The sequence below is a fragment of the Jaculus jaculus genome, chromosome 15, assembly GCF_020740685.1.
Source record: "Jaculus jaculus isolate mJacJac1 chromosome 15, mJacJac1.mat.Y.cur, whole genome shotgun sequence".
Classification (NCBI taxonomy): Eukaryota; Metazoa; Chordata; class Mammalia; order Rodentia; family Dipodidae; genus Jaculus; species Jaculus jaculus.
This window is the reverse complement of record NC_059116.1, coordinates 4,770,478-5,058,835: the sequence shown is the minus strand read 5'-3', so window position 1 is coordinate 5,058,835 and position 288,358 is coordinate 4,770,478. Positions and strand designations below refer to the sequence as shown.

At 46.4% G+C, this 288,358-nt stretch overlaps 1 protein-coding gene across 2 annotated transcripts; it reads left to right on the top strand.

Moving 5' to 3' along the window:
- Positions 1–46,175: 46,175 nt before the first annotated feature.
- Ccbe1 (collagen and calcium binding EGF domains 1) lies at positions 46,176–282,800 on the top strand. 2 transcript variants are annotated; one of them, XM_004654783.2, is made up of 11 exons: positions 46,176–46,357; positions 46,728–46,808; positions 236,596–236,648; positions 255,877–256,011; positions 258,445–258,597; positions 267,102–267,205; positions 271,945–272,065; positions 276,705–276,844; positions 276,942–276,977; positions 278,232–278,267; positions 280,272–282,800. In XM_004654783.2, exons 1-11 carry the CDS (start codon positions 46,224–46,226, stop codon positions 280,503–280,505), a joined length of 1,227 nt encoding a protein of 408 aa, XP_004654840.1. In that variant the 5' UTR covers positions 46,176–46,223; the 3' UTR covers positions 280,506–282,800. The 2 variants fall into 2 exon arrangements, with proteins under 2 accessions (XP_004654840.1, XP_044990536.1); XM_045134601.1 differs by lacking the exon at positions 258,445–258,597.
- The last annotated feature ends 5,558 nt before the right edge of the window (positions 282,801–288,358 follow it).

Here is a 288,358-nt window from a genome sequence, read left to right as displayed (position 1 = left end):
GTGGGAAGGGATGGAGCCACAGTCTGTCCTGGGAACTGCTGAGTGTCCACATGTCCATTTCTAGGAACAGGTCTTTAGCAATAGAGGGACCAAGGCACAGTGGAGGACAGCCTCCCCCTCTGCCCATGCTGGGACTTTCTTTTTTTTATTATTATATATTTTATTTATTTATTTGACACACACACACACACACACACACACACACATACACACATCACACACACACAGAGAGAGAAATAGTGAGAGAGAGAGCACACCAGGGCCTCCAGCCACTGCAAATGAACGCCAGACACATGCGCCTTCTTGTACATCTGGCTTACGTGGGTCCTGGAGAATAGAACTGGGGTCCTTTGGCTTTGCAGGCAGTGCCTTAACCGCTAAGCCATCTCTCCAGCCCCATGCTGGGACTGTCTTTGTCATGGGCTCTGAGAGGTCCCAACAGACATGTGCCCCCCCCCCCCCCCCCCCCAGTCTCATGTCACACTCCCAGCTGCTGCCTGCAAGCCTGGCTCTGCCCAAGGCGCTCAGAAGGACAGAGAGGAAAGGCCCATACTAAGCTAATAACATTTTCTTTCCTCACGGAAGACAGAGACTTGCTCATTTACTGTCTCTATTTAAGTATCCCAGTTACATTTATCATCGGCAGACATTTCTAGAATAGGCAGAAGGGAGAAATGTCACATTCCCTTTTTATAGCTGTGGGATCCAACCTAAAACTGCTCAGCTTTTGCAGGGGAAGAAATGATCTGGCCTCTAAGCCAGCAGCAGGGATGGCTTAGAGGAGACGTTCTGTTTAGACATAAACAATGCATAAAGAGTGAAGGACAGTTTATTTAACAGACCCTGCACTCTCTCAGAGACCATTAGTACCTGGTCTGTTTACTAGTTTTCGCAAGATAATTCCTGCCTCTCTTCATGCACTGCTTGACTTAAAGAAAGATTCCTTCTAGCCTTTTTTTCTGTGACCCTTAAGAAGGACAGAAAGCCATAAAAAGACAATTTTTCCAAAAATGTGTTCCAATAGATGTTGTGAGGGGAAAAAAAATTCTGTGGTCAGATATGTTGGAGAGACACTGGGTTAAATACATTTAAATAGATTTCTTTACTAAAGCATTTCTTAAATCTTTCCTTTGCCAAGTATGTTATAAATCCCTATGAGGGGTATATAGCATAAAAAGTTTCCAAAATTTTTTCTGCAAAATTTCCTCTTTGGAGACAAGTTTGTGGGACCAGGAGACCATATCAGTTATTTTTCTTATTGTTGGGACAAAATAAGTGGTCAGAAGTCGCTTAGGGAAGAAGAGGGTTGATTTTGGCTTAGAGTTGTCGAGGGTGGAGTCGTGAGATACACTGGAAACCGTGGCGGAAGCAGGAAGCTGATCAGGTGGCAGAAGTGGAGAGAGCAACGAATGCCAGATGCCCTGCTAGAGATCAAACGACAAAAGCACATGCATTAAATAGTATTCTGTCTCCCTTCCCTGGTCCTATTCCATGCAACCCATTCTTCTTTCTAAATAGTCCACCTTCTATTTTAGATCTTTTTTTTTTTTTTTGTCTCCTGCCAGCATCCAATGATAACATGTTGCTGTGCCCAGTATTGTGCAGTTCTTGTGCAGGCAGTGACAGCTGCTGTGAGATCATCAATGTAAAAGTCACTTCCTGTCCTGAACACAGCATTCCCCAGCACTCCTCCCCATCTTTTGGCTGTTACATTCTTTCTGCCACCTTTTTTGCAATACCGCCCCCCCCCAGCCTTGAAGGGTGTGGCAGAGATGGAACCTGCCAAAATTATGTAAGACTAACATGACCTGCATGCTTGAAATCCCCACGTTTGAGTGGCAGGTGCAGGAGGAGTTCAAGGGAGCATGGGTCGTGTCAAAATCCATGGTGACTATTTGCAGCAACTTCATTCTGGGACCCTAAAAGGTCTTAGGAACTAATATCAGGGTTGAAGAAATTGCTCAGTGGTTAGAGGTGTTTGCATGCAAAGCCTGATGACCTGGGTTTGATTTCCCAGTGTCCAGGTGAAGCCAGGTACACCAGATGGTGCGTGCATCGAGAGCTGATTACAGCAACAGGAGGCCCTGGTGTGTCTCTTGCCCACTTCTGCTTGCAAACAAGCAAATAAAGTTACAGAAAAAGAATTAAGAAAAGCTAATGTCAGTGAGTGACAATATTCAGTCAGCCAACTGCTGTAAACAATTGTTTAGAGCCGGGGTTGACAAAGTAGAGCCTGTTGGCCAACTCTGACCTTGTCTTTTTATGACCTGTGAGCTATGATTTTCATATATATTTGTTTTCAATAGTCAGGGAAAGAAACCAGTCTAACATTTCATGACCCATGAAAATCGCATGAAATTCGAATGTCAGTGTCTACCATAGAGGTTTTATTGGAACTCAGACAACTGCGCTCATTCCTCATGAATTGACTGTGGGGTTTTCAGGCTGTACTGGCAAGACTTAGTTATTGCACCAAAGATCATATGACTCTCAAGGCCCGAGATGTTTGCCATTTTGTCCTTTAGAAAAAGTCTGTGAACCCTTGATTTAAATAAAACAATGGATAGTATAAACTTTTAATAGGCTGCTAGGTTGAGTCAGCATCCTGTTATCTTAGCCTGATGAAACATTCATGCTAGATAAGCTTGAGTCTCATGTCTTATTTGCAACAGCAAGGTATGAATTATCTCCTGTGAAATACTTAAGCCCCAAACATTTAGAAACTCTTTGTTCTTCCTTTGGGTAGGATAAAGAGGGCTTCTCTGCCTGTGGACAATCTGAAACCAGAAACATAATCATCACATTAGATCCGAATCACGTTCCAAAATGTGCTCCAGAATATTTGGAAACTTTGAGGGTTACACTGTGACTCACATAGCATAAGTCTGCAAGCGCTGACAGTTAGAGACTCGTATACTAACATCTGCTAGAACACGGCTTGCAGAGCCCCTCTAGCCGGAAAGCGACAAGGGTGAGGAAACAAAGCTTCCTCCTCTCAGAGCTCACCACAAATTGGGCCTTGGAGAACCTTCAAAGTTTTAAAATTTTATTTATGTATGTGTGTGTGTGTGTGTGTGTGTGTGTGTGTGTGTGTGTGTGTGTGTATGCACCAGGGTCTCGCTTCTGCACATGAAAAGCAGACATTTGCACCACTTTTTGTCACCTAGCCTATGTGTGTGGCTGGGGAACTGAACCCAGACCCAGAGGCTTTCCAAGCAAGTGTCTTTAACCACTGAGCAATCTTTCCAGCCCCAACCCTCAAATTTGTTAAGTCAGGGCACCCAAATACTGGCGCCAAAGGTTTGTGGAAGAATGGGAAGCTTGCTGGGTTATTATTATTATTATTTTTTAAGATGTAGAACACTTTCTCCAGCTGGGGTGTACTATCTATAAGTTTCTCATTGGCAGTGACCATTTGCATGGAAACATATTATTATAAGATGTTAACTTTGTATGTCAGTTCTTTTTAAAGCTCAGCCCAGATAAGTTCAAGGAATAGATTACAGTTTTGGCAATCTATAAGATTTTGTTTTCTTTTGTTTATTGAGGTAGAATTCCACTGTAGTCCAGGCTGACTGGAAATCGCTATGTAGTCTCAGGATGGCCTCAAACTCACAGCACTCCTCTTACCTCTGCCTCCCGACTGCTGGGATTAATGAGTTTTTGTTGTTGTTCAACCTTTCAAAGGAATCTCCGAAGCCCAGTGTGGTGATGCACGCCTTTAATGCCAGCACTCAGGAGGCAGAGGTAGGAGGATCATGGCTGTGAGCTGGAGGCCAGCCTGGGACTAGAGGGAATTCCAGGTCAGTCTGAGCTAGAGTGAGACCTTACCACGAATAAACAAAACTAACTGACTAAATAAATAGATGGAATCTCCGTGTTACTGTAGTTTAAATACGTAGGCCCAGATAGGATCACTTGGATACATTTAAACTGTCCAAGATTTAACCCAAACCCCTCCCTCCCAGCTCTGAGGGCTGTGTCTCTGTCTGAGGCAGCAGGATTCTGAGCTGGGAAGTCCACACTGTATCTTAGCGAGATGATGTGCACCAAGGATTCACACAGCGCTCCCTGAGAATTAATAACCAGGATTCGTAAAATACTTCATTAATCAAAGTCAGTATTGGAAAACAGTGGTGCATGTATACTTCGGTGCGTGCTAAGCATTACCCAGCGTCCTTTGTGAAGCAAGGATGTACAGTAAGGGACAAGGGCCCCTCCGCTAGAACAGGCTGTCTTCATTGTCCTGTCCTAGTTCCTAAGAATGCAGGCTGTCAGGAACCTCAAGTGGAGTCCCAAGCCTCACCCCAGGAGATGCAGTCATGGAAGATGCAAAGGGCATTGGAGAAGCTGGGAATGTGGGAGTCCTGGCTCCCCGGCCTGGCTGGCTTTCCAGTTATGACAACCCTGAGCAAGTCTCCAAGGACATTGGCCTTCATCTTGCTCCCTGTACATTAAAAGGCTGGCATCAGGTGACTTTTATAATCAAGTACAGCCATGAAACTTTAAGGAGTAGACAGAAAAGTGTTATAAGGGAAGAGGATAGAGACATTCCCACATTTGTTTATCCTGGGAGATGGATTCAAAGGTGGCTTGGGGTGTTGCCAACAGGAATAATCATGTTAAGCAGTAGCAATGGAGTGCTTCCCAGGGGCCAGGCACTGCTGTACATTCCACACACATTCACTCCTATAAAGCTTATGAACACTGTCCAGGGAAATTGTATTATCCTTGCCCCTCAGATGAGAAAAAGTGAGGCACTAACTATATCCTATATCTTACATGCATCACTCATTTACACAGCTCAGACATGATAAAGTTGGAAGAACAGAAGTTCAAAAATTATTTGTTGAGTGAACAAAAAAATAACTGACTAATTAACAGATAAGATATCCTCTTAGTTAAGTGACGTCCATACTATATCACTGGCTCAGATATTTTCTTCTGACCTACATGGGCAGGCAGTATAAACCATCAAGATGCTTACAGCCTGGGTTTCCTTCATCCTTCCTGGGTATCTGAGACAGCAGCCTCCTCCCAAGTCAAGAGAAAATGCTCTCGAGGGCTGAGTCTCCTAGACTCTGGTCTACAGTCTAGCAGACTTCCAGCCCACATAGGATAGCTCTATCATGATAACTCCACTTTCCCTGGAGTTGTGACTCAAAAGTTGTTTGATTTCTTACTTCTTTGTTTTGTTTTTTGCTATTTATTTTTTTATTCATTTGTCTATGGTGCTGGGGGTCAAGCCAGCGCCACCTACTTAGCAGACAAGTGCTCTGCCGCTGAGCTACACCCTAGCCCCACCTGTGTGATTTCTCAGTTCTCTCAAATGAAACGGGTGGTATGTGTTTACATACGTATATGTAGCCGGTGATAAGTCCTTACTCTTTAAAAAGAATTAATCCTTCTTTTGCTTTGAACTGGTTATGGCAGCATAATTCAGAATTTCAGTTTGAAAACCTTTTCAAAACTATTTGCATGCAGAAATCCCAGAAAGAATGATTTCCTTATTGTTTCGCTGGTAGCTAAAGATGATTAGCCACCCTGGGTGTTCAGTTACGTAAGCGCATTCGCAGACAAATCCCTGCCTCCTCCGTGGTGTCCTACGGCAACGGCACCTACTTGATGTGGCCATCTTGGAGGGAAGTGAGTCACAAGCTATCTGCTTCACTGAAAAATGACTAAAAACCACACCTGTCCCAGTGCCCACACAAGTGGGAGAAGGAGAAGAAGGAGGAGGTGAGGAGAGAAGGAGGAGGAGCAATAACAAGCACAGGAAGTTGAGAAGAAGCAGAGACTCAACCCCAGTGGACAGCTCTGTATCACTATTGCCTCATATTATTCAATCAACTGACATTTCTATAAAGCTTTCTTTTGGCACAACTTCTTTGGCCATCACTTTATTTCCATGGCAAACAGTAGAACCCCAGCCTTGCTTCAGACGATCTTTAGCCATATTCACATGCTTGGCCAAGAAGTACAGACCAGGGGCTGTAGAGATGGTCCAGTGGTTGAAGAAACTTGCTTGAAAACCCTGACGGCCCAGGCTTGATTCCCCAGAACCCTTGTAAAACCAGATGCACAAAGTGGCATGTACATCTGGAGTTTATTTGCAGTGGCAAGAGGTCCTGGCATGCTCATACTCTCTTTGTATGTCTCTTTCTTTTTGTCTCCAATAAATAAATGGAAGCATTTAAAAAGAAAAAAGGAAGCAAGTATTACAAGTAGAAAGTGTTACAAAGAAATACAGACCAGCATGGAACTACAGGGATTACAGGAGGTTCCCTTTTCTACTAAAGGGAATAGAAAACTAATTCCAGATGTAGTTTCATACTATGTGGGAGTCACTTAATATGTCATCTTGGTTTTCTCATCTGTGATATGGAGATGATTCAGGGGTGGTGGGTTTAACATACCCAAAGCATGTTTATGGCTTTGCGTGACAACTTAATGAATCTCTAGACAGACTAGAGGAACAGATGAGTGAGTGAAGAACTTGCCTTAAAAGCATGGAGACCTGAGTTCAATCCCCAGTGTCCATGTGATAATGCCTGGCATGGTGGCATGCAACTCCAATCACAGTGCTAGGGTTACAGAGGAGGAGGATCCCCGGAGGTCGCTGGCCAACCAGTCCAGCCTAATTGGTGAGCTTGTCAATGAGACCCTGTTTCACAAACATCTGGACAAACCACATTGATTGGAGGAGAGTGACCTGAGTAATAATGGGATGACAAATCCATGTTTTGTGCAGACGTTAGATATAATTAGGCCAAGTACACTTTGAAATAAATAAATAAATATATATATATATATATATATATATATATATATATATATATTCTAAAGGCTACCACATAGCAAAAATATTAAGTGCAAAGACTCGGATAAAGGTGTGTAAGTGACAAGAATGTAGGTTTTGTCTAATTTCAAGAAATGCTTCATCAATAATAAAAGTATTTTTAGAAGTTAGTATAATTTAATCATGTGATAATAAATTTTCTATGAACAGAAGTTAATTAATAGAGGTTGAATGATCACTTAAGTTACAAATATACTTAGGTTACAAATGAAAGATATTATTGGAAAACATTAGGGTTGTTTTCTATTTGAGAAATTATGATTATCTATAGATTATTGTATTAAAATGTGATTTATTGCTGAGAAAAAGTTGAACAAGCTGTATCTTTGTGACTGTCAGGCAATTTCAATAATGTTGACATGAGAAATAGGATATACTTGGCTATACATCTAACAAAATATATACAAGATTTGTTCAATCAAAGCTATAAAACTCTATAGAAAGAAATAAAAGTAAGGAAGGGAGGAGGATACTTAATAGGTTGATATTGTATATATGTAAGTACAATGATTGTTATGGGGAGGGTAATATGATGGAGAATGGAATTTCAAAGGAGAAAGTGGGGGGAGGGAAGGAATTAACATGGGATTTTTTTATAATCATGGAAAATGCCAATAAAAATTTAAAAATTTTAAAAATTTTTTAAAAAAAGAAATAAAAGAAAAAAATCAATGGAGAACTAATTGATGTTTGTGAATGAAAAGATTCAATACTGTCACAAATGCTTGTCTTTCACAAACATACCTTTAGATTCAAAGTAATTTCAACCAAAATCCAAACAAACTTGTGTTTTGTTCTTTGCTTTTTTGGATATTCACAAAGTAATTCTGAAGTTCAAACCAATATCAAAAGATGCAAAATAGTCAACATAATAATAAAGTATAAGAACAAAGTTAAAAGATTAACTCTACCTCACTTTGTAAGCTTACTGTAAAGTTATATTATTCAAAGCAGTGTTATTGGTAAAAGAATAGGAAAAAAAGGATAGAAAATAAAGAACCCAGAAAAAGACTTCCATGATGTGATGGTTTGAGTGCAAAATGCCCCTGGTAGCCTGGCGTGTCTGTGATTATGCCTCCTACTTGATCCCCACGTGGTATATAGCCTCTGGGAAGCGGAGCCTTGCAGAGTAGACGTGCCACCAGGAATGCGCCTTGAGGTTCAGTAATCCTGTCCCAGTGGGGATTCAGAGCTCACCTTTTCTGTTTCCTCCCTGCTCCTGTGTGGAGAAGCGACATCTGCTTATGGACTCTTGTCATACTTCTCTCACCATAATGAGACCTCCCCTTGAAACTATGAGCTGAAACCACACCCTTTCTTCCACAAGCTGTTTCTGTGTGGGTGTTTTGTCCTAGAAACAAGGAGGTGACTTACACATGAACATAATCAACTGATGTGGGGTAAAGGACCCAAGGCAGTGGTGAAAAGATAGTTTTGAAGCAGTAATGCTGAATTAATATGGACACCCACATTTAAAAAGAGAGGGGGTGAGAGAGAGAGAGAGACTATAGCATAGACCTTACATCATTAAAAAATTAGCTCAAACTTGATCAGAAACGCAAATGTAAACTGACAGCTATTAAACGCACAGGAGATAGCAGAAGAAACTCGAGAGAATATTGAATATGATGGGAACATTTTAGTTAAGACAGAATTGATCATATGATTTTATGAAAATGAACTTTCTGCTCTGCAAAAGCTAGTCAAAAAAAAAAAAATGAGAGGACAAGCCACAGTCGGCAAACACATTTACAAATGGCATATTTGGTTAAAAAATACTCAAAGAACTCTTAAAATTCAACTGCAAGAAAACAACCAGATTCAAAATTGGGCCAAAACCCACAACAAGCAGCTCATCAAAAAATCTATATGATAAACAGTATGTAAGAAGATGTTCCACACCATAGGTGACCAGGAACTACAAACTGAAACTTTGAGATAATGTTATTACCTATCAGAATGGCCCAAATCCAAACAGGCCCTTCAGAGGAAGGTGTTTGTAGCCGATTTATTGAGCTGATGGGCTGGATGACATAGGTCTCATGTGTTGACATAGGTCAACACAGGCCCAGGTGTTACAAGTGTGCCGCTCTAGAGTGGGGTTTGCATCATGACAGAGTCTGTGCATGGAGTTAGGGTATATGGGAGCTCTGTAATCTGCATTCAATTTTGCTGTGAATTGCTTTAAAATAAAGTATACACAAATTAAAAATAAGAAGCAACAAATCTGTGCAGACAAAAATAAATAAATAAATACCCAAGCTGAAGCTTTTATCCACCAGAAGGGAATTGCACCAAAAGCTTTACTCTGGTTCTCTAATCGTCTGTGTCTTAGGATTCTGATGGAGGAGAAAGTAGGAAGATGGGATAAAAAGAAAAGAACAGTTAATATTTGCTTTAAGGAGGGAAAGAAGGGAAGGAATGAAGGAAAAGGTGAAGAAAGGAAGAAAAAAGAGGGAAGGAGGAAGGGAAGAAAGGCCAGAAAGAAGAAAGAAAGGAGGGAGGAGTGGAGGACGGGAAAGAAAGAGGGAGGGAAGAAGGGTGAGTTCTACTTTGTCCTCCACTCCCTTGAGCAGTATGGGACTAGAGAGGTGCCCCGCAGAGGGTGACTGCAGCGGACCTCTCCACTGGGGAGGAAAGCACCAAACCACGTGCGGTTGTCCATTGCTCACTCGGAGGTGCTTGCTCAACACCAGTGTGATGGGGGAAACCAGGACAATGATGGTTCTTGGAGTGTTGTAACTCCCCATCCATGTAGCCGTTATCTATGCCATTTTCAAGTAAATACGCATCTTATGCACCTGGGAATATGTTAACACACATTTTAGCACTGGAAGTACTCTTAAAAATTCCAACAGATAGATTCATTGTGTAGCTCCCTGTGTGTCCCCAACCTTGTCTCACAACCAGAGGTCACATTCACCACAGCATGGTGAGTACTCAGTTGGGGGTGGACTTTAAGGAACTGACATCTCATTCATGTTGAGTCCAGTTTTTCCACTTCTTAAATCTCCTCGATGGCTTGTTGGATCACTTCATTTGCTTGCTTTATCCAGAGCAGCCTGTCTTTCTTGGATAGTGGGGTCCATGAGATCGTCAACACAATGTTTTAATTCTGGTGATGATTAAGAGTGTGACCTCATGTCCTCTCTGACCACTTGAATGTGAGGCCAGAGGACCAAACATGACTGAGGAAAGCCCTTTAGGGGAAACAGCTTTGAATATTGGGACATCAAGAAAGAATGTAACTATAGAGTCGCATAACAAACTGCTTGGCTCAGGAAAGTGACTAATAAGTAAGCTAAAGGGTTAAAGCCAAGGCTGCATATGCAGGTTTCAAGTGCAGTATGCACTCAAGAATAGCTGGGACTGTTCACACAATCCAGATCCATGAGGACCCACAGTGACAAAGCAGACAGCATACTCATTTAAGGTAAAATAGACCCAAAGAAGGCAGGAAAGTTGTAAGCCTTTAGAACAGAGTCATGATAGTTTGGAACATTTAGTTAATGGTTCAGGCCTTCCAATTCATCTCCTCTTTGATCTCTTGGAATTCTCTGAAAGTGTGGACATAAATACTGTTATCTATGTCCATGTCTGAGGGATGGAGAGGCAAGTGGGAAAAGAGACCTTATTGCAAAGCATTTCCTAACGGCACACAGACATGCCTTACTGTCTTCTTGGGTGGGAGGGTGGGGAATGGAAAGTAAAGGGAAGTATTTATGTCACCCCTAAAGTAGTCAGCATGAGACTTGGGGTTGTGGAGGTGAGGGCAAAAGAGAAATATTAGCAAATGACAAGCTTTTAGCTTCCACTTGGTCTCCCAGCAGAAAGTCCGTGGGAGGCAAGAGAAAGGAAAATACAAGTCTTGGGGGAGGGCACTTGATAGTCTAATTTGCAACTTAAGAGCTTGTGTAGAATATTAGGTTGAATATATGAATGACTTCAAATTTGCAATGAGAGGAAGTGCATGACGCAGTTGGTGTTAGAGACTAAGGGGACATGGATCAGAAAACCCGTGATGTGGAGAACTGGAGGCTTGGCTCGACATGGAACCTTGGGCCATGTTTGTGATCTGGCTGCCTGAGCAAGACAAGAGCCATAGACTTTTGTGCATGGAAAACAGAGCAATCTACCTAGCAAGGATGTATGGTTTGGCCCTGAGAAGCAATGGAGAGGAAACAGATGGTGGCATTGTAGTTAGGAATGTGGGTTTGAAGTTTGATTTGAATCCCTGGTCTATTTTCTTGCAGCTATGTGACATTGAGCAAGACACTTAGCCTCAGAGTTTTGATTGCGTCATCTGTAAGACGGAGCTGGACGTGACTTTCAGTTCTGAGAATTCAAAGAGACAGCCCATGTTAACTACACAGCATGGTCCCTGGACTTAGAAGTTTGCAACAAATACGACTCATATTTTATTTTATTTATTTTTTATTCTCCATGAGGACAAAGCCTGGATCTGTCTTATCTGTCACTGTTTCCTAACATAGCAAAGGGTAAGCTGTCAATACGCATTTTTCAAATAAATGAATGAGAGAAAGCAAAGACACCCAAACAAACACACTCATAATAATAAGTACCAAGTTTCTATAAACCCACAGCCTCATTTATTTAGGTAGAATTTCCATGGGAATAGTTCCTCTTCGGGTCATGGGACAAGCAAACAAACAAAAACCCTGAGAAGCTTATACCTCCTTCACAGCATTGGAATAAAAAGAGGATTACCTGAAGGAATTATGCACGGCAACATTATCATGTTAAAATAAATCCAATTATCCATTTGTAAAAGTTCAATGAGTGAGTAGGAAAATAAAAAATATCTTTGCCCATTATATAAACCCTAGGGAATTTGTTCAGGCACACAAGAGAGAGAGCCATTACACAGTTTTAAAAAAAAATAGCGTGTTTAAAAGTAATCAACCATGGCCCATGTAATTATGATGGGTTACAATAGCTTAAAACATCATCATGACACACTGTTCAGCAAGTTAGTTGATTGTAACGTAAGTTCACTGCAATTTTGTAACATAAATCTGACTTGAGGTCGGTACCTGGATTTTTTTTTTTCTACCTCAGTGTTGGACATCAAGCCCTTGCACACACAAGGCAAGCACTCCACCTCTGAGCTCTGCTCTCAGCCCACAGAAATTTTAATGTCATGCTCACGGTCATCGAGCAGTTCCTGTATGTCAGATCCTTACCAGAACTGCATTTTTAAATAACTTTTTAAACAGAGGACTTTAGTATATGACCATACAGCAATTTGATCCTGGTCCCATCCTTTTATCTTTTCTTTTTCTCTCCTCCATTTCCTACCCTCTGAAGACCCTCTCTTGTCAAGGTATCTTTTTTCTGTTTTATTCTCTCATTCCTTTTGTTCTTCTCCATCCTCCTTGTTAAAATGTCAGCGGGCTCAGAATCATACTGATGTCATGCAGGTACTGGTAACCACTGTGGGGTCTAAAATGCACCAATTGGTTCATATTAGGTAGATAAATACCCCCAATACATTGTTCATCTTCTACCTTTGCTTTCTTCCACAATGTTCCCTGAGCCTTGGAGGGTGTGATAGAAATCTCCTTCAATGTTGAGCTCTTAACATTCTCCTGTTTTCTACTCCGATGAGCTCTGAGTCTCCTCAGTGTCCACCACCATCTTCATAGGGATGGTTCTCTGGCTAGCAGAGAGGAACACTCATGTTCTTTCTGCAATATTCCCTGAGTCCTGGTGTGTGTGATAGCAATAACTCATCCAGTGATAAACCCTAAGCCTTCTCTTTTTCTTTTAAAGATTTATTTTTTAATTTTTTGTTTATTTATTTGAGAGCTACAGACAGAGAGAAAGAGGCGGGGGGGGGGGAGGGAGAATGGGTGCACCAGGGCCTCCAGCCACTGCAAACGAACTCCAGACATGCGCACCCCCTTATGCATTTGGCTAATGTGGGTCCTGAGAAATTGAGCCTCGAACCGGGGTCCTTAGGCTTTGCAGGCAAGCACTTAACTGCTAAGCCATCTCTCCAGCCACTCTTTTTCTTTTTCTTTTATACAGTAGGATCTCACTCTAGCCCATGCTGACCTGGAATTCACTCTGTAGTCTTAGGCTATCTTCAAACTCTTATCAATCCTTTTACCTCTGGCCCCAGAGTGCTGGGATTAAAAGCATGCTCAATCATGCCTGGCTTAAATAACTTTTTAAAAAGTATTTTATTTATTGAGCTAGAGAGGTAGACACACACACACACACACACACAGAGAGAGAGAGAGAGAGAGAGAGAGAGAGAGAGAGAGAGAGAGAGAGGGAGAGAGGAAGGATGGGCACTACAAATGAACTCTTGATACATGTACCACCCTGTGCATATGGCTTATGTAGGTACTGGGGAATTGAATCCAGGGCCTTGGGCTTATCAGGCCTTAACTGCCAATCCATCTCTTCAGCCCAATTTTTGAAAAATATTTTAGTTTTATTTATTTGCAAGCAGAGGAAGATAGATAGAAGACAGACAGACAGAGAAAATGGGCATGCCAGGGAATCCTGATTTTGCAGAGAAACTCCAGGTGCAGGTGCCACCTTATGCATCTGGTTCTACATGGTTACTGGGGAACTGAACTAGGGTTGTTAGACTTTGCAGGCAAAAGCCCTAACTGTTGAGCAATCTCTCCAGCCCTTAAATAACTTGGTTTTTCAAGGCAAAGTCTTGCTTTAGCCTATGCTGATCGGGACTTCACTATGTAGTCTCAGGGTGGCCTTGAATCAAATCACTTTTAACGTGGCAGTTTTCACAATGTATATAATGTATTTTGGTCATAATACCCTCCCATTACCTCCTTTTCTTTTCCCCTTCCCTTACTCTCTTTCACTGAATACTTTCTACTTTCCAACTAGTCATTTTTCTCTTTGTACATCTCTTTTATTTTTTTTGCCCTCCTCTGTCATCCAATGTTGTGCAGTAGTAACAGATGCTGTGAGGTCACAAATGTGATGGCACTCCATGTCTGGAAAATAGCACAGAACTGCATTTATATTTACGAATTTAATCCTCAAAACTCTAGCAAGTAGATAATTTTATCATCCATATTTCCAAATGGGAAATTTTCAGAAACACAGTGTATTTGAATGACAAGTCCTGTATCTCCAATTCAGAGTACCAGAGTTGGGATGCAAAGCCAGACCATCCAACTTCCGAGTGTACTCTCCAGGACTTCAGATGCCATCCCGAGCACTGTGCCCCGATGCTGCCCACCACAGCCTGCTTCCCTTCTCTGAGCAAGGACCCTGACAGGAACAGAGGGCAAGAGCAGCTAGCCTGCAAATGTTTGCCCATCCTTTTCAAAAGTTTTATTTATTTGAGAGAGAAGGAGAGAGAGAGAGAGAGAGAGAGAGAGAGAGAGGCAGATAGAGAGAATGGATCCACCAGGGTGTCCAGCTGCTGAAAATGAACTCCAGATGCCTTGCCACTATGTACATCTGGCTTATGTGTTTTCTGGGGAATCAAACCTGTGTCCTTTGGCTTTTCAGGCAAGTACCTTAACCGCTAAGCCATCTCTCCAGCCCCTGTTTGTCCATCTTGACACAGACAAGGAATTAAGACCACTCTGAGGAAGGAATTCTGCTTCAATTTAAAATCCATTCCCTCTCTCTCTTTCATTTCCCTACCAACAGATGTACAAATAGATAATAGATGGCAACTCAAATCTATGGTTTGAATTTTATTATAATATATATATATATGTATATGAATATACAAACATATATATGTACTATATACATCACACACATACACACACACACACACACACACACACACACACACTAACCGAAGTATAGTTCTTATTCCCAGACTTTTCCAAGAGTCCTGTATTCATTTCCTATGGCGCTTGTGTAGCATCCTTTGATTCTGTAGGATTTTGTAGGTCATAAGAATGAGTACATTCAAAATCCAGGTGTTGGCTACATGGAGAGAAGGGGCTCTGGGAAGTCTCTACATTCAAGCACATGCGTTTTGCTAGCTTTCTGTACCTCCAATTAGAAAATTAAGTCTGCATTTACAATATGTGTGTGTTGGAAGACACCTTATGTTCATTACCCAGCTAACAGCTATTATGTCTAATGCTCCCAATATCTCTGGCCTTTCTGACTTTCCCTACCATCATTTGCTTACGAAAGCACTCTGTCTTTGAAGGGCTCAGGTAATTATCTTTCTTTTGATTGGCTCAAAGTCAACCCATTAGTAACCTTATTTATATCTGCAAGACATCTACTGTCATATAAAATAAACAAAGTTATGACATCATATAATAGTTCTAGAGTCTGGGACAGTGTTATGGCTGCAAGTTGAGATGACCTCCAAAAAGCTTGTGTGTTGAAGGCTTGGCCTCCAGCTGGTGGAGCTACTGAGAAACGACTGAACCATGAAGAATTAGCCTCCATCCATCAACTAGCCCATGCACGGCCTCGCCTTGGATAGCATTACTGAGAAGTGGTAAACACTTGGAAGTCTGGTTGCTGTAAGTAGATGACAGGGTGCATGCCTTTGAGAGGCACCTTGTCTGTGGCCCCTTCCTTCCCTGCCTCCTTCCTGACTCCCATGAGGTGAGAAATCTCCATCACTACATCTTCTTGCCACCAAGTTCAAGTTCATCACAGTGACGGAGCCAGCTGACCATGTACTAAAACCTCTGAGACCATGAGCCAAAATAAATCTTTTTTTTTTCTTTAAACCTGTTATTCTGAGCTACTCATCACAGCACTGAAAAACTATCTGATGCAAACAGGGATTCTAGGGAGGCCAGCCTAGCACTTTGCCGGCCACAGGCCTCATTCTTATCAGTGTAGTTTGTGTCTTCCTAGTCAAGTATCCTCGCCGTGTGATCTTGGAAGAGCCAGTCCTCCTTGCTGGCATTGTTCCGATAATCACGCTGTTCAGCTCTCTTCCTTCTTTGGCTTGGGTAGACACAGCTAAAGGCTATTAAGGCCAAGTATACTTTAAAGTATGTCCCAGACTCAGTGCTAAGAGACTTGAAATCCCAATTACATTTCACATTCTCGCTGTCCCACTTGATCTCATACTTAATTACAGAGTTATGCACAATGATTTTTCGAATGACACCGAAATAAGCCTATTGCCCAGCTAACAACGCTCTTTCCATGAGCCCAAACCTTTCAGTAGACCTGGACTGGAAGTGGGACTGGAAAAACATTTGGCCAGTTTGTAGCAGGTTTTCCACAGGAGGAATTTTCATTGACATTTGTGGAATTCTCAATAGGCTTCTCCTGCAGGGATCCTCACAAGATCCTGGAAATGTCAGCCAGCCCTGAAACACAGCCCAAGATTCCATGTTTTCTGTTTTTTATAAACTGTCAGTTTAGATTTCTACTGGGCAACAAGAAGTGGAGTTGTTTATGGGAACAAACAAGCCTGGTAAGCTCCCTTTCCAAGGACTGCATCTTTCTATGTGCTTAACAAAATCAAGCATCTCTGGTATGCTCATAAGAGACAGGAATGTGGACCTGTGGAACACGTGCCTACAAGGATTTGTCATGCCTCCCTGAGGTCATTTCCCACATCTGACCATTTGTATTTAAAAGCTTTGCAGGATACAAGTTGGATGCAAATTTCAACTCCCTTGTGGCAGAATAGGCAGATAGTGAAATAATGAACAATTTAAGACTTGAAATGCCATGAGAACATCTTCATTGTAAGTGAACAAACCTGATAGCCTACAAGAGCAGCGAGTTCATAAACTCCTCATCCTGGGCCCTCCCGAGGAGGTGAATCTGTGTCATGGGATGGGGGGGTATGTACTGTGACCTGTCAGGAATGAATGGTGGTGGAGAGTCCGTTCCTGACGACTGGGGTAATGTAGCAGTTACTTTCTTATTGCTGGTACAAAACATAACCATAAGCAACTCATGAAAAAAAAAAGGTTTATTTCTGCTTACACTTTTTAAAAAAAATTTTTTATTTGAGAGCGACAGACACAGAGAGAAAGACAGATAGAGGGAGAGAGAGAGAATGGGCACGCCAGGGCTTCCAGCCTCTGCAAACGAACTCCAGATGCGTGCGCCCTCTTGTGCATCTGGCTAACATGGGACCTGGGGAACCAAGCCTCGAACCGGGGTCCTTAGGCTTCACAGGCAAGCACTTAACCACTAAGCCATCTCTCCAGCCCTCTGCTTACACTTTTGAAGGGATGCTTCTGTCCTGGCTGCAAAGGCATGGCAGGAGAAGACAGCTGGCATCACATCGTCTCATCAGCAGAAAAGATGCAGGAAGCACAAAAGCACCAGGTGGGGCTGAGCTCTAACACCCCAGGCCCTCCTCAGGGACACTCCTCTTCCTGCAGAGCTCTACCTTCTCCTACAGGCTCCACAAGCTTCCCAGACGGCACCACCAGCTAGTGGGAAGTATTCAAACACATGAGTCTATGGAGGCATCCTAGATTCAAACCACCATAGGTGGAGTGTCAGCCACCCAAGGCTGTACACTGAGGACTTTCCCCCATCTGATTGGAAGGTTCTCTCTCACTCCCCTTCCTTCCTTCCCTCCATCTATAGAAGAACATGTTCCCTTCACACACCCTTTCAAAGGGGGTTCCTCTCCCATCAGTAAAGATATTTTCAAGCAGAACTGTTATTCCAACCAGCTTTTAAAATTTTTAACAATTTTTATTAATTGCGAACTTTACTGCATGGACACAATCTATTAGTCATATTCCCCTTGGGTTATCCTCCTATGCCCCCTCTTTCTCACTCCCATTCCACTGAGGGCCCTCGTCCGTGGGGTTGTTGGTGTTTACTGTGGTGCCAGTCTCTGTGGCAGGGACAAAGCCACAGGATACTCCCTCCCACCCCGTGGCTCTTACAATCTTTCTGACCCCTCTCGTCTGTCCTGTTCCCTGATCCTTGTCAGGTGTGCTATAATTTTACTGTAATATTGAGCTCTCTGCAACCTCTGAGGTTTTGCTTGGATGAGTTTGAGGCCTCAGCATCCATTGCCGTCCCCCTGGAGCTGGTAGCCCGGCTAGCAGCGAGAAGAGCACTCGTGCTTGAGTTGCAGCTTCCTCTGTGGCGTCTCCTGGGCCCCTCAGATGTGCTAGGGCGACTCATCTGTGCAAGGCCGCCGGCTACCTTTTTGTGTCGTATTAATGGATCTTGGTTCTTCCCGTTTTTGCTGCTATCTGTAAAAATAACCCCAATTCTCCAACCAAGGGTGAGAACAGCATCAATTAGAGGGGATAAGTATAGTTATTTAAGAGACATCTTGATGGGTCTTCTTGACCTAGGACCAGCTCCACCAGTTTTTGATAAATGTTATTGAAATTCTTTCTTTAAATTGACTACAAATGTTCACATCCGATAAATTCACTTGTGAGTAAGTGGTTATAGAAACCAGTCCTGGGCTGGAGAGATGGCTTAGCAGTTAAGGCGCTTGCCTGCAAAGCCTAGGGACCCATGTCCCACTCTCCAGATCCCACATTGGCCAGGTACACAAAGGTGAGGCAAGCGCAAAGTCACACATGCCCACTAGGTGGAATACACATCTGGGGTTCAATTGCAGTGGCTGTGGCCCTGGCACGCCGATTCTCTTTCTCTCACTCACTCACTCAGTCTCTCTAAAAAAGTTAAATTAAAATAAATTAAAAAATAAAAAAAAATTTAGAAATCAGTCCTGATCAGACCATCCCAATTCCCAGGAGCTTCTTTTTTATTTTGTTGAGTGACTTGGTGATATCATCAAGAGCTATCTTCTCTTCTCTGTCTTAAAGGGACCATCTTTGTGGTGGCATCTTTTAATTAAATCAATTAAGTTTGTAGAGACAAATTATGGCTTTTATCTCTCTACTACCTTATTGCCTCCTTTTGTTGTTGTTGTTGTTGTTGTTGGTGGTGGTGGTGGTGGTGGTGGTGGGTGTGTGTGTGTGTGAGAGAGAGAGACGTATCCCTCTAGGTAGCTTCAGGCTGGTATGGAACTCCCTCTTAGTATGTATCCCAGGCTTGCATCAAACTGGCAATCCTCCTGCCTTAGTCACACAATTGCTATGATCACAGGAATGAATCCACCAAAGCCTGGCACCTATTATCTTTTTTTTTTTTTAACTTTCAGCCTTTTGGAAATGCTCGGTTTGGAAGCAATGACCTTTGGCATATTACGTAAGCACTTTACAATTGAGTTACACCCCTGGACCCTATTGTATCATCTCATGGGAAGTTTAAAATGAGAATAGATGGAATTGTTCTATTGGATTTGAGTATCTTTTTCTGCTTCATGTGAAAATGTTAGGCATATCACTGGAGGTCCTATCCTTAAGTCAAATCTCATTATAAGGCATTCTCTAACACTGCCTGACTTGGGGGCAAGTGCCCTGCCTGGCAGATCTACTATAGCATAGCTCAGAGCATGCCCTAGCTGCAGACTCCTGTCCTCCAACCGGCTCACTTCACAGGTGAGGAAACTGAGAGTCAGACAATTTTAATGGATGGCCCCCAAATTCAGATTTTGCATAGAGGAAAATGTCATACTGGAGTTTTGAAGTTCAGGTAGTTCCAGATGACCTGTGTTGTCCTGAAGAGGACATGACCATGAATACAAGCCCTTTTCTGACGTTTATTTTTACCAAATGTCCATGGTCAGACTTAGCTCTTAACTGGCACTTGCTCACATTCCTACTAAAGCATATAAACTGTCAGGAAATTAAATTTCTGCTTCATCCTTTGACAGAAATGGACTTTTTTTCTTTCTTAAAAAAGGTGACCTTTGAAATCCCTCACTTATGTTTAAAAATTGGCAGGTCTCTGTTGAGTTTCATTAAGTGCTAATCTGGCTATAATGTTGTGCCTTAAACACAATGCTCATAGTATCATCTGTCCCACTAAGCTGTCTGTTCATATGTGGGACAAGAATGGCATTGCCCCAGTTTGCAGTAAGTGAAGGGAGATTGAAAACATCTACTTGTGAAGCCAATAATACCTTTCTGGTTTTTCCACAGTCATCAATAAAAAGGTATTTAGTTTTAACCATAAGCATAACACATGTTGATGGTTAACATTGCATTTCAGATTTTGATATTTTTAGTACAGACTGAATTATTGTAAGACAAGACCTTCAAACATGGCCAGATGATGTCTACCATTGTAAATCTAACTAAAGTGAATTCTAATTTCCTGCACGAACACAATTCTCAACTGAGGGTAATTTTGTCTCCAGTAACATTTAGAAATGTCTGGAAATTAAAATATATATTTTATTTATTTATTTTCAAGAAGACAGTGGGGGAAGAGAATAGGTGTACCAGGGCCTCCAATCACTGTAAACAAACTCTAGACTCATGTGCCACTTTGTGAATCTGGCTTTATGTGGGTACTGAGGAACCAAATCCAAGTTGTTTGGCTTTATAGGCAAGTGCCTAACTGCTGGGCCATCTCTCCAGCCTGGAAATATTTTCGACTGTTACCACTGGGGCAGGAGAAGTGGTGTACCTTATTGCCTCCTTTTGTTGTTGTTGTTGTTGTTGGTGGTGGTGGTGGTGGTGGTGGTGGGTGTGTGTGTGTGTGTGTGTGAGACGTATCCCTCTAGGTAGCTTCAGGCTGGTATGGAATTCCCTCTTAGTATGTATCCCAGGCTTGCATCAAACTGGCAATCCTCCTGCCTTAGCCACACAATTGCTATGATTACAGGAATGAATCCACCAAAGCCTGGCACCTATTATCTTTTTACTGTCATGTATCTTTTTACTGTCATCAGTGCATAGAGGCCGTGATTCACTGGATGTATTATAACACACTGAACAAAGTCCTCAGAAAGGAAAGGTTGTGCTTAGAGTGCCACAGAGCCAAGGCTGAGAAAGCCTGCTGCCAACAGAGACGATGCCAGTCTGCATGCCAAAGAATCGTGCTATTGATTAACAATTTGAGAATTCTTAATGCAAGCTGCTAAATACATTTTAGGAATATATCCCAAAACACTGCTTTTCAATGGGAACCAAAACGTGCCTTTAATGACCACGCCATCTTTCTAGCTCCTAGAGTCAACCTTTCTTAGCAGTTACACTGAAATGCAATCCCTCAGAACAAGGTCACACTTTGTAAAGTGGAGCTGGGGGCTTGGGAGATGGCTTAGTGGTTACAGGCATTTGTTGCACAAGCCTTCAGACCCAGGTTTGATTCCCACTACCCATGTAACACCAGACACAAACTGACGGATGCACCGAGAGTTCATTCGCAGTGGAAAGAGGCCATAGTGCGCCCTTACTGTCTCTCTCAAATAATATATTAAATTTTGTAAATCATTTTATGTTTCTCTCATTGTGAAACTTAAAAAATAATACGCTAATCAGCCTTATCAGTGGTACAGACATTGTAAATTACCCACTGCACAGTCAATAATCTTTCACCCATGGTCATACAAGAAGCTGATTTAACTCAACATTTTCTTAATGCATGAAATAAGATAAAATTAATGGGAAAGAAGATGGGTATTAATGGGAGGGGAGAAGGATAAGAGAGGGTAACTGGGGAAAATAGTATGCAAATACTTTATATAAATGTATGAAATGCCAAAATGGAAAAAAGTAATCATTTTTAAAATCTTAGGATATATGGAGGGCTTGGATGTAATTCTGTTGGCAAATACTTGCCACAAAGTCCCAGGTTTAATCTCCAACAGCATGGGGTAGGTGGAGGCAGGAAGATCAGAAGTTCAAGGCATCCTGCTCAGTTTCAGGCTAGCCTGAGATACATGAGACCCTGTCTCAAGAACTAAAAAAAAAAAAAAAAAAAGCAAGTAGAAAAGATAAAATTAAAAAAGTATATCCACAGTTACAACCAATAAATGATTATTATTATTTTATTTTATTACTAGAAATAATTGCGAATGTTTGGGTTCATTTGCTGTTAGTGTTAAGTTGGTTTGGGATTATAGAAGAATTTGAGCTTACTTGGAAGTTTAGAAAGCAGTAGAAAGCACAGACTTGTTTGAAATCATCTCACACTACCATAATCTTTGTTAGCATTTTTCAAACCCACAGTTTTGTTTTAACTATTTGGGACCATGCTACCCATGCTTTTTCATCCTTATTTTCCCCACCCAAGTGTATATTAAACTGTTCCCATGTAGTAAATTATATCTCATAAACAAAATGTTAATAGCACTCAGACAAGCTAGCATGGATAGTAGCAGTAAATCGGTTAAATGGTGATTTTCATCATCATTATCCCATCCTGCACTGTCGATAACGTACACCTTTAATACAATTAAAACCATTTAGACAATGGTAGCATACCCTATGTATTGACAAGATTTTGGTTTGTATAACTTTTGCTAGCAAAAATAGTCATTAAAACAGCTGTTGCTAGAAAGGACAACCAGGACAGGAGCCAGAACTTATAAGTGCCAACAAAAATCAGTATAATTCTTTAAAAGTTTGTACCTGGCTTATTTATTATCTTGAAGAGCTGAAAGTGATGTTGTCCACATTTTCTTCCATGAACTGACAGGATGATGCATATTCTATTAGGCAATTAGATAACTACTCACAGAGATATATTAAGGCTTTACATCAAGAAATCTGACAGCTTACAATGGCACAGCTCCCACTGGTAAGGGCGCTTGGGGCTGTATGTGGCATTCTGAAGAGCCATGCATACGTATCCCTCCAGCCGACCACACTGAATGTGGCAGTATTCATGTACTGATGAGGTTTGAAGAGCAAATCATCATAAATAGTTCCAGAATTGAGCTGTGTGCATGTACCACAATGGCTTCTTTCTCTTTTTTAAAAAATATATCTTTAAAATTTTTATTTATGAGAAAGACAGAACGGGCACACCAGGGCTTCCAGTCAGCGCAAACAGACTCCAGATACATGTGCCCTCTTGGGCATCTGGCTTACATGGGTCCTGGGGAATTGAACCTGGGTCCTTTGGCTTTGCAGGCAAGTGCCTTAACAGCTAAGCCATCCCTCCAGGCCTACAATGGCTTCCCTTACACTGCAAATTGACACTGATGAGAGTTCAAAGAAATGTGCAAGCCAGGTGCATTTGCTTTGAATTTGAGTTAAGTCATTTGAATTTGAGTTATGTCAGAGCATCAGCTGGACCACGCTTCTTGTGAAACTGGAAGGGGAGAACCCTTCCTCCCTCTTCCAGCTTCTGCACCAGTCCTGGGCATTTCTTGCCTTGTGAATGTGTCACTGCCTTTGTCGTCATGGCTGACCCATCTTGTGTGTCTTTTATCCACTTGGTACTCTGACACCAGCCATATTCCATTAAGGGCCCATCTTGCTCCAATATGGCCTGGTTTTAACTAATTACGTCTGCAACAACCCTATTTCCAAACAAGCTCACATCCAGAGACACTGGAATACAGGCATGTCTTTTTGAAAAACCCAAGACAGGATGGTGAGATTGCTGAGTGGTTAAGGCACTTGCCTACAAAGCCTAATGACTGGGCTTCAATTCTCCAGGACCCACGTAAAGCCAGATGCACAAAGTGGCACAGGCGTCTGGACTTCATTTGTAGTGGCTGGAGGCTCTGGCACACCCATTCTCTCTGTCTCTCTCTTTTCCCTCTGTCTCTGCTTGCAAGTAAAGAAATAAAATATTTAAAAAAGAAAGACACAATTCAACCCATTATATCTGGACATGGAAAGACCCTAGTAGTCACTGCTGTATCCCAGCTGAAGACTTGTTCCCACTGCTTAGCTGGAAACACTGAATAAGTCATGAAAACAAGTTGCTGCAAGTATGGAATGGCTTTAATTAAAGTAATGATGGAAAGTTTCCCTTTGGTCACTGACCAGCCTAAGTTCTGTTTGAATCCCAAATTTCAAGAACATCACGTTAGCATTCCAAGAGCTAGTGTGGCATCTGCACGTGATGGTCATGACATCGGGAGGAGAACCAAGTTGTCCCAAGTTAACTACTGGGCTCTGCACATGTCCACACTTTCTCTGACTTTGACACAACACTGCTATGATCCAGTGTAACTGGGCTGTTTGATACAGGCAAATTCTGCCCCCAAAGCACAGATTTCCCTGACACATCATACGATGCCTGCTAATCGAGTCCATCTCAGTTACAAAGGAGCCAGAAGAGGAGATACATCCCAGAACCCAGCTTGATTAGAAAAGTCTGCCCCAGTGTATTTCAGCTGCAGATCAACTGGCAATGCCCCCAACAGTTGAGGAGTGTGTTCTAATTATGAGTTTTCTGACACGCTCTCTCCTGTTCATTCTTGACAAGAAATTATGATCGCTGAGTACCTTTCAGAAAGTAATTATGCAAACCCCAAAGCTGACTTTCTTTTTTCCAAAGCTCACTCTTGATTGTCATGGAATAAACCAGTTGTAGACAGACATTAATTGTTGCAGAATGGCGTGTGCTCTCCCCAAGCATCCATGCTGGTGAAGTTGCCTGGGGTTGCATGGAATTTGTAGTATGTAAAATAAACTTGCTAGTGGAATGATTTTAATAAAATTCTTGTAGAACAGGTCCAGTGGAGATACTTAGAAGGGTTAAGAGTCCTCTCCAGGAAATGTCCCTTTATGTCAGGACCGAGGAGGGACCAGAATGACTTTTGTGTTGACAGTTTGCCCATCAGCAGAAGTGAAAGCACTGTATGGAAATCACTCAGTTACCTGCCCTGTCCCTGGTGTCACATTCTGAGAGCAAAATGGACACACACAGAGAAACAAGTGACTTTCTTAGGAACCTGAAGCATTGGGATCAAATATGATGGCTATAGTTATGAGAATACATACACAGTAAAAGGTACCAAGGGGCCAGGGCGATGTTCAGCGGGTAAGAGCACTCACATGAGCATGTGGCTCCAACCTACATAAACCACCGGGCATGACAATGTTCATCCCGTGGGAGCAGAGGCCAGAGAATCTCTATGTTCACAAAAACAGCGGTGTTGGGCTGGAGAGATGGCTTAGCGGTTAAGCTCTTGCCTGTGAAGCCTAAGGACCCCGGTTCGAGGCTCGGTTCCCCAGGTCCCACGTTAGCCAGATGCACAAGGGGGCGCACGCGTCTGGAGTTCGTTTGCAGAGGCTGGAAGCCCTGGCGCGCCTATTCTCTCTCTCTCTCCCTCTATCTGCCTTTCTCTCTGTGTCTGTCACTCTCAAATAAAAAAATATATATATTAAAAAAAAACAGCGGTGTTGAGAGAGAGAGAGAGAGAGAGAGAGAGAGAGAGAGAGAGAGACCGACCCAAGGAAATCACAGTTGAGTGACAGAGGAGTCTCTTCTGGCCTCTGCACATAGTAGCAAAGGTGTGCGTCTCCACACCACACACACACACACACACACACACACACAAACACACACACACGCATGTGCAAAATAAAAAGATGAAGCATTTGCTGAGAACATTTTTCTGTGCCCAGTAGCCTGTCCTGTGGGGTTTCTATGTTATTATCAAACCTCTTGTGGTACAGTGGTAACGGTTCTCATCTTTATCTTAAAAAAATGAGAAAACTGAGAGCCGGGCATGGTGGCACACGCCTTTCATCCCAGAACTTGGGAGGCAGAGGTAGGAGGATTGCTGAGAGTTCGAGGCCGCCCTGAGACTACATAGTGAGTTCCAAGTCAGCTTGAGCTACAGTGAGACACTGCTTCGGAAAAAAGAAAGAAAGAAAGAAAAGAAAACCGTGAGGTTAAGTGCTCATCCATGTCCTCAGGCTAGTAAACACCACAGCACCAGAATAAAGTGTGGCTGGTTGAAGCGTGTCCCCATTTCTCTAAACAGCGTCCTTCAGTCACTTCTTCCCAAGATACTCTGATCCCCCTCCAGAATGTATGGATGCTGCAAGGGTGGGCTCAGCTGTGTAAAGGAGCAAGGGGGCTACAGGGGTCCCCATTCCAACCCCAGCCTCTGTGCAGTGCGTCCAGGGTGGGTCTCGAGTCCAGCTCTGAGGCATGAGTTCGGAGGCAGCTCTGCGCTTTCTGGTGCTGGCGGCTGCCTCTCTGCTGTGGATGTGTGCCGAAGTGAGCTGCCTTCCCGCGCCGCGATGGACCCTCCCTTGCGATCTGGAAACCAGAAACGAACCCTTTCCTCCCCTAAGCCCTGGTCCTGGTCCCAGCAAGGAGCCGACTGCAACGCTGCTGACAGTCAGGTCTGGACTGAGCCGTCCTCCCGGAGGACCGCTGGACACACATCCGTGTCACGGGATCATCACTACTCAGCCCATCCTCGGAAGGCCAAGAATTCTAAATTGGACGCAGGTTGGGGGTTCAGGGGTGCCAAGTGCCTCACTTGCATTCCTCACACGAACTGTTATTCTTCCTGTGGAAAGCAAGTCTACATGTGTTCTGTGTGAGGATGAGGATTACGTGAGATTATAAATAACATCTCTACCCAGCCAGCCCCCTTCATGTGCATATTCCAGGAAAACATTTGGGGAGACTAGAGACGAGTAATCAGTAGCAACCTTGGCCAGCCCCGAAGACTGCCAAAATACTTGTTGGAGGCTCTGCTGCTGCAATTAACCCCACACCAGTGAGCTGCTGGGAGGACCACTGCTTCTCTCAGACGAGTTTCTAAAATATATCGTGTCCCACAGAGATACGGTCTTTACAAGTAAAAGAACCAAAGAAGCGGACTGTCACAAGTGAATTCTACGAAATGTTAGGGAACATTTGGACAGCATTCCTTGATGGGGAAATGAGAGAGCGGGGGAAGAAGAGCTTATGTCTCCCCACCAGTTTATCATGCCTTTCAATGAAGAGTCCATGTTAGAGGGTTAGAGGGTGACTCTCAGCACCTTGTCAACCTGGGAGAATGGGGGAAGATAGTTCTCCTCTCTGAAATGCATACAACTCGTCCATTCTAGCTGCAAAAATGAGGCATGGGGTCCCCAAGAAAAGCCACTGTCTGCAGAGACCCAGTGCGGTGCACAGACGGCTCCCTCCCACCTCCGCCCGTGGTGGTGTTTGTGGCGGTGTGTTTACCATAGCCTCTGGCAGACCCTCCTTAGATGACAGTAACTTCCCAGCAGGGGCCAGGCCACCTCCAACAATCACAACACCTCATTAAGCCATCACTTCCAATGTCCTCTCCCACTTGGCCTTCTGGCGGAAAGGTGCCAATAGGAAAAGCCACAGATGGACTTTTAATTCTATTTCCTTTCCCTCCCTCTGGCTGGGGATGTCTGACGAGGCAGCTGAGCAGGGAAGGGCTTCAGGGGGAGATGGAATCCAGAAGGCATCAAAACCTACAGGCTGTCTGAAGAATCGGTTATTGACTGGGTCATGAATACTGTCCTAGATTCATGGAGTGAGAGATGAAGTCTTTCTCTGTTATTGGCTCTGACTACGTACTAAGCTATGGCCCCTTACCTTCTATGCCTACACTCAGCTCTGTGCCTGCCCAGGAAGCCATCTCTTCTGGCTTGTGCTTGAATAAAGTCAGTTCAGTTCTCTGCATAGCTTCTCTCTCTCTGACACACACACACACACACACACACACACACACACATATGCAGAGAGAGAGAGAGAGAGAGAGAGAGAGAGAGAGGTAGGGTCTCTCTCTAGCTATGCTGACCTACAATTCACTGTGCAAATCTCAGGGTGACTTTGAACTTATGGTGACCCTCCTACCTCTGCCTCCTGAGTGCTGGGATTAAAGGCGTGAGCTACCATGCCTGGCTTCATAATTTTTGTTGAGAATTTTAATATGTGAACATACTGTAAATTGGTCATCTTCCCATGGGGTTATCCTCTTGTTCCCTCTCCCCCACCCTCATTCTACTAAGGATCCTCCTCAGTGGAGTCATTTGCTGTGGGGTGGTGAATACAACAGTCAGTCCCTGTAGCGTGGGGGACAATGCCTCAAAGTACACCTTCCCACGCCGTGGCGTTTACAAGCTTTCCGCATCCTCTTCCGCAATGTTCCCCGGGCTTTGGAGAGCATGTTATAGGTCTTACTTAATGCTGAGCTCTCAGCAGTCTTTGTTTTTCTACTTTGATGAGTCCTGAGTCTCCTCAGCGCCTCCCACCATCTCCCTGGAGGAGGCGCTCAGGGAAGCTGTGAGAGCGCTCACAGGTAATGTCATTCCTCTGTAATGTCTCCTAGGCCCTGGCTCAGGTGATAGAGACACTCATCTCGTCGTAGGTTGTCACCTTTCTTTTCTGTCACGCTGATGGATCTTGGGTTTCCCTGGTTCTTGCTGCCATCTGTAAACCATTGCATTGTTTTTTAATTGACCCGTAGTTCTACAAATTGGAGATCATGAGGTATGTTGGCATGAATGTATGTATGGCTACATGAGTAATGATTTCCTCAGGATATTTAGGTCACACATCATCTCAAGCACTTATCATTGATTTGTGATGAGAACACCCCAAATCCTCTCACGAAGCTCTTTTGATTTCCATAGGGCAGTTCTGTGAAATATGGTCCCCTTCCTTTCACCTGACATTTCTATCTCTGGGATTCTCCCTCCTAGGGCACCTCTCTTCTCAGCGTCTCTGCTGCATCATATTTCTTCTCAGGAAAGGCAGCTCTAGGTGGGAAGCGTCAGGGGCTGGCTTGATAGAAAAGGACTAGGAAATAAACACCAGGACTGTGAGCAAGGCAGTGAGTGGCCTGCGTCCCCTCTACCCTTCAGCACAGCTGAGGGAAAGTGGCCATGGCAGAGGTAAGAAGAGCTGAGCTCAACACTGGATGTGCCCTCAGCTCTCACACAGAGAACAGCTGGTTTCCCTTCCCACCATTACGACCACCATCAAGACGGTTTTGCAAACAGCCTCATAACCGACATGTGAATTAAATATAATCTAACCCTTTCCTCTGACCGTGGTGGAAACATTTCACAAGTGGGCCTATATGTCCTACATGACTAAGGCCACAGTGTACTAAGTAGTTTTTCTTCTTAACAACAACCATTCATTGGAAACATGTTATGCACAAGGACTAACTTAAATATTCAGAGATGCATCAGGCTTCTTGTTTGTAAGCCTTCAACTTGGGCTTTGGGTTCCAGATGAATCCTAAGTGGGCCTAAAATTTTTCCTATAAATAATAGGCAATGTGTGCTCCTTGGTTTGGACGGACACCCCTCCATTCGTCTGCACTCCAAGTCGTTGTTTTTATTTGAGTTCTGGTTCTGTTTGTGGTTTTCTGTTTCTGTTTGCTCACCAAGATCCCTCAGGTCACTGTGAATCTGCAAGATGGCTGTGTACAGTTATGCACACAGCCCACAGCCCCAGGCTCTGGTGGTAACAGCTCCTAGGACCTGGATGCCATGAATTGCTCCACGTGGCTAATTCATTATGAATGGCAAGAAACGGCTGCACAACCTTGTCCTGAATGAACTTCAGATTCATACCCTCTTGCCTTAAGGGAACCCCATGGTTTATGTGCAGGCAAAACACAGGCTACTCACTGCTGACTCAGGCTGCTACAGGCCTGGGCTTGAGGGAAACAGGATCTATTGATGAAGTAACACCGAGAGATTGCAGGGAGATGTTCTTTAGGAAGAGTGGCCTGGACAGTGACTCTTCAGATAAGAGACTGAGCCTTCCAGATAGGGTAGTGGCCAAGCGTGGCTTCCCCAGACAGGATGGCGGGTTTCACATTCTGGGCTCCACCACCCACCATGTGGCTTTGGCCACATCTTTGCCTTTCCCATGCTTCCACATTCTCATCTAGGAGACAGGGCTGCCTGATATTCTCACCTCACTTGCTTTCTTTTTTAAATGTATAATTTTATTATTGACAACTTCTTTTATAGTTACAAACAAACAATAAACCATAATAATTTCCTCCCCTCCCCCACGTTCCCCTTCACAACTCCACTCTCCATCATACCCCCTCCCTCTCTCTGTTAGTCTCTCTTTTATTTTGATGTCTTTTCCTCCTGATATGAGGGTCTTGTGCAGGTATTGCTAGGCACTGTGAGGTCATGGATACTGAAGCCAATTTCTGTCTGGACAGTTGCTTTGTAAGGAGTCATACCCTTCCTTTGGCTCTTACATTTTTTTCTGCCACCTCTTCATCAATGGACCCTGAGCCTTGGGAGGGTGTGATAGAGATGTTTCAGTGCTAGACACGCCTCTGTCACTTCTTCTCAGCACTATGTTGCCTTTTGGGTCATCCCAGTGGTCACCACCATCTGATAAAATAAGCTTCTCTAACCAAAAGTGAGAGCAGCATTAGTACATGAATACGAACATTAAGTGTAGTGCTTACGAGGCACTTTGGTGAGCATAATACATGCACTTAACCAGACAAGAGCAGGCTTTATATCCCTAAGGCTCATGACCTCCCCTAGCATAGGCTTTTAATTAGGTTTTCAGTACCAGGTATGTATTCCCTCCCATATAGTGGGTCTCCAGTCCACTTAGAGAGCCGCTGGTTTCCCTCATAAAAGACCTGCCACTATTGCATCCGTTGGCTCAAAACTTGAGGCTTGTAGTATCCTCTATTTTCACCACTGATGACTTTTGTCTTCCACAGAGCTGCATGCAGTGCAGCTTTTTCCAGCTTTCTGCCAGCTGGTCTACCGGGAGGAAGATTTCAGCTTAGCCCCAGCTTGCTTTCTCAGTGACCTTGCCGCCCAGGTAAGTGGAGTCTTCAGCAATAGTGAGGACTGGATCATACAACACCAGCAGCTTAAGGCACAGTGAATGGCTGATAAGGTGTTGCTGGAACTGTTAGAGAGGCATGATGGGTTTCGTCAGGAGGCCCGAGCAAGTGAAGAACTGCATGCAGTCCCCAGTCTGGTACCACGGTCCTACTCCGACCATGAACAGTGCATCCCAAACAGAATGGTGCCCTTCAGAGACAACCAGAGCTCCACAGGAAGAACTAAAGGTGACACTTGCTGAGAGCAGCGCTCTCAGTGTGTTCAGATTTATCTGATCTCAGGGGGTTAAGTAGGCCCCCCATCACGGTGACCAGTGGTCTAAGGTGCTGAATTCAGGTCACAATCTGCCCTGGAGGTGTGGGTTAAAATCAATAGATTCCTAATTTGGAGTTTTCTTTTTCTTTTTTTAAATTTTTATTAACATTTTCCATGATTATAAAATATATCCCATGGTAATTCCCTCCCTTCCCACCCTGGAGTTTTCTTTCTTTAAAAACATTTTTATTTATTTATTTATTCATTTGCAAGCAGAGAGAGAGAAAATGGACACTCAAGGACCTCTAGCCACTGCAAACAAATTTCAGATGCATGTGCCACTTTGTACATCTGGCTTTATGTGGGTACTGGGGAAGTGAACCCCAGTCTTTAGGTTTTGCAGGCAAGTGTCTTAACCACTAAGCAATCTCTCCAGCCCCTTAATTTGGAGTTTTCTCTATCTCACAGGAATGACAGTGTCAAAGACTTACTGTCAATCTTGCTAGTTCTTTAAATCCCCAGACTGTGGCACTTGACCTTGTTTCAGGGAATCTAAGCCAGTGCCTAAACAGGTATGGTAGGCTACACGTGTCATATGTCATGATAGCGTCTATCATTGAACAAGTGTCTTCGTTTCCACAGAGCTGGTCTGACGGTGTACAATGGGTGGTTTCCAATAGCAACAATGCTAAGTGGCCCATTAAAATGTATTAATTACTCAACAGTCTGGCCTTAAAAGAAAGAAAATCGGGGCTGGAGACGTAGCACACTGGTCAGTGGCTCTTGCTTGCAAAGCCTGATGGTGCAGGTTCAATTCCCCAGTACCCATGCCAGATGCACAAAGCGGTGCATCCACCTGGAGCTGGTTTCGAGTCGTAAGCGGCCCTACAATGCACATATTTTCTCTGCCTCATTCTGTGTCTTTATCTTAAATACATAAATAAAAATATTATAGAAAGAAAGAAAATTGTTTTCATAGGAAGGAACTACTTGGTTTAGTAGTTTATTCTGACCTTTTTCTTTGAGACTTGCCGTAGCATTGTGAATGTTGTTGCAAACAGGGAGAAATAAATAAATACAGAGGGCTGAGGCTGTCACCAAGGCACAGCCGCTCCTCAAGATGGGTGTGTGGCGTATCGGGGTCAAACACAGGAAACTCTGATTACTGCGGTCTTTCATGCTGGCATTAGGGGAAGCGAAGTAAGTGGCAGGCCTGGATTGCTGTGAAGATTCCACTGATTCCCCTGCATCCAATCAGCTCTCCTCACTTCACAGCTCATTCCTCATTCCTAGGAGGGATCCTAGGCAGGAGACCTGCAGTATAGCTCTTTCAGCTCTGTAGGCAGATCCTAGGCAGGAGGGCATGCTGGAATGGAACTGACGTTGGGAAACCTCAGACCCCTCCTCGTCTGTGTTCTTCAGGAAGCACCTTGTCTTAAAGTTTTATAACCCTGATGGTCTGATGTCATGTTTTAATCATGCAAAGCGATCCTTCATTCATCCATTTGGGTCACAAATATTTAAGGAGTGATTGAAAACAATTATTTGCCAGGTGTCACAGTTTAGGGTACCAGACAGACAGACATGATGAAAACTCTTTTGTCTTGAGGTAGGGTCTCACGCTAGTCCAGGCTGACGTGGAACTCACTCCATATTCGCAGCCTGCCTTTGACCCCACCGTGATCCTCCTGCCTCTGCTGGGCCTATGCCACCACGTCCGGTGGTGAAAACTGTCGAAGCATATCGTGGCTTCACTATTCTGTAATATGGGTGCAGGGAGTACCAACAGGTATCTTCCTGTGAGGAACAGAACTCAAGAACTAACCAAAACACAAAGCTGGAAGCGAGGAGATCTGTATTATAGTTCCACACATACCAACTAAGACAGGACATGATCTCCCCAGGTGCATTTGAGGCTAAAATATTTATAAATTGAAAACAACACACATCTTGTGGAATCTCTCCTTCCCTTTCCACTCATGAACAGGAAGGTATGGGCTGGGCTGCTAAGAAGTAGACTCAGAAAACTTGGGCCCATTCATGCATGGCCTAAAAGAGCTTTATTTGCCTGAGAGTCTGAGGAAACCCTGCTTGGAAAAAATGTCGTCTAGAGAAGATGGAGATGGCTCTTTTCTAAGACTACAAACCAGATGGAGCCACATAGCTCCAGGTCGTGGAGCAGGAATCTAGCTGAGCAAGGGGCGTGTGGCAGAGAGAACGCGGAGGAGGGCTGTGCTTCACAGGGCCGCGACCTGAGACCTGCCCGGCAGACTCTGAAATCAGAAGCATGGGGCTTGCAGGCCACTTTGGATTTGTGAAAACTCACAGAATAAAGGGATTTCTAAGAAAAATATTTTCCCAGATCCCCGGGGTCACTCCAGGACCACCGAGAGATAAGCTATCTGCTAACCTAAGCTGTGCAGACAGAAGCAGGGAGGCCAGCAGGAACATCAGAGGCGAGGAGAGACCAGGGTGGGGCACGGGCCTCGCGGGCGGGACGGCGGGCGGGGGCCAGGAGGAAGGGGAACGGGGACCTGGGGGCGGCTATAAAGGCGGGCTTAGGGAGGCTTGGGGAGGGCAAGACTTAAGCCACTGGGAACCGGAAGCAGGAGATAAGAGAGGAGGACTCTTCATCCTCAACTGCACTTTCTCCCTGAACTAATCTTGTGCGGGGGAGGAATGGCAGCCCTGGGCAGGGGGGGTAATCAGTGACATCCTCGCTTCTGCCCCAAGGGGCAGCACTGGCAGCTGGGGTGGTTATAGCGGTCTGAGCCTGGTCTTCCAGAGGTGGGATAATGCAGCTCTCTCAGCCTGCTGTGGGAGCCCCAGCTGCCTCCAGACCATCACTGACAACAGAGCTGCCTCCCAGTCAATAGCCACTGATGTGGTGGAAGAGATGGAACGGCGGGGCGGGCAGGGGGAGGGCACACTTTCAGGTAGAGCCAAGCAACAAAATAAAAAACAAAAACAAAGCCCCAAACTGGCAAGTTAGGAAATCCTGAGGCTAGAAGGTGAGAATGTTTGTTCACAAAAGGAATGGCAGCCGAGAATGACGGATGATGGAGAACGGGCAGAGAGACAAGCGGACGAGGAGAGAAAAAGACCCAAGTAGACACGAGGGACCACTATCCACAGGGTGACGCCAGCCTGAAAGGGAACGGACTTCAGAAGTGGTCGCTCGGAGGGTTCAGTGATGGGTTACTGACACGCTGGGTCAGGGCCCATTAGTCTTTTATCAAGACATGCAGGTCAGAGCCAAATACATGTCAAGTTGGCTATGCACAATTTTCGGACTCATTATAATTATGCCGCGGATAAATGTTGGAACTGAAAGAAGCTTCCAAAAGGGCTCAGCTCGCTTTCTGATTAATGAGTATGACACTTATCAGAGGGTTCAAAGCAAGTCAACCTCTACAAGCATACACTCAGGTCTACGCATCACCAAGGAAGCAAAGAGGGGCAGACAATTACCCCAGTCATGCGAGCGGAACGGGACGCGTGCCAGTGCGTGACGTAAACCAAGTCAACTTATTTTCTGGCATTCCTTCGGGATTCTGCACTGTGGGTAAAGATGAAGCCTGCAGAATTCCAAACCATGCTGAGCTTGAAGCAGCTTCTGTGTGTATGTAGTTTTAGGGGTGGGCTTGGGGGAGAAAGAGAGAGGACAGCAGAGAGAGAGGGAAAGAAGGAGATTCAAAGCTGTAGTCAACCTTGGTTACAATAGCTAGCCCTTCTCCATGGTTTTTTTGTTTGTTTGTTTTGTTTTGTTTTCTGGATAACCAATCCCTTTTTGTAAAAATGTATTTATTGAGAATTTTAATACATGAACACACTGTAATTTGATCATATCCCCTTCTATTACATTCTTTTCTGTTCTACTCCACCCCAGTGCCACAGAGAACCCTCTTCTGTCCGAGTAGTCTGTATTTTCAGGTCTCATTGTTTTTGATCTCACCCATCCTCCACGTCAAAATGCTGATGAGTTCAGAATGGTGCAGGTCTTGTGGGCACAAGAGCAACCACTGTGGGGTCATGAAGTTGGTTCATGTTGAGACGGCAGTGCCCAAAGCACTCCTGCTTGTGCTGTGGCACTTGCATTTTCTCTGACCCTCTTCTGTGGTGTTTCCTGAGCCATGGAGAGTGTGATGGAGAAGTCTCCTCCGTTACTGCTGAGCTCTCAGCAGCCTCTGACTTCAGCTTCTTTGAGTTTTGAGTCTCCTCGGTGTCTACTGCCATCTCCACAGAGAAGCTTCTCTGACTAGCAGTGACAGCAGCACTTGTATCCCCCCCCCAATTCAATGCTCCCTGACCCCAGTGGGTGTGAGAGAGATGACTCATCTGGTGCTAAGTGCTGGGCTTTCTTTTCTCATCACCTTGATGAGCACTTAACCGCTAAGCCATCTCTCCAGCCCAATAAATAAATAAATAAATAATACAATATTAAAAAAACTAACCTCTAACCAAAAGTGCGAACAACATTAATCAATGGGCATAAACATACACATTTAGAAGGCAATTTGTTGTGCTTAACATATCAATCTAGCCAAAAACAGTAGTACCTCTAAGGTCTATGTTCTTCCAAGCAACAGGCTTTTTTTTTTGTTTATTTTTTATTTATTTGAGAGTGAGAGAGAGAAAGAGGGGGAGAGAGAGAGAGAATGGGCACGCCGGGGCCTCCAGCCACTGAAAACAAACTCCAGATGTGTGTGCCCCTTGTGCATCTGGCTAACATGGGTCTTGGGAAATCAAGCCTCAAACTGGGGTCCTTAGGCTTCACAGGCAAGCACTTAACCGCTAAGCCATCTCTCCAGCTCAAGCAACAGGCTTTTGATACAGTTTTCAGTAGCAGGCATAAGTTCTCTCTCACTGAGCACACCTCAAGACCAGTTCGAAAACAATTGGTTAGCCCTGTGACTTCTGTTTCACTATTGCTCCCGTGGGCACCTCCTGCCCGCCTGGTGGATTGTGTAGTTTTTCAGGATTCACTGCTCGTTAGGACTGCCAATGGCTTTTCTCCCCAGAAGCCTACTCAACACTGTCCAACACAAAGGCAGCTAGCCAGCAGGGAGGTGGCCTCCAGCTCAGCTCCAGTTTGATTTCAGTATCCTGGGATGACAGCATGCGGTGTCTTCAGCCAAAGGGTCTTATCATTTAGTTCAGGTGGGTGACCCAGAGCATTGGCAAAAGCTTGTATTGCTTTGGCAGCCTCAAAGACCTCCTGGACCAACATCCTCACTGTGTGTGTGGGGGGGGAGGGGCGGAGTCATATCACTGGCACTAGGTTGTACACACAACAACCTAAGTTTTCCCCATCCCAGCATCCCACAGCAATCGGCAGGCTGTCCCCTCAAGGACCAGCCGAGCGGAAACAGCTGAGCTTAGGTGCAGAGGTCAGCTAACACACACAGCTGAGCCATCAGCAGGCCTGATGATGGACACGGAACTACGGGGCTGGGCAGAGCCTGAGCATGGAGCGCAGCAGGTTTTCAGGCTGTGGCTCCGGGCCTGGCCTAGCTTCACCGTCCTTGGGCAAACCTATCAGATACTTAAAACTTACCCTGAGCGCCATTTCTCCAAAGGCAGTTTAGGAGCTGGACAGATGGCTTAGTGGTTAAGGTGCTTGCCTGCAAAGCCTAAAGACCCAGGTTCAATTTCCCAGGACCCACGTAAGCCAGATGCACAAGGTGGTACATGCATCTGGAGTTTGTTTGCAGTGGCTGGATGCCCTGGAATGCCAATTCTCTCTGTATGTCTGTTCCCCCCTCCTCTCTGTCAAATAAATAAAAATAAAAACAGAAGGGAGTTTGGTGGTTTGGTGTAGAGTTCAGAGGCTGGCATGAGGACCAAAACCATCCCTATAAATCTGTACCTCAGACATTTAATGAAAACTACTGCCTCTGTTTACTTACCTCAGACATTCAGGGAATCACAGAACCGGTAACAGAAGTTTGGAATAAGGATTAAATGAAGCAATGCATGTAATGTGCACAGAACAGTGTCAACCAGACCAAGTCCTCCATAAATACTTGTTGTTATTGTCCCCAAATTCTTCTAAAACTACCACCACCCCGTAGCTCTCCCGAGACAGTTCTTGCCTAGCAGCACGAGGTCCTGGGTCCGATCGCCAGCACGGCATAACCCGGATGTGATGGCATACACCCGCAATTCTAGCACTCAGGAGGAGGAGAGAGGAGGATCAGAAGTTTGCGATCACTTTCAACTGCATAGACAAGGCTGTGCTACATAGACCCCATCTCTAAACAAACAAATGAATGATAAATAAATAAATTCATCATGATACATTACTAGTTTTTAGGAATTCAGTTTTCTTAGCATTGTAAACAGAAGTGTTAAGAAATGGTTGAGGAATAAATCCACATTCCATTAAAATCTAGCCTCCTTCAACCCAAATATTAAGGCTTTTCTACACAATATGGACTTCCATATTATTTTCGATTACTGTTGTTTTCTTTCATTGCACTTGAATCAATAGTCTTGTATTTGCCAGGCAAGCACTGTGACGCTACATCCACAGCCCACTTTACATTTTATTTTGAGACACACTCTTACTGTTCCTAAAGCTGACCTTGAACTTCCAATCCTGTCTGAGCCTCCAAGGTAGCTGGAATTACAGGGCTGAACCACTAGGCCCAGTTTCTTTCTGTTTTCTTTTTCCTCTCCTTATTTTCTTTTTCTTTCTTTCATATATATATATATGAAATATATATATATTGCAGTGGTGGTGGTCGGGTGTGTGTGTGTACATGTGGTATGTGCACATGAATGTACAGATGTATACACCCCACGAACACATGTGTGTAGGCCAGAGGAAGACATGAGATGCTTCTTTGTTGGTTTCCTGCCTTATCTCTCCAAGACAGTCTCTCACTGAGCCTGGAACGCCCCAGTTTTAGTTAGGTTGGCTGATCTGGGAGCCCCAACAACCCTCCAATCTCTGTACCCCTCAGCAGCTTCTTATTCCTCTACTGGGGCTTGAACTCAGGTCTTTATGTTTGCTCAGCCAGTGTTTTTACCTGCGGAGCCACTGCTTCAATCCCCCACTTCTGGGTTTTCTTTAAACCCGGGTGCTCTTCTGGAAGATAGCAAGCTCCTTCCTCCGGCTCCTTTTCCTGTTGCCAGCTGTCCAGGCGTCACCCAATCGGAAAAGCTCAACACCTGGGCCAGCTCTCCAGGCGTCACCCAGTCGGAAAAGCTCAACACCTGGGCCAGCTCTCCAGGCATCACCTAATCAGAAAAGCTCAACACCTGGGCCAGCTCTCCAGGCATCACCCAATTGGAAAAGCTCAACAAGTGCTGAGGTTCAGTGAAGGTAGGTGCTTCACATGCACTGGGCCTTGGTTAAACCCTTTCCTGCCCATCGACTTAAAAATCTCAACAGAAAATAACACCATCTTATCTGTGACAGGGTTTGAAAAGAGCATCTTCGCCATGCTAGAAGTGGTCACAGATGGGTTAACTGAACCACGGGCATTTAAACCATGACTTGATTAAAAATATTTAGAAACCAGACAGACGGCGTTCATAACCATTTTCTAAGGGGAGGCACAAACATTCCTCTTTCTAGCAGCCGTTATTGTATTTGACTCATTCGAGGCCTCCCTTGTTCTCTGACATGTGACACAACACAATGTTAAAGACAGTTCTGCTACTTAGATTAGGCTGTCCTGGGACAGGGTGTCTTCATCCAAAGCCATTCACTGGGCAAGCAAGTTTCTTATGGAAAGCAAAGTACGTGAGATGCAGTGTGAGGTCATGTATAACTGTATCCGTTCTGTTGAAAAACCTGATTGAGGGCTGGAGAGATTGCTCAGTGGTCAGGGTTACTCACTTGCAAAGCCTGATGACTCAGGTTGGATTCTCCAATACCCATATAAAGCCAGATGCACAAAGTAGTGCATGCATCTGGAATTCATTCGTAGTGGCATGAGGCCCTGACATGCCCATTCCTCCCCCCCCACCCCCGTCAAGTGAAAAGAGAAAACCTGATTAAAGTAAGATCCGATTTCATTTGTGACCTCCGACCCCACAGGTTTGTTGTGTATCTCATTTTCAACAGTCCTATGCAATGGATATTACTGTTTCCCAGGAGGATTAAGTAAGCCAAGCAAACCTATGTAGATCTGGTTCTTAGGTCTACACTCTGCTTCATGATGCTATTTCTCTAAGCCACTTAAAAAAAAAAAAAAACTATAAAGAAAAGAAGGTTTGCCTCATATCCAGTAAGAGACAAACTTACTTGCAGTAAGTATGCACACTGGGATAGTGTGAGTCCTATTTTTATTCTAGCATAAACCATCTCCTGGTGGGATGGGGACATATGGCTCAGTGATAGTGCACTTGCCTAGCATCAGCAGGGTGTCAGGTTAGATCCCTAGAGCCATGGTGGGGTGGGGCGGGGCTATGTTAGCTTAAATCAGAAAACTTAAAGTCAACATTCTTATTACCCATCCAGTTGGCTTGTTTCCATTACTGAGTGTCCTCCAGGATTCAATAATTATTAAATAGTTACTCTTTCCCTCGTACAGTGAAGTGTTAGCTCCGTAAGAAAAGAAGCAGAGGGCTGCAGAGATGGCTCAGCACTTAAAGGAACATTCTTGGGAAGCTTGACAGTCTGGGTTTGATTCCTCAGTGCTCATGTGAAGCCACATGCACAAAGTAGCACATGGGTCTGCAGTTCATTCGCAGTGGTAGAAGGCTATGGAATGAGTACCCATTCTCGCTCCCTAAATAAATAAATAAACATTTAACAAAATTAAGGAAGTGCTGGAGAGATGGCTTAGCAGTTAAGGCACTTGCCTGAAAAGCCGAAGGACCCAGGTTCAATTCCCCAGGACCTACGTAAGACAAATACAAAAGGTGGTGCATGTGTCCGGAGTTCCTTTGCAGAGGTTGGAAGCCACACCCATTCTCACTCTCTCTCTTTTTCTCTAATTGTCTCTGTCTCTCAAATAAATAAATAAATAATTTTTTTTTTTTAATAAAGGAAAAAGCAGAGCTTGTTGGTATTGGGGTGGCTCACACTCAAAGGACCAGCTCACAAGTTCTGGGATGAGAATGTCGCTTCTAGAAAATGATCAGACTTTGGAGCATGGGGAAGCAGCCCCGTCTCACAGTTGGCTCCTTACCGTTGGCTGTGCTTGAGAAGGGGTCATTCAGATGCAGGGCCTGGAGCCCCGTTAGTGACAAAAGGAGTTGCAAGACAGTGGTGAGCACACACTTCACTGACCAAAGAGCCTGCTGATCTTGGAGCTCTGATGGGCGGAGGGGAGGAGACAGCTGATTGTATTGTTGCGAGGGGATTCCCCTTTGGGAAAAACCATAGACTCCTTAATAGGACTCTCCCTCCCTCTCTCTCTCTCTCTCCCTCTCTCTCTCTCTGTGTGTGTGTGTGTCTGTGAGTGTGTTAGAATGTTCAAAAGCAATAATGACACCCAAATCACGTGAATTTTTTTTTCTTAATCTTCTCAAGACATGTAAGCGAGGAGCAAAACATTCCTCTATTTTTATTCTTTTGTCTCAAGTATCTACTCATCTTTTAGTATTTGACTTTAAAATTGAGGGAAATTTGTGTGATTCCATCTTGGACACAGGAAGCTGGCATTTCCTTCTGTCTTGGGAGAAAATTCCAGGGCTCCAGAGTGTCAATAAACTTTAAGAGCCTGTGTGAGCTACCAGGAAGCTGGCTTAATTCAGAGATAATGAGCACACCCTACTAGGGCTTTAGAGGTCACTGACTGTATGAAGGTCACTTCAACCATTCCGCATTGAGCAATCCCTCATAAAGTCTGGAGAGGAGAACACTTTTACACCTCTAAGGCATAACTCTAAGTCTCAATGCAGACCTGGCGGGATGTCAACAAAACAGAAATGGAAGAATTTTCAGGGTAATCTGCTTGTGATCTCTTACCTGGTGTGACCCCTCACAGTGCATCGTGAGCTCTACTCATTCTGTTGATCCTGTGGAAAGCTATCTCCTTCCAGGGAGAGGGGTGCTGTGACATTTCAGGGAGGCTGACGTTGGACAGGGTTCTGTCTTTATAATTATAGATTGTGAACTTTACTATATGAACATATTGATTATTTCTTCTCCCCCCCCCCCGAGATAGGGTGACACTGTAACTCAGGCTGACCTGGATGGAAGTCACTCTGTTCTCAGGGTGGCCTCGAACTCGTGGCGATCCTCCTACCTCTGCCTCCTAAGTGCTGGGATTAAAGGCGTGCGCCACCACTCCCGGCTCCATAGTGCTTATTTATAGATCTTCTCTTTCCCTGAGTCTTGCCACTGACCATGTCATTATTCCACTTTACTCCTGAGAACTGAATTTGTGATGGCTTTAAATGGAACACAGGTATCTGCTCCATTAGCTAACATCACTTCAGCTTCATGGCCAATCTTGACTCTCTTCTTTCTTTGGTGTGTGTGTGTGTGTGTGTGCACAGATGCGTGCACCATGCACACACAAGCAGAGGCCAGAGGAAGGTGTGGCTTGTCCTCATTACCTTATTTCCCTGAGGTAGAGTCTTTCACCATATAATTCCATGAGACTGGCCGACCAGTGATCCTCCCACCTCTGCCCTGCCCACAGTATTGGGGTGACAGGCACGTATCACCATATATGGCTTTTTATGTGGGTGCTGCGGGTCCTCCCCTGCCTCTCACTTCTATGAGGGACACTGAAACCATCCGAGTTGGAATACCTCAATTTCATGTGTCCAGCTGGGCGGGACCACACATACCTGTCATCCCAGACATGTAGAGGGGAGCAGAGGCCAGGGGATGGGGACCCCCGCTCAGCTCCTGAAAGTCCACAGCCCTGGTACCAGCAAAAGACTCCCGCTCAAACAGGAGTGGGAGAAAGAGTGATGGAGGAGGACAGCAGCCACGGGCGGGTGAGTGCACAGGGCGGCAGAGGGGCCCTACATGTGTACACCCCAGCAGAAGGACAATAAAATAAATACTAACAATATGCATTGCTTCAGTTTCTGGTGTTCTGTTCTTTCTACTAACCAAATTTAGTCCAAATAATTTTTTTTTTTTCTTGAGGCAGAGTTTCACTGTAACTCAGGCTGATCTAGTACTCACTCTGTAGTCTCAGGCTGGCCTTGAACTCACAGTTGGTGTGAGCCCCATACCTGGCTGCTGGGATCTTTTTAAACTGACCACTTGGGTTTCCTTTGGAAGGGTGTGCTCGGTTCCTTAGTGGGGTTTCTCCATTTTCTGCACTTTACTTTTGAATGCTGGCCTCTCTTCTCCCGGCAGGCAACCTCGCTTGCCTCCAGGCACCCGTGAGCAGCATTAGTTAAGATACCTGCTCCTCCCGGAATGACCTTCAGCACACAGTGCACTCTAAAGACCTGGCGTAAGGCGGGCCCTCGGGACATGGGAAGTTGTGTAAGCCTCACGTTCTGGTTGGTTGCAGGGCAGATGACAGGTCTGTATGGAGCACATCGCCGAGCTGTAAAGAAATAACCACACGGAACCTCTCCCTGGAACACTCACCTTCACAACATGCCTAAGAAGGAGGCTGGGCGAGTCCTCCAACGCCAGCTGCTCACAGACGAAGGGATGGGGCAGATCAGTGGGGGCAGACCTGGAGTTGCGAGGGGTACCATGAACCCTAAGAGAGAAACCCTAAAACCTGTGAGGTCCCCACCACATGCAGCCTTGGTTTTGGCCACTAGCATGCAGGCTGCAGGCTGTGAACAGAATGCTTGGTCTTTTTGAGGACTGCTTGAACTTCTCGCAGACTGGGGTTTATATATGGCCATCCACAGCTCCCTCCACTTAGCCCAGAACTCAAATTCCAGGCCTGCAGGCAAAGGGTTTGCAAAAGCTCCCAGCTGCAGCGCTTTTCTTGCAGACATTCTCTGACCACACACCACGAGAGTCTTCCCCTGGCCAACCAGGCTGTTTATGTCTTGACTGACATCTTCATCTGCATCAGTGTTTGGTGCAGGGGACCATCGATAAGTCAGTGGCGAAGCAAGAAGCTCTCCGACACCAGCTCTGCACCATCAACTGTATATAACTGACAGGCTCCTGCTGGTGTTTTTGGGGATGTGTTTTGTTTTGTGTTGAGATAGGGTCTCACTCTGTAGCCCCAGACTGGCCTGGACCTCACTCTATAACTCAGGCTGGCTTCAAACTCTTCATCCTGCTCTTCAGCCTCCCAAATGCAGGGGTTTCAGACATGCATGCCACATCTGGCTGCATTTATCTTTCTGCGGCATGCATGGCTTCCTTGCAAAGCTGCATGACCACACTCGTGTCTTAGTCAAGTGCTATCTAATCTGGTCCATGACTAATATCCTACACCAGGATCTATTGTTTGTAGAGCTAATACCTATCAGGCAACAGCAGAAAAACAAAATGCATAAGCATGGGAGACATGAACAAGGTATCCAGTTAAGGGAACTGGTAATAAAATAAGAAACGGACCCTCCTACCTGCCGACTGGCTGTTTCTTTCCAAGATGGGACCCAACATGTCCAGCACAATCAACAGTGGTCCAGTGATTCATAAACTCCACGATAAGCTGACTTTTTATGCACTAAGTCTGTTATTTCCTGAGGAACCCGAACTGCTGGGGGTATACGCCTATGCATCGGAAAGCAAAAAGCTATGTTTCTGTGTAATACAGTAACTTACAGTAAAGATAACACGCTGACATCTACAGAGCACTCTGTATATGACAGACACCGGCGTGCACATCACTTCATCTTAACACACAAACATTGAAGAGGGGGCTCCCCACTTTACAGACGTGAGAGTAGAATTTCAGAAAGGTCATCTTTCCAGGCCTACTCACGAAGAAATCATTACCTGAGTTTGCATCCAGACTTTTTTATGACGCCATGAAAGATGCTGTCAAGTTCGACAAGACTCTGGAGGAACTTTGCAATGACTAGTTGAAGATGAACTTGCGTGTGTCAACAAACAGCCACTGTGTTTAATACCCACTGTGATTCCCGGCCTCTACCACCACCTAAGCTTTGTCAAGAAAAACTCCATGGCTGGGCTAACAAATGCAATGTGCAAGCCTGGGGGTTAAAATGAGGATAATGAAATCATGATTGTGGAAGATCTTTGAAAAGTACCAAGCAGCCTGGTGTGGTGGTGCACGCTTTTAATCCCAGCACTTGAGAGGAAGAGGTAGGAGGATAGCTGTGAGTTTGAGGCCAGCCTGAGACTAGTCAGTGAATTAGAGGTCAGCCTGGGCTAAGAGCAAGACCCTATCTTGAAAAAACTAAAAACCAAAACCAAAAAAAACAAAAGCAGGATAAAGCATTCGATAGAAGAGTAAGGATTTCACTTCTATGAACAACGCCACTGTGAGAGCTGGGGCAGTGGCTCAGTGGTTAAAGGTGTTTGCTTGCAAGTCTGCCAGACAACCTGTGCTTATCCTCAGCTCCCACATAAAACTTGGCACAAAGTGGCACAGGCATCTTGCACCTCTATGTGCCCACAGAAGTGGAAGGCAGAGCCAGGAGGATTTTGAAGCTTATAAAGCAATAACAGCAAGGGCTGGAGAGATGGCTTAGCGGTTAAGCACTTGCCTGTGAAGCCTAAGGACCCCGGTTCGAGGCTCGGTTCCCCAGGTCCCACTTTAGCCAGATGCACAAGGGGGCACACATGTCTGGAGTTCGTTTGCAGAGGCTGGAGGCCCTGGCACGCCCATTCTCTGTCTCTCTCTCTCCCCCTCTTTCTCTGTCTGTCACTCTCAAATAAATAAATAATAAACAAAACTTAAAAAAAAAACCAACAATAACAGCAAGAGAGACTTTCCTGAAAAGGTGGAAAGAGAAGAGAAACACCCCGGACCATCCTGTCCCCTTGACACATGCACACACACACACGAGCTCTTGCACGCATACACACACACACACACAGGTAAATAAAAACAATAGAGAAACTTTCTAAGAAAATATTTTTATTTATTTATTTGCAAGCAGATAGAGATACAAAAGAGAGAGACAGACAGAATGGCATGCCAGGGCCTCCAGCTACTATAAACAACTCCAGATGTGTAGACCACTTTGCGTATCTGGCTATATGTGGGTACTGGGGAATTAAACCTGGTTCCTTTGGCTTTGCCAGAAAACGCCTTAACCACTAAGCCATCTCTCCAGCTCTAGAGAACCAACTTTTTTGTGTTTTTTTTTTTTTTTTGAGGTAGGGTCTCACTCTAGCCCAGACTGACCTGAAATTCACTATGTAATCTGAGGGTGGTGTTGAACTCATGGTAATCTTTCTACCTCTGCCTCTTGAGTGCTGGGGATTAAAGTCGTGTGCTACACGCCCAGCTCAAGAAACAAACTTTTAATTGTAGATGATATGTGTAATAATTTTTAGCAGACCAATGTAACTTAAGAATCCTGCTTGGGCCAGAGAGATGCCTTAGTGGTTAACGCACTTGCTTGCCTGTAAAACTACGGGGCCCAGGTTCAACTCTCCAGGACCCACATAAGCCAGATGCACAAGGTGGCACATGCGTCTGGAGTTCATTTGCAATGGCTGGAGGCCCTGATGCACTCATTCTCTCTCTCTCCCAACTAAATAAAATAAAATAAAATAATTTTTTTTAATCCTGCTTCCCTGACCAGTGTGCACACCCATACCTTGTGAGCAGCGTATCTCTCCCTTCCTTCCCTGAGCTGCAAGAAACACAGATGTCATTCAACATGAAATCTCCTGCAATCCATCTCTGGGCCCTGTGGTTCACATCAGTCATGAATTTCTCTTTGACAAGAACAGAAAACTAACTTAGCAAAGCGACAACTGTAGTCCCTCCTTGGCCTTAATACTGGCAATTAAACAGTGCTTCGTGAACCAGCAGGTGGCAGGACACCCGAAGAACCCTTCCCACAGGCGTCAGGTGTTTGTGCATGAGTCAAACGGTTGGAAGATTTTTCTTCTAAGGGATTTTAATGAAGATTGCCTGCTAGTTTAAGAGCGATTTGGGACCGCAGTTGACTCCCAACTGCTCCTTGCCCTATATTCAAAAAGCAAAATGGCATTGAAAGACAAGAGGCAAACCCTGGCTTGACCCTGAGCCGCAGAAGTCGACTGACAGCAGGAAGGAAGCTTATTAACCCGATGCCGGCTTCCTCTCGCTCGGGGTGAGAGTTGGCTACTCCTCCTAGCGAGGCCTGGGACCTGGTACAATTGCGAGCCGCGTGTTTTCCTCGCCCTGCGCTTGTCTCCAGCCGTGGAAGAGGGGAGGGCGCAGCCCCAAGTCAAGTCGAGCCAATGCGTGAACTTCCGGGAAGAGACAGCCAAGGACTCCAGCATCCTTGAGTGCGTCCTTCTTGGACAAGCCTGACTCCTCGCCCGAATCCCAGGACCCCTGAGCATCCTCCATCCAGGTGCTGCAAACGCCCCTGCTCTCCGGCGCCCCCTGCCGGACACGGGGACCGCGGCCGGGGCCCCAGCCGAGCAGCTGCGCGCAGGGCCGGGAGCGAGAGAGCTGGGCTCGGGGAAGAAGCCGGGAGCGTCCCTGATGGTGCCGCCGCCTCCTCCGAGCCGGGGAGGAGCGTCCAGGGCGCAGCTGGGCAGGAGCCTGGGTCCGCTGCTGCTGCTCCTGACGCTGGGACACACGTGGACTTACCGAGAGGAGCTCGAGGACAAGGACAGGTAAGGGCCACCGAACCCCCGCGGGGCTGGGGAGGTGCGGGCTAGCCCTGGTCGCCCGCCTCGGCACCCATCTGCACGTCCCCCCGCCACGCTCCCTCGGTCACCCGTAGGACGCTCAGCTGTTCTGGGGCGACTTGTAACTGCACTCGGGGACCAGCCTCGGAGCTTCGGGCTGGGGGGGCTAGGGTACCCTGAGCCCCGATTCCCCTCCAAGCTCCCGAGCTCCCCACCACCACCAGCTCTTCATTCGCGGGCTTGGAAGCCTCTCCGGGCCGGTCCCTGGGCTTGGCGTCTGCTCGGGGACCAGTGGCAGCCCCGCGAGCATCGTGCCCCACTGAGCACTGTCAATCGTGTTTCTTCGTTTTCCTAGAGAAGTGTGCTCGGAAAACAAGATCGCCACCACCAAGTATCCGTGTCTGAAATCTTCGGGCGAGCTCACCACGTGCTTCAGGTAAGTCCGCGCGCACCTGGGGGATGCGCAGACGGTGGCCCGGCGGACCGCGGGGCCAGGAGCGCGTTGGAGATGCGCTCGCCTGGGGATCCGGATCCCGGGCCGCGCCGGTGCTGTGGAGGGATGGGTGCGCGTCCTTGGTGAGGGGACCCGGGTGGCGCTGATGCCTGGCCATCTGTTCATGGCTCAGGCAATGCCAGACAACAGTTTGCCTACAGAGATCCGAGACTGAACGTCGCTCGCTGACAAACGCGTGGCGCGACATGGTGGCTGGTGGGGGAGGGTTGCAAGTGGACGGAGGAGAGTGAATTGGACTGTGGGTGTAAACAGAGGGCCACAGCGAAGATGAGCGGCTGCTGTCGCGTTTGTTTTGTTTGCAAACCACCAAGTCAGCAGGGAAAATACTTGGCACTTGGGGCTGGCTGTTGCCCTTGGGTTAGGACACCGCCTGTCATAGTCCGTGTAGGCAAAACACGGTGGGGGGGGGGGGCGGCGGTACGATTGAGGGTGGAGATTTGTGTTGAGTGAAAACTGATGTCAAGATGGTCGAGACTCGTGAAAAGCCTTCCTGAAAATGTGGCCTAAAGTTCTTACTTTGAAGATTCAGTCTGGGAGCTTATTAAAAGGAAGCCTTCATAGGGGTGGAGAATGTCGTTTTTAAATGCTCTCACCCCTTCCCACCATGGTTCCTGCCCCCAAAGGAGAGAGTGGGGCTCCCTGCTTGCAGGCCCTTGCAGATGAGGGTTGATTTGGTTGGTTTCTGTTGTTGTTTGTTTGGGTTTTTGTTTTTGTTTTTTGAGGTAGGGTCTCACTGTAGCCCAGGCTGACCCAGAATTCACTATGTAGTCTCGGGGTGGCCTCGAACTCACGGTGATCCTCGTACCACTGCCTCCCAGGTGCTGGGATTAAAGGTGTGCACCACCATGCTCGGCTTTGACTTGGTTTTAAATATTGACAACTTCTATCCTTACAGACAACAAACCATGGTATTTCCCTCCCCCACTTTCCCCTTCATAACTCTGCTCTCCGTCATGTCCCCTCCCTCTCTCCATTAGTCTCTCATTTAATTTGATGTCATCATCTTTTTCTCCTATTATGAGGGTCTTGTGTGGGTATTGCTAGGCACTGAGAGGTCTTGGATATTGAGGCCAATTTCTCTCTGGACAGTTGTATGTAAGGAGTGGTACCCTTCCTTTGGCTCTTACATTCTTTCTGCCACCTCTCCTGCTACGGACCCTGTGACTTGTGTTTTTTAAAAGACTTCTTGGACTTTTGTTCCAATCTGTCACTGGATGAAGGAGCTCACACCCCCTATGCTTTGATTGGTTGTTATTTTTTAAAATGCTATTATGCAAGGTACTCAGATCACTTAACCACACCAGTCTGAGAAGCAACACTGTCTGGAGTACCAGGATGCAAGTGCTGGGTCATACAAATAATACAGCAATTCCCAGAAATAAACGTTCATGCTTGTCTCTTCAGTATGCGGCAGCCAACGAACCAGTCATAATGCTTTTGACAGCTTAGCCATGAGCACATGCAATCGAGGGGAGCTAGGGCAGGCCACGGCAGTGGTGAGGAGGTGCTCCATCTGCTAGTCATGCATGCCGTGGTGGTGAGTGTGGAACGAACAGCCATCACTTAGGGCAATCAACAGCCACTTCTCTCTCTCAGGCTGGGGAAGGGCTGACTTCTCCCTGTCCGTGGGGGTGAACACCAGCCTAGCCGTGAGTTGACAGAGGATGGAGCATGTTTAAGTGGCAGGCAGACTCTCCCAGGCGAGCAAGGTCATGCAGATGGTGAAATGGCCTTGTGGCCAGGCAGTAGGTTGGCCTGCCTGGTTCCCGTCTTGTGCTTCATCCACGTGGCCTCAATATTTGTGAGGACACACTGTTTTCCCATTGCTGCTGTATAAAGCTTCTGATTTAGTATAGAACGTGTTCCCGAGATGGTTTCCTCATTTGTCCGGTCCCTAAAGGTCACCCATTCCATAAATCAGTGACAGTCAAGAGCCCATGTCAGGCATCTAGAAGCCACCAGTGCCTGATGACTCTGTTTGTTACGCTGTTACTGCCAGTGTTTTCAGGTTTCTGAAAGCGGTGTGGCATTTCGTTCACCCCATCCCCACCAGAGACATTAGCAGTGTCTTGGCACATGTTTTCACGAACAATTTACCCAAAGAAGAGCCCGTGAAAGCTAGCAAAGAGGATGTCTTATGTCAAGGAAAAGAGGTGAGACGTTCAGTTTGCACAATGGGAAGGGGATGTTTTTAGCAGAGGGAGTGGTCACGTCTGTGAATGTGAGCAGCTTTACTGCTTTGTGTTCTTTATTGTTTTGTGGTTTTTGTTGTTTTTTAATTTTAAAAATAGTTATTAATTTGAAGGAGAGAGAGAAACACCAGGGTTGCAAATGAACTCCAGATGCATATGCCACCTTGTGCACCTGCCTTTACATGGGTACTGGGGAGTCAAACTTGGGATATTAGGCTTTGCGAGTGCTTTAACCACCAAGCCATCTTTCCAGCCCCGTTTTTATTTTGCTTTCTCTACTTTTATATTCTTATTTTTTGAAAAAGACAAACATCTTTATTGTCTAGAAATAAACATTTTAAAAGTCCCCAAACAAAAGCTGCTATTCTCTCATTTCCCTTCTTCTTCAACACCTCTGATGTAAAGGGCATTGTTACACCTTATTAAAACTTCACCCAGGGAGGGAAGGATGGCTCGGCGGGTAAGGCACTTGCCTGCAAAGCCAAAGGACCTAGGTTCAATTCTCCAGGACCCACATAATTCAGATGTACCAGGTGGTGCATGCATTTGGAATTCGTTTGCAGGGCTAAAGGCCCTGGTGTGCCCATTCTTTCTCTATCTGCTTCTTTCTGTCTCTTTCTCCTTCAAAAAAAAAAATGAAATAAATAAATAAACTTCACTCAGATGTCCAGACAATGCCCCACTCATGATTCTTCTGTATTTGCAAGCTACATGTTCATGAAGCCCTCTACAGATACCAGGCCTTCCTGGGACTCCATTCGGCTCCCTCGTGGCCACAGCCCGAGCCTGAACCTCGCTCTTGTCCGTTGGAGGCAAGCTCTCCTTGTGTGCTTAGGGCTCTTCTGGAGCTCAAGATCCTGCTGCCTTCAAACGGATCAAAGTGGTGTGAACCACTCCGCTTGGCTGATACTGTTTTTAATTATTTTAATTTTTTCTTTTCAAGTATTTTATTTATTTATTTGAGAGAGGGAGAGTAAAGGACAGAGGTAGAAAGAGAGAGAGAGAATAGGCACACTAGGGCCTCCTAGCCACTGCAAATGAACTCCAGATACATGCACCACCTTGTGCATCTGGCTTTATGTGGGTACTATGGAATCGAACCCAGGACCTTTGGCTTTGCATGCAAGCACCTTAACAGCCAAGCCACCTCTCCAGCCCTATTTTAATTTCTTAATGGCTGTCAAGAGTTTCATGTGCATTCTGTGGGCCTTAATGCTTTTGCATTGTTGTTTGAAACAGAGTCACTGTGTAGCTGGGCTGATCTCTGACTTCATTCTCATAGTGATCTGCACTCTTTTGTAGCTTCCCACGTGCTGGTATTCCAGGTGTGGTGTACTCAAACACCCGACTGTTCTTATAACTTACCGTCTCTTACCGACAAAGTCAGAAGGCTGCTACTGTAGCTTGACCATGAGCCTCTGGATGATGGGGTGCTATGAGACCCTGGTGTGTGAACGGACTGCCCTGCTTCATGTGTGGCTTAGACATTGGAGTGATGACGTCTGGGCACTGGGTCAGTCCTGGACCCCCTCCCTAGCCCCCCTGGGTCAAGATCTATGTCTTCCTGCGTGGAGACTTGGGGGCTCCACCATGGAAACCAGAGTCCTCTGCTCCTGCACCTGGAGCAGACCCGTGGTCCCTGGCATGGGCGCCTCTGCCATTGAGCGGGCAGTTGGCACCCTACACCTTAGCCTGAAAGGAGGGCTGCCACCAGCCCTCGCAGAAAGCAAACTCCTCCAGAGCATGGCATCCACGCTGGAAATGTCTTCAGCACAGGTGGAATCCGCTCTTTACCACTGTCTGTTGTGAATGATTTTCAGTATAGAGAAAGAACTCTGAACGTACTAAAGGGGTTTGTTTTTGAGTCATTGCATCAGACCTTACTTTTTCCAAGGACTCGGTCTATGCTGAAGGAATTTTTGTTTGAGTCACTGTTTGGCATAGGAAGTGGATTTGTTACTAAGTGAATATGTGCAGGAATTTGATCTGCCCGTGTATACCAACGTGTAATTTAGAGAAGAGGTAATTTGAATAGTTTTTGTCCTGAGCACCCTCACCCAAGTAGAGTGTCTCTGCTTTCAGCATCTTATGCTGTTGCAGTCCGGTTCGCATTGCTGGTAGAAATCACCCAACCAAGAGTAGCGTCTGGGAAAAAGAGGTTTATTTGGCTTACAGGCTCGAGGGGAAGCTCCACGATGGCAGGGGAAAACGATGGCATGAGCAGAGGGTGGACATCACCCCCTGGCCAACAGAAGATGGACCACAGCAACAGGAGGGTGTGCCAAACACTGGCAAGGGGAAACTGGCTATAAAGCCCATAAGCCCGTCCCCAACAATACACTCCCTCCAGGAGGCATTAATTCCCAAATCTCCATCAGCTGGGGAGCTAGCATTCAGAACACTTAAGTTTACGGGGGACACCTGAATCAAACCACCACATTCCGCCCCTGGCCCCCATAAACTGATATCCATACATGATGTAAAATACAATGCATTCAATCTGACTTTAAAAGTCCCCATAGTTTTTATCAATCTCAATGATGTTCATACATCCCCATAGTTTAAGATCTTTTAACTGAGCCATAATACCAAAATATAACCTCAAAAAACCCAGAATGGCACAGAATAAATATTCACACTGCAATAGATGACATTGGGCATAGCAAAGAAACATTCAACCAATATAAGATTTAAAACAACCAGGGCAAACATTTGTAGCTTCAAGTCCAACAACTCTAGCCAGTGACAAATCTTCAAGTCCGATAATTCTAACCAGCAACAAGTCTCTGGCATTCCAATTCCGCCCCTCCAGCTAGGCTACTCACAGTCCTGGAAAACTTCATCGGGGCCGGCAGCTCCTCGGCAGCCATCTCATGGTCCCGGCATCTCCACTGGGTCTCCACTGCAAGCCACGGTTCATCCTCATGGCCCCATGGGGTCTCTATGCAGGCAACCAGCAAACCCACTTCACACTGCCCATGGCCATTTCCAAAACACAAGACCGTGTTGCAAACTCAATGACCCTCTTTCCAGCATTTCTTATACTCCACGATACCAGGTAGGGTGCCAATTTGTTAATCCAGGGGGGAATAAAGCAGACTTTGAAGAACAGGACACTCCTTGAGCACTCAGACCCCTTCAAAAGAGTTGACATTCTTCTTGTTGCCCTAGCGCAGGTCAGCTAGCCCAGTCTCAAAGGTTGTTATCTCTCAGTTGCAGCTGAACGGGCAGCAGTTTACCCAAAGATTTTTCTTTCTGTGCCATATCCCTCTGCACACACCAGTTCATTTCTACGCTAAGCAACCCTGCACAACTTCTCAGGACATGGGCACAAGAGCAAGCTTCTCACACAAACTGCTAGCCCAGTACAGGCACAGCTCTTTCTCACCCTCATAAACCAAACCTCACAGTCCATAGTTCTTACTGCCTTCAGGTCTTTCAGCTCAGACCAGAATAGTCCATCAAGCTGTACTTACAGCACTGCAAGGCATCTCTTAGGCCAAGGTTTCAAATCCTCCCACATTCCTCTTGAAAATCAGCTCCAAAAGGCCGAAGCCACACAGTCAGGTGTCTAGCAGCAATCCCACTCCTCGGTACCACTTTACTGTTGCAGTTCGGTTCGCATTGCTGGTAGAAATCACCCAACCAAGAGTAGCGTCTGGGAAAAAGAGGTTTATTTGGTTTACAGGCTCGAGGGGAAGCTCCACGATGGCAGGGGAAAACGATGGCATGAGCAGAGGGTGGACATCACCCCCTGGCCAACAGAAGATGGACCACAGCAACAGGAGGGTGTGCCAAACACTGGCAAGGGGAAACTGGCTATAAAGCCCATAAGCCCGTCCCCAACAATACACTCCCTCCAGGAGGCATTAATTCCCAAATCTCCATCAGCTGGGGAGCTAGCATTCAGAACACTTAAGTTTATGGGGGACACCTGAATCAAACCACCACATATGCCAAATGTTAAATAATGACAATATCGTGACTTACCTTGTCCTGAGCACCATTCTGGGAGCATTACATAAATTATTTCTGCTCCCCGGAGCCTTCTGTAAGAATTGAATTCTTTCAGTCTTACAGAGGGGGCAGTAGAGAGATTGAATAATGTGGTGGCTTGAATGCGTGGCCCCATAGACTCAGGTGTTTTACTGAGTTTGAGGTTGCAACTTGAGTCTCCCAGGAAGAAGGAGGTGTCACTGGGGGACAGATCTTGTCATCCAGCCCTACAGTGTGCAAAGGGCTGTTGGTGTTTGCTGGCTGTTTCGATGGTGTCTCTCTGCTATGACCTATGGAGGTGAGCCAGCTTCTTCCACCATTGATGGTGTTCCCGTGGCTTCAGTAAGCCTGAAATAACCCCTTTCCTTCAACAAGCTGTTTCTCGTTGGGTGTTTGTCCAGCAGTGTAAAAGTAACTGCAGTAATACCAAGCCCAAGGTCCCAAGGGTAACACGTGTGAGCACTGTGATTCAAACCCAGCTTTGTGTGGCTTCAAAGCCTGAGCTCTTTCATCATCCTGGAGGTGCCTACACATGCCTTGAGTGTCCCTGAGCCCCGGGCTAAGGAAGAAAACTGAGGTGAGACTTGTCAATTTCAGACAGTTTCCTAGGAAACGCCGACGCCCTCCATGACCGCAGTGGTCCTTTTGAACTCTTGCCTAGGAAGCCTGTCTGGGGCAGTTGAATTCTGTGCAAAACGGGTCCCAGCATGAGCAGCTCTCTGTCCTGTGTCTCAGTCACCGGGTCCATGTCTCTAGACTTTCTACTTCCTACGTGCATACAGCCTGCCAAGTGCCCAGGGTTTAATAAACACTTTTGTCAGGAATGTCAGTGACAGCTTAATGAGTTTAAAGCTAACATTTGCTCAGCATTAAAAACTGACATAGGACATACTCCTACCAGTAGTTAAGATATCAGAGCCTGGGTGTGACAATCTGAAGTAGGAATTCATTAGAGTCCAGCCAAGCATAAACAGTCACCATGGCATTATCCTCCTACGGCTACCCCCTTTTTTTTTTTCCACACAAGTTGCTATTCCTTCCTCAAACGACGTAGTTTGGACAAAAGTTTTGTGCTTACCTTTCTTTGATTGGGTTTCAGATTAATAGCGTGATGTATGAATCATGTTCAGTAAACATCCTAATAAACACTTCTGATTTCAAAGTCTTCCTAGAGGGTCTGAGTGTGAAGGAATAAATTACAGTTCCTAGTCTCAGTCTACAGGCTGATTGTTGGTCCAAAGACTTTGAAAGTGGAGCCCACACCCAGTGGCAGATAGTGGAGTTCAAAGTCATGTCACTGACACTGTATTAATGATGGGGAACTGATAAGCAGTTAGAAATGGATTTTGGACAAGAGAAGACTGCTTTTCAAGGTGGCTCTTTTACATAGACTGTCCTAGGGAATGCAGTTTAAAAAAGCACTGCTTTATTTTATTCCCCTAGTTCATGAACCTTGTAATAGAGGACTAGCGATAGAAATGCCTTATTGTCCCTCAGTCGTGCATGTGTCTCCAGTGGCATCTTACCAGGGAAGACTCATGCTCTCATGGGAACAATGACATGGGATGCAAAAACTCCCATTTCTCTGAGCTAATGCAGATGTGGAGCCAAGCCCCGCGAGACTATGAGGGCTCACACGTTATTTCTGCAGATGTGTTTACTCAGCACTTGTAGCACACGAAGGTCACCTAATTAGGGAAGCAGGGAGGACTGTTAGCAGCGGGCTTTGGCCGAGGCTGCCTCCAAGCCCGAGTCCCCACTGAGGCCTTTGACGACGTCACAGCGCACGCAAGGTCGGCTCTGCGTGGCGTCTCAACTCTGCCCTGCGGGTTTGTGACCTGGAGCCCAGGCTCTTGCTGTCTGAGCTTTCCTCTCCTACTGTGTAAGCTAAGTGCCGTATTCACGATGAAGTTCAGGTGGCCGTGGGGGGTTGTGGGTGCTGCGGGAGCTGGCATGTGTGAAGTGCTTTAGAAGTTCAAGCCGAGGAAGTACTGGGTGCATCCTGGCCTCTTACATGCTGCATCTCCTTAAGGGTGGGCATAGGATGGCATGGGTAGTAGGTGCCAGTGGATGCCTGTAGACTTTTGTGAGCTTTATATTAAAGATTTTTAAAAAGAACAAACAAACCACAGTCCCAAACACCAAAGGTGTCTCTCCACCTGTCAAGATGCCTGGTTTCTAGATGTTTCTCCAAATGTACAGCCACACAGAAAGTGGCATCGTGGGGAAGTTACACTGAGAGACAATGGGCACACCAGGTCCTCTAGCCACTGGATATGGACTCCAGATGCATGGGCCACCTTGTACATCTGGCTTATGTGGCTTTGGGGGACTCGAACCTGGGTCCTTAGGCTTTGCAGACAAGCACCTTAACTGCTAAGCCAACTCTCCGGCCCTCTCCCAAATTTATTTTTTAAGTTTTATTTATTTATTTATTTATTTGAGAGAGAGGCAAATAGAGTGAGAGAATAGGTGCACTGGGACCTCTGGCCACTCCAAACAAATGAACACCAGATGCATGCACCACCTTCTGCATCTGGCTTACATGGATACTGATTAATTGAACCCAAGTCCTTAGGCTTTTCAGGCAAGCGTCTCAACTGATAAGCCATCTCTCCATCCCCCACCCAAATTTATTTATTTATTTATTTTTTTAATATTTTCAGTTTTTATTTGAGAGACAGAGGAAAGCAGATAGAGAGAAAATGGGTGCATCAGGGCCTCCAGCCACTACAAATGCACCTCAGATGCATGCATCATCTCGTGCATCTGGCTTACCTTACATGAGTCCTGGGGAATCAAAACTTTGGCTTTACAGGCAAGTGTCTTAATCACTAAGCCATCTCTCCAGCCCTAAAAGTTCATTTTTTTAAAAGTATTTTATGCTTTAGAGAGAGGGGGGGAGAAGAGAAACTATGGGCATATCAGGGCCATGCAAACAATGCATGTGCCACTTTGTGATTCTGGCTTTATGTAGGAACTGAGGACTCAAACCCAAGCCCTCAGGCTTTGCAAGCAAGTACTTTTAACTGCTGAGCCATCTCTCTACCCCCTTACTTACAGTTTTTAATTTTTTATATTTTATATTTATTTATTTGACAGAGAAATAGGGAGGAACAGAAAGAGAGAGAGAGGGAGAGAGAATGGGTGTGCCAGGGCCTCCAGCCACTGCAAACAAACTCCAGACATGTGCGCCCCCTTATGCATCTGGCTAACGTGGGTCCTAGGGAATGGAACCTGGGTCCTTTAGCTTTGTAGGCAAACGTGTTAACCGCTAAGCCATCCTTCCAGCCCTGGTTTTAAATTGTGTGTGTGTGTGTGTGTGTGTGTGTGTGTGTGTGTGTGTGTGTATACAGGTGTGATGTATCCTTACAGTGTCCCTTATGCTCACCTACAGAGGCTAGAAGTGTGTGTGTGTGTGTGTGTGTGTGGGTGTATGCACAGGTGTGATGTATCCTTCAATGTCCCGTATGCTCACCTACAGAGGCTAGATGTGTGTGTATATATGTGTGTGTGTGTATGCAAAAGTGTGATGTATCCTTAGAGTTTCCTGTATTCTCACCTGCAAAGGTGGAGTGGAGCATGGAGGGAACCACTCCATCCATCTTCCGCCGGGTCTTGCTTTGAGCCACCATCTCCTTTTACTTGTTCCAGAACTTGCTCTGCAGAGTCTTGGGGCTCTGCTTCCCATAGAACTGTGGTTACAGCCGCGCGTGCCCATGCCCAGTTGTTTTCTGTGGGATGTGGAGATTTGAACTGCCCCGCTCCCAGGTCACCTCAGGCCCTCATGCTTGCTCAGAAAGCACATTTGAACTTCTGAGCCGCCTCTCCAGTCCTAACTTATTTATTTTGGGGGAAACCAATGAGCTTCTTGGGGCTACTTACAGGAGTGTGGGTAACACATGCAGCTGTATCACTGTAAAGTCCCACTCTGTCCTGAATGGTGATCTCATGGACACTACCTCATGGGTTCCACTTCATTTTATTTATTATTTATTTATTTATTTGAGAGAGAGAGAATGGGCGTACCAGGGCCTCTAGCCACTGCAAATGAATTCCAGATGTGTTCACCTCCTTGTGTTTACGTGGGTACTAGGGAATCGAGCCTGGATCTTTAGGCTTTCAGGCAAGAGCCTTCACTGCTAAGCCATGTTTCCAGCCCAGCCTTATTTATTTTTTGACGATTTTATATATGCATGCAGAATAGCTTGAACATATTCTCCTCCCGTCCCTCTACTCCCACTGAGCCCCGTCTTCCTCCGCCCTGTACCCGCTCTGCGCTGGGGCCATCACAGCTCCTCCCCGCCTGCCTGTGGCACGGTACCCGGCTCGTGTCTGCAGAGGCGACGCCAGCACAGCCTGATAGAGCCGAAGCGTTCTCCACTTTGCAGAGGACCGGAGCGCTTTGCCCCTTGCCCAGGGTCACGCAGGGAGGTCGCGGCGGAATGATTTCAGATCACCAGTCTGTACCGTCGCCCCTCTGCTGCCTCCCGTTCTGTGGCCAGTGTGGAGAGGGCAGGGTGGGGCCAGTTCCGTGAATGACCGTGGCTCGCTCAGGATGTGAGATTATCCACACAGTACGTTTTCTTCACAAGGACACGGCGTACAAGTTGTTAGGCAACAAGTAGGGGTAGTTTTGCGTGGAACCCTTCCTTTCTGTGTGGGGCTGGCACTGGCACGGGGCTGTCCGCCTCTGGCCGTGGCTACAGTGCTTAACGCTACACCTAGAGCGGGCGTTCCGTAAGGATCTGCTCGATGGTTGAATAAATGACTTTGCTAACGCGAAAAGGAAATAATGGAGATTTGAGTTGAACCTCTTAGGCCTGGGATTCCGGTTACCACTGCTCATGTGTGTCCTGTAAAAGCTGAGAGGTAGGGGACTATTTTGTTTTCTAGTAGGAGATACTGCTGTATAGCTGAGGCTGGCTTTGAGACCCCAATTTTCCTACCCCCCCCCTTCCAGCTCAGCTTCTGAGCTCTGACTTCACAGGTGTGCACCACCATGACTCACACGCAGGCTCTTCTAGAAAGGAGATTAACTGTTCCCCTCAAGTGACACACTGTTTCCACTGCTGTCCAGCTCAGCGGGCTTTACTGAAATTGCTAACATGTCAGAGGGGGTGAATCCTGGCCGATTGCGATCTAACCCTCAACTTGCTGCGAGGGGTACAGTTAGAAAGACTGGGCCCCTGAAGGTCAAAAGGGCAGGAGAGTCTGTATTTGCTACAAATCAAGGCTGATCTGACTTCTTATCTCTTACCTACTTCCCTAGACCTGTTTTTGCACAAACAACCAGGACCTTTCCTGGGAGGGAGGTCGTTCATAGGATTTAAACACTATGGTTGGTCAAGTTCAGCCCCTGGAATTTGGTGTCAGGGCTAGCCTCTTCCTGAGATAGCCCCTAGCCCTAACCAACCAGCTGCCCCTCTGGTTCACCTGAGCCGGATGACAGCCCGCCACCGTAAGGTTATAAATACCTTTCCAAGGGGAGCGCAGGCTCACTGCCCACCTGGGAATGTCCAGCTGTTGGTTACATTTTCCCTCTAATGGGCCTGGGCTGCTTCAGCCTGGGTCTGGGCCCAGGCCCTTACTCTCCACATGGGCTCCTCCCTCCAGTTCCCCATATGGCAGGAATTCCTTGAATTTTCTTCTCTCTTTTTTTTAAATTTTATTTTATTATTTATGTTATTTTATTATTAATTTTGAGAGAAAGAGAATGGGCACACCAAGGCCTTCACTCGCTGCAAATGAACTCCAGACACGTGCGCCCCCTGTGTGCATGTGTGACATTGCATGCTCATGTCACTGTGCGTCTGGCTATGTGGGACCTGGAGATTTGAACATGAGTTCTTACACTTCACAAGCAAGTGCCTTAACCTTTCAGCTAATTCTCCAAACCCTTTCCACATTAAAAATTTTTTTTTATCGATTTGCAAAGAGAGAGAGAGGCAGAGAGAGACAGAAGAGAGAATGGGCACACCAGGGCCTCCAGCCACTGCAAATGAACTTCAGGTGCATGTGCCCCTTGTGCATCTGGCTTACATGGGTCCTGGAGAAGCAAACCTGGGTCCTTTGGCTTCACAGGCAAGCACCTTAACTGCTAAGCCATTTCTCCAGCCCCTTTCCACGTTTTTCTCCAGGCCTTCCACATGGGATCTCTAGCCACTCGGGTGCCTTTCCTTGGCTCTGTATTTCCCCCAAGAAATACAGTAATTTAATAATTAACCTTCTCAGTCTTCTTTTTTTTTTTTGGTTTTTTTTTTTTCGAGGTAGGGTTTCACTCTAGCCCAGGCTGACCTGGAATTCACTATGGAGTCTCAGGGAGGCCTCAAACTCACAGCGATCCTCCTACCTCTGCCTCCCAAGTGCTGGGATTAAAGGCGTGCGCCACCACACCCAGCACACAGTCTTCTTTTTTATCCAACTCTCTGATTAAAATTAGAAACAAACCTAGGGGTTGGGGCTCAAGGATTTTCCTGAACCTCTAGAACCCCATTACATTGATAGTCTAAGTTATACCTGAAAAGAATGTGTGGATTCCTGCCCGTGGTGTGCAGGAGACAGTGGCCTGAAGAGAAGGAGGCAGTTCGAGGTCTCCCTGCTTCCCTCCCTCCCGCAGGGACAGGTGGTCAAGGAGGGAGAGAAAGGAGGCAGACGGTGCTGGCCAAGGTGAGATTCTGCGTCACTCTTCGTGTCTTCTCAGAAAGCATACGGAGTAGCTGTCCACAGCTCACCACGGAAGCCACTGTCCCTCCGGGAGACTGCTGTGTGTGTGTGGAGATGGGACCCCACTGCTACTCCTATTGTTGAAATGGCTGCTGCCTGACTTCCTGCGGTACACTTAACCTTTTCTGAACGAAGTGGGGGTGGTACACCCTGAAAACCCAAAGCCCATTCTTTATTGTCAGCGTTCTGTGTTCTCAGGAGAAAGCTTGCATTTCAATCTCTTTTCAAATCTGTGTCCAGCTTCCCAGGATCTGCCTTTTTCCTGCTCAGTGGGATCCTTGCTGCTTTTGTGAGGGAGAGGGTCTGCCCGCAGTGCTGGGGCCTGGCTGTGGGTCTGGAAAGCAAAGGCCTCCACGTGCTCCACTTTACTGCTTTTGTTTTGGGGATTTACAAGGAAACGGCTACAACATCTGCAACTCCTCTTCTGCCAAGTCGGGTCCTTTTTCCATGAAGCAGTTTCGCTAATTTTAACATGGGGCTGATTTTCAGTCAGTCAGCCCCTGTGGAACCACTGGGTGCCTGAAATGTGCTGATCACAGAGCTCTGCATGGAGAATATATCCGAACACACAGGTGGGCTAGCTAACTTCTGTTTTCATGGACTTGATGGGTTTTAATTTATCTTTCAGTAAAGGACACTTTGAGATATTTTTGGTACATATTTGATTAATGTCATATTTTCAGGACTAAGATCTTAAAATGTCCTGTAGCCCAGCTGTATCTTTTCAGGGAAAAAAAATCACAAAAACAAACTACAGCTCCAAGCAGAGACACACAAACCCAGGGATAATTAATGGAAATCAGTTGGAATTGTTTTATTTTATTTTATTTTTTGGCTTTTTGTGGTAGGGTCTTGCTCTAGCTCAGGCTGACCTAGAATCCATTATGTAGTCTTAGGGAAGCCTCAAACTCATGGCAATCCTCTTACCTCTGCCTCCTGAGTGTTGGGATTAAAGGCGTGCACCACCACACCCACATATATTTACTTATTTATTTATTTGTCTTATAAGAAGTTAGCATGTGCCATAAGTAACATGCTTTTAAGAATCATAGGAGTGTGAAAGCATCACAGAGATGGCTAATTCCATGCCACGTGATCTGTAAGATGGATGGCAGTATCAGAACTGTCTCACTGGTGACAAATACCTTCAGTCCAGTTCTCTCAGCTCCTGGTTTAAAGCAGAGTGTTCTCAGAAAGCGTGTGGCACCAACACTCCTTGGTCGTCCTAAGGCACCACAGATATGGGGTGTATTTAAGCACCTCGGGGGTGCCAACACTCCCTGGACCATCCTAAGGCATCATAGATAGATGTGGTTGAGCACGTTGAGGCAATTTGCTTCTACACCAAGATGCCTGTGGGGCGCAGGGTGGCAGCTATGATAGCTGCACATTTACTCTTCGGTGAGCAAGGTGTGGTGAGAGCTCTGCAGCTTCAGGCAGGCTCCAAGTGCAGAGGCGAGAGCCCTTGAATGAGGGCGCTGTCGCTTTCTCTGGTGGCCCACGTCCCTGTGCTCAGCCTGCGCGCCCATTCTTAGCTGTTTCCCCAGTGGGACACTGCTCCTTAGGTGGGGGGCATCCCACCCTTAGCTCTCTGGGAATCTCCAGGGGCACCTGTGGGCGCTTGTGACTGCTCCCGGGCAGGCTGATGAGGACATAGGGAGTCCTCTGTGACACGCAGAAGCTGGCTTTGGGGGTGTGGTACAGAGCCGGGGTTGGGAACTAGCCTGTGGTCTGTTCGTGTGCTACTTGTGATCTAAGAATGCTTTCTACATCATTGCATTTTAGTGTGTCCTGTGTGCCGACGTGCATGTATTTGCGTGTATGCGAGTGCATTTGTGTGTGAGTGTATGTGTAGATGTGTGCCCTTGTGTGTGGGTGGTGTGCATGTGCATGTGAGGACCAGAGGTTGTCAGGTGTCTTTTTTTAAAACATTTTAAAAAATTTATTTGCGAGCAGAGAGAGAGAAGAGAGACAGATAAAGAGAATGGGCATGCCATGGCCTCCAGCTACTGCAAACAAACCTCAGATGCATGGGCCACTTTGTGCATCTGGCTTTACGTGGGTCCTGGGGAATTGGACCCTGGGTTGTTAGGCTTTGCAGGCAAGAGTCTTAACGGCTGAGCCATCTCTCCAGCCCATGCTAGGTGTCTCACTCCATCTCTCCAGCCCATGCTAGGTGTCTCACTCCATCTCTCCAGCCCATGTTGGGTGTCGTCGCTTCACTTACTGAGGCAAGGTCTTCTTATTTGAGCCCTGAGCCAGCCAGTTTGGCCCCAGTGGTCCCCTGTCTCTGTCTCAGGAGCACTGGAATGATAGACTGGCCACTATGTCCACTTGGTGTTTACATAGATGCTGGGGCCCCAAACTCCAGTCTTTACGCATGTACAGCAAGCACTTCCTCCACGGAGCCATCGCCGGGCCTGGTAATCTGCATTACGAGCACTTACACCATCTTGTTGACTTGGCCCCAAAGCTTCATGAAGGCACCACCTGACCATTTCTAGACAGTTTCCTACTCCTCTAGAACCTTCTTACGAAAGACCAGAAGTGTAGTTTTCCTGTAGGACCCTCCGTCTGCGCATCCGTGTGCTCAGGAGGATCTTTCTCTTATTTGACTGTATGTATCCAATTCGCCTGGATGAGTGTATATGTGTAACTATATTATTTATTTATTTGAAAGGATAGAGTGAGAAAGAGCAAACGAGCATGCCCGTGCCTCTATCCACTGCAAACGATCTCCAGATGTGTGTGCCACTCTATGCAGCTGGCTTTATGTGGGTACTGGGGAATCAAACTCTGGTCTTTGGGCAAGCCCCTTCACGGCTGAGCCATCTATCCCTTCAGCCCTGAGGATGAGCGTCGTCATTGTGGCTTGGCTTCCTGGTCTCCAGGAATCAGTCTTCACATGGAGGGGCCGGCGCTCCAACTCTTCACCCTCACGTGAAGCTCTGGCTGACTTTTGTGGCAAGTGATTGATCGCTGGCTCACGGCTGCCTTTCTGCGTGCTTCCCTGGCAAGCCTGGCAGGGCCAGTTGAGCTGCTTTTGAGCTGCCTTGCTGGGCTGGGTGCCTCCCCTCATTTCTGACTTGCATGCTGACTCAAAGCTCTGTCTTCATGTAACAGGCTAGCTTTGAATTTACGTAGTAGTGAGTGTCTCACATTCAAAATCAAACTCTAGTGTACTTCTTGAGGAATGCAGCTAGAAGAACGGTCTTTTACATGAACACTGCATGCAGCCAGTTATAATATCGATCCATAGGTAGCTGAAAGCCTTCTACCTTATATTTATATTACACATAGTATACCAGTGAAGTTTTTAAAAAATTAATTTATTGTATATTTGCAAGGGGGGAGAGAAAGGGAATAATAAGGGCACCAGGGCCTCTTGCCAATGCAAACAAACCCCAGACGCATGAACCGCTTTATACTGGAAATCAAACCTGGGCCATCAGGCTGTTCAAGCAAGTGCCTTTAACAGCTGAGCCATCACTGCAGCCCCAGTGAAACTTCAGAACTTAAGTTTTGATGCCCCCCCCGCCCACCGCCACCATTCACAATGTCGACTGTTTTATCCTACAAACCTCCTCACAGAGATTCTGAAACAGTGATGCCATCTGATAGTGTTGAGGGCGTAGAGAATAGAAGTGCTAAAGGAACTATTCTCCTACCTCAGCAGCTTAGGGGAAAGGAGGGAGCCACAGAATCTATCATTTATATTCAGAAGGTAAAGCAGAGCAGATTGGAAAAAGGACAACAATTTGGTCAGGAAAAGAAAAGATCCAGGCTGGAGAGACGGCTTAGGGGTTAAGGACCCATGCAAGCTAGATACACAAGGTGGCGCATGTGTCAGGAGTTCATTTGCAGTGGCTAGAGGCCCTGGTGCACCCATTCTCTTTCTCTTTCTCTCCAATAAACAAACAAACAAACAAAATATTTTTAAAAAGAGAAGACCCTGCAGAGATGAAGTAGGATGCAAAAAGAGATGTTTATTAGCAGAAATTTCTGGTCTGGTGACATGTCCATTTTAACCGAGTGAGCCTCTGTGGAAGTTAAGATAAAGACAAACTAAACTTCGGAAGGATGACAGAATTACAAACATAATTCTTGTAATCCCTCACATCTGCCTGGTACTGTGCCTTCTGAGGTGGGGGAAGGAACTTCTAAAAGCCAGTCAAAGACCACTTGGTGGCTTTCTCACCAACTGTGACCTCTTTGCCTTCATTTGGGATCCTTTCCCTTCTGTGTCTGTGCTTCCCTTTGGAGTTTCCTACAGAGAAATGCTCATGGGTGATTCCTGTGTTGAAAAGTTGTCTGGTCGAGCAGAGGTTACCTTCCTGGAAACTCACCAAGAGACCAGGAAGCTGGCTGCTGCGGGCACTGTGAGCTGATCAACCTTCAGAGGCAAGATCATCCCACACAAGCACACTTAGGCTGAGGGTGTGGGTGGATGCCGGGGTTTATGCCTACCACTTTCCAGGCACTATGATACACCCTCAGAAGTATATAAAAAAACAAAACAAACATGGAATATAGGTCCAACAGAACCTCACTTAAGAACCCATTGACATGATCATCAGGTAGGAGAAGGTTGGATTGAAAGTTTTATGCCCTTTAAAAGATATTTTATTCTTTATTTGCAAGCACAGAAAGTGTGTGTGAGAGAGAGAGAAAAAGAGAAAGAATGGGCATACCAGGGTCTACTGCCACTGAAAATGGAATTCTGGATGTGTGTATCACTTTGTGCATTTGGCTTTGTGTGGGTACTGCAAGCAAGAGCCCAAACTGCTGAACTACCTCTTCAGCCCTATTATGCTTCCTTTTTTTTTTTTTTGAGGTAGGGTCTCACTCTAGCTCAGGATGACCTGGAATTCACTCTGTATTCTCAGGGTGGCCTTGAACTCACAGCGATCCTCCTACCTCTGCCTCCTGAGTGCTGGGATTAAAGGCATGTGCCACCATGCCCAGCCATTATGCCTGTTTGTTGTTGTTGTTGTTTTGAGGTAGGGTCTCACTCTAGCTCAGGATGACCTGGAATTCACTATGTAGTCCCAGGATGGCCTGAACTTATGGTGATCCTCCTACCTCTGTCTCCTGAGTGCTGGGATTAAAGGCTTAATGCTGTAATTATGAGTTTTAAATTTTTAGTTGTGTTTTTGTGTGAGTGTATGTGTCCCTGCGTGCATGCATGCACACATATGCATGCACCAAGGTCTGTTGCTGTTGCAAACAAGTGCTCATCCAGCTTTTCTTGGGTGGTTAGGGAATTGAGCCCAGGCTGGCAGGCTTTGCCAGCAAGTGCAGTTAATAGCTAAGCCATCTTCCCAGCCCCGCTATGATGAGTTCTCAAATTTGTTTCTGTCAGCTTCCTGAGGTCACTCTTGCATGTTTTAGCCTAGTTGAGTGGACACCCAGAAACTCACACACTAACTCTGTATTTATGCAGCAGTCACTCAACCTGACATTAGCTTCTGTGGGGAACACAGCTGGAGAAGGAGGAGGTGGGAGGCAAGGAAGAGATCCAAAGCAGATCTCAACATGTCAACAATGTCAAACATTCCTCATCAATGTGTCCATCAGGTTGCCCTCCATGTAAGGTCTCATTCTCAGAAACGGTTCTGGCTTGTCTGTGTACCAACTTCTCACTTACGCTGCCCAGGTACACAGACATCAAGGCCAAGTGCGGGTGAGCAGCAGGGCCAGGGACCTCTGCCGTCCTCCTCTCATTTCCTTTTTCTGATCTCTTCTTCTGAGACAAAGTCCTGCCACATAGCTCAGACTGGCCTTGAACTCACCGTGTTGCCCATGCAGGCCTCAAACTCACAATTCTCCGTCCTAAGCTTCCCAAGTGTGCATCACCACGTCCAAAACTGGGCCCTTCTTAAAGGCCTGAAAATCATGGTTACTTTGTTTTCCTGACAACTGAAAGATTAAAGGAGGATTTAGGAGAAGCGAGGATGATCCTATATGTAGAGCAGAAGTTGGGCAACTTGTCAAAAATACATTTAGGATCCTTGTGCCAGGGGCTGGAGTGACAGCTTAGCGGTTAAGGCACTTGCTTGTGAAGCCTAAGGACCCAAGTTCGATTGCCAGTACCCATGTAAGCCAGATGCACATGTTGGCACATGCCTTTGGAATTGTTTGCAGTGGTTAGAGGCCCTGGCATGCTTATTCTCTCTGTCTGTCTTATATTTTTTCCTCTCTCTCTCAAATAAATAAAAATAACTTAATAAAAAAATAAAAAAGATCCTCCTGCCAAAAATGCCCCACATCTTGGTCCTATTTAGTAAAGTCACTGTACACTGGTGACCTGTCACCATCTTCTCTTTTATCTCCGAGGGTGTCACTGTCCACCACGGGGATTCTGACTTCTCCATGAAGCTAGTTTACCTTCAGCTGCGTCACTGAGGAAAGAGGGCTGAACTTTGACCTCAACTATTGTAACTCCTGGTGTCTGTAGGACCTCTCCAGGATGCTGGCTGAGGCTGGTGTGTAATCCAGTCTACCCTCTCACAGAAAGACTTCACCCGTAGAAATGCAGACACCCGGCTCTGACCTGCTGAGAGAATTCGCATTTGGACAGCATCCCTGGGTGTTTCCTCTGAGGGTTTGAGAAGCCCTGCCTTAACCATCGCTACCTCACTCCACATGGATCTCTGGTTTGGCACTCATACCTACTAGGCAGGAGAAGTGCTCCAAGTCTTTGCCTGCACATTGGAGGGACTTGAGGTTCTTAGGAAACCCCAGCATTTAGGCTACAGCCACACTAGAACGTCTGGGCTGGGTGCCCTGCACAATCCCAACATGGAGCAAAGGTTGAAAACCATGCCTAAAACAGCATGGAAGGATGACAGGGGGCCATAGCCCCAGAAGCTAGGTAAATGGTTCACTTCTGAGTTTTGTGGCCATCGAACGTAGGGCCATTCCTGTGTTGAGCAATGGGTACAGGTCCAGGCTCAGGCGACACTGCACCAAAGTAGGTGATTTGCCTAGCATCGCCGTACTGGCGCCTCCCACCCCTCAGCATCAGGTCCTCGTGCTCCTTCCTTTATCTTACAGCTTGCAGGAAAGCGTGATGGGAGGGAGGGAGGGAGAGAGACAGAGAGAGAAAGCGAGTTGTGTGGTGTGTGATCAGGGTGGACCAGGGATAGAACATTCTTTATGAATGTCTCTGAGTGTCTTAGCCAATCTGTGGCTCCAAATCCTGTCTGCAAATTCAATCACTTCTCATTGTGTCTCGCAGCTCTCAGCTCGGTGGTGCCTGGAACTATTTAGTGACCTGTGGCGCATTTAAAGAAGTTTTGCTTTGTTGCTACGCTGCATGAACCTTCTGGGAATCTAAACACAGCTCAGCATTTTATAAATGGAAGTCTCCCAGTGTCAAGCTGTGTTATTCTTTCCTTGTGAGCATCAGACACAAACACGGGTGTCCTGACAGCAAGTCTCCATGCTCCTGAGACCCTCCTCCATCCGTCGGTAGCTGCTTCCCGGCTCTGCAGTTCTCCCCTCTGACAATGGCTTCTCAGCCCCCAGCCCCAGCAAGCACAAGCTTTCTATGGGCTTCGTCCGGCAACATGAAACACTGCTCTCTGTGGTCTGAGTGGATAGTTGTAATGCAGGCTTTGTACTTTCCCAGTGGCCTTAAAGACAGCCTCCAAAAGTGGGAATACATGGCACCCAGTTGTAAATCTATGATTGCATCTTTTTAAATTGTTATGGGTGGTTGTACTGACCAAATTATAGAAGTGAATAGGAGTATAAATGTCATCCACAGAGGTGTGGTCCTAAAGGGCAGATTTCTTTAGTTTGAAGCTACTGAAGCACACACTGGTCTGTAAGTGACCTCCAAGTGTGTGTGAGTGTGCGTGCGTGCGTGTGTGTGTGTGTGTGTGTGTGTGTGTGTACCCTTGTCATGTGTGCGGGCATGTGGGCATGAGAAAGCTGAAAGACAACCAAAAATGTCACTTTTCTCCTCCTTAGGCACCACTCACCTTTTTATTCTGTATTTATTTATTTAACAGAGATACAGAGAGAGAGAGAGGGAGAAAGAGAGAGAGAATGGACATGCCAGGGCTTCTTGCCTATGCACATGAACTCCAGGTGTATTTGCTGCTTTGCATATCTGGATTTACATGGGTCCTGGGCTATGGAACCTGGGTCTCCAGGCTTTGTAAGCAAAAGCCATCTCTCCAGCCCCAGCCCACCTTTTTTTGAAACAAAGTCTCTTACTGTCCTGGAACTAGCCTAATTAGGCTAAACTTGCTGGTCAGCCATCCCCAGGAACCCACTGCCTCTGCTTCCCCGATGCTGGGATTGTAAGTATGCATGACCACATCAGGTCTAAAAAAGATAGAAACAAAACCAAAAAACAAACATGAGTTCTCAAACTTGAACTCAGGTTTTCATGTTCACAAAACAAGCACCTTACCCACTGAGCTCTCTCTAGCCTCTGACCTTTTAAAGTACTTTGTTCACGTTACACAAAGTAGGGGAAGACATCACGCATGTAAAGCAATGGCGTAAGGGGGTCCAAGTGGATGCCTTCAAAAACCCAGTGGACATTTGCCAGCCAAACCCTGCTCCCAACTTGCTGATTTCTTTCCCAGAAAACCCCAGCATTAGGGAAGCACGTTTCAGATCTTGAAACTCATAGGCTCTAATGGATAGGACTTACGTTGAGGTCCTTGGGAAAACATGTAGCCTGCGGGCTCTGGTGGTTAACCACCGTCCCAGTAGTCTGGGGCAGGAGGGCTGTGAGGCCTTGGCACACCTGGAGCTGTTTTATCGTGATTGCTGTTGGGAGGCCAAAGGTGGGAGTTTGTGTACATGGATTGAGACAGGGTGGATTGTGCATGTCACAGCCGCCTGCTTGTTTATCTGGACTACACCCAGGGGCCTGTCTCCTCAGTGAGACTTTCCTTGGCCCTCCGTCCCTGGGATGAGGCCTCACTGTGCTGCTCAGGTTGGTCTCGAACTCTGGAACTCAGGTACTACTCCCACTTCAGCCTCCTCAGTAGCTGGGGCTGCAGGCATGCACCGCCATGCACAGGAAGGTTTTGTTTTGTCCTGTTCTGACAAGTGCAGCTTTAGGAGCTCTCCCTCCCTCCCTCCCTCCCTCCCTCGCTCTCCCTTTCACTCTCCTCAGACCCAATTCAGTTCTGTCCCACTGCCTTTCTTGTCTTCATTTGCATGCGTGAGCTCAGGGCACTCCTTCCTTGGAGGTGATGCCACCTTCGTTTGGCGAGGCTCACATATCAGGACTGTAGCTCCCTATGCCTTACCCACTCCAGGGCTTCATCTATACCTCCTGTGACTCTTTAGGGACTTGGGTCCCAGAGAAAATTGCTTTCACGATGAGTGAAGACACCTTCCTTTTTTTTTTTTTTTTTTAAGCTGCATAAAGGATCTGCCATTCCAGGTGACCACTCCAACTGAGAGAGTGGACATTCTTAGGTTTGGAAAAGTGATAGCTGAAGGGTTACTTAATACTTAAGCTGAAAGACAAAATTGAGGTCTCCTATTTGTAGTGCTTTCTAGAAAGGCAGACCGAGAAGGGGAGACCTGCTCCCTGTACCTGTGCCTCCGCTCAGGCTGGTGTGCCTCGTCCCCGTTCTCAGCCCGTCCTGCTTCCATGTCAGGGTATTCCGCCGCCCTCCCTCCTCCTCCCTGAGGACCTCCTAGTCTGTTATGGCTCCCCTTTGAAACTGAATGTCTTAAGACTCTATTCTCCCTTTTGGTCGTGACAGTGGCCCAGTGTCTGCTCCTTGCATGCGTTCCGTCCTCACAGTGGACTCATTAGTTCTGGGGCCCTTCTTTTGTCTCAATAACAATTGTCAAGGGGTTGGAGTGTCAGTTTCCTTCCTGATCTTTTCTGTGTATATATGGGCAGGTGTACTTAGCTATTGCTTGGAGAATGGGCTGTTTTCTGCAGATTATTTTCATCTAATGGTAGATAAGGCATGATTACTCATCACGTGGTTGTGGTACCACATTCTGACAACATGGTCCTTCTTTAATTTACGGTGGTGCCAAAACTCATCTGCTCTGAGGGAGCCTCGGTTGATGTTCAGGTTTACAACTTAGCCACTAGTTTCCAAGTACAGATGGGCATGCCACGTGTACAGGTGCTACTTTCCCAGGGGCAAAGGTATTCAGCAGTGAACAGCACCTATACTGAGAACGCTGGCTTCCTCCTTGCCTCACGTGGCATAGCGACCCTTTATACAGCATTGACATGGCATTGGGGATTGTGTGATCTAGACAGCAAGGGCAGGGGAGGTGGGCATGCCTTATATGTGAGGATTATGCTGCTCATTATTTTATTCTCTTTTAAATTTTATTTGTGAACGACTGGGAAGATCGAGCCTGGATCATTGGGCCTTGCAGGCAAGTGCCTTAACCGCTGAGCAATCTGTCCAGCCCCTTCTTCTACTTTGATGTCTTCCACCGGTGCCGCTCCCGTGAGCGTGCGTGTGTGCGTTTCACGTTGTTTGAATAGGGTTACTTGCATGGGAAGGATGGAGGGCTGTCGATCAGGGCACATGCAAACCTAGCAGAGGCTGCAGGTCTTCCCTGCCCCGACAACCATTAACTGCTAATTACCCCTCAGGGAGGTGGGGGGGGGGGGCTCATCCCTTCCTCCAGCATCCATGACAGAATGTGTTTTTGTTTTGTTTTGTTTAATCGAGAATTTTAACGTATGAATATACAGTAATTGATTGTGTTCCTGTCCCTTGATCCTCTTGTGTTCCCCTCCCCCGCCACCAGAAGACCCTCCTCCAAGGTCTCCATCCTCTGTTTTGCTGTCTCATTCCTTTGGTCCTCCTCTGTCAAATGTTGATGGACTCAGGACCATGCTGGTCTTGCGGGGACATCTATAAGCACTGTGGGATCATGAATGCACCAGTCCAGTCATGCATGACAGAATGTTAATGGACCCAATGTTGTGCAGGGCTCTCACAGCTCACGGCTGCCGTGAGGTCGTGTCCAGATGACTGCGGTTCACAGAACTCCTCCCCACCCTCCGCTATGCCACTTTCAATAAGAAACTTCAGCATTGGTGGATGTTGGTACTCACGGCAAGAATGGCAGGTCTTGCCAACATGAGCGGTAAGATGACCTAGAGTGACCAGATAGCACTGCTCTGCTGCCCTCAGCCACAGAAGCGATGGCTCTGGGGTCCTCCGAAGAACTCACATTCTCGCTCTCTCTCTCTCTCTGTCTCTCTGAATCTCGGTGGAGGGCGGGCTGGGCTTTGGAGTCCTTCTAGAGCTGGCAGTCTGACTGGTCTCTCACTACTCCACAGCGAGCAGAGCAAAGGGAAACAGGCTTAGTTTACAGCCCCAGGGATTTGCTGGCCATCGGGGTGAGCATCTTGGCTGTGAAGATACAGTGAGAGACTCTGGCAGGCTTATCGCTAATTGGCTTTAAAGCAAGATGCCATCTGTGAGCTGTCGGCCCAGTCCCTTGAATGCCTCTGACAGTTTCTTACCCTCATTATTTACTTAAAGAAAGAGCAAAGGCAGTGACTGTCCAGGTGTCCGTGCAGCGGGCAGGCTCCTGCCTCACACACCGGCACAGCGCCTCCAGCTTCCCTCCCTGCCTGCCCTTCTAGCTTCAAGCAGTTCTGTCCCCACCGTGGCAGAGATGGGAGTGGAGAGTATTTAGGGACAAGGTGTCATTTCGAGGCATCTTTTCCTTTTCTAAAAAAACGAGGCCATCTGTTTGATTTGGCAAGCCCGTGCTCGTGAAGTGGGAAGCAGGGGCCACATTGCATGAGCTTTCTCGTAAAATTCCTTTCACATCTTTTATCTGAGTATACTGGGCTTAGTAAGTGTGTCTTTTATTTACTGGATATTTTTTATTGCAAATGTACATTTCACCATGTGTAAATCCTTTGGAATTGATTCATCTCACAGACCAAAGCGGCTCTAGTCTGCAGACTCCAAGGGCCTTAGAAAGCCAGGGCACCTCTGCCCTGTGGGCTCATCGCTTCCGTTCTCTGCCCCGCGACAGCCTCTCTGTTTTGGGAGTCGCCAAGGGAAATGGTGAAATAAGACCATTAGCTGAATCACTTAGCTGTGAGGATTTCAAAAAGGAAAACCTTTCTTTTCTCACAGCCAGATTACCTACACAGAAAGAGGCTTCTCTTGAATTACCCAGATAACGATCCCGCTTCCTCCTCTCCTCTGAAAGCATCCTCCGTGGGTCTTGGTAGCCTGTGTGAGCTGTGTGCAGGTCAGCGGGACCCTCCTTGGGGAAGCATTTTCGCTGCTTTCGGAAGGACGACAGTGAGGCTGTGTGTCAGCTTTTGCTTTTTTCCTTTGGGGCTGGGGAGTATCATAATCATAAAAACATTGCCTTCTTGACAGCAAAGGAAGCTGGCTACATTTTCCCTCAAAATGGGTTTTGAGTGGAAAGACTTTAAGAACCACAGAGCGGGTAGGAGCTCCCGGAGGTGCCGCCCCCGCTACCCCACAGGGACTGACAGGCCTTCATGCGCCCTCAGTGAAGACCATAAGCCCACTGAGGAGGACCCCCCGGGTAACAGGAGTTGGGGCGAAGGGACAAAAGTGCATAACCTGCTATAATAATACATATGAGATAAAAATTTAAATATGGAAAAGCCAAAAAATTAAAAAATTTTAAATTAAAAAGATGGGCTTTGTTTTGCATGTGTAGTGTGCATGTGGGGAGCACACATGTTGTGCGGGTGTGTGTGCATGTTGTAGAGGCCAGAGGTTGATGTTGGTGTCTTCCTCAACTGCTCTCCTTGCCAATTCATCCAGCCTAGCTGACCAGCTTGTCTGCCTCCCTAGTGATGGAATTATAGGTGGGCTGTCACGGCCAGCCAGCATTTCTCGGGAATGTTGGGGGTCTGCACTCCTGTCTTCATGCCTCATGCCTTATGCTTGTTTGGCAAGTTCTTTATCTACTGAGCCATCTTCCCAGCCTCTCAAAATGTGCTTCTAATTATAAAGATTTAACATATGCCAAAGTAACAATACAATGAGATTTCATATGCTCAACACTGAAATTTGGCTATGATTTGCTTTATGCGTTTCATACCGTGCTAAAATATTTTAAACCAAATCTGGGCGTGCCATTTCAGAACTGCAAATCTTAGTGTGCGTCTCTGAGAATGTGGAGTTATCAGGGTTGGAGAGATGGCTACTGGGTAAAGTGTTTGCTGTGCAGACACGAAGTCCTGCATTCAGAATTCCAGAACTCACATAAAAAACCTGTAATCCCATTGCTGGGAAAGAGGAGCAGGATGATCCCCAGAGCTCACTGGCTGGCTGCCTCATCCAGTTGAATCAGTCAACTTGAGGCTCAGTGAGAGACCTGGTCTGAAAAATATGAAATGGAGCTGGAGAGATGCCTTAGTAGTAAGGTGCTTGCCTGCAAAGCCTAAAGACCCAGGTTTGGCTCTACAGATCCCATGTAAGCCAGATGCACAAAGGTGAGGCAAGTGCAAGGTTGCACATGCCCACTAAGTAGTACAAGGGTCTGGAGTTCAAGTGCAGTGGCTGAGGCCTTGGCACACCAATTCTGTCTGTCTCTCCTCTCCCTCTCTCTCTCTCTGTCTCTCTCTAAAAAATATGAAATGGAGAGGGCTGGGGAAGATGGCCTTCATTGCCCTCTGGTCTCAACCTGCATGTGGGCTCATGTGCATGTACACTTGTACACACCACATGCACAGGTAAGAAGTAGAATTTTCATGCACTACTAAGATATCATTATCACATGTCAAGAAGAGCTTGATTTCTTAATATATTTCCCCCGATAAAATGAAGTAAGAATGCTTTTCTTAATAGTTAAGGTGCTTGAGTGTAAGCCCAGGTTTGATTCTCCAGTACCCACCTAAAGCCAGATGCACAAGGTGGCCCAAGCATCTGGAGTTGGTTTGCAATGGCTAGAAGCTCGGTGTGCCCATTCTCTCCCTCTCTTGAAATATATCAGTAAATAAATAAAATAAATAAGTTTGGTGAGTTATTATCTTACATCACGGATGAATGGAACTTCTGTCCTCTCTAATGGATGAGTTTACATTTTACATATGTACAAGTATAATTGTTGTTGCTGGAACAAAACACCCTACAGGAGCAGCTTTTAGAGGGAAAGAGTTCATTTCAGTATTTTTACAGTTACTAGGGGCATTTTCATCATGATGGGGAGGCAAACATGGCAGGAACAGACGGTGGGCTGGCACCACATCTCTGCAGCAGCAGGAAGGAAAGGAGGTCGTGTGGGTGAGCAGGGCGGCGCTGGCAAGAGCGGGCTGGACTGTGAAATCTCACAGTCTGACCCCAGTGACAACCTCCTCGGGCAGGTCTCTGCCCCCCGAAGCCCCACCAGCTGGGGATCAAGCATGAGGCTTAGTCACACATGCATGGGGCTGAAGGTGGGCAATTCACATTCGAACCCCCACAACAGGTGTGCTCAGTTCTGAGAAGTTTCTGGAGTGCAAGCACTGTCCTGTGTCTGAGATTCCACGCCGCAGTGCTGCTTGTGGTGAAGCCCGTCTCTGTGTCAGCCGAGATTCTAAAGGGAGGAGAGTATTACTTTTTTGATTCATTGTTTTTTTTTTGTTGTTGTATGTTTTGTTTTTTACTGAACTACGAAGGGCCTTTTACATTCAACTTCACTAATTTTTATAGAAAAATGGGATTTACTGACAAAGAATTAGCTACTTGGACCTGGATATCCCCAAGTGAAATACACCACAGTCCTTTTTGGTTTAATGTTCTCACATCTATTTGTCCACATTTTTAAATATTTTACACAGTGAAATCCAGGCCTTGTGCTGCAGTTTTTGTTAATGTCTTAAACACAACTTCTCTTTCTTTTCCTTTCTCTTCTTTTCTGTTCTGTTCTGTTCTCTTCTCTTCTCTCCTCTCCTCTCCTTCTCTTCCTCCCTCCCTCCCTCCCTCCCTCTCTCTCTCTCTCTCTCTCTTTCTTTAAGGTAGGGTTTTGCTCTAGCCCAGGCTGATCTGGAATTCACTATGTCTCAGGGTAGCCTCAAACTCATGGCGATCCTCCTACTTCTTAATGTTACTTAAACAACAGCTTTGAGCCAAGTAGTTCTGCAGCTGTAAGACATTAGGCCTTTACCCTTCCCGCCCTTTCCTGTCCTTACCATAGAAACTGTTTCCCAACTTTTTAACTCATCCCTTTGTTTTTATTTTCTCCTTCCACAACTCCAAGAAACTTGGTTATAATACCTTTTTCTAAATATTTTATTTATTTGTTTGAGTAAGAGGTAGAGAGAGAAAGAGAGAGAGAGAGAATGGGTATGCTGGGGCCTCTAGCCACTGTAAACAAACTCCAAATACAAATGCATGTGCCCCCTTGTGCATCTGGCTTTATGTGGGTCCTGGGGAATTGAACCTGGGTCCTTTGACTTTGCTGGCAAGCACCTTCACTGCCATTTCTCCAGCCTTACCTTTGATTTTAAAAAATTGTGTGCGTGCGTGCGTGTGTGTGTGTGTGTGTGTGTGTGTGTATGAGTGTGTGTTACTGAGGTTTGAACCTCAGGCCTTGTAAATGCTAGGCAAGCAGCATGCTACTGAACTGTGTCCCAGCCCCATCTTCACTGTTTTGAAACAGAGTCTTACTAAGTTATCCAGGCTGACCTTGAACTTGCAGCCCTTCTGCTTCGGCCCCCTGAGTACTTAGGACTGCATGGCTTTGCCATCAGGTTTAGCTATTTTATTTTATTCTATTTAATTTAATTAATGAATTAATTAACTTATTTGTTTTTACTGTATCTTGACCTCTTTCTACAGGAGAAAATTAGGCTGTTATTACATACCCGCCTCCTCCCCCCCGCACGCTGCCGTTCTGTATTCTGTCTGTGGCATGAGTAAGCCATGGGAGCAGGTCAGTTTCCAGGGTTCACCCATGACTGTGGAAACACTTCTGATTATAAGCTGTGATGTGTACAGTGGTTGGTTGCTTTTCCTTCTAAAAAATGTGAATTTTGCTGTGTTCTTTTACTCACCCCCTTGAATGTTCCTTCTCTGTGTCTAAACTCATTAGCCAGTCTGTCTTTCAGCCTTCATAAGAATTCCTGCCAGAGTCTCCAGGCAGCATTCATCTGGTCATCTCTCGGTGCTGTGGCCCTGTGATGTTCCTGTGATGTCACTGGGAGACAGAATGTCTGCCTCGCTGTTGGATCCTGGGTCTCTTGGATGCCACATTTCCCCTGTTTCTGATTTGCTCCTTTATTTGGGGAGTACATAGACTTGAGCTGTCCGGAGAGGGCACGTGCCGGCTCAAGCCCCCCTTGGGAGGCCACGTGGAGACAGACGTGCCCCCGTGCGTCCCCGGCAGCGCGCGCCCCGCGGCCCCACCTGTGGTCTTTGTGCCTGGCTGGTGTTGCTCTGGCCCCAAGCCTGGCAGCAGGGCCGGGTCGTTGCTCTGCTTCATGTGCCCGCTGCAGTCACCCTTCACCCAATCCATCCGGTTTGGGGCTGCCTCCCTTCTGACCTGGAGTGATCCAGCCTTTCTCCTTGCCTCCTGCCTTCCTTCTTAGGATCTATTCCTATGGAGCCAAAGGCAGCGTTGGGCGTAGAATCCCTCTGTGGTCATACCCCCCATATTCAGAGGACCCCTTCTGTTGTTTCTCCATACTTCTCGTGGCTTGTAATGCTGCAGTGTAGCCCAGTCTTCTTTCTTTAAATAATACCTTTCTGTCTCCAGCGAACTCAATTCTGTTCTTGCTCCCTGGGTAAGTTTCCTGCATTTAAAAAAATCCTGGAGCTGGAGAGATGGCTTAGTGGTTAAGGCACTGGCCTGCAAGGCCAAAGGACCCAGGTATGATTCCCCAGGACCCACATAAACCAGATGCACAAGGTGGCGCATGTGTCTGGAGTTTGCAGTAGCTAGAGGCCCTGACACACCCATTTTCATTTCTCTCTCTCTCAAATAAATAAATAAAAATAAAAAATATTTTTTTAAAAAATACTGGTGCTTGCTTGCAAAGCCCAACAGCTTATTTTTGATTTCCCAGTACCCACCTAAAGCCATATGCACAAAGGGACACATATGTCTGAACTCCATTTTCAGAGGTGGGAGGTTCTGGTGCTCTCTCTCTCCCAAATAAATAAATATTCTATTCCCTGCTTTTAATCCTTCAGACTGTGTGTGTGTGTGTGTGTGTGCACATGTGCACGTGCATTCACACATACCATTGCACTAACGCGGTAGTCAGAAGACAACCTTGGGGGGTCCTTCTACCTTGCTCAAAACTGGATTGCTTATTATTGTTTTGTCCCTGGAAAGGCCAGACTAGTTGACTCATAAGCTTTGGGATTCTCCTAAATTCTCCCCCCCCCCCCATTGCTGTAGGTGAATTAGGATTATAGACACATGGGCCATTGCACTTCCAATTTAAGTGGGTGTTGGGAATCCAAATTTCAGCCAGCAGCCTTGAAGAACAAGTGCCCTTAACCACTGAGCCGTCTTCCCAGCCCCTTCAGAATTGAATTATAGGGTCGCATGCTTCAAATGAGATGTTCCCACTCCCTACCCGTTCATTCCTTGATTCTCCATCTTGAGTCCCTCTTTATTTTGTTACAGCACTTCATGCAATCTGTAATTGTTCCGGGTGTCTTTTCTGACTAGATGTCAGGATTGGGACCATGTCTATCTGGATAAATTTTGCATTACGGTGCCAAGGTCCATGCCTGGTCGTGCAGGCTACGTGTTTCTGAATGGGTTCATATGGTTGCAATGTGGCATGCTGCCCCCTGCATGCATATAGCATCTTATTTGTGGATGTAAGTTCACCCTTGGATTTACCCCAGATGTGCAAGGCAGCTTATAATACACGATACATAAGAAGATAGCCCACATTGAAAAGAGAGGCGATAAAAAAGAGACAGTGAGGCAGGAGACCAATATAGAGCCAGGATCAAGGCTAAAGTCAGGCTTGAGATTGGTGGGCCATTTGGCTCTGAGCTTTCTAGCATCCGGTGAGAAGAGATCAGTTACGCACACCATGTGGTAAAAACAGAACAGCGCCCCTGAGGGCAACAAGTAGCCTTTATTTTAAGACCAAAGAGAAACTTAACCCGAGGGTTGTCGTAAAAGGGGCATTGTGCAATGTGACGATCAGGCCTGTGATATACATGTGAATTTCCCAGGAGCTGTTCTAATAGAGCAGACCACCATCCCGCTAAGTGGCTGGGTTAAGGCTGATGTGTTGGGGGGTGGGGGTGCTGGGGGGGTGCTGTCCAGCGCATCCGTGCTACGAGGCTGGCCACTGCTGCTGCGCCTGCTACCTGCCTGCTGTGGGGCTTCCCCACCTGGATGAGGTCAGAGCAGGTGTGGTTCTTGGCTTCTTGTGGAAATTCCTCGCTCTTCCCTAAGTAAATACCACTGACTTACTGCCTCGCTTCAGTCACACCTGTCCCTTCAGGTTTATCGCTGTTTCCCTAGGTCTGGTGTAGTTTTCCTATCTGAGTTCCTGCTAGATAAAGGGGGTTACTTAGGATCCATCCAGGCAGTATTTTGAGAAAGTCGGAACCTTCCTAATCAGTTAGTCTCCATCTCTCTGTCTTCACCTCCCTGTTTCTCTCTCCCTCTATTCTTGTACCCCTCTTTATTCCTCCCCCTCCCCTTTTTCTATTTCTCCTCTTTCCCCTCCACCTTTTCTTCCTTATTTCCCCCCCCCCCCTCTCTCTCTCATAGTCTTCTTACAATTTAACTAGAGATGACTGAGAACTACAGATCTTCTTTAGTGCTGGGATTACTGGATTAGACCACCATGCTCCACTGGGAGCCATCTCTGGGTGGACCAGTTTTCTCTCCTCTTTGATGTCCGATTTTCTTGCTTACCTCCTGAATGTCTTGGGGTTTGGCTTTAATTCAGAGATATATTCACAATCACTGGGGATTTTAGAGAGAATGGAGCTAAGAGAGAGCAAATCATTTTCCTTAGCTCTGTGTAAAAGTCCTGCATCATGGGAGCTGTCCAGTTAGAACGAAGCTCTTTTGACCAAAACTAACTCCATGATGACAGCTTGCTGGTCCTCTCCATATGTGCTCATGCATGTGACAGGTTGAAGTTGATGCAGGTGTCAGTGTAATTGCTTGGATTTCCCTGTACATAACACTGAGTGCAAGCCGTCATTAAGCACGCCAGTCATGGTTAGAGAAGACTCGAAAGTGAAGAGAATGGCTTTAGCTCCACATTTAGGTGATGATGCAGGAAATTATCCCATTGAGGTGATCTTCCTGCCCCCATTTGGATGTGATGGGGCATTTGTCCACCTCATCATCTGTGAGCATCACTGGGTGCTGGAACCTCTCACAGCCTCATGCTCCGTGAGCATCACTGGGTGCTGGAACCTCTCACAGCCTCATGCTCCATGAGCATCACTGGGTGCTGGAACCTCTCACAGCCTCATGCTCCGTGAGCATCACTGGGTGCTGGAACCTCTCACAGCCTCACGCTCCGTGAGCATCACTGGGTGCTGGAACCTCTCACAGCCTCATGCTCCGTGAGCATCACTGGGTGCTGGAACCTCTCACAGCCTCACGCTCCGTGAGCATCACTGGATATTGTAGCCATTTATAGCCTAATACTGCATTGAGCATTATTGGATGCTAGAACTGCCCACAGCAGCAGAGGTCATTGGGCAGTTGACAAATTGGCATTCATCTTTTCCCTTCCTGTCTTCTGATTCCAGCTACAATTTATTTTAACTCTGGGGTTTTTATTAACCATTCTGTTTCTGTTTTATGCTTTATGAAAGGCCATCAGTTATGAAGATAAGGAAATGGATGCACAGTGCTGGTGATAGCCTTGTTGGAGACAGAACACAAAAAGCCTTCTGAGTGCAACCTGGAGGTGATTAAACATTAGAGTTGCCCAGCATTGTTTAACTTTATGGCTAAAATCTATTTTTATTTATTAAATTCCTGAAGAAAATAACTTTTGTGATAAATCCAAACTTTATAGAACCTAACCCCTCTGCCCCCGAGGAAAGCAGTTGCTTTTGAAACAGAGTTGCTTATTACACAAGATTTCTTAGAAATGTAAATATTTTGTAATAACAGAAGAGACTGTGCTTGTTAAATTTCTTAGGACAGTGCCAAATAAGCACATAATAAATCATCAATTTTGGTCGCACTAAAAATACTCTTACTTATCTTTTTAAAAAAATATTTTATCCATCTATGTATCTATCTATCTACAGAGGGAATGGGCGTGCCAAGGCCTCTAGCTACTGTAAACGAACTCCAAATGCATGTGCCACCTTGTGCATATGGCTTACATGAGTACTGGGTAATCAAACCTGGGTCCTATTGCTTCTCAGGCAAGCACCTTAACTGCTAAGTGAACATCTTGTTTTAAAAATTATTTTTATTTAATTTTTGCAAGGAGAGAGAGAGAGCGAATGGGCATGCCAGGGCCCCCAGCTGCTGCAATTGAACTCAGGATACATGTACCACTGTGCCTCTGGCTTCATGTGGGTCCTTGGGGAATCGAACCCGGTCATTAGGTTTTGCAGGCAAACACCTTAACCACCGAGGTATGTCTCCAGCTCTTGACCTTGTTTTTAATGATTGTTATAGGTAGCATGTTTGGATATGTTCTATGTCCCAGGCACTGTACTGTTGAACTGCTCTTCTTTCTTCTTTGTTTCTCTGTGGGGTACGTGTGCACCTGTGTGTGCACGTGGACATGCATGTTTGTGGGTAGGGGGCGGTCAGAGACCAATGTTTGGTCTTCTTCAGTTGCTCTCTGCCTTATATTTTGAGACAGGGTCTCCCACTGATCCTAACTTTCACTAATTGGGCTAGACTAGCTAGCCAGCGAGCCCCAGGGATTCTGCCCCAGTGCTGGGACTGCAGTCACTCATGACTACTCCTGGATTTTACGTGGGTGACGGGGATCTAAACACATGTCCTCATGCTTGCATGACAAACACTCTGCCCACCCAGCCCTAAATTATTTAATTTTTAAAGAATTAACTATTCTCTCAAATATATTTATTTATTTGCAAGGAGGGAGAGAGAGGTAAGAGAGAATGAATGGGCACACCAGGACCTCTTCCCACTGCAAATGAACTCCTGATGCATGTGCCACTTTGTGCATCTGGCTCTACTTGGGTGCTGGGGAATTGCGCCTGGGCCAGCTAGCTTTGCACACAAGTGCCTTAGCCACTGAGGTATCTCCCCAGCCCTTGTTATTTTTTAATAGTTCTTTGTCTCATAGTTTTGTCAGGCAACCTTCTCAAAGTCACACAGAATATTAGTGGTGGAGCTATAGTGGACTTGTGCTCCCAGCTGGACTTGAGAGTTCATTCTACACTCATTTCTTAGTCACTGTCTTAGAATTGTAGCTCTCTGAACACTGAGTGGCTTCAGACCATTCTCTTGCTCACAGTTCTAGGGGTTCCCGCTCGGGCATGCTCAGGGAAGAACTGGCTTTGCTGCACGTGATGTGGGTTGGGATGCCTCTGACAGTGAGAGGAGAGAGACCACGCTCATGTTTTTGGTCTTGGCACTGGCCGACAGCTAGGGTGGTTCTAATTCTCCTCAACTGACATGCTGTCACCTGACCCCTCGTTACTCAGCAGTCCAAGCTGGGCCTCCTTGCGTGCTGGCATAAACAATCCAAGAGCCCCAAATGGAAGCAGAGACAGAAGAACCAAAAACCCGAGGCAACAAAGCTCAGAGCTAGCATAGCAGCCAGAAGCAGTGGAGCCCGTCTGTCATCCCAGCACTAAGGAGGGGGAGACAGGGAAGGTCAGGTGTTCGAGGATCAAGATCATCCATAGTCAAACAGTGAGTTTGAGGCCACCTTGGATGACATGAGACTGTCTCAATAAAACCACCACAACTAGCGTTGATCACTTCTTTACTGCTCTCTGCTAACAAATGATCGAGTCAGTTCAGATTCAAGGAAGGGGGTGGCCTGGGCACAGGTTTTGTTGTGCACACATGGATTGTTGGTGACCTATGTATGGTGACCTATTTCAGACAGCTATCATAGTCATCTTCACTGTTAGACACCATCCCCTTGAACACACAAGAATCCTACATGTGACTTCATGTGACACCTGTTTTTATTTTAAATTTATTTCATTTTTGACAATTTCATGCAAGCATTGTGTGATATGTACATATATAGATTAATACTTACATTTCGTAAATATATTATGCATTTTGATCATATTCATCCCCCATTACCTTCTCTCTTCCCCCTACAATCTGTTTTATTTTAATTTTGTTTTATTTATTTATTTACTTGTTTTAGTTTTTTAAATTTTATTTATTTATTTGCAATCAGAGAGAGAGAGAGAGAATGGGCACTCCAGGGCCCCTAGGCTCTGCACATGAACTCTAGATACATGTGCCCCTTGTGCATCTGGCTTACTTGGGTCCTGGGGAATCGAACCTGGATCCTTTGGCTTCACAGGCAAACATCTTAACTGCTAAGCCATTTCTCCAGCCCCAATCTGTTGTTGTTATTTTTTAAATTATTTTTTATTTTTTGATACAACTTCTCCCTATGTAGCCCTTGAACTTATGAACCTCCCAATTTAACATCATGAATGCTAGGATTACAAGTCGGTGCCACTGTGCCCAGCAACATGTGACTTTTTTTCCCTCTCCCTTGACTCTCTTTTTGTCTCGTGGGCTACGCTCCATTCCCAAACAGTCATTCTCTCCACTTAAAAATGAAACACAAAGCATATTTTCCTTTTATTAAAAAAATATTTATTTATTTATTTATTCATAAGCAGAGAGAGAAGAGAGCAGCACAAAGAGTATGAGTTCACCAGGGCCTCCAACCACTGCAAACGAACTCCAGACGCGCATGCACCACTTTGTGCATCTGGCGTTACATGGGTCCTGGGGAATCCAGCTCAGGTCGTTAGGCTTTGTAGGCAAGTGCCTTCACTGCTGAGCAATCTCTCCAGCCCTTTTCCTTTTATTTTTAGCATGGTACTGTAGAGGCCTTGCTCCCAGGTCCTATTTGGATTGTCCCTACATCAATCCACTCACCATCCCATGTGAATGAAGACGTTCCACATGCCCCACTCATGCCCTTGCCCCTTCTTTCTGAGTCAAGCCCAATGGACGGACCTTTTTTCTGTGAGAGAAAGAGTGAGAATTGGTACACCAGAGCCTCAGCCACTGAAATCGAACTCCAGACACATGCAGCCCCTTGTGAACATGTGCAGCCTTGAGCGTTTGCACCACTGTGCGTCTGGCTTATGTGGGACCTGGCAAGTCGAACATGAGTCCTTAGGCTTCTCAGGCAAGCGCCTTAACCACTACGCCATCTCTCCAGCCCCTCCTTTCCTTTTAAATCCTTCTGCCTTTCCCTTGGTGAATTTATCATCTGTCATCTTTAAACTCTCATCTTGTCTTAGTTACCGCCAATGGGAGAAGAGTTTTGGGGGCTCATCTCCCCACCCCTCAGAGCAAAACTGACCCTTCCCCACCTTCTCGGATGTAAGAACATCCTCCGAGCATTCCTTTCCCTCTTCCCCTCACCGCTCACCTCATCCCTCACTTGACACAGCCGCTCAAAGTGACCATCCTCCCTGCCTTATCTCTTCCTGCGCCTTCTCTTCTTCCCACAGCTGCCGGCTCTGGAAATGCCATTAGGGAAGCCTATATTCTGCCACTTCCCCCCACCCCCCCACGCTCCCACAGCTCCTCACTGCTGGGAACTTGAACCGCTTGTAGATTTCAGGCCCTGCCAGTGTTCCCAGCCTGCTTGCGTCCCCCAAACAGTGGCATGCAAATGAGCCTCTCTCACTCTGTCCCCCCCAAGTGGCCAACATCCCCCTGCTGAGCTTTGAATGTCATTCTTGGGTTTCGATCATTTTTGTTTTGATGAGTTCTTTTAAAAAAATACTTTAACCAGTAGGGTGATAGGATTGAGAATTTAGGGGTCGCTGGAGTGCTTGGTGTAGTGTGTGACTTCACTAGGACAAGGCAAGCAGGTCTGCTTTGAATCTGTGTTCCAGTGGCGGTGTTATGCGCGTGTGTGGGGGGTCATGTAAGATGCTATCATTCTCATTACTGAGCACATGTGTGTGACTGTGAGATAAGCCTCATTATGGAGCGGAGGCTGGGCACCCGCCCCTTGCATCATCTTTTCCATCCAGAGCGCACGCTGGCTTTCCCAGGCATTTGTTCTCCTGCGGCAGGGGCTTCCTGCTGTCGCAAGCCCCTGGGTGCCCTTATCCCACGCTGGCTTTCGGAAGCCATGGCACTGCTTTGTACGTGGCAGTCACAGAACTTTCCTCCGGGATCCCAGGGGACTACCTCTCTAGTTTCTAACTTTTCCACGCAGACCACACATTGCTTGGAGAGTAGAGAGACATGCCTGGTGGCTCCGTTGGTGGCATGGTGCCAGCAGCAAGTCCTCTTGACAGATGCATGATGCAGTTTTCCATGTGGCAACCTCCTGAGCAATCCCAGTGGCCGCCTCACGCTGCCTGGCTGTTTCCTCACCTAGAAAAGAAGATCTTGACTTGTGCAAAATTCTAGAAGGACTTTTTTTCCCCGGGCCATTAAAATATCAGTGCATTTGATCTCTCTAAAGATGCCAGTCTCTGAGGGGAATCTGGGTTACTCACGCTCCATTTCTTGGCACCACCCCCAGTCTATCCATGACTATTTGGTGCAGAACGTATCCGGCTCATGCTGGGGAACTGCTGGATGAAGGGGCCCCCCGTGCTCCCGCGTGCTCACAGCCAAGTTCTTCAGCCCTCAGCTGGCAGGAACAGCCACAAATCAGACAGATGCTCGCTAGTGGCACGGGCTCTGCCTCCTGGTGAGAAGACTGCTTTCGGGTGGGAAACACTTAACCAGGAAGAGCTTGGCCCGGAGCGCACACATCAGCCCCAGTCTATAAACATCACTGCTCTCCAGTTTAATGCTTCCTGACACTAGCTTTCGTTTTGCCTTCTGAAGAAATGTACATTTTCCGTTGTCTACACAGTGAAATGACATCCAACTCTTTCTGTGCGCTTTGAGGTAAGGTGGTTAAAATCTAGACCATGCAAGCTAGCCGGATAAATTGCCGAGTAAAGTGACGTCTCTGTTTCTGGAAGAACTTTCACACGAGGCTGTGCCATCTAATAAGCTCAACAATGCGAGGCTAACAGTAAAAATCAGTTAACTTTTTTTTCCCTGCGGCCCTTGTTCTATCATTACCAGCCATCTTCTTCTGCTCTAGCAGTTTATTTCCATTAACCACTGGGCCTTTAGTTGGTTAGTCATGCTCTGTTACCACAGCCGGGAAACCTGGGCTTAAGATGCTGGGGAGGGAAATAGTCTGTCACCTGAAGATGAAGTTAGTAATTCGAAGGTTTTATTTTTATTTTTTTAAATATTTTTGTTTATTTTTATTTATTTGAGAGCGACAGACAGAGAAAGAGGGAGAGAGGGGGGGGGGGAGAGAGAGAGAGAATGGGCACACCAGGGCCTCCAGCCACTGCAAACAAACTCCAGATGCACGTGCCCCCTTGTGTATCTGGCTAACATGGGTCATGGGGAATCGAGCCTCGAACCGGGGTCCTTAGGCTTCACAGGCAAGCGCTTAACCGCTAAGCCATCTCTCCAGCCCTCGAAGCAAGTTTTTGTCTGCATCTTTTTTTTTTTAACTTGAGAGACACAGACAGAAAGAGAGCGAATATGGGTGTGCTAGGACGTCCTGCTAGTGCAAAGAACTCCAAACGCACATGTCACTTTGTGCATCTGACTTTACGTGGGTCCTGGGAAATCAAACCCTGGCCGTCAGGCTTTGCAAGCAAGTGCCTTTAGTCACTGAGCCATCTCCCCAGCCCTATGGTATGTTTTCTTATAACAGCCTGAATAGACTGAGGTGGCCCTGCAGGCTCCACAAACAATACACCCACAGCTGATATTGTCTCTCCGTGCAGTTGCTCCTCTACCTGTGGCTTAGATCTTGCTGTGTGACTCCACGATGCAGGCCCTGGGCACCCACCCTGCGGAAGGTTTCATGAATAAGGACTTTCCTCTCTCCATGGCCCTTTGCTGACATCTGGCCCTAAGTATATTCTGCGGGCTCAGCCCTTCGGCCCCATGCACACTTCTGATAGTTTCCTTCCTTAGCAAACAACCTGAATGCCACCAGTTCTATCTGGCTCTGCATGGCGCAGAGATGCCCTTTTGCCTTGGCCACCCGCTGACTTTGAGCCAGAACTCTTGTCTTCCCCTCTGCCAAGACCACTCTCATGGAAATCTAATATCGGGGATAAGCGTCGTCACACAAATAGGACACCTTTGACAGTGGGAGGGACGACGTTCAGTTAGGTCAACGGAAGGCCGGCCCTGGGGCAGGCGAGGCAAACCGCGCGGTGTGCTCACGCCTGGTCCCTCGCCTTGGGCTGCCCCTCCCCTCATGGAAATGATCCTGTTCATCTCCGAGACTAACCTGGTTACCACCTGCTCTGTGCATCTTTCCACTATCTCCCTCCAAAAATAGCTGTTTCCTCCTCGACACCTGGCTTTGTTTGTGTCATGCTTTTTTTAAATATATTTGATTTATCTATTTAATTGAGAGAGAGAAAGAGAGGGAGAGAATGGGCGAACCAGGAAGGAACTCTAGCCATTACAAATGAACTCCAGATGCATGCGCCCCCATGTGCATCTGGCTTACGTGGGTCCTGGAGAATCAAACTGGGATCCTTTGGCTTTGCAGACAAACGCCTTAACCGCTAAGCCATCTCTCCAGCCCCTTGTCATGGTTTTATTGAAGCAGGTGTACCATTTATGTCCCTTAACTGGGCCCTTTGGCTTTGCAGGAAAATGCCTTAACTGCTAAGTCATCTCTGAAGCCTAGAGATTTTTTTTTTAGATTAATTGTAGTGGGAAGAGCCACTCTAGCCTTAGTTAGCACCGCTCCATGGGCTGGGTTCCCTCACTGTACATAAAGAAGAGGCGTGGTGGTGCACGCCTTTAATCCCAGCACTCGGGAGGCAGCGGTAGGAGGATCACCATGAGTTCAAGGCCAGCCTGAGACTGCAGAGTGAATTCCAGGTCAGCCTGGGCTAGAACGAGACTCTACCTCGAAAAACCAAATAAATGAAATAAAATAAAGCGCTGGCTGAGTGGCAGTGCTCCTGGCTCTCTGCGGATGTGACAGTGTCATGCTGGCTTCTTCCACCCACCACGACTTCTCTGTCCTGATGGAGTCCCTCTCAGAGCTGTAAGACAAAAATAAACCCTTTCCTTCTTTAAGCTCCTTCTGGCCAAGTATTCTGTCCTAGCAGCAAGAAAGTGACTGAAGGCTGGCGAGATGGCTTAGTGGTTAAGGCACTTGCCTTCAAAGCCAAAGGACCCAGGTTCAATTCCCCAGGATCCACATAAACCAGATGCACAAGGTGGTGCATGCATCTGGAGTTTATTTGCAGTGGCTGGAGGCCCTGGAGTGCCCATTCTCTCTATCTGTCTGCACCCCCTCTCTCATAAATAAACAAAAATAAATAAATTTTTAAAAAAGAAAATGACTGATGGATCTAGTCACCCTGGGTAGAACACTAGCAAAACAAAGAATTCCACCCAAGTCCATGTCGAGTTTGTCGGGATTATTTGCAAGATCATGCATAAGGGAATGCTTGATAAGCGTAGGTAACTCACAGGCAGCGGCATCACTGATAAGTGCCATCCAGCGTGCGTGGCAGACACACACCACGGGAGTCTCCACCCACGTTACCCTTTCATCTCCTGTGTGCTCTATCCCCAGTCAGCCCCAAGACCACGTGCAGCCGGGAGAGGATCACATGCAGCTGGGGGGGGGGGCAGGAGAGCGTGGGTACAGCCGTAGGTGGGGGTCTGATGAGAAGGCATGCTAATAGGCTCCATCTTGAAGGTCTCTTGCTGGCCATCACAGCTGCTCAGATTTCAAGATGGCAACAGTTGTCTTTAGGGTGTTTGCTTATGTTCTCAGAGTGTTTGCATCGTGCTGTGCCGTTATCACAGGTTGTACTAATATGTAGTAATGCTCCACTGACTGTTGTCGAGACATTTGATAATGTCGCAACTGAGGCCTAGCTGATCCTCATTACTTGTGGATTCCTGATCACGTTACTCAAGTTGTACATTTACAAATTTAACCACTTGCTAGAGCTTACTGCGTCACATTAGGCTTTTGTGGCCATTCAAGGACACACGCAGAGAGCGGCGGATGGCCTGAGCGTCCCTGTGTGCATGTCCCCTGCTGAGCGTGAAGTCAGTGCAGCTTTCGTACTGTGAGAACTCTTTCTTTTTGGTCTCAAACTTCCTTTTTTATGGTCTGGGCACCTCTGTTTTTTCCTGTTTTGGGTTTTTATTGATGTCATCACTGTTTAAAGCAGCCACCAAGCGTAGTGCCTAAGTATTGTGCAGTTTCTTGGCACACAAAGGCTGACATGCCTCACACAGGAAGTGTGCGTGCTAGCTAGGTTCTCTCAAGCACGGGTCACAGCACTATTGATGTGTGTGATGTTGATGCCAGTGGACCAGTAATGTCTATCCAGTAAGGTCTTTAAGCAAGAACATGTAAAATAAGGTGACCGACTGGACATTTTATGACAGATGCTTAATCCCCTAAGAACTATGGTTCAGTGTTCGTAGTAACCTCAGAGCGCATTACGACCTGCACAATGAGAATTGACTTGAAGTAGCTCCTCCCCTCCTCCCCCACCATGTAAACTAAAGCTCCAAGGATTTTTATTTTATTTTTTGTGAGACAAATGTAGACTAAAATGGCCTTGAACTTCAGACCTTCCTACCTCAGCGCCCAAGTCGGAGCTTCCAGATCTCAATGTCTTGCATCACGGAGGTCAGCTACTGAGCCTCACTGAAGCTCTCGTGGGCTGAACATATACTTAGCAAGCCTCCAGTCAAGCGCCATGTGCGTGTGCGTGTGAGCCTTCACCTCCAGCCAAACACACATGACCAGCGTCCTAACTTCAGTCAATGATTTCAATCAAATAAGCCTAATTGCATGAAATCATCAACCTCCTGTTGAGTTTCACCAAAAATATTTACTGTAGGTTTTTGGTCTCCAGCCTTGCAGGTCCACAGAGATGCCTGGTAAATGTCTGAGATGTTTTCTTAAGTTGCAAAATTTTCCAGATGAATGCCACAATGGGAGTATGTTAGCGGTATATTGTTGGAAGATCTCCAGGGAAAATAGCTTTGGTCAAAGGGGAAAATACACATTAAGAAAAAACAGAAAATCCCAATCCTTGAGCAGTCACAGGAGAAAAGGTTTCACAAGGATGTGTTTATTTATTCTTGTCCCCTTAGTCCCAAAGTCTGCTAGGTATTGGGATCTCTGGATGCAAAGGGCATTTGTAAATCTGTGGTTGACCTCTGGACCATGGAATTATAAAGTTATTCCAATGCAAGAGGATAGTTTGCACTAACTATTTCTATGAAGCTAATTTTCTAAGTATTCCAGGAAACACTGTCGGGTTACTTCATAGCATCTTTGAACAAGAAACTGTGGAAGGCTTCCCTTGACTTCTCTAGGAGTAGAAGATGGAGATCCAGGCGGACATCGCTGTGTGTAAGTGACCCTCTGAAGGAGGCTATGCAAAGAGTATGTATAGAAATGTCAAGGCCGTGAACTTGGGCAGTATTTATCTAGTGCGCTTCAAATAATTTGTGTATATAACATACTTAACAAGGTCTCCAGGAGACTTTGCCCTCCACACAGATATCCCCAGAATATCACATAGGAAAATTGTGAGAAGAAGAGTTGCAGTTGATGTCTAGGAATCAGAACATGGTCCACTGAGAGGGAAGAATTAGGAGACACCAGTTTTCCTTAGGAAACAAGACCATCAGCACTAAAAAGGAGAAACATTTCCACCAGATAGGACACCAAGCCAGGCCTGGTGGTACAGGTCTGTCATCCCAGCCGCACATGAAGCCATGGCAGGAGAATCCCGAGTTCAAGGCCTGCCTGAGCTACTCAGAGATGTTAAAGTTACCCAGGCAACTGAGTAAGACTTTGTGTCAAAGTAAAAAGTAACAAGAGGTCTGAGGATATAGCTCAGTGGTAGAGCAGTTGCCTACCATTAATGTAAGTTCACTGCTCAGTACCATTCAAGGTTTATTTGAAGAGAATTAATTTTTTTTTATTTATGGGTTGACTAATTGCTCATCTGTTTACTTAGTTTTCTGCCATTTGATTTTATGAAAGTCTCGTGTTTCTAGACAGTTCCACTGTGGGTGCACCCAGTGATGATGTTTGAATTGGGAAAATGATCCCCCTCTGCTCCCAGGCACTGCAGGCCGGGCGTAGACCTCTCTCATGCCCTTGGCTTGTGTGGTAGTTTGAATGTATGTTCCACATAGCCTCAGGGTTTGTTTGTTTGTTTTTTAACAGAGAGGAGAGAGAGGGAATTGGTGCACCAGAACCTCTAGCCACTGCAGTTGGACTCGAGGCATGTGTGAGCTTATGCTTATGTCCCCTTGTGCATCTGGCTTATGTGGGATCTGGAAAGGTGAACATGAGTCCTTAGGCTTCTCAGACAAGTGTCTTGACAGCTAAACCATCTCTCCAGCCCAGGCATTTTTTTTTCAAGTTAAGGTCAAACTTCATACTCAACTCCACCAGTCTGTTGGAGGTGTGTCACTGGGGGCAGATCTGAGTCCAGGCCAAAGTGGTAGAGTGCACGCTTTGAGCTCTGGTGGTTTTGTGTTCACTGGTATTGGGCTTTGTTTGCTGTCGTTGTTTTTCTCTCTGCTATTGAAGTAAACAACTTCTTCTGCCATCGACAGAACTTCTTCTGGATTTGTAGGTTGAAATAACTCCCTTCCTCCCATAAACTGTGTCTGGTTTGAATGTTCATCTCAGAAATGTGGAGCTGACTGCAGTAGCTTGGTACCTGTGTGCAGTGAAAGCCTCATTATTGTACCCAGAGACCCTGAGCTCTGAAGGAGCCGCTCAAGTGGATACCTGGAGACATGCATGGATGAATAAACCATGCACTTGACCATGACCGGCCTTAAGGACACAGCTAACAAGAGGAGACAAAACCATTTTCCACGGAGGAGCTAGCAGGAAAGGGACTTGGTGACAAGAAGTCAGAACTGGAAGGGCTCTGCCCATGTGACAAGCGAGTGTGTTCCGGCGGCCTTCCTTCATGGGCACTTAGAGGGCTCACAGGCGGTGGGAAACCTTTCTGCTTTAGGCCACCCAGCGCCCTCCTCCCACCCCCTCATGGGACACATCTGTGTGTCCATGGGCACCGTGGCCTGCCCAGCTGGGTCTCCTAGGTGCTCTAGAAACCTGATATTGTCATCAGGCACATGACTGGCAGGTTTTCCTTGCTGGTTTCATTAGGAAGGCTGCCTGAACTTGGTTGCACGACATCTTTTCCTTTCCTCCACTGTGCCATGCAGTGAATAAAAATTGCTACATGTTTAACCAAATCAATTCTGATAACCACCTAGAAATTCTAGGAGCAGGTTTCTACCCGCCCACTTCCCCACTTTTCGGTGCATGAGAGAAGGCGGCGGTGGCATCTCTTAAGAACCAGTCATTGTCTGAAAGCAATGTAAGGCATCTGTGTTGTTGGAAGTATCAGTACCCTGGCTTCTCATATCCAAAACTGGTTCCTGTAAAATAGTAAAATAAAAAGAAAGATTCTCTTAATTTAAATATGAAGAGCGTTTATGGAATGCTTTCCAACTTCAGTGTGGGAGGCCCCGTATGCATATAAAATTTCTCCATGGTGATTTTACAGAGCCCTTCTCCAAGGTGGTCAGAATTAAGTTCTTGTTTCAGAGCTCTGTGACTCCGATGGCAGAGGAATCCTTACAGTAGCCACCAGTGACCAGTGGTTCAATAAGACTGCTCACTTGTTTTCAGATGAGTAAAGTGGCAAAGGGGGCAGAGGTGACTCGCCAAGGTCACACCGCTTACAGAGTAATTTCAAAATTGGACAGTGTGCTTTGCACTAATACTTACCTTACCACACTGATGTGTTGCCTCTATTAGCTGTAATGTGACCCCCTTACATTCAAATTAATATTTTTTATTTTATCAGCCTTTAAAAAATTATTTTATTTATCTGAGAGAGCAGAGACAGATAGGGAGACTGGGCACACCAGGGCCTCTAGCCACTGCAGACACACTCCAAGTGCATGTACCACCCCGTGTATCTGGCTTTACATGTTTACATGGGTACTGGAGACTTAAACTCGGGTCTTCAGGCTTTGTAGGCAAGTGCCTTAACTGCTGAGCCATCTCTTCAGCCCCCAACTTTTTTAAAGGTGAGATTATGTTGTTAAGCCTGAAGATTGGTGTCATCAGTAATATTAAACCCAAGAAAACCATCAGTGAAAGCAATCCTTCTTTAAAAAGTCACCCCAGAATTCTGACTTTCCCATCCTGGGTATGTGAAGAACCCCATTGTGCGTAGCCCTGCTTGGTTAGGTGGGATCCAGAGGAGGTTGGTTTGGGGCGTCTCTAGTTTCCTCCTCTTCTCCCTTCCAGCGTTTCTCAGGCCGACCCCCTTCTTGGTGCTCCCTGGCTGCTCCGTATCCCACTGTCCAGAAGCGCCATCTGCCTGCGGCATGCCTGGAAGCTGGTACTCCCTCCCTCTGTTCATGACAGACCTGTCCTGTGCCATCTTCCCTGGGAGACTTTGCCACGTCGTTTGGCGACATCTGAACCAATTTACATTGCAGAGTATGTGTGCTGCCGGCCAGAGCCAGTGACAACGTAATTTGTCTTTCGCAGGAGTTCTAGAGGTGACAGGGTCCAGGTCATGGATCACTCATAGTAGAACTTGAGGCTGTGCGAGGTGAGGCTGGAGACATTTGGACCGGAGGCCTGTCTATTCCACTGTCCCTGGGGCTCAATCTAGAAAGATGCTCAACTCTGTCATTAACTTCCCAGCATGATAACTTCTTGTTTCTTCTGGGAATCTCGTAGCCAGTTGGGGAGGACGATTCATGGTGTCTGGATCCTGAAGTTTCTGGATTCAGACATTTTTGGCCTCACTCTATTCTAGTCAGACTTTGTGTCCCTGTTGGAACAAACTAACTAGATCATTTCTACAGGAGCCTGCAACGGTAAGCATCTGGTATATGAGGAACTTTGCTCTTTCGACAAAATAATGGGCCTTGTTTTTAGAACTCATCACTGAAAATGCTGACCTCTTAAAATATGTTAATTAGCCAAGTAATTGCCCACTAGATGCAGATAATCAGCCCCAGACGCTGTCCCTGCCTGTCAGGGACTTAAAACCAGTGACCCAGATTTCATATCCTCAGAGCCATGTTCTTAAATTCTTTACGATCAATTTAAAGCACTGGCTGCTTGGAAAGCAAATTAACTTCCTTTCAGTTAAAATATATCACAAGCTAGCAATTACCAAATACCCCAGAAAATAATTTAGTATCCAGGTAACCAGCTTTTTTCCCAAAGTTTAATATACCTCAATTTACTTAAGCCATTCTTCAGTAAAATGAGACAGAGCCACAAATACTTTCTAGGTTTTCTTTTTAAAGCCTTTTGTACTGTTTATAAAGACTCATAAAGATGACTTGCATCTTTCTTTTCCTTCTTTCTTTCTTTCTTTTTCTTTTTCTTTTTTCTTTCTTTTTTTTTTTTTTTTTTTTTTGCAAGGTAGGGTCTCACTTTACCCCAGGCTGACCTAGAATTCACTGTTTAGTCTCAAGGTGGGCTCAAACTTACAGCAATCCTTTTCCCTCAGCCTCCCAAGAGCTGGGATTACGGGCATGCACCACCATGCCCAACAGACGGAGAAAGAGAATGGGTATATCAGGGCCTCCAGCTACTGCAAATGAACTCCAGATGCATGTGCCACGCTGTGCGTCTGGATTTACATGGGTACTGGGGAATCGAATTGGAGTAGTTTCACTTTACAGGCAAGCACCCCAACTGCCAAGCCATCTTTGTAGCCCGACTTGCATTTTGCGGTAGGTGTGGGGAATGTCTGTCGACTGTTGTGCCTCAGACATCTCACACCCTCCTCTTTAAATGAGTGGATTTGTGCCTTCGCAACCCAGTCGTGAGACTAGAGCACACAAGTCTGCTACCTTGCCAATAGCCGTTACTCTTCTGAGGGACTCTGAGTAAGTCTAGCTTGCCTTCTCCTCCCATGACTGCCGTGTGCCGTAACCCTGGGCTTCACATTATGATCTCCATTGGGAATAGCCGTCGATTGACAGGTCTGTGCGGGCACCTCAGGCTGCCTAGGAGGTGAGCCGGGTGCCCTTTGCTTTGCGTGTGGTGGTGTCTTCATGTCTGGCACACTCAGATGTTGCTATATCGTCTGCTCACGTGGCCCTGCAAAGGAGGAGCCAGTGCCCAGCCGCCTCTGGTGGAGGTGGGCTTGTTGGCTCTTGTCAGTGCGGCTCGGTGGGTCGGTGGGTCAGGCATCACTGGGCAGTTCTGTCAGTTCCATCAGCCTCTTGCTAAGTGCACTGACTGTGAGGAACCCTGCTCCTAAGAGGAGGCAAAACTAGCTTATAGGCTGTGGCTGTTTTTGCAAATAAAGCTTTACTGGAACACAGCCACACCCATCCGCTTTTGTGTCGTCTGTGGCTGCTATCCCATGGTGATGACAATGCTTCCTTGTTGCTCCAGAGACGTGCTGCACGAAGCTGAAAGGACTGGCTGTGAGTCTCTCCACCGACGACTTGCCGGGGGAAACCCTATCTGAGCAGGTTTCAGCCAGTCCTCAGAGTCGGCCTCCCGCTCCCCATTGCTTTCTCCCCGCACGGTGGCTCTGCCTTCTCCTCCCCATGTTGCCCCTCATCGCTCCCAGCGAGGGAGCAGCTTGATGCCCACAGGGAACTGGCTCTTGCCCATGGCCTCAGCTTCGTCTTTGCATTTCTATGTTAACTGGGATGCTCAGGGGCTCAGTCACAAATGTTATCCAAAAGTGTGAACGAGAGAATGAACAAACTTTCTCAGTGTTCAGAGGAAGATATGTGTGTGTGTGAGGGGGTAAGAGGTGGACTGGACAATCACGTGACAAGGTTGTTACTGGCATGTCATCTTTGGGTCCTTCTTCCACAGTGATATTTTTAGAAAAGGTGTTGACAACCTTCATACATATACACAGTATACCACGCTCATGATCCCCGCCCACCATGCTCCTTTCCCTCCCTTCTCATCCCTTCTAGTGGAGCCTTTCTCCTTTCCCACTAGCCTCTCTTCTATTTTGATGTCATCGTTTCCTTCTATTATGCAGGTCTCATGTAGGTAGCACCAGTCGCTGTGACGTCAGGAATACCATAGCTGCCACTTTGTGTCTGGAAGACGGTATTGTACGCACTCCTGCCCTTCCTTTGGCTCTTCCGCGATGGTCCCTGAGCCTTGGAAGGTGTCACAGAGATGTCTCGGTGCTGAGTGCTCCGCTGTCACGTTGATGAATTTTGAGGCCCCAGTAGTCACCTCCATATGGAAAGAGAAGCTTCCCTACATTGTGCATGTGAGGTTGGCGCCCACTTTGGTGCCCTGTGGGCTCAGCTCGGCTGGTCAGGTGGCTTCTCTCTTCAGATCAGTTGTCCTGGGTGCTGTGTGCAACTGTGGTCATTGGGAGATCTCGGTGCTGGTGTAGGGGGTTCGGGGGTGTCCACAATGCTGCTGTTAGGATATTTTGTATTAGTTGGGGTTCTTTATAGGAACAGAACTGATAGGACAAATGTGTGTTATGAAAGGGATTTACTGGACTAGCTTGCGGGATATTGGCACCTATGCCCCGAAGAAGCCCATGCTCAGCCAGCTTCCATTTCACAGTGAGAATCTTGGCCTTCATTACTGGGTCTCTCTGTGATTCTTCTTGACCAATGCCAGCCTGGAGTTTCGTGTCCTTCTGGGAGATGTAGTACTCCTCAGGTGCTGAGTGGGTTTAGAGGTTTGCTGGATGACCTTGGGCAGCTTCCATCCCTCCTCTGAGCTGTCTTTCCCTGTACGAAGTAGAAACAATGGAACTCACCTCATGGGGTTACAGGGCGAAGAAATTTGGCAGAAGCTGTGCAGAGCACATGGTACTGTTTGACAGGGTAAAGCACTTCAAGGAGCAGTTGTGATGTGATGGGGTTTGCTTTTGGATTTGTTAACTAAGTGATTAGCCCTCTAATGCATTGATTTTATTGAGTAAGCAGATAAAACTATATGACCTCATTAAGTAACCTCCTTTTTGGCTTAGGAACCATTGCAGGAGAGGTGGCAGAAAGAATGTAAAAGCCAAGGGGGGGGGATGCTTTGGAACCCTGCCTTCCAGACACAAAGTGACTGTGTTACTCATGACCTCGCAGTGGCTGATGCCACCTACACAAGACCTGGATAATAGGAGGGTGAAAATGATGTCAGAATAGAACTGGAACTAGCTGGGAAGACGGGATTCAGTGGAGGGGGCGGATAAGGGAGGAGGACCAAGAAAGGTTGTGGGAGGCGATCATGATCATGTTATATTGTGTATATGTATAGAAATTGTCAACAAAAAGTTAAAAAAAAAACAGAACCCTTTATAAAATTTTTATTTATGTATGTATTTATTAGAGACAGAAAGAGGTAGGGGGGGGAGAATGGGCGCTCCAGGGCCTCTAGCCACTGCAAATGAACTCCAGATACATACGCCACCATGCGCATCTGGCTTACATGGGATCTGGAGAATCAAACCTGGGTGCTTAGGCGTCACAGGCAAGCACCTTATCCTCTAAGCCGTCCCTCCATCCCATAACCCTTTTGTGTTTTAGCATGGAGATTTGATGTCTGTCCTGCTTCCTGGAAGGAGACACCATCAGCTGTGGTCTGGAGTCATGAAAAGGCTTTACTGGGCACTGAGCAGGCCCCAGGGACAGGAGGGTTACATGCCAGCTCTGTGGCAAAGGGGGAAAGGAGAGTGTCCTCTGTGAGAGAACTGGGCAAAGGGTAAGACGTTGGTGGAAATGCTTTGTCAAGGCTTCTGCCACAGACCTGCCTACAGGATGGGTTTGGAATATGGAGAGCTGAGGAGCAAGGCCCTCCGACCAGGGTGGCCCTGCTGTCTCAGAAAGCTTCCTGTAGAGGCACATCTGCTCAGTCCCACTGGAAACGAGCTTGTTCCCGCCTTGGGGGAACTGCTTCCCTTCCCTGGTTCTGAGCCAGGGAAGAGATCCATTCTGTACACTCTTCCCAAGCAGTGACCACATGTCTGCCTTTCTTGTCATCCCATTACAAAGCATTGTTTTGTAGATCCGAGCTGTTCTCAGGGATGGCAGAATTGTATTCTTTTTCTTTGTACTGTGTGGGGGGCGTGTTTGTTTGTGGGACATGTGAGTGTGGATGGAGGTGCGCGGGCGTATGTGGATGGAGGTGCACGGGTGCGTGTGGATGGAGGTGCGCGGGTGCATGTGGATGGAGGTGCACGTGCGTGTGTGGATGGAGGTGCACGGGCGTGTGTGGATCGAGGTGCACGGGTGCGTGTGGATGGAGGTGCACGGGCGTGTGTAGATGGAGGTTCATGGGCATGTGTGGTTTGAGGTGCATGGGTGCATGTGGATCGAGGTGCACGGGCGCACATGTGGATGGAGGTGCGTGGGCCTTGATTTGTTTTGATTCCAGAGTGGAAAACTAGGGGAGAGACATATGATGCGCATATACACTAACACAGTGGGTCTTTGTCACCCACGGGCTGAAACTTCCATGGGCTGCAAGAGGGATCTATGCCTCCGAGCTTAAGGACAGCTCACTGTGCTACCACCTGTTGATAAGTGGAGTCCTTCTTGTCTCAGTGTCTTTCTTAGATAGACATCATAGTTAGGACTTGCAGAGGATTAACTCTGTCCCTATCAACCACTCACCCTCTCTCAGAAGGTCCCTGCTAAGGCCTGCCAAGCCAGGGCGGCCACTCTTTGATTCTCAGAAGAAAATGAACAGCGCAGAGAAGTCTGGATTTGATTGTGTGACTGATTGCCAGCCAGCCTAATCACTTACAGAACGAGGACCTGAATTTTGTCTGAAGGGAAGAGCCACCACGGAGCATGCCCATGTGGTACAGCCTGACCGGAGGTGGTTATTAGTTTGCTATTCAGAAGTGCTGAGCTTGTTTGAGTCCAAGCAATGTGCACACTCATTTCTGGACACTGGCAAGAATGCCTGCAGATCGAATGCCTCAGTGAGTGGCCCTGCTCCGCACCATCAGGGAAGAACCATTGTAAGTGAGGGAACCCAGGTCCTTCCTGTCTGTAGCACACCCTTGGCTGCTGTGTGGATGCCTCGGGGGAAAGTCAAAGCTGTAGCAAGTAGTCACAATGTGGGGTGATATAAGAACCCTACTCTGGTGATTGGGGAGATAGCTTCATTGCTAAAATGCTTATTGTACAAACATGAAGACCCGAGGTGGATTCCCAGAGCCCATGTTAAAAAAAAAAATTCTGCTCCTGGCAGCACATGCTTGTAATCCCAGTGCTGGGGAGGTGGAGACAGACAGATGGATCGCTAGGGCTCACTGGCCCTCTAGTCCGCTTGGTGTGACCCAGGTCAGTGAGAGACCCAGCTCTCCTCCTCGCCAAACGTGGACGGCACCTACCTGAGGAATGACATCTAAGGTTGTGCTTTGAGCCTCATGTGTATGCACACATACGTGCAGGTGCACACCTATGCACATGTATGTGTGCACACACACACACAATGTCCATCTTATATGCAGATTCGTCAACTCACTACCACCTGGAGACAATTTGACGTCGATATAAACTTCAGAAATTTTGCCTTGACCTTTAAATAAGTGGCGGCATTTCTGAGGCTTATCTAAAGCACATCTCTGCGGGGTTTGTGGGTGTGCATTTCTCCCACCATACATGGTTCACGTGCACAAGGTTCCGGTCTGATGTTCCTGCTGCAACGTGACCACTCTGGACTAGGACTAGGGCTAAGCTCCTCTGCTTCAGAGCGGCCGGCCCAGGGAGATGCCCGCTGTGGTAGCTCGGCACCACAGCTAACAGATGTGCACGGACCAAGGAGGCAGCTGTATCGTGTGAGCCCAGAACGTGGTAGAGGGAGACGTGCGGTGCTGGAATGTTCGGTGAGCTTTCCCAGGGCAGCAGAACTGCTTTGCAATTTAAATTCCAGCCGGGATAATAACTTCAGAGGAGATGTCACTGAGTGTGAGCCAGTGCCGGCATTCTCAGAGACGATTATCCTCTGCACCGAAAGGATTAGGCGTATTTAACACACTGGGGTGACGTTGTGAAATCTAGTCACGCGTGGTTTCCCATAGAATGAGGAAAAAAAGCCAAAGGAAATGGAAGTTAAATGAGTCTCACGTGGAGGAACTTGTCACTTTGGAGACTTGAGCCTTTGCTTTGCTTTGGGTACACTGGGCATGGCCTATCCATCCACTTAAGCTAGTGGCTGGGCAGAGGCGGACACTGCAAGTTAGTGGGCATGTGGCATGCATGTGTGTGTTGTATGCATGTTTGTCTGTGTGGGGACACATATGCATGTGTATGCACTTGTGAGTGGAGGCCAGAGGATCACCTTGGGTGTCCTTCCTCAGATGCCATACACCTTTGCTTCATACAAGGCCACTCACTGGCCAGGAGCTCTCCAGCTAGGCCAGAGTGGCTGGCCAGTGCACCGCACAGAAGCCTGTGTCCACCTCCCTAGTGCTGGGATTACAGGCAAGCCACTCTGCCTGCTTCTTTTTAATTTTTTAAAAAATATTTATCTAAGTAGTTAGTTAATTGAGAGCCTCTAACCACTGCAAATGAACTCTAGATGCATGTGCCACCATGTGCATCTGGCTTACAAGGGTACTGGGAAATCGAACCCTCGTTCTTAGGCTTTGCAGCCTTAACTACTGTTGTCCTTATGGCTTTGAAGTTGGGAACTGTGTAGAGGAGAAAAACAGGCCATGAAAGGTGATGTCACAATTGTGTGATGGTGGCTCATGGCACCATCCAAAGGATGCCTTTTAAAATTTCTAATTGACAGTTTTTACACATACACATAATACCTTTTGATCACAATCTCCTACTTTCTTGTGTTCCCCTACTCCCATGTCCCTTACACTGACCCTCCTCTTCCCAACTAGTTCCTCTTTTACCTTTTTCCCCCCTTTGGTTTTTTGAGATAGCCCAGGCTGACTTGGAATTCACTATGTAATCTCAGGATGGCCTTGAACTCAGCAATCCTCCTACCTCTGCCTCCTCAGTGCTGGGATTAAAGGCGTGCGCCACCACGCCCACACTCAGCTCCTCTTCTCCTTTTGATTTCTTCCTTGTCTTCATCTTTTTCTTTTCCTCCTCCTCCTCTTCCCCTTCCTCCTCCTCCTCTGGTTGTATAACTCACAGCGTCCACTGCTGTTAAGGCTGTTGAGTTTTCCCTCCCAGTGGGTTGCTTGGCACTTTCTAGCACGATGACAGCAGGGAGGCGTCTCCAAAGCATTTGCCCAAACAAGTGAACAAAGCCTGCCCAGGACCCTTCCTCCTCCAAAGCCGCCTTTATCTGTGGTCACTTTTGGTGACTGGAGCCACCTTTCATGGTCATTTTTGGTCACTGGAGGACAAGGTACTACACGTTCTGAGGCAGCCTGACCTAGTCACGCTTAGAGCTTTGGCACCTAGACTGGCAAGGCTACTGCCCCACAGCAGGTGATCCATGAAGGCCTAAGTGAGCCATTTGTACCCTCCACCCCACCGCTTCTTCATGTACTTACTTGCTTGTTCGTTTTGAGGGAGTCCCACTCTAGCTCAGACTGACCTGGCTCCCACTCTGTAGCCTCAGACTGACTGTGGACACGCATAGATCCTCCTGCCTCGGCCTCACAAGTGCAGGGATTAAAGGCGTGCATGCACCACCACACATGGCTTCTTTTATTTAAAACTAAGATAAAATAATGGAAAAGGGGCTGGAGAGATGGCTTAGCGGTTAAGCGCTTGCCTGTGAAGCCTAAGGACCCCGGTTCGAGGCTCGGTTCCCCAGGTCCCACGTTAGCCAGATGCACAAGGGGGCGCACGCGTCTGGAGTTCGTTTGCAGAGGCTGGAAGCCCTGGCACGCCCATTCTCTCTCTCTCCCTCTATCTGTCTTTCTCTTTGTGTCTGTCGCTCTCAAATACAAATAAAAAAAAAATAATGGAAAAGTGTTTGGTACCATGAGAGGCCAGCATGGCCTGAGGCAACTATGTGACCCACTTGAAAGAGTATGGGCTGTAGAATGTTCACATTGCTCTCTGCATAGCTCAGTGGTTTCATTGGAATTGAGAGTAAATTGGCTTATGTGGTGGTTTGATCCAGGTGTCCCCCATAAACTCAGGTGTTCTGAATGCTTGGTTCACAGCTGATGGAGATTTGGGGATTAACGCCTCCTGGAGGCAGTGTATTGCTGGGGGCGGATTTATGGGTGTTTTAGCCAGCTCCCCCTTGCCAGTGTCTGGTACACTGTACTGTTCCTGTTGTCCACCTAATGTTGGCCAAGAAGTGATGTCCACCCTCTGCTCATGCCACCATATTCCCCTGCCATCATGGACCTTCTCCCTCAAGCCTATGAGCCAAAATAAACCTCTTTGTTCCCATAAACTGCTTTTGGTAGGGTGATTTTTTTCTACCAGCAATGAGAACCTAACTGCAACAGGTTATGAATAAATAGCAAGGCTTTCCATAAGAAGTTTAGTATAAAATCTCCTCTGAAAGTCTCCACACATCGAGAAGACAGGCAGGGTGAAGTATCAGCACAGTACAACCATGCTGAGTCAGCGGCAGCGTGGTCGCTGAGCCTACACCCTTCCTGTCTTTTCTCTTCATGTGCGTACTTGCTATGACATTACACAAGGACCTTACATTCTCCCAGCTTTTTGAAGTGCATAGTTAATTTTGGTTATCTGTTGTCTACTGCTGTGTTGTTGCATACCAGAACCTATCATTCCTATCTAAGAACAGTTTAGTATCCATTCATCAGCTCTTTTTTTTTTTTAAGATTTCTATTTATTTATTTGAGAGTGACAGAGAGAGAAAGAGACAGATAGAGGGAGAGAGAGAGAATGGACGTGCCAGGGCCTCCAGCCTCTGCAAACGAACTCCAGACGCGTGCGCCCCCTTGTGCAACTGGCTAATGTGGGTCCTGGGGAACTGAGCCTCGAACTGGGGTCCTTAGGCTTCACAGGCAAGCGCTTAACCACTATGCCATCTCTCCAGCCCCTCTTTTTTTTTTTTTTTTTAGTTGAAATTGTGTGGTGGATTTTTCCCAGGTCACTTACCTGTATAGCCCTTAAGTCAGTATGGTTCTGGGAAGATGGCTCAGTGACCAAGGCACTGACAGCTCAAGCTGGTGTGCCTGAGTTTGATCCTCCAAACTCCACACAAAAAGCCAAACTCCATGGCAGGCTTCTGTAACCCCAGCATGCTGACTGGGAGGCATGAGAGGGAGGGAGGAGAATTTCTCAAAAGCCTTGTGGCACGTGCAGCAATGAAAAACAGTAGAGCGATAAGCCCACAGAAAGAAACCTTACCTCAAAATGGGGTGGAAAGTCGAGGAAAGTAGCCCTGTGACCTCACACTGTGCACTGTGACACCCACCTGCTCCCCCACGAGTGAATGAAAAATCCAACATGGACTAATTACGTTATTGCAGTGAACTTCATTTTATCATACGTTTTCAGGCCGACTGTGTTCTGGTGTTGAAGTCATGGTGGACACCGTTTGCTGGACACGAAGCCTACTGTAGACAGAGAATAAAGGGGAAAGGTCTGGAAACGGCTACCGAGGTTTTTGCGAAGACTCTGCCCTCGGCCTTGTGCTCTGGTCACTATTCTACTGTTAGATAAAATCAGTCCAGCACGTTCCTTCTCAGTGGCTGCCCCGCCCGCGGGCCCATGGAACGAGCGGAGCTGCCGCACCGTTCAGAGACGGCTGGTGGTGTGCGGTGCTTGGCCAGGGGTTCGCCCGGCCTCACCAGCTCCTGCGAGGAGATGCTTCTGGGCTCCGGTGGTTGTCACACGGTCCCTGCGTTCTCTTGACACTACCGCCGGCTGATGGCGAAGGCAGATGGGCCTCTCACCAGTGCCAGACGAGCGGCACACAGGCCCTGGCCAGGAGCTCTTCCTACAGAGCTGTTGCCACATAAGACCTGTCACATCTCTATTGAGAGAACTTATAGAAGTCATGTTTACTTTTCTTTCTTTTTCCTTTTTTTTTTCCTTTTTTTTTTTTTTTTTGAGGTAGGGTCTCTAGCTCAGGCTGACCTTGAATTCACTATATATTCTCAGGGTGGCCTTGAACTCTTGGCGATCCTCCTACCTCTGCCTCCCAAGTGCTTGAGTGCTGGGATTAAAGGCGTGTGCCACCACACCTGGCTCCTTTTTTTTTTTTTTTTAAATATAGGGAGTCTTGCTCTATAGTCCAGGCTGGCCTCCAACTCAAACTCATGATCCTCCTGCTTCAGCTGCCTGAGTACAGGGGTTACAGGTGTGCACCGCCAAACCTGGCTGGGGCAACTATCCTGAACCATGTTAGGGCAAAACACTTTTCTGAGCCAATGCTCGTGTGAGTGTGAGAAGCGGTGTTCCTGCGACTGTGTGTGTGATTTCCTTGAGTCCTAGGTTGAGAAGAGCTGTAGACAATCCAGTGGAAGGAATAGACCCCTCACCTCCTCACCAGCCACGGCCCCTCCACATGTCCACGTATTCGCCCCTCTTAGCTACAGCTCTCAGCTGTCCACGCCTTGGCCACCCCTCCCTCCTGTTATGTCCTTGGTGGTCCCTTTCAGGACTGTCCATCAAGCGGCCCTTCCTGGGACCCCAGGAAACCCTCCCTTGGTTCTGACACATTCTGGAAGTGACCTTTTTTATCTTGGTCACCCTTTGGGTTTTCCCACAACTGGTTGTTCCCAATACTAGTAGCTTTATGGGACAAACCCCACGGGTGTGTGTGTGTGTGTGTGTGTGTGTGTGTGTAACTTTGAGCTGTTTCCAAAGTGTCTCTCATTGATTTGAGGCAAATGGGAGGTGGTTTCTACTAATCTACTCGAATGAAATTCTCCATGCTTGTCTCTGGAATGGCAGCCTGTGGTGCCCTTAGGACAGACACTGGGGGAGTGTGGCTAAACTGGTTTCAGAGTGGCTTCTTGGAATGTGAGGGAGAGTCCTTGTTGCAGCCAGTTTTGTCCTTGCTAGTGTGATGCCTCGCTAAAACCTAAGACAGAAAATGTCTTGTTATGACATCTACACCGAGGCCGTCCTGTCCAGGGCTGAGAATAGAGTGAGCCGGGAGGAATCGCACGTCTGAGGGAGTGCCTTGGGAGTGGGAAGCGGTGCTTTAAGATGTTCAGGGTGTCTTCAGGATAGATTCGGAAAGGAAATGAGCATTTAAAAATCTTAGTGTTGCATTTGCTCATGGAGCAGCGGAAGAGATTGCCCGGAAGCAACATGACAGGCTCAGTATATCAGACGCGTCGAGGCCCACACATAAAACCCGGTTCTCAGAAGCCACGTGTGACTTTGACTCCCAAAGACCTCTGGACAGGTGACGTAGAGCAACAACGAGAGACCCTGCCCCAGATAAGGGGGAAGGTAAGAACCGAGCTGTCGTCTGCCTTCCACACATGTGCCGTGATGCATGCATGCACATGCACACGCATACATCATGCACGCGTGCAAATGGAAAAAGAATGAAGGGCCTGAAGTCATGCTTATTTTTAGAATCTGTTGCCGCTGAAGTTCGGCCTGGCTCCTCAGCCCTGGTGTTGTTGGTCTTTCTTCTCTCTTGCTTCCTCATTCGTCTCTGCAGAGGTTTTCCTGCTTGGTCTTAAGAACAAAGTTGGTTTGACTGATGAATCTTCCCATTTGTTCTCTTTGTTTCCCTTTGTTCTCGTTCCTTAGTTTATACCCACGAGCTAAGTTTATGTTTTGTCAACCTCCTGCTATTCTTCGGTGTGCCGATCCTCAGTTGATGGATTTGTCCAGTAACTCACTAGCTTTTTTTTTTTTTTAATTCTATTTGTCCTGTATTTTGTTTTGAGGAAAATTTTGTTAATTTCATTGGATTAAAAGATCAGAGTTGGGTTGGAGAGATGGCTTAGCAGTTAAGCGCTTGCTTGTGAAGTCTAAGGACCCTGGTTCGAGGCTCTATTCCCCAGGACCCACGTTAGCCAGATGCACTAGGGGGAGCACGCGTCTGGAATTCGTTTTCAGTGGCTGGAGGCCCTGGCGCACCCTTTCTCTCTCTCTCTCTCTCTCTCTCCATACACACACACATACACACACACACATACACACATACACACACACATACACACACACATACATATGCCTCCTTCTCTCTCTGTGTCACTCTCAAATGAATAAATAAAAATGAACAAAAATTTAAAAAAATAAAATAAAAGGTCAGCGTCCTTAAGCCTTACAGTGTGAGGGAGCACTTGTGAGGGCAGACAGCGGGGAGCAGCAAGCAGAGAGCTACCACCAGGAGAAAGGAAGCTCAGTCGCGCTTGCACTAACACAGTGAATTTGCTTTGTAACTGCGCGTGTAAGAGCCCAGCTGTGTTGCTAGGATTGAACTTTCTGTTTATGCATCCAGATTACTGAAAATACTTCTGGTCTGGACTTTTTTGGCTTCCACCTAAAAAAGTGTATTAAAAACAAACAAACTTCACACAAGTTCCTATATCTAATACCTTCTGAAAACGAACAGCTTTTTATCTTTGTGAATGACACAGGGACTCGTTAGAATACTTAAACTGATCATCCCTTTCTGTCCTATCTGTAACTATTTTTCAGCAATTCAGAAACATCTTTGTTTCAATTCTCCAAACTAGTCACATTGTTTGTTAACGTGGTTGACAATATTTTGGATTTCTCGGGCTGGAGATATGGTTTAGTGGTTAAGGCACTTGCTGGCAAAGCCAAAGGACCCAGGTTCAATTCCCCAGTGTCCACATAAAGCCAGATGCACAAGGGGGTTCATGCATCTGGAGTTTGTTTGCAGTGGCTAGAGATCCTGGTGTACCCATTCTTCTCTCTCTCTCTCTCTTTCTACCTCTTTCTTTCTCTAAATAAATAAAATATTAAAAAAATATTTTTGACTTCTCCACACTTATGTTTCTTCCCTCCCTTCACCAACCCCATTTATTAAATAGTACAAAGGTCTTATAAAGTATCCCTGGCTAACCTAGAATTTCTGAGTAGTCTCTCATAGCCTTGAACTCTGAATCCTCCTGCCTCAGCTTCCTGAGGTCTGGGATAAGAAGTGTGTGCTATCACACCTGGAGGCTTTGGTTTTCCCCCTTTTACAACTCATATCTCCCTTGTAATAATTGACTTTTCTGATGAAATCCAACCTCAAGCAATTCCTTTGGTGAAGTTGTTTGTATTTAACTTCTCTCTCTCTTTCTCTCTCTTGCTTGTTGGGGTTCACATTTTGCCTTGTTTCATGACTGCCATGCGCAGCTCCACACACGACACTAGGCTGATAGCTCTTTCCTAACTACACTTTGAAGTCACGCTTTCGCTGACATCTGGCTTCCATTTGGGGCCCTGAAGGTCTGCTGTCAAATTGTCCTGCCCTGAGCCCATCTGTCTCTACACTGACTTCACTTCAATTCTGTCTGTAGTCCGCTCCGAAGTCCCCTCCTGCCTTCCTGCCTTCCTTCTCTAATTGGAATTCGCCGTGCTTTCAGAATCGGCAGGTTTTTGTAGTGCCAGAAGTGCTGGAGGATTCTTCCCTCTTACTGCCCAGCCGATGTCCGTTTTTTCCCCTTTGCTTTCTTCTTGATTTCTTACCCGACATATTGCACGACCTTATCCTGCTTCCCTGTCTCTCGGTCCTGATTCCATCTTGTTCTCTCTATGCTTAGTACTTGGATGTTTCCTCAGAAATGGAATTAATTCTTCAATGGTATTAAATCTAGGTAGTTCATTTCTGAGTCTTAAATATATTAGTTTATAGACTTTCCATATTTAGAAAGTGTATTTCATTTTCAAATATCCTAGGTCATTTACCTGTTTTTTTTTCTTGCTTATTTTGATTCAGTTATTTTATAAATACATGGCATTTTTCTTTTGTGTGATGTGGTGTGTGTGTTGGGGGTGTGGTGTGTCGGGGGGTGTGGACACATATATGTGCTAATGCAATGGCCCAGTGTGTTTGCCTGTGGTAGCTAGAAGATAATGCTGCGTGCCTCCCTCCTTCATTCACCCTCCTGTTTGTTTTTATGTTTTTTTTTTTTCTTTTTTCTCTTACTGATCTCAGAGCTTTCCATTTACAAGTCCCAGCGAGTCTCCAGACTCTTCCCCAACTGGAGTTACACATGTGGATGGCCATGTCCAGCTGCTGATATGAGTTCTAGAGATTCAAACTCGGTCCCTCGTTCTTGCACAGAAGGCAGTGTAACTGCTGAGCCATCTCTTCAGGCCATACGAGACTTTCTGATTTGTTCTTTAACGCCGTGCCTTTGAAGGTTCTCATGTGAAGAGTCACGGGTGTTCATGGTGTGTGTGGAGCTGGTGGTTTGTTTTTGCCAGATCTGGGTCAGCAGATTTCCATAGCACTAGGCATTTTTTTTTTTATTGGCACTTTTGTTTTTTATTGGAAACTCATGTTTACTCATAATGTGTTGGAATCCCAGAAGACTTGGTTTAAGGACACACTTCTTCAGTGGGGCTTGTGTTCACCTCCAGGGTGACTTCAAATGGGAACCATTGTCAGTTAATACTTTGCAGGTTGGGTGACCCCAGGTTCATTAAGATGAATGCAAACCCTGAAGCGGTGTGTGACACAGGTTAAAACCACAGACTTAGAACAGGGAGGCCTGCTCTCTACCGGAGCTGGGGCTTGGACGGCCAAGTTTCTCACTCGTCTCCTCTTGCTAGCCACACCTTTTTATTTATTTATTTTTACATGTTTATTTATTTGAGGGAGAGAGAGAGAGAGAGAGAGAGAGAGAGAGAGGTGTGGAATGGACAAGCCAGGGCTTGCTGCCACTGCAAATGAACACAGCACTCTGTGCTTCTGGCTTTACATGGATACTGGGGAATTGAACCCTGGCTGTTAGGCTTTTGCAAGCAAGCATCTTTTACAGCTTAGCAGTCACCCAAGCCCCAGCCCAACTTTTTTTAAAAAAACTTTCCTTCCATTAACAGTGCAGCCCTTTGAGGGTCATTTCCATTCTGCAAAATGACGTGTTTGACTTCAGTTTGACGTTGAATCTATTACATTTGTTCCAAAACTTGCTTCGCAATTGCATTCAGTTCCTTGATATGGTCAGATCCAAACTGTGTAGAAGTCTTCTGTTTTCTCCTCATGTTCAATATAATTTCTACAATTTTGCAAGCACGTCTGCCAGGCCTGTTGTGTTTCTCATACCGGTCGTGTCTCCCTTGGGGGTATGGAAATTTATCCACCATTTGATGAATGCTTTCCTGTGTATTAAGTCAAGACATGGCCATTGATTTGGGTGTTCCTGAACTTATCATGTATGTTTGGGTCCCATGTCAAGTACAGAGGTGATAGGTTAAGTTTAAGAGTACAAAATTTAATGCATTTAAAAAATATTCTATCTGAGAGAAAGAAAGAGAAAGAGGCAGACAGAGAGAGAGAGTACAGAGCAACAGGGTTTTCTGCCACTGCAGACGAACTTTAGATATATATGCCACTTGGTGTATCTTGCTTTCCATGGGCACAGAGGAATCGAACCCTGGCCATCAGGCTTTGTAAGCAAGTGTCTTTAACCACCGAATGATCTCTCCAGCCCATTAATGCATTTTTAAATGATTTCTAATGTAACCTATTTGGCAGAGTTTTTGTTCAATACAGAAAAGAGCGGGCTGCCTTTGGACAGGTTGCCTACCCTTCCTTCTGGCTGCTCCACCTCTGAACTGTTTAGACAGCGCTCTCGCTCTTTGGCCTCCAGGGCTGTCACTGGCTGCGTAACCCTCAGTAGGTGCTCCGCGGGCCCAAAGGCTCTGGAAACACAGCTTAATGAGAAGCGCAGATGAGGCAGGAGAGGGGTTGTGTTCTCTTCTCGGCTGGGCAGGAGCTCCAGAGCAGCAGGAAAAACTAACGCTATCAGCAGCAAATAACGAAACAAGAGGATATGACAGCATTTGGACTGGAGAAAACTAACATAGCTTTGGAAAAATCAATCCGTGGAGGTTCTCAGAGTAGCGATCCTGGAGGGAAGGCCTGATGGAGGGAGAGAGCGGGAGCTGAGGATGGGAGGCTGCACCAAGGCTGCTATCGCCAGCTAGTTGGTCACAGGGTCGCAGTGGACAGGGAGGGGCTTTCAGCTGGTCTTAGTAATAATAACATAGTTATCCTGTATGCTAAAATGCCTGTAGAGTGAGTGCCTCACTGCTGTGTATGCCTATCACTGCAGCTGATTTTGGCCACGTGATGAGTTTTAGAAGACATTCTACCTGTACGTTCTTGAAGGTTGAATCACTAGGAGGTGCCTCAGGAAAGAAGGAGGCTGTTTTCCCTCCTTCCTGAGGAAGTTATCTGAGTGCAAAAATACATCAAGCTAATTTTTATGTTTTATTTTTGGTTTTTCAAGGTAGGTCTCTGCTGTAGCTCAGTCTGATCTTGAATTCACTGTGTAGTCTCAGGCTGGCTTTGAACTCAAAGTAATCCTCCTGTCTCTGCTTCCCAAATGCTGGGATTAGAGACGTGCACCACAACACCCAGCTAATGTTTGTTTTGAAATACCTTTGTTAATTGTGGGTGTAGGAGGAGAGTGTGTGCACACCAGTGCCTCTGAATACTGCAGGCAAACTCCAGATGCATGTATCCACTTTGTACATCTGGCTTTACATGGGCACTTGGGAATCAAACCCATGCCACTGAGCCATGTCCCTAACCCCACACTTATTTTTAAATGTCTTGTAGGCTCAGAAGTGACCATGTGCCCCATCCTTGTGATCTGCTTCTTGGTTCACCCCATGTTTTCTTGCTCTGGAAATTTTTTCTCAATTGTTGAGTCACAGCCCAGGCCTCCTCTCCCTCATCTACAAGGAGCACTCAGCTATCACTGTGTGATTCTGAGGGGGTTGTGCAGCTTTTGAGACCTGTTGTCCGTATCAGTGGGATGAGTGGCCTGGGGAGACTCTTCCAATGCAGCGTGTCTGTGGGATTCCTACTGCCCTTCCATCCCGTGCAACAAGATCCCCTCTTATTACACATCCTATGCTATGAGAGCTTTAAGCTTTCTTCTTGGCGTATCATCAAGATCCACAAAGTCAGGCTGGAGAGATGGCTTAGCAGTTAAGGTGCATGCCTGTGAAGCCTAAGGACCCAGGTTCGATTCTCCAGGTCCCATGTAAGCCAGATGCACATGGTGGCACATGTGTCTGGAGTTCGTTTGTAGTGGCTATAGGTCCTGGCATGCCCATTCTCTCCCCTACACTTTCTGTCTCTAATAAATAAATCTTTAAAAATAAAAAGATCCAAAAAAAAAGTCTTAAGGACATGCGAGTTAGATTTTATTTGGCTCTTTAAGACAGAACCTAGTGTTGAACATACAGTAGCTACTAGCAAAGGCCTCTGTTATCCTAGGTTTTTGCTATTTTCTCCTGTTTCCTGTTTTCTCAGCCCAAGATCCCATCCATTAAGGGTTCGAATTCTATTGGCCCCCAGTTTCTGCCTCCCTGATGGTAGGGTGCCACCTAGTGGGAGTTGTGTGGAAACTGCAGACTACTCAGCACCCATCCACTTAGCACCCTTATCACCTGATTTAACTCAAGAGGTTGAGAAGTTGAAACAAAATGACCTGAACCTACAACCATGGTGCAGTGGCTGCACACTGCACCGTGTGATGGGAAGGAAGTGGATCTGGACTGTGCCGCTCAGAGTCCTTATCCTGGAAGTCTTTTAAATACCTAGCAAGAAAGGTTCATGCATGATGCCTCTTTTGTAATATATCTGTTGATCACTGTGTGACATTGCCCTCCTATCTCCTGATTGTTGCTTGGGACTTTCAGCAGCAAGTAAAAGAAATCTCACTAAGGTATGTTTACAGCCATCAGGAGGAGTTTATTGGCTGATGTACTTGGAAATCCCAGAAAAAGGCTGACCTGATCACTGCAGGTTGAATACCATTTGCTTTGGAAAACCGCTGGCATTCTCAGTTGCCAGATGTCTAAGGCTGGCTTAACAATGAACAGATAGATACCTGTCAGAAGAATCAGTGGTAAGGAAAGCCACTAAGCACACAAGATCATTGGATGCCCAAGAGGAGTGTAGAAAACCAAAGATACATCTCGTGGGGATGTTTAGAAATGATGATGTGGTTTCAAGTACTTTGAAACTTCTGCCATTGAGAGGTGAAGCCTCTGGAAAAGATCCCCTTGAATCCAGTGACTGCATCAGCCAGTGGACAGTGACATAAGTGATACTCAAAGGTGAGGTCATGAAAAGTGAGGCCATGTTGCCTTGTCCTTTGGAATATTAGAGCCACCACATAACAAGTTCTGCGTGAGTCTACCGTGCCAATAGGCTGCATAATAGTCTCTGATGACCTATGGTTCCCGGCCATCCCTGCAAGGCACCCACCAGCCCCACTCATCTATAAACTGGATAGCACTTTGGAAACGCTACTGAGGCCACATCAAACAGAAGAACCACCTTGCTAAGCCCTCCCTGAAGTGCTAAGCCACAGAAGTCTCAGGGTGAAGTGGCTATGGTTATAAGCCATTAATCTGGGGGCTTGTCTGTTATCCATCATGGACTTTTAGTGCAATAGCCATCTCCTGGATATCATGAGAAAGTGAAGATCACACACACTTTAACTTTTGACTATGATCTCAATAAATATGCATTCATAAAGCAGCAGTTTATGAAGAAAAATTAAATGACTTTTTTCCCAAAAGGCTTTCAAATAATAAATCTTTCTCCTGCCAGCAGCTGCTGGCGAGCTGCTCCGTGTGTCTCAGGGAGCAAATGCAGCATAAGTGAGAGGCCAGGGCCACAACGTCTCTTACTAGTCACAGCTTTGCTACACATGGTGTCTTACAGTTCCCTAAGGACCCAGAGAACTTCTGTTTCCTCACGGAGATGGATCTCAGCAGGCCAGCAGAGTGTATCAACATTATTGCAAAACAGAAATAAGCTCCCTTTCTGGAAATTCTCTTCTCTCATTTCCTGCAGATGTACAGCTTACACTTTCTCCAGGGCCTTGTTAATAGTTAGGCAGGGAAAGAGCCACACACCCTCTTGGCCTTGTCTCTACCTCCACCTGAAGATACCCACCCTGCACCTCAATAAGTTGTTGAAAATAACCAAGCACATCACATGAACACTCGTGTTTATTTGAGACCTATGGTCTCCTCAAGAAGCAGTGCCCCAGCCAGGGCTCACTGGGGCCACTCCTTGAACACTACATGACATCAGTTAGCAAGAGCAATGACTTCTCCAGCCAGGGCTCACTGGGACCACTCCTTGAATACTACTTGACATCAGTTAGCAAGAGCAATGACTTCTTCTTGGGAAGAATATATTGAGATGGTACTGTTTCCTCCTCACACAAATGTTCTTGAAGCTCATTCTGTGCCAGGCACTGTTCTCAATTCTTGAAAGGGGTTCATGAACAAAATAAAAATATTAATGGCTGCTGGGGAGATGGCCAAGTGTTTAAAGATGCTTTCTTTCACAGCCTGATGGCCTGAGTTCAATTCCCCAGTGCTCACAGAAAGCCTGATCCACAAGTGGTACATGTGTCTAGAGTTCATTTTCAGTGGCTTGAGGCCCTGGTGCATCCACTTTCTCCCCCCTGCCCCCACCATCAAAAAAATAAACACCCACTAATGGTTATGGAATTTATTTTATAAAGGGAACTGGAAGACAATGAATCATAAAATCACAACCAAGTGAGCAGAAGCTACTATGTGTGAGAAAACTATAAATGAAATGAAAAGTAGAACAAAGTTGGGAATGGGTGGTGTGGGGGGGGGGGTTGTAGTAATAGTGTGATCCAAAGAGGCTTCCTGGGGAAGATGGTGTTTGAGAAAAGTGCAGAGAGGAATAAGGGAGCCGGCTACATGATATCTGGACGAACATAACGTGGGGACAAAGCTATCAGTGCAAAGCCTGAAGGCGGTAGCAGGAGGGAGGTCTGGGCCTGTCCATCAAGGGTCGGTGAGGTCAGATCACAGGGATGGTCATCGTCAAGACCTCCCACCTAAAGAGCCACTGGGTAGTTTGGACAGAAGGGTGGTGCTACCAAAGTTGCTGCTCATAGACCTCTATGTCTAGATTAGTGGCTGCTGAAGTTGAGGGGGTGGACTTACATTATGTGAATATGAAATGTCTCCCACAGGTTTATATGGCAAAGACTTGGCTCCTATCTGGTGGCACTACCTTGGGAGAGTTGGAAAATATAGGAGATGGGCCTCACATGGTGATGTAGGTCCCTGACAGATGTGTTTTCAGGGGTCACATTGTTTTCTGCATACTGGCTGGCATGAGGGAGCAGCCCATGGTGCTCCTTCGCCATGCCACTGTGACTCACCATCGGCCCATAAGCAATGGAGCCAGACAGCATGGAGCCCATTGTAGTTCTTGCCAGCCCACTGCAAAACACTGTCCGGCCCTCTTACAAGCCCATGCCTCCGTCACCTCCCCGAAGACCACGCACACCTCCCACTACCACTGCACTGGGGATCAAGTTTCTCACATGCTTTAGGGGAACATTTGGACCAAAACACTTAAAGCAAGAAGGACTGGTTTGGGGAGGTGCAGGATGCAAGAATGAGAGGTACTGAGAAGTTCCCATGTCACCCCGGTTGTGATGTATCCAGGCTAATTTGGACAACGAGAAGTGGTTACTTTTTCAGAACCCATTCAGTCTCTCGACGACATCCAAAAGGCCTCAGTGTGTTATTCAATTTTCATACCCAACTTCCTTATACAAGGGAGGATGTCTCCAAAGCTCTCTGGGGGGCCATCACTAAAGCTTCATTCAGCCCACTGCATTGACTTTCCCTTCCCTTCATCTTCACACAGGGGAGTCGGGTTTCCATTTGTGATTGTGGCATTTGACCTTGGTAACACACTGAAAACACTAGATGAGCTTTTTTTTTAAAAAAAAAAATTAATTATTTGAGACAGAGCATATGTGGAGGTGCCAGGGCCTCTTGCTACTGCAAATGAACTCCAGACTCATGCACATATTGTACACCTGGCCTTACATGGAGACTGGGAAATTGAACCCAGGCTGGTAGGCTTTGCAAGCGTCTTAAACTCCTGAGCTATCGCACCAGCTCCAGATGAGCTTTTGAAGCAAGCAATGCCTTGGGTTCCACCCTCCTGTGCCCTGTGCCCCCTAAGCCGCGGGGCTTTCACTCCCAATTGTGTTGTGCCAACACCTGAGGTTCGCTCGGCATTTTGCCACCTCAGCCCCTGCACGATGCCAAGGCTGGAAAGGTGACTCCGCTAGATAAGCGTAGTTCCAACGATCACAAGTACATTTAAAAGCAGCTCAAATCTATTGTGCAGCTGATGTCTTTCTTGTTCCACAGCCCCCCACTCCCACCAGCGACCTCCCTCAACTCTGAGGGGTCTCCCTTGCCGCAGAGCTCCAGGGCTCACTCGCGGCCTTGGGGCGCCTATATCACAGGCCACCGAGTCCCAGGCCGCGCTGTGACGGACAGTCTGGCCAATGAGAAGGAGACACCAGTAATGTTCCTGTCCAGCCGAGGCCTCTGCAGGGACGATGCGGACAGCTAGTGTAGAAAAGCGCAACTTTACAAGACGCTCCGCGGAGCGGACAGCAGCCACTCAGTGTCCTAAGGTGCTGTCTGGTGACCTCAGCAGTGGCTCAACCAGACCACGGGCCCCAGTGTCTAGAAAGGTGACTCTGCTGCTTGGATTCGTCCCCACTTCCCTTTACCTCTTGGAAGGACTTACTCCCAGCGGCCTTGTGGTTTGGGTCTCTGAGCTCCAGGGAGTGTGTTTAATGAAAACTACACAATTCATCCTGACGGCTTGGCCCCTACTCTTGAAGGGAAAAGTTGTTTGTGACTTTTCTAAATATATATTTTCAGGGTTTTTTTTTTTTTTTTTTTTTTGGTTGTTGTTGGTGGTTGCAAAATCAGGCATTCCTTTGAATTTGTCTATGTCCTTAAAAAACAGATTAGCTGGCCAGCAAGAGTATAAACACCCCCCTGTCAGCTGCTGGGGCTCACATTCTTCAGAGGACAGGGCTGTAGACAAAGTTTCCCCCACCCTTGTCCTGCTACTTGAAGGCAAGGGTGTAGCCCCAGGGGCTCCTTTTGGGCAAAGCTCTGCCGGCCCCAGCAGCACCTGGCGTAAGAGTTGGAAGCACACCTGCCCTTGTCTTTCTGGTCTCTGATCCGTCTTGCTTTTCTGCTCTGCGAGCGCGCTTCTGCAGGGCAGGTAGCTGGAGGGGCCGCTGTTCTGCGGTGTCTGCACAGGAAGCCGCTGGTGGCCCTGACTCCTTTACCCCTCGGTGGCTTGCTCTACGTAAAAGTGAAGCCCAGTTGCCCTGCCTTGGCCAGCACAGACACATTATTCTAGATGCCCTTCCCATTTGGTGACCAAGTAGGAATCCTGCTGCTTACAGTATTAGGACTACATAATCCATGTAGGCTAAAAATAACTCATTGTAAAGAATTATGGGAGTGCTTAGCTTTTCTCTGGAAAACTTCAGGGCAGTGTGACAGTGGGGGGGTGGTTGTTCAGCCTTGCAGGTGACCCCCTTTTCAGCTTCTCCTGAGTTCCTGTCCTCCAACTAGGGTATGCTCAGAAAGTCCAGTAAGTGGGGTTCTATTGATCTAGGGTAATCTTTCCCACACTCTAGGCCTTAGTGAAGAATGGGGAAGTTCTAATGTCTGAGCTGAAGGGGAAACTTTTAGGTGACCTAAGAAGACAGACACCCCATGACACCAGTGTGTAGACTCTCACGGTGTGGAAAAGAATGTCTCTCCTTCCCCCTTATTCTCTCTCCCTTTGCTTTCACTCTCCCGGTTCCCTCCCCCTCCCTTTCCTCTGCATTCCCCTGGTCTTTTCCTTGTTCCCTGTCTCCTCTTCCCCTTGCGTTACTCTTCTTGTTGCTATGACAAAATGCCTCACAAAACCCACTTAAGGTAGGAAGGTGTATTTTGGCTCACAGCAGCTTAAGAAGGGAGCTAGCCCATCATGCTGAGGGCGGGGGGCAGCAGGATGGGGGAGTGAGGTGGCTGGTCCCGTGGGCGCATGGTCAGTATGCAGAGAGTGGACAGGGAGTAAGGCCGGGACACGACCGTAAGCGCGACCCCCGGTACCCAGCTTCCTCCAGGGCGGTTCCACATCCTAAGGATTCTACAAACTTCCAAACTAGCACCACCAGCTCAGGACCAAATATTCCAACACTTCAGCCTGTGGAGGACATTTGGCAGTCAAAATACAACCCCCCCCCCTTCACCACTCCCTCCTGCTAGGGGCAGAGATGTGGCGGCGGGGCGGGGGGGGCGGGCAGAGCTACAGACTGCTGGTCAGGCTGGATATGCATGATTAGGCTGGATATGCGTGCCCTTGTTTGTCAAACTCACTGCCTCCACCTGCGTGTGTCCGCAGAATGGCGGTCTCTCTGCTTCAGCCAGGGAGACCACGAGGAGTCTGTGAAAACTATTTCATCAAAACTGAAGTTAGATAAATTCAGCTGGAATAGTTTAAGTCCTCCTTTCCTCGTGAAAATAAAAGGAGTTTAAAAAAGAACTATAGGTTTATACAATATATCTAAAATTCATTTGGCACTGTAAACCAATGAGAATATGAAAGAAAATTCCAAACAAGGAGAATTATGAGATGTAGCCAGTCTGACCAGATAATAAAAAACATAACACTTAAAATCACTTTTCAGTTTGTGTTGGCCGAAACCAGTTAAATGGAACAAGATAAATCACAGAAGGAACTTACAGCTGTAACTTTAATATATAAGAAAGTGGGTATCACAAACCAAGGAGTTATTTATGAAGCTGGCTTTCAATTTAAAAAAAAAAAATTCCACCCCCTTCTCATACGACAGTTCAGATGACTAGGATCTTAGAGGTACTAACATGTTTTGAACTTTCAGGCAACTGTATAATGTATGAGGATGCCATCACTTTGACTTTATTACCCATTTTCCTTTAATAGTTTTAGGTTTATAAGAGAAAATCTTATTTTTTAAATGCTGAAAAACCAGTCCAAAACCCACAGTATATGATTTGTAACTATGATCATTTGGGTCCTAATACAATACTGGAATGTCGTATTTTATGTAATATCCATTCTATCTCCGCCACTATATATGAAACCGTGTAATGTTGCCTCAGTCTAGATATGAGGTAGAATATGGTGGCTCACACCTATAATCCTAGCACTCAAGAGGCTGAGACAGAATGATCGTGAGTTCAAGGCAAGCCTGAGTTATGGAAAGGGTCTGTATCTCAAAAAATATTAAGATCTATCACAGATACTTACATAATAACTGCTGTTGCTAGCTTTTTCTTTTCATCCTAAGTAGAGAGAGACACAAAGAAGGACTTTGGTGAGGAGGGTGTTTTAGACGTATGTGTCTGCAGGTTACTCCGTTCACCTCTGGGACCCTTTACTGGCCAGAAGTCGAGATTTTCCATCTTTACATTGTGCGCAAACCACCATGAGATGAACGCCAACAAACAATGTGTAATTATGGGACGTGCCACTTGTGTGCATAATTGAGCACAATCAGTTTGACTTGATTACGTCTTAGACTTCCCAGATGTTTAGCTCTTTGAAAGATGAAATGGATCCTGGGTCCTCTCTGGAGCCTCACGACCCATCCGTCAGTTTATGGAACGGCGGCTGCTGCTTGACGTGAAAGGCACGCGCCGGGCAGGCGGCCCAGGTACCCTTCCATCCTGCAGGGACAGAGGGCGCTCCGTGGTGAGTACGGCTCGGGCCTGACCTCAGTAGTCTCCAAGTCAGGACAATAGACTTGAAAAGCCCTTCCACTAAATCGCACGCCTCGTGAATCTGACAGCTCTAGGCGAAGGTTCTCATGGGAGTCAAAGGCCAGGCAGAGCAGCACAGCTTTGCTTTGGGCCCAAGACAAGCAGCTGAGAACGTCGCCCCAAGCAGAACCTGCCCGTTCCTTTCATCCCACCTCACACCCTGTGCCCTGCTCTTGGCCAGACAAAGGCAGATGGGGACCTCCCTGTTGGAAAATTGCATTTCTCTCCATTTAACACAATCACCGTTCTCACATTTCCTTATCTGTTTCTCTGCAGCTGCCCTTTGGGTTAAGAAGCAGGTTTTGAGATAATGGCTTTTTTTTGGGGGGGGGGGCTGGGCTCATTCGTGGTCACGCAGGTGCCATCCTCAAAGCAGTCTTGCTAAGCAAAGAATGTCTGAAGTTTGTAAACATCTCAAATTTACCTTTAACATCAAAGGAGTTAGTGAGTGCTTAAAGTTTGCTGGTAACAGTGGAAAGTGAGAAAGAAACACATGGCCCATGTTCCTAAGGTGGTCTCAGAATGATTCCTTTAAAAATTTCTTCATTTATTCATTTGCGAGTGTGTATGGGTGTACCATGGCTTCCTGCCACTGCAAACACCATACACTTGCCCTGTTTTTTCTTTTTGTATCTGGCTTATGTGGGTGGCTTGGGACTTGAACCTGGCCTACCAGGGTTTGTAAGCAAGCACCTTTAACTGCTGATCCGTCTTCCCAGTTCCTTGGAATGATTCTTTTAACTTCCAAACTATGTGTGTCATGATCCAGCAATGATCTGGGGAGCTCTTGGCATCACGATCACAATGTGAATGGGGGTGGTGTGGTGACTCCCTGCTTTGGCTTCTTAATCCAGTCCCCCTGGGAAACTTTTATGAGTACCCCTATTTGAACTCCAGACCTACAGAATCAGCTAAAATCAGCTTGGGATGAAACATAGGAACCAAGGGTGGCAGGGCACATGCTGTACTTGCGAAAGCCGAAGCCGTGGGGTGATGAACTGACTCGGCCACCGTGGTCCCAGTCAGCGGGTGGCAGAACTCAGACAAGACGCGAAGGCTTCCACTGGACCAGGTTTGAAGTGGAGCCTTGGCAATGTACTTACCACACCATGGTGACCATTGCATGAAATTCTCTGGCTATTACATTAAGAATCTGTTTGTGGGAAACTTAATGTAACTTGTTTAATCCCGGACACGGCCTCCCTCCCACAACCTTAACTGACTTGTTTCCCGATATCAAACTGCTGGTGCTCGATGGACACAGGTAGGTGAAGGTGACGGGGTTGGGGAGTCCGGATTGGAAAAGCAGAGTTTCGGTGGGGATGGTGCAGCCTCCTCCAGCCCGGAGACCTGTCACCTCCCCGGGGAGACGTATTCCCTGAGAAGAAAGGAAGGGGCAGATTTTGAATGACATTTTCTTTATATGTACACTTGAAACGAATCCAACTTTCTACATATTTCAGATAATTCTACTTAACCTGCAATTTCTTGCCTCAGTGTTTGTTTTAGCCACATGAAGGGACTCATAAATTATAGTCCCCATTTTTCAAGGCCTCCTCTGGCTCCCCGTTCTGTTTTCTTTTTCCATTTTGCCAACTTTTTATTTCAAATGAGCATTCCCCCAGCTGTCATCTCACGACCTCTCTCTCATCCTCCACCCAAGACCACATGTTCCTCCGCGCGGCTCCACGGCAGCCCGGCTCGCTCGACAAGGCTGTCCACCTTCTCCCCCGTGGGAGGCATCTCAGCTCGTCTCCCCCGCCCCTCGAGTGCGTTCTTGCATTAGGGGGCTGTATGCCCCCGAGTGTGTTGGAGAGGAGGCGGCCAGGAGCTCGTGACTTGCTTTGTGACTTGGCTTGTTCTGGCTTCTCTGCCCTCCAGTTTCTCTCTTGATCCCTACATGATCATGGTAGGGTGTGTGTGTGTGTGTGTGTTTCCCATAATAGAAATTGGCACATGTCCTTTTCCCCCCTAAAATAGCCTGCTTGCTTCCATCTTACCTTTCCTGCTCTTGTACCAATGTTGAATGCTTATTGTTCTGGTTATACCAGTAAAGAAGACAAAGTCCCTTCCCCACCCCCACCCCCCCATGGATCTTTCCTTCTAAAGAAGATAGGGTCTTTGGGGAAGGAGAATTTATCTCATACCGAATTTCTACCAGGAACAACCTCTTACACTATATGGAATGAGGTAGCAGTTCAATAAACACACGCCGAGTATTGTGCAGATAGAGGAGAAAGTAGCTCCAGGTGCTTTGCTGGTAGTGACTTAGCAGAAGCAAACTCATGGCACAGTATGATGAGGGTGGACACAAACCAGCAAAACGCACAGGAGCCAAGCTCTATGTGCTCATAGCTGGCAGGGAGGGCTGGCCAGAGCAGGTGACACTGGAGATGACTCTGGAAGGAGAAATAGCGTCTGATGAGCAGGCACAGGAAGGTTGTCCTCATGAGAATGAATTGGGTAGGTGAGAGTCCCAAGAGGAGGTGGGCATGGCGTCAGGGAAGAAAGACTCAGGGGATTCTGGATGCCAGTGAACTGGAAATAAAGTCTTGCTGCCAGCCGAGGAAAGACCATGCAGACAGCAGGAACCGGCGTCAGGTTTTAAGGCTCGGTGGCTGGGCGCTCTGAGAGTCACTAGGTCGAGTGAAGAGCTTGGATAAGGTGCCCAGCCATGGGGATCTTCTGGTCAAGGGATGCGACTCTAGTCTCCCAGGGTATGGTTGTGGAAAGAAGGAAAGATGTGAGGACGACTGGACACAGGTGTGAGGCACTTGTAACTGGATGTGTTACGTGGAGGGGAAAAAAAGGAATGGAAATCTCTGGGGTTTCTGCCTTGAACATCTAAGTGTATCATTTATGAAGAAATGGAATAAGGGGCTGAATAGATGGCTTAGTGCTTTAGACACTTGCCTGAAAAGCCTCAGGACCCAGGTTCAATTCCGTAGTCCCACATAAGCCAGATGCACAAGGTGGTGCATATATCTGGACTTCATTTGCAGAGGCTACTAGAGACCCTAGCACACCCATTCTCTCTTTCTCTGCCTCCCTCTCCCTCCTTGCAAATAAGTAAATAAAAATTTAAAAAAAGAAATTACTCAGACTTCTTTCTTTGTTAAAAATGTTTTTATTGGGCTGGAGAGATGGCTTAGCGGTTAAGCGCTTGCCTGTGAAGCCTAAGGACCCCGGTTTGAGGCTCAGTTCCCCAGGTCCCACGTTAGCCAGATGCACAAGGGGGCGCACGCGTCTGGAGTTCGTTTGCAGAGGCTGGAAGCCCTGGCGCGCCCATTCTCTCTCTCTCCCTCTATCTGTCTTTCTCTCTGTGTCTGTCGTTCTCAAATAAATAAATAAAAAATTTAAAAAAAAATAAAAAATAAATATTTTTATTTATTTACAAAGAGAGAAAAAGCAGATGAGGATGAGATAATGTGTGTGTGAGTGTGTGTGTGTGTGTGTGAGAGAGAGAGAGAGAGAGAGAAAGGGAGAATGGGTGCACCATGGCCTCCTACCACTGTAAACAAACTCCAGATACATGCATCATCCTGTGCAGCTGGTTTTACATAAGTACTAGGGATTCGAACCCAAGCCAGTAGGTTTTTCAAGCAAGCACCTTTACCTACTAAGCCATCTCTCCAGCCCCAGGAAACTTCCCCCTTTAGTGGGCAAGTGCTTTAAATTTAAACTAGAACTAAATTAAAAAGTAAATCAAGACCTATTTTTGTCATTGTTGAAGATGCACTTACATGCATTTGTACTTAAATATTAGTGACATTTAAGTTCATTCAAAATGTTTTTCATTAAAGAAAACAGTTTTTATGCTTCAGAAAGATAATTGAAAAACTTCAGGACACAATTAAGCATGGGCTCCAGAGACACATTAAACCAAATCATACTGATACTTCTCAAAATTCCAGTAAAGTTGCTGGGTAATTAAAGTACCCTAAAAGGATGGAACATTAAAAATTTCTAAATATACTTTAAAACATGAAGAGTAAGATTTGTAACTTGAAAATGTTAAAATTTGCTGACAGACTGTAAGCTGCACTTGAATTCTTCAGAGGAAAGTAGAGATTTGAATTTCAACTTGAATACATTGAGTAACTTTTAAAATAAAATGACAGTAACTTCTGAATATTCAAAGGTAACACAAAACCATGTGTACAGAAAAGATGTCCCACTATTTGTATATATTTTTTTTCTTTTTTAGTTGTCAGAACTGACAGTTTTTGGGTTTTGTTTTTTTAATTTATTTATTTGAGAGCGACAGACACAGAGAGAAAGACAGATAGAGGGAGAGAGAGAGAATGGGCGCGCCAGGGCTTCCAGCCTCTGCAAACGAACTCCAGACGCGTGCGCCCCCTTGTGCATCTGGCTAACGTGGGGCCTGGGGAACCGAGCCTCGAACCGGGGTCCTTAGGCTTCACAGGCAAGCGCTTAACTGCTAAGCCATCTCTCCAGCCCGGGTTTTGTTTTTTTTTTTGAGGTAGGGTCTCACTGTAGCTCAGGCTGGCCTCAAACTCACAGTGATCCTGCCTACCGCAGCCTCCTTTGTGCTGGGATTAAAGGTGTGCACCAGCCACCTGGCTAATTGATCGTTTTATACATGCGCATACTGTCTTCTGATCATAATCCCCTCCCATCACCTTCTCTGCGTCTCCCCCTCCCCATCTCTCCTTTCCAACTAGCCCCTCTTCCGCTTTTACATGGTTTGCCTAGTGTGTGGTGTGACCCCCTGAGTAGAATCAGCTATCCTACATACACACAGGGGAGTCTTGTTTCTCTACAAAGAATAAAATAAAATTTGCAGGAAAATGGATGGATCTGGGAAAGATGATGCTGAGCGCGGTAACCCAGGCTCCCTGTCTGTTCCTTACACAGCGGCACAAGGACTCCTGCCCCCGCCTGCCCCTCTGCGACTCTGCTCCTCCCCGCCTGGCCCCGTCCCTCTCCGCCCCGAGAGTGTACACACGTGCATCTACGTCTGTGTCTGCTCCCATGCCCACCCCCTGTGCAAGGCCTTGTTCCCCCTCACCCCACTTGAGCCACCTGGACATAAAGCCTCCTTGATGTCTGTTTTCCATCTGAATTCCTCTCAGGTGGGTTTAAGGACCGTACCTTGCAATTTAGCATGTAATTATATGCCCTCTCGTCACACGCCCTAATTCTTCCAGAGTGTGGAGGCCTTGCTTTCCAGCCAGATCAGGAATTATCTCTTCTCTTTCTTCTCCACATCTTGACTCCAGCCATCTAATAGATATGGTAGAAAGAAAAAGTAAGCTCTGGGATTGATTGTCTGTGTTTTGAGATTCCCCCCCCCACCCCCCTCCACACATTCACCTTGGAGGACAGGAAGCCACAGATGTTCTTTCAGAATCTTCTGCATGCAGGCATTCCCACAGCATTGGGCTGGGGCTTTGGAGTCCCACGGTGTTCCCAGTTTGGCTCCCTGTGTCTTCGCTGTGATCCTAGCTAACTGATCTCCACTGTCCCTGCCTCAGACTGCAGACCTTACCCCAGAGCCGGGCGATCATAAAGCCCCGTAGATATCCACCGTTGCTGGCGAAGCGGGCTGTCTGGAAGGCAGCTACTTTCCAGGGAAGAAGGGAGTGGTCCAGTGTGAAGGCAGGGGTGCTTCTCACTGCACAGACCCGAGGGCTGAGGAGGGGACAGGGCTGGGGAGCACGGTATCCCTCCACCGCCGGAGTCATGGAACTGCTGTTGCTTCTGGTCTTCCTGGAGGTGGGAGCCCTGCCTGGACCATGGAGCCCTGAGCTGCCACCACAGCACTGGCCACAGGGCTGGCCACAGAGGGAGAGCCAGTGCTGTGCCACAGAACCAAGAGTGCATCTGACACGGGGTTGTCCCAGACAAAGACCCCGTCCTTGGTTTTTGACCACGCTGTAGGTTTCCTGTAACCTTTGTGAATTCAGTGTGAGCAGACGTAGGCAGCCTGTCACCTGTCATATCTGAGCAGGAAGTCCCCGAGTGAGTCAAGAACTATAAACCAACACAGCACAGACCTCACCCTACTCCTGAGACTTTTCAGAAATTTGTTTTTTCAGAATTTGTGTCTTTTTTTTCTTCCTTTCCTTTCTTCCCTTCCCCTTTTCTCTCTCTCTCTGTTTCCTTCCTTCATTCTTTCTTTCCTTCCTTCCTTCCTTTTTCTTTTGCCTTCTCTCTCTCTCTCTCTTCTCTTTCTTTCTCCCTTGGCAGTGTTTCACTCTAGCCCAGAACTCACTATGTAGCCCATCCTGGCCTCAAACTCACAGCAGTCCCCCTATCTCAGCCTGAGATTGGGTGTGCATCAATGCACCTGGTTTTCAAACCTTCACTTCAATGCCATGAATGCTTGGGTTTTGCCATGGATAAACAATACTTTTGGATGACAATCCTGTTTTTCCTAGGTGTGAGTTGGCCTGAGAAGAGCTTTGAGTTAGATCTTCTGCCTACTGTAAACTTGACGTTGCTTTTCTCTTGCTTTGTGTGGTGCTCAGCATCTCAGAAAGAAAGGCAGCATGCAAACATGGATCCCAAGAGTCCGTTTTCTTCAGCAGTCTCCCTCTAGTCCTGACTAGCAGTCTCCCTTATCAGCCGTCAAACAGAAGCAGAGAAAGATGATGAACATAGCCACCGGATGACACCTCATTTGTTGCAAAGGATATGTATGTGTAGACTGGAGTGATGGGTTAGTGGTTAAGGCATTTGCCTGCAAAGCCGAAGGACCTAGGTTCATTTCTCAGGACCCAAATAAGCCAGATACTCAAGGTGGCGCATGAGTCTGGAGTATGTTTGCAGTGGTTAGAGAACCTGGCATGCTTATTCTCTCTATCTGTTCCTCTCTGTCTCTCCCAAACAAATAAATGAAAAGGATATGTGTCATGTCACAACGAGAGAGTCAGAAACAGCCATGAGAGAGGTGTGAGGCTCCAGCCACACAGTGCGGCGAGTTTCCAGGTCGTTGCGCAGGAGCGCGCCGCTGCAGTCAGCTCCCGGCCCAGTTTGCTGTGTGCTGAAGCAGAGAGCGGCCCCACAGTGGAGCAGCGCAGCCGGCCAGCTGAGCCCAACCCAAAGGGCTTCTGGGCATCTCAGGAGTCAATTGACAGTGTTTCGGGTTGTGCCCACAAGGAACCCCTGCCCCTTGCCTGTTGGCAGCCAGTGGATTTGGCAGAGAAGGAGGTGTTGGTGCCTGGAATTCACCTTGCCAGCTAGCCATGCAGACACGGTGCCACTGGCTCTGTGTGATGCCCAGCACTGAGTGCCGGGGTTGTGTTGGGGTGAGTGTCAGCGCTCCCTCAGAAAGTGGCTGCAGGTACTCCCCAAGTAAACACAGGTCAGACGAGTGTAGCCCTGTGTGGGGGCGTAGAATGAGGCCTCAAAGTGAACGCTCCAGCAATATGGCCAAAGCCCTGACATCCTGCTGGATTCCAGCATCTCTCTCTCTGAAGCTGCGCTTATGACTGAACACTGCGTGAAGATTAAAATTGCTCTGGTTAGGGCCCAGCAAGCTTTCTCTTCTAGCGGTCTGCTGTCACTTTCTCATAGGGCGGCTTTTGAGGGAGGAAGATGTGAGGGCAATGGAGCCTAGGATCATGGGAATTGGTCTTTGTGGTGATTTGAATGTAAAGTGCCCCCCACAGTCTCATGTGATTGTGAGTAAGGCTCATACTTAACCCCAAGCTGGTGAATCTTGCTAGAGGAGTGGCCTTCTTGTTGCTGGGACAAAGCACCCAACCCAAAGCAGCTGATGGGAGGAGAGGGTTCATTCTGGCTTCCAGGCTCCAGGGGAAGCTTCGCGATGGCAGGAGAAAGCATGGCATGAGCAGAGGCTGCACAGCACCTCTGCCACAGCAGGTGGACAACAGTAGCAAGAGAGTGAGCCAACCAACACTGGCAAGCTAGGGCTAATAATCCCCCTCCCCCAGAAACACACCTCCTCCAGCAAGGCTCCACCTTCCATGTTGCCACCAGCTGGGGCGCAAGCATGCAGAACACATGAGTTTATCTGATTCAAAGTGTCCTTCCATCAGCTGCTTTTGGTGGGGTGTTTTGTCCCAGCAATGCGAAGTGAATCACAACATGGCTGTACTGTGATATTCAAAGTTTCCCCTTAGAAATACTCAACGTTTTTTGCTGCCGTGTGTGTGTGTGTGTGTGTGTGTGTGTGTGTGTGTGTGTGATAGTGTAGGCGTGTTCACATAAGTGTGTACACATGCTTCTGGAGGCCAGAGGTTAATGTTGTCTCCCACAAACACTTGGTCCCAAGTTGATCAAATAGTCTGCATGTAGTACTTACAAGAAGTAGGGCTCTGGGGGTCTGGAACACAGCCAGATTACACTGATAACCTACAAGGAGTTAAAGCCTTGAGAATGAGGCTGTGGAAGTAATGATAGTAGGTAATGTCTCTTTTACAGTGCGTCCGACACTATATTAAGTAGCTTGTCATGCACATTTCTCCTTTAATGAAAGCCCCTCAGGTATACACTTTCATTTCCCCCCATTTTATACATGATAAACTCATACCCTGAGGTCTGAAGAGTTTCACAGCGTTATATCACGCAAACAACTTGAACTCAGATCAACCCCAGGATCTGTCTCACCAGGATCATATAAGCTCCCAAGCCCAGGATGGTACTTGAGATGACCTCGGAAGCCACCCAAGGGCAGCTGAAGGGAATAGGAGAAGAAAGCGTGCTGACACCAGCTCTGGCCAGTGAAGAGGTATTCCCTAGTTCCATGTCCTGGTGCCTCAGCTTATCTTTATAGCCAGTCCCTAATTATTAAGTTGTGTCTTGATTCGTCATTGTGTCAGTCTTTTATGTGAAATTCAGGATGGCTATAGGACAGAAAATGAGGGTTAGGTCTCTAGTTGAGCACATTTGAGTCTGTTTCCTACCTGTGCTTCAGCTCGTGGACTCCAAGCGGACTCTCCTATCATCCAGGATCACGGGCCTTCCTTCCCCATGCTGACTGAATGGCCCATGCAGACCCACATGTCAGCCAGACCGTGCTGAGCTACAGAACAAACTCTGCAAATGCAAAAATGTATTTGAGACAGTATTGGCTTGCTTTCTTTCTTGTTTTTTTTAACATTGCCAATCTTTTTCTTTCCTCAGTCAGGAACAAATGTCATGCTTTTCCTTTATCATCTGGCTAATGCAATGCATGTGCCGCTGCGTTTGTCCTTAGCGTGTGGGCATTCACCAGAAAAGGGTTCTTGGAGCAGCTGGGAGAATGTAAAGTGAGAGACATGCATTCAGGTTGCCAAGGTAAGGCTAACCACCCATGCTGGTTAGCAAAACAATCATACTTGAAGACAGATTTCTTAGATAAAAAGATGCCTTGCTATTTTTTTTTCATTCCACAATAGGGAGAAATGATCCAAAATTAAAATGCAGAGATTATTCTTGGTGTGTTTCCTGACACCCCTCCAAAGTTTGCTTATGTTACCATGTCGCACAGTACAGATGCTCATGCAGTAATTATTAGCGTCTAAAGAGCACCAAGTGGAGGCCCTAAGAGGGCAGGAGTCCACATGTGGGTGTTAGCTTTGAGGAGCAAAGTCATGCTTTCTAGTTCATTTGAAGACAGTTTATAATGAGATGTCATAACAGGCTTTTTAAATATGTAGATAATAAAAACAAAATCTTATTTATAAACAAAAATGGGGGAAAGGTGCTTTAGGAAGTCAGCATTTCGTGCGTGCACTTTCTGGTTTGCTGCATGGACATTTTTCTGTTGCAGATGCCTTGCAGTTTTCTGTGACAGGGGCACTGTGTCCTTTACAGCTGAGGAATTTATCCTAAGGAAGTTAAAAAAAAAAAATCAACTCGTGGGGGTTGGAAGGCCTCCAAGCAGTCACAGAGCACGCAAAAGATACGCGAGTGTGACCTCTGCCCGGAGAGAGCCGGGCAAGTATTTTCTGAAAGGATTAATGAGCAGTAAGATTACGCTTATGCTGCTAAGAAAACAGCATTGCATGAAAGTTGTGTAACTGTGGGGTAACCTGGAGTTTAATTCCGAAACACCATAGGGTTGTGATTGTCAATACTACTTTTAATGTAAATATGTGTAAGTAACTATTTGAAGCAGTCATGTGCTGCAGGTAGAAAACTGGGAAGGTCATATCGAGGAAGGATGTGTGCTGCATTTTCTCCAGGTAGCAGGTGTCCAGCTAGAGTCAGGCAAGGGTGCAGCTCATTTCCACGTCCCCTTCCTCCCCAAAACACTGTGGGAGGAAGACAATACGATCCCAAGACTGCTCCTCCAAGCACTTATACTGTTGGTTCTAGAACTTTTTCTGGTCTCTCCCTCTCTAAGTATGTCTTAAGGTTCCCTTTGAAGGCATTGGGATTTGAACGTGAAATGTCTCCCCAAAGCCTCTTGTGTCTGAACATGTGGTCCCCAGCTGGTGGTGCTGTTTGTGGAACCTTTGGAAAGTGGGACCTCACTGGCATACGTAGGTCACCAAGGTGGCCTGGAAGGTTTTAAGCACCTCTGGTCCCAGTCTAGTGCGCCCTGCTCCCTGGTTCATGTCTCACGAACAAGCCAGTGTCACAGGTCCTATCACTGGGCCTTTTCTGCTCAGAGGACTGTACCTTCCAAAGCTGCGGGTCAAAATAAGTCTTTCCCGAATTCAGTCATTTTCTGTCACTTTTTTTATGCTTTTATAGTGGCATACAGAGAGGGGTCGAGGGGAGAAGGAACTGGGGGGGGGGGGAACCAGGGCATACTGCCACTGCAAATGAACTCCAGATGCATGTGCCACTTTGTGCATCTGCCTTTATGTGGGTACTGGGGAATCAAACCCAGGCCATTAGGCTTTGTAAGCAAATGCCTTTAACCACCGAGCAATCTCCTCAGCCCTTTAAAAAGATCATTTCACTTATTTTACTTATTGTTACAGAAAGAGAGAGAGAGCTATCAAGTATTCTGTCACAGTTATAAGAAAAATGACTAACACAGAGGGTTTGTTAGGAATACAAAGTGTTCCTCCCCTAGGGATATTGCCCTGGGATATGTGAGAGGCCGCGGCGGGAGCCGCAGTCAGGCAGCTGTCGGGGGGCTTTGGCCCACCGCGTGCCCCCCGGCTTCTCAGCGCCCGGGAGACACGAGTTACCTGAGTAATTCACCAAAATGCTGCCGGGCTCCTCCCCGGGCAGGCAGTGCCGAGGGAAGGACCAGGCCTGCTGGTTCCTCCCTAGGGGTTGAGGAGGAAGATGAGCGTACGATGACTCAGAAACCTCTCCTGGCCACCGGAGAAAAACCACACTGAGTCGGCAGTCTTGTGGAAGCGGGAACTCACAGAAAAAACTCACTTTATTGCTATGAGCAGCTGCCTATATCATGTTGGGGACGAAGGTGGGGATTTTAGGATGGGGGAGAGGTAAGGGCCAATAGTAAACTGTAACTATTGAAATGGTAATTACAATTGCCACATGGAGGTGGCAGGCTAGAAGCCATTATGCATCTTGCTGAGTCATAGCTGGCCAGAGACAGGTTGCCAAACTAGCTAGGCTCAGGTTCCACTAGGCCTCACGCCTGGGCCTTTCAGAGCCCAACATCTCCCCCTTTTGTTTTTGTAAGAGCATTAGTCACCGTGGCCCCTGTCTTAGGTTGTCCCCCTCTGGGGATCTTACCCATCGTTGGTCACATGGAGGGCAGGGGAGGTGGCAGTGGGTCATCTGAGGAACTTAATTCCTGAGTTGCCAGCCTGTGATAATGTATCTCGACCTGATGAAGTTTTATTGCTTCTAGCCACTGGTGAATAAATTGTGTGATTTTGTTAATTAAACAAGGCCTGACAGTGAGGATAAGGAGAAGGTGAGGGAGGGGGAGGGGTCCAGGTAGAGGGAGAAGGTAGGGTAAGAAATCATGTAAGCCTGTCTGCAGTGGGTTGTCCTGGAGGTCCCGTTGTCTCCTCTCCAAATCTTCCTGGAGCATCTTAATCTTGTCCTGGATGATTCCCAATTTATTGGCATAAAAGCAGCATTTTTCCTGTAAAAACAAACATACGCCTCCCTTTTCAGCCATTAGTAGGTTAAGTCCTTGCCTGTTTTGTAGGACTACCTCAGCCAGGGAATCTAGCTTCCAGGAATGATATCTACATCTGGGGTTAAGGTGGCTGGGGCACAAATGCCCATCCACCTGGTGGGCAGAAATTTATAGGCCATCCTGCCTCCACAAACATAAACCATTCCAGAAGGCGGGCAGCATTGAGCATTAGGCTCAGTTATGTTAAAAGTACAGAAGGAAGGATGAATGTATCCCACATCTATATTGGAATTATTAGGGGAAGGCGGGACCCAAATGCAAGTTCCAGAGGAAACATTGGGAAAAGCTGGACAGGGATGGGGAAGGTGGCTGAGCAGTTTTTTAAGGTCATATGGGCATCTGTACTGCAAGCAGCCAGAGAGGCCCAGATATTTTAGGTCTCTCACTGGTACCCCAATGGGTCTTTTTCTTTTTATAAAGTTTTCCCATGGACAAAAATTCCATGAGTTTTATATAAGTTTCTATCAAAAAACTCCTTTCTGTTACAGAGATTTTGTACTTAAGTTACTCCTCAGTGCAAAGGTTGGAAAACAAACAAACCCTTTGATCTTAGCAATATAAACATAAATATTAAGGAATGGCCAGCTCTTATCAGTAACACTGAATGTGTATAATCTTGTTTACATGTAGGTGCTAAAGTCTTGTTGTCAAATGGCCAGAGCTCTGGATACAAGTCCAGCCAAATGGCTCCCGACAATTTCACCTTTTTTATTTATTATTTTTTATGAACCAGGCCCCTCCAGGCCTCGGTGCAGAAAGACTGTGTCTGTCTTAGGTTGTTCTGTACAATATTTAGGCCTTACCCATCATTAGTACATGAATTCCATCATTCATGCTCTGTCTTAGGTTGACCTAACTCGAGAGAATCTTACCCGTCTTTGACTACCAGCCTCTGTAGGGGCTTTAAGATAATGTCTCAGGAAGCTGGGGTCAGGTCCATAGCTGTATCCCATGTACTTCTGCACAGATATCCATAAAGGATTTTAAAAGGCATTTAACGAGTATGGGCAGCAGACACAGAATGAGCAAAAGACAAACACCTGTAGCAGCAAAGCTTCCTATCTAAGAAGTGAGAGAATTCCATCCAGGCAAGACAGACTTAAAAGTAGATATTAAGTCATCAGCAGCTTTAGCTGCATCAAAAGTAAGATGATTATTTTGCAAAGACAAAATCTCTGAATGTAACTGAATCAGATCTAAGGAAATATTATCGTTGTGTCAAATATCTCTTAAATGCATTTTCCAAACACTGTTGACTGTTATTATATTTTTTAGAAGTAACACAAATCCATTGAAAATCTACATGATACTCCAAACGAGTTTTAACTTTTAATTCTAGTATATAGAGCGTCTAACAGGTGAAACTGTATCTAGGGTAAGGATCTACCCCAAGATTTTAAAGGGAGGTACAGTTTGAACTTTCTCAGGAGCTACATTAAAGTTGTGAGTATGAAGGGTAATTGGACATTAAAAGTACAAGCCTAAAGCCAAAAGCCACAGCACACTTCAGGAACTCCTGGTAGACACACTTTGTATATCTTTAGATTGAAATCTGAAACCCGCCATCACACCTTAAGATCCACACCGTGGCATTGACTTTAGTCAGGTGGCTATAGAATGTTGACTACTAGAAAATAAACAATTGAATATATTGGGGGCTATTTATTAAAATTATCACATTCCGCCCCTGGATTCTAATAGGTTTATAACTATCACACATAAAAATATTTAGGGTAAATAATGGCTTTTTTAGTTGGTCATGTGGGGGGTAAGGATTCGCCCTTTTGTTTTTGTAATTGAGACTTGAGAGTTTGATTATATCTTTTTAAAATTTAATTTATTAGTTTTCTTTTCAGCAAATACAGGCAGTTTGGCACCATTGTTTAGGCGCATCCATGATCTACCCCCTCCCAATGGACCCTCCTTGTTGATGTAAATGGGTCGTGCATTGTGGAGTTAGCCCACGGTCATTGGTACAATAAATGTCTCTGCATATCATGACCCAACATGTGACTCTGACATTCTTGGATTCTCATTGATTATATCTTTTAAAACGACAGCTTGGCCCTGGGGATTGTATGGGATGCCTGTGGAATGTGAAATTTTTTAGGTCTGGAGAAAATCTACAAAGGCCTTGCTTACGAAGCAGGGGCCATTATTTGTTTTAATTTGATCAGGCAGCCCAAGAGTGGCAGAACATTGAAGCATATGATTAATGGCATCTTTAGATATTTTCCCGGCATGTGCATATGTCCAGTAGGCACCAATGCCCAGTAGGCGTGGGAAAAGGTCAGTGAGCCAAGTCACCACGAGATGGCAGACTTCTCCCCTGTCCCCACCTGGGTCAGTCCAAGGGGGCCACGTGGCAGTCTCCCAGGAGGTGGATTGTCTGCCATTTCCCAGTAGGGGAGGGTCGGGCACAAGCTGCCAGGAGGGGGCCATCTATTTAAATTACCAAATTCCGCCCCTGGCTCCCAATAGATTATAACTATTACATATTATAAATTGTACTTAGTTTAACTTTAAAGGTCCCCACAGTTTTGACCAATTTAAGATATTAAGATCTGTAAAATTAAACAAGTTAAACACTTTTAACATATAAAGGCACAGAGTAAACATTTTTAACTGGTATAAGGCATAGCAAGGAGAAACTAAAACAATGTAAATTGAACCATCGTAACCTAAAATTAGTCTCAGTGCCTGTAATTTTAACTTGCTTGAGGTTTTCTAGCTTAAAATCTTAAGTCTCAGCCGGGCACACAGTGGTGCACGCCTTTAATCCCAGCACTTGGGAGGTAGAGGTAGGAGGATTACCATGAGTTTTAGGCCACCCTGAGGCTCCATAGGGAATTCCAAGTCAGCCTGGGCTAGAGTGAAACCCTACCTCGAGAAACCAAAACAAAACAAAACAAAAAAACCAAATGTTAAATCTCTTAATCCAATATCTCTAGCTAAGCATATCAGTCTATTACAGATTTAACCTTGATTAAACTCTCTGGGCCTGGGCAGCAGGACACAGCCAGCCCTTATGCCAGTAGCCCAGTTCCAACAAAGTTCCCTGTAGTCTTTCTTCCCTCTTAGAAAGCTTATAAACCAAGCCTCGAAGTTTAATGCTGTCTGTACTTAGAATTTTTAAACTTTTATCTGAATAGTCCATAAAATTTGGCTTACCACTCCAGAAGTCACCTTCAGTTGTAAGCACCAAGTCTATGCTTATTTCTTCAAAACAAAGGTTCTAAAAGATTAACATCCACATGGTCAGGTTCATCTCAGCTCAGACAGCTTTAGGTTTGCTGAGATAAACTTCCAGACCAGGTACAGTTATGGAGGAAGGAATATTTATTGAAGCTTACAGATCCAGGGGAAGTTCCGTAATGGCAGAAAAAAGCTGGCCTGCCTTCACAGGCCCAAGCAGAGAGAGAGAGAGAGAGAGAAGCACAAGCCTTTAGAAATATAAAAGCCGCAGATGCAGCTTGCTAGGCCCCGTTCAGAAATACAAAAGCCGCGGCAAACCGAAGGGGAAGGGGAAGAGAAAGGGAACGAAGAGATGTCGACAAGTAAGTACAGGTTATAGAAGCAAAGTTTAGTGCACTAATTATGAAGACTGTCTCATAGCTCATGAGGGTACGCTTCCCCGCACATGTACACCGTCAACGACTGCCTCTCACGGGGTGCACTAGTCTGTCGGGGTCCCAGAGCCACACATTAGGCACCAGATGCGGGGCTCCTCCCCGGTCAGGTAGTGATGAGGAAGGACCAGGCCTGCTGGCTCCTCCCTAGGGGTTGGGGGGATGATGAGCGTCATACGACTCAGAAACCTCTCCTGGCCACCGGAGACAAACCACACTGAGTCGGGAGTCTTTTCAATGCAGGAACTCGCAGAAACAACTCCCTTTATTGCTGTGAGCAGTTGCCTATATCATGTTGGCGACGAAGGCGGGGATTTTAGGACGGGGGGAGAGGTAAGGGCCAATAGTAAATTGTAACTATCGAAATGGTAATTACAATTGCCAGGTGGAGGTGGCAGGCCAGAAGCCATTATGCGTCTTGCTGAGTCCTAGCTGGCCGGAGACTTCATCAGTTACAGTTTACACAGCAAACTGATAGGAGTTGGGCACCGTGAACAGCCTGGATTTTACCCCCCTGCCCTCCAGGGGCTTAAAGGGTCCCATGCCAGCAGAGATCAGTCTTCAGAATAGTCAAGCCAGAATTGCCTGCGGGCAGGATAATAAAGCTCGCAAATGTGTCCAGAGAGCTCTCGGGCCTCTCAGGCTGAGCTTGTGGAACAGCACGAGGCCTTGCTTAGCTCATCTTTAGTCTTCCTTGGGGAGCAGGACTCTGTCCCCATTGTCTGTGCCACTGAAGGCCAGTGGCAAGCATGTAATGTAAAAGCGCCCACACAGCGAGCACACCACTTAGCATTTGTAGTTGATGCTGGAATGCTTTCTGAAAGTTATTGTTGGCAATACTTCAAGCCTAATAGTATGTTTTTTCTTAAGCTAATCTGAAAATTAGAGTAAGTCCTTTTGAACATGCAGCATCTAATAGAAGGAGCGTGTTTCAGAATTGTACTGAGGGGCAGAAAAATGCTAGCTCCAGATTTTAAGGATGCCTGCATATAAACATGACAGAGCGACCGAGAAATGGCCAGGCATTTAGTCTTTGGTTTTTGTTTTTTGTTTGTTTGGTTTTTTTTTTTAATTTTCTTAAAGCCTTTTACTGCAAACTGAAACAGGTCTAAAATAATTCTTTGAACAACTTGTGTGACTTGCTGTGAGCCAGACTTCTGTAGCCATTATCCTGACTAAACAAAAAACTCAGTCCTGAACAGGAGAAGGCTCTCCGTAGTGACATAGGTTTTAACAAATGTGTGAAAGTTGTGAGGTGTAGAGCCCACACTGCACCCTAAAGCACAAGCCTCCCTTCCATGCCAGACAACCCTTCTCCAGACAGGCACCTCCTTGCATTTCTGCATAGTTTTATAACCCATGTGTACCTCTCAGACCCTAGAATTTGCCCATCTTAAACTTCAAAATGTCTTTTTTTTTAAAAATATATTTTATTTATTTGAAAGAGAGAGAGGAAGAGAGAATGGGCACTCCAGGGCCTCCAGCCACTGCAAACAAACTCCAAACTCCAAATGCATGTGCCACCTTCCTTGTGCATCTGGCTTTACCTGGGTACTGGGGAATCGAACATAGGTCCTTAGGCTTTGCAGACAAATGCCTTAGCTACTAAGCCATCTCTCTAGCTCCAAAATGTCTTCTTTTAGTCTACTGGGCATTCCTCCATTGTGTTTGCCCTTTCCAGTGTGACTTTTCAATCCTGGCACCCTGTTGTCCATAGAGTTTCCCAAAGTTTGAATTATTTATTTATTTTTTATTAGTCATGGCCATCTTCAGTATGGAAACAGCACATGGTGGTATGACCTTCTCCCTCATCCCTGACCCCCTCCAAAGGGACCCTCCTCAGTGGGGATGCCAGTCATCCCCATGGGAATTGTGGGTCGAGTGTTGTGGGGGTGGCTATCAGTTATGGGGAAGAGGCGATGTCTTCTCTGTGCATAATGTCCCAACTTGTGGCTCTAACAATCTTTCCACCCCTCTTCCCCAAAATTTCCTGAGCCATGTTGGGTGCATTTTAAGTCTACTTCAGTGATGGGCTCTTAGGAGCCTCTGGATCTCTGCTTTGGTAGGTGTTGAGTGTCCTCAGAGTCTGTCTCCTTCACCCATGGACTGATATCAGATTTACTGAGAAAGCAGCACTCTTGCTCATTTCCTCAGTTCCTCTGTGGTTTCAGCTGGGGCCAAAGTGAAGTGCACTGGTCTGCTTATCTTCTCAGGTCCAGCTTCCATCTGTACAAGAGAATCAAATTCTCCAGTGGAAAGTGAAGTCAGCACAGGTTAAATGGGATAACCCTTATTAATTTAGAGAGAATTTAATGGGTGTAGGCCCTCTTATAGTCCAAGACTAGTGGGAACTTGACATTGGAAAGCAAACTCATTATCTGGATATGATTCTGACTTGTTTTCCAGTTCAACATTTGGTTTACTTTCCACTGAACAGATCTGTTAGCCAATCCAAGAGCAGTTGGTTACCCACCATGGCTGTGTGCTGCTATTGCACTGTGTGAGCATCACGTTAGGTTGTTTCCTTCTGAGTCACTCAGACTTCAAGTTGCTCAGACAGATGTGGGCCACTTTCCCTCAGTAGCACATAGTGCCTTCTAGCACTAGCTGGGATGTCTGAGGACTGGCTCTCTTACAGATTCCAGCCAGGTCTCTCCATGTTCTGTACCGACAGCACATGGTACCTTCAGCAATTTGAATTTTGCTCACCATATTGTCACCAAGGTGGTGTTTGAGTCCAAAAAATATGGTTCCACAAAGCAGAAGCACACAAAAGGAAACTGTAAGGTGGAGCTTCCCACTCAGATCCCTTTATTCCATTTCCATTTGCCAATCTCATGAGTTTTGCTGCAACAATTGACATATGCATAAATCCACATATAATTATAGCCTCTTCATTCTTAAGTTAGAAATCAATGCTCTTTTTTCAAAAAAAAAATTTTTATTTATTTATTTATGAGAGAGAGAGAGAGAATGGGCATGCCAGGGCCTCCAGCCACTGCATATCAACTCCACACACATGCATTACCTTGTGCACCTGGCCTACATGGGTCCTGGGAAATTGAACCTGTGTCCTTAGGCTTCACAGGCAAGTGCCTTAATGGCTAAACCATCTCTCCAGCCCCTCAGTGTTCTTTTGTGCTCAGATCTCTGCACTTACAGTAAATTACACAGATCACTGTGCATGAGAGCCTGTATATGTGCATGATTGTGTGTGGGCACACGTGCATGCTTGTGGAAGCCAGAGGTTGATGTCAGATGTCTTCCTCTGTGTCTCCCCACATTATTTTTTGAGGCAGGGTTTCTCACAAGCCCAGAGCCCACTGACTGTGCCACTCTAGGTAAAGCCACTGTGCTGCAGGGGTTTCACGCTGGCCTCCCCACGCTCTGGGTTACACAAGCTCATGCCACGACACCTAGCATTTACCTGGGTGCTGGGGATCTGAACTCAGGTCCTCATGCTTGTCCAGCACTGCTCTGCTGACCAGGCCATCTTCCCATGTCTCCAAGATCACTTCTTATCATTGCGTAAAAATCATGTTTTATAGCTGTCGAATGTTTCACTATGCGAACAAATGTGGTATAATTTATTCAAGTTCCCGGCTATAAGTTTTCACTCTAGTCTCTTGTAATTACACTTAATCCTGTGATGAATAGCCTTGTGACTTTTGTTTGAAGAATGAATTTCTCAAAACAAGATTTCGGGTTCTTTTAATTGTTTTTTGTTTATTTTTATTTATTTGAGAGCGACAGAGAGAGAAAGAGGTAAATAGAGAGAAATAGAGAGAATGGGTGTGCCAGGGCCTCCAGCCACTGCAAACGAACTCCAGACACGTGCGCCCCCTTGTGCATCTGGCTAACGTGGGTCCTGGGGAATCGAGCCTCGAACTGGGGTCCTTAGGCTTCACAGGCAAGCGCATAACAGCTAAGCTATCTCTCCAGTCCAGATTTCATTTTTCAATATTTTTATTTATTTTTTAAGAGAGAGAGAAAGAAGGAGAGAGAGAGAGAGAGAGAGAGAGAGAGAGATGAAGAATGGGTACACCAGGACTTCAGCTTCTGCAAAAAAAACTCTAGACGCATGTGCCACCTTGTGCCTCAGGCTTACATGGGTCCTGGGGAACAGAACCTATGTCCTTTGGCTTTGCTGTCAAACACCTTAACCACTAAGCCATCTCCTCAGCCCTTAGAACAAGATTTCTGAAGTGAAGAGATCACGTTTGTAGGTTCTTACCCATCAGCTCAGGCATTGCCCGGTATCGTATGTGAAGCCGGCACCCGTTACCCCGTTACCATGCCCCCAGCGGCACACAGGCTTGCCTGATTTTCTATAGCCTTAGCCAGAACGTGTTTTCCAAGTCCCTAATTTTTCCAGTCAAGTTGGTGGCATTTCAGTGCAAGCTTAATTTACTTTGCTCTTTTAAGGCCTCACAGTGCCTGACACTACCCGCATAAGACCATCATAAGAGTAGGAAAAGATCATGACATCAAAAGTAAAAGAGAAACTGATTGAGATGGGGAGGGGGTATGATGGAGAATCAAGTTTCAAAGGGGAAAGTGGGGGTAGGGAGAGCATTACCATGGGGTATTTTTTATAATCATGGAAGTTGTTAATAAAAAAAAAAGAATCAAAAAAAGAGTAATAAAAAAGAAATCTCAGCCATCTTTTAACATATCTAAGGGCCTTCTTGTGCTTTGGATGGCCTGTTGATGAATTTTCATTTACCACCAATTGAGATTGCTTGCCTCCCTCTCTCCATGTTTTTATTTCATATATGCATATATACTATATAAAGGGATGTCTGCTTTTTACCTGTAGTATATCTATTAAGCATTTCCTCCCAAGTTTTCATTTATTATTTGACTTATATTTCTTTATGCAGAGTCTTTTCTTAAGTAGTCAAATATATTAATCTTTTTTAAAAAATTGTATCTGGAAGCTAGGTACATGGCTCATACGCATAATGCAGTCATTCAGAAGGCTGGGGCAGGAGGATCACAGCTTTGAGCATCCTAGGCTGTATGGCAAGACTGTGAAATAAGAATATTGCTTCCAGAGCTGACCATACTCAGAAATACCCTTTTCCCACATCTGTGGCAGAGGAATCCCCTCATGCTCCCCTCTAGAACGTTTGTGGTTTAAATATTAACCCTTACATGTGAGATCCACTTGAAGTTTAACTTACACCTCACATGAAGCCCAGGACTACCTTTATCTTTTTGCACATGACTCGCGCCTCTTATTAGCAAGTCCCTCTTGGATGTCAGGGGTTTGAAGTAGGAAATGTTGTGGGTTTCCAAAGCAGCCAGGTCTGTGGGATCTTTAGTTCCCCTCCCCCATCCGTCCTCTCATGTGCCAGAACCACCCTGTTTTAATTTGCGAAGGCGTGGTGGTATGTTTTCATTTCTGGCAGGGCAGTTTCCCCTTGGTTGTTTTTTTTCCAGTGTTTTCTTAACTATTCTTGCATGTTTATTTTTCCATATGAAGTTTAGTATCATGTCTAGCTTCATAAAAATCAAAAAGGCTAATATTTTTATTGGAGTTGGCAAGTTTTATTGGAATGTGTAAATTAACTTAATTAGAAGTGACATCTTTCTATTGTTGCCATCACACCCAAGGATAGGGGGTGCCTTTGTAATTGTTGTAATCTTTTTTTTCAAAGGTGCTTTTAAAACCTTTTTTGTTTTTTGAGGTAGGGTCTTGTTCTAGCCTAAGCTGACCTAGAATCCACTATGTAGTCTTAGGGTGGCCTTGAACTCATGACAGCCCTCCTATCTCAGCCTCCTGAGTGCTAGGATTAAAGGCATGCACCACTATGCCCAGTTTAAGATATTCTTCATACAGAGCTGGAGAGATGGCTTAGTGGGTAAGACACTTGCCTGCAAAGCCAAAGGACACATTTCGATTCCCTAGGACCCACTTAAGCCAGATGCACAAGGTGGTACATGCATCGTTCGTTTGTAGTGGTTACAGGCCCTGGTGCACCCATTCATTCTCTCTCTCTTTCTCTCTGCTGCTCTCTCAAAAAAATATGTAAAATAAAAATACTTTTTAAAAAGATATTCTTCATGTCGGCTTTGCAAATTTCGTACACTTTCCAAGTATGCTACCTCAGTTGTGATTTTATGTGCCACTTGGGTGAATTCCTTTACTGCAGAGACATTTTGTTCACTATTGTCTGTTGCAGTCAGGTTCCCATTGCTGGCAGAAATCACCCGACCAAGAGCAGCTTTGGGAGAAAAAAAGGTTTATTTTGGCTTACAGACTCAAGGGGAAGCTCCATGATGTCAGGGGGAAACAATAGCATGAGCAGAGGGTGGACATCAACACCTGGCCAACATAAGGTAGACAACAGCAACAGGAGAGTGTGCCAAACACTGGCAAAGGGAAACTGGCTATAACACCTATAAGCCCACCCCCAACAATACACTGCCTCCAGGAGGCGCTAATTCCCAAATCTCCATCAGCTGGGAGCCTAGCATTTAGAACACCTAGGTTTATTGGGGCCACCTGAATCAAACCAGCACAGTGTCTATTTTTTTTTTCAGAGATACTGTCATTATATGCACATAGTTTTACTCTTCTACTTCTAATGCCTCTGATTAATTTATCTGGCTTAACTGAGCTTGCTAAGTAGAATACTATTAATATTAAATAACAAGGTGATTGTAGTAGAGGCAGCGCTGGTATTTTGTTTTTTACTGTGGTGGAAATCGCTCTCTTTCATTATTAAGCATGGTAAGTTAAGGTCTGGGGAGATGGCTCAGCGGTTAAGGCACTTGCCTGCAAAGACTAATGACCTGGGTTCAGGTCCCCAGTGCCCACATCAAGCCAGATGCACACAGTGGTACATGCGTCTGGGGTCCGTCTGCAGTGGCTAAAGGTCATTCTCTCCTAACAAATAAATAAATAAAAATAATGGTAAGTTAGGTGTTGGGGAGATGGCTCCATGGGGGGAGATCATAAGGCACAAAACAGCCAGGTATGGGCACACATGCCAGTCACTCCAGCGCGGGAGGCGAGAGGTAGAGGCAGGAGGGTCACAACCATTCTAAACGAGAAGCAGAGCGCTGTAAGCGCAGTGAGAGCCACCTCAGGGAAGTACAGCAGAATGAAGAGCGCGGACGCCGGCTGTCATTTGGCTTCTACATGTGTGCACATGGGATACTCACATCTGCACACACATGTGTGCACATAACATGCACACGCATACCACATACAGACACGTCAAAAAGAAAGGGAGAAGGAAAGAGTGGTGAGTTGAGACGCTGAGTGTGGGCGAGAGCACGTGGCGGCTCAATCCCACTGTCCCGAGTGAATGTGTTTCTCAACGACAGGTGCTGTGGGTACTGAATTATGCCAAAGGCTTTTAAATTTTTTTATTTATTTGAGAGAGAGAGAGAGAAACAGGCAGAGAGAGAAAGAGAGAGGATGGGTGCACCAGGGCCTGCAGCCACTGCAAACAAAGTCCAGATGCATGTACCCTCTTGTACATCTGACTTACATGGGTCCAGGGGAACCAAACCAAGGTCCTTTGGCTTTGCAGGTAAAGGCTCTCTCCTTCAAGACCTGGAGCCGGCCCTCGGAGAGCCCAGAGACCAGGAATGGGGAAGGAGATCTCTTCCTTTGCCTCTAGCTCAGCAACAGGCATAGGAGCTCATCATTCCCTTGGGAAGGGATAGTTCACCAGTATGATCCACATTAGTGAGAAAAAACATGACACAAACTAATTTGAGAAGAAATAGGGTCACTTCTCACACACATATCAAACAAGGCCCATTTAGTTTTACTGAGTAGTCTACTAAACTGCCAAAGCCCAGACAGGCCCCGCGTTGCATTCATACTCACTGATGGCACGAGAAAAAGAGTATGAAACTGATATCGCACACAATCAATTACCTGTAAGACCCCCAAAGACAGGAAGAAACTGAATCCAATCTCTCACAGTCAACGAGTCTGTATTGTCTGTATTTCAGGAATAAGTTTGGTTTGGCAGCAGGAAACATATTAGGATAATATATTAGGAAATGTGGAAGGGATACCATGATGTTGTTTCTAGTGTTAAGAAAAAGCCTTTGGGGGTGCTGGAGAGATGGGTTAGTGGTTAAGGCATTTACCTGCAAAGCCAAAGGTCCCAGGTTTGATTCCCCAGGACCCACGTAAGCCAGATGCACAAGGGGGCGCACACATCTGGAATTCTTTTGCAGTGGCTGGAGGCCCTGGCATACCCATTCCCCCCCACCTGCCATTTCTGTATCTTTCTCTCTGTCAAATAAATAAAAATAAAATATTTTTTAAAAGCCTTTGGGGGCTGGAGAGATGGCTTAGTGGTTAAGGTGTTTGCCTGCCAAAGGACTCAGGTTTGATTCCCCAGGGCCCATGTAAGCCAGATGTACAAGGTGGCGCATATGTCTGGAGTTCATTTGCAATGGCTGGAAGCCCTGGCACACTTATTCTCTCTCTTTCTCTCTCTTTCTTTCTCTCTCCGTCTCTCTCTCTCTCTCTCTTCCTCTCCCTCTTTCCCTCTCTCTCTCAAATACATAAATTTTTAAAAAAGAAAAGATAAGTTGCCTTAACCTTCCAACCATTCAAAGAGAAAGCATGCTTCATGGTCACAATGCTATGAAGATCACAGTGAACACAGTGATCTGCTTCTTCCTGGGAAATTTCAGTCCAGTCAGGCAAAGGGAACCTTACGATATGGAAAATGTTTACATCTTAATTGACATGCTTGTTACATTATTCTACATATGTAGACAATTAATGAGGTTGTATGCTAAAAATACTAATGTCATTTAAAGTTATCAGTATATATGTCATACTCAAAAGAAATCAATCGTTGTACAAGGCCCTGGGTCTAATCCCCAGTACTGTAGGCAAAAAAGTTAATCTTGGTTATTCTTGGCCCATTAGTGTCTTATGTAAATTTTAGGATCATTTTGTCAGAGCCTAACAAGAAATCTATTAGGAATTTTACTGACTGCAGAAGTTTGAGAACTACCATCTGCTTAACACAAGCCGTACAATTCACCCGCAGGAGAGCCATTTCTTTTAAGCTTTGTGCTTTCTTTGCAGAGTTCTTTAATACAATATTGATTTGTTTTGTTTTAGTTTTTCGAGGTAGGGTCTCACTCTAGCCTAGGCTGACCTGGAATTCACTATGGAGTCTTAGGGTGGCCTTGAACTCATGGCAATCCTTCTACCTCTGCCTCCTGAGTGCTTGGATTAAATGTGTGCGCCACCATGCCCGGCTTCTTTAATACAGTTTATTGCTAGCTAGCTACTTGACATGCTAGTGCTATGAAAGTAGGATCTTAAATGCATCCATTTGGCTTGTTACTGCTTTATATAAAGGGTGATCAAGTTCAAATATAAATTTACATCTAAAATGCAGTAAAGTCTTACGCTAGTGATTGCTGTTGGATTCCTTTGGATTTTGTTCTGTAATCTCTCTTGTGGTTCATAAATTTTGTTATTTGTGTGTGTGTGTATGTGTGCATGTTTATATGCATGTATGGGGGCACACATATAACTGTAGCTGCGTGTTCATGTAGGCACGCATGTACATGGAGGCCAGAGGTTGCCATTGGTGACCTACTCATCTCACTCTCCTCCATAATCCTTGTTTTTCTTTTTTCTTTTTTCTTTTTTGGTGTTTGAGGAAGGGTCTCACTCTAGCCCAGGCTGACCTGGAATTCACTATGCAGTTTCAGGGTGGACTCGAACTCATGGCGGCGATCCTACCACTGCCTCCCCAGTGCTGGGGTTAAAGGCATGTGTCACCACTCCTAGTCCATGATTTTTGAATCAGGGTCTGTCACTGAACTTGGGGCTCACTAGCTCAGGAGTTCCCATCCTAAACCGAGTCACTCTTGGCAGAGAGCTGCCGTAGAGGGCGTTTATAGCGAAGGCAGATTTGCTCAGAAAGAAGATGTCCATGTATTGAGCTGCCAAGCCATTTTGAAACATTTCCTACAGCGCATCTGGTCTTAGTACAAGGAGAGTGAGATGAGTCTTTTGCTACTTTCTGATTCTCTAGTAACAATCCATGGCCTCTGCGAGTGCCGTTACACAAAAGAGTAGGCTTTCATGTGTCTTATTCAGAACACCTTGAATTTTGATTGACCCCCCCTCCCACCCTTCTCTTAATCCCTTCTCCTGGCCTCACTTAAGCTATGCCACTGCCTGTGATCTGTTCTTCTACTTACGTAGATATAACACCATCCCCTTAAGACCTTTCCTCTCCTCCCTCCCTTACAGCCTTTTTCTAGCTTCCCAGCCTCTGCTACTGACTTTTGGTTCCAGCTCACACACAAGTCTATACATTTGTAGCTAGGATCCACATATGAGAGAGAACATGTGATGTTTGGCTTTATGGGCCTGAGTTACCTCACTTAGTATATATAATCCTTTCCAGATCAATCCATTTCCCTGAAAATTTCATAATTTCTTATTGTTTTCAACCCTGAATAGAACGCCATTGTGTAAATGTGCCACGTCTTTATTATCCATTCATCTGTGGAAGGACATCTAGGCTGGTTCCATTTCCTAGCTATTGTGAATAGAGCAGCAATAAACATGGTTGTGCAAGTATCTCGGAGGTAGTGAGAAGAGCCATTAGAATATAGACCTAGGAGTGCTATAGATGGATCATCTGGTAAATCTACTTTTAGCTGTCTCAATCATGTCGTTAGTTTAGAACTGTTGTATTTCAGACGTCTCAGTAGGAGACAGGGGTGATGATGCACACCTGTAATCCCAGCACTTGAGAGGTAGAGGCACCACGATCAGGTGCAGGTCAGTCTAGGGGACAGAGGCCATCTGAAATATCTCCCCTTCCCAGAATCTAAATATGACAGTCTGCTTTTGCCAAGTAGCTTTTCTTTCTTTGATTTTTAAGAAATATTTTATTTATTTATTTGAGAGAGATGGAGACAGAAAAAAAAGACAGAGAGAGTGGCTCCCTGCCACTGCAAACACACTCCAGACACATGCGACACTCGGTGCATCTGGCTTTATGTGGGTACTGAGAAATTGAACCTGGGCCATCGAGCTTTGTCAGCAAGCCCCTGTAACTACTGAGCCATCTCTCCAGACCTCTTTCTTCAGTCCTAAGAGTCGTTAATCTCAACATGTGTAATGTGAAACTTCTATACAAGCTTATCAAATAGATATACATGTGCCCCACAGAATGAGGAATGTGATGCTGGATGAGGAATGCATTAGGTCCCCAGGCATCTTCCAGGCCTACTTGTGATTTTCCTTCCACATGGATGTATCAGCCAAGGAGTTGTTCTGCTAAAACTTAGCAAAGCTGGATATTTTTCTACCTTTCCACCCCTGGAGAAGCTAGATTTTGAGGTATCTGAGAATGACTCTGGAAATTCTAACTGGAGTGCTAATTCATCTCCCAGCTGTTTGCTGAATTTCTATGATGTGCCAGACCTGAGCTTGGTGTTGGCAGGTCAGTTAGTAGCCTGCTTATCATGGTCCTCAGAATAATAAATAAATAGCCAGCAAAACTACAAATTTGTTATGATTTCAAGTAACATTGAGGTGCTCTCAAGGACATTTCATGGGGGCAGAGTGACCATTAAAAAGGATTTTCAGCTCTCTCTCTCTCTTTCTCTCTCTGATAAAAAATATGGGCTGGAGAGATGGATTAATGGTTAAGGCGCTTGCCTGCAAGCTCAGGGATCCAGATTGGATTCCCCCGAACCTACGTAAGCCAGTCACCCAAGGTGACTTATGTGCACAAAGTCATACATACGCACAAGGCGGCACACATGTCTAGAGTACAACGGCAGTGGCCAGAGGTCCGCGTGCACCAACTCTCCCTTCCTCTCCCTCTCTCTGATTGAGAAAAAGAAAGGGCTTCCAGGATATGGGTGAGATAATGAAGCATAAGTAGGGGATTCCTCATGGAGGGAACAGCATGCAGACAGTCTTCATGGCCGGGTGGGCTGTGACATGCTGGAGGTAGGCTCCCACGTCAAAGAAACGCGTCACAGCCAAGAGGAGCGTGGACCCATCTCGTGGGCCATGGTGCATCTTGCAAGGCAGGGGAAGGACAGTATGTTTAGGTTGAGTTTTGATCCTTTGCAGTGACAGGAAGCCATAACTTACAGGATTGTGTCACAGTCAAATGGATTCTCTCAGAAGTCTTGAGTTTGTTGAGAGGATCCCAAGGAGGAGGCCAGTCACATGGTTGGGACCAAATACTTGCTCTTCTCCACGTGAGAAGATCTCTGCTTTCACACAGTAGTGGGGGGCACAAAGAACAGGGAAGGGGCTTGGGCTGTTATTTTTAGGAGAGGAGCTTTTTTCCTTTATCAATAAATCTTGAGGAAAATTTTTTAGAAGAAAAGATATTAGCTGTTTGGATAATGAGAAGCTTAAAAACCAGAGGACAGAACGCATTCTTGTCTTCCCTGTGCTTCTTAACTTGGGATAGTTCTGGCCTCTGGCCCCACAAGAGATAAGTTATGGTCACATATGTGGAAGAAATTTCAGAAATAACAAGAATTAAAATAGATGGCTGGAGAGCTGCCTTGAGGTCTTCTTTCATCTATGAGAATCCCTAATTTTACATCTCCAATAGACTTTGGGGAAAGTTTTTCCTATATTTTTTTTACTGCTTTCCCTAGACTTATAATTAAAGCAGAAATCATAAATCTTTTAATAATATTTTTATATATTTGCAAAAATAGAGAGAGATTGAGAGGAGAAAGAGAGTGAGAGAATGGGCACACACCAGGGCTTCCTGCCCCTACAAAAGAGCTACAGATGCATGCACCACTTTGTGCATCTGGCTTTACGTGAGGACTTGGGAATTGAACCTGGCCAGGCTTTGGATGTCTGAGTAATCTCCCCAGCCCCAACAAATCTTGATTGAAGTAAAAATATTCAGCTAGGAAAGTTTATCCATGTGTTGACCTCAGATGATAAATTCAGAGCAAGATTAGAATTTTGAGCTACAGAGATGGCTCAGCAGTTAAGGAGCTTGCCTGCAAAGCCTAATGATCCAGATTTGATTGCCCAGTACCCACATGAAGTCATGTGCATAAAGTGGCACATGCATATGGAGTTCATTTGTAGTGGCTAGAGGCCCTGGCATGGCCATTATCTCTCTCTCCTTGTAAATAAATAAATAAACAAAATTTTAAATTTAAAATAGATTTGAATTTTGCCTTGACCATGACACAATGCTCCTCAAAATTTGATTTTTTTTTAATTTTAGAAAATGCAGATTATGGCTTCTTTAGACCTGCCAAGCTGAGTACTGGCCTTATCATGAAAGCAGAGTTTGCTTTCTCTCATGAGCACATAGCTGGTGAACCTGAGGCAGCCTAACTCCAGCTCCGACCATGTGTCGCTGCTGTCTGGTAAGGGAGCCTTGGCTGCTGTTGGCCAGCCAGAGCTGTGCCTCTGATCTTCCCGTCTCTGGCTCTTCCTGTATCACTGCCCCATGGCATGCGTGATGTAGTCCTGAGGTCACTGGATAGGAGCCCATCTTGCCTCGGTCAGTGGGTGGTGATACTCTCATAACACACTCTCAGGAGCTGTTGGCACACATACTGTTAAATTCCAGGTTCTCCTAATGCATAATTTTATTATTGAGAACTTCTATACTTACAGACAATAATTTACTCCCCTCTCTCACTTTCTTCTTCACAACTCCACTCTCCATCATAGCCCCTCCCCCTCTCTCCATTAGTTTCTCTTTTATTTTGATGCCATCGTCTTTTCCTCCTATGATGAGGGTCTTGTGAAGGTATTGCTAATTTCTGTCTGGACAGTTGCATTGTAAGGAGTGGTACCTTTCCTTTGGCTCTTACATTCTTTCCGCCACCTCTTCCGCAATGGACCCTGAGCCTTGGAGGGTGTGATAGAGATGTTTCAGTGTTGGACACTCCTCTGTCACTTCTTCTCAGCGCTTTGGTGCCTTTTGGGTCATCTCAGGTAAGAGAAGCTTCTCTATCCAAAAGTAAGAGTAGCATTAATATATGAATATGAACATTAAGTATAGTGCTTACTGGGCAGTTTGGTGAGTATAATATATGCATCTAGTCAGACAAGAGTAAGCTTCATACCCCTAAGGCACATGGCCTCCCCTGCCATAGACTTTTGATTAGGTTTTCAGTGCCAGGCATGTATTTCCTCCCATAGAGCAGGCTTCCAGTCCAATTATAGAGCAGTTAGTTTCCCAGAGGAGACATGCCACTATTGTACCTGCTGAGTCATTTGGCCTGTCTGGCCAAACTTGAGGCTGCCAGTGTCCACTGTTTTCACTGCTGATTACTTCTGTCTCCCATAAGACTACATATAATGCAGCTTTTTCCAGCTTTCAGTTGGCTGGGCTACAGGGAGGAGGTTATCTGCTCAGCTCAAGCTTGAGTTCTCAGTGACCTCTCCACTCAGGCATGTGAAGTCTTCAGCAATAGGATCATATCATTTCCTTCTAATGGAAAACCAAGGGCCTTGGCAATAGCCTGTATTGCTTCAGAGGCAACAGGGACCTCAATGGCCAACAACTCACTGGAAGGTATCCCATCCCTGGCACTGAAAATTTTCTAGTAACAATCTATGGCTTCTGGATGTGCCATTATCCAAAACAGTAGGTTTTCATATGTCTTATTCAGAATATCTTGAATTTTTATTGACTCCCCCACCCTTCTTTTACTCAATCTCTTCCCCTGACCTCGTTTAGGCCATTCCACTCTCTATAATCTGTTCTTCTACTTACATATATACAATACCATTCCCTTAAGTCCTTCCCTCTACTCCCTCCCTTACAGCCTTTTTATAGCTTACTGGCCTCTGCCACCACACACAAGTCTGTACATTTGTAGCTCAGATCCACATATGCGATGCTTGGCTTTCTGGCCCTCGGTTACCTCACTTAGTATAATCCTTTCCAGATCCATCCATTTCCCTACAAATTTTGTAATTTCATTTTTTTTTTGCGGATGTATAGAACTCCATTGTGTAAATGTACCACATTTTTATTATCCATTCATCTGTTGAGGGACATCTAGGCTCGTTCCATTTCCTAGCTATTATGAATAGAGCAGCAATAAACATGGTTGTGCAAGTATCTCTAAGGTAGTGAGAAGAGTCATTAGGAAATCTGCCTAGGAGTGCTATTGCTGGTTCATATGGTAAATTTGTTTTTAGCTGTCTCAAGAACCTCCACACTGATTTTCACAATGGCTGTACCAGATTACATTCCCACCAACAGTGCAGAAGGGTTCCCCTTTTTCTGCATCCTCGCCAACATTTATTGTCATTTGTTTTCTTGATGATAGTTATTCTGACAGGAGTGAGATGGAATCTCAAAGTAGTTTTAATTTGCATTTTCTTGATGGCTAAAGATGTAGAACACCTTTTTAGATGCTTATATGTTTCAGATGTTTATATACAAAAAAAAAAAAAATACCAGCCTTGCTACTTGGTGCAGTGCAGTCTGGACAAGGAGCTGGTAATCGGGCCAGGCGCAGTGGCCCGCGTCCTCCAGGCACGAGTCTTGTGAATTCAATAAGTGAAATTCCACAGACCATGGAGAGTAAGGCTTAGAAAGAGCTTATTATAAAGTTTAAGAGAAGGAAATAAGGCGGAGTTCCTGTTAGGTGCAAGGGGGGGTCCCCCCCAAAATGGGAAAGCCTGACTGGTGTCTTTGATGGGGGTCTCTTATGGGAATTCACTTGAGGGGCTGAGCTGGTCAGTCAGTCAAGCCCCTGTGTCAGGTGTCCAGGCACTTCTTGGAAGGGGTTAATTTTCCAGGAATGAAGAGATAAAGAAACACCAAACCCCATGCCATATGTTTAGGAACCCTGGAATCTTGATCACATCTGGTCAGGTTTTAGTGAAAAGGATTAAAAAAAAAAAAAAAAAAAACAGATCCCTCCTTAAAGGCTCAAGGGCATTTCTTACTTTTACTTTCTGGAATCCTGCTATCTCCAAACTGATTTGACCCCCCCCCCAATTAAAGAAGCACTTGGGGGCTGGAGAGATGGCTTAGTGGTTATAGCACTTACCTACAAAGGCTAAGGACCTAGGTTTGATTTCCTAGAACTCACATAAGCCAGATGCACAAGGTGGCACATGTGTCTGGAGTTTATTTGTAGTGGTTAGAGGCCCTGGCATGCCTGTTCTCTCCCTTTCATTCTCTCCTTCTCTCCATCTTCCTCCCTCTCTCAAAAGAAATAATATTTTTAAAAAAGGAAGTATTTGGCCCCAAATATCAATAGTTCTGAAACTGAAATTGCTCTGTTGCTTGGAGGTGCTTCTAAGAATGTGTCTTGTTACCCAGTGAGTCTGGGCATTTTCAAGTTGGGCTCTGGTAGCTGCCCTTGGACTCAGATAGCCCTGACTCCTGGTGCTCAGTATCTGTTTCTTAGGGGCTTTTCTTTTCAAGGGAATGAAGAACACACATGTGGAAATGCCTGGAAACTTTTCCATAAGAACTTAAAGCCTGTCTGATAAGTTTATATGTCTCCTGTCAACATAGATTCCCCTTGGCCTCTTCTTGATGCTAAGGGCATGAAAAGTTGCCACTCTGTCTTCAGCTATGCTGCCAAGCACCGCCCAAAAGTAAAGGACATAAATAACACAGAAGGAAACAGCAGAGACCACTGGTCCTTTTCTAACCCGCTGGGGAGGCAGCTTCTAGTGGCAAGATGTGGGGACGGAGGAAAAGCACAAGCCGGCCAGGGGCAGGCTGGTGTGTTCCTAGTCCCCAGTGGCACAAGGCATTCCAGCAAGGATGGCGCCTGGCCTTCCCACAGAGAGCCTTTCCTGCCCTTTCAAAGTAGATTTGATTTGCTTTCTCTAAGTAAAGGCTCTTAGGGGAGATTCTTACTCTACTGTTCCCCTTTCTAATCCCAGAGGCAATCTTCTTTTAAGGTGCTCAGTAACCCTAGGTCCAGAGGGGAAGGTAGTGATGCTGAGTTCTGGTGGCTCAGTACATCCCAGACTCAGTGGGGAAGGTAGTGATGCTGGATGCTGGTAGCTCAGTACATCCCAGGTCCAGTGGGGAAGGTAGTGATGCTGGATGCTGGTGGCTCAGTACATCCCAGACCGGGCGGGGGGGGGGAGGGGGAGGTAGTGATGCTGGTGGCTCAGTAATTCCAGGTCCAGTGGGAAAGATAGTGATGCTGGGTGCTGGTGGCTCAGTACATCCTCAGTACATTCCAGTGGGGAAGTAGTGATGTTCAGTGCTGGTAGCTCTGTACTGGGGTGCTAGGGATCCAGGAAAGTCCTTGAAACCCTAGGTTTGTTTCTAATGTTAATCAAAGATTGAATAAAAAAGAAGACTGAGAAGGATAATTATTAAATTATTACATTTATTGAGGGAAGTACAGAGCCAAGGAAAGGCACCCACGTGGACAGATATCCCTCGTGAAGGGCTTCGGGAAACTATGGAAAGGAAAAAATAACGTCCAAGGAGTTCCTGCCTGTGGAGAGCTGGAGGGGGTAAGGAGCCCATGTGGAGAGTAAGGGCTAGGGGCCCTCCCAGCTAAACCAAGGGAAAAACTCACCCACAGCTGGACGTTCCCAAGTGGGCAGAGAGCCTGCCCTCCCCTTGTAAAGGTATTTATAACCTTATAGTAGTGAGCTGCCTTCCAGCTCAGGTGAACCAGAGGGGCAGCTGGTTGGGTAGGGCTAGGGGCTGTTTCAGGAAGAGGCTAGCCCTGACAGCAGGTTCCAGGGCCAGGACTTGACCAACCTCGGTGTTCAAGTCCTGTGAAAGACCTGCCCCCAGGAGGAGTCCTGCTTGCTTGTGGAGAAAAAGGTCTAGGGAACTACACAGGAGATCAGAAGTCAGATCACCTGTGATTTCTAGTAAGTGCAAACTTTCCTGTTGTCTTTACTTTTGGGGGTCCCAGTCACCTAAACTGTACCCCTTTCTCATCTCAGTACCCCCAAAGCAGGTTATGTTTTAAGGGGGGAAATCTAGTGAGTATGCACTGGTAAAGAGTTAGAACTCCGTGGAGAAGGAATTAAACGCTGCTGTCCCGATTCGGTCCCGGGGGTCTCGCCCAGCGACGCTGATGCAGCAGGAACCCACCCACCCTGCTGTCGGCAGCTTCTGGGGTCTCCACCACCACAGACAGCATGGGGACTAACGAGCCATCTGCACCTGGGTGTTTGTGAGGCGCGCCTGTTTTGGCTGTGACTGTAGGCAAGTGCATCGTGGATGTCAGTTCTTTTCATCTTCTGCTGCAAATAAGGCGAGAGTCTCTCAAAGCCCTCAGAGGTGGGGCCGGGGGGAACATTTGAGCGAGAGTCTCCGTGGCTGACACGTGATTTTTCCAGGTCCTTGTGATTCCAGAGTTCACTGGAGATTGAGAAATGGCTGTCCTTGGTGCATGTCGGCACACGGCACACATTCTGTTTGTCAGTTTATGAAACTAGGCTCTTGTTCTTTTCACATCCCTGCTTTACTGCCTTCTGGTTTTTTTTTCCCTCCAGCTGATTTGAACATAGATCCAATTGATGACATTTGTCCAACAGGCAATTATAGAAATTACCAAAATGACTCAAAAGTTGTCAAAAACTAACAAACACAAAGCTTTAATCAAATGAGGTCCCTTTTCTGTTGTTTGCTTTGACTTTTTTTTTTTTTTTTTTTTTTTTTTGAGACAGGCTCTCATAACCCTAGCTGGCCTGACATCTGTTATGTAGTTGAGGCCAGCCTAGAGCTCCTGCCTCAAGCCTCCAGAGCGCTGGACTCATGGGTGTTCACCACCACACCTGGCTTTGTCTTTGGCTCTGAAGGAAGCTAAGTAGGAAATCACCCAGTATTCTCCCTCTGAGAACCTAAGTGGTTTACTTGCCAGCCAAGGAAGCTATACTAGCCCGTCTTCAAAAGAGACTATTTGTGGGCCAGAGAGATGGCTTAGCAGTTAAGGCGCTTGCCTGTGAAGCCTATGGACCCATGTTCGAATCTCTAGGTCCCACAAAAGCCAGATGCACAATGATGGTGACACAAGGGTGCAAGGCTGCACATGCGCACAAGGGGGCGCACGCGTCGGGAGCTCGATTGCAGTGGCTGGAGGCCCTGGCGTGCCAATCCTCTCTCTCTCTCTTGCTCTCTTACTCTGTCTCATTAAAAAAATTAAAATTAAGAAATTGAAAATAGACTATTTGCTACATTCATAATTCCATGGTAACTATCAGTAACCCCACTGAGAAGGGCCTCCACTGGAATGAGGCCAGGGGAGAGGGGATATAACAGGATAACACATGAGGGGAATGGGGCCAACACATGATTTGGCTATACAGTAAAGTTCCTAATGAATAAAATACTTTCTAGCTGGGCGTGGTGGCGCACGCCTTTAATCCCAGCACTCGGGAGGCAGAGGTAGAAAGGATCACCACGAGTTCAAGGCCACCCTGAGACTCCATAGTGAATTCCAGGTCAATCTGGGCTAGAGTGAGACCCTACCTCGAAAAAAAAAAAAAACTTTCTAAAGCTGGCAACATGACAATCATGCATTTATATGGTTTTAATGTCTTGATAATGAATGCAAGAATCTTCTCTTCAGAGTTGTCCAGCTCTGAGGTGGGGGGTGGGGTCCTCTCTGCCCCTTGTGACCAGTTTGCTTCAGCCAAATGAATAATGTTATTGACTTTTCTGTTTATATCTGCTCAGAATAAGCTTATAGAACAACACAGCTGTGATATCTGTGTGTTGTCCCACCAGAACACATGGGGTTGGGGTCCATGCCTGTACTCAGGCCTGTATTAGATCTCTAGGCTCATTTGGTCGTAGGCACACATGGAATTGATTCTTCAAAGTCCATGTACTCTTATTAACACTTCCTTCCATTGGCAAACAAATTAGAGCATACTTTCATCTTCAGGGCTGATGGTAGACTTCAGGATTTGCCTTGAGGAACTGGGAGCGGCCGAGGTGCTGTCAATCACACAAGCCAGTGCTAATGTCCTTCCAGGAGACTTTCCTTTGATGAGATTGGTCTCTAAGCTGCGCTGCCAGACTTGGCTGTGTCTCACTGGAGAGAAAACCGATTCCAGCTGGAGCTGCCACCCAGCAGGCTGCCCGGGCTGCCTCCCACTCAGGGAGGCCACGTCTGGTGACCCTGCAACCAACTGCTGCTCTCCCAGAGCATGGTGGTGACTGCTCACACTTTCCTCTGACACGTCACCGCCTTCCCATCCTCTGTCAGACCCACAGAGATCGTGACTAAATTCTGTGACATGTACCCCCACCACACACACACACACACACACACTTGTATGAGAAACCCTCTGAGAAGAAACTTCCTGTGAATTCTTTTCCTGTGTAAATGGGCCAGCCATCAGCTTGCTACCAGGACCTTTTGGTCTTGAGCATAGACGCACATCCATGACCAGTGTCAAGTTCAAAATGGGTAGAGACTAGGGAGGAATGAGAAAACTCTGTCAGGTAGGCAGAGGCCGTCATACAGACTTACTTAAAGGACCTCACGTGCATCACAAGGGAAGATGCACTCGGGGAGACATGTGTGAGTTTTTATTGAGAACTGTAATACACGAGCAAACTGGAGTTTGCTCCCCTTGCTCTTTCACTAGCCTCCTTCGCCCACCTCCCACCCTCATCCCACTGAGCCCCCCTCTTTCTCAGTGATCTTCTGGGGTCTTAATCCTTTTGTCCTCCCACGTGCTCCATGTCACCATGGTGATGGGCCCAGTACTGTGCAGGACTTGTGGGGTTACCACCAACCACTGTGGGGTCACACATGGACCAGTCAGTTCATGTCCAGATGACAGTGCCCCCAAGAACTCCTTTCTATCCAGTCATTCTCACATTTTTCCATCCCCTCTTCTGTTTCCAGAGCCAAGGGGGGGTGGTGGTAGTAGAAATCTCCCTCAGGGTTGAGCTCTCCCAGCCTCTTCTTTTCAGCTTTAATGAGTGTTGAGTCTCCTCCGTGTGTACCACCCTCTCCGTAGAGGAGCTTCTCTGCCCAGCAGTGAGAGCAGCGCTCGTATTCCTTCCCCAACCTCCTCTGCAGTGTTCCCGGAGTCCTGGTGGGCGTGACAGGGATGGCTCGTGGGTTTTCTCTTCTTCTCATTACCCTGTTCAGTCTTGGGTCTCCCTGGTATTCACCACCACCTATAAAAGAAACCTCTCTGACCAAAAGGAGATGCACACGATCCTTAGCACATGGCCGTATTGCATCTCCTTTGGGCTTCCTGAAACAGTCATTCATTTGGTCCCCAAAACAAGTACCAAGCAGATGTTGTGTAACAAGGAGTCTGTGTAGTGGGGAAAACTATTCTTTACACAGCCACATGATGGATTCAGCCCTTCTGAAAACACTAGGCACTAAAAAAGTAAAGTTAGGGCTAGAGAGATGGCTTAGTGATTAAGGTTCTTGCCTGTGATAACTAAGGACCCAGGTTCAATTCCCCAGTACCTATGTAAGCCAGGTGTACAAGGTGGTGTATGTATCTGGAGTTTGTTTGTAGTGGCTAGAGGCCCTGGTGCATATTCTCTCTCTCTCTCTCTCTCTCTCTCTCTCTCTCTCTCTCTCTCTCTCTCTTGCAAATAAAATAAAGTTAGACATGCAGTTGTCATATGGCCAAGCAGTTCTCTCAGGAGTATTACCCAGATGAAGTGAAAATTCATGCTGATGTGAAACTCTCAGTGCCAATGTTCACTGTGGCTTTATTTGTAGTCTCCCCAAACTGGAACGAAGTCAAATGCCATTTGTCTGGGAGAATGCTTAAAGCTGTGATCTATCCATGTGGTAGGGGGCTAGTTAACAGTAATTAACAGTAAAAAGTAACATGCGTGCACTGTGAGTGCACTAGCCAAGTGAAACAGCTGACTGCAAGACTACTGACTACCACGTGATTCTGTTTGTGCCATTTTTTGAATTCCTTATGAATTCATTCTTGTGGTCATTATTTTGATTAGAAGATTTAACTTTACACAATAAGAACTAATGAAAGATATAAAGCATCAAGATTAAAAATTTTTAAAACTCAGTGAAAATAGTCAAATGTATAGAAATGTCCAAAAACAGACTACTGACACAATTTCATTCTTGCAGTGGAAGAATCATGGGAACAGAAAACAGACCAGTGACTTCCCCAGGCTTCAGGGCAGAGGGCTGCCTTGTGGGGTGCAGGGGCGGTTAGGGGTGCAGCTGTTCTGCAGGTTCATGTCTACGGCAGTTACTACATTTGTCAGACCTGTCAGAACTCCACTGCATGAGTCGGGGCGGGGCTCCTCTCTGTGCTCTCCACTCTGACCATGAGAATCGTGGCTGCCACCGTGGACTGCATCCAGTCTTCAGGGGAGGACTTCTGGTCCCTGTAACTTTGGACTCTATCAGTGACGAAGGATAATCCTAAATAGAACAAGAACTATGCAGTTTACTTCAGAGTCACATTCCACAAGACTCCAGTGATCACCTGGTTTTCTTTTCCTCCTGGCTTTGAAATGGCAGTCCTTTGTCTGTGTTGATCGTATTGGCTATCAGTTTCTAGTATTGCAGGTAGTCTTGACCGTGGCTTGCTGAAGCCTGTGTTCCTGAGGTCAAGTTCTCAGGCATGTGTGGTCTCCGGCTGCTGGTTTATGAAGGACCCAGCTCTTTTCCCAGTAACATGATTTTCAAAGATAAGCACATGTTGGTTTGGCAAAGCTTTCGTGGCAAGATGGCAGCTTGTAGAAAAGATTTGTCATGTCATGGTCCTGGAGGCTGGAATCCATGGTCAGTGTGTCCCAGGGTCGTCGCTTCTGAGGGCTGGAGGGACAACCTGCCCTGTGCTCTTTCACAGCCTGTGGAGGGTTGCTGGCCACCCCTGCACCCCTTGGTCTATGGATCATCCCACCATGTCTCTCTTCATCTTCAACACTCATTCCTGTGTGCGTGTGTCCTAATTCCTCGTCCTATGTGGACAGTTGTCACTGGATGAGGAACCTACCCTGCTCCAGGCTGACCTCATATTAGATAATGACATCTGCAGTGACCCCATTTTCTTTTTTTTTTTTTTTTGTATCTGTGTGTGGTATGCACACATGTGTATGTGTGTGGGCACAGGTGTGTGCAGATGTGTATGCACGTGTGTGTGGAGGCCACAATCTGATGTTGGGTGTCTTCCTCAACCACACTCCACCATACTTTCTGAGGCAGAGTCTCTCACTGAACCCAGAGCTCACTGACGTGGCTAAGCCGGCCAGCCAGGCCTGGGGACCCTCCGTCTCCGCTTCCTCGGCATTGGGATTACAGGACTGTGCCGCCACATCCAGTTTTGACATGGCTGCTAGGGATCGAACTGAGGTCATTGTGTTACCATCTGAGCCAGCCCTCCAGCCCAAGGACCCTGTTTTCTAAATGAAGTCGCATATTGGAATATGGGAGGTGAATTCAGTATATTATTTTGTTGGGGGACAATATATATAAGCCTATTCCAGGATGTGCTTATAACTGCTTAACAAGAGAAAGGGGCAGCTATATGGAGGAATAAGATGAAAAGTGGCTCTCAACTTTCAACTGGGTAAACTCATGGACACCCTAAGACCTGGGTAACACAGCTGGACATCTTGCCAGGTTACAGCTCAGTGATGTACATCCATCCCTGTTTCATTTCATGAAATAACAGTGAGGAGCAGACTCTTACTGAAGTTTTCTTCAAAAGGAGGGCACAGAGAGGGTAGGAAGATACCTTAGCAGTTAAATGTGCTTACTTGGAAAGCTGAAGGCCCAGGTTCAGTACCCAGCTCTCCCACGTAAGCTGGTGGGCAAGAACCTGGTGTTCCTTTGTCATGGCAAGAAGCTCTGGACCATGCACACACACAGAAGTGCAAATGAATAATTTTTTTTTAAAAATGAAGCAGAGAGACTGGAGAGTGGGCTTAGCGGTTAAGCATTTGCATGTGAGCTCTAAGGACCTGGTTCAAGGTTTGATTCCCCAGGACCCACGTAAGCCAGATGCACAATGTGGCACATGCATCTGGATTTTGTTTGCAGTGGCTGGATGCCCTGGTGAGCCCATTCTCTCCCTCTCTCTTTCTACCTCTTTCTCTCTCTGTCTGTCACTCTCAAATAAGTAAATAAAGCAAAAAAAAATTAGAAATAAAGGGGACAAAGATATTTATGGAGAAACATTGTGTGTCGTTAAGGTGAAATACGTTCACAAATGAAGTTTTGTGAGACCTGTTAGTGGTTATGACCCACCGTTGGGGTCGGTTTCAGGGGCAGAATGTGGTGTCTGAAATGCAGACCTACTTCTCTGCCTCACGGCACCGTCCTGCGCCGGTGAGCATGTGTGGAGTGGCTTCACAGTGCAGCTTCCAGCGCTGTCTTAGTTCTCAGTTCACCGAAACCCCAGAAGTTCTAAAGTAAAGACTCTGGGGAAATCTTTGAGCTATAAATTGTCTAAAATGTTGCACCTGGGATAGTCTCAAAATCCCTGCTGTCTAATCCAGACTTCCCGAAAGACCCTCCGTCATGGCCGTAATAGGATGCATGGCTGACACCGGTGTGAACCAGGGATCTGCCGAGCTCTGCAGTGCATTAGCTGTTGGTCTCTGAGGAAGCTCTCTTGTCCCCAGTGCTGAGCATGTGTGTCCTGAGGCACAGTTACTGCAAAGCACACAGGGAGAGGGGTATGGAGGACCAGAAGCATGTGCACATGGCTTTTATTTTAAGTTTTAATCATTCGCTGATTTTAAAATGCCTCTTACATGACTGTTTTTAAACATTCAGACATTCCCCCTGTCCTTGGGATACTCTGGATGAAAGAGGGGAAAGAGGAAGGCAAATGGACGAGTTACATGCAATATAAATGAAATGATGCTATAGAGGGTGCCGGATGTTTGTGGCGGTCACTTCCATTGGCTGTGATGAGTGAGGTGACCCCTTCATGCCCTGCTTGTGCAGGTGACACTTAGATGTAAGGCAACATAGAAGTCTCTAGATGTGTTTGTCTCTTTCCAATGTGAGCCATAAATTTCGAGTGGAATAGTGAGAATAGAATTGTGTAAATGTCATGACTAGCTACATTGGTCTGTGGTCCACAGAGATATGATAGCTTTACAATGCAGTTAACCCTCTAGGTCCAAGGGGATATTGGTTTCCAGACCCCTGTTCCCACCCAATCTGCAAAAGTTCAAATCCCTTCTATAAACTGGTATGTTGTTTGCACGCATCCTGTGCATGTGCACATTACATCATCATTAGATTATTCATAACTCCCACTACAATGTAAATGCTACATAAACAGCTGTCATACTGTATTGTTTAATATTTTGACATGTGTTTTATAAACTGTTGTTATGATGTATGTTTAATATTTTGACATGTCTTATAAATGCTGTGTAAAAACTTGTCAAACTGTTGTTTAGGGTATAATAAAAAAAAAAAAAACCCTCTTGCTTTCTCATGGGCAGGAGCTCTCTGTACTTTCTTCTCTTTCCTTCTCCTAATCTCATAAAGTCTCTCGAAGTGTTAAAAACATACAAAAATAAACCCTACACATGTTCAGTTCACATGCTGTCTCTTGATTGTATGTGTATGTGTATGTGTGTGTGTGTGTGTGTGTGTGTGTGTGTGTGTGTGTGCACATTCGTGTGTGAGTGCAGGCACACACATACCGTGTCTTGTCGAGTTCACATGACAACTTTGGATACCAGTTCTCCCCCTCCACCTTGTTTAAGGCAGGGTTTCTTGCTGGTGGCTGTTTGGTTTGTCATTCTCCTGTCTCTGTGTGTCGTCACATGCTGGGGTACTCATGCTTACCTGGCAAGCACGGTATCCACCAAGACACCTCCCCAGCCCCATATGCAATTCACAAATATTTTTTATCTATACTTGGCTGAACCCTCATGAGTGGATCCTGGATGTGAAGGGTTATGTACTGACACACATGAGCACACACACACAGGGAGAGAGAGAGAGAGAGAGATCTTGGCTAACGCAATTGTGGGTTGGTCAAGGCTAAGTTGCAGACAGCAAACCAGCAAGCTAGAGATGTAGGCAAGGGCTGGGGCTGCACTCTGGCACCTGAGGGCCGGGTAGAGGTGTGCTTTCTCACTGTGGGCAGTGTGCTTCCTTTAATGAAACTTGGGGTGTGCTCTCAAGGTCTTCAACTGATTGGCTAAGACCCATTCTCATGATTAAAAGCTTTGTTCATAGTCTATGGATTGGATGTCAATAACATCTTCAAAACTGCCTTTTTAGAAACATTCAGACTAGCATTTCTCCTCACAGCAAAACATCATAATCTAGTGAAGTTGGCCCAAGAATCAACATCCCAGGGTTACCTGCATGCCCACTTTTTAGCATTCAGAAGACATTGCCTCTGGGATGAAGCATGGGCTTTCAGAGGTCATAGGTCATGTTCATGAACATGGTACTGCGTTGCAGCTGTGTGTCCTCTGACGGATGTCCCAAGACCCACGGGTCATCCTGCTGTATCTACTGAAGTCTAAAAGTGAATAAAGCAACACAGGCCGAGCAATAGAAATGATCATGATCAACCAACATATTTTGACATTTTATAAAGCAAAATCTTTATGCAATGTGATGTAAGACTGTTAAAGGATGTTAAGGGAGAAAATGGTGACACTGTAATCTCCTTTATTGACGTGTCATTTAGAAACTCCGTCAAGTCAGTTTGAAAAGACCTGTGCCATGTAGTGCGGCATGTGTCTCATTATGTCACTAGAAAAGTCACCTACACAGTGTTCTTCTGCCATCTCAGAATGATCCGTCTGCAGTAACAGGAAGTCTGGGGCTTCTTTAGTTGATATCCCTGTAACAGTCGGCTCCAGCTTCGCAGGGCGAAGGGCCGTGGGGACCACAAAACTTGTGACAACTCCAGTAGTACTTCCTGCTGCAGGAAACTCCCTGAAAGCTGTTTGGGGGATCTATGGGGTGCTGCAAGACACTTCAAAGCACTTTCGTACTATTGTAGACTTCACAGTGGATTTCTTTTCCAACCCAACAACCATGAAGCGGCCATATGATGCCAAGGGGATGCCAAGTAATGAGGCTCTTTTCATTATTGTATTTGTCCCCAGATACCATCTTGGCCAGCACCGTTGCTACAGAGAGCCACTTGGGTGCCAGTTTTGGAACATTCTGCAAAAGGATGGGTACCATGCTAATGGGTTTAATGGGCTTCTCCTGTGACTAAAAATGAGAAGAGTCTAGACTCTTCAGTAGTCCAAAGGTTTAACTGTGCTCCTTGTCTAGACAACATTGTAGCCAAATTGCTGAAATCCAAGTTGCTTAGCCCCACCCAACATTCTAGAAGCAGTCAGTCTCATAGTGGGGACTGGCAATCTGTGTTTCTGTCACCTTCCCAGTGTGGGACCATAGCTTTGAGGACCACATGTATCAGTCATTAGAATATAGTAGAAAATTCAACCAATCTCATTGCAAGACCTACATGCTAGCGCTTGCTCATTCATCCGTCTGCTCACTTACTAAATTTAGTAACTAATGAGCAATATGTCTGTATATTAAATTCATTGTCATCAAAAGCCCTTTGATCTAGTTCCTTATTTTATTTTTGACCTGGTCCTGCTCACTCTAGCTCTGACTGACTTGGCGCTCACTCTGTGGCTCAGGCTGCCCTCAAGCTCCTGGTACTCTACCTGGTATTCTCCCCAGTGCTGCAACTAGAGTCAGGTGCCACCATGCCAGGCCTGATCTAATTTTTAAAGTGAAAAAGACACAGGGGAAAGTGATATAAGTACAAAACCGTAATATATGATTTGGTGCCAATGACCACGGCTTTCCTGATGCCGTTAGCAAGCCAACCTGTAAATGGAAGGAAGGAAGAAAGTTAATCTGGGCTCCCCCGTGGATCCGACACAATGGACCATATTTCCCATCAGGGATGACTGCTCAGAAGCGCGAGGGTAAATTTCTGGCCCAAGCTCAGATTTGACAGCTCAGCAGTCAACTCACTTTTTTGATGAAGCATGAAATTGAAGCAATATGGTCCCTAGCTGAAGACCTGGTTTGTGGGAACTGAGCCCAAGGCACCACATGAATGAGAAAGACTCCGAGGCCCAGATTCATCCTGGTCGGTGGGCAGCCTTAGGCCTTCCGGTTCTCCCAGAGCCGGTGGGCCGGGATTTCACTCAATTCCAGGCCTAGCAGCAGTCCTGCCCTTTGTCCTCTCTGGAAAGCTCTCACACAGAGAAGCCTTCATACATCAGTGATGGGCTGCCTCGGGGCCCTGGGAGGTCCTGGTCCCTCAGCACGTCTCTGAGGATGACCTCCCTTTCATTTTCCTGAGAGGTCACTGCCCTGGTCATGTTACACAGGACTCTCCTCCCCTCCTCTGGCTATGATCTTGGGGACCTTGGTGACTAGTCCTGCTCACAGTTGTCTGTACTTGAGTCAAATCCAAGAGAATATACTCCGAGCCCTGCAGAGCTCTGCAGAACCAATGGTGCTGGGCCAGACTCCTCGTCCTGGATACCTGTGACCTCCCTGCCATGAACCTGCAGCGCACCATTTTAAGGACTGGCACTGAGGCCTGGCTTGCGGATCATTTGTGTGGGTGGCCCCGCTTGCTTGGCCTCAGTGAATGCTTTCTTCCTCCCTCACGTGTGCTCTTGCCACCCCCACCCCCAGCACTCCGATGCCCCTTCGCAATTCAAACTGCGCTCACAGCAGCCCTCAATGGCAGCACACAGTTTGAGCCTCAGTCTGGCATCCCAGGGAGGTTACTAGCAGGTCCCTTCCCCAGCTGCAGCTCCATGGCCCAATGGAATGACCACACTTTATTGAGCCTTAGGTGTTTTCTACCACACCTGGCATAGGTGAGGGCTGGTAGCAGGTGTCCAGTAAATAAATACGTACTGATGGACAGGAAGGGAGACGTGAAGGGCTGGTGATGTTAGAGATTTTTCCTGAGAGCCTGCAAAGTAGAAAAGTGAATAAGCCACACTGTCAGGAGCAGGCAGCTCCATGGGGATTCGTGGAGAGGGTGAGCCCAGCTGGAAGAAGGCTCATGGAGTAGACATTCACAGAGACCAGTTGCAATACAAGGCAGGGCAGAGCAGAGCTGAGCTCTTTAGTCTAGTCACAGGGTGCTCATATGGGGAGTATGCGTGCAGGCGTACTCCATACAGTGATCTCACTGACACATGCACACCCAGGTGCACCCATACAATGATCTCATCTGCACAGGAGTGCTAAGTCATTGTTATCTAATAAGCTTTGGCTATTTTTCATGATCAGTAGGAAGATAAGCCTATTAAAGGTATATGTCCTTACACATACATTGAGTTTTTGTTGCCAAAGGGGGAAAAATTCAGAAGACTATTGACCAATAGTGACTAATTCCCATTCTCTCTATATATCTGCCTCTCTCTCAAATAAATAAATAAAAATACTTAAAAATAGGTGAGACTGATAGCCTCATACTGGAAAACATAATAAGTGAACAACCACAGATGAGTGTGCATGCAATACCTTTTGTGATGTTATTTTTCTATAATTTTATGTTTATGAGTAGGAGGTATATATCTGAGAAAATTATGCTAAACAATTTATTGTGATTGTCATTGCTGAATAAGATTTACCCTTTATTATAGGTTTCTATAAAGTTTCAATTGCTTTTTAATTTTTTTTTTTATTTGAGAGAGAAAGAGGCAGACATAGAGAGAGTGAGTATGAACGCACCAGAACTTTCTGCCATTTCAAATGAAGCCTAGATGCATGTGCCACTTTGGGCCTTTGGCTTTACATGAGTACTAGGGAATCAAAGTCTGGTTTTTAGGCTTTGCATGCAAGCACCTTAACCACTGAGCCATCTCTCCAGCTGTAAATGTGTAGCCCAGGCTGGCCTCAAACTCCTGATCCTCCTGCTTCTGCTTCTTCAGCAATTTCCTACTGGCCTGCACCACAACAACTAGTACATTTCAATTTTGTTTGTATGATTTGTAGTTAAATGTGTAATTCAAAGAACAAACATTTGCTAAAGGGAATTGCTTGAGGAGTTAAGAGAAAATTAAGTCCCAATTGCTGGTTGTTATAAAGATGTACACTATTGTTTCTGGAGTCTTATTAGCTCATAGGAGATGAGGTCTGTCTTTCTTTTGCTGTTCATGCATCTCTGCTTAGCCAATCATCTGGAACTTTCCACTTAGCCTGCAGAAATGGATCATTTAAGGTAGCTATTCCATCACTATGATTGTGCACGCTCTTTTTTTGGGGGGCAACCCACTGTTTATATTTGCTATTCCCAGTTGCCGATCCAGTGCTACTTCTTCTATAAACACGAAGACACTGGTGGCTTAGGTTGCGGACATGTTTCCACAGCTTCGTGGGGCCAACCGCTGGTGGTGTTCTACTTGCCCTTCAGTTTCAAGCTCCTTTGTTGGTGGAAACTAGTCTCCTTCACCTAATGTTTTCAGTTCTGTGTGAATTCTGTGTACCTAGTAGGTATCACACCAGGCCTTGGTGATAGAACTGAAGTTCAGAGGCTGAGTTTCCAGGCATCCCCTGAAATTGGTTTGTGTGCAGCCGTAGATGCCTCACCCTGTATCCACCGCTGTTCCTAAGCCTCTGGCAACTTCGTGAGCTGGACCAGGAAGGTCCACAACCCAAGTTTTCCCAATTCACAGGAAGGGGAAAACAAATCGAAGGCAGAATTTTCTCTTGTGTGTTCTTACATTTTCGAACCTCCCTGGATGTTTGCTACTGGTTGTCTACTTATGAATGTTGACCAGATGGCTAAATGAATGCACAAGCAGCAAACAAACATTATTGGAAAAAATGTAAACAGCTGATCTTGTTTATTCTAGCAGGAAATATGCTAGGTCATGTGGGAAGTGATAACTCACAAGGTCTGCACTGTTTGCATTTCTCAGTCTCTCTGGAGCCATGAGGTCTTTTGCCTAGTTCTCTTTGCATATCTGCTTGAGTCTGTGCTTGCCTAGGATTACATGTCTACTTGTCCCACGCTGGACAATTGATGCCCTCCTCCTCAGAAACACCTAATCACATCCCTAAGTAGCATAGTTAATATTCTGAAAAGATAGATTCTGAATGTGTTGTACTAACTTTCTTGTTGCTGGAACAGAGCACCTAACTAAAAGCAGCAGATGGGGGAAAGTTTATTCTGATTTGCAGTCTTGAGACTAAGCTCCATGGTGGCAGGGGACAGCATATTATGAGCAGAGGCTGGACATCACCTCTGCCACAGCAGGTGGAAAACAGCAGCAGGAGAGTGAGCTAAGCTCTGGCAATGGGGAGCTGGCTATAACAGCCCTGAGCCCATCCCCCAACAACACACCTCCTCCAGCAAGTCTCCAGCTCCCAAGCTGCCATCAGCTGGAGACCAAGCAGCCAAAAGACATGAGTTTATTGGGGGAACATCTGATTGAAACCACCAGAGGTTGTTTTCTGTTATACCAATGCTTCCTGTGAGTCAGTCATTCCTGCCAAACCAGTCAGCTCATGTATACATGTACACACAAAGATCATGATAAAAAAGGACAAGGGGTGGGGGAGGTTGGAGACATGGCTGTGATTAAGTGGTTAAGGTGCTTGCCTGCAAAGCCTAAGGACTCAGGTTCAATTCTCCATAACCCACATAAACCAGATGCACAAGATAGCACCTGCATCTGAAATTTGTTTCCCTGGCACACCCATCTTTTCTCTCTCATAAATAAATAAATAAATATAAAAAAGGCAAAGGGGTGTGGCTTATTTTGGGGTTTTATTTATTATTTATTTTATTTATTTGTTATTATTTGATTCTCACATTATTCAGAATAATCAATAAACATGCTTACAAATCATGGCATTGTCTTAACTCTTCATATTTTATTTGACCCAATAGCTTACAAGCAAATTTATAAAAGATCTCATGTTAGTCTTATCCCTGGATTATTTAATTTTTTTTTAGCTTTTCAATATACAAAGCTAAACAGCATTGTACAAGGAGCCCTGTTCTTTTGTTTTAATTAATTAATTTATTTATTTGCAAGCAGAGGGAGAGGGCTACTTTGTGCATCTAACTTTATGTGGGTACTGGGGAATCAAACCCAGGCTGGCAGCTATTGCAAGCAAGTGCCTTTAAATGCTGAACCACAAATAAAATGATTCTTAAAAAATTTTAAAAGGGGGGGGGTGGCTGGAGAAATTGCTTAGTAGTTAAGGCACATTCCTGCGGAGCCTAAGGATCCATGTTTGATTCTCCAGATCCCACATAAGCCAGATGCACATGGTGGCACATGTGTCTGGAGTTCATTTGCAGTGGCTGGAGGCCCTGGCATGCCCATTCTCTCCCTCCCTCTTTCTCTCTCTCTCTCTCTCTCTTTCTCTCTCTCTCTCTCTGTCTCCATCTCTGTGTCTCAAATAAATTTTTTAAAATATGTTTTCTTTTTTAAAAAAAACATTTAAATGCTGAGCCATGTCTCCTGCCCATGGAGTCCTGCTCTTCTGAGGCCAGCTTTTAGCAGCCTCCTGAAAGTGGAAAACTGTCAATAACCAAGATGGCTGCAAGCTGAAGACAACTGCTTTCATTTTATTTCATGTTTGTTTCAGAGCAGACCCGGTTTCTAGTGAACATGAAATCTACTGACTTCATAAACAAGCTGGTGATGTTTCCTTCAGCTAGCAAATTGGGGATGATGTTAAAAAAGTATATTCATGCAGAAAGAGTGTAAGAGCCACAGAGCGGGAAGTTGTGCTTTGAGGCACTGTCCCCACTAAAGAGACTGACTGGTGCATTCATGACCACACAGTGATTACTGATCCCCCGCTGAGGCAGGCCCTCAGTGGAATGACGTAGGATATAACCTGATGGCAATATAATCAACCGACAATACGGTCATATGTTAAGGTTCCCAATAAAAATGAGAAAGGAAGTACAGGATGTTCTTGAGTCACAAAGTACAAAGCAGCCATCAGGACACCCTTGGAGGAGCCTTCAAGGGTTTTCTGGCCAGCGACTACTGAGTCTTGTTTTCTGATTAGCAGGAGTGGTTGTGGCAATGATACACATATCAAAACAAAACCATAAAAACAAGCACCCACCATCGCACTTATGTAGGAATTAACAAAGGCATAAACTTCCATGAAGGAGTTAAAGAAGTGAAAATCTAAGTGGTGGGGACTAGAGAGATGTCTTAGGGCACTTGCTTGCAAAGCCTGAAGGCCAAGGTTTGAGTCCCCAGTATCCATGTAAAGCCAGATACACAAAGTAGTGCAGGCATCTGGAGTTCTTCTACAGACGCTAAAGGCTCTGGTGTGCCTGTTCATATTCTCTTTCTCTGCTCACAAATCAGTTAATCTTTTAAAAACTGAATGGTGAAAACTCATTATAGTGGCTCAGCCTTACATAGCTGTGGGTTTGGGCTCTGCAGTCTCTGTGAAGCTCTCCCCCTGACACCTGGTACCAGCACTCAGGTAAGACAGATGGACGTGGAGATGGAGGATGCCCCGGAGCCACAGGCCAAGCTAGCACCTCCCGCACCCATCTCCCACCATGCTGAAGGCCTGCACAGAAGCCGGGGCACTTCACCGTGCAGCCACTCGAGCTGGACTGGGATGCAGAGAGGTTGGAAGGGAAGGAGAGCAACGGAAGCACGCAGGTCTAGCTGCTGCCCCGCTACCCTACATGCCTTCCAAACTGCAGACCCACCACTGCCGGGTGCCGCTTCCAATGTGGGAGATCCCTGGGCCAGGACTTCAGAGAACTCTCGCTTCTGCTTAGCTGGGCAGACACAGTGCAGACTCGGAAAAATGTCCACGTAGTCCTGGGAGAATGCAAACAAACAACACTGCCTTTGTTTTCGCCTAAGCTGTCTGCAGAACGTGGCAGCCGGAAACAACCCCTTCAGTTCATTGAAAACTCTCGGGTGTGTTGGAAAAGTTACCGTGCTTTGGTATTGGTTTAATTTCAGAACTGGCAAGAGCCTACACAGGCAGTCTTTTAATTAAATTCCAACACATCAGGTCATGCCCCCCGCCCCGCGCTTGCACCCTGCTGCAGGGACCCTGGACCCAGCTGCCTTTGGCGTTGCATAAGGCTCCCTCCCGCGGCCGGGCCACATCTGATGAGTCGTCAGAGCACATCTGAGTGCAGTCCGCCCGGCGCGCCTATTAATCTCCTCCAGGAAGGAATGCTGGGGAGGCAAATGTTACCGCCGGCCGCCTTCCCGCGTCCTGCTGCCTGGAGCCCTCCTCGCACTCTGCACTTGACCCTGGGCCTCGTTTTAATCTCTCCTGGAAGACAGGATACAGCTGGACCCGGTGCCCCCTGGGGACTTGTCCACAGCCTGGATTTGACTCTGCTAACATCTCAGGGACTTTTTGATGACAATGTGTTCATTTCCCAAAGCAGCTTACAGCCAAGCCAAGGCGGGTAAGTCAGCTGAGCTGTCACCTGAGGCAGGAGCCCCACAGGGAGCTAGGTACCAGGAATCAGGGTGTACAGCCAGGCTCTTCTTGAGCCCGTGCTTGCCTGGCTGAGGCCTGGCGACCCTGCGTCTGACCAATTGCTGAGGAGAAGTTCGGTGCCCTCAGGCCTCTAGCAAAGGAATGTCGCTGGGCTGGGAAGATGGCTCAGGACCACACACACGAGGACCTCAGCTTGCATGCCCAGCACCCATACCAAGTAGCACACATGGTGGCATGCGTCCGAAAGCCCGGTGCTCAGGAGGCAGAGACAGGAGGACACATGAGGCTCAGGGACTAGTTAACTGAAGTGGTGAGTTGTAGGTTCAGTGATGAAGCTCTCTCAAAAAAAAAAAAAAAGAAGAAGGAGGAGGAGGAGGAAAGAAAGAGGAAAAGGAAAAGGAAAGAAAAGGAGGAGAACAACTAAGATCATCCAACATTAACCTCTGGCACACACACCAGCACCTGCACACACATATAAACCCACATCTATGCACACACATTGCACACAGATACACCAAAAATGTGTGTTTCGTCATGCAGGCTATGGGTAGCAAGGCTTCCTTCCAGCACTTTCAATGCCCCAAACTCCTGAGCAATGGCTTCCCGACCAAGACAGGACCTTATTTATACTAAATAGTGTTGGTCTATTTCTCTGGATGGCCATGTTGTGACTAACACTTTATACAACAGAAGATTGGTGGTAGGTATTTCTATGTGGCAGAGCAGCATTTATTTTAAACTCTGGCATGTTCACATGTTTGGCTGCATGGACGTGACAGCTTTGATGTGTCAGCTCGATAGCTATTTCTTCCTAAGGACACGACATGATCTGCTCTGGATCACTATTTTAATCTTTCGGAAGTAGACATCTGGGGATCTGGATCATGAACTACATTCTTGAGCTGTGATATTGGACCTGGGCTTCTGGAACAGAAAATGAACATGTCATCTGTTCCCAAGAATAAGCAGAGAGACAAGAGCTCAGTGCACAGGTCAGGGGGCAGCTATGCAGTTCTGGTGAGTTTCACTATCTGTTTCAATTTGCCACCAAATTCAATGTCTCCTCCCAAGAGAAGAAGCTACGGGCCCATGTGTGCGTCTCAGCTTCCTGTGTCTCTTCTCTGGGTACTGGGCAATCAGTGTTTCCACTTGTTGGCGAATTTTCACAATGTCATCTTAAACTTTTGTTCCAAAACTGTATTTATTTACCATGTATCCCTTTATTTGAGTCAAGTGAGTCACATTTTCAAGTCATATTGAAATTTCAGGAACTCACATGTCTATTGATTGAGCTGTCTGGGAGAGAATTGCAGTGAATGTTCGAGTCAGAGGCATCGAGGGACTCAAGTCCTCCTACTGCTAGGTGACAAAGCCGATCTCCGTCTTAATCAGGTCCATGCAGTCCATGCTCTGAATGTCCATCCCAGCTCCCTGCTCTGCTGGGCAAGGAAGCTGTGTTATTGCCTCCAAGCAGTGGGGCTGCTGATGGGAAACCTGGGATCCAGTCACCTTCCAAGTGTCCTTCCAGGTAGTCACTGGGACATGGATAGTCTACACCAAACTGTTCTCTAATTCCTTACGCTAATTTCTCATCGCTTCATTGTCTATCACTGGAGAAAAGAGAGCAGAAACTAGTGGTCTGTAGGCATCTATCTGTCCTTAAGTGTTGGCCATCGCGGCCAGTGATACTCCCCTAGAGCTCTTATCATGAGAAGACTTCCAGTGTCGCTGCCTGCTGGGATGGATGACCCGAACAGAGAGACCCAATGCTGTTAGCACAGCAATACGACCACTAGGCTGCTTGCCCAGAGGATCACTGGCTCCTAGGCGATACTAAGCGGGCTGGATAGATGGCTCAATGGTTAAGATACTTGCTTGCTACTCCTAAGTGACTGGGTTCTATTCTCCAGTATCCACATTAAGCCAGATGCACAGAGTGGCACATGCGTCTAGAGTTTGTTTGCAGTGGTTGCAGGAGGCTCTTAGAATGCCCATTCTCTCCCTCCCTTTCTCTCTCTCTCTCCCTCTCTCTCTCTCTCTCTTTCTCTCTCTCTCTCTCTCTCTCAGGTTGTGAATAATTTTTTTTAAAGAAATGTCTTCCAGCATTGGGGAAACAGCCCAGTCAGTAAAGCAGTTCCCTCGCGAGCCTGAGGATCTGAGTTCAATCCCCAGCACCCACATTCAAAGCAAGGCTGGGCATAGTGACACGTGTTTGTGATCCCAGCATTAGGGAGGAGGCTTGCTGCCAGCCAGTCTAGCCTAACTGGCAAGCTGCAGGCCAATGAGAAAGCCTGTCTCAAAAAAGATGGATGTTGTTCTAGAATGACACTCAGTGCTGTCCTCGGGCTGCACACTCGTTCTCACACATGTGTACACCCCCACACAGATACAACATATATATTTGTAAAAAGAAAGAAATGTCTTCTGTAGGGACAGGAGAGATGGCTCAGCAGTTAGAGACACTTGCCTGCAAAGCCTAATGACTCAAGTTCCATTCCTCAGAACCCACCTAAAGCCCGATGCAGAGTGGTGCATGCATCTGGGGTTTGTTTGCACTTGCTGGAGACCTGGGCATGACCATTCTCCCTCCCTCCCTCCCCCCCCCCTCTCTCTCTCTCCCTCACTTCTCCCTCTGCTTGCAAATAAATAAATAAAAATATCTTTTGTAAAAAAAGAATTGTCTTCCATGTGTTAGGTGATCTAAATTTTAAACCAAGAGGCTGGGGAAATGGCTTAGTGGTTAAGGCATTTGCCTGCGAAGCCTAAGGACCCCAGTTCAATTCCCCTGGACCCACGTTGGCCAGATGCACAGGGGCCACATGTGTCTGGAGTTCATTTGCAGTGGCTGGAGGCCCTGGTGTGCCCATTCTGTCTTCCTCTCTGCCTCTTCCACTCTCTCTCTCTCTCTCTCTCTCAAATAAAGAAATAAAATATTTTTAAAATATATTCAAAATCAGAAATAAAAGGCGGAAAATCATGGACAAGATGAGCCGGCTTCTCACCTCAAGCTTCTAAGCAGGCAGAAGTAGTCTGGTTTTGCTGAATATTGATTGGCAACTAGAGCTCCTTTCCAGGTACTAGCTGTCCACAATGGTGCCTGGCCCATGGTCTGAAAGGGGATGAGGAGCTCCCCTCAGCCACATTTACAGCACTACACAGTCACACTTCTGAGGCCACAGTGGTGCCTTTTTGCTGCCCCTCCACCCCCCAAGCCACCACAGTGGTGACAGGGACTGAGGTATTGAAGGGACTTCGTGGAAACTGGCCAACCAAAGACCCATGCCATTACAGCTCTCCTTCTCTCTGCGGAGTAGTTTTTAGGTGGGTAATGGGAAGTTGTCTACTGCCCCGTGTCCGTCCACCTACAAAGCAAGCTTTTCCCAACTAGCAGTGGTCTCTGGCCAGTCTGGATATTGTCCCACAGTTTCCTCCAGCCTTCCCTACGGAGACAGAAAGGATTGATGGCGTGAGTTCACGTGCTGTTGAAAAGACACTATCATCATCTCCCAGCCGCTGCAATGCCACACCTGAGCAGGACCCCGCAGCCTGGTCAAAACTGGGACCTCTGATGCATCTGGATGATGGGGGCCTGGCTTGTGCAGTGATGTGTCCCTGGTTTTGTGTGACTGTAATGATCTCTTGGGGCCTCAGTTTCCTCATTTTTCAAAGAGTCCTTTTTGTTTCTGAGACCACTGTTATTCCATATGCTCATGCCTCTATGAGACTGAACGTCGAATGGACTGACCTGGAATGCGCCATCCCCCTTCTCAACTTAGTGGCTGTGATCAAGAACAGATGCTGGCTAAGTTAGCCGCTGGGCCTCAGGTGAGTAGAGCAGAGGCTGCTTGACAGGAGCTCATTACTATCTGCTCAGGCTTGGCTGTCCCCCGGGCTGTTCCTAGGGCCAGCGTGGTGAACTCACATGCGTAACTGGCTCACACCAGCTTGGTTAGTGGGACACCTTGGATGTGTCAAGCTGACTTCCTGCAGCAGGCATGCAGAATGTAGTTAGAGGAGGAGACTGACCCCTTTCCATGTCGGCCTGAGCTCTTCAGTGTCCCCATCTTAATGTCTCTGTTAGATGGACACATGGCACAAGCCACGTGACAGATTACCAGGAGGTCAGAGGGAAAACTATACCTTTGACCGGATTGAACATTCGTTTTCAAAGACATGGATGTATAGCGATGCTTTGTGCAAACTGACTGAGTAAGCGGGTCCTTTCATGAGAGAGGAGAGGGAAAATCCTCCCAGCACGTTCCCGTTCCCTGTAGGTTGTCACTTACTATTCTACTTATCATGACAAATGGGTTTGACCGTGGAGTTTTCTTTTTTTACTTCAACAACTTCCCATACTAAAGTGACCTTTCTAAATCAGATTTCATGATTTTTACCAAAAAAAAAAGAGGCTAGGTTGAAACTCTTGCCAAATTTGATGTATGCTTATTTTGAATTATTAAGTGAGCAAGTGAATTTTTGGAATAGCTAAAGCCTGAGGAGATGCTGGATCAGTTCCAGATACAGGCAGCGTGAGGACAGACATTAGTAGGAGGGCGTATCTGTAACTCATAGCACCTGGATAAAAGCTGGACGGAGAGTGGAGACTTCTTTGCCGTATTCCCCAGGTAGTTCATGAGCTGACCCGCAGGTGAGTCACCTGGCCCATGCTGTTTCATTCTGCAGTCACAGTGCGTGCAGAACATGGATGTCCCGGGGAGGAACAGCCAAGGAACTCTGTAGCCCTTTCATCAAGGGGAGGAATCTGCTTCCCCAGCTCTTGAGGGTTCCTTTGGCTAATAGAATGTGTCAGAAGTGACTTATGTTTTTATTTATTTATTTATTTGAGAAAGCGGGGGAAGAAGCAGATAGAGAGAATGAGCACACTAGAGCCTCTGACCACTGCAGACAAATTCCACACAGATGCACCACCTTGTGCGTCTGTCTTACGTGGGTACTGGAGAATCAAACCTGGGTCCCTAGGCTTCATAAGCAAGAGCTTTAACCACTAAGCAATCTCTCCAGCCCAGAAATGATTTTTAATACAAATTCTAGGTCCTGAGTTACAAGAGGCCACCGTCCTGGAAGGTTGCAGAAAGAAACCCACAATAGACTTCCGAATGGGGAGACACCTGTGGACAGAAAGAGAGAAGCCCACCCGACAACCATCATTAACACACCAGCCACGTGCCTTAGGTCATCTCACATCCTGCAGCCCCCGGCCGGCTGCCAAATTCCCCCAGCCATATGAGTGAGCTGGAGTAGAGATCTGCACATTGAACCTAAATATCTAGAATGATGAGCAAGTAAATGGTGATTATTTTAAATCCCTGGGTTTGGGGTAGCAGGTTACTCAGCAGTAGCTTCCCCCCATCAAAGATGGAGGAACTTGGGGGTCAAGTTTAAGTAACTTCCCCAAGGTTTATAAAAGCAGAATTGACCTTGTTGCTTCTTGGCTTCCAGTTCTTCACTGCTTGTCCATGTCAACTACTTTGATCCAGTGTAGAAGTCCCGACTGGGTGCTGGGGAGATGGTTCAGCAGTCAAAAGGCACTAGCTTGTCAAGACTGCCAACCCGGGTTCAACTCCCAAGTCCCCACCGAGTGGAACATGAACCTGCAGTTCGTTTGCAGGGGGGCAAGGGGCCCCTGCACAACCGTACATATTCTTGTTCACTCATAAATAAGTAAATACGTCCTGATCGGCTGGAGGTGTTGATTGTCTTAAAGCTCCCTCTCCTACGCCGGTGGCGAGCGCGCGCTGCAGTACTGTGCCAGGGTCACCTTCCTGTCTCCGCTCAGTAGGACTTGCATGCCACGGCGCCGCCAGCCCTCTGGGGTCTGTGCATCAGAATCCTTGGGCTGCTGGTTTCCTCACATCTCAGGGTCTGTGTGGCTCATCTGAGGTCCGGGCTTTGCCTGCCTTGAGAGGAACTGCAAATCCGCTTGAGAATGGAAAGGATTTCCCGGGGAGCTGGCTCATTGGAGAAGGTGAAGTCGTGAGGGAGGATGTGAGAGCCCTTTAGCTAAGTCATCGGCTGGAACTCCGAAACCTCTGTGAGGGGCCCGGCGGCTCACAGACTCGGGTGATCACATAACTTTAGACGACGACGATGCACCCTGCATTGCAGCTCGTTGGGTAATGAGTACACGCGCAAATGTGGCTGTGTCCCCGTAGCTTTCATTTGTAAAAACCCCACTGGGTTTGGCTTTGATCTGCGGGTCATAGTTTGCCAGCCCCTGAAGGAGAGGAAGAGGCTGTGGAGTTCAGAGCGTGGGCTTGGTTGAGTTGCTGGCCTGACATCTAGAGTAGGTGGGTGACAAACTGCTTCCAGAGAGCTGCTGTGCCCAAGCTTTGTTGCCTCTCATGACGGGTTGGAGACACCCACCCCTTACCCTGTGCCATGCTGCACCCACGCTGGGGTCCACTTACTGACGCCGCATAGGCTCGCTCACGAGGCCGTGGGTAACTCCAGCCGGCAGCGCCCCTTCCCGAGCTGCCATCGTTTAGTGGACAGCAGTCGGTGACAAAACAGATGGCCTTGCGGCAGAGGCAAGCATCGAAGGTTACCCTGTGGCAGGTTTCTGAGTTTCCTGTTTGTTTATCTGGAAAATAGGAAAGATAATAAGGAAGCAACTTGGCAAAATGGGTGGTCTGACCATGCCACGCAGCTGTCCTCGCTACGCCCTCTCTCGGGAGACCCAAGCTCAAGGCTATCTCCCCCTCTGCAGGGAGCAACTGTAGATGACTCACGGGCACTTGTGCCAGCACTTTGTCCTGGGGACAAGCTGACTGCCTGGCTGGGCACTGCTCACTGCTGACCCTTGGTGGGAAAGCTTCCTTGTCCATCATCCTGTAGTCTGCGTTGGACTCTCTCCTGACGCACACATGCACATGGTGACAGGAAGCCGCAGAGGCGCCTTGGGACCTGGTGCCTGCTGTCCCCCGCCCCCGCCCCAGGTTTCATTCCCTGATGGACAGAGGCTCTTTCTCAGCCCAAGCTCACCAGATGAAGTTTGTTTGTAAAATCAGTCTCAATCAGCGATAATGCACGCTCGTAATTCAGTTTGCTTTCGGGAACTCTCTTGCATCTCTCAGCGGGACAGCCATTAGCATTTGCTCCGTCAAGCTGGAGTTTTAGTTTATTTTGCAGGAATTTTGGGGGGAGATGGCAAACTAACAAGAAAACAAGAGTGGTTTCATTAAAAATCGACATCCAGCATGACGGGTCACTTTTCTGCTGGCATCGTGATAAGAGGCTGCTCTCCGGAAGTGAGGGTTGATTGTAAACACACACGCAGTGCTCAGGGTGGTCCGTGCGTCTGTATGTACTGAAGAGCCTCAAAATACGAAGTGCACTTGGCTTCAAGAGAGTTCTGCAAGAGGGTCCTCAGTCCATGGTTTCACTTACTGTGATAGCAGTTGAGTATTCCTCTACGGGGTCTATCAAATGGGCTAACTGGGACTTTCATTGGATTAGCATTGTTCCTTGCCAAGTCACAGAGTGCCCTGGCAACTCAGCCAAGACTTTAATCATACCTCTTCTTCCTCCTTCTGCCCTTCCTTCTCTTCCTCTTCCTCTCCCTGTCTCTCATCCTCTCTTGCCTCTTCCTCCTCCTCTCCTTCCCCCTTTCCCTCCTTCTCCATAGACTGGAAAATCAAAGCCTTCCTCCCAAGTCTTCCACTCAGTGTCATTCACTGTGTTTGAATAATGGAATCGGGAGCAACCTGGAACTATCTATATGATTTTCTTACCCCTGTCAGTACAAATACTCTCACTTGCTCGCATAACAGAGATTCAATTTCCTCTAAAAGAAAGGGCGCTGCAAGTGCAGGGCTTCATCTTAGGCACAGGGGTCATGAAAGAGCACCGTGATCTCAGATCTCAGCTATGTCATGTGCCAGGTAAGGACAGTCTCGAGGAGGGACTCCCAAGTCCACTCTAGCACCCGTGAACATTTGCCCCGGCAGATGATGGCATCACATGCTGATACGTGGACAATTAAGACAGGCTCAGCTCATCCCAGCAGTTACAGTCTCTTAGTTAGTTTGTTCGCTTTTTGTATGTTTCAATTGGTTTTTCAAGGCAGGGTCTCGCTCAAGCCCAGGCTGACCTGGAATTCACAGAGAGACCTCAGATCCACATCAATCTTCCTACCTCTGCCTCCCAAATGCTGGGATTAAAGGTGTGCGCCACCACTCCTGGCTTCTCTTAGTTTTGCCTTCTCTGTTCTCATAGCAAGCAGGAGAAGAGGACAGTGTGTTAAAACAGGAGGTCTACACCATCCCGGCAGAGACCCCTGGTGCTGTGCTGGTGTGTTGGTCACATGGACTAGCCTCCTGCAGGTTCCGAATTAGCCGGTTTCTCCAGCCCGTCAGGCAGAGCCCCTCTTGCTCCCCCGGGGCATAGCTTTCAACGGCATGCTCCAGGCAGCCCCTTCACAGCCAGTGCCCTTCTGGTCTATGGAGGTCTTAGTGTTTGTATCTTCCTCTTCTGCATCATTCTATGAAGAGTGTGGCCAGATTGTCAGAACTCGTGAGACCAAAATTACCCTCAGCTAGGGGCACATGTTTTTCATGTGTTGAAATGTTTATCAGGTGAGTGACCTGTGTTCCATTAATGATTTTAATGAGCTGTGAGGTGTTTGTCATCTGATGTAATTGTTTGGGCTTTTTTTTTTTTTTTTTTTTTTTTTTGGTAGCTGTTGGTGGTCACATCAGACCTTTTGTCATCTCCCTAAGGGCCAGTTTTCTCACTAGTATTGGCGTCTTGGACAAGAGGGTCTTCTCCCTCCTAACCAGCTTACTTTCCCAATTTTTAAAGATATGTATTTATTTATTGCAAGCAGAAAGAGAGAGAGAGAGAGAGAAGAGAATAGGCACACCAGGGCCTCACTCCAAATACCTGTGCATTTTTGTGAATCTGACTTTATGTGAGTACTGGAGAATTTCAGCTTTGCAGACAAGCACCTGAGCCATCTCTCCATCCCTTACCTCCCCAGTTTTAATCTCAGCTATAGGCTCTTCCATTTTTCCCACTGTAAATTCTTTTTGTGTTGTTGTTGTTTGAGAGAGAGAGAGAGAGAGAGAGAGAGAGAGAGAGAGAGAGAGAGGCGCACCAGGGCCTTTCAGCTGCTATGAACCAATGCCCCTTGTTGGCATTGCGCACTTGTGCCACTGTGTGTCTGGCTACATAGGATCTAGAGATTCAAACAAGAGTTCTTAGGCTTTGCAGGCAAGTGTCTGAACCACTAAGCCATCTCTCCAGCCCCCACTATAAAGTCCCCACTTTGGTCCATGTCTTCTCTGCCCTGCTTGCATTCCCCGCCTCTCCCACAGCACCCTGTCAGCCCCAGTTCCGTGTGGCTATCCTCTGGAGCACAGCATACATGGTGGCTAAACTTCACTGTCTCCTTGACCCGGTCTAGAGCCACCTAGGAGAGAGTGAGGCTGTGTGTGTGTGTGTCTCCAGAGGGAAATAACTGGAGGAAAGGGCCCATTCTAGATGCAAGTGGCACCACCCTCTCTCTAGGTGATGGGTGGGATGTAAATAAAAATACACCAGAGGGAAGAGAAACCAAGCCGAGTGCAGGTATCACCACCCTGCTTCCAGCCTCTGTGAAGCCAGCAGGGCAGTTCCTGAACATCCGCCCCACACACTGCAATGGATGCATTAAGCCTTCTGAAACCATGAGTCCAAGTAGACCTGTCTTCAAGATGTTTTGTGGATTATTTTATCTCAGAAACAACAACAACAACAAACCGAATACATGATCTTTTCTCCTTCACTCATTTCTCTTTATGTGCCTGCTCTCCAGTATGGCGTGTAACTCCCCTTCTTCACCCTCCTTGATCTTCAGCTCAAATCATCATGCTACCCTCATTCTCACCAAATGGATCTGTTTTGTTTTGGAGGTCCTAGATGTCTATATATGTCTGCTCTCGGACTGGAGCCGGAGAGATTGCTTACTGGTTAAGGCACTTGTCTGCAAAGCCTAAGGACCTGAGTTTAATTCCCTAGTACTCACATAAAACCAAATGCACAAAGTGGCACATGCATCTGGAGTTCATATGCAGTAGCTACAGGTCCTAGCATGCCCATTTCTCTCTCTCTCTCCATCTCTCTCACTTTCAAATAAATAAAATATAAAATGCGTGACTGGCTCTGGTCATAAACATTTTCTAAGCCATCATCTTTCATTGTCACTTCTGTGGCTCAGTGTTTGGTGACGACCTTGTATGATATTCACCACCGTCTATGATCATACCACCCTTAATGTACCCAGTGTCATTTGAAATGCCTCCAATGTTCCTGCCCCATCTGGTCACTAGGGTTATCTCTCTCTTCAGCCCTCTTAATTTTGCCGTTTGAATTTCTTCTCATTTGTTACCTAGTACGAGTCATACATTGCATGATCTTATTAGCTGGTCATATAGCACAGATGAATGCTAGGTGGTAGTCAAAGAGCTACTGTGTCGGCATAACATCTATGGGGCAGCAACACTCCCAGGAGGTCAGTTCCCGTCTGCTCTCTGCTGTGGGAACTGCAGGGGCTGTTTCTTGGATTTTTCCCCTCAGAGCTTAAGGCCCATTTTTTACCCTCCCAGAATGCCATTCCTGACTTAACCATAACCTGAGGGAACCTTTGCAGTTGAGTTGTACTGATGGTGTCTACTGGAAACCAAGCCATAGGCTTTTTCCTGGTCCTCGGCTGTCAGAATGAGATTGGTAACCTGAGGGCCATGCCTTGCCTTGGAGAACTCCCTTCAAAATGAGTGGCCATGGGGCTGGAGAGATTGCCTAGTGGTTAAAGGTACTTGCTGGCAAAGCCTGCTGGCCTGGGTTCAATTTCTCAGTATCCATATAAAGTCAGATGTACAAAGTGGTGCATGTATCTGGATTTCGTAGGCAGTGATAGAAGGCCTTGGCAATCTCTCTCTACCTGTTCCCTCACCCCCCTCTCTCTGCCTCTGTCTCTCTCTCTCTCTTTCTCTTACACACACACACACACACACACACACACACACACATAATTAAATAAAAAGCACTTTACAAAGAGCAGCTGCTAGAATTTGGAAGTATAACATTTGAATAACCACAAATGACTATGCTAGAACTAATTCTAGAGCTGAGGTCTAGACAGGACCATCTATCTCCTATCTCCTTCCAGGGACTGTAGGAAGACAAGATAGAAAGGTTTAACATGTCAGGCATAAACCCAGCCTTAATCTCTTAGGCAATCTCAGCTTCCCATTTCTCTCAGATTCCCTCTTCCTTACAAGTCTGTAGCTGGGCATAAAGATGATTAAATGCAGGCTATTAGGACATTTCACAAAAACTATAAAAGATTTGTTAGAGATAACCAGGGGCTGACCAAGAAGTTAATTGTTCCTGTTCATTCAAGACAAATGGAGCTGATGAACAAAACAAAACAAAAACACAAGAACCCTATCAGACATTCCTTGGCTCAGCTAAAATGTTCCCCAGCAGTGTCAAGGGAGGTGACAGTGTCCTGTATCCCTGTCTGGGGACTTGATTCTACATAAAGACCACTTCATCTTGTTGATGGCTCACTCCCCAGTGGACCTAACTGATCACATTGATCTCAGCATCTCACCAGGGACTTGTTCATAGGAGGACAGAGTTCCAGGTGAAGGGAGTCATATAGATTTACCACTGGGAACCCACAGTCATTTCAAAATGTCACTGTGCATGAACGCTGCTCCCCAGGTTTCCTGGTAGACATTGCTCACCCAGTTTCTTCTCTTGACAGAATTGAGAGAAGGGAAAACAACATTTAGGCAGAGTGGTCCAAGTAGGTGGATAACCAAGTGCAAGGCCAAGACTTTAAAAGAGTTCAAAGTAACACTTCTGCCAAGGTTTAGACATTACAACTGCCCTTTTCCTGCAGCTGGTGAGTAAACCGGACATGGGATTTCTTATCACAGATGGACATTCCTGGGATATCAATCTGCCCTTTCTTTCAGATATCTCGGAAGTCACAAGCAATTTGTCATTACCAAGCCCTCTGTGATTCTATCATGGAAATTCTACTCCCTTTCCAGCCACAGCCACTCCTACCTCAGCCTTAGTGGTTCTGCTGTGACCCCCGCCCAGTCCTCATGTGAGCTGTTCGCATGCTTCTTCAACAGCCTCACCACCTTCTTCCCTTAATCAGTTTTACTCTGAGGTTAATCTTTGTAACATTGATCTCCTTAGACTACTGCCAGTTAATTAAGTCCACACTCTACTCTGGTGTCAGATGCCACCTTGACTGAGACCCTGGTGACCTTTATGCTGTTCAAAGTGCACATCATGTGCACATGTGCGTGCGCGCGCATACACACACACACACACACACACACACACACACACCTTCTTCCCTGCAGGGCTGTGTGCTTTCTCTCTTCCTAATGACTCACATATGCATCAGGTTCACAGCCAAATTCCATTACCCCAGGAGCCAACCCACATGCGCGCCTGCCCCCAGGAACACATTTCTCCCCTGCTCCCCTCCTTCAGCCTCAGCCCCCCATCAGACCACCAACATTTCAGGCCTTGAGTCGTGATTGATGGTGATTACATCTGAGTTCATCTGGTATGGCAACTCTGTGGTCACCGACAGCAGCTTGATGTTTCTTGACTCTGGCTTACCCAGAGTAAGCACCCCATGAGTATTTGTCCAATCAACACGTGAATGAATTTTGTGCTTTCAGTTGATAAGTGCTTTGAGTGTACACTAAAAATCCTGTATACATCTTACGTGTATTCTTATCTTTACTATGTATTGAAAAATTCCCATGAATTAGGAATGACCGGTAAAAAGTGGGTACAAAGTTCGAATGGTATGACAACCTTTCATCTACTGAGCATGAAGTAAGAAGTAAAACTTTTCGAGATGTGTTTTTCTTAGAAGAACAAGAAAGGAACAGACTTGAAATTAGATAAAATGAAATTGCAGGCTGGAGAGATGGCTTAGTGGTTAAGCGCTTGCCTGTGAAGCCTAAGGACCCCGGTTCGAGGCTCGGTTCCCCAGGTCCCACGTTAGCCAGATGCACAAGGGGGCGCACGCATCTGGAGTTCGTTTGCAGAGGCTGGAAGCCCTGGCGCGCCCATTCTCTCTCTCTCTCTCTCTCTATCTGTCTTTCTCTCTGTGTCTGTCGCTCTCAAATAAATAAATAAATAAATAATTTTTAAAAAAGAAATTGCTATGAAACACAAAATTCTGCTGATTTGGATAGCAATTTGAAAGTAAATTTATTATATGCTTAGAACCTGGAAGATTAACAGATTTGACTGCACAGTGCTTTCTATACAGAAGACAAATATGTTTAAATACAAATAACAGGCTTGGATAAAATATTTAGAAACTGTATAAAGGGCCAAAGGATTAATATTCCTCAAATCATGAGTTGCTACAAAACAGTAAGGAAAAGTAAAAAATAGGTGAGGGCTTTTGTCTCAATTGTCAAACCATCTCAAATGCAGTGGTTTTGACTGTGTAATGCTGAGCTCTGCCCAGCTGGGGAATTCTCTATACTGGGTTTGCTACAGTGCTGTTGCAGTCAGGTTCATATTGCTGGCAAAAAATCACCCGGCCAAGAGCAGCTTTGGGTGGGGGGGAGAGGGTTTATTTTGGCTCATAGACTGGAGGGGAAGCTCCATGATGGCAGAAGAAAATGATGGCATAAGCAGAGGGTAGATATCACCTCCTGACCAACATCAAGTGGACAACAGGAACAGGAGAGTGTGCCAAACACTGTCGAGGGGAGACTGGCTATAACACCTATAAGCCCGCCCCCAACAATATACTGCCTCCAGGAGGCTTTAATTTCCAATTGCCACTAGCTGGGAACCTAGCATTTAGGACACCTAAGTTTATGGGGGACACATGAATCATACTACCACAGGTGCTGAGGTGATATACCTATATACATGCATACATACACATATATATTACACACACACGCATATATATATCAAGTGGGAACTGAGCTGGAGTAACTGGGACAACCAGACATCTCTCTTCCTCATGGAGGTACGCAAGAACTTACCAAGCCTGTGCCCTATGCTTGAGTAATGATCCCTCATTCCCTATTGGCCATAGAAAAACATATCACCAAGGCCCAAGGGAGATGAGAATTCAGAAGCATGAACTTGAGGTGTAGTCACTGGAAGCTGTGGGCATAACTTTTTACTACACATACCAACAGATCACTTCCTAAAGAAATAAGAATGACTAGAAAATATGAAAGTGAAAACTTTCATTAGTGAAAGTAATGCAATAAAGTTGAGAGGCTACTTCCATTGGGAAATTGGTACATTCATTCCCAGTATGTAGTTAATCTCTAATATTGATAAGCTTATGGGAGAATCCCACATTTTGGAAGGTATGTAAATTAATATGGCCTTTTGAAAGGGTTATTTGGCAGTACATATCAAACTATAAAATGTGCATGACCTAGAAAATCCCACTTCTACATATAAAAATACTCCCATAAGCTCCAAAATGGATTATGTGTAGATGTTTATGTCATTATTTATAATGGCAATAGACCAGAGCGTAAAAGTCCAGCACGAGGGAATGAGTATATTATGATAGATATGTATTGCAGGATTAAGCCCCATTAAGGTAAGTTAAATCTGTATTACTGAAATAAATATCCCAGTTATTTGGAGTGGGAAAATATGCATTCTATGAAAGAATAATGGGGGAGGGGGGCGGAAGAGGTTGCTAGGTGGCTAAAGGTACTTGCTTGGAAAGTCTGACTGCCTGATATTCCCCAGTAACCACATAAAGCCAGATGCATGAAGTTGCACTGTGTCTCGAGTTTGTTTGCTGTGGCAGGAGTCCCTGGCATGCTCATATGCATTCTCTCTCTCCCCTCCTCCCCCTCTCTCTGTCTTACTCTCCCAAATAAATAAAAAATATGTTTTAAATGTATGTGTGCATCCACCCTGAGAAGAAGACCTAGAATGAGAAGTAGAATTTGAATGGGGCGCCTTTTGTTACATTTTATTTCTAGGTTTTTAGAATGTTTTTCCATGTATGTATGCATTGTTCCTGCACTGGAGGAAAAATTAGGGTGTCCTTGAAAAATCCATGAGTGTGCATATGTAGATGTGTGTATACTTATATAGCTATGCACACACAGAATAATATACATTCCAAATGGAAGGCTAGCATCCTCCAGCTGAGGTAAAGGAAGGCCTGTGGTACCACTTTTCTCCTCTGTTCTTGCCAACTCCCTCCAGCTTATTCTGAGTCCTGGGTGTGGGGGGAAAAGATCTATGTGTCATTAGGAATTTATGTGGTAGAGACATTTTTATGATTTAATTTTAAGCTTTTAAAATTGCACATTAATTTTTTTACATAAAGCTTTATGAACTTTGTGTTCAGTGCCCTGAGCTCAGCTTGATAGTAGAGGAGGTTTCTTATGAAAATAAAACTCATTTTACTTGGCATCCGGTTAAATGGCCTATGTGTGGTGAGTCACTTGCTGCGTTCTCCAGTGCTGATAAAGAAATAGACACAACTCAAATCCAGGGATCCTACCTGGATGGCAAACTAGAAAAATAGACCCTCTAATGCCCAAACTAACTTCTGTGGTGGAAAGCCACAGCTAGCGTTTGTTGACAGCACTTTCCTCTGCTACGTAGATAAATCATTAGTGGTCAATTTTACCTCCTCTTTCCCTCATCTCCTTTGTAAGGAAGACAATAATCCTAAAGTCTCATTTTGGGCTGTGATGCTGTTTCTGCCACATCCATGGGAAAGAGGACCTGGAGGAGAAAAGGAGAGCAAAAAGGGAAAGGATGAAGAGGACCTGTCACAGAAAAGACAAGTGCCACGTGATTTTACTCATAAGTGTAATCTAAACAAAGCCAAGCTCGTAGAAGAAGGGAGTAAAGTAGGGCTCACTGGAAGCTGTGGGGAGAGTTGGGTTAATTAGTCCAAAGCTAGACGGGTGGACTAATTCCAGTGTTCTGTTACACAGCCACAGTGCTCCATGACATAAATCAAAATAGCTGGAGAAAAGGATTTTAATGTCCTCATCAGGAAGAAATGAGAAAGGTTGGAAATGATGGATTGACTCAGTGCCCCAAGTTGATCCTTGCACCATGCACATATGTACTGAATGACCACACCATGCTCTATACACTTGAGCAATTATAGATCAATTCAAAAGTAAATCTAGAAATTAGAAAAATTAGACCTGGAAGAAAAAAATGTCTAAGAACTTCCCACTTGTAGGTTAGAGCCAGGTGTGTATGTAATCCAAGAGTAAATCGTAATCAGTTTGAAAAGAACATTGGGGGGGGGGGTCTGGAGAAATGGCTCAGCAGGTAAGGCACTTGCCTGCAAAGCCTAACAACCAGGGTTCAATTCCCCAATACCCACATAAAGCCAGATGCACAAAGTGGCACATGCAACTGGATTTCATTTGCAGTGACTAGAGGTCCTGGTGCACTCATTCATTATCTCTCTCTCTCCATCTCTCTCTGTGTCTCTCTCTGCTTGAAAATAAATAGATAAAATATTTTTAAAAAGAAAAGACTGGGCTGGAGGGATAGCATAGTGGTTAAGGCATTTGCCTGCAAAGCCAAAGGACCCTGGTTTGATTCCCCAGGACACACGTTAGCCAGATGCACAAAGGGGTGCACATGTCTGGAGTTCGTTTGCAGTGGCTGGAGGCCCTGGTGCACCCATTTTCTCCCCCCTCCCTCTTTCTCTGTCAAATAGATAAATCAATAAAAATAAAATATTAGAAAAGACCACTTGCAGGGTGATATTAAATCTTCCTATCTTTTTAAAGGGAAAAAGGGGGCAAAAGACATAGAGATTGTTTTCATGTCACGGTGGGAGGTAATTTCTTTTCATTCTTTTTACAAATAATTTTTTAAAATATTTTTTGTCATTTTTATTTCTTTATTTGAGAGTGACAGAGAGAGAGGGAGAGAAAGAGACAGATAGAAAGGGAATGGGCGCACCAGGGCTTCCAGCCACTGCCAACGACCTCCAGATGTGTGTGCCCCCTTGTCCATCTGGCTAACGTGGGTCCTGGGGAATCGAGCCTCAAACCGGGGTCCTTAGGCTTCACAGGAAAGTGCTTAACCGCTAGGCCATCTCTCCAGCCCACAAATAATTTTTATTAATAAAAAGAAACTTGTGGTGCATTTAACTAACAAATATGTACCTTTTGTGAGTGGAGTATACATGGTGGGGCATGTATGATGTATGCATGTGTGCATGCAGTTGTCCACACTCCATGTGTGTGTGGATGAAGGCCAGAGGAGAACAGCAGTGTCTTCCTCTGTTGCTCATGTTTCTTTGAGATGGAGTCTCTCACTAACCTAGACCTTCCCTCTTCAGTCAGACTAACTGACAAGTAAGCCCCAGCCAACTTCAAGTCTCTGGTCCCCACAGGACGGGAGTTACAGGCATGTGCGGCCATGCCCAGCTGTTACATGGGTACTGGGGGACCACACCCAGGGTGAATCAGGTCTTCTGAGGCCCGGTGCTTGCACCACTGAGGAGTCTCCCTGCTCCTGACAAATGTATTAACTACTGTATCTTGGTTTATGAAGGACGCCATGGAGGGGATGGACCCATTAAGCTTCACGGAAGAGCATGAAGCAGTTTGCCCAGTTAGGGGAACTACCCAACAGGTAGCTGATGCCTCTTATTAAACTAACAATAGTATTCTTTTTTAAAAAAATTATTTTGATGCTGGGGAGATGGCTCATCAATTAAAGGCACTTGCTTGCAAAGCCTTCTGGCCTGGGTTCAATTCTCCAGAACCCACATAAATCCAAAGGCAGAAGGTGGCACAGACATCTGGAGTTCATTTGCAGTGACAAGAGACCTTGGCATATTCATTAATTCTCTCATTTTCTCTCTCTCTCTCCTTGAAAATGAACATTAAAAATATTTTATTTATTTATTTGAGAGAGAGAAAAAGCATGGGCATGTAAGGGCCTCCTGCTGCTGTAAATTCCAGACACATTGTGTGTCTGGCTTCCCATGGATACTGGGGAATCAAACCTGGGCTCCAGACTTTATAAGCAGGTGCCTTTAACCACTGAGCCATCTCTGCAGTCCTGATGATATTCTTATACTCTGAAATCAGCTGTATATATATAATTCTGCTACATATCTTGTGAGTCCTAATTCAGGTACAATGTTTTATTTTCTAACTCTAATTTTAGAGTTTACCAAAAAATCCCTCCTGGACCCAGCATGGTGGCACACACCTTTAATCCTAGCTCTTGGGAGGCAGAGGTAGGAGGATTGCTATGAGTTACAGACCACCCTGAGACTACATAGTGAATCCCAGGTCAGCCTGAGCTAGAGTGAAACCCTACCTCAGAACCCACCCCTCAAAAAAATCCCTCCTAAAATCTGTTTCTGTAACACGTGCTGCAGCTTTGGTATCTTTCCTGAATGGTGCTCAGAAGCACACCCTGAGCTCCCAGCACCCAATGCGGCTGTACTTGCTACCAGATTCTAACAAAGATTGAGTTTATAAAGCTATGTAATACCCACTCTCGGCTTTAGCCATCACCGTGTTTGCCTAAGTCACCCAGCCTATCTGAAAACCATACATGTCACCTCCTCACTTAGCCATAGTGAAGCTTATTTTAACTTGTTTCCAAGGAAGAAAAGAGAAGCACAATTTCAACACCAAATCCTCACACCTCTTTCCCCACACGTTGAGTGTTGGTGTGGACCTGACACAGTTCTGTATTCATCAGCCAGGTTGGGCTGTCACACACAGATCACCTGGGCCAGGTCCATGGGAGGCAATTTGTGCGGTGTTCTAGCCACCCCCCACCCCCCAAGCATTTCGCCATCATGCTGGGAGCGATTTAGGAAGACGTGTGGTGCCCTGAAGAGGGAGAGGATGAAGGCAAAATGGGAGTAAGGCAGTTTTCTTAAACAGGAAGTAGGGACAGAAGTCCAGAGAGGGACCAAGGAGAGGCCATCCTGTCCATCTCGGCACAGCTGAAACGTGGGTGTGATCCTGTCTCTCCAAGAGGCTGCCAGCCTAACCCTACCTGTGAGCCCACCAACCAAGCAGATCGCTGTTCCCGGGTCTTGACCCAAGCAGATCTTGAGTCTGAACCTATGGGGTCTCTGCTTACACACCTGCCCTGATGAGAACGCTCACCCTGACTGGATGCTTGACCCACATGAAGGAGGTTACCCACAGGCCCAGCCCTGCCCTGCCCTCTCTTCCTTTTGTCCTACGAGCTGGCCTGAGTGTCCACGTGAGTCTGCTGGGAAGGGGAGAATGCTTGCCTCGGCTTGGGTATATTTTTCTTTCCTTCTATGTGTGTGTCATGCTTTCGGAGGTTCCCTTGCACTGTGACGGCATGTAAGAGTTATCATTCATCTCCGAGTCCTTCACGGTTTCTCCATCCTCGGCTCTGTTATTTAAAGGGGCTTCTGTGCTGTGTCCACATTTCCACTTGTGCTTGTGTGGAACTGCTCAGGCTTTTTCCTAGATACTCAATTTTCCCTAAGTAAACCTCACCAATTATGAATTCTCCCTAAATAAGCTCAGTAATTCGTAATGTATCCTTCTTGCATCAATTTTTATCAATTCTTTGTTAAAATTAGGATAAGGACCCCAAAATTGGAGTTCACAGGTTCAAGAGACCTCTCCCATATCCCCAAATCCTGCATCCAATAGTAGACTTTCTGAACGTTTTGCCCAGATGGTCTTTGAGACAAGATTCAGTCCTAGGTGTCCCTTCTCAAGGGTCACTGAGGCCTGCAGCCGGATGTCCACTGGTGATCACCCGTGAGCAGTCAGGATGAAGGACCACCGTGGGAAGACGTCAGAGAAGGAAGACAGCAGGATACACCGTGGGCAAACGGGAGATGTGGTAGGGAAGACAGGTTGGACTTTCACAAAGTCAGCATCAGGTAGTGAACTTAGCAACGTCGCAGTCCGTGCCTCTCATCTGTCTGCCTTTGGTGAAGAGCACGTGACTGCTGTCACGGTCCTCGTAAGGACTGCGCTGGTGTGTGGATGCCGCTGCAGGGTGTGGCCTCGGGGTCCATTCAGAGAAGGCGGGGATGCTGGACAAAGGGCCTCAAGTTCTCCCAGCCTCCTGGCCACCCATGTCCCATGCCAAGCAGCCGTCTTCAACATAGCAGCATGCACAGGAACATGCAGCCACAAGGGATCAGGGGGTCTGCCCGTGAGACAGAGGCCAGCGTCGTTTGTAACCACAGCTCAGCAGTGGCTTCCTGCCATCTTTCCAAAGCTCTTGTCAGAAACAAGCCCCTGTAAGGAGCAGGGGGCTAGAATTGTGGGACCATCGTACATCTATTTCTGCCTGTCACGGGCTTCTAAAGTCTTTCCCATCAGGCAGATTCCAACCTTAGTAAAGACATTGCCTGTAAATGTCCCTGGTGTTTCCAAAACACACTGTCTGCTTGGTTGATTTGGTTAGTATTTTCCCATAACTAAACCCGACTATTTCCGTGTCACTGATTTGTCCTCCTGGGAATTTGGTGTTTAATATGACAGCCAGGAAGCATGTATTTTCTGAAAAGAGGACAGGAGTGACAGGCTTGAAAGACACTGTCTGCTAGCTGTAATATATGCTTTTGGCATTGCTTTGATCATTTTGAAAGTATCCTGATAGTAGATAGAAAGCTGCTTATGGTTCTATTTATAATGGAATTTACTTTTTTGTTTGTTTGTTTATTTTTCAAGGCAGGTCTCCTTCTAGCCTAGGCTGACCTGGATTCTCTATATAGCTTCAGGGTGGCCTTGAACTCACAGTGATCCTCCTACCTCTGTCTCCCTAATGCTGGGACTAAAGGAGTGCACCACCATGCTCGGCTGAAAATAAGAGAAAACAAGGGTTCATGTATATTTTGTCAACTAATGGTGAATATTTCTTTGAAGTTCTTTGAAGCTTAAACTACATCTAAAATTTACTATGGAGTTTTTGAGCATGAACTCACCGATTTTATAGCTATTCTATATTAGATTTAAGTGTGCTCATATTATTCTTGACATCCTTGGCTTTATGGGACTGTAAATCTTTAAGTACATTATCTACTGCCATATGTAATGAAAAGCAAAATGTTTCACTAAATTCCACCTCATTCTGACAACATAGGTTATTTATAACCATATCCATTTGAAATATATATTTGCATTTATTATATGTTAGACACTCTTCAAAAGAATTAAAGTAATTCAGTCACCATAATGCTCTTAAAGTCCGTGGTACTAATACTTCCATCGATAGACAGGGAAAGCAGCAGATGAGAGATTGCATGGCCTGCCTGCCCCAGTTCACATAGAAGTGGCAGGGTGAATCTATGAGTCAGATTCTATTAATAATTACATTCAAGTTTGATGGATGAGATTTAAAAATGTTTTGAAAACAAAAGAAGGATTAGCCCCATCCCTTATAAACAGACGTGTTGAACACCGAGCACCTCTGCTAAAGGTGACCACACTCTGTCAGCTTGGTTGGGCTGGCACTGTGTCACAAAGATGCACACCAGGATCTGAGTTTGAAATCTACAGATAAGGACTGGAAAATGGCATCTTGATGATAGATCCCAACTCATAGAAATAGAGAAGATTGCGGTTAGAGAAATGGCTTAGCGGTTAAGGTACTTGCCTGCAAAGTCTAAGGACCCAAGTTTGATTCCCCAGTACCCATGTAAAGCCAGATGCACAAGGTGGTGCATGTATCTGAAGTTCATTTGCCATGGCTAAAGGCCCAAACATCATGCCCAGTGTCTCTCTCCCTCTCTCTCTTTCCTCTCCCCTTTCTCTCTCTTAAATAAATATTTTAAAAGAAAAGAAATAGAGAAGGTTAAGTATTGAAGAACCCTATCTCAGATTGAAGTCTTTAGTTGATGATCTAAGAGCCCTCCCCCCACCCCAAAAAAATAAATACAGGACCTGTATGCTAAGAACCACTTTTGATTTTTTCAGGTTTATAAGCTAGAAAAAAAAATGAGAAAAGCATTCTTTTGGCTTAGGTCAAGGAAAGATGGCTGAACACAGTTTTGTTTCACACTAGTCCTTCTCATTTGCCTCTTGTATCGCCAGTGCCAAGTTGGGTCTCTCTTGGCACTTTAACGTCATTGCTCATCTTTGTTTTTCTGGAGTAGTTGATGTCGTCTCAGCCCAGACAACCATCTTATCATCTTGCATTGTCTTGAGTAATTCCAAATGCCAACCAGTTTCTCTCGGAGGTTATGGGTTGGAAAGGGGTTTAATTGGTGAACAAAGAGAGCTGGTGGTCATCTCTCGGAGGTTATGGGTTGGAAAGGGGTTTAATTGATGAGCAAAGAGAGCTGGTGGTCACGACACAAGGGAGGGATGGAAGGTGAGGACCCAGGAAAGGCTGTAGGCAGGCTTCTGTGCCCCACAGATGCCAGTTACCTCAAGAGCAGCACACCTTCCAACCCCCAAGACCCTTTGACACCAGATGAGAAAATAAAGCTCATAGAACCTGCCTCCAAGTCCCGCTGCCAAGGAGAGCTGCAATTGAGATTGTGCGACATCCAAATTTACCTTCTACATGAGTTGTCTCAAACTTTAACAAATATGGGGAAGTGTAAAAAAACTGCTATGTAGTCATGAGGAAAACAACACATTACAGCATAACTGAGGTCCTTGGCTTGCTTCTCCCTGTCAAGGAGGTACAGTGAGTTCCTCCGTATCCAAGGATCTAACCAAACTTGCTGGAAAATACTGGTGAAAAGTTACATCTAGATCAACATTATACAGACATTTTTCTTGACATGATTCCCAAACAACAAAGCTTAATATCTATTCACAAAACCTTGGCATTCCTTTAGGTGTCGGTAGTCATCTAGAGACGATTTGAAGAAGGTGAGATGGTGTATATAGGCTGTACATAAAGGGTCTTAGAATCTGTGGATTTGGATCCCACAGGGTGTTCTGGAGCCTATGCCCTGCAGATACTAAGGGACCATTGAATACACGTCCCCAGGTTTGAATTGTAGTAGTCTCATAAATGTCATTGTATATATATTCCATAACAACAAATATCCATACCTTTGAGGACTGAAGAGATGCCTTAGAGGCCAATGCACATGCCTGCAAAGCCTAAGGACCCAGATTCGATTCTCCAGGTCCCACATAAGCCAGATATACATGGTGATATATGCATCTGGAGTTCGTTTGCAGTGGCTAGAGGCACTGGCATGCCCATTCTTTCTATGTCTCTCTCTCTCCCTCTCTCTGTTTCTAATAAATAAACAACTCTTAAATGTTAATACCTCTGAGTACTTAATGTTAAAATGTTTCAGATAGGGGCTGGGGAGATTTCTCAATGGTTAAGGTTAAAGATGCTTGCTTATAAAGTCTGTTGTTCCAGTTTTAATTCCCCCCAACCATCCACATAAAGCTGGGTGGACATTTGCCCACAGCAACTAGAGTATGTACACACACACCCACACACTCAGATAAATAAAATTAAAATAATTTCCATGCTTTAAATATACTAAACCTAGAACCAAACTCCCTAAGATCCAAGTCAACATGGAAAAAAAATACTAGAGAAGTTATGTATATCCAAGGTTAGTACAATAATATATATGCATGTGGGACTACATCTTCATTCTACTTTTACTCCAAATTTTAAGGTATTCAGTTTTGTTCTTTAATACATTTATTTTTAGAGAGAGAGAGAGTGGGGGAGGGGCAGAGATAAACATCAGATTTCTTCCTCAGTCACTCTCTACCTAATCTCTTGGATCACGGTCTTGCACTGACCTAAGCCACTGATTCAATCCTAGAGATTCTCTGGTCTCTGTCTCCCCAGCACCCAGGCTTTCCATGGGTGCTGAGGCTCTTTCGGGCATGTGCAGCAAGCACTTTACCTACTGAGCCACCTCCTTAGCCCCTGATGACTAGTTTCATATGGGAGAATTCAGTTAAGCTAATTTAAGTTTCAGGAAAGTTTACCTTGGTTTGAGTTACTGTGCTTGTTTTTCTATTTCAAAAGGCAAACACAGTTACATAACTGAAGTGGTGGGAAATTATTTTCGTGTTCTAAATTCACTGCTGTTTTATTGGAACCTAACAGAACCCTGAGGCTTAATTTCTTTTGAACTTACTGTGTCCTGAGTAAGATGTAATTTCTAGACATCGTGTACTTTCTGTTTTGTCTCTGAGAATTTTGTTTGAATGTATATTAAGTGGAATGGAATGAAAGCCAAAAATAGCTTGGGGAGGGGAATAAAGGAAATAGGATCAAGGTCTCAAAATATTATGGGAAGGAAGTAATCAAATGTAACACTTCCCCTTAATGTTGATCTCATCCTGACTCCTCACGCTGTACAGTCGGCGGCCACTGGAATCCTGCCAGATAGATACTCACCAGGCAGATGCAGCCACTGGGGTAGGGTACCAGTGAGGGGTTCTGAGGGAAACGAACAATTCCTACACATGCCCCTGAATAACTTCATTTTACATACTTCTCTCAGGAGAAACGTTTAATCTGTGATCTCTGTATTCTGCATCCTGAGGGGCTTCCCATGGTTGTAAGGACATGAAGTTTGAAATCAAACTAATTTATACAAATTCCTTCCCACCCGTGACTTTAACTCAGTCCAGATCTGTGAAGGATCATGTGGTGGTTTGCATCACATGTCCCCTGTAAGCCCGTGTGTTCTGAATGCTTGGTCCTCAGTTGGTGGCAGTTTAGGAGGTGGAGCTGGAGGAGGTGTGTTGTTAGGGATGGGTTAGGGGTGTTGTAGACAGCACCCCCTTGCCAGAGTTTGGATCAATCACTTTCTGCTATTTTCTATCACTATGGCAGAGGTGATGTCCAGCCTGTGCTCATGCCATGATTTTCTGTGCCTGCACTCACATAAGACAGATGCACAAAGTGGCACGTGCATCACTTAACTAGTAAGAGGCCCTGATATGCCCATATGCTCCTCTCCCTCCCTCCCTCCCTCCCTCCCTCCCTCCCTCCCTCCCTCCCTCCCTCCCTCCCTCTCTCTCTCTCTCTCTCTCTCTCTCTCTCTCTCCTTGCAAATAAATAAATACAATTTTTTAAATTAAAAAGACAGTAGTAAAACCTCAGATACCTAACACCTCTAGCAATGTAGTCTAGTTGTATGGTGAAACATGTGTTTCAAAAGATTTTCCTGGTTTTGAAAATTTTATTGTATGAACATACACATTGGTCATATTCCCATTGGGTTATACACATACGTTCTCCCTGTGTGTCTCTGACCTCCATTCCACTGAAAGCTCTCCTCAGTGGGGTTGTCGGTACTCACTGTGGGGTTATGAATGCACTAGTCAGTCTCTGTTGGGGGTAACTATGCCCCAGGATACTCCTTCCCACCTGTGACTCTTCCATTCTTTCCACTGCTCTTTCTGCAGTGTCCCCGAGCCTTGGAGGACGTGCTCTAAGTCTCCTTTAGTGTTGAGCTCTTGGCAGTCTCTGATTTTCTGCTTTGATGAGTTCCAAGTCTCCTCACTGTCTACCACCATCTCCCTGGAGGAGGTTCTCAGACTAGCAGTGAGAGCAGCCCTCATATTTAACCCACCACTCCTTCTGTAATGTTTCCTGGGCCACGGCAACTATGATAGAAATGGCTGGTCTTCTGTTATGCAGCCAGCTTTCTTTACTTGTCATACTGATGGGTGTTGGGTCTCTCCATTATTCTCTGCTATCTGTAAAAAGAAGATTCTCTAGCTAAGAGTGAGAGCAGTGTGAATCAAAGGAGATTAAACATAGACATTAAGAAGAGGGGGTTTTTTTGTTTGTTTGTTTGTTTTTTGGTTTTTCAAGGTAAGGTTTCCCTCTAGTCCAGACTGGCCTGGAATTCACTATGTAGTCTCGGGGTGGCCTCGAACTCTAGGCAGTCTTACTCCCTCTGCCTCCCAAGCGCTAGGATTAAAGGCATGCACCACCATGCCCGGCCATGGACTCAACTTTTAAAGCTTGGAACTCAGGCTCTCAGATGGCCAGATAGCCCCCAGACTTCTCTGTTCACTTGAATCCTTATGTGAAGCGACCAAATGCCAAATAAATCTACATAAACAGCAGTTTATATTTTGGGGCAATATACAGTATAATATAATACAATATAATATAATTTCATAATTTTCACATGCCTTCATATGATTTTTGTCTTCATGACAACACAAGGAGGCAAGTGCTGTTCTATTAAATCCTGTCATGTCAGATATATATGGGAAAACACTGTGGTCATCTGGTTGACCTCATGTTACTTTAGTGAAGAAGTCAGTCAGCCGACAGCTGAGATGCCCCCAGTGAGGAGGACAGAGAGGGAGAGAAGTAGGACTCAGACACTCGTGTCTCCTAACTTGAACACCAGAGTTATTTCCATGGCATCTTACTATTCTTGAGTATACTTAGAACAAAATGGGATTTTTTTTTTTTTTTGAGGCAAGGTCTCATTTAGTCCAGGCTGACCTAGAACTCACTCTTTAGCCCCATGCTGGTCTCAAATTCCCAGCGAACTTCCTACCTCAGCCTCCCAAGTGCCATCACACCCAACATGCTCAGTTTTGTTTTGTCCATGGGTTGTGTTTTGTTTTTGACACAGAATCACTCAGACTGGCCTTGAACTGGACATGCAGCCTAGACTGACCTTGAAATCCAGATGTTCCTGCCTCCATCTCCCAAGATTATGGGTATGCACCCCAATACCCAGTTGTATGGGGTTCTGGGGATCAAATCCAGGGCTTATGCATGCTGGGCAAGCACTCTACCTACTGAGCCCCATGCCCAGCCAAACTAGTACTTTAATGATGAAGAGAAATGAGCATCTGAGCCGTCATTACTCCCACAACAACACAGAGAAACAACTTCACGGCTTCCTAAATGATGCGACCTCTCAACTCTCCAGCTGCCTCTCCTCTACTGGTCTCTGGGTACCATCTTCTCTCCCCCAGCCCTTCACACATTCAGTCCAGCTCTGAACTTCCCCCTCGTTCTCCCACTTTCTTTTCCAGAAGTATCGTACACGTGGCTAATTGGGATTCAGCATTCAGACCCGGTATCTTCCCACAACTCCTCCTAGCACCCTCCTTTTGCAATCCTGTCCTCGGAGAGCTTGTGACCCGGAGGTCTGCCGTGTGCGTTTGTGGGGGCTCTGCGCTGACTGGAACACTCCGTGCCTCTTTCCCCTGCGCACCCTGACTCCTAGAACAAGTGGCCATGGGAACTCAGTCTATAAAGTCCTCTAAGTACCTGGGAGGGATTTGAAACCTTTGTTTCTGAAAGCAAAAGATTTCTTGTTGTTTATTTGTCTGGCTTTTTTTTTTTTTTTTTTTTTTTTTTTGGTCCTCTTTCACATTCATTTTTTTTATTCTCTCTAGTAAAAAACTTGATGTGATGGCCAAAGAGATTCTTGGATAGGAGAGGAGAAAAAGAAAAAAGAACCCGTGTTATGGAAAGCAAATGTGGTTTTTATTTTTATCTTGAATGTCTCATCTTGTCTTTCACACTGGCCAGGCAGGGACAGGGTGGTATTTCTAGTGTCTGGGTCCTTTCTTTCTGAATATTTCGAGTTATTTGGTTCAGTCACCATGTGGCCAATGAGTTGATTTGGGATCACTGGGCTCAGGCTGTCACCCTTGTCGTGTTGGAAGAACACTGAGTACGCAGAAATATTCAGAGTGGGTCCTCTCTAGAGACTTTTCCAGCTGGGGTTTTGGTATTTTAACAATATTTAATCCCTCAGTTCAGGCCAACACTTAGATAGTAGATGTCATCACAATGGAAGACTTTGCTCATTGTTACAAAACATCCTATTAAAATGTAACACACAAGCAAAAAAAAAAAATCACAAGCATTTTAAGCATTTGTAGTATTATAACAAGGTAATGCAAAAAGTACCTTGTAAAGTTACATAACAATACTTAGCCACTTCAACTAATAAGGCTTTATAAAGAAGTTTGTGCTAAAACAACAGGACAGTAGTGCAGAAGGAAATTGATTCCCCCTATTTCTTTTTCTCACCTGGACAGTTAGCTCAGTTGTTTTTTTATTTTTTAAATATTTTTATTTATTGCAAGCGGGGTGGAGGGCGGAATGGGCATGTCAGGGCCTCTAGCCACTGCACATGACCTCCAGATATATGCACCACTTTGTACATCTGACTTTACGTGTGTACTGGGGAACTGACCCCCTGTGCACAGCAGGTTTTGCAAGCAAGCCCCTTTAACCACTAAGCCATTTCTCCCAGCCTTCCTTGTTTGATTTTATTTTTGTAATTTTCACTGTCTTTATTGTCTTATTCTCTGTGTTATACCATAGACCATAGTTTTATCCAGATTCTCCAAAGAACTACAGAAGTTCTGTCAACCTTATGCACATATTTACATGGGTTGGATTTGAACACTTGTCTTTGGCCTAATAGCTCAGGTCACATAAGCCTGAGAGATTCTTCACATCAGCTTAGCAGTGTTGAGACAGTTTGGGCTTCTGAGGTGAGGTTGCATGTCCTGGACAATCATAGATTAGAAATTCTGTGAGAAATACAAAGCTTAAGGGAGGAAGAGAAGTAAAATCTGTAGTTTGTTTACAGAGGCAGGAGACCCTGGCATGCCCATTCTCATTCTCTCTCTCTCTCTCTCTCTATCTCTCTCTCTCTCTCTCTCTCAAGTAAATAAATAAATAAATATTTCTACAGTTGGTTCATGTTTTATAGTTAGTACACTGGATTTTATTTATTTATTTATTTATTTTAATTTAATTGAGAGCGACAGGCACAGAGAGAAAGACAGATAGAGGGAGAGAGAGAGAATGGGCGCGCCAGGGCTTCCAGCCTCTGCAAACGAACTCCAGACGCGTGCGCCCCCTTGTGCCTCTGGCTAACGTGGGACCTGGGGAACCGAGCCTCGAACCGGGGTCCTTAGGCTTCACAGGCAAGCACTTAACCGCTAAGCCATCTCTCCAGCCCTGGATTTTATTTATTGAGTGTGTACTGTGAGTTGGGCACTGTTTCAGGAACCTCATGTGCATTATCTACCTTGAACTTCTCAGCCCTCGAGGTAGGGATGTTGCTCAAAGTCCAACTTATCTAGGACCATCCATTCAGTGAGTAACAGACTCAGATTCTGAATCCAGGTATAAGCCCATGGAATATAATATAATTAATATAATATTGTATATATATCCCTGTCAGTACACAAGTAGACACACCTGTACTCTGTTTAAGCTGATCTATGCCAAGGTGGATCTTAATGCATGGCCCTTAAAGGCAGTGCTGTGAGGCCAGGGCTCACTGCTGATGAAGGTCTCGGAGAATGGATGGTTCCGTCATGCTGGCCGGAGTGCATGTTGCCAAAACTGTCTGGAGAGTTATTCAACCATCAAGAACCTATAGGTCTGGATTAGGAATATAAACTAAGTAAATGGCCAGGATTTATGTAAATAGTACCAATTAAGAGATATATGAATGCTCATTCAAATTCAGATAATGTAAAAATACAATATAGAGGGCTGGCGAGATGACATAGTGGCTAAGGCCCTTGCCTGCAAAGCCAAAGGCCCCAGGTTCAATTCCCCAGGACCCACGTTAGCCAGATGCACAAGGGGACACATGCATCTGGAGTTTGCTTGCTGTGGCTAGAGGCCCTGGTGTGCCCATTCTCTCTCTCTCTCTCCCTGCTGATCTCTCTCTCTCTCTCTCTCTCTCTCTCTCTCTCTCTCTCAAATAAATAAAGAAAAATAAAATATATAAAAAATACAATATAGAGAAAGAAGTTAAGCTTTGGCTGATCCTTCTGAAAGAACATAAATGTCATGTGTTCACACAATACTTAGTAACAAAAAATATTTATATTATTCCAAATTAAAGCCAAAATCAAGTAGTATAAATACACAATCTTAGGCTGATCATGGTGGTTCACACTTGTAACCCCAGCACTTAAGGAACAGAGGCAGAAGGATGTGCAGTTAGGAATTAACCAGAACCACATAGTGAGTTCTAGACCAGCTTGGGCTAGTAAGATTTGGTCTCACTTGCTCCCCTCCATTCCTGGAAAACACAAAATTTTAACATGTTACTTGTCTATAATGTTTATATCACACAATAGCCAGTAGTTATGAGAAGCAGAATTATGAAATGTATTTTATTTATTTATACATTATGTTTTCCAAGGATACATTATCTTTTTTTTTTTTCAGTGTAAGTTTGCATTTTCCATCAAGAAAAGGTCAATGCATCTGCTGAGTTTACCTTCCAGAAATAGACTTTCCCACAAATGTTTCATTCTGCAAAGCATGCATATCTCCTATGGCATTCTCTCCACATTAAAATGCTAACAAAACCCACAATGTAAACACACCGAGTGCCATGATGCCTTGGCTTGCAAGAAAAGACCAATGGGCATATCTGATTCCTTCTTAAATGGCTAGTTTTTTTTTGCCTGGGCATAGAGTGAAGTAGTCGCAGGAGGCGATCGCTGGTGGGCAAGAACAGGCATGGGCATGGGCCTGGGCCTGGCAGGCAATAGAAATAGGCTCTGTAGAGGAGATGCTGGACTCCCTGCTGATTGTGAAGAAAGTGTGCTTTTCCAAAGTTCCTCTTGAACTTCTCTGCTGACCCTCTCCCACCAAGTGGCTTGGGAAATGTTTTCCCAAGGAAAAAAATACGTATTTGATCCAGTCTCATCTGCAACCCACATAATTCCTGAGCACTTTCCTTTACTGCCATGACAACCAAGAACCAGAGAAATCTTTCCTGAAAGCACAGTTGTGTTGAAATCATGATTTAAACCCAAATCACACTGCTGATGCATCTCCGTGTCAGTTGGGGGATTTTTGTGTGTGTCATGCTTTTTAGAATTTGGCTCTCAATCGTCGACTTTGTAACAATTCTTGTTTGCTTAAAATAGTTATCTCGAATTTTTTAAAATAATATTTGAATGCAAACGAAACACAGGAGACCACTGGCAGTGAAAGTTAATGATTCCATGTAGAGCCATAAACTCTGTGCTTCTGGCTTGGGGATGAGGACAGATGGATTGAGTAAGTGGACATGTCCAACCTTCAGAGAATATGATTCCAAAAGAGAAATTGCTTTATAGCTCTTTCAACTGATGAAAATCAACAAAAATCTATTAATTTCTTGAGAAGCATCTGGGATGTATACTAGTCGCTTTTTCATTGCTTTGAGCAAAATACCTGACAGGAGCAACTTGAAGGGAAAGGTTTATGCTAGCTCTTGGTTGCAGAGAGTTTTCATGTCATCAAGGCAGGGAGGCAAGGCAGGAGAAGTGTGCAGCAGAGATTCCGCATACCATAGAGACCCGAAAGCAGAGATGGGCATGGAACAAGGTGTGGGTGTGGTCTTCAGAGGCTCCCCAGTGAGACCTACTGCTACCAGCTTGACCTACTTTCTTTTTAAAAATGTTTTATTTATTTGTAAGAAGAGATGGGGGAGGGAATATGGGTGTGCCAGGGCCTGTGGCCACTGCAAATGAACTTCATATGCATGCCCCACTTTGTACGTCTGGCTTTAAGTGGGTCCTGGGGAATCAAACCCTGCTTGTTAGGCTTTGCAGGCCAGCACTTTAACTGCTGAGCTAGCATTCCAGCCCCCACCCTACTTTCTAAATATGCTACAACCTTCCAAAACAGTGCCATCAGCGATGGGAGGGGAACAAGTAGTGAAAGTATGGGCCAGGGCTGGCGGGATGGCTTAGTGGTTAAGGCATTTGCCTGCAAAGCCAAAGGACCTGGTTTGATTTCCCAGGATCCACGTAAGCCAGATGCCCAAGGAGACGCATGCATCTGGAGTTCATTTGTGGTGGCTGGAGGCCTTGGCACACTCATTCTCTCTCTCTCTCTCTCTGCCTCTTTCTCTCAAATAAATAAATAAAATCTACTCTTAAAAAACAGGCCATGGGGATCTATATTTCAGCTTCAACCCATCACACAGCCAAGCATCCAGTGGTGTTAACTAGTATTTAGCACATCAGGATCTTCAGACTTTGAAAGAACATGTTTCAGAGACAGGAATGACACTTTGTTGACCATCCAAATTAGAAGTTGGGCCTGCACTGTTCTGTTAGGAGCAATAACATGGACAATGTTGTCTCTTCCCAGAGGTTTTTCAGGTCACCAATCCATGTGTGAAACTCCAATGCATTGTTCCTCCCTGTGTACACCTCAGAGTTAATCTGAATAGTTCACTGCAAGGTGCCACTCATCACAAGCTTCAGGATGTTCTAACTTTAAAAAAAAAAAAAATAACTGTTCTTGGGCTGCAGAGATGGCTTAGTGGTTAAGGCACTTGCCTGCAAAGCCAAAGATCCTGGTTTGGTTCTCCATATAAGCCAGATGCACAAGGGGGCACATGTGTCTGGAGTTGGTTTGCAGCGGCTGGAGGCCCTGGCATGCCCATTCTCCCTCTCTCCCTCCCGCCCTCCCGCCCTCCCTCTCTTTCTCTCTCAAATCAATCACTAAATAAAATATGTTGAAAAAACTCTTCTTGCTTCATTGTTAAGTCAAGCAGGTAAATATAGCCCGACTACTGCAGTCAGCTTCTCCTTGCTGAGAGGAACGTCCAACTGGACACAGCTTATGGGAGGGAAGAGTTTATCTCAGGCTTACAGACTCAGTGGAACACTATTAATGGCAGCAGAAGCTGGTTCCCTTCCCCCTTCCAGAGACCCAAGCAGAGACATACATCCAACAACCAGCACCATAAAACAGCAGGCACGGACCACCAGAGCCCCAGCTGCTCTCCACACACATTTGGGCTGGAATCAGATCTGCCCCCAACCACACAACAGGGCTAGACAATAAGATCTGCCCCCGGTGAGATGCCCACCTGTAGCAGGGAGCTGCCTGCTCAAGGTCCACATAGGAAGCTTGATCAAGAAGGTGTGAGTCTGCAGAGCCAACGAACTGCCACATTCAAAGCACCGCATTTACAAAATGCAGCCTCCCCCAAAGCCAGCTCTACTGAAGGACCAAAGTGTATATTTGGCATCAATTAAGAAATTAGACAATGTAACATTATCTGCATAATCTGATGTGTGTCTTCAGACAAGACAGATCACTTCTATGGAAGACATTTCTCCTGGACATACTCAATAAACACTATTAATTTTAGGTAAATTTGGTCACATTCAGCCTTTGTGTTGAAATGTGGAGAATCAACACTTTTTTCTAGCAATTGAAACTTCTCCAGTATGGTATAAAAGCCTTATAAGTACTCATAACTTGGACCAAATAATTAAATCTGAAAAAGCCTTAAAAATGAGGCAATGAGGTTATGATGGGCTCTGTTAGGTACAGCATAGGACATAATAAAATTTGGCCTATGACTTTTTTTATACCATCAGAACTTGTGGTAAACTTGAGAAGCGGCATGCTGTGAAGGTAGGTGATAGGTGAAGCATCTTACAAATGGTGTATCAACAGCATCTCAGTCACTTGCAGAATCAAAGATGGCAAGGCATGGTGGCACATGTCTTTGATACCAGAACTTGGGAGGTAGAGGTAAGGGGGTTGCTGTAAGTTTGAAGCCAGCCTGAAACTACAGAGTGAGTTTCAAGTCAACCTGGGTTAGAGTGAAACCCTACCTCAGGAAAAGAAGAAGGAGGAGGAGGAGAAGGAGGAGGAGGAGAAGAAGAAGAAAAATCAAAGATACTTTTAATATCTTCCTTTAATTTCTAGAATTTTGCCTATTTGGGTTTGAGTATATTTCTTTTACAGTGAGTTAATAAAATTCTAAAACATTTAAATGATTTAAAGAGTAAATCCTTGCATTTTGTATGTAGGGGTAGTTACCCACATAAGCATACCCCTTCCCAAGGGTGAGCTCCTTAAAGTTTCTTTTGACTAGTATTTTGATCATAGCAATGCAAAAGTGACTAGAAAAAGTTGGTTTTTTACCCTTACCAAGCTCAAGTATCACATGCTGTTTGAACGAATTGAGGAAACTGCTTTGTACAATTGAAAAGGAAATTAGCAGTCTCCTTACACAAAGATCATTTTAACATTTAAGTTGAGAAATTGTGTAGATATCAAATGAGATTATGTGATTCTGTTTGTATTCTGCTTTTCCACTTAATATAGTCCTAATACCTTCTGAACACATTGTATGTCTTACAAGTACACTATGATTTCTTACACTGTTTCTTTTTCCAGAACACACAGTGGTACACTATATAAATTATGTCATTTATTTTAACCATGGCCAGATATTGTTTATTTCCAGTTTTTCTCATTTCTATGACAGCACAGAGAGTCTTAATTTGTGTATGTTCGCAATCATCTTGTTAGAATAAATTCCTAGATGTTGGAATTCCCTGGGCCTCAGAGAGAATCAAATTCTAAGACTTTCTCATAAATTTCCATCTAGAATGTATAACAATTTATATTTCAGCTAGAGAAGAATGAAAAGAGGCTTGCCACAATGCCCTCCACTCTGGGCACTAACACTTGGAACAAGTTCCTTGCACCCATGAGGTTTTCATCTTATACATGGACAACTTGAAATCCCCCTCCCTTCCTGGATTGTCAGCTCCGAGGACAGACCAAGCATAAGTTCTGCCAGCACCTCCCACCATGCTGGCGCAGATATGCACTTGACAGAGAATGATCTGGATGAATTGGGGGGGGGTAGACACAGAATTTCAATTTGCAATTCAATAGATCTTAAAATCCGGTGCCAGATTATTGACAAACTTTCAGAACCTCAGAGTATTAAATTCCTAAAACTAAGAGTAAGCCCATTTCCGCTATAAATCCTGTTTTGCTAAGTGATAGAAGGTCGCTGTTGTCATACTATTTCTATATTTCTCTTGTGTGTAGGGGGGTGAGTGCAAACTATCCTGCACAGCCTCAAACGTTTGAAATTATGCCTCCTGCTTGGCTCCCCAGATGGCTGTACATTGGTAGGAGGAGCCTTGCTGGAGGAGACGTGTCACGGAGGAAGAGCCTTGAGGTGTATCAGCCCGGCCCGGGGTGTGTTCAGAGTTGTAGGCACACTCACTCTCGTGTCCTGAGAGATGCAATGCCCCGGCTGCCTGCTCTGCTACGCTTTTCCACCATGATGAGATTTACTGAAGTAAATTCATTCTGTCCTCTTATCAGTAGTTTCTGGCCAAGTAGTTCATTCCAGCAGCGAAAAGGTAGCTGTGTGAGGGGTCGGGGTGGGGGAGGGAGATGCCACGTGTGTGCCGATGTGCACGCCTGGTGAGCACTCATGCAGAAGCGGAGGGAGTCATCTCCTCCTCCTCTGCCAAGTTTGCCTGAGGCAGAAGCTCTGGAGCTCGCCATTGTCTTCAGATAGGCGGAGCCCCGGTGATCCTTCTGTCTCTGTCCCCTTCAGCACTGGGGTTATGGGCATGTATGGCCATGGCCAGCCTTCTACGTGGTGCTGAGATCAAACTCGGGTCCTCCTGCTTGCACAGTCAGTGTTCCTACCCACTGAGCACCCCACCCCCGCCATGCAGCTCAGCTTTTTAGGAGAAAAGCAGATGTGAGTGTAATGCACTGAGTCTGTTTTGTCTGTTTCCTCTTCTTCCCATGACAGTCAAACAGGTCTATAATAGATGCATATGTTGAGCTTTTCTTGCTTCAAATGGTGACTCGAATCAAGCTGTATATTGTGACAAAGATGTACTTCTCTGGTTCATGCAGAAGTTTCAAGAGAGGTATTTAGCAGACAGGAGACTCACCATTTCAGTACAAATGTCCCCTACTTACAATGGCTTCACTTTTAATTTTTAAAAAACGTTGAGACAATGCAAATATATACCCATAGGATTATTGCTGGTTTTCACCTTCAGTGTAGGATTAGCTGAATCACAAGATATTCATCACTTCATTATAAAGCAGGCTTTGTGCTAGGTGATTCTTCCCAACTATAGGTTAATGAAAGTGTTCTGGGAACATTTTGTCTACACTGAGCCTTGATGTTCCATAAATTAGGCATATCAAATCTATTTCAGTTTATAATAATCTGATATTTACCTAGATGCAATCCCATCACAAGTTGAGGAACACCTGATAAAATTAGTCTGCAACCTCATGTTACCTATATATATTTTCTTCAATCTCTTCTGTTTCCTCCACTTAGCTCTTGTCCTTTTCCAATAAGTCCAGGGCCCTCCAGCTGGTGCTGAGCCGAGCTGAGACTCCTGGTGGAGAGGATGAGGTGCTGGACAGTGGTTAGGATCCAGGGAGAAGTGTCTTTAATTGACAGTGGAGCGCAGCTGCCTGTTCGTTAGTCAGCCACTCACCGCCTTCGAGATCTGCTCTGCAACCGGATGGAACTGGTAGAGGTTGGGCTTAGGTTTCCCTACCCAAGCACATGCAGGCTGTAAGGAGCATGGAACTGACCTGGGAGGGGGTCTCAGGGGGCACGTGTAGAGAAGTGGGGGAAAGAGGCGGGGTGGGAAAGGCAGCCCACATGGACTGTGCTCAAACAAGTCTCCACTGTGAGTTCCTGAAGCTTAACTCAGCCAGGAACTTCTCAGGATAGCACGAAATTGACAGTAGATGTGGGATGCCGACTGCTTGAGGGGAGATGTTCATCCCCCAGCACTCCTCTCTCCCGGGGTGGTCTTCCTCGCAGAACTGGGTTAACATATAGGCCTTAGTGTACATGAATTACAGCCAAAGACAAAAACAGAAATGACAGTCAAACAAGGAAGAACCATTAGCAACTGAGTGAGTTTTAATTTTGTTCATAATTAGATGTTGTTTGTTTGTTTGTTTTCAAGGTAGGGTTTCACTCTAGCTCAGGCTGACCTGGAATTCACTATCTAGTCCCAAGGTGGCCTCGAACTCATGGTGATTCTCCTACCTCTGCCTCTCGAGTGCTGGGATTAAAGGTGTGTGCCACTATGCCTGCCTTAGATGGTTTTTATTAATCAAGACCCGACATGAAGGTATTTATAAACACCTACCGAATGCAGGACCTGCTGCTGGGAAGAAGCTCACAAACTGGAGAAAGAAAACACTTTCATGCTCAAACCTAAGGTTTGCCTCCCAGGACCCTCATCAAAGTTCAGGTTCCCTCCACCCCCAGCTTCCCAGAGAAGTGCCCGGCTGGGTTCAGAACCACGGACAGTGACATGGGAGGTGCCGCACCTCTGCTGTCAGCGATCTTGGGCTTAACTGGTCCCCTGACAGCTGCTCCCTTTTAATCTTTGGAGGTCCGCAGCCCCATGACCATGTTTGTCAAATGGAGAGGGAAAGGTTTGTTGTCTCTTCCAAACTCAAGGAGTGTCATTCCATGTGGCTGCAGCCCTGGATCCTCTGCTAGCCTGCGCGGGATGCCAATGGGAAGCTGGGTGCTCAGAGAACTCGCTTCTTTGCACCAGCATGCCCAGCAGCAGCTAGTTTTAAGTGAAAATTATCTGTGAAGTTGTGAAGGAAGGTATAGAACTGACTCCTTGGTGGGTCCCCAGGTTCAGTGATAACATAGGGCTTCTCTGTCATCTGAAGCCCTTCAGGACCTGAAGAAACTTGACAGCTTTGGGTCAGGTCTATGTACTTTATATGCAGTACCTTCACACTTTGTTAATGCACATGGAGCCTGTATGTATTAATAAGTGATGTTTACCCCAAAAGCAAAAATAACCATCATTAAGGCTCACTTTAAATAAAGACACATGGAAACAGGTAAAACTTCCTTCTCAAAGCAAAGGCAGCTCTGATCACAAAGCTCTTAAACCCAGTATTCCAAGAATTCCAAACTCAGCTTTCTTTGTTGTCCTACTGATGGGTCTTGGATCACCCAAGTTTTCTCTGCCACCTATAAAATCAGATTCTCTAAGCAAGAGTGAGACCAGCATTCATGCCGTTCACAGTGGACACCAGTAACCCCACTGTGGAGGGTCTGAAGCAGAGTTAGACAGGGCAGAGGGAACATTAGAGTATTGCTGATGGGAATAGGAGCAATATTCAATATGTTCATATATTAAAGTTCTCGATAAAAAATTCTAAAGTATGCATGATAAAGACAGAGAAAGAGAGGGCAAGAGAGAGGGTGTGTTTATGCAGGTATACATACGTGCATGTGAAGGTCAGGTGATAACTTGGGGTGTTGACTCTCACCTTCCACCTTACTTGAGACAGGGTGGTTGTTTGCCACTGTGAACACTAGAGTAGCTGGTCATGTGAGCTTTAAGATGCTCCTGACTCCAACACCCATTATCGTAGGCACGTCGTAGACATGTGTCTCTGGCTTCAGCTGAATTCTGGGGATCTGGACTCTGGTCGTCAGGCTGGTAGAGTAAGTGCTTTCAGCCGTGGAGCCATCTCTCTAGATCGCTCTATTTTTAGGCGGGATATAAATGTAGCCCAGGCTGGCCTTGAACTTGTGAGATCCTCTTGCCTCTCCTTCAGCCTCCTAGGGTCTGAGATTACAGGCATGTACAGTCTTGCCTGACTCCAAACACCCAGGATTTCTTACAAACAGCAACAGTATGAAAGAACAGTCTGCTCATGAGTGAACTGGTATGTTTGTCCACAGTAACACTAACCGGTTTGATGTTCCAGGTCTGTGTCTGCTTCTGAAAGTGTCCTTAGCAATCTTGTTTATAGTCTCCCAGTTTTGCAAAACGAGGGAGTAGGTGTCACATGACTTGTACCAGAACATTATCTTTAATACCTGATCCTCCTGCCCTGAGAAGCACATGTACATTTGTCATTTAGACACTTAGCACCTTGTGGACATGACAGGAAGTGCCACAGGGGGAAAAAGTGATATTCAAGGGGTGCTTAATGAATCCTTGACTTAGTTCAAGATGATCTGAGCCTGAATAGGAAAGGAAGTTACTAATGCTAAGGAAGATGCAAGTAAAAATGGCACATCTTGACAGAGGTTCATATAATGGCATGTGGTGGTGTGGGCTGCCATGTCAGACCCTCACCAAGATATCCTCAGTGTCTGCTGCTGTTTTCTGGCTGCTTTGTCCTGGGTCCCACACACGTACATAGTCTGCTATAGCCCTGCCCAAGAGCACTGTGGGCTAGCTTCCAGAGTCTGGGGTTTTTGGAATCAGGTCACAATGTGAAAACCAGCTAAGTAGACATGTAGCTAGCGAGCCAGGAAGGTCTCAGTAATGAGCCAGCTCATCTCCTAGGAAAGAAACTGACCCTGAGAGCGAGTCAGAACAGGAGGGTAAACACAGATAAATTGTGCCTGACGCCCCCCCCCCCCACACTCTCCCTTCAGCCGGCATCATGTTGCCCCCTATCAGCAGACTGTTAATGACTCACATCCATCCACCATGCATTGCAACAACAAACACTGACAGCTACTGTCAGCCACAAGACCTGTTTGCCAGCCCTTCTCACGTGCCCTGGCTCTTCTCATCCTTGCTGAGGGACTGCAGAGAGTGGCGCCCCTAAACAGGAGAAAAGAGAGTTCCCTCTGTGTCCAGCCTCTTCCTTGCAGCTTCTGTGGGTGAGAGCAGTTACACTCTGCAAAATTAATGAGAAGGACATTTGCAAAGGACACTGAGTGTTAGAACTTGACAAGCTCTGTGCTTAAGTCTGCTTGCATTACCCCTCTTTATCTTCCCCTCCAACTTGTCCTGGTCACCCCACTTTGCAGGTAAGGAACTGAGACTCAGCAAGACGGAGTTGTCCAAGTCACAGTTACAAGTGACAGAGGCTGGGCGTGGTGGCACATGCCTTTTATCCCAGCACTCGGGAGGCAGAGGTAGGAGGATTGCTGTGAGTTCCAGGCCACCCTGAGACTCCATAGTGACTTCCAGGTCAGCCTGGGCTAGAGTGAAACCCTGCCTCGGAAAACCAACTGAGATAGGGCTGGAGAGATGGCTCAGTGATTAAGGCACTTGTCTGCAAAGCCAAAGAACCCAGGTTCAATTCCCCAGGACCCACAGAAAGCCAGATGCACAAGGTGGCGTGTGCATTTGGAGTTTGTTTGCAGTAGCTAGAGGCCCGGATTCATCTATCCTCTCCCTCTCTCCCTCTCTCTCTTCCTCTCTCTCTCTCTTTCCCTCTCTGTCTCTCTTCCACTCTCTCAAATAAGAAAATAAATGAAAAAAAAATAAGTAGCAGAGACAGGCTTGAGGCCAGAAAAGTAGACACCTTGGCGTCTGTTCTGCTGTCTGCCTGCCAAGCCAAAAAGGGCTGAGCAAGACCCTGGACCCCCTAACAACCTGGGAGGTGGTGTGAGGTAACAGGAGGATGTGAGTCTAGATTCCAGCAGAAATTATCCCAAGATGATTCTGTCAGAACTAGAGGAGGACACCCCAGGGCCAGCACAATTGTTGAAGGAGGATTTGATCTGGAATTCTCATCAGACTCAAAACATGACCTTGACCATCTCATCTCCAATTATGCCTGACATGGGTTCTCTCCAAAGGTCTGGCGCTGACCATCCAAATGAACTACTGCTCAGAGAGAGGATCAGACACCGCAAGTTGCCAGCAGCACCAACTGGAGCCCAGGAGCTCTAAACAGACCTAAGCAGCTTTCTCGCCGGTGTTGGCTGAAGGTGTGATTCAGGGGTAGGACACTACCATGCATACACAAGCCCTAAGTTGAATCATTACTGGAGATAGGGGGTAAAATCCCGTGTATACATTTGTTGGAAATGGAGCTTTTTATGGGCAGGTCTACAAAGTTCTTAAGAGACGCACTCCACACTGGGGGAGAATGCAGCATGTTTGGTAGCATACATTTATTAGTAGGCTTGGAGTAATTCCTGCTTTTAAGATTATATTATATTTATTATATTTATTTATTTATTTATATATTTATATATATTTATATATTTATATTTATTTTATATTATTATATTTAATCCTGAAGTAATTGCTGCTTTTAATATTAAGAACCATTATATTTATTCCTGAATAAGTTGTTTTAAATAAAACTAAAGCTCATAGTTGAATAAGTATAATGTCAGCTAGAAAACATTTAGGCTAGTGTGGGGCCACCCACAAATCTTGTGTGAATCCCAGCAGGAGGTTCCTTTTTATCTGGGGCCTCATTCTTGCTCCTGGGCCCCTCCAACCTCTTCATTTCCTTGCACCTCCAAGTTTTATTTTCTTGTCTTGTATTTTATGTATTGTCTCACATGGCCTTATATCATCTTTGGAGACAGCTATCATGCATGAGTTTAAAGAGTAAAATAAATACGAAAGCTTCCTTCATCTCAGCTTTGCCAACACAAAAAGTAAACTGTAAAAATTAACTCAGTTCCTCATTATCACAGCTCCAGGCACTCACTGAGCTGGCATCAGGAAAGGCAGAAGTTGGAAGTACATGGGCTGGAGGGATAGCTAAATGGTTAAAGGCACTTGCTTACAAAGCCTGTTGGCCTGGGTTCAAATTCTCACTACCAACGTAAACAGATGCACAAAGTAGCACATGCATCTGGGGTTAACCTGGCAACTGGAGGCCCTGGTGTGCCTATTCTCTCTCTCTCCTTATAAATATATAAGTAAAATATTTGTAAAAATTAAAAAAGAAGTTGGAATTACAGAGAGTTATTGATGACCACTGATGTATGTAAGCAAGTGCTACCAACACAACCTCAGATGCATTGCTAGACCTAGCGATTCGGACCTGGTGTTCTAAGCGACTAAAAGCAACTGGTCTGTGTCACAGCATGCTCTGGGGAATGAGAAAGTGTTCATTCGCTAATAATAATAGGAGATGCCACTTAGATTAGAGTCACATGCTCTAAAAAATTTTTTTAAAGTTAAAAAAAAAAGTCTGTTTGTTTTTTAAGGAAGAAAGAAGGCAAGAGAAGAAAACAAGCCCGAATTCCCCATGGGGTGTCTGTGTTCCATTGAAAACAAGCCCCCGGCCAGCAGCTACCCTTGTGCACACAGAGTTCCAACCCCAGGGCCTGGGCCAACTGAAAATGTCAGCAGCGGCTTGCCAAGGCGAACGAGCCAGGAGCTTGCTGGTGTTGGCTGCATGGAAAGGCTGAGCCACAAGAAAACAAGGTGGTGGATGGGGCAAAAAGGTGACTGCACTCAAATCCACTCACCTGGGAGGGTCCCATGTTGACTAAGGAGCTCCCAAGAATCTAAGTCTATGACTAGCGCAGTACAATTCACAGTAATGGCTATTGTGAACTAGTTACTAGAGGGTGTCATGAGGATGGGCCTCAGCGTACATGGGACTCTCTACTCCAGGCTGTAGATGGGGTTTGGGATGTGGTTCAGTGTTGTGTAAAGTCTATACAACGGCTCCCCTCATCAAAGAACATATGACTTAATCTTACAGATGTTTTATAGACATGTGGTACAGTGTCTAGACGTTTATTTAAAAAGATCAGAATGGAGAGATGGCTCAGCCATTAAGGCAATTGCCTACAAAGCCTAAGGACCTAGGTTCAACTCCCCAGTACCCACATAAAGCCAGATGCCCATGGTGACACCTGCATCTGGAGTTTGTTTGCAGTGGCTGGAGGCCCTGGCACAACTATTTTCTGAGTGTGTCTCTCTCTTCCTCTCTCAAATAAATAATAAATAAATATTTCTTTAAAAAAGGATCATAGAACTATGGCTTGTCCTGCACTGGGTCTGTTCTCAGGTACAAGCACCCCTTGCAAGCCAAACAGGAGTGTGAAAGTCTCTTGTCCCCCTAGAAGCCAACCTGAGATGGCCCAACCATGGCATAGGCTGCAGATGGCGTGAGGTGAACGGGGGGGGGGGGGGAACCTTTGGCTTGGTGGAACCCATCCGATGTGAGTCTGAATTCCAACACTGAGTGATTTCCTCTTCTTTAAAACGGGGTTCACAGCTCTGCTGGAGACAAGGTTCTCTAACTGACCTCCAGGCCTCTCAACCTTGCCCTCCCTCAATGTAGCCCTTGCCAATTTAAGATGCTATCTAGAGGCAGCTTGTTTTTCACAGGCTTTCATGCGAAGCTTCTATCCACTGAGCACACCCTTCCCATCTCCCCTGATGGAGGTGGCTAGGGGCTGCCTCTCCCGCCGCCGTCCACCAAGCTCCGCATCCTGCCAGCGCCAGGAGTCCTCACTGGTCTTAGGGAAGGAGATCAGCCTGGGGTGTCGTCTTTGTGGAGCACCCCCATCTGGAGATCAAGGGCCTTTGGGGGACACTTCAGCGTCAGACCTCAACACGTAGAACTGTACACAAATAACAGTGGCCACAGCTCTAACGAAACACGACAGCTCTGCGCAGGTGACAGTTCTGAACAGCAAGTACAGTGAAATCCTAACAACTGTGACTCCCTGCGGCCTCCCTCGGCCTGTTCTGTGCAGCAGACATGGAAGAGACCACCAGTTTTCTCCAATACTCACAAAACGGCAATATTTGCTCACGAAGAATGCGTTCCAGGGTCCATTTGTCCTCCAAGGTCAAGAAAAAGGTTGTTTTTGATGCTGGACTCCTCGGTGTTTGGATTCTTCCACGAGGAGGGCTTATGTTTCACTGTTTAATCTCCCCGCATCTCTGCGGCCTGGTGTTTGAATTCAGCTGGTGTTTGGCTCCCTTCCTACCCCAGCAGTCCAGTGTCCTCATCCAGTGAGGGGCACAGTTGTTCCAACTGCCAGGCTTCCCCTTAAGCCACCCTCACTTCACACCTCTCAAAACTTGTTAGGTCATTAACAAGTATTTCTTTTCTCACCCAACTCATTAGTAATGGCATTCACTAAACCAGCTTCACTAAGAACACCTTTCTGGGAGAAGAAAGTGTCTGGGTCCCAGGAAGGTCAGTGCGGAGCACATGTGAGATGATTGTTTGCTAATTGCCTCCTGCATGAAAGCAGCTCTTTTCCACGGGCCCTGATGTTTCTCTTTCATGCGGTAAGCCGCTCTGGGCCTCAGAAATGTGCTACATTCAAAACGAATCCAAACTCTCATTGTTTCAATGTGTGCTCATGGGGATTCCTGGCCAAGGACCAAATCCTTTATTGTTGGCTTAGGGTTTTTTTTTTTCCTTTTCTTTTTATCTCCTGGTATTCATTACATTCAAAATGAAAATGTTAGCATTCCGTTACTCTCTGTCACACCTCAATAAGTGTTCTTTAAGAATAGGAACATAATGGACAGGATTTTGCTTTACATGTTAATGTTAGCAGCTCATGTGTAGATAGTGTCTTTAAAATCGTTGCTCAGCCGGGCGTGGTGGCGCATGCCTTTAATCCCAGCACTTGGGAGGCAGAGGTAGGAGGATCACCATGAGTTAGAGGCCACCCTAAGACTACATAGTGAATTCCAGGTCAGCCTGAGCTACAGTGAGACCCTACCTTGAAAAACCAAAAAAAAAAAAAAAAAAAGATTCACTTGCTGGCCTGGAGTCTATGTTATATGACTAGGATGCTTATTGCTTATGTTGTTAGAAGTCTAATTGTTAGCCGGGTGTGGTGGCGCGTGCCTTTAATCCCAGCACTTGGGAGGCAGAGGTAGGAGGATCACCATGAGTTCAAGGCCACCCTGAGACTATATAGTGAATTCCAGGTCAGCCTGAGCTAGATTGAGACCCTACCTTGGAAAATAAATTTTAAAAAAGAAGAACTCTAACTTTATTCCTACATGTTGTTTAAATGTTATCTTCTACGACAATAACACCATGGAGCCAGTTTCGAATTGTCACTCAGCAGATGGGAAACCCGGGCCTGGGAGGTGGCTCGGCGGGTAAGCGAGCTTGCCATGCAGGCACAAGGAAAGCCCAGCTCCCCGTAAAGGCCTGGGTGTGGCCGTGCTCGCCTGCCTGCAGCCCCAGGGACAGGACACTCACTGGGCTCACTGGTCAACCAGTCTGACCAAAAGAATGGCAGCGTCACGTTCAGTGAGAGATCCCATCTCAGCAAACAAAAGCAGGGGAAGAGGACCCTGACGTGTGACACTCTCCTCTGGCCTCCACACGTGGGCACGCAGGGTGGTTTGCTGACTCTTGAGGCCTGTCATTCTCAACATATGACTCACCTGCTTCTGTCCTTTCCTGCAGCTGGCCTGCTCAGTGTCCACCCGCATCCAGCTGCTCCCAAACAACGGCCAACGAGCTCTGCACTGGTATCACCCTCCTGGTCCCCATGTGCGTGCAGACCATGTACACATACCACGTCACACATGCTACACATGCCAAAGGAAAAAGAAAGATGAGAGATCTGAAGCACAGAAGAGAAGTCCGTATTCCCGTAGACAGACATGGATAGACTACAATTTTAACCCCTGTCTGCCTGACTTCCGTCCAAGCTGTGAGTCACTGCGCCATAATCTTTCCTTTGCCCCAGAGAAACACCAGCTACTGTAATACTTTACCTGCAAGTTAATCCCCCAAATCAGGATATAAATAAAGATGCGAGGGACTGAAGAGATGGCTTAGCCATTAAGGCGCTTGCCTGCAAAGCCAAAGGACCTACGTTCAATTCCCCAGGACCTGCATAAGCCAGGTGTACAAAGTGGTTTATGTGTCTAGAGTTCATTTGCAGCAATAGGAGGCCCTGGGGCACCTATACTTACTCTCTCTCTCTCTCTCTCTCTCTCTCTCTCTCAATCTGTGTGTGTGTGTGTGTGTGTGTGTCTGCTTCTTTCTCTCTGTCTTTCAAATGTATTAAAAATATTTTATAAAAATCTATTTTATTTATTTATTTGAGAGAGAGAAATACAGAAATAGGAAGGTAGAGAGAGAGAAAAAGAAAGAGAGAATGGGTTCGCCAGGGCCTCCAACCACTGCAAACAAACTCCAGATGCGTGTGCCACCTTGTGCATCTAGCCGATATGGGTCCTGACGGGTCAAACCTGGGTCCTTTGGCCTTGCAGGCAAGCGCCTTAACCACAAGCCATCTCTCCAGCCCTAAAAATACTTTTAAAAAATAAAAAATATGCAGGTTGATATTACTAGTAAGCACAAAGGCCATGCCGGCTGCATATCCGTAAGAGAATGCATTCGGTTTGGTTGCACCCATGATGAGCTCTGGTATCCGAGGCTGAGACAGCTGCTGTCATCAGGGAAAGGAGCGGGGAGAAGGTCAGGATGAAGAGAGGACAGAGAGGTAGCTTAGTCATAGCGCATTTCTCCACCCGCGTCGGGAAGTAGGTTGGCTTTGTGTGAGTACCGGGTTGTGAGGCTTTGCAGGCAATCGCCTTGACCACTGATCCATTTCTCCAGCCCCAGAAGTTGGTTCTTGTTTAGTCTAGGAGACCAGAAGTGGGAGATCCAGGTGTCATGAGGACTCGTTCCTTCTGAAGGTCTGGAGGAGGGATTCTCCTGTGTCTCTCCCAGCTGCTGGTTATGATGGCGCCTGGTGCTTCTTGACTTGTGGGTGCCGCACCTCAATCTCTGTGTTTGTCTGTATACACCCAGCCTTCTCTGTGTCACCGAGTGTTTCTGGTCTCTCATAGAGACACTGTCCTTGGATATAGGACCCACCCCTAATCTAGAATGATCTCACTGCAGTCCTATTTCCATCTACAGAGACATTATGTCCCAAAAGGTCATGTTCTGAAGTCCCCTGGGGACTATGAAAGTTTGGAGGTAAAGGTTGCTACTGAAACTTCACAGCCCACAGTTCCTTCCAGGGACCCCACATGCTCCTGTCCCATCCCACCACGCATTTGTGCTGAAGCTCCATAAACAATTCTTCCATAATGAGCCCAGTCCTCGTGCGCCTGTCTTTGGTGGACTGAGACTCAAACTGGTGAACATCCTTTTAGTAGATTTCTCAGCTCTTAGCCAAACCTATATGAAAATGAACTCATCTCCCTTCTAGGGCTCAGCTTCTAGGAAGATTAGCTTTAAATATGATATTCTACAGCAGAAGGTCTCTTGGGTCTAAATTTCTGCTAATATTTATCTTACAGACTAAGTGATGCTTTCGTTTGGTTTTCAGTTTAGCATTCCTTTATTAATTATTTGAGAAGATAAGAAGTTGGGTAACTTAGAAAGGGAAGTTCTGGTTCTCCGAGTCTCCCATTCTCTTGCCAAATCAGATTTGATGGCTATTGTTCTCATTTTAGGGGACCTACAGTGGCTAATCTAAAGCAGTATCTTGAGTTCACACTGGTTGGTTAGGGTTGAAAGGAATGCTTAAGCAATTTCTCCTGTGAGTGAGTTCTATGTTTACATACAACTGTGATAACTCAGATCTACGATGATGAACATTTCACAGCAGTTGATACAACCTATGGCATCAGGCCCAGAGATGGCCCCTCTTATCCTGTTGGGCCATCTGTGGGTTTCATGTTTACTTTGAGCATGTCATCACATGGTCCTTTGGAAATGAAGAGGAAGCTAGATCACTGTTTCCAGCTCTGAAGAGCCTGAATGTGGCTCAGAGCTCTATGCTTTCCCATTTCTCCTGCATCTCACTGGGGAGCTTTTAGGCATTATCAGGATATCTGGAATTTTTTTGTGGTTTTAGAGCTAAAGAAAACAGAGTGGTCATCTAACCCAGTCTCATTTTGCAATAAGGAATTGGCCCAGGGAGGTGAGTCCATCCCCAGTGCTCAGGGACACATTCCTCTTACAGCAAAGTGGGAGGCCAGGGTTTCCACTGCCAGTAAGAGTGACCTCCTCACTGCCATTTGCAGCACATGCCCTTAACAGGGTCAAAGGGCCACAGAAAACAGGGGAGGCTGTGGAAGTTTAAAAGGAGAAATGGTCATGTCTGCTTGGCTTAGAGAGTAAGAGAAGGCTCAGGGGCATGGGGCGGGGGGGGGGAGAAAATGGAGATAAACCCTGTAATGTGGGCAGAAGTTAGCTAGGTTCCATTTCTACAGAGCAGGTAGCAGGATAGCCCAGCCTCCAGTGAGTTGTCATTTGAGAGAAGTTGCCATGGATTGTGCCAAAAAATAAATAAATAAATAAATAAATTTTAAAAAGCCAGGGTTTCTCACTGAATCTGGAGCTCATACAAATTTTTAGTTAGATCTGCTGACCAGTGAGCCCAGCACCAACAATGGGGTGACAGCTTTTATCTCAGTGCTGGGGTTCAACTCTGATGGTATGTTTTCATATAGTTATGTACATACTCAGTGTGTAAGCAGCCATGTTGGTACCATCGTTAGCCTCCTCCCTGTCCTCCCCTCTCCAAAAGGACCCTCCATGTTGGGAATTGTGGGTCATGCATTGTGGGGGTAGCCATCAGTTCTGGTGGTATTTTTACCCACAGAGCCATCCCCCCCCCAATACAACCTTTAAATAGGCAATGACAATAACAATCAGTACTTCATTAAGAAAATTGCTCTTGGGGCTGGAGAGACGGCTTAGTGGTTGAGGTGCTGGCCTGTGAAGCCTGCAGACCCATGTTTGACTCTGCAGGTCCCACATCAGTCAGACGCACAGGGTGACACAGCTCACAAGGTCACACAAACACACAAGGGGCACACGCATCTGGAGCTCAGTTGCAGTGGCTGGAGAGCCTGGAGTGCCAGTTCTCTCTCTCTCTCCTCTCTCTCTCACTTGCTCATAAAGAATTACAAAAAAATATTTAAAAAAAGAAAATTGTTCTTGGATTAAGAAGGAAATGGATACATATTCTAGGGTCAAAGACTGCTACTAGTAAAGGCTAACTTTTAAAATTTATCTATTTATAGGCAGAGAAAAAGAAAGAGTGAAAGAGAGAGAGAGAGAGAAAAAATGGGTGTGCCAGAGTCTTCTGCCACTGCATGCAAACTACTTTGTGCATCTGGCTTTACAGGTGGATTGGGAAATCGAACCCAGGTCATTACACTTTGCAGACAAGTGTCTTAACCTCCGAACCATCTCTCCAGCCTGAGACTAGCTTTTCAGTGGACTAACTCTGCATTACGATATCAGGAAGCCACGCCTAGTATTTAGAATTTAATTTTTAAAGTTCTGGTTTCCTGGAGTTATTCCCGTGATGCGGCCAGTCTGTGAAACTCCAGCTTGGGGGTTGTGGAGGTTGATTGATTACACTGCGACCCTGTGGACATAGATTTAGTTGTTGAGCAGCCATGATTATTGTTCATTTTTCTGCCCTTGAGAGTGAAAGAATTGGCTGTGTCGAGTGTATGTCTATCTTTCCTTCTGCCAGATTCTAGGGAAATGAGTTACGAGAACAAGACAAGCCTCTTGCCTTCTAGAAGCTCAGGGTCAGGGTGGGAAGATGGCTGTGTCACAAAGAGGCGCTGAAGGGGGACTTCTAGCTTGGGCTGCCACGTGGAGAGGAAGGCAGGCAGTGGAAGCCCTTACCGACTGCCAGCTGTTCGATGGGACTGGAACGCCATGGGGAAGACAGGGACAAGCCTGCGTGGGCCATGTGTGCTTGACAAACCACTCATGTGTGACTTTCAGACAGCAAGAGCCAAGAGACTGTGTTACACAGAATAACAGAAGGGAGATTTCTAAAAAGATGCACTTGATGGGGTGGTGAGGAAGCTTAGAGGCAGGAAAATCAATGAAAAGGCTCCAAAACGGGCGAGGGAGTGGGTTTTAAGGTCTGAACTAAGATATGTGATGGCAGAGGTGAAAGAAACCAGTTCAAGTGTCCATCCTGGGAGAGAGGGCGGTGGGTCGTAGCCTAATCAGGAAAGCCCAGGCTTCCAGCCCTGTCACTTACTGGGTGTGTGACCTGGCCAAGGTGCTTAACATCCCCATACCTCTAGTTCCTCTTCTGTGAAGTGGGACTAATGCCCGTCCACGGTACTGTAGTTTGGAGCACTCTTCGGGGTGATGGAGTGAATAACACACACTCAATAAATAATGGCTGCTGGTGATACTATGCCAGGGCTCCTGACTTCCAGCCGGTCTGTCCCCAGAGTTTCTCTCCAGTATCATCTTTGTCAACGACACTTGAAGGTGCATATGGGGGACTTGACGTTCACCTGGCTAGTTCACATGGCTCCCAACCACTGTCACCGTGTCACAGCCACGCCACCAAGGTGGTCTGTCCTTCAAGAGACCCTCGTCCACAGGGAGGGAAAGCAGACAGGCACGCTAGTCTGCCAGGAAGCCTAGAGCCTGTACCATGTGAGACTGCTTTTCCTCTCAATGTGTTTGCAAGTCCACCCAGAGGTCTCTGTCCCTCGGTTGGGGGCTTTGATGACACAGAATGGCTCTTGGATGGGCTCTGCAGCTCGGGCCCCTCCCTCCTGAGTTCGGGTTGTTGATTTCCGCAGCCTAGCAACCAAGCAGCCGCCAGCCCACCAGCATGGTGCCTGCGTTGATTGCTCTGCCCTGGCTCTGCTTCTCCTTCTGAAGTGGAATTTGTGGCTTTGTCCCTGATGTGCCTTTTTTGGGGAGGAAATTCTACCCATAAGGCCAAGTCATGTAAGCTGGAGAAGTGCAACGGTTGGGAGTCGGGGCTCAAGTGCTCCGGGCCGGCAGTGCAGCTGCCCTCTGGCTCACCTTGTTTAGATAAATAATTGAATGCATGCCAGTCACAAGGCCAGGGCCTGCGAGGCGGGGCCCACCAAGGAATCTGGATGAAGGCGCCTTAATTGGAAGCAGGAGATAACCAACAACACAGTCTGTTCCTCCCTTGGGGTGTCAACTGTGCAGGGAGAGTATTTTTCTTTTCTTTTCTTTTCTTTCTTTCTTTCTTTCTTTTTTTTTTTTTTTTTTTTTTTGAGTTCTTCACTTGCCCAAATCACAGTCCAACATACATCGGCCCCTCACATGATCTAAAGATCAAGACATGCTCCTGTATCCTACCAGGGGATTGCTGAGATCATAAGGTGAGGGTGCAGCTCCTGGTGTTATGTGAGGAGGAGTTCTGACTATGGAGCGTCAGGGTGGGCATGGGTGCTGATGGGTGTGTTGTACAAGGCTGCACCCTTGAACTTGCACACAAGCCTAGTAGGAGAGAGAGAGAGCATATGCGAACTCCAAGGCATCCCAGCCATGCCCCTCAACCTTGGGTAGCTGAAGAAATGCTCATTCCTGGTTCCAGCCTGGGGATTGTGATTTCACTGTTCTGTTGTTGGGCCTTAGCAGAGGTCTGACTTCATCTTTTCCTAAAATATTTTATTTAGTTATTTGCAAGCAGAGAGAGATAGAGAGAAGAGAATCAGACTGAGATAATGAGCACACCAGGGCTTCCAGCTGCTGCAAACAAACTCTAGATGCATGTGCCACTTTGTACATCTGGTTTTACATGGGTCCTGGGGAATCAAACCTGATCATTGGGCTTTGCAGACAAGTGCCTTAACCCCTGAGCAATCTCTCCAGCCCCTACCTTCATCTTTTCAAAAAGTTTTTGAGCTTTTCTAGTGGGTTCTAGCATGCAACCAGAACCAGAAATGACTGATCATCTACCTCCCCAACCAGCACCACCAAACATCCTGAGACTAGCCCAGGTGCTGACAAGGTGGGTTCTCAAAGGTTGTAACAACCTCGTTCTAGGGGAAGGAAATTCAGGGGAGGTTTCCAGAGAATGTGATGGAGCTGAAATTCAAAGAACAGAGGAGAGCCTGGACACCGTTCACCTGAGCATGTAATGTCATGAGGTGTCACCTTCCAGCATACTTACCTAGGTTTAATCCAACACTGGGCCTTGGCAAAGCTGCCTAGGAAGGTGGGGTGGGGAATTAATAGCTCATTGATGACAGTTGGATAGATGAAGGTGGCTTTCATCTCTGAAATACATGGTGGAAGGTGTCTTGACACCCAGGTGATGGTGGCCAACTAGAGTCCAAATACCTTTGAGCAGAAAATGAAGGCACCAAGACAAAAGGAAATGCCATACCTAGTCATTGTCTCATGGGTGTCTAAGACTTTGCCCTTATGAGGGCTGCCTTCTGTGTGACAGGAGAAAAACAGAAAAGGTGACAAGGGATGCAATTACAGAGCTGTCCCAGAGCTGAGTTATAGGAGGGAAACTGCCACTTCAAGGGTCTGTGAGACCTGTGGGGAAGACATGCTGCTTTGGGTCTGTGGTCTCGGTGATCTGTGGATCATTTCCTGGGAGCTGTCTATTAAATCTGGTAGCTGCTACTGGGGGAACCAAGCCTTACCTTGTATAACTGGTCCATCTACAAGGAGTGGTCCATGGCGCCATGATATATGACCTCTGATGACCTTCTCCACCACTGCCTAAAGCTCCTGACCCAAAATGGTGGCTCCGTTGATAAGCTTTTGTCTATATTTACATTCACTCCACCACACATCAACACACTTCCCACTCTGGAGAGATCTTATACTACTCCCCAGTGGTGAAGTGACGCCTCAGACACAGGGGACCGTCTGTCACCAAGGAGACAGTGCTAACGTAGACCCAATAGTGACACATCAGAAAGCACAGCCTCCTCTTTGCCTCCCCACCAGGACATCGCTCCCACCACAGTATTTGAGATTCTCCACCTTGTTATTGTAGAACGGGAAATTCCATGCCGAAGTTACACGCCCAGTCACCGCAAATGAACTCCAGATGTGTGTGCCACTGTGCATTTGGCTTTATGTGGATACTGGGGAATTGAACCCAGGTCATTCGGATTTGCAGGCACTGCTGAGCCATCTCTCCTGGTGCACCCATTGTCTGTCTCTCTCTCTCTCTCCTTGCAAATAAATTAAAATAAAATAAAAGTACACCTCTTAGTTGAAAGTCATCTTTCTCATAGTTGTTACCTTCCAGTGTCTGTTTCCCCTCATGGGCTCTTGCTTGGCTGTGTCCTACACTTTAGTGACGGAACCCTTTGTCACTAGACTTGGATGCAGGCTTTGGGTACATGAATGTGAAACACTGAACTCACTATGGCCAGTTTCCATGGTAACATGTATCCTTGCATCACACAGCAGACACTATTTGCTCTTGATCTCAAATGCTATACTTGGAATGAGGAAGCAAAATCTGTTCTTTCCAAATTCCAAGGGCCACTTGGCCTTTAAAGTACACCAGACGCCAAAGCATTTCAAAGATCTGGGGGAGGTGCATCAGTTAATCATACAACAAGGCTGGTCAACTTCACAAAGCAAATGCATTACTTACAAGTCTTATCACTCATTCCCTCTAATGGAGCCCATGGGAGGATTTCTTTTGGCTGGGAGGGGACTCCAGGGAAGGCCAACAGAAGACATGAAGCAACAAGGCCCTGCCAATAGATTAGACACTAAAGTTGCCAAGGACATGAGAACGTCCTTGTTATTTAAAGCAAGTACATATTTATGAAACCCTCGTTCTGACTCCTCCCCTTGCTTGGCTCTGCCTGGTACAGATGGCTGCTTGTTTAAACTTGAGCTCCAAGGCTCTCTTGAGGTTACCGGTAAATAATTCACTAATGCTGTAAAACACCTGAACAGCCAACTGTTCATGATAGACTCCAAGGCCCTGTATTATATGCTCGAAAGGGCTTCTGTTTGAACCATTTCTGTGGTTTCTGTCTACAGAACAGAAAGTTTAACTTTTCTTTTCTTTTTTTTTTTTTTTTTTTTTTTTTTTTTTTGGTTTTTTTTGAGGTCTCACTCTAGCTCAGGCTGACCTGGAACTCACTGTGTATTCACAGGGTGGCATAGAACTCACAGCAGTCCTCCTTCCTCTGCCTCCCAAGTGCTAGTATTAAAGTTGTGTGCCAACATGCCTGGCAGAAAGTTTAACTTTTGATAAAACAGTGTTTATGGAAGTATAACTACAATAACTACATGAGTCAAAAAAAAACCTTTTAAACCAGGCATGATGGCACATGCCTTTAATTCCAGCACTTGGGAGGCAGAGGTAGGAGGATCACTGAGTTCAAGGCCACCCTGAGACTCCATAGTGAATTCCAGGTCAGCCTGGGCTGGAGTGAGACCCTACCTCGAAAAAACAAAAAGAAAAAAAAAACTTTTACATTATTATTATTTTCAGAAGCTGGATGTTAGTAGGTTATCTGTTGTTCCAGCAACAGAAAGGTAACTACAACATCTATCTTTAATATAAGATTTTTTTTGTTTTTGTTGTTGCTGTTGTTTTAAATATTTTATTTTTATTTATTTATTTTGAGAGAAGGCAAGAGGCAGAGTGTGAGAGTGAAAGAGAAAGAGAGAATGGGCATGCCAGAGCTTCTAGACACTGCAAACGAACTCCAGATGCATGTGCCACCTTGTGCATCTGGCTTACATGGGTCCTGGGGAATTGAACCGAGGTTCTTTGGCTTTGCAGGCAAGTGTATTAACCACTAAGCAGTCTCTCCAGCCTTCTTTTTTGTTTTATAGCACTTTGTATCTCTCTGGACATCCCTCAGTCAGCATCCAGTTGTCATTTGGTGATTCAATGTCACGTTAATGAACTGTTGGATCTTTAGTCATTCTTTTATATTATACTGCTTTGTCAGAACCATTCATACAACATATTCTTTATGTTGAAGAAAGATGCCTGTTTCAGTTACCTCCTCGTTGATGGATCAAACACCCAACCAAAAGCAGCTTGTGGGAGGAGAGGGTTTATTTTGGCTTACAATCTTGAGGGGAAGCTTTGCAGTGGCAGGGGAAAGCATGGCATGAGCAGAGGCTGGACAGAGGGTGGACAACAGAAACAAGAGGGTGTGCCAACTTCTAGCGAGGAGAAGCTCCACTGCCCAAATCGTTATCAGCTGTGAATCAAGTATTAAATCGCATGAGTTTATGGGGGACACCTCGCTCAAACCACCGTAATAATAGTAACTACTGCTGTCACTACTCCTGTTATTACTTGGTCTCTGGATTCTGGGTCTGGTTGCACCACTGGGCAGTATTGGGTAGCTTGCCTGGACCACATGTATCTCCCAGTTCTTCATCAACAACAGCAGAGTGGATGATATTCACTCCAGATAAAATGGAAGATTTTGATTCCCATGAGGCAGGAGATGGCAAAAAGTGATCCATTTGTCATTTTCTTCCATCAAGAAACACTTCTGAGGTTTCACCATGTGCCAAGCAATTTTGAGTCAGTGAATTACTTCTGCCAGTTCCTAATTCCTTCTGCACGCTGTAATACAGAAAAGGAAGATGGAAGGAAAGGTGAGAGCCCACAGGAGACCATGCGAGATGAAATGATTGGGAAAAGAAGCAGAAGAAGAGAGAAAGTCATTAACCTTCTTTCTATAAATAGGGGATTAGATAGGGTCTTCCCAAGGAAAGCATGCTAGCCATCTTCAGTAAAAATAGACTGAACATCTGCGATCATTCAGACACTGGGTTCAGTCCTTGAGGTGAGTGAAACTCAGCTTCTGCCCTCTCACAGTGCCTGATCATAGAGATTGTGTGAAACACAGCTGGAGACATACAACCTGTAAGACATTGTCTTTGTCATAGAGCCCAACCTTAGTGGTCAGAGGAAACACCTGTACTGTAAGGCTCGACCTCTGAAAGGTGCAGAGAGAGAGAGAGAGAGATGAGTGACATAAACCGCATCACAGAGTCGATAAGAGCCGTTCAGTTATTCATAGGGTCAGTGGGAGAGGTGAGGTGTTCCCCCTTGTCATTCAATTATGCTTCTATTACCAAGGAGCCTGAGTTGTTTTCAAAGTGGGTTCAAAGAAGGAATCTTTAAAGACAACTGGTGTGAGTTTAGATAGCCCAGTCACTGTGAAAATCAGTGTAGATTTGATTTATTTTTCAAAAAAAAAAATTAAAATAGACCTATCATATGATCCCCTGTACCACTCCTGGATACTTATCCCATTTCACCCTCACTAGGTACCTGTACCCCCAGCTCAGCTGCCCCACCCCTGTGGACACCATCTCAACACAGTGCCCCTGAGCTGCCCTAAGCCTCAAACTTACTAAGCAAATGTTTAATGGAATTCAATGCCTTCTGTTCATCCCGAATCTGTGCTACAAAAATAGTTTTTCACTTTTCTTTTTTCCAGTCTAACCCATATTAACTAATAATAACCTCCTCCCGTGGGCAGTGGTGCAGAAGTAATTCTCCAGGTTATGACTTCTCTGTTTCAGTTAGATTTGTTTTTTGTTTTTATTTTGCAGTACTGGGGATTGAACCCAGAGGCTCTTGGGTGGTAGGCAAGCACTCCACCACTGAGCTATGTCCCAAGTCGTTTTTTGTTTTTTGTTTTTTTTTTTTTTTCCTTTTGTTTTGTTTTTTAAAGCAAGGACTCCAGTCCAGGACTGAAGCGCCATTTATTTCTCAGCAGTCCTTTTTATATCTTCTTGCGAACAGTTTGCCCATGGACACAGGGCAGTGGTTTGAATGTAAAACGTTTCCCATAGACAAAAGTGTTTGTAATTAAGCTTCCTACTTAATCCCCAGTTGATGGAGCCTTTAGGAGGGTGGAGCCTTTCTGGAGAAGATGTGTGGCTGGGAACAAACCTTGGGGTTGATTTATCCAGCCCTACCGGGTGTTGAAAGTAGACTCACTCAGATGACTCTCTTCCTACTTTGTGAGGACATGTGATACTCTGCTGTCTGCTCTGCCACACTAAATCTTACACTCAAAACTGTCAGCTTGAAGCAAACCCTTTCCTCGATAAACTGCTTCTGGCCAAGTGCTTTGTCCCAGCACTTGGAAGATAACTGCTACATTTCTCAGGCTGGCCTTATATAAATCTGTGATCCTCCTGCCTCTGCCTCCTCGGTTTGCTCCTTAGATTATGTGTGTGCTGTCGGGTTCTGTTTCTCTGGCTTTCTCCTTCTCCACCTCCATTCAATGTGTTCCAAGCCCTGTAGATTCTGCCTGGACAATGTTTTTAAATCCAGCTTCATTTTTCCATTTCCCACTGCCCCTGCTTGACATCCTGGCCATCTATGGGCTGAAATAGTTTAATTCCCTTTTTAATTGTTCTGCCTCTAGTCTTTTTATGCAGTTTTCTCCTTTGGCCATGAGCTGCGGTTTTCATGACATGCATATTAAACAACTTCATGTTTGGAATACACCCTAAGGCCACCTCAGTGATTTCCCAAGCCAAGGAAGAAGGGAGTCATTGCCCAGGGGAAACCTGAGGTGACCCAGCTGAGAAAGAGGGTTGGGGCCAAGATGATACAGAGACTCGTGTTAATCCTGATTGCTTTCTGTATTCACTAGAAAGGTGGCCTCTTACATATACCCTGGAATACCAGTCTGAGGTGGGTGCAACCCCAACATGCATCATATTTCTCCAGCTCCTGAAACTGGTTACTGATTCCTTCCCTGTTTACTGAGAGAACTCAATGGATGTGTGATGTGATACTTTTATTCCTACCTTGCATTATCACTTGCTGCATATTCATTTCCACATTAGCTGTCACTGAGGACCCCATCTTACTCATCTGTCTTCTCCTATACCTCCAGTTTAGGTATGAATTGACCTCTGGTCCCCAGCAGCCTGCATTCATGTCCAAGCTCAGCTACTCAACTGAAAAGTTATTTGAGGACTGTAGGCTTCTGTTTTTTTCACCTGTAAGAAAGCATTATTGTGAGAATTAAATAACCCATGGAAAATCCATAACTTGCCATATAGTCAGCTCTCAAAGGTTGGTTGAATTAAGTCAATTTAAAACTTCCAGATAGGGGCTGGAGAGATGGCTTAGTGGTTAAGCACTTGCCTGTGAAGCCTAAGGACCCCGGTCCGAGGCTCGATTCCCCAGGACCCGCGTTAGCCAGATGCACAAAGGGGGGCACATGCATCTGGAGTTCGTTTGCAGTGGCTGGAGGCCCTGGCATGCCCATTCTCTCTCTCTCTATTTGTCTCTTTCTCTCTCTGTGTCTGTTACTCTCAAATAAATAAATAACAATAAACAAAAAAATTAAAAAAATAAATAAAATAATAAAATAAAACTTCCAGATAGATTTGGGGCTAAGGAGATTGCTCAGTGGTTAAAGGTACTCACAAAATCTTCTGGTGCGGGTTTGATTCCCCACTACCCACATAAAGCCATATGTACAAAGTGGCACATGTGTCTGGAGTTCATTTGCAGTGGCAAGAGGCCCTGATCCACCTAATCTTTCTCTTGATCTCTCTCCATCTCTATACATAAATAAATACTTCTGGTTTTTTTAATAATATATTTTATTTATTTATTTGAGAGAGAAATAGGTAAATACAGAGACACAAATGGGTGTGCCAGGGCCTCCTGCCACTGCAAACAAAATCCAGATACATCTGCCACTTTGTGCATCTTGTGGGTTCTGGGGAATTGAACCTGGGTCCTTTGACTTTGCAGGCAAGCACCTTAACCACTTAAGCCATCTCTCCAGCCTATTTCGAGTTTTTAAATATTATTAAAGTTTTGACTGTGATACTGGCTCGTCAGTTTTAAAGTTCAGAATTTAAAATCAGTGAAAGATAACTGCTCTCCTCTGTAAGTGATTTGGAAGTAGAAAACCCAATTTATGAGTTTTGTGGCATTCTCCCTCTGATGACTTAGACCCAAATTAAGGTTGACTGTACTTGACTTTCCTTAAAGGTTCAACGCATGTGTGAAATGGGATGTCATGACATGAGGGCTTGACCTACAAAAGCAGATGTCCGGTCTGTCTTTTCATCACAATTGAGGCCTTTAGTCTTCCACGTTTAACTCCCAAGGGAAAAGCTCAGATGAGGGCATCGTGTTTGCACACTCTTGTACTGAGATCTCTGAACTGCTGTGTTTATGTGAAGTGCAAAATAAAGAGGCATGAGTGCCAACGAACTCTGCCCACTGTGTGGTGGAAGGAAAGATCACAGCCCCGTCAAAGCAAAGCAGCCTTCAGCTTGGGATAATGCACAAGGAAGGCTGCAGACACTTGCATTTCAAGGATCAGCATTTTGTAAGGTTCAAGGGCTCCATGTACAGTTGTTTCTGGAGCAAAATGAAGGCTACATGTTCTCTGGACTGCGTTTTGGCTTACTAACCTTACACTTCGGTAGCCTTCCCCCCAAGGATTCAATTCCTTCTGTCATTTTGGCTTTGAATATGTACTGGATTCCAATAACTGAAACCAAAAATAATAGTTTAAACAAGATGGAATATTTTTGTCTCTTGCACAATGCTGTCAGGTACCCTTGGCTGTCATGGTGAGAGAAGTATCTTGGACTTGGGTTACTTGAATTTTATTTCACTTCCATCACCCAGCTTATTCATCAGTTTTCTCGTTACTGTGAGAAATACCAGATCAAAGCAGGCTGTCAGCTTGAGGGTCCAGTCCATCATGGCAGGGAAGGGGCGACAACAGAAGTGTGAGGTGGCTGGTCACACCGCAGCCACAATCGGGAAGCAGAGAGAGGGGTTCTGGGGCTCCACTCCCCCCCGCTTTTTATTCAGTCTGGCCTCTTCAGCCCACAGCACAGTACCACCCGCGCGGTGGGGAGCTCTTCCTCCCTGAGGGAAATCTCCCTGGAAATGCCCTCACAGACATACCGAAAGGTTTGCCTTCTGGATGATTCTAGGCCTATTGTCAAGTAGACAAGGTTACCCGTCTCACCGAGCCATCGACCTCACGTTATCCGACGTGGCACTCCACCCTCCGCTGACGTCCCCCTTGTAGGACGCCTAGTGGGACGGGAGGCTGAGAAGGGCTGCTCCTGTTCACAGTGCTCGGTGGTAACCTGGGTTTCTGCTGTGGGAGGAAAGCTGTCTCTGACACGCAGTGACCTTAAAGCACAGCTGCTGGGAGCAGTTTGTGGGTACTTTGGGGTTTCTGAGAAAAGGAAGAATAGAAAGCAATATTTAAAAATAGGGCATGAGAAATTTGCTGTAGAACTCCAGCTTCATTCAGAAATTCTGTTCCTGGGGCTGTAGAGATTTGCTCAGCAGTTAAGTCTAACATAAGTCTAACAAAGTCTAACATCTAGGGTTTGTTCCCCAGTACCCATGGAAAGCCAGATGCACAAAGTGGTGTGTGCATCTGGAAGTCATGTGCAGTAGCTGGAGGCCCTGGTGTGCCCATTCTCTCCCCCACCTCTCCTTGCAAATAAATCAAAATATTTTTATTTTATTTTAACAGTGAATTTTATTTCCTTTTAGTTTAAAAAAATATAACATTTCCATTATAAAAGTAATACCTTTACAACTATAGAAAGTGAATCAAATATAGACAGCTGAGATGAAGGCATTTGAGAGGCCCAGTGGTCGGCAATGTAGAAGTCCTGATGACAAGGTGAGAATCTAAATCCCATGAAGGGACCTCCTGGCTCTGAGGAAGAGAGAGGGGGTGGCAGTAATGGCCGCACTGCGAAAGCGTGAAGACGAGATGGCAGCCAGACCTCTGAGAAACTGAGGAAGGTGTCAGGACCGCCTCCATGCGCTGTGCCAGCTGATCGTGTGCCACGCGCTCCTTAAGTGTGACTTGGTGCTAAACGCCGTCATAGCATTCCTAACCACTCAGGTATTCCCAGAATGCTTCGGGGGCTAAGAAATAGAATCAGCAGAAATAAGTATCTGGGACTTGAGGTCCCCTCCGCATAGAGTCGCATACACAGTGATCCCAGTCGCCACTCGGGCATTGTCTACACTTTTCCACACACCTTCTCTAGACGATGATCCACAGAGGAGTATTTGTGGCTGGCAGCGCTTCTAGAAGTTAACAGCTGTGGAAGAAATGTGAGCAAAAGTCAGTGGTTTCAACATGCCTCACAAATGGGAAAATCATTCAAATTAAAATTTTCTCTAAAACAACCTTCTGTTGGACTAGTTATTTGGGATGAAAAACAAAAGTGAATGAACAACCAAGCAAATAATACTACAATTTCTTAAAGTACTTTCTTAATGCTTCGTATACATGGGGTTCTGGTAACTCAGTCAATGATAGGTTAGTTGAAACCCAGCTGGCCGTGATAACCTCGCTGAATGTGAATTCTCAGTCTCTGGGTTGTTTAGGGAGTCCTGACTAGTTTGGTGTGATGGGGGCAGTCCTACGCACCTACTCAGGAACGTCACCTCAACCAGCTTTCAAAACCAGAAGTTGCAGAGCCAGGCCAAGCCTGGCATTCGACTCGAAAGTAATAATTTTCTTCCTTTCTTTCTTCCTTCCTTCTTTCCTTCCTTCCTTCCTTCCTTCCTTCCTTCCTTCCTTCCTTCCTTCCTCCCTTCCTTCCTTCCTTCCTTTCTAATAAAAATCAACTCACAATACAGAAAACATAAAAAAGATATGAATAATATTTCTTACCACATATGCTTAAGCAATACTCGATCTAACGTTTATTTCTTAAAGCAAAAGTCCTTATCTCACTCTCATGCATTTATATCTAAGCATATAGGTAGCACATTATTGTGCTTTTGGGCAACAGTGTCATCAAACTCACCTTTTGTCAATTTGTTACCTTTGTTGTCCCTTCAGAAATGCTCAGCTTCTCATTTGAATTGGTGGAGCAGGCCGAGGCAGCCAGCAAACAACAGAGGAGAGCTGACAGGAGAAGCTCGTGAGGAGACGTAGGAAGGAGGGGAGCGCTCTGGGCTCTGCTTGTCCACCCATCTGCCAAAGACCTTGACCCTGTGCACTTGTGGCACCTGATATGCCAGGGAGATAAGAAGGAATGCCAGAAACAACACACACAAGACACCCCATGTGTCCGCACAAGCAGGGAAAACAGACACTGCATTCTTACATTTTCTGGTGGATTTGATAAATGCCAGCACCTCCTAAACTCTGTGTATTTGAATTCATTACTGTCACCCCAAGCTTGTGGGTAGATCTGTCACTAGCCCAATTTACAGGTGATCAAATTGAATTACAGGGACTTATGAATTGTCCAAGGCCTGCAACTGAAAAGTAGCCTGGACTCAAACCTGGGAAGTTCATTTCCAATGCCTAGAACCCAAACTTTCACATATTCTGCTTATGGAATATATGATAAGTACTAACTGAAGAAGTTATCACTTGCCTAATGCTGGTGTACATATCTTCCGGTTGTTTCCATAGACCCATAAACACCGATCCTCCTACACAGTCTACTTAAACTCTTATTTTCTATAATTCAAACAGCTACAACCGAAATAATAGCCACACTAGAGTTTTAATTTTTAAAATATTTTTTATTTATTTGAAAGAAAGAGGCAGACAGAGCAAGAGACAGAGAATAAGTATGGGTGTGCAAGGGTCACCTGCCACTGCAGAGGGTCTGCAGCTGCATGTGCCACTGTGTGCATCTGACGCTACATGGGTCTTAGGGAATCAAACTGGGGCTGCCAGACTTTGCAAACAAGTACCTTTAATCACGAACCAACTCTCCAGCCCCTAGCTGGGGTTTTAGTGGTCGGGGGATGATGTCAATTGTATTACTTCCTCATTATTCCATTGTACAAAAGATACAGATAAAATCTACTCTTACTAGCCATGGATGTAAAATCCGGTGACATTAACTACATTAATAATTGTCTTGCAGCCATGACAACCATTTAGAATGTTCTCATTTTTCCTGAAATTCTATCCCTATTAAACAGAAACTCTTCATCCCTCCCCAACAAGTTCCTGACCACTACTGTTCTACTTCCCATGTCTATGAACTTGACTTTGTTAAGGACTACATTGGAGTAGACTCAAACACTATTTGTCCCTTGTGGGGTTTTTTGCTTTGTTTTTCGGGTTTGGTTTCATTTTGTTTGGGGTAGGGTCTCACTGTAGCCCAAGCTGACCTGGAATTCACGATGCAGTCCCAACATGCCTTCAAACTCATGCCAGTCCACCTACCTCGGCCTCTCTGGGATTAAGGGCGTGCGCCACCACTCCCAGCTTCTAGTTGTCCTGTTGCGCCTGGCCTGTCCCCTTTGCATACTGTCCCCAAGGTTTGTCCGTGCTGTGGCATGTGTCAGGACCGGCTTTGGAAGGCTGTATGAGCGTACAACACTTTTGTTTCTGTTTTTGTTTGTTTTATCCTTCCATCAGTGGACATTTGGTTTGTTTTCATCTTTGGGACATTGTGGGTAGCTGTGAACATCTCTTTGAGCTCCTGCTTACATTCTCTTGAGTGTGTACCCAGAAATTAGTGATGAGGTCGTATGGTACCTCTGTTGAACATTTTGGAATTACCATTCCGTTTTCCTCCTCATTTGACCCTAACTACAAATAATTGGCATAGGCAGACAAGCCAAGCCTAACGTGATCCTCTGAATTCGGTCACCAAGATTTGGCAATGACAAGCTTACAGGTAGATGAATGAATAGATAGGCTTGGGCCGGGGACCTTGGTCTTGTCTCGAGTGTGGGCAGAATGAAATACGGTCCTGTGATACTCGGTTAAGCATGGGACCAAGATTTGGGAAGTGAATCATTTTAGGTACTTCTGTTCTCAATGTAACAGGAATTCTAGTAGCCTGCACAGTGCTAAAGAAGAACTCAAAAAAAGATTTCAACAAAGGGAAAAGGTTAAAAGGAAGAGAGGAAACCATTCCTTGCTCTAAGGAATTTTACAGAGAAAGTCAGAACCACTTTAAACCCCTGAGCCCTTAGAAATCATTCCCGAGGAACCTCCTTCCTCGCCTCCTGGCAGGAGGTTGCCATCGAGTCTTCGGTAAGGTCACTCAATGCCGGGCGGCTGGAAGGAGGAGCGTCAATGCTGCAAACTGGGTTCTCTGCCTGGTGAGCCCCACCAGTCGCCACTCAGGGCCGGGGAGCTCTCAGGAAGCCGCATCTCAGCAGCCACTCAGGAGGCGAAGGAAACTGTATGGTGAAGGGGTTTTCGAACAACACTTGGGAACCCTGGGGGCCTGGGTAGGGTTCTCGACTTCTGAGGAGGGTCCCCTTGCTCCGCTGGGCTGGTGCCCAGTGTCCCCAACTTCTGCAGGCACTGCTTTCCGAGGAGCTGCTGCCCCTCGCGCTCAGCTGACGCCGGCTCGGGGAGGGAGCTGGAGGCAGGGTGGCCCGCACACCGCTCTCGCCCTGCAGCCCTCCCGCGCTGAGTGGCTGGCACCCCGCTCCGTAGGCCTCGCTGCAGTTCTGCAGGGTGGGCTGAGGCCCTTCTCCACGTGCCCTCTGGAGGCCCCCGAGTCTGAGGGTGCTCCTGTCCATGTTCACCCCATCCCTCCTTCTATCTGCCACATCTGTGCATTGGGTTTCAGAGGAAAAGGAGCCGCCCAAGTCCTCAGCCTATGGGGTTTACGAGATGTTTGTTTGTTTGATTGATTGATTGACTGATTTTGGTTTTTAGAGGTAGGGTCTCGCTCTGGTCCAGGCTGACCTGGAATTCACTATGTAGTCGCAGGGTGGCCCCGAACTCACAGCATTCCTCCTACCTCTGTCTCCCGCGTGCTGGGATGAAAGGAGTGTGCCAACACGCCCAGCTGGGTTTACAAGTTCAAGTTTTTATCTTCACATTAGTTGAGGTTAACTTGTAAAAGAAAAGGGGGACTCAAAATAGTTCTTTTTTACCATCCTGAAGTCATAAGTTCCCCACATACACACACGCCCACACTGCATTTAAATTTTGGAAAAAGAGAGATGTCTGACTTTAAGTAGAAGAAAGCTATCAGTTGTAACACAAACGAACCAAGAGGTGCTGTCGCTGGTACTTCATTGTGTTCATAAAGCTACAGAGAAGGCCATGAGCCAGGCCTCCGTGCTTAGCACTTTCACGACACTGTCAGTGACCCCTGCCCCGATCTCTTAAGGCAAATCGTGTCCTGTGTCCATGCATTATCCACAAGGGCCCTGAAGTTCTGCAAACTTAGGAAGCAGGCCTGAAGTCACAGCCCTGACTCGCTGAATGTCAGAACCAGAATCATCAACTGCGCTGCTGAACCAGAGAACCCACGCTTCATCCACACATGTGGCCCGGCACCAAGGCCTGAAGCATACTCTCAAATGCAGTTCTGTCATTTAAAAGAAAAGTGACGTGTTTGGTACGTGGTGTGGACACCTTTATGTTCCTGGACGAACATCCAAAGCAGACACAGTTTTGGGGAGGAGGGATTTATTTTAGCTCACAGATCCAGGGAGAGGTTCCATGAATGGAAGAAAAACTGCTTCCACACATCCCAGCAGAGAGACAGCCAAACAGCTACATCAAAAAATGGCAGCAGGGCCCCTGGAGCTCAGATTATGCCTTCGGGTTGGAAATCAGATCTGCACCCCAACACAGTTCAGGGCTGGACCCCAGGATCTGCCCCCAGTGATACTTCCAGCCAGACGGCTGGAGGCCCAGGTTTCAAGCTTTAATACAACACCTGAGTCTGTGGGGGACATACATTCAAACTACCACCGTATGTGAGTAGGCAGGTAGGCAAGAGAAACTCAAATCTTAGGAAAATTGACCACTTAAATTATAGAACCCCTGAAATATTGACCCCCTTGCATGGCAGTGAGAATAAATATTTGGGGTCTGGGAAGATAGTTAAAGGCACTTGCTTACAAAGCCAGTGTTCCAGGCTTGATTCCCCAGTACCCATGTATAGCCAGATGCACAAAGTGATGCAAGCGTATGGAGTTTGTCTGCAGTGGCTAGAGGCCCTGGTGCATCCATACACACACACACACACACACACACACACACACACACACACACATTCTCTTGAATAAATAAGAGTTAAAATACTTGTCTGCTGATTGACTTGACCTTTCAATCAATTCCCTTCTAGTTCTCTTATTCTGAAGTTCATTTCTAGACTCTAATCCAGTGATTGGCGGACAGCCTGATGGTGCTGGTTCTATCATCTGCATCTTCCTGATTGTTTTCCCTCCAAAATCGCAAACACACACACACACACACACACACACACACACACACACACACACCTGACTGAGGGGTACATTTCTGCCTTTGCCATATTTTATGCATATTTTTATGTGTGATAATAAAACTCAGGGGCACCTAGGGGAAACATCCAGACTTTCTTGATTACCAGACTCACCCTTGCTATGTAACAGCCATCTAATTACCACTTACCCTGCCAAGAAATGAGAGAAGCACTCGCATTTGGAACCCCAGCTACAACATGTGAAGCCGGTTAGGAAGGGCAGCCTCCCCAGAGGCCCTGTGAGCATCGCTCATCTCAGTTCGTTTTTTTCTTAAGAGATAAAAACTGCTTAGCAAGTGTTTGGAGTTGGGGCCAACAACTGCCCTAGTGTGCATGACAAGATTTCACTCGGGCCAGCTCAACTTCATTAGACTTAAATTATGTTGTAAGTAATCTTTGAAATGGTAAAACATGTGTAGTCATATGTAGTCAGTGTTTATTTTCCTGTACTTGGGAATCTTTAAGTTATTTTTAAATGGAAGCTTATGATTGATGGGTGTTTAACATGCAAAATGATTATGTGTTCCCAAGAATTAAGGGGAAGGCAGGAGGGTCCCTTGGCATCTCGGCATGGCTCCCCCAGAGCACAGAGCTGGACTTGGTTATACAATTCAGAAGGAAAAAAAAAAAAGGATAGATGTCTCAGAAGTTAAAGGCATTTGCTTGAAGAGCCTGATGGCCCTGGTTTAATTCTCCAGTTCCCATATAAAGCCAGATACACAACGTGGCACTTGTTTTTGGAGTTCATTTGCAGTGGCAGGAGGGCCTGGCATGCCTATACTCGCTCTCTTTCTGTCTGCCACCCCTGCACTTTCTGCTGAAAATGAATGAAAATATATTTAAGTAGATGTTTGTTCTTAGTGAAGCAGCTATGTAAGTGATGTGTGCCCATCATGGAACTCCTGACAGAACTCCGGAGTCTTTCAAAATCATCTCCAATCACTCGTCATTTTTGTTTTGTAGGAAGAGTAAATAACAGTTGCTTCTAGATCCACTGTGTGCACAGTCCCCAGTTGTTTTGATGCTAACACACAGCCCACAAGCCCGTGGGGACACCAGTAAGCCCCCTGAGGAAAGTGGAATGGGGGCAGGGACAGGGGAATGGATGGTAGCAACACATGATGTAGCCATGCTAAGTATATCTGTAATAAAAAAATAAAACGAAAGTTCTAACAAGCTCAACAATGCTCAAGTTGAATGCCTTGGGGATAGACAGGTCGCCAGGGGAGTGCCCATTAGTCAGAATTTTCAAATGTCCTGCCGTGTCTCAGAGGTCCTGCCTAAACTGTGGCATTTAAATAAAAGTAAAGAACTGCGTATTTAAATGCAGCATTCGATTTGAGATCCGAGCATCAAAAACACATGTCTTTCCTCGGTCCAGCTTTTTAACATGCGTCACTTGAGTCTTGAACCATCATGCGCCCCACTCTTCCCTTTACAGCTTTCTGCAGGGCGGCTGCGAGTAATACAGTAGATAATGACCGTAAAATTTTAATGAACACTCTGTAAAGTTGATTTCTCTTTTGGTTGCTAGGACCTTGTGGGATTTTTGTTTGTTTTATAAACCGGAAGAGCTTAAATCCCATGGAAACGCAAAGGTAGATCTTCTCTGTCATCGTCTTCATCATCAGCGAATCCCTGAGGGTTTCCTTTGGTGTTTAAAATGATATTTGAGTTGGAGATGTTGGGAAATGATGTCCAGTGGGAAAATTCTGGACATTGCTACAGAACACTATTCATATCAATAAATCGGATGGATGGATATTTCTTTGTAACATAAAGTGGACTGGAGAAGGAATCAAATTAATCTCTGTTGGGAGGACACGGGCAGGCAGGAAAGTGTGCTTGGGAGAACAGACCCTAGTTCTTTTGCTCATGACTGGTTTGGGAGCACCCCAGAGGCATGGTTTACACAGCAAAAACCCACTTGTGGGCTTTTGAAGTGAGATGTCTACCACAGCTGGTCTGCATGTGAGGGATGTTGGGAGAGAAAAACAAAGCAGTGTTTCAGTGCCCAACTTCAGAATTTTCTTATAGCATGTGTGACTTTTCTAAAATTGTATGACTACTTTTTTAGTCAGTATGATGTAGTTTATAAATTGAGGGTTTAAAACCACTTGGATAATTTTGGTTTTGGAAGGGATTACTAAAGTTTCTCCTATGAGTAGTAATTCACCTGGCAGATGAGCTACACAGGTTGATTTGACCAATAATATAGACTGTACAAATTTCCAAAAGTAGAAAATAATTATGTTATTTTCATTGAAATATCATAGAAAAATAAACTTAAATCTATAAGAATTCGTTTCAAACAGAATGACTTCTATAATCTGGTTGAGAATTTTTTGACCTCAGATGTGTGTATTTGTGTGTGTGTGTGTACCTCATGTAACCTAGGTTGGCCTTGAACTTACTATGTAGCCAAGGATGGTCTTGAACTTCTGATCCTCCTTCTTCTACCTACTTTGAAGTCTGATGATTGCAACATGCAAGTCATCTGGGAGGCAAGTCACTGGTGGTCTTCTCTTGAGAATGAGTCAGTGTGGTGGTTTGAACCAGATGTCCCCCATAAACTCATGTGTTCTGAATGCTTGGTCCCCAGATGGTGATAATTTGGAAGGTGGAGCCTTGCTGGAGGAGCTGTGTTGTTGGTGGGCTTGGGGTGTTGTAGCCAGCTTCCCCTTGGCTCACTTTCTTGTTGTCATTTTCCACCTGCTGTGGCAGAGGCGACGTCCAGCCTCTGGTCATGCCATGCTTTCCCCTGCCATCATGAAGCTTCCCCCTCCAGACTGTAAGCCAAAATAAAACCTTTTCTCCTATCAGCTGCTTTTGGTCAAGTGCTTTGTCTCAGCAATGAGAAGGTCACTACTATGGTCACATTTGTACCAGTACATGGGAACAGTACTGGGACTCGCTATACTTATTCAAGTGTAGACTTTTTCTGTGAGCAGGAAACATACTTGGTTAGACTAAATGTGGAAACGCTGCCCTGTGATACGTGGCATTTCAAATCTTCATCCAGTGCCATTTATGGTCCTTTATTTATACAATATAAAGATTTGATTTACTTCATGGGTTTGAAAGGGTTGACTTCATGATTCGTGTGGTAGATCCTGGTATTTGGAATATGTGGTTCTATAATTTTGATGTTTTTCTTTTTAACCTTGGATCACATCAAAAGTATGCTACCTCTGTTTTATACCTGTTTTTTTTTTTTTTTTTCCTGGACACAAGGTATTTCATTCAAAAACTGTAACTGAAAATAACTTAATTTTTAACCTAGCATCACACCTAAAACTGCCTTTTTGTTTGTGTTTTAGGAAAAAATGCTGCAAAGGGTATAAATTCGTTCTTGGACAATGTATTCCAGAAGGTATGTGGTATTTTTTCATGACTAGTTGTTAGGATTCTATCAAGTTCTAATGCACATGGAACACATGTTATCTGTGTATCATTGTGTGTGTGTGCGTGTGTGTGTGCACGCATGCCTGTGTGTGTGATATGTAATTCTCTTTTGTGGCAATTAAATTTCTTGCAACATGTTTTCTCTAAAGCATTAAATGATATATTTACATATATTGTGCCTTTATTAGATTTTTAATTTTTATTTTATTTTTATTAGATTTTAAGCCTCACATTTAGTATGTATTACAGTTACCTTGACATTGCTAGAACAAAACAGCTGACCCCAAGCACCTTTGGGGAGGAAAGGACTTATTGCAGGCTTATAGTTGTGATGGGAAGCTTCATTGTGGCAGAGAAAGCTGGCTTGCCTCTCTTACATCTGAGGCAGAGAGAGAACAGCAAGGATGGGCTGGCTCTCAGCACACAGTGGGGCTGCATTTCTCAACTCCCCCGCCTGACCCCCAGAAATACACCCACAACAGGCTCCACCACCCAAAGCTCTACCAGTGGAGACTAAGTAGAAAGGTCAATCAAAAATATCCAAGGTCAGCACTCGGGAGGCAGAGGTGGGAGGATCACCGTGAGTTCACGGCCACCCTGAGACTCCATAGTGAATTCCAGGTCAGCCTAAGCTAAAGTGAGACCCTACCTCGAAAAACCACAACAAAATAAAAATAAAAATAAATCTGAGGGGCTGGAGGAATGGCTTAGCAGTTAAGGCACTTGCCTGCAAAGCCAAAGGACCCAGTTTTGATTCCCAAGGAACCTCATAAGCCAGATGCACAAGGTGGCACATGCATCTGCCGTTATATGTATATATCTATATATTTAAATATATATCAATGTATTTAAATATATATATCTATATTTAAATATATATATCTATATTTAAATATATATATATCTGAGGCTGTCGTTTGTGATGGCACATGTAGAAGAGACTAAAGAGGTGGAGGCAGGAGGGTCAGAGGTTCGAGGCCAGCCTGGGCTGCACGTTTAGCCCCGGGGACCCCACGGAAGACTTGGCGAGGTAAGCACGAGTGCTGCCCTCTCAGCGAGTCTGACAACCTGTGCCAGAGAGACAGCAGTAGACACTGAGGACACTCAGAGTATGTCAAAGCAGACTTCCAGAAGTTTCTGAGAGCTTACCACTAAAGTAGACTTAGAACACGCCCCAAGACTCAGGGAACATTGCAGAAAAGGGAGCAAAATGATTGTGAGAGCCACGGGGTGACAGGGAATATCCAGAGGCATTGCTCCCCCCACAATGGCCGACTGCTCTCACAACTCACACCCCAGGGTGAATACCAGCACCCCGCTGAGCAGGACCCTCAGTGGAATGGGGACAGGGAGGAGGAGAACAGGACCAAGACATGATTTGTCCATTCAACAGTTTCTAATTAATAAAAATAAAAATTTGGGGCTGGAGGGATGGCTTAGCAGTTAAGGCACTTGCCTACAAAGCCAAACAATCCAGGCTCAATTCCCCGGGACCCACATAAGCCAGATGCACAAAGTGGAGCTCACATCTGGAGTTCATTTACAGTTGCTGAAGGTCCTAGCTTGCCCATTCTCTCTCTCTCTCTCTCTCTCTCACTCTCTCTCCTCTCTCTCAAATAAATGAATAAAAATAAATTTTAAAAATTAAAAAATACCTGAGGTTATGGGGGACATTTGTATTCAAATCACCACACTACATTATAATTAATTAATTATAATCACCATTTCATACACCAATTATAACACAACCCTCTCTCCATCTGCTTTTCCTGAGCTAAACTTTAAACCTCATAACATGACCATCAGCAAACACAAACAGAACACTCACCCCAGCCCTGAAGTCAGAGTCATTGACTGATCCTCACTTTGGAATAAAGAGATAGTAGGTGAATCAAATGGACTGAGATAAGCTTGGATCTAAACTATGAATACTTCTGTGATAATGGCTATGCCCTTGGGCAGCTGACTTTCTAACCTTTGGTTTGCATGACCATCACAGTAGAGACTTGGCTTTCTAAACAAAAATGTTCAGTGGTGACTGAAAGTACAGCTTTCAAAGGCACTGCTGTCCCATACATATTACTGTAAGCCAAGGACAGTAAAGTACAGACTGGGGGAAGCCTGGCCACACCTGCTTCTGGAAATGAGGTTTGAGTGGCCCACAGCCATAGCCCCTGACCTCCTGCGTGATAGCACACAGTTATGAGTTGCAGCAGAAGACCGTAAACCCAAGGTAGAGTCTGGTCCCTGTCCAGAAGAAGCGTGCTGACTGCTGCTACAGGGGTGCTGTGATGGGTGAGGTGACAGGTGATCTGATTTGTTCTAGATCAGTGGTTTTTAATCAGGGAGGGACTTGCTCTTGCTATTCCAAAGGGGACAGTCCCAGGAAGGTAGCTGAACAGTACAAAATCTAGCAGCAGAAAGGCAGAACAGGGAAAGTTGTTCCCTCATTGGACACCATCCTTCTTGTATTGCCCAGCGACATCATAAAAGCACCAGGCATGGGCATTCATGGTATTGTTACCAGCATTTGATGGGTGAAGAGAAGGAGACGCAGCCTGACACAAGCCAGGTGTAGAGGCTCGTGCTTAGAATTCTAACACTTGCGAGGCTGTGGCAGGAGGATTACTGCAAGCTCAAGGCCAGCCTGGCCTACATCATGACTTTAAGGCCAACCTGGGCTACGTAGGAAGACATTATCTCAAAACAAGAAGAAACACACACACACACACACACACACACACACACACACACGCTTGAGTTCAGAGAAGGATTATGTTTAACTGGGGTGTTCAGAAAACATGGAAGAGAGTGAAAGAGGGGAAGAGTCCGGTAAGTGATAATAGAACAGATAAATGGACTCTGAGGAGGGAATCGAGGAAGACTTGGCAGTGGCAGTGGTAGCTGAAAGCCATCTTACGTGCCAGGAGTTAAGCAACACTGACAGTAAGGGTAAGGGCCCAACAGAGATAACTGGAGGTGACAACAACAATTCACAGGGTGGAGGAAGGAAGGCATACCAGTCATACAGGGCAAGGGGAGGAGAGCTTGGGCTTAAAGTCTAAGGAACTTATAGACGGTTCCAAAGGATGGAAAGGCTTCAATGGATGAAATAGTAGACTGCAAATGAAGACCAGTGAGTCTCTAATGCTGATGAGTACAGGTGAGCAGTGGTCTCTAATGCTGATGAGTGCAGGTGAGCAGTGGTCTCTAATGCTGATGAGTGCAGGTGAGCAGTGGTCTCTAATGCTGATGAGTGCAGGTGAGCAGTGGTCTCTAATGCTGATGAGTGCAGGTGAACAGTGGTCTCTAATGCTGATGAGTGCAGGTGAACAGTGGTCTCTAATGCTGATGAGTGCAGGTGAGCAGTGGTCTCTAATGCTGATGAGTACAGGTGAGCAGTGGTCTCTAATGCTGATGAGTACAGGTGAGCAGTGGTCTCTAATGCTGATGAGTACATGTGAGCAGTGGTCTCTAATGCTGATGAGTGCAGGTGAGCAGTGGTCTCTAATACTGATGAGTGCAGGTGAGCAGTGGTCTCTAATGCTGATGAGTACAGGTGAGCAGTGGTCTCTAATGCTGATGAGTACAGGTGAGCAGTGGTCTCTAATGCTGATGAGTACAGGTGAGCAGTGGTCTCTAATGCTGATGAGTACAGGTGAACAGTGGTCTCTAATGCTGATGAGTGCAGGTGAGCAGTGGTCTCTAATGCTGATGAGTACAGGTGAGCAGTGGTCTCTAATGCTGATGAGTACAGGTGAGCAGTGGTCTCTAATGCTGATGAGTACAGGTGAGCAGTGGTCTCTAATGCTGATGAGTACAGGTGAGCAGTGGTCTCTAATGCTGATGAGTGCAGGTGAGCAGTGGTCTCTAATGCTGATGAGTACAGGTGAGCAGTGGTCTCTAATACTGATGAGTGCAGGTGAGCAGTGGTCTCTAATGCTGATGAGTGCAGGTGAGCAGTGGTCTCTAATGCTGATGAGTGCAGGTGAGCAGTGGTCTCTAATGCTGATGAGTGCAGGTGAGCAGTGGTCTCTAATGCTGATGAGTGCATGTGAGCAGTGGTCTCTAATGCTGATGAGTGCAGGTGAGCAGTGGTCTCTAATGCTGATGAGTACAGGTGAACAGTGGTCTCTAATGCTGATGAGTACAGGTGAGCAGTGGTCTCTAATGCTGATGAGTGCAGGTGAGCAGTGGTCTCTAATGCTGATGAGTACAGATGAACAGTGGTCTCTAATGCTGATGAGTGCAGGTGAGCAGTGGTCTCTAATGCTGATGAGTACAGGTGAGCAGTGGTCTCTAATGCTGATGAGTACAGGTGAGCAGTGGTCTCTAATGCTGATGAGTGCAGGTGAGCAGTGGTCTCTAATGCTGATGAGTACAGATGAACAGTGGTCTCTAATGCTGATGAGTGCAGGTGAGCAGTGGTCTCTAATGCTGATGAGTACAGGTGAGCAGTGGTCTCTAATGCTGATGAGTACAGGTGAGCAGTGGTCTCTAATGCTGATGAGTGCAGGTGAGCAGTGGTCTCTAATACTGATGAGTACAGGTGAGCAGTGGTCTCTAATGCTGATGAGTGCAGGTGAGCAGTGGTCTCTAATACTGATGAGTACAGGTGAGCAGTGGTCTCTAATACTGATGAGTGCAGGTGAACAGTGGTCTCTAATGCTGATGAGTGCAGGTGAGCAGTGGTCTCTAATGCTGATGAGTACAGGTGAGCAGTGGTCTCTAATACTGATGAGTACAGGTGAGCAGTGGTCTCTAATGCTGATGAGTGCAGGTGAGCAGTGGTCTCTAATGCTGATGAGTGCAGGTGAGCAGTGGTCTCTAATGCTGATGAGTGCAGGTGAACAGTGGTCTCTAATGCTGATGAGTACAGGTGAGCAGTGGTCTCTAATGCTGATGAGTGCAGGTGAGCAGTGGTCTCTAATGCTGATGAGTACAGGTGAACAGTGGTCTCTAATGCTGATGAGTACAGGTGAGCAGTGGTCTCTAATGCTGATGAGTGCAGGTGAACAGTGGTCTCTAATGCTGATGAGTACAGGTGAGCAGTGGTCTCTAATGCTGATGAGTACAGGTGAGCAGTGGTCTCTAATGCTGATGAGTGCAGGTGAGCAGTGGTCTCTAATGCTGATGAGTGCAGGTGAACAGTGGTCTCTAATGCTGATGAGTGCAGGTGAACAGTGGTCTCTAATGCTGATGAGTGCAGGTGAACAGTGGTCTCTAATGCTGATGAGTGCAGGTGAGCAGTGGTCTCTAATGCTGATGAGTACAGGTGAGCAGTGGTCTCTAATGCTGATGAGTGCAGGTGAGCAGTGGTCTCTAATGCTGATGAGTACATGTGAGCAGTGGTCTCTAATGCTGATGAGTGCAGGTGAGCAGTGGTCTCTAATACTGATGAGTGCAGGTGAGCAGTGGTCTCTAATGCTGATGAGTGCAGGTGAGCAGTGGTCTCTAATGCTGATGAGTGCAGGTGAGCAGTGGTCTCTAATGCTGATGAGTGCAGGTGAGCAGTGGTCTCTAATGCTGATGAGTACAGGTGAGCAGTGGTCTCTAATGCTGATGAGTGCAGGTGAGCAGTGGTCTCTAATGCTGATGAGTACAGGTGAACAGTGGTCTCTAATGCTGATGAGTACAGGTGAGCAGTGGTCTCTAATGCTGATGAGTGCAGGTGAGCAGTGGTCTCTAATGCTGATGAGTACAGATGAACAGTGGTCTCTAATGCTGATGAGTGCAGGTGAGCAGTGGTCTCTAATGCTGATGAGTACAGGTGAGCAGTGGTCTCTAATGCTGATGAGTACAGGTGAGCAGTGGTCTCTAATGCTGATGAGTGCAGGTGAGCAGTGGTCTCTAATACTGATGAGTACAGGTGAGCAGTGGTCTCTAATGCTGATGAGTACAGGTGAGCAGTGGTCTCTAATGCTGATGAGTACAGGTGAACAGTGGTCTCTAATGCTGATGAGTACAGGTGAGCAGTGGTCTCTAATGCTGATGAGTACAGGTGAGCAGTGGTCTCTAATGCTGATGAGTGCAGGTGAGCAGTGGTCTCTAATGCTGATGAGTACAGATGAACAGTGGTCTCTAATGCTGATGAGTGCAGGTGAGCAGTGGTCTCTAATGCTGATGAGTACAGGTGAGCAGTGGTCTCTAATGCTGATGAGTACAGGTGAGCAGTGGTCTCTAATGCTGATGAGTGCAGGTGAGCAGTGGTCTCTAATACTGATGAGTACAGGTGAGCAGTGGTCTCTAATGCTGATGAGTGCAGGTGAGCAGTGGTCTCTAATACTGATGAGTACAGGTGAGCAGTGGTCTCTAATGCTGATGAGTGCAGGTGAACAGTGGTCTCTAATGCTGATGAGTGCAGGTGAGCAGTGGTCTCTAATGCTGATGAGTACAGGTGAGCAGTGTTCTCTAATACTGATGAGTACAGGTGAGCAGTGGTCTCTAATGCTGATGAGTGCAGGTGAGCAGTGGTCTCTAATGCTGATGAGTGCAGGTGAGCAGTGGTCTCTAATGCTGATGAGTGCAGGTGAACAGTGGTCTCTAATGCTGATGAGTACAGGTGAGCAGTGGTCTCTAATGCTGATGAGTGCAGGTGAGCAGTGGTCTCTAATGCTGATGAGTACAGGTGAACAGTGGTCTCTAATGCTGATGAGTGCAGGTGAACAGTGGTCTCTAATGCTGATGAGTGCAGGTGAGCAGTGGTCTCTAATGCTGATGAGTGCAGGTGAACAGTGGTCTCTAATGCTGATGAGTGCAGGTGAGCAGTGGTCTCTAATGCTGATGAGTGCAGGTGAACAGTGGTCTCTAATGCTGATGAGTGCAGGTGAACAGTGGTCTCTAATGCTGATGAGTGCAGGTGAACAGTGGTCTCTAATGCTGATGAGTGCAGGTGAGCAGTGGTCTCTAATGCTGATGAGTACAGGTGAGCAGTGGTCTCTAATGCTGATGAGTACAGGTGAGCAGTGGTCTCTAATGCTGATGAGTACAGGTGAGCAGTGGTCTCTAATGCTGATGAGTGCAGGTGAGCAGTGGTCTCTAATGCTGATGAGTACAGGTGAACAGTGGTCTCTAATGCTGATGAGTACAGGTGAACAGTGGTCTCTAATGCTGATGAGTACAGGTGAGCAGTGGTCTCTAATGCTGATGAGTGCAGGTGAGCAGTGGTCTCTAATGCTGATGAGTACAGGTGAGCAGTGGTCTCTAATGCTGATGAGTACAGGTGAGCAGTGGTCTCTAATGCTGATGAGTACAGGTGAGCAGTGGTCTCTAATGCTGATGAGTGCAGGTGAGCAGTGGTCTCTAATGCTGATGAGTACAGGTGAGCAGTGGTCTCTAATGCTGATGAGTACAGGTGAACAGTGGTCTCTAATGCTGATGAGTACAGGTGAGCAGTGGTCTCTAATGCTGATGAGTACAGGTGAGCAGTGGTCTCTAATGCTGATGAGTGCAGGTGAGCAGTGGTCTCTAATGCTGATGAGTACAGGTGAGCAGTGGTCTCTAATGCTGATGAGTGCAGGTGAGCAGTGGTCTCTAATGCTGATGAGTACAGGTGAGCAGTGGTCTCTAATGCTGATGAGTACAGGTGAGCAGTGGTCTCTAATGCTGATGAGTACAGGTGAGCAGTGGTCTCTAATGCTGATGAGTGCAGGTGAGCAGTGGTCTCTAATGCTGATGAGTGCAGGTGAGCAGTGGTCTCTAATGCTGATGAGTACAGGTGAGCAGTGGTCTCTAATGCTGATGAGTACAGGTGAGCAGTGGTCTCTAATGCTGATGAGTGCAGGTGAGCAGTGGTCTCTAATGCTGATGAGTACAGGTGAGCAGTGGTCTCTAATGCTGATGAGTACAGGTGAGCAGTGGTCTCTAATGCTGATGAGTACAGGTGAGCAGTGGTCTCTAATGCTGATGAGTACAGGTGAACAGTGGTCTCTAATGCTGATGAGTGCAGGTGAGCAGTGGTCTCTAATGCTGATGAGTACAGGTGAGCAGTGGTCTCTAATGCTGATGAGTGCAGGTGAGCAGTGGTCTCTAATGCTGATGAGTACAGGTGAACAGTGGTCTCTAATGCTGATGAGTGCAGGTGAGCAGTGGTCTCTAATGCTGATGAGTGCAGGTGAGCAGTGGTCTCTAATGCTGATGAGTACAGGTGAGTACTGGTCTCTAATGCTGATGAGTACAGGTGAGCAGTGGTCTCTAATGCTGATGAGTGCAGGTGAGCAGTGGTCTCTAATGCTGATGAGTGCAGGTGAGCAGTGGTCTCTAATGCTGATGAGTGCAGGTGAGCAGTGGTCTCTAATGCTGATGAGTGCAGGTGAACAGTGGTCTCTAATGCTGATGAGTGCAGGTGAGCAGTGGTCTCTAATGCTGATGAGTGCAGGTGAGCAGTGGTCTCTAATGCTGATGAGTGCAGGTGAGCAGTGGTCTCTAATGCTGATGAGTGCAGGTGAACAGTGGTCTCTAATGCTGATGAGTGCAGGTGAGCAGTGGTCTCTAATGCTGATGAGTGCAGGTGAACAGTGGTCTCTAATGCTGATGAGTACAGGTGAGCAGTGGTCTCTAATGCTGATGAGTGCAGGTGAGCAGTGGTCTCTAATGCTGATGAGTACAGGTGAGCAGTGGTCTCTAATGCTGATGAGTGCAGGTGAGCAGTGGTCTCTAATGCTGATGAGTGCAGGTGAGCAGTGGTCTCTAATGCTGATGAGTACAGGTGAGCAGTGGTCTCTAATACTGATGAGTGCAGGTGAGCAGTGGTCTCTAATGCTGATGAGTACAGGAGAGCAGTGGTCTCTAATGCTGATGAGTACAGGAGAGCAGTGGTCTCTAATGCTGATGAGTGCAGGTGAGCAGTGGTCTCTAATGCTGATGAGTACAGGTGAGCAGTGGTCTCTAATGCTGATGAGTACAGGTGAGCAGTGGTCTCTAATGCTGATGAGTACAGGTGAGCAGTGGTCTCTAATGCTGATGAGTACAGGTGAACAGTGGTCTCTAATGCTGATGAGTGCAGGTGAGCAGTGGTCTCTAATGCTGATGAGTACAGGTGAGCAGTGGTCTCTAATGCTGATGAGTGCAGGTGAACAGTGGTCTCTAATGCTGATGAGTGCAGGTGAACAGTGGTCTCTAATGCTGATGAGTACAGGTGAACAGTGGTCTCTAATGCTGATGAGTGCAGGTGAGCAGTGGTCTCTAATGCTGATGAGTACAGGTGAGCAGTGGTCTCTAATGCTGATGAGTGCAGGTGAACAGTGGTCTCTAATGCTGATGAGTGCAGGTGAGCAGTGGTCTCTAATGCTGATGAGTACAGGTGAGTACTGGTCTCTAATGCTGATGAGTGCAGGTGAGCAGTGGTCTCTAATGCTGATGAGTGCAGGTGAGCAGTGGTCTCTAATGCTGATGAGTACAGGTGAGCAGTGGTCTCTAATGCTGATGAGTGCAGGTGAGCAGTGGTCTCTAATGCTGATGAGTGCAGGTGAGCAGTGGTCTCTAATGCTGATGAGTGCAGGTGAGCAGTGGTCTCTAATACTGATGAGTGCAGGTGAACAGTGGTCTCTAATGCTGATGAGTGCAGGTGAGCAGTGGTCTCTAATGCTGATGAGTACAGGTGAGCAGTGGTCTCTAATACTGATGAGTGCAGGTGAGCAGTGGTCTCTAATGCTGATGAGTACAGGTGAGCAGTGGTCTCTAATGCTGATGAGTACAGGAGAGCAGTGGTCTCTAATGCTGATGAGTGCAGGTGAGCAGTGGTCTCTAATGCTGATGAGTACAGGTGAGCAGTGGTCTCTAATGCTGATGAGTACAGGTGAGCAGTGGTCTCTAATGCTGATGAGTACAGGTGAGCAGTGGTCTCTAATGCTGATGAGTACAGGTGAACAGTGGTCTCTAATGCTGATGAGTGCAGGTGAGCAGTGGTCTCTAATGCTGATGAGTACAGGTGAGCAGTGGTCTCTAATGCTGATGAGTGCAGGTGAACAGTGGTCTCTAATGCTGATGAGTGCAGGTGAACAGTGATCTCTAATGCTGATGAGTACAGGTGAGCAGTGGTCTCTAATGCTGATGAGTACAGGTGAACAGTGGTCTCTAATGCTGATGAGTACAGGTGAGCAGTGGTCTCTAATGCTGATGAGTGCAGGTGAACAGTGGTCTCTAATGCTGATGAGTACAGGTGAGCAGTGGTCTCTAATGCTGATGAGTACAGGTGAGCAGTGGTCTGTAATGCTGATGAGTACAGGTGAGCAGTGGTCTCTAATGCTGATGAGTGCAGGTGAGCAGTGGTCTCTAATGCTGATGAGTGCAGGTGAGCAGTGGTCTCTAATGCTGATGAGTACAGGTGAGCAGTGGTCTCTAATGCTGATGAGTACAGGTGAGCAGTGGTCTCTAATGCTGATGAGTGCAGGTGAGCAGTGGTCTCTAATGCTGATGAGTGCAGGTGAGCAGTGGTCTCTAATGCTGATGAGTACAGGTGAGCAGTGGTCTCTAATGCTGATGAGTACAGGTGAACAGTGGTCTCTAATGCTGATGAGTGCAGGTGAGCAGTGGTCTCTAATGCTGATGAGTACAGGTGAGCAGTGGTCTCTAATGCTGATGAGTGCAGGTGAGCAGTGGTCTCTAATGCTGATGAGTGCAGGTGAACAGTGGTCTCTAATGCTGATGAGTACAGGTGAACAGTGGTCTCTAATGCTGATGAGTGCAGGTGAGCAGTGGTCTCTAATGCTGATGAGTACAGGTGAGCAGTGGTCTCTAATGCTGATGAGTGCAGGTGAGCAGTGGTCTCTAATGCTGATGAGTACAGGTGAGCAGTGGTCTCTAATGCTGATGAGTACAGGTGAGCAGTGGTCTCTAATGCTGATGAGTGCAGGTGAGCAGTGGTCTCTAATGCTGATGAGTACAGGTGAGCAGTGGTCTCTAATGCTGATGAGTGCAGGTGAGCAGTGGTCTCTAATGCTGATGAGTGCAGGTGAGCAGTGGTCTCTAATGCTGATGAGTGCAGGTGAGCAGTGGTCTCTAATGCTGATGAGTACAGGTGAACAGTGGTCTCTAATGCTGATGAGTACAGGTGAGCAGTGGTCTCTAATGCTGATGAGTGCAGGTGAGCAGTGGTCTCTAATGCTGATGAGTGCAGGTGAACAGTGGTCTCTAATACTGATGAGTGCAGGTGAGCAGTGGTCTCTAATGCTGATGAGTGCAGGTGAGCAGTGGTCTCTAATACTGATGAGTGCAGGTGAGCAGTGGTCTCTAATGCTGATGAGTGCAGGTGAGCAGTGGTCTCTAATGCTGATGAGTACAGGTGAACAGTGGTCTCTAATGCTGATGAGTGCAGGTGAGCAGTGGTCTCTAATGCTGATGAGTACAGGTGAACAGTGGTCTCTAATACTGATGAGTGCAGGTGAGCAGTGGTCTCTAATGCTGATGAGTACAGGTGAGCAGTGGTCTCTAATGCTGATGAGTACAGGTGAACAGTGGTCTCTAATGCTGATGAGTGCAGGTGAGCAGTGGTCTCTAATGCTGATGAGTACAGGTGAACAGTGGTCTCTAATGCTGATGAGTACAGGTGAGCAGTGGTCTCTAATGCTGATGAGTGCAGGTGAGCAGTGGTCTCTAATACTGATGAGTACAGGTGAACAGTGGTCTCTAATGCTGATGAGTACAGGTGAGCAGTGGTCTCTAATGCTGATGAGTGCAGGTGAACAGTGGTCTCTAATGCTGATGAGTGCAGGTGAGCAGTGGTCTCTAATGCTGATGAGTGCAGGTGAGCAGTGGTCTCTAATACTGATGAGTGCAGGTGAGCAGTGGTCTCTAATACTGATGAGTGCAGGTGAGCAGTGGTCTCTAATACTGATGAGTGCAGGTGAGCAGTGGTCTCTAATGCTGATGAGTGCAGGTGAGCAGTGGTCTCTAATACTGATGAGTGCAGGTGAGCAGTGGTCTCTAATGCTGATGAGTGCAGGTGAACAGTGGTCTCTAATGCTGATGAGTGCAGGTGAACAGTGGTCTCTAATGCTGATGAGTGCAGGTGAGCAGTGGTCTCTAATACTGATGAGTGCAGGTGAGCAGTGGTCTCTAATACTGATGAGTGCAGGTGAGCAGTGGTCTCTAATACTGATGAGTGCAGGTGAGCAGTGGTCTCTAATGCTGATGAGTGCAGGTGAGCAGTGGTCTCTAATACTGATGAGTGCAGGTGAGCAGTGGTCTCTAATGCTGATGAGTACAGGTGAGCAGTGGTCTCTAATGCTGATGAGTACAGGTGAGCAGTGGTCTCTAATGCTGATGAGTGCAGGTGAGCAGTGGTCTCTAATGCTGATGAGTACAGGTGAGCAGTGGTCTCTAATGCTGATGAGTACAGGTGAACAGTGGTCTCTAATACTGATGAGTGCAGGTGAGCAGTGGTCTCTAATGCTGATGAGTACAGGTGAGCAGTGGTCTCTAATGCTGATGAGTACAGGTGAACAGTGGTCTCTAATGCTGATGAGTGCAGGTGAACAGTGGTCTCTAATGCTGATGAGTACAGGTGAGCAGTGGTCTCTAATACTGATGAGTGCAGGTGAGCAGTGGTCTCTAATGCTGATGAGTACAGGTGAACAGTGGTCTCTAATGCTGATGAGTGCAGGTGAGCAGTGGTCTCTAATGCTGATGAGTACAGGTGAGCAGTGGTCTCTAATGCTGATGAGTGCAGGTGAGCAGTGGTCTCTAATGCTGATGAGTGCAGGTGAGCAGTGGTCTCTAATACTGATGAGTGCAGGTGAGCAGTGGTCTCTAATGCTGATGAGTACAGGTGAGCAGTGGTCTCTAATGCTGATGAGTACAGGTGAGCAGTGGTCTCTAATACTGATGAGTACAGGTGAGCAGTGGTCTCTAATGCTGATGAGTACAGGTGAGCAGTGGTCTCTAATGCTGATGAGTACAGGTGAACAGTGGTCTCTAATGCTGATGAGTGCAGGTGAGCAGTGGTCTCTAATGCTGATGAGTACAGGTGAGCAGTGGTCTCTAATGCTGATGAGTGCAGGTGAGCAGTGGTCTCTAATGCTGATGAGTGCAGGTGAGCAGTGGTCTCTAATGCTGATGAGTACAGGTGAGCAGTGGTCTCTAATGCTGATGAGTGCAGGTGAGCAGTGGTCTCTAATGCTGATGAGTGCAGGTGAGCAGTGGTCTCTAATACTGATGAGTACAGGTGAGCAGTGGTCTCTAATGCTGATGAGTACAGGTGAGCAGTGGTCTCTAATGCTGATGAGTACAGGTGAGCAGTGGTCTCTAATGCTGATGAGTACAGGTGAGCAGTGGTCTCTAATGCTGATGAGTGCAGGTGAGCAGTGGTCTCTAATACTGATGAGTGCAGGTGAGCAGTGGTCTCTAATGCTGATGAGTACAGGTGAACAGTGGTCTCTAATGCTGATGAGTACAGGTGAACAGTGGTCTCTAATGCTGATGAGTACAGGTGAGCAGTGGTCTCTAATGCTGATGAGTACAGGAGAGCAGTGGTCTCTAATGCTGATGAGTGCAGGTGAGCAGTGGTCTCTAATACTGATGAGTACAGGTGAGCAGTGGTCTCTAATGCTGATGAGTACAGGTGAGCAGTGGTCTCTAATGCTGATGAGTACAGGTGAGCAGTGGTCTCTAATGCTGATGAGTGCAGGTGAGCAGTGGTCTCTAATGCTGATGAGTACAGGTGAGCAGTGGTCTCTAATGCTGATGAGTACACGTGAACAGTGGTCTCTAATGCTGATGAGTACAGGTGAGCAGTGGTCTCTAATGCTGATGAGTACAGGTGAGCAGTGGTATTTAATGTTGACAAGTATTGGTTGAACATCTCTTACCTGAAAAATTTGGGACCAAAATTGTTTCATGTTTTCAATTTTTTCATGGTTTCTGAAAAACTTTCAGGCTTGGGTTTTTCAGATTTGGAATTCTCAATCCTTATGGAAAATGTATTTTTTTTTTTCAGCAAGGGACAACTCAGACAGCACTACTCCTTGGGAAGTGTACCTTGGTAGTGTGACACAGAATGCATTGAAAGGGAAGAATCAGGCTTCAGATATGGCTCAACCATTAAGACACTTACTTGCAAAGACTAAAGACCTGAGTTGGGTTCCCCAGCACCCATGTAAAGCCAGATGCACAGTGGCACATAGATAGGGAGTTTGTTCACACTGGCTAGAGGTCCTGTTGCAACCATTCTCTTTCTCTCTCTCTTCCTCTCTCCTTGCAAAATATAACAAATAAAATATTGAAAAGAAAGGGAAAGGATTTCAGGGTGACGGTTATGTCTGCATAAGAGTCTCTGAAGACTTGAATTAAAATAATGCCAAGAGAAACAGACAGAGGATGGGCAGATGATCAACGTCAAGGTACAAGCTATGTGGCCAGAAGTCGGTAGGTTCACAGAAACAGGCACCAAAACATTGAAGGCTTAATTACAGTGCTGACCTTGAGCCCTTCAGAAACCACACGGTGGAAAAGAGTGAAAACAAATCCTACAAGACCAAAAGAAGGAAAGGTGAGATAACAGCCACGCGTTTTGGGCACCACAGAACAGACCAGGAGATGGTAAATAGCTTCACAAAGTGGTAAGAACGAACCCTGGGGAAAGCTGAGTAGTGACTGAATTTAAACCAAAACAACCACCTAGAAACAAGGGTGAAAGTGGTGTCAAAACAGAGGGTTGGCTAAAAGACAAAGAAGCTGCACTCCAGATCTCCGAATCTTGCCACGTCCTCCCACAGCAGGGGCAGAACACTGTCCCTCCCCCAGCCAGGCCAGGAGACCCAGAGGCCTTTTCCTGAGATGGTGAACCGGATGTGCCGGTGCCTGGGGAAGTGATCCAAAGGGCCCAAAAGTGACGATGGAGGTGTTCAGCTAAAGCTTGCGCAATGCAAGCTCAACACACCAGCCTGCTCTGTTCTACTTGAGTTGCAGAGCGACTTATTCTTGAACAAGATTCTGCAAGTGTCACCTCTTAGCATACTAGACAAGCCAGGAGAAAGGCGTCAGCGTGCGCCAGCGGAACCACTTACGGTGAGCACAGCCCGAGGCTATTCAGTCCCATGTGCAAAGAGCTGCTCTTGGCTTCTTCTTTTTTTTTTTTTTTTTTTAACACATCATGAATGAGAGTGACATCTAAAGGTCTCCAGACATTAGAAAGAAGCCTCAGAAAGCACACAGGGACAAATGAGTTGTAGAGGAAATAAAAAAACAAAACAGCATAGAGAGAAGAGCTCTTCAAAATAGCAACCATTTAGAGGTAGAGATGACATAAGCCCCAAGGAAACAAAACCATACTGTTAATGAAAAGGAATGAAAAAGAATACCGAGTTTTTGGAAATTAAGACTATGGCAAAATGAAAATAGTAGCCAGAAGGTGAAATGGAGGAAATTTCCCAAGAACTAAAATAAAAGATCAAAAAATGTGAAAATACTTAAGAGGATTATCCAAGTAATTAAGAATTCCAATAAAAATATTTAAAAGGAAAGAAAAGAGCTAGAGAGATGGCTTAGTGGTTAAGCACTGGCCTGTAAAGTCTAAGGACCCTGGTTTGAGGCTCAATTCCTCAGGACCCACGTAAGCCGCATGCACAAGGTGGCACATACAGCCCAGTGGCTGGAAGCCCTGGTGCACCCAGTCTCTCTCTCTCTCAAAGAAATAAATAAATATATTTGTAAAAAAGAATTCCACCCAGAAAACTGGAGATTGCTCAGTGGTTAAATGTACTTGAAACACAAACATGAAGGACTCAGAGGGCCTGAGGCATACTTTTGAACATGCCTGAGCTCCAAACTCCTACCTGTATTTGTGACCTTTCTCAGAACACCATAGGATGATGTGCTATGCTGAAATGAGGGAGTAAGACAGCGAAGAGAAGACATGGAGGCCAGGATTCAGGGTGCACCCCAAGAAAGAAGGAATGGGAATACCCACAATGATGGTGAACTATCTTGTCAAGAGACAACCACACAGGGTCCTGATGAGAGCAAGTGTTCGTGGTACATTTCTGTTTCAGAAGAGAGTTTCAAACTTGGGAATGTCCCTGGGGATGAGTTAGTGATGAAACTGCAGAACGCAGAGCGTGTGGATCAAAGTGAATTGCAGAAATAAAGTCTGGTTTAGCAGAGAACGTCTACTGGGAAGGATTTCCAGCTGACACTGAGAAATGAAGATGCAAAGGAAGGTGCTGAGCATTGCAGATAACAAATGCAGACAGCACCGTCACCTCTTTGCCAGGCGAGCCAAGGGAGATGGCGGGCTGGTTGAGCCCTAGAAGCTCAAAGGAGGCGCTACTGGACAAGTCCCAGATCCCTGGGGAGGTAGGGGCTATTTCTCTGAACTCAAAGGACACGACCCATGGCCCCTGGGACTCCCACTGGGGGAGAGGACACCAAATGACTGGTGCTGCTGTCTCTGAAATGAGATAGAGGTTGATTCTGCAAGTGTGAGGAAAGCTACAGACTAGCACTGTTGAAACAGCCTGCTGGTGTGTGGAAGGAGGGAGGCTGAAGTGAACTTTTCATGAACAAGAAGCCCTGATAGGGCTGGAGAGATGGCTTAGCAGTTAAGGCACCTGCCTGCAAAGCCTAAGGCCCCAGGTTCAATTCCCCAGTATCCACAGAATCCAGATGAACAAGGTGGCACATACATCTGGAATTTGTTTGCAGTGGCAAGAGGCCCTGGTGTTCCCATTCATATTCCCTCTCTCTCTCTCAATCTCTCTCTCTCTCTCTCTCTCTCTCTCTCTCTCTCTCTCTCTCTGTGTGTGTGTGTGTGTGTGTGTACCAGTCTGTCTCCAGTACGCAGGCAACTACCAAACTAAAAATGTTACAAGTCCCAAGTAACAACTTAGCTCATGGAAGAGAGTTTGAGGCAAGGCTGAAGTGAGTAGACAAAATTCAGTAACTGGCACTCTCAAAAATATACTACAGAATTCTCTTATTCCAGAGAAGTGAAAAAGTTCTCCAAGAAAAAAAATGATCAGAATGCCCTTCCCTACTCAGCAGAGAACGGCAGTGTGTGTGTGTGTGTGTGTGTGTGAGAGAGAGAGAGAGAGAGAGAGAGAGAGAGAGAGAGAGAGAGAGAGAGAGAAATGTGTGAGGGTGTGGGTGTAAGAGAGAGAAATGTATGGTGTGTGGAGGTGTGTGTGAGAGATGTGTGGTGTGTGTGTATATATGTGAGAGATGTGTGTGAGAGAGAAATAGATGGAGGTGTGATGTGTAGTGTGTCTGGGTGGGTGTGAGAAAGATTTGTGGTGTGTGTGTGTGTGTGTGTGTGTGTGTGTGTGTGTGTGGTATGGGTTTGCATGTTTGCATATTTGAGGACACACGTGCACATGTACACATGTCCATAGAAGCCAGGCGACAACCTTGGGCACCATTCTCAGGAATGCCATCCACCTCTTTTGGAAACAGTGCTGTTTCTCAGGAAGCGGGCCAGTGAGCCCCAGGGAGCTTCCTGTCTCCACCTCCCCAGTGCTGAGATCACAGCCATACATCACCAGGCCCAGCATTTTACATGGCTGCTGGGTGGTCAAACTCTGGTCCTTATGCTCGTGAGACAAGCACTTTCCCAACTGAGCTATCTCTGCAGCCCAGAGAATAGTGTTCCTGTTATCATGGTGGTGCACTGAAGACCTACCTAGCTCAAGTGACACTGGCATTATTGGCCAGATGGAGAAACTAGGAAGTGCAGAGTGCTGCGGGAGTGCAGAGAAGCCACGGGAAGCTAACTGTCTCTCTGGCAGGAGTGGAAACCAACATAGGTTGCTTAAAGTAAAAGAAGAAAAGCAAGGTGGCTGTTTAGAGATGTGGTAGTGGGTATGGGCACAAGCAGCTTCTCCGAGCCAGCCTTGCCAGGCATCAGAATCAGCACAGTGGCCTGGGCAGCCTGTTAATTCTCCCCCCTCCTCTCCATGGCTGCTGTCCAACCATGGTAACCACCGGCGGGACAAGGCATCTCACCGCTCAGTCCTTGTTCCCAAGCCAGAGGAACCTAGAACTTAGGTTGCCTGGAGGCAATGCAAGCTTGGAATTTTCACTTGAGAGAAGTTCGTCTTTAGCAATGGAAGTATTCCAAGTCATCGTGAGAATGACATCGACATTGTCACACTAACTCGGGACTGGGTCAGGTGCTGACAGCCCACCTGCTTGGCTTCGCATAGGGCACAGCAGAGCCAGGCTCTCTCCCTGGCTGAGGAGACTGCGTCTGTCAGCGCCTGAGAGCTCAGCGGTGACTAATGACATGCTGTGTCTGGGCTGGGAGCAGACAGCCAGGCTGAGCTACTGATGGAGAGCCAAAGTCCCTTCTGAGGTTCATTAAACATCGGAGCACGGGAACGGAGAGGAGCCGATGTCCTAATTCCTGGAGTCACAGAGTACCCACCCCAGTTTGTACAGGCTTCGGGCGAGCAAGAGATCTGCAGCCCTTCATGCTCACCCAGGTCCTTGTCAGTAGGCAGGATCAACAAGCGCACACCTACAACACCCGAGAACTCACCATTTCAGTTCCCAGGCGCCCCTTCGACTTCTCCGAGCGCGCCTGCCTCCAGCCTCGCTCTCACAGCGTAGCGCTGAGCCTGCGTCACACCTGCCTTGACAGTCCTCTGGGAGAAATTTACTGTCTCTGCGTCAGTTGGTGAAAAAGACAAACCCAAGGGGACTTTGCAAAGCCTGGCTGCCTACAGCGTCTTTGCTCTGTGGATCCTGACAGTGACAGAAGGACAACGAGGTGACCTAGGAGACAAACCCCAAGAGGAGTGACTTTTACCCACGGGCATGCTGCACTTTTTAATTTGTTTTTGTTTTTGTTTTTACTTGTTGATTTGAAAGCAACAGACAGAAAGAGGAAGAGAGAGAGAGAGAGAATGGACGCACCAGGGCCTCCAGCCACTGCAAACGAACTCCAGATGCATGCACCACCTTGTGCATCTGGCTTACGTGGGTCCTGGGGAATCGAGCCTCGAACTGAGGACCTTAGGCTTCACAGACAAGCTCCTAACTACTAAGGCACCTCGCCAGCCCCGCACTGCACTTTTAACCACCCGCTGCAATACTGCGAGGAGCTGCCCCACAGGTGTGAAAAGGCCAATGACCTGCACATTGGCCAGCCCCACGTCCCACGCGCTTAGCCCTTACACAGTGCAGCCCGTGCAGACCGCTCCAGGCCAAGGCCGGCTCACTCTCCCTCCTGTCGTGGCTGATGCGGGTGTACTTTTCTCTTTCAGATTACGACATTTGTGCCCAGGCTCCCTGTGAACAGCAGTGCACGGACAACTTCGGCCGGGTGCTGTGTACGTGTTACCCGGGGTACAGATACGACCGGGAGAGACACCGGAAGCGAGAGAAGCCATACTGCCTGGGTGCGTTGGTGGCGCGCGTGCATCTCCGGCTTGCAGGGTGCTCAGACGGCTCTGCTGCAGCTCCATCAGTAGGAGCAACTCAGGAGAGCTGCTCCGAGCTCGGTTCCTCATCTTACACCCTCACTTGTGGGATGGGGTCGTGTTTACCTTGTGACATACAGTGCCTTTCACCCTGATTTTCCAGACAGACGATGTGTAAGGATGTCTTCAGTATGCTGGTCCTAGGGAGAGCCTAAGTGGAAGCGAGACCAATGAGTGAGAGAAAGAGAACAATGTCGAAATGAAGCTAGAATAGTGTAATGCACAGTTAAAGTGATCAGAAATGTAAGAACATAAAGAAATGGAGAGATGGCTTAGCAGTTAAGGCACCTGCCTGCAAAGCCTAAGGCCCCAGGTTCAATTCCCCAGTATCCACACAATCCAGATGAACAAGGTGGATTTGTTTTTGTTTTTGTTTTTATTTGTTGATTTGAAAGCAACAGACAGAAAGAGGAAGAGAGAGAGAGAATGGACGCACTCCACTGTTGTGGAGTGAATATAAGTATTCTTAGAGGACGAGAGAGAAAACAGAAGTGTGGCATTTGAGAGAGAGAGAAAGAAGCAGATAAAGAGAATAGGTGCTCCAGGGCCCCTAGCCACTGCAAACAAACTGCAGATGCATGCACCACCTTATGCATCTGGCTTTATGTGGGTAATGGGGAATTGAACCTAGGTCCTTTGGAGTTGCCAGCAAGTGCCTTCACCACTTAGTCATCTCTCCAGCTCCTGAACCCTGTCTTCCTAGCAGGATGGGAAGAAATAGAGGGAAGGAGAGAGGGAAGGAGGAAGGAAAGGAGGGAGGAAGGGAAGGAGGGAGAGGCAAGGAAGGAAGGAAGGAAGGAAGGAAGGAAGGACGAATTGGAGGAAGGGAAAGAGAGGCTAAGAACTACCTGGCTACAGCTGAGCAAACACCCCAGCTACCCTTGGTGCCTGCCAGCCTGTTCCCTTTGTCCCCATTGACGGGGCTTAGGACTCACATTCTCATGGGACTGTGTCATTCAGTGTGGACGCTCTGTGGCCAAGCTCTCTGTGAGGCAGCTCCTGGCTTAAACAATAAAGTTTCCTGGCCTCCCATCCAGACAAGTGAGACATACTCTGAAGGGTGGGTCCCAGGAACATGCATTTTCATAATGACACTAAGTGATTCACACATTGGGTGAATTTTCAGGGATGAACTGAGACTGGCAGATAGACCCACGTGGGAAGTAAGCCAGCCATGATGAGTGGTCCTTAAACACTTGGGAGATTTAACCATAGGTTCCCTGCTTTGCCCCCAACAACAACCCTAACAAGGTACGGGACTAACGCCAGTGAGGGAGTGTAGGAGGGACCCCGGGCCCGCCCTCCTAGAAGCACGGGCTGTTTCCGACACCTCCGTCCCAGGCACAAGGGCTGGTATTTGGCTTTCTAGTAGCCACCTTAGCCAGGTCTCATTTCGGGGTCAGTGGCGCTTTCTTTCAGCTGAGAAGCGCAGCCTGTCTCTGAGGATGGCTTTGTACTTAGGGTTAGGGTGGAACACCCAGACGCAGAGCGCTGAGCTGAGACCTTCTGCCTGTGGACGCCAGCGTGCCGCCCTAGAGCCAGCTTCTCCAAGCGGGCACGCCTCAAGTCCAGGGCTCGGCTCTGCCCCAGGATGTGCGGAGTCTGGGGCAGAGTCCTGGTTCCCACCCACTGCTACGGGGCATCCTCAGGCAGCGAACAGGAATGAGGTCTGCCTCTCCCCCCTTCACAGGGTGAGAACCGTGATTACCTCCCCTCTGCAGCAGGGCAGAGAGTCCATGATGGCCACTGTTGACATGGGCTCTTTCGGTCACTGGCTTGATGGTCTCATGGCTCATTAACATGGCTCACAAAGGGTCAGCTTGGGTCACTCTGAGGTTGAGATTTCCTGGGGTGGGGGCAACTCTCCACTAGATGATTTTGTTTCATGGAGTTAACTTTTCCCAGACCATGTCTCTTAACTGGAAAGAGGCCATTCCTAAGTGACCTCTGGCTCACCATCATGCCATTTGGAACCTCTGCCTGTAAGGGGGACCTCCGCACACCAGGCTAAGAACTCAGTTCATGTCTGCCTCTCTCTGTTCCTCTCCCATGGAGGCCTGGGGAGTGTAGAAAACAGATGTCATCGTCACTGTCTGCCACGTGAGGCTCCGAGGCTGGCAGCCTGCACCAAGCCGTGTGTCCGTCAGGGAGAGGCCCACCACGAGGGGTCTGTAGTGGTGACCGTGTACCCCAAAGTGCAGCTCTCAAGGGCGGCCTGCTTGTCCAGTGCCAGACCTCTCTAGTTAAGGTTGGGGGTGTCCTTTTCCCACATCGAGGGGTCAAGCCAACGGTATCTGTCGTGCTGAGAGTGACTGCTCTGAAACGGCGTTCTCTACGCTTGCTTCAAACCAGATATCGACGAGTGCGCCGCCGGCAACACGACGCTGTGCGCGCACACCTGCGTCAACACCGCGGGCAGCTACCGCTGCGAGTGCCGCGGGGGCTTCGTGCTGGGGGCCGACGGGAGGACCTGCGCCCGGGGAGACGGGCGCCCCAGCGACGCGGGTGAGTGGGACGGGCCCGCGCTCCTGCTCACGTACATTTCCACGTGCCTCTTGTCACTTTGGGGGTTATGTGCACACAGAAATGTTGCTCTCTGTACAATATATATTTCTGTAATTTTTACTTTACATGTTATAGAAGCATAACCTATTGTGTATGATGCATCTGTATAGTTGTATGTAATATAATTGTCATGTACCATAGTCTACACATGGCTCCAAGTCCATTTAAATCAGTATATATAAATACAATTATGTATAATATAAAGCCCTTATTATATGATTATACAATATATGTTTACATCAATGCTGTATACTTGATATATATATGTATATATGTAGCCTATTTTATTTAGTTATGTGTATTATATGTTTCATATAACATGTTATATATAGGCACCTGGGGAACCCAGTCATCCCTCTGGAACAGTAGGTAGGTAGGACATGGGATAAAAGGACATAGGTTCAAACTCCTTCTAAGCAGAAGTGGTGGGAGAAGTGCCCATTAATGTGAAAGTTGGCCATATGGTATGTGCTAGGGAAAGGTTATGTGCTCGTAGAGAGATCAACAGCACTTAGGTATATATTTGGAACAATCTGTGATGATCAGGGGGCAGACCAGACACTGTGTTCTGTCAGAGAAAATGTGCCAAAATACAACTTGGATCATTTACACATAAGTGCTATGCAAAGTGTAGCCCATGGCTGGCTCCTGTCCGTGAACTCTTTCTTTCATAATCAGATAAAAACAGAAACAGAGAGATTGCTTGTGAATTTTTATACCAACTTGACAGGAAGTTTATTTAAATCCAGAAATTCGCACTTATGTTTTATGTCTGGTTTTTCAAGGAATTCACTTTCTGTTTTGCAAAACTATCAGGCCATAATCAGTTGGAAATCTGATCTCTGAACAGATAGATTATGACAGCCAGATACAGCTGAGACGTTTGGTCACAGAGGAATAAGAGCAGCCTGAGTGACGGACAACTCCTTGGAGTTTTAAGGACAAAGAAAGAATGAGGTAGAGGAGGGAAAAAAGAGAAATTCACAAACCAGTGCTAATGCTTAAGGGAATGTCTCAATGGGCAAATGCCCACAACATGCACTTGCGGACTAACTCTGATCTCCCTGCCCAGTGACAAGTGCCAGGCAGGTCATTAAATTTTAAGATTTTAGCCTGTGGGCACTATCGTCAAGGGCCTTCCAGATGGTATGAACTTGGAAGCCAAACACTCTGCGCTGACCAATAATGGCTGGACTAGTTTTCTAGGGAGAAATCCCAAGGCTGGGTTCCACACTCCTAAGGGCTCTTGGACACTCACCCACAAGCATGTGCACGTCCACACGTGCGTACACACACACACACACACACACACACACACACACACAGTGTAGACCAGGCAGCTGCTGTTCTCGCCCTGGCTAAGACTCAGCTCATCTCTGTTTCCCAGGGAAGGGACTGTGCGTGGAATACAGTCATGAGAGGTTAGAGGGCTGAAGCCAACTCTGGGAGCGGAAGGTGGCTCCTGAGGCAAGTCACGCATACCAAGATGTGCACAGAAATGAGGCCAGAAACATGCGGGCACTCGCGAGACACAGCCCCGACTTCAAAAAGGACTGGGTGGGTGCAGACAGCTGGGGACCAGCTGCCTCGTGAGGAAGAACTACAAAGGGTAATTCTTAGGAGCAGCTATGTTGAGTCATGAGGAAGCTGCCACATGTCAGAAGGGAAAGCAAACCAGCTATTTGCAGAGCCAGCTCAGGACAGGGCATTTGGGGACCATACACATAAGCTGAAGATCTGGGCATGAGGGCACTTTTGAGACCCTGAAGCACATGGAGCCCACCCGTCCACAGGGGTCCAAATCAAAGGACAGCAGTCTTAGGAGCAGGTTTGACTGGGGAAAAGAAAATAATATTTACAGGCCATATTTACTAATTTATTTATTTATTTATTCGCAAACAGAGAGAGAAAAAAAAAACTGGGTATGCCAGGGCCTCCAGTCAGTGCAAACGAACTCCAGATGCGTGTGCCGCTTTGTGCAGCTTGTTTACGTGGGTCCTGGGTTGTTAGTCTTTGCAGGCAAGTGTCTTAACCGCTGAGCCATCTCTCCAGTTCCATGTTGTTTTTAATTAAAACCATCTCATTGATCCTGTAGGCAGAGGCGAGAGAAGGACGGGGATCTGTAACGTACCTCTTAGACTATGTTCTTACTGAAAGGAAGAAATGCACGAAAAATGGGTGCATTTTTTGAGCCACTGGTTTGTTAATGTGTAGACTTGCTTGAGAGTTCATCATGAAAAAGTAGACTTCTTTTATTTTAGCTTTTTATTGACAACCCTTATAGATATGAACAATACATCATGATTTCAATTCCATCCCACACCCTCCATTTTCCCTCCCAGATCCTCCCTCCACTGAATGCCATCTTTCCAAGTAGTCTCTCTTCCATTTGATGTCATCTTTTTTCCCTCCTATTATGCAGTTCTTGTGGAGGTGGCAATGGCCACTGTGAGATCATGAATATGTAGGCCACATTGCATCTGGAATACAAGATTGCAAACCACTCCTCCCCTTCCTTTGGATCTTACATTCTTTCTGCCATCTCTTCCGCAATGGTCTCTGAGCCCTGGAGGATGTGACAGAGATGTCTTGCTTAGTGCTAAACACTCTGTCATTTCTTTTCAGTACTGAGAAAGCAGCTTTATTTATTTATTTTTTTTTTTTCATTTTGGAGTTGGATTTCCAGCTTGCCTGTGCATGGCAAGCTGTGGGTCACCCAGTCTGGCAGGTACATTGTGTGTCTGCCTGAATGAATACATGGGTGAATCTCTCCTACATGTGCTTAATGGAGCCTGGAGCAGCCCAGTGCAGAACATAATCTTTGGAACAGCAAGCGCTTGTTGCTTACTGTACAGACAGGGGTCCGTGTTGGGAGTGTTCAAACTGTAGGACCTGGCTGTTCCCACAAGGAGCCCCCCCCCCTGCCTGGTCCTACAGAAACAAAGACACCAACTAGCAGGAACCAGAGAGACCAGCTGCAGTTTCCCGAGGCTGGTGTAAGATTTGATATATGATTCATTGCCTGCTTTGGGCTCTAGTAACCTGGGCCTCTTGCAGTGATTCTTAGCTTCCCCAACCACATTGCTGTCCAGCCCCGGGCAGGAGATACTACAGTGTGTCACTTCAGGGTCAGGATCTTCCTTCACGACATTCCTTCAACTATGTCACTGCATGGTCAGAATCTTAATCCTTCACCTGTGCCCCAACCTTTGTCAAAGTGAGCCCAACAAGGGCTCGGCAAGCAGGGACAGTGAGGGCCCATCACCTCTTTGAGATTGGCAAAGGTGGGCTGAAGAAATGGCTTAGTGGTTAAGGCGTTTGCCTACAAAGCCAAAGGACTTTGGTTTGATTCCCCTGTACCCACGTAAGCCAGATGAACAATGCATGCATGCATCTGAAGTTCGTTTGCTTCCAGCCCTGGTGTGCACATTCTCTCTCTCTCTCCTCTCTCCCACTCTCTCCCTCTTTCCCTCTCTCACATAAATTAATAAAGATACAATATTTTTAAAAAGAAAGGACATGCACTCAGAACATCCCAGTTGTAAGTGAAATGGTCGGACTGCTAACCAAGTGAGGCTGGCTCTCCCAGCTCTAGAAAGAGAAAAAGGAAAAGAAAAATAAAGTGCCCTTGAAGTCATTCTTTTATTTGTTTACTTATTTTTAGCGAGAGCTTTAATATCCAAACCTACTTGGATATATCCCTGTCCTGTTAACCTCTTGTCCCCTCTGCCCTCCCCCATTCCCCTGAGGACCCTTCTCTTTCGACTGGTCCTTCCTCTGTTTTGTTGTCTCATGCTTTCCGTCCTGCCGTGTCCTCTATGTCAAAATGTTGGTGTGCTCAGAACTGTGCAGTACCAGAAACTATTGTGGGATCTTGAATGCATCCATCATTTCATGTCGAGGGGACAATGTCCCAAGACACTCCTTCCCACCCTGTGGCTCTTATATTCTCCCCACCGCCCCCACCCCTCATTCCACAACTCTCCCTAAACCTTGCAGGGTGTGGTGTCGCATTTGGTGTTGAGTTCTCAACAACCTCTAGAAGCTTCCCTCTGAAGTCATTTCTTTAACAACTGTGATGCCATGGAAAGTCCCTTGTCTTGAAAGTTAGGAGAGCTGGTGATCAGGATCGTTAGTGCCCAGTGGCTATGAGGGTGGGACAGGTCCCAGGACCTCCCTGTCCTTACGTGCTGAGGAGTGTTGTTCATGAACTTGGAGAGCCCTGGTACCCTCTGAAAACTTTCTCCAAAACTTGCATGGCATGCATCATAAATGCTCCTGCCTTTCTTGAGACTCCCTGTCCAGTCCTCATTCTGTTTTATTTGTTTGTTTTTATTCTTTTTTATTGACAACTTCCAAAATTGTAAACAGTATCCCATGGTAATTCCCTCCTTCCCCCCACTTTCCCCTTTGAACCTCCACTCTCCATCATATCCCCTCCTCCTCTCAATCAGTCTCTTTTATTTTGATGTCATCATCTTTTCCTCTTATTATGAGGGTCTTGTGTAAGTAGTGCCAGGTTCTGTGAAGTCGTGGATATCCAGGCCATTTTGTGTCTGGAGGAGTCCTCATTCTCAGCCCTCTACCTGCTGAGGCTGAAAACACGCCCAGCTTCAACAGCCCCTAGGTAGAGAAGGTCCCTTACACGTCTCAGTGATGAGAAAGAAAGTCACAACTGAAGATGAGACTCAGCAGTAAGAGGTATCACGTGAAAAGTGTCTCACTGTCCAGACCACAAGAGACAGCAAAGCAGTTGCATCTGCTTTGGAGAACTTAAGCCCAATATTCCATCAATGAGTTTTTATGAAGATAATGATTATTGAGTACAAATGCATGATTGAAAATCACCTGTCCCTTGTCTTTTTGTTGTATTGTTTAAAGCTTGGCAACAAAATCTATAAGTTAGAGTTGGGGGAATTTAAAATAGAAAGCAGGTAGCTTAGAAGGGTACGGCCTCAGGACAGGCCTCCAGTGATGGAAAGGTTGTGGTCCTCAGGCTTGGTGATACAAGCCATCTGACAAGCTCGCATTCCTTTACTTTGATTTTGATCTTTGAAAACGTGGAGCTGGAGCCAGCTGGGACACCGAGGGGTCTGTGCGGCATCGATGAGGAGACGGATGAAGGAAATGTTGGCTCCACAGTCATTAGCTTGTTGACTTTTATTTTTCAACTTTCGTTTACTTTCTGATAACGTTACCATGACCCCAAAAGCCACTTAGTGCAGTTCAGAGACTCAGAAAGAAGCCAGGTGTTTCGCGTAACTTTCAAGCACTGATAATCCATGGATTAGCGGTCCTCAGTCCAGGGAGTGTGCTAGCTCCATGGCACCCCCAGGTGGGCAGGGTGCAGCAGATGTCCCTGGAGTTTCCAAGTCCCCAGGTAATTGTCATGTGCCAGGACTGAAGCCTGGTCCCCTTTTATGAACAAGCATACTTTGTTCATTTGTGATGCTGCACGAAGTATTTGGGGGAAATTCTTTGGTTTTTCTAAGTATTTAAAAGTGTTGCTATAATATGTAAGACATGACATTTCTACTGTTGACAGCATATGTCCTGCTCAACTTCAGTAAAAATTAGAGCTCCGTGCCCCCTCGTGGCGAATCAGTAGTATTGCATCATTACAATCAGCAAGTTGCAGCAAAATGAAGCACCGTCTCACCAGACCCTGGCAGAGTTGAGACACTGGCTGAAGGACTCTGTAGGGAGAGACGCCCACCTGAGGCCCTGAGCAAAGTGCTGGGTTACTGTGTATCACACTGATTTCCAGTGCATGATGACGTTACTGTTGACACGTTGCAAACTGCAGCTGGGGACAGCTAGAACGCACTGCACAGGTCCACCCTCTCAAACGTGACATCTGACCACAGGACCACGTCAGGGACGCTGCCACCTATCGCTAAGTGTGTAGGGAGACATACCACTGAATACAATTAACATCAGCACCATGTCCCGGAACACTGTCCTGGGAACCTACGTGTCTTACTTCAGCCACCAGTCACAGCAACCCCGGGTGGCGGGTGCTCCTACCATCTGCCATCCAAGGACAGGTGCCTACAGCAGCTGTGACCTGTTCAGTCCTGTGCTGAGGTTCCAGTCCTGAACACCCAAGTGCCCACCCCCCTGACTACTGTGTGGCAGGCTTCAGTCTTTGGGATAGCATTAATATTGACTCTACGTCTTCCGCTGATTCTACAAAGAAACAGGACATAGTCTAGACCTTTCCATGTAAGAGACATCTCAGTAGTGTAACTTCCTTCGACCTTCTTGGCAGATAGCATTCAGCTATTCTTGGCAAAAATTCTAATGAACTCCATTCTGTCCTCCTAGGGGCCTGTTGGGACTCTCTAAGTTTCTGGGCTGCACACAGAATTCCTAAGAGATGTTCATCAAGCTATTCTGTGGAGCTTACTGTACTTATCTGAGAGCCACGCTAAAGATACGTCACTTCTAACATCCCATGATCCAAATAAAACGAAATCTGGAACTGAAGGGAAGGTTTATCCTATCATGAAATTATCCAGTTGCTCAATCAATACTCAGAAAGTTCAACTGGGTATCTGAAAGCAGGAATGCTAAGATGATCTTTAACTGTTGACCATGGCAGCCGTCCCTCAACAGGGAAAGCTGTTTAAAAGGGTCAGCTGGAAGTCAGCACTCAGGAGGCAGAAGTAGAAGGATCACTGTGAGTTTGAGGCCAGCCTCAGGCTGCAGAGTGAGTTCCAAGTCAGCCTGGGCTAGAGTGTCACCTTGGAAAAAAAGAAAAACAGGAGAAGGGCTGGAGAGATGGCTTAGCAGTTAAGGCCCTTGCCTGCAAAGCCTAAAGACCCATGTTTTGACTCTCCAGGTTCCACATAAGCCAGATGCACAAGGTGTCACAAGTGCAAGGTCGCATATGTGCACAAAATGGCACACGCATCTGGAGTTCGACTGCTGTGGCTACAGGCCCTGGTGCACCAATTCTCTCTCTCACTCTTGCATTAAAAAAAAAAAAACTTGGGCTGGAGAGATGGCTTAGCGGTTGGGCGCTTGCCTGTGAAGCCTAAGGACCCCGGTTCGAGGCTCAGTTCCCCAGGTCCCACGTTAGCCAGATGCACAAGGGGGCGCACGCGTCTGGAGTTCGTTTGCAGAGACTGGAAGCCCTGGCGCGCCCATTCTCTCTCTCTCCCTCTATCTGTCTTTCTCTCTGTGTCTGTCGCTCTCAAATAAAAATAAAAAAAAAATAATGGAAAAGTGTTTGGTACCATGAGAGGCCAGCATGGCCTGAGGCAACTATGTGACCCACTTGAAAGAGTATGGGCTGTAGAATGTTCACATTACTCTCTGCATAGCTCAGTGGTTTCATTGGAATTGAGAGTAAATTGGCTTATGTGGTGGTTTGATCCAGGTGTCCCCCATAAACTCAGGTGTTCTGAATGCTTGGTTCACAGCTGATGGAGATTTGGGGATTAACGCCTCCTGGAGGCAGTGTATTGCTGGGGGCAAAAAACTTTAAAAAAACTTTAAAAAAGGCCAGTCTGTTGGGATTGCCTCAAAAAACAAAAAGGTCAGGTACAAATTGTGAAGCAGATATCTTCATCTCACACCCACAACACCACACAAGGCCTGACTAGTAGCAGGTGCCCGGTGGATGAGTAGGGAGGGGAAGACGGCATGGATGGGTGAGCGGAGTGGCAGCGTGAGCAGTTGGGAAGATGGGTGTGCGAGCTACAGAGAGGTGATGGGTAGAGAGGCGCTGGGACCGCATGGGTATGTACTTAGTGGAGAACTGAAACCTTAGCCAGCTTATGCTGGCAGCAGAGAATGGAAGATTCCAGTAGGAAAAAAAAAAAAAAAAAAAGACGACCCCAGGCTCTAAGTCTACTAGGGCTGTTGACACCCGAGGACCGAGGACCATTGCAGGGCGCCCATCCCCCAGCCTCGCCATGCCCGTTGGGACGCGCCTCGGAGAATGTCCCTTGCGCACTCACTCTACTTCCGGGCTGCGCTCCTCTTGTTCCTCTGCTGTTGTGCGAAGCTCGCGTTCCTTAGTCCTGTTGTCAGACCCCACTCCACCCTGCCGGGCCATGCTCCTCCCAAAGACCTGGGCCTTTGCAGGGGAGGAAGATGAGCCTTCTGCACCCGTTGCCTGCACGTGTAGAGCAGGCGAGCGCTGGTCCTGGGAGGGCAGAAGTCAGGCTTCCAAGTCACCTTCCTAGAAAGGCATTGATAAAGGCACTCCTCTTCCCTCTCGAAGGGCACCTGCGGAAGAACCGTGACATGCATTTTCACACTCTTGAGTCACTTAAACAGAAGCAGCTGGGCCCCTCCTCCCTGACCTGGGGGTACTGAGAACCACACCGTCGCCACTGCCTACCCCTTGAGCAGCCTGTCTCCCCACCCAGCGCTGCACCCCCTGATCCACCTCCAGCCTCCCAGACGCACCTAAGCCTGTCTCCTTTCTCCAGGGCACGAGGAGAGGTCGGAGGGCGCGGGGAAAGCGGAGGCGTGCTGCGCCACGTGCAGGGAGCTCCAGCAGATGAAGCAGACGGTGCTGCAGCTAAAGCAGGAGGTACCGCAGGGGTGGCGGAGCGGGCGCGGCGAGGGGCTCAGCCAGTGCCCGTGCCGGGGCATTTGGGACCAATGAGAAACAAGCGCTCCAGGTTGAGCGTTCCCCAGGTAGGCACGGATTCAGGATGCTTTTCCACTCGGCCTACCGAGCGACAAAAGACAAGACACTGGAGGGGCCGGGCGATGGCTCAGTGGGGAAAAGTTCTGACCGGCAAGCATGAGGGCCTCATTCACCACGAGCTCGGCTCCCCAGCACCCTGCAAATATCCGGGCATGACCACCCATGCCCGTGACCCCACTTCTGTGGGAGTGTTGAGGCAGATCACTGGCTCACTGGCCAGCCAGTCTGACAGAAAACAGCAGCTCTGGGTTCACTGAGAGACTCTGTCACAAGAAAATAACACGCAAGAGAAAAACTATGGACCTCTGACCTCTGCACATGTTCACAGAGAGCACATGCATACTGTATACACACACGCACACACACACACACATACTAGACACGGGCCAAAATAAAACTAGACACCGGCAAGAGTCGTGTGTAAGGCTGTAGAGCTGTATTTCCCCTGAGTCTTTTTTGTTTGTTTGTTTGTTTTTGGAGGTAGGGTCTCTAGCACAGGCTGACCTGGAATTCACTCTGTAGTCTCAGGGTGGTCTTGAACTCATGGCGATCCTCCTACCTCTGCCTCCCGAGTGCTGGGATTAAAGGCGTGCGCCACCACGCCTGGCTGTCCCTGAGTCCTTTCTTGATAGCATACTCTCTCCAAGTGTGTGTGCACTGCGACCCTACAGTGGCTTCTATTTTTCACATTTAAGTTTTTCTCAAGTCTGACCCAGTGAATCCACTGTGAGAACCTGTGTCTGTTCCTCAAAAGCTAAAACCAGAACTGCCAGATGATCCAGCTGGCCTCCCGCGCATCTTGCCACGTGAGCCCACCTGCAGAGCTACTGGTCTGTCCGTACTGGTTGCTGCACTCTGCATAATATCATGGAAGTGGAATAAGGTCAGACGCCCCTCACCTGAGGAGCGGGTAATAAAAATGGGGCACGTCACATATAATGGAATCCTGTTCCATCACAGAGAAAAATAAAATTAGGCAATTTGCTGGAAAATCGATGGAACTAGAAAACATTGTATTAGTAACTCGGGTACAGCAAACAAATACCGCACATTCCCTCTCAATGCAGAGCCTAGCCTAGGAGCTTGATGGACGGCTGACATTGTGGGAGAATGCGTAGCTGCCAGAGGATGAGAAGGGAGCCCTTGAGAGCGGGGCAATGAGGCTGCAAGGGAGAAGGGCTGCCAGGGTGGCAGATCTTAAGAGAAATGGAAGTCCCAGGGGGTGTGCCAGGGGTGGAGGGTGAAAGCAAGGTGTGGGGCATGGTGAAGGAGTAAAAGGGGAGGGGAGAGTTGACCAGAACTAAGTACATATATTGGGAAAGATTTAGAAAAATAAATTACAGTCTGGGACAAATTACACACCTAGGAAAGTAGCCCTCTAGGGTACTTCATGTCACCAAAAGTGAGGAACGACTCCCTTTAGGAGAGGCTCACCCCATGCAATGGGTACCAAAGCCTTACCATCTGGTAACATAATCATGCTGGGAGGAAGGGCCCCAGAGCGGATCTAGACCCAACTTCTCGGTTGACTGTCCTGGGTCCCCTGAGAGTCAGCGTGGATTGTACCTGAGCTCAGGCTCTTGCTAGCTTGTCAGCCTCTCTGAAATGGCTCTGGGCTGCTGGAGATCGTAAATGCACCACTCTGCCTAATCGCTTCCACTCAAGGCACTGGGGAGATCAAAGAGGCGTACATAAGCTGTTTAACTTCCTGTATGGGGCAAAAGGGTAATCAGGAGATGCTCTCTGTTTCCACGGTCAGCAAACTGGCAGCCACCCCAGTGAGAACCCCAAGCTGCCTGTTCAACCCCCATCAAGAGGCCCAGAAGGGAAGAGTAGCTTCACAGGTCTCTGGAGCATGGCCTGGCGAGGTCATGACTGATTTCGGCAGAAGTGCATATGGACTTGTATGTTATTCTTCTTGGATAATCAGAAGTAAAACATAGATTTGATGTGAAATAACGTGATGATGTAATAGGGAGGCCAGGCCTCAAACACTGTCTGCGTGCCAGTATAAACAACAAGAAGGAGAGAAACACATCCCATTCACATCTCCCCAGGTGACATGTGAGTTGATCAGAGTATTTAGGGAGTACACCCAGAATAGAGCTCATGGTCTAAGCATTCTGATTGCATCTCACAGGCTAGGGCCTCAGGCCTGCAGAAGGCTCAGGATGCACATTGTAAGGCAGCCAGCTACCCTCTCCTCCCATGAAACAATGCATGAGCTTATGTAAATTATTTTCAGCTGGGATGGTCTTTGGGACCCATGGAGCTAAATATTACGAGTCGTTCACAAACCCAGCTGCTATAGGCCTTTCCCGTAATCTCCCTGCCGTGGTGTATGCTCCATGAGAGTGAAGAAACATTAAAAAGAGTCGGGCGTGGTGGCGCATGCCTTAAACTCTCAGCACTCAGGAGGCAGAGGTAGGAGGATCGCCATGAGTTTGCAGCCACCCTGAGACTCCATAGTGAACTCCAGGTCAGCCTGGGCTAGAGACCCTACCTCGAAAAAATAAACAGATAAATAGATTTTAAAAAAGAAGTTGAACAACTCATCTTAAGATGCGCGTCACGGGCTGGAGAGATGGCTTAGTGGTTAAGCGCTTGCCTGTGAAGCCTAAGGACCCCGGTTTGAGGCTCGGTTCCCCAGGTCCCATGTTAGCCAGATGCACAAAGGGGTGCACGCGTCTGGAGTTCGTTTGCAGAGGCTGGAAGCCCTGGCGCGCCCATTCTCTCTCTCTCCTTCTATCTGTCTTTCTCTCTATATCTGTCGCTCTCAAATAAATAAATAAAAAATGAACAAAAAAAAATTTAAAAAAAAAGATGCGCGTCACCCTCAAAGACGCGCTGTAGGCTTTTGTCTCATGCAGTTGAGCTGACCCAGAATCCTCTCCTGTATCCATTGTCCCCCACCTGCATCATGACAGTTCTGAGCTAACTCAACATTCACGAAGCATGATGAGGAATGATTCTTGGGTAAGGGTCCCTAGGGAATATGTTGCCTTCTACAGTATATAAAACAGTATTATATCCAGAATCTCATTTAATTGTCACTGTGCCACGGAAGAGTCTTATCATCTCAGCACAGGCCTTCTCACTGGCCCTCCTGTGCCCATGTGGGAGTCATCATGTGGTTTGCTGCTGCTGTCTGTTCACAAGAGAAAACGGGACATCTGCCCAAAAGGACACTGGCCAAGAAGCAGGACCTAGGGTGCTCGGCAGCGGTTCGTCCCACAGCACGAGGCGACGTGCACGTGTGTGATGAACTCCACCATGAGAGCGCAGCCAGCGGGGTTCCAGCCGTGGGAAACACTCCAGATCAGATGCCCTGGGCTCTTCAAGGCAGGAATTATAAAGAAAAGCCAGGCAAACAGCTGCCTGCATAAAACAGGAACCTACAAGACCTGCCACGTTTAAGTTAGCGAGGCTAGCCCATGCGCACACAAGCACAGCTGGGTGGTGAATTGTTTTGTTCAGGTTTGTTTTTGTTTTTAACATGGGAGGGGCTGGGAAGATTGCTCAGGGGTTAAAGGGGCTGGTTTGAAAAGCCTGCTGGCCAGGGTTCAATTCCTCAGATTTCTACCCAAGGCAGGACACAAAAAAGTGGTGCAAGTGTCTGGTGTTCATTTGCAATTGCAAAAGGCCCTGGGATGTGTGTGTGTTTATGTCAATCTTTTATATTTATTTATTTCCCAAGAGAGAGGTAATGGGCACACCAGGGCTTCCAGCTACTACAGACGAACTCCAGATGCATGGGCCACCTTGTACATCTGGCTCTACAAAGGCACTGGGGAATTGAACCTAGGCAAGGCTTTGTAGGCAAGCACTTTAACTACTGAGCAATCTGTTCAGTTTTAAAGCACAGGAAATCAGGTAAAAGTCATGATACTGGCTACTTTTGAAGGCAGGAAGGAGGCCGTCACAGAGCGCCAACAGGTGGTGGGGGCTTCTGCTTGTTGAGTGCTTCCCACGACTTCTCGCTTGCTAATGACTACTAAGGTCCATACTCACGTCTTATGAGACTCCCAGATTGAATTATTTTCTTCAAAATGGAAAGCAGACCCTAATGCTCCCACCTCGTCCACTTTTTCTTCTTATTTTCTGCAACGTGAGGAGATAAGTTCCTCGGTGGGAAAGGGGCGGGTGTTGTTCTGGTAAGGTCCTGGCAGTGTGGAGTGAGCCTGCTTCTCTCCCTGACCCTGCAGGTCAGCCCGTGCATGAGGTTTGCATGGGGTCGAAGAGGAGACTGTCTGTGGTCCCTTTGGGCACTGATCAAGAGCAAAGTTGTGGGGCTAGAGGATGGCTTAACAGTTAAGGTGTTTGCCTGCAAAGCCAAAAGACCCCGGTTCGATTCCCCAGGACCCATGTTAGCTAGATACACAAGGGGACACACGCATCTGGAGTTCATTTGCAGTGGTTGGAGATCCTGGAGTGCCCATTCATTCTCTCTCTCTCCCTCCTTCCCTGCCTCTTTCTCTGTCAAATAAATAACTTAAATAAACAAATAATTTAAAAAAAAAAAAGAAGAAGAGCAAAGTTGTAGCCTGTTTGGCAGCAGAGGGCATCTCCCCCACAGTGTGGCCCTCTCTTGCTAATCCAGGTCTCCTCTGTCTTTGCAGATCGCCCTGCTTCCCAACAGTGCTGCAGAGCTGGGCAAGTATGCCAATGGCGACAAGGCCTTGGCCTCAAACACCTACCTTCCAGGCCCTCCTGGCCTGCCTGGGGGGCAGGGCCCACCCGGTGAGTGTGCTGAGGGGTCCAGAAAGCCAGCAGAGTCCCCACGGAGCCTAGCTCACACATGCTTGTGTTGGTCTACCCCCATCCACGATTAACTGAGGCGTCTACAGCGCAGCTGTGGAGAAGAGTAATTAGAAGAAAATCTCAAATAACCTATCGTTTCACCAAGAAGTATGTAACAAGATCTTGAAAAATATTTTCTGAAAGAGTATGGAGAAAGCTGGCTGTAAAGTGCTTACCTTGCAAGTAGGAGGACTCCAGGACCCGTGTCAAAATGGCAGGTGTGCTGGCTCACACTTGTCATCTCAGTGCTGGGGAGCTGGAGACAGGAGGACCCCGGGGCTCGTTAGCCAGCTCAGCTAGCCTAGTTGGTGAGCTGCAGGCCAACGAGAGACCTTGTCTCATAAAAAGTGGAATAGCCAGGCGTGGTGGCGCATGCCTTTAATCCCAGCACTCGGGAGGCAGAGGTAGGAGGATCTCTGTGAGTTTGAGGCCACCCTGAGACTAGCTAGTGAATTCCAGGTCAGCCTGGGCTAGATTGAGACCCTACCTCGAAAAAATAAATAAATAAATAAGAGTGGATTACATTCCTGAGAAAGAACTCCCAAGATCATCCTCTGGCCTCTGGCCTACACACACACACACACACACACACACACACACACACACATGCATGCACGTGCATGCGCATTCCCCATCCCCCCCCCCCCAACACACACAATTTGGGGCCTGAGGAGATGGCTCAGTAGTTCAGAACAATTACCACTTAAGCATGAGAGCCTCTTGGACCAAAGGCTACCAAATTTGTTCCCCTGGGGCCCCTGTAAAAAAGCCAGGCATGGCTAAGCATGTCTGTAACCGCAGCCCACAGAGGAGGGAGACAGGAGAACCGCTGGAGCTCACTGATGGACAACAGCTCCAGGTTGAGAGAGATCTTGTCTCAAGGGACTATGTGAGTGAGCAATAAGAGAAGGACACCAGGTCTTCTCCTCTGGCCTCTGCATGCGTGTCCATGGGGTGTGTGCAGGCATCTGCACATGCACATGTGCACACCACACATCACACACACCATGCACACACTCTACACACGAAATATTTCTGAGGTGTTTCACACTTTTATTATGACCCCCTCTGCAGAGGAACAGATTCATTTATACCAGTAAAGGAAATGACGTTGGTATTAGCACATAACATTGGCATATGCACAGGGCATTAGTGTTGGCACGTGATTCTAGACCGTGGACTGTCTGATCCCTGGTTATCATGTCTTAGCACTGTGCTGGTTTCTGAATGGCTGCTGACATTCCAACTGGGAAGATCCAGCACATGCAGTGAATGCAAATAGGGGAAAGTAATCAGGGTGTCGTGACTCGACTCACACCTCTCATCCTGGCACTAAGGAGTCTGAGCAAATGGATTGCTGTGTGTTTGAGACCAGCATAGGCTAGATAATGATAGCTTATCTCAAAATAATAATTATAATAAAAGGAAAAGTATGCAGTTGCCTTCAAGTAAGTGAACAGAGCTTCCTACTGTGGGGGGGTGAGGGAAGGGAAGAGGATGTTGCAGCCCGCAGTCATAGACGTTTGGTTTAATGTGGTCATAGAGGCCAATAGAGTTCATCCACAGTCATAGACGTTTGGTTTAATCTGGTCACAGAGTCACACATGACCGGTAGAGGACACGGGCATGTTTTAGATGCATGTTTTAGCAAGAGCCAAGGTTGAGAGTCCTTCCACGGGATCTCTGAGCTTTCTGTCTGCTTATGTCTGCATCTTCTGCTTGGCCTGGGGCTCCACCAGCCCCAGAACCGGCCCAGGACTTCATCCCCTGGTTCATTCCCTTGGCTGAGGCTAAGGGTCACGGCAGTGTTTTCTCCAGGAGATGCCTGACACCAGCAGCCTCTGGCGAGCTTTAAGTAGATGGCTCTCTCCTTACTAAACGACGCCCAGCGCAGCGTCCTGGCCCCTTCTGTGAGAGACTGTTTTTGCTCCATTTCCTGGAGGCAGTTCATCTCCAGGCTGACCCACATATCACTGCGGCACACACAACACAACTGGAGGCGCAGGGAAGCCATCGGCCGTCTGTTTTCTTAATAAACGACTTGCTAGCTTGCCTTCCGTCCAATTTCGCCCTCTGCTTTCTAACGTGGCTTGAGCTGTCCAGGGTCCTTGAGGAAGCTGCCTGAAGATACACGAGCTTTCGCAGCACGTGGAGAGTCTCCTCTTACCTCTAGCGTTGTGACGCCCTCCACGGTGGTTGCCACTAGGTGTCCCCATACACTCATGCTGGTGTCTGAATGCTTGTTCCCGGCTGGTGGCCACTTAGTAATTGCAGCTTTGCTGGAGGAGGTGTGATGTTGGGGGTCGGGTCTATGTGTGTTACAGCCAGCTTCCCGTTGCCAGTGTCCAGCACCCTCTCCTGCTGCTGTTGTCCTGTTGTTGGCCAGGAGGTGATGTCCAGCCTCTGCTCATGCCCCACTTTTCCCTGTCAGCATGGAGTTTACCCTTGAGTCTGTAAGCCAAAAGAAGCCCTTTCCTCCCACAGGCTACTCTTGGTCAGGGGCTCTGTGCCAGCAACGTGAGCCGACTGCAGCACCCTCCAGAGAGATGTGTTAGGGAAGCCAGAAAGCCAGCCTGGGTTCTCTTACCTTAAAAACCAAAGTTGAGTCGTAGGCCCATGAGGAATCACAGGCGACAGCAATAGCCCAGGACACTACGTGGGCCTGAAACCCACCTGAAGCGCCCCTTGCTTCAGTAGCAAGAGGACGAGGACGACTGCTGGGCTGTTGCCCTCCGACCACAGCTGGGCTCTCGGTATGCAAGCAGAAGCACCCACTCCCTGCGCCAAAGGCGCTTGGCAGACGCCGTCTCTGAAGTTCACGGGTTAGGTGAATACTCGGGGCTGATTTAGCTGTCCAGGGTCTTGTGTGCTTCCATATGAGTTTTAAGATGAGTTTTCTGTTCCTGTGAAGAATGGTACAGGGGATTTTGATTGGGGATCGGGGGTGCATTGAACCCATTGCTTGCTCTTCATAGAATGGCCATTTTCACAATATTAATTCTTCTGTTTCGGGAGCATGGGAGGTCTTCCCGTCTCGATTCACATCTTCCTCCACTTGCTTCTTTGGTGTTGTAAAGTTGTCATTGTAGGGGACTGCTGCTTCTTTAGTTAGATTTGTTCCAAGGCTTTTTGTTTTATCGAAAACTATGGTGGAAGTGACTGTGTCCCTGATTATTTTTCACAATATGTTTGTCCCATTGGTCTATAGGAAAACTACTGATTTTTTTAAGTTTTTTTTTTTTTTTTTTAATTTTTTTGATGTAGGGTCTCCCTGTAGCCCAGGCAGACCTGGAACTCACAATGTAGTCTCAGGCTGGCCTCCTACGTTTACCTCCCAAGTGCTGGGATTAAAGGCGTGGGCCACTATGCCTGGTATGTTGATTTTTGTATCCAGTGGAAAAAAAATTATAAGAATATATTTAATAACAATTATTGTCAATCAAACACACAAAAGTAGTCACACTGGAAGGCAGCAAGCAGGCAGCAGCCAGGTGAGAGGAAGGGAATTCCTTTCTCCCCGAGCTTCCTCATGTAAAGTCCTTCTGTGACAGGGGCTGCCACTCTGGGAAGGATTCACCCTGAGGGAAGGACTTCCTCCTTCAGATAATCCTTCCCCAGAAGCAACCTCAGAGACCCACCAAGAGGAAAGTCGGAGCATTCCTAAACAGATCAAGTTGACAACACAACTTAACCATCACAACAACCGTTCTAGGATTTTCAGTAACTCAGCTTTAAAGATAAGAGACTAAAGTTCAAAGAACTCAAGCCAATTGTCTAACTGCCAAATATAGGGCTGTCTGACACTAAACCTCTGCCTTTAAGTACTGTCCAGATGTGACAGCCATTAGGCACCGCTGTGATTGAAGGACATAAAGGCACAGGACAGCTATGGGCTGTGGAGGAGGACAGGAGCTGGTCTTCGGTTGAGTAAAGAGGTTGTGGACATAGGAATCTACTGCAGGAATGTTATCCAGCTTCTATCCTGAATAGATGGGTGATGGGTGCTCTGTGAAAAGAACAGGTAGAGGGGCTGGGAGATTGCTCAGTGGTTAAAGCACTTGCTTGAAAAGCCTATGGCCTCCGTCCAATTCCCCACTACCCATATAAAGCCACATTAACAAATTGACACCTGCATCTGGAGTTTGTTTGCATTGGCTAGAGGCCCTGGTACACCAATCCTTTCTCTCTCTCCCTCCCTGTTTTACTGCTCTCAAGTAAGTAAAAAAAAAAAGAAAAATTCTTTTAGTTTTTCAAGGTAGGATCTCAGTCTAGCTCAGGCTGACCTGGAATTCACCAAGTAGTCTCAGGGTAGCCTTGAACTCACAATGATCCTCCTACCTCTGCTTTCCAGGTGCTGGGATTAAAGGCATGTACCACCACACACAGCTTGTAAATAAAAGTTTTTGATGGAGAAACTTTCAGTTTTGTTGAGTTGAAATTTCCATGGGATACATACATGGTAGGGTCACAAGGCAGAGGGCAATTTCAAGAGGAACGGCTCACAGGGCTCCTGGGCTGGGTAGTCGTAGGTACCCTTCTCATGGGGTACAAGTGCTAATGAGGTATTCTTTGGTTTCAGGCTCACCAGGACCCAAGGGTAGCCCAGGTTTCCCTGGTATGCCAGGCCCTCCTGGACAGCCTGGTCCACGAGGCTCAATGGGGCCCATGGGACCATCTCCTGACCTGTCCCACATTAAGCAAGGCCGGAGGGGCCCTGTGGTCAGTATTTCTCTGAGATCTGCTGGGGAGAAAAGCATGCTCATTCTCTTGTCCCGTGTTGTTTCCTTCAGTGAAATCGAATGCTTATATATTGCAGGGCCCGCCAGGGGCACCCGGCAGACACGGCTCTAAGGTACGTCTCACAAATGTCTCATTTTCCCCACAATCCAGGCCCCCAGAGAAGCTCGGCAAACCCTTGTGCATGTAGTAGAACTGAGACACACATGCTCAGGCCAAACCTTCCAAACCTGAACCTGTATGATGCCTGCAAATCCTAAACTGTCGGAGCACTGACCTAACACTAAAAAAAAAAAAAAAACTATGGGCTGAAGAGACGGCTTAGTGGTTAAGGCACTTGCCTGCAAAGCCTAAGGACCCATGTTCTACTCTCCAGATCCCATGCAGGCCAGTTGCACGAGGTGATGCAAGCATGCAAGGTCACACGTATGCACAAGGTGGTGCATGTGTGTGAAGTTCAATTACAGTGGGTGGAGGCCCTGGCACGCCAAATTTTTTCCTTCTCTCTGTCTCTCACTTTGCTCTCTCTCATTAAAAAAAAAAAAAAAAAAAAAAAAAAAAAAAGGCCAGGTCTGTTGGGCTTGCCTCAAAAAAAAAAAATAGTGTGGATATTAGAATATTTCAAAAATTCAGATTTCAAACTTTAGGTCAGGGATATTCAGCTAGTAAAATTTTGGCCAGTATTCCAAAATCTGAAACATTTTAGAATTAGGAACACTTGTGATCCAAAGTATTTTGGATAAAGGACCCTCAGATTTCACTTTGAGTGGAAGTGATTTCTTCAAGGCATTGAACCAACCCCGAAAGCAAAAACGGCCGCCAACACCACTCCTAGGAAAAATGACCCCTGTTGATTTTAAATAAGCCTCTGTGTCATGGTAACCACGCTTGCTTTTCCCTCTAACCTGTGTGCTTCTGTTAGGATGGTTATCATTTCTGACTCCAGACACGTCACTCAGAGTTACCGTCCCTCACCCGCGCAGTGCCCCAGCAGGAGGTGACCTGTCACACTTCCAACACTTCCTCCTGCTTTAAGTGGGGGACAGTAGGTCCGTTCCCTGCAAGTGGGACCTGCCCTGCTGAGAGCTGCCTGCTACTGACCTCGTGTAGAAGCTGGTGTGTGTTACTTAGAAAGTTTCGCTGCCTAGAAATATAAGACTTCCTCTTACAGATCTGGATTGAAAATGTATCGCTTTAGGGGAGTTAGACAAGAGAGACACCACCCAAGTTCCACAAAGTGGTCCGATGAGTTCCCCTCCATCCTGAACCTGTGTCCCGTAGGCTGGTTATTAATGGTGTTGTCTAGCGAGAGCCTGTGGTGGTAACATCTGCGTCCTCCAGAATGCTCACGCCGGCCTTTCTGTTTCAGGGGGAGAGAGGAGCACCTGGGCCCAGAGGGTCTCCAGTAAGTCACCCCGCCTGACCTGCAGACACAGGATGTTCCCAGGGTCACAGCTCTGTCCATCTTCCTAGGGGAGCTCACCCTTCCCGCTGTCACTCAGGCTGTCTGAGTTCAGCTCTGCGGTCAGAAAGAAAGCTGTAGAGTATTGCATTGGAATTTGTCAAGTTTGTTTTCAAGTTGCTACTTTTTCTTTTCTTTCCTTTTGTGTGTGTGTGTGTGTGTGTGTGAAATATATGAAATATCTTCCCTTAAGCCTACTGTGCTAGGAGTCTGTTTCCAAATGTCATAAGAGCTGAAAGAACTAGGATGGTAATGGATATGATTGATGTAAATGCGAATGCTGGTCACGGTGGCACATGTCTTTGATCCCAGCACTTGAGAAGCACAGGTAAGGAGGATCTCTAGAAGTTCGAAGACAGACTGAGACTACATAGTGAATTCCAGGTCAGCCAGGGCTAGACTGAGACCATATCTTAAAAAAAAAAAAAAAAAAGAGGTTAAAAGAGAAACAGGTTAGAGCCAGGCGTGGTGGCACACACCTTTAATCCTAGCACTTAGAGGCAGTGATAGGAGGGTCTTCCAGGCCACCCTGAGACTACATAGTGAATTCCAGGTCAGCCTGGCCTGGAGCGAGACCCTACCTCAAAAAACAAAGAAAGAACTGAACCGCTCTTACACTGTCAGCAGCTCAGGTGACCACTCCCTCCAAGGGGAGTAGAAGGGCTCTTTTGGCCTTGAGAAAAAATGAGCTACATGCACATCCAGTGTCTGAGAGACGAAAACTGCATAGTAATATCCCGAAGTACAGAAACTGTTACGGAGGAGTCTGTATATGTTCTGAAGAAAGACCAAGAACTGGGGCCACACAGGCAGGAGATGCAGGTTTCCACATCAGCTCTGGAACCTGTACATGCCACCCAGCATCTCTGTGTTTGTTCCTCACCCGTACAGTGCCACAGTGGCATATGATGAGTCACACTTCCACTGTGAGGAGGTGGGGGTGAGGGCCACAGGACATCACACAATACCTAAGTGCCTTGCAAGGTCACTTGATGTAACAATGGCCATTTTGGGAGTTGGTAACAATTTTACCTTTAAGCTTCTAATAGGCCCAGAATATATTTACTGATGCTTTTTGTTAACCATGCCCCACCCTAGCAATTCATGAAAATTAAGACCTAGTAAACACTACATAATAATAAAGGGTGTTTAATAAATAGAACAATTAGGAAGCTTTTGCTTGGACCTCTCCTAGCCAATAATGAATGTGTATCTTCATAATACCACCCTTTCAGTTTCATTTAGCTTGCAGTTTTAGTCAGTCACATCTGAATTTTTTGTTGTTGTTTTTGTTTTTTCAAGTAGGGTCTTGCTGTAGCCCAGGCCGACCAGGAATTCACTATGTAGTCTCAGACTGGCTTTGAACCCACAGCGATCCTCCTACCTCTGCCTCCCGAGTGGTGGGATTAAAGGTGTGTGCCACCAGGTCTGGCATGAGTATTTTTGTATTAATGAATAACATATAATATTTTGGGCTTTTAGATATTTCAAGCCCTTTACATGTAATAAGTCATTTGAATGTCCACCTATGAACCCTATGGAAACCTGTGAAATTGGCACTATGATTGTCTCTATTATAGAGGTGGGGAGAGCTGAAACTAATGAAATAGGGTGATTTGCCCGTGGTCACACAGCTCACAAGAGACAGGTGGGGTTTGAACCCAACAAGAGCCACCCTCATAACCATTATGCCAACCTTCAGATTCCTTTGCAAAGACTCATTCCTCACCTGCCGGGCTTGAGGAGCCTGAGAATAGACTATGTCACCAGTGTTCATTTGTGGTGAGGGGGGTGAAGGGCTAACTCAAGGGCCCCAGGCTGAGGGCGTAATCCTCACATTGGCTCTAGTTGGTTGGCAGAGTTTTCAGAGCAAGCTGGGAGCTCCCCCGCGCCCGCAGTGCTATGGTGAGTCCACTGCAGATTCACGGCTCTCTTTCCCGCACGCAGGGTCCCCCGGGTTCCTTCGACTTCCTGCTCCTCATGCTGGCTGACATCCGCAACGACATCACCGAACTGCAGGAAAAGGTGTTCGGGCACCAGACTCACTCTTCAACGGAGGAATTCCCTCTACCTCAGGAATTTTCCAGCTACCCAGACAGCATGGACTTGGGCTCTGGAGATGAGTACCCACAGAGAACTGAGGCAAGAGACATGGGGGAACCCAGAAACTTGTATCCATAGTGCACCCCACATCATCACAGCAATGCAAGAGAAGCAAGCCTTCACCTACAGTTACATCTGGAGGAGGGAGGAGATCCACTGGGGACCCAAGGGATACATTTTTCTTATCTTTACTCTTTTTCTGCCTTTTCCATGTGTTTCTGACAAATCCTGATTTCCAAGTACCCCACTATACCTGCTAGAGACAGGTGGGGTGTGTGATGGATTGGCATACCGTTCATGGAGAGTTTTGGAAGGTTTACGTCGGCATTTTTCTGTAATGTCCTGTTGTTTCAGAAGCATCTGGGTTTCTGAGTTAAGTACTCCTAAAACTTCTCAAAATTGGGTAAAATACCAAAACAGGAACAGTGGCAAGGTAGCTCTCAGAAAATGTGAGGCTACTTCTGAGGAAGAAAAAAAAAAAGCATTCGTGTTCTAAATAGACTGTTCATCTTCTATCAAAACTAAGGTTGCGGTGGGAAGGATGACCTTGTAGAGTGACCTTGGCACATAATTCTTTTTCTTTATCTCCCTCATAGATTTCAAATATTCTTTTACCCACCTTGCCTCCTCTATTTAGTTATAGAAAGGAAAAAACTAAGGGGCTCAGACTGGGGGATATAAAGAAAAATTAGCCCTATATTTCCTGTCATAAAAGTTGCTGCAAATTATAGTTCAAATGCAACAATCCACAAATCAGACCAACCTGGTTAAGAACCTACTTGGGGGCTGGAGAGATGGCTCAGTGAGTAAAGCACTCACCGTGCAAGCGTGAGTCCCTGAGTTTGGATCCCCAGAACCCACGTAAAAGTGAGGCACTGTTGTGTAAACATTTGCAAGCCCAGTGTACCCCAGCAAGATGGAAGGCGGAGACAGAGACAGAAGAATCTCCCCTATGCTCAGGGCCAGCTAAGCTGGTGAATGCTGCGGAGAACAACTAGAGACCCTGACTTAAACAAGGTGGAGGGTGAGGAGCGACACCCAAAGTTGTCCTCTAAACATCACCACACACACACACACACACACACACACACACACTCACACACGGGCATGCACGTGCCATACTCACACACATGAATGCACACACATATACCTGAACACCAAAAAAGGAATAAAAGAAAGACAGGAAGGAGGACAGAAGGGAAGGAAGGATAGAAGGAAGGCATGGTCCTGCTTGACAAAGAACGGTTCTTTGTCTACAGCACTACACCTTCCTTTCCAAGGCCAGGAAGGGATGAAACACCCTAGTGCACATTTCAACACAGGGCTTCTGGTCACGGGGAGATGTGAAAGTTGCTTGGTAAAGGGAGTGGTCCTATCCCATAAACCACAGAGTATTTGTTTAATAAGATGACTAACCTTCAGGAAGGGATGTTAAATCCCTGGTGCCAACCAGGTGGCCAGAGGTGAGGTTAGGCTATGATCCAGGTGGCCCCGATGCATGATAAGCCTTGAGGCCATAAGGGGGCAGCAGAGGAATATTGGGCAGAGACCTCCCCGCCCAAAGGCAGGTAAATTTGTTCTCTTGTCTTTTGAAGTACATGTGTTGAGCCAGCCGAACTCACTGGCACACTGGGAATCATATACAATGGGTCTCTTGGATAGGGAAGTGCGGAGAAATGTCCTGGCTTGATAGATCGTCCCCTTCACTGTTCCATTTTCTCATTGATTTTCCTTAATCTAGTCCAAATGCCACATTTTGGGGGCGAAGGGCTCTCTTGATTTTCTTGCCCTCAGCAAGGTGGGAAGGAGTGGAGATCAGGACAAATTTCTCAACTTCTCATGGAGTCCTGTTTTCTCAGAGCACCTCTTGGTCCAGGAAAAATGTAGATGCCTGGCTAAGTATGAGAAGCAAGCATCCTTCCTATTATATTGGGGGCCTCTTGCTTTCTGGGGAACAACTAGCAGGTTTTTTCCTTGGGCCTACAGCATAGCATCTTATCTGCTCAGGTGAACTTCGCCCTCTCTAGATCTGCACAAGACATCTCACTCACAGGACCACCCACCTCAGAGGCTCCTGTTTCCCATCCTGCCATGTCCCCTTATATCTCTGAGATGTTTCTGGTTGGTTTTGCCCATCTTCTTCAATTAACTCAACTATTTACCTCTATACCTCTCTACTGGGACAGCTCATTAGAGTAAACCACTGCTGCTGGGTGTGCCTGACAGTTTTCAGCCTGCTTGCTAGCTGATGCCAGTCCATCCATCCATCCATCTTTCCCCTTCCCTTCTCATTCCTTTCTTCCTTCTCTTCCCTCCCTTCACTCTTTCCCCTTTCTTTTTTCTCCTTCTCTTCTTCCTTCCTTTTCTTCTTCCTCCCTTATTTTGCCTTCTCTTCCCTTGTTTACCCTTCCTTTCTCTCTTCCTTCCTTTCCTTTCTATCCTCCACCTCCCTTCTTTTTCCACCTGCTATCCTCTGACTTTCCCTTACTTCACTTCCTATCTTCTCCTTCCTTCTCTCCCATTCTCCTTTCCTTCTTTCCCTCCCTCCCTCTCTGTCTTTCTCACTTTCTTCCCATCCTGCTAGAAAGACAGAAGTCAGGCACACTATTTCTTACTCATGCCAAATCCCCAATGGCCGTGAAGACAGCCCTGTTTGCACAGCTTGACTTCTGCCACCCCCAAGGCTTGGTCAGTCTCACCAGGATCTGACCATCATCACAGCCACAGGTCCCTGCAATGATGGATGTGGCCACTTCCAGGTCCCACCTGGAGTCTATTTAATGCCTGTCTGCCTGTGGAAAACAGTATTTAAAGCAGGTGGATGGATGAGTGCTCAGAAGAAAGCTACTCACAGGCTCTGTGAGTGATGATTAGATCCATCTTTTATGAGAAATTTTATAACATCTGCTTTTTCTTGACAGAACTGTGTTTAGAAATACGATCTTTATTGTCAAATGATGATAAAATGCAAGGAAACTGCACATTTGGCTAGATCCCAGAATAATATACTCAAAGAATGAACTGAAAGTCATAATATCTGAGATTCATGGGCTATTCCAGATGATTATATCTAGAAAACATGTAATAGCCTATTTATTATAGTCTCAGTCGCTGGAGCAGGTCAACTCAAATAATCACCAACCCTCAAATCTTCCAGACTTGGAGTGCTAAAGGACTAAATATGTACCATGTCCAAATTATATTTCTCAAAGACAAGACATCATAAGGCATTATTTCATGTGTATCTTTTAGTTATGGATATAAAAACCAAAGCTTTCCTGTCTAAACAGACTCCTCAAAAATCTCCTGGAGAAGCCCGTGGCGTGGGTAATGATTTTCATAGATTTACTAAGTCATTTCCTGTTTCATGGGGGAATGCTTTATACACTTCACTCAAAACTTTCGTAGACTTATGGACTTCCACTTTTTGTTTACAACTCCATAGTAGGCCTAAGTTATAAATCACCTGTTTTGTAACAGCCCATCGAATATAATGTACAGGCAGCATGCACTTTAGTTCAGGAAATCTACTGTCCCTTTCCAGTCCCAGAGGGAAAAGTTATCATCTTTCCTGTGCCATAAAGGAGTGGGAAGCCAAGCATGTTTGTAATACCAAGAGGACCAGGAGTTCAAGGTCAACCTTGGCTACTTAGCAAGTTCAAGGCTACATGAGACCTTGTCTCAAAAACATACAGCAAAAATGAAAAGTACTTGGAGCAGGATGCTGCCATTTCTCACTTCCTTTGTGAACCTCCAAACCCTGCTGCAGAGTTGCACAAAATCATTTCAATGGTGTACCATCAGGTGCGACCACAGCCCAACAGGTAAAGAATAGGTAGAAGAAAGGATTATTATCCCAGCAAAGACCAGGTTGGAGGAGGGTACCCTGAGTGGTCTCATTCTTTTCCAAGGTTCTGAACCACCTTGGTCTTGGGGTTGACACTCATAGGCAACTCATGGGGACAGACCTCCATAATGCGGCATCAGATTCACTTTGGGTTTCAACCATCCTATTTTGGGTGTCCCTCCCCTCCCCCCTCACATGCCAGTTGCCTCACAAAGACAGCCTCAGAAGCCCCATTCTGCAAAATTTTCTTCCAGGCAACCTTCCTGAAAGGGAAAGTTATGTGCAGTAACCCGAGCCAAACAATTAGAGACTAGAGCAGGCTAACGTTATTAATCATGAGTTCAGGGAATTAGATGAAATGGTCCTGGCGCACTCAGCATGTATGCTTCATAACAGATCAAGAGATGATTTTCCATTTGGAAAAAACAACAAGAACTGTAATTGTTAAGACATAAAACCACTGGCTCTCCACAGCCCTCCTACAAATGGTACCTCTGTAGAGCAATCATAGAAAAGAAACCTTTTACTGCACATCCCTCTGAGATATGGGTATATTTTGTCAGAAGCATGTCCCCTGAGGAATTCATGGGTTTGGTTTTATTTCCTGGGACTTGTCATATATTTCAGTAGTTCCGTTCATTATTTATATCAGGTCATGTAACAGTCAAGTTAATATTTCAATAGTTTTGAATACAATGCTATGAAGAACTTTTGTATGGTTGTATATGCCTAGTAATAAAGTTATTTTTCTTATGTGGTTCTACTGTGTTTTGTCCTGACACCCAGTCCTATAAAAGGAGTCATCCTCTGACCAGCTGATAACAAAATTCCTAACCAAACAACATTGCTCCCCATGTGAGGGCCACAGTTCATCATAGCGGGGAAGGCACGTGAGGTGGCGGGTCACACTGTGTCTGCAGGTACTGTGGATTCTCACTTGGCTTCCTTCTTTCTCTCTTTTCCTTCTTTCTGGGACTCTGATGAGTGGGATGGTGCCACACATATTTTGAGTAGATCTTTCCTGTTAATTAAATGGCTCTGGAAATGCCCTCACATAGATGCCCAAAGGTATGTGTCCTGGATAATTCCAAATCCAGTCAAGTTGACAATGAAAATGAACCCTCACATAGAGGATGATGGACGGGGAGAGGGCTGAACATTTTAATCTAAATAAAGCTCTGGAAGCCCAGGCACCCCTGAGTCTGGGGGTCAGAGACCCCTTTCTCAGCTGTCTGGTTGTCTGGATCCCCAGGATGGGAAGCCAGTGGCATAGAAACTCACAAAGGGAGTCTGAGCGGGTCCCTCTCACCCCACTCCCCAGTGCTACTGTTCTCAGAGGGACTCAGTTTTGTCTGCTTTAGATTAGAACTGGTGCATAAGACTTCCACTGGGGGATGAAGAAAAGGCTGACTGCATTAACAAAGAAGGCAGAATGGCACGAAGAAAACCCCGTGAGCTGATAACGTCCTCTTTGGAAGCGTAGCAAATGGGAACCTTTTTCTGGTTTCCTAGACTGTGAGGGAGGTTAGCTATATGATGAAAAGGGTGAAGGTTGTTTTTAAGAAATTATAACCATCCTGATCAGAGTGACTTTAGCCCATGACACATTTCACTTTCCTATAGCTAGTTTCCATTAAAGTCCTGTTGTTAGCTGGGTTCTATGCTGTGCGCTACAGGTCCAATGTGGACCATGAAAAGGTCTCGGACCCCATTCTCCCGAGAGATTCAGTTCTTGAAACAGACAGGGATCTGTACAGATGAAACAATTCATAAATATGCAATTATAAGCTGCAATCGGCACAATGGAGGGAGAGTGCTGGGTGCTATAGGAAAAACCCTCAGCTCCCCTCTTCCCCGCAACACACACTACCAACAAACACACGTGTATCAATCCAGGTTCACCAAAGAAACAGTACGGAGAGAGAGGGTGTGTGTGTGATCTATATTAATTAAGAACTTGGCTCATGGAACTCTAGATGCCAGCAAACAGCAAATCACCAGGGTAGGGCAGTTCACTAGAGACCCAGGGAAGAGCTGGCATGGCAGTTCAAGGCTAAAGACAGTCATTTTCCTGGCAGAATGGCTTCTTGCTTGCGAAGGTGGGTCATATTCTGTTATGGTCTTGGGCTGCTTAGATGAGGGGAAGGCATTGTAGTCTACTCACTGTGGATTCTCACTTGGCATTTCCAGAACAGTATTTCTAAAACCATGTTCCTCTAAAGATCTGGTTACTATAGCCTAACCCAGTTGATGAATAAAACCGTCACCATATGGATGTTTAAAAAGAAGGTATGGGGGGGGGGTACTGGAGAGATGACTCAGCAGTTAAGGCGTTTGCCTACAAAGCCAAAGAACCCAGGTTCAATTCCCCAGGACCCATGTTAGTCAGATGCATAAGGGGGCGCATGCATCTGGAGTTCATTTGCAGTGGCTAGAGGCCCTGACGTGCCCATTTTTTCTCTCTCTCTCTTTCCCTCTCTTGCTCTCTCAAATAAAATTAAAGAAATAAAACTTAAAGAAAAGAAAGTATGGGAACCAGGCTTGGTGGCATATTTTTGTAATCCCAGTACTTCTAAGACTGAGGCAGGAAGATCAAGAGTTCAAGATCAAATCAGTCTGCATAGTGAGACTAATTTTTTTTTCCCCAAGGTAGGGTTTCACTCTAGCCCAAACCTGGAATTCACTAAGTAATCCCAGGGTGCCCTCAAACTCATGGTGATCCTCCTACCTCTGCCTCCCAAGTGCTGAATTTAAAGGTGTACGCCACCACACCTGGCTGAGACTAATTTTTTTAAAGGGCTGGTGAGATGGTTCAGCAGGGAAAACACTTGCTGTGTGAGTGTGAGAATCTGAGTTTGGATCCCCAGAACCCACAAAAAAAAAAAGCCTGATGCAGTATCGTGAGTCTCTAAACCTAATGTTCCAGTGGTGAGGTAAGAGGTGGAGACAGGAGAATATCCAGGAGCTCACAAGCTAGCTAGCCTGGGTGTTCGCAGTGAACGTCCTGTCTCAAAAGGACAGACAAGACCAACACCCAAGGTTGTCCTCTGACTTCCACATGCCCGTGCTCACGCCCATGCTCACATCATACACACACACAGACACACAGACACACACAGAGCTGTGGGGAAAACAGGGTAGAAGAATGCAGAGGTGGAGGGGTGAGGTAGGCTTCTTCTCAAGGGTGCCTCACCCACAAAGGGTGGTATATGAACAGAGGCCTGAAAGAAGGAAGAAGTGGGCTTCTAACTCTGCTGTCCCCAGAGATTCTAGCAACATCCAAGACAGACCTCTTCAAATACTGGCGGTGGGGTCATGTATCTGGACCATAGGAAGTAGAGGGGGGATGGTAGGAAGGGCTCTGGAAAGCCCACGAGGGGTGACGCAGAGCACTGAGCTGTTTCCTAATGGACCCATGGAGGGGTTTTGAAGGAAAAAGGATGGGTCAGCAACCTTTCATAAGCTTGGAGCCGTGGACTTGTCTGTTGGTTGTCTTCCTCTCTGGGGACTTGTCACCTGTTTATCTGCTTCCTCGAAAGGCCCTGGGTATATTGTCTTCATTTTTCCCTATTGTGACATCTTCCACAGTTCCCAGGATAGAAGGAATCAAATACAGCAGGAATAAAATGAATACTTTCACGATGAAGTTGACTTAATTAACCTTCTTTCTAAACCTCCCTACACATATATCCACCCCCTACAATATATCTTAAGAGTTAACTCCCCCAAGGTCACAAAGCTAAAACAGGTGTAACAGACGCAGATTCCTGAACGCGCAGCACCTCGCTGAGTTGGTGTCCGTGAGTACAGCACACACACACACAGAGCCCACGTTCTCTCCTCACTTTGGAGTCCTAAAATGTCCCCCGGGATGCAGAAGTTCACAGAAAGAAAACTCTCTCATCATGAGGTCTTTGACTTTGCATCATCCAGTGCTCTAATCCATGTGGAACTGACAGCTTTTCTGACTTCCTGATATGAGGTAAAGTGAGCAACAGATGCATAATGTGACTCTTACTATAGTCTTTGGTGGAAAAACAATAAGAAAGCTAAGGCAGTTATTATTCGTATTAGATATTGTGGT

Excerpts from the sequence above, each read along its gene's own strand:
- Ccbe1 (XM_004654783.2), top strand. The coding sequence starts at position 46,224 with ATGGTGCCGCCGCCTCCTCCGAGCCGGGGAGGAGCGTCCAGGGCGCAG. Across the intron at positions 46,358-46,727 it reads GAGCTCGAGGACAAGGACAG|AGAAGTGTGCTCGGAAAACA; the intron begins GTAAGGGCCACC and ends TCGTTTTCCTAG. Across the intron at positions 267,206-271,944 it reads TGCTGCAGCTAAAGCAGGAG|ATCGCCCTGCTTCCCAACAG; the intron begins GTACCGCAGGGG and ends CTGTCTTTGCAG.